The sequence below is a fragment of the Symphalangus syndactylus genome, chromosome 8 (genome assembly GCF_028878055.3).
Source record: "Symphalangus syndactylus isolate Jambi chromosome 8, NHGRI_mSymSyn1-v2.1_pri, whole genome shotgun sequence".
Classification (NCBI taxonomy): Eukaryota; Metazoa; Chordata; class Mammalia; order Primates; family Hylobatidae; genus Symphalangus; species Symphalangus syndactylus.
The window spans coordinates 25,605,018-25,817,532 of record NC_072430.2 but is presented as its reverse complement, the minus strand read 5'-3'; the positions used below and the strand labels follow the sequence as shown (position 1 = coordinate 25,817,532).

The following is a 212,515-nucleotide window of genomic DNA, read 5'->3' as shown; positions in this document are numbered from 1 at the left end:
GAAAATTTCTCCCACTCTTGTCTGGCCAGCCAACCCACAGACCAGTGTGTGTAACAGGAAGATGAGCCCTGTGTGTAAACAGGAAGATGAGCCCTCATCTGACTAAACAACTCTAGTGAATAAGAAGTAAATCCCAATGGCTTCTGTCACCTTCCAAACCAGATGGACTTTTTCTTCCACCCATCCTCTCAGGAGAGAAAGGAGTCATAATCCCCAATATTATCCTTACTTAATCTGTTTAGAAGAAGGATCTACTCTTCTGGAACACTCCAGGACTCTAGGAGCCTGACCCAGAGAGGGATTAAGTGACCAAGATCAAATTTACATTTTAATATGATGCAGTTAATCCTCAGTGATAAACGTGGCATATGCCACTGTTGAGAAGATGCTCCAGCCTAAAGAGGTGGGTCAGCAAATGTGGGCTTCTCCAAACAAAGCCCCATCACCAAGGGCAGCCCCACAGAGATGAATGCAACAGGCCCTTCTGCTTTGGGTATCTTCTCTAGTGAGGACGGGGTGGTCTGATGGAGCCCTCCCTCACTGTGGGGAGCAGCTACCCAGCAGGTACAAGGGGTCATGTGGCCAAGGACAGAGTGGGTGATACTCTTCAAACCGCATGACTGGGCTCTGTCCTCAAAAGGGAGTTGGCCAAGTTAAACCACAGAGCGAATTTGCAACACCACACTGAAGAGCTGGGTGGCACTTTATGAATCTCAAGTGGTGGGAGAAAAGGCTCTACTTCACTCGAGGGCTGTGTCCTTCTTGACCATTTGCTGGGTAATCAAGTGCAAATCCCCTAATAGCTCTGCTTGAGTTTGCCCTGAGAAGATCAACCTCTGCCCTTTCCTGACTCCTTTGGTACTTCAAGGGCCCTCTAGACCCCCTGGTGTTGAAGACTCCCTACCCCATAAGGACTGCAGCATACTCCCAAGGTGTCCAGTTACTTCACTTTATTTGCAGACTGAAGTTGGCTACATAAATCCATTGCACAGTCAACACATGTAGACTTGGCAAAAAGAGAGGACAATACAAAAATACAACTCTTGATAGTGAATGAGACTGCCCTCAGCTCATCCCAGTCTGTATCAGTGGGAAGCCGGTGTTTAAGGTCAGCATAGGAGGAAGTGCTGTGGAATGAGGAGGCATGGAGGCTTCCACCAATGTCATTGACCCAGTAAGATCCTGGACTGAGTTGCATGGGCTCTTCTTGGCTGTGTGGTCATTTCTGCCACCTTCAAATTTGGTCACTTCCTCCTCTAGGAAGGGGAAGAGAACCTCCCCAAGTCATCGGACACCCTCCACAAGGATCTGAGCAGGGGCTGCGCAGTCAAAGCCAAGTGTAGCCCTGGGACCACTGTGAGCACCCTTCCCTGGGGCACCTCCAGCCTGGGCTGTTGCCTCTGGGCATCCCTAATGAAAGGGCTGAGAGACACAGCACAAAGATCAACCTTTTCGAGGCTGAGGGGAAGAGGGGAAGGGAGACTGAGGAAGGGGTTCTGCCTGGGCCTCCTTTGATAGATTCTAGAAATGTTTACTGATGCCAACTTCTGCTCCTAGGCCCTCATCCCTTCTTGGAGGAAGCCCAGGTAGCCTCTTTGTTCTGAAGAACTGGAGTCCCAGGCCTTGGAGGGCATCCCTAGTCAGAGCTGGTCCCAGTCCACTGACCAGAAGGTCTGAAGGGCTAGCATTTCTGTGGAGGTGGGCAGGTCTTCTGGAGCAGCAGGCGGCTCTCCCAGTTCTTGTGGCTGGAGCTAGGGTCCTCCTCTGCCTATAACTCCCTCAATTCCCCCAACCCAACACCCCCTACCTTCCTTCTCTCCTCCTCCCTTCCTTCTCCCCTTCCTCCTTTCCTTCCCCCTCTCTCCTTTCCTTCCCCCTCTTTCTTTTCTTCCCCCTCTTCCCTTCCTTCCCCCTCCTGCCTTCCTTCCCCCTCCTGCCTTCCTTCCCCCTCCAGTCTTCCTTCCCACCCTGTTGTGGGCAGGCTCCAGTGCTGATCCCACTGGGACATTTGGACAGGCATTGTCTGTGACAACGGTGGCACTGGAAGGCCCTGGCAGGTGAATGCCCAGCCTCCCCCCCTCCATGTCCTCACACTCCCCATGCACAAACTGTGCAGGAAGCAGGCCAGGGAGCGCAGTTCACTGTCTTCCCCCCACCAGCAGCCCCAGACTGGCCACATCACAGCCGCGGCAGAGGACACCATGAGCCAACGGGGGCTTATTCCCGCCCTCGGCGGTCCCACCGGGCTCAGCAAGCGGGAGCAGGCTTCTGGAGTCACAGGGGCCTCGCTGCCTTCGCAGAAAGCAGCATCGGTGCTGGGGGAAGCAGGAGGCGGCCGGCCCCGAGGCCCGTGGACTGAAGGCTCAGGCCTCACGTGGCCCCACCCACGGGGAGACCCAGGCTAGGCCAACATGCCCGTGGGGGACCCGCCCGCCCCTGGCGAGTTAGGGGTCTGGAAGGCCGGGTGGAGCTTGGTCAACAGCTCGGGCTCCTCACCCTGGGCCCCGCTTTTCCCGGAGGCCTCGGGGGCACCCAGCGGGTAGGCCTCCCGGGCCCGGCCAGTCCTGGAGCAGGTGAGGAAGGCCAGGCAGGCCCCACGGAGGCGGGCCAGGTCCCGGTGGGTGGTCTCGCTGACGAAGCAGTAGAGCACGGGGTCGGCGACGCAGTTGAAGCTGGTGAGCAGGAGGGAGAAGTGGTAGGCGTTGAAGACGCCCTTGGCGAAGTCGCAGCTGGCTTCCCAGACGCTGCGCACGAGCAGCAGCACGTGGTAGGGCAGGAAGCAGGCCAGGAAGATGACCACGGTGCTGAGCACCAGGCGCTGGATCTGGTCCTTGCGGCTCTTCTGGGTGCCGTGGCTCCGGCGCACGGCGCGCAGGATGCCCTGGTAGGACGCCAGCAGCAGGCAGATGGGGAAGAGGAAGCCCACCAGGAAGCGGTAGTAGTTGATGGCGCGCTGCCATGCCTGGATGGGGTAGTGCTCAAAGCACACGCGGTGCTGGTTCTCGTCCTCGATGACCTCCTCATGCATCAGGAAGTAGATGCTGGTCAGCAGCTCCTTGGCCCAGATGACCACGCTGACGCCGACGGCCGCCTTCAGGGTCCGGAACTGGTGGAAGCGGAAGGGATGGGCCACAGCCAGGTAGCGGTCCACGGAGATGCAGCAGAGGAAGCCCACGCTGATGTAGATGTTCTCGTAGAGGAGGATGCCGCACACCTGGCAGGACAGGTCGCCGTGAGACCAGTTGTCGTGCTGCAGCACGTACTGCAGCCAGAAGGGCAGCGAGCAGATGTAGAAGAGGTCGGCCACCGTCAGGTTGCACAGGTACACGCCCAGCTCATTCCGGGCCTTGATCTGCAGGTAGCCGAAGTAGAGGGACAGGCAGTTGGCCGGGAAGCCCACCACCAGCACCGTAACATAGACCACTGGGGCTAGCGTCTGGTGGATGGTATGGTCGATGGTACAGCTCATCGAGGAGTTGTCTGCAGTGATGTTCCCCATCTTTGGGCCTGAAGGGGCCACACTCCTCATGGGCTCAAGGACTGGGCCTGTCTCTCCACCGCCATCCTGTTTATAGAAGGTGGTTCAAGCTCTACCAAGGGCTGGGCATCGCTGGTGGTGGGCAAGACCCTGAAAGTCAGAGGCAGGAAAGGCTTATAATAGTAGCTAACATGTATGTAGCAGCTACTGTGTGTCAGGCACTGTTCTAAATCCTTTACTCATTTAATTTAGAAGGTGTACTAGCCCACCAACTCCAGTTCAACTAGAATATCTGAACGGCTGGACATGATGGCTTACACCTGTAAGCCCAGCACTTTGGGAGGTGGGGATCTCTCGAGCTCAAGAGTTCAAGACCAGCCTGGGCAACATGGCAAGCCCTTGTCTCTATAAATAAAATAAATAAATAAATAAATAAACAAACAAGAAGAATAGATCTGAATGGGAGCCCCAGGCGAGGTGGCTCACACCTGTATTCCCAGCACTTTAGGAGGCCAAGGTGGGCAGATCACATGAGGTCAGGAGTTCGAGACCAGCCTGGCCAACATGGCAAAATCTCTCTACTAAAAATACAAAAATTAGCTGGGGATGGTGGCATGCACCTGTAATCCCAGCTACTCGGGAGGCTGAGGCAGGAGATTCACTTGAACCTGGGAGGCAGAGTTTGCAGTGACCCAAGATCGTGCCACTCTACTCCAGCCTGAGTGACAGGAGGAGACCCTGTCTCAATAGAAAAAAAAAAAAAAAAGAATATATCCAAATGGGTCACATACCAAGATGCTGCAGGGTAGCTTACGTCTCCCCTCCTCATTCCCTGGCTATGCCTATTTATTCCCCATCCTTTATACATTTTCCTGCTCCCTTGGTGTAGCAAGTAAGGCTAGAGGTTCTTATGAGCATATGCCCACCCTGAGCCTGCTCTCCCAGGGAGACTTGGAGCAAAGATCAGTTCTAACCCACACGCGACAGCACCGGCCACCTTCATCCACAGCAATAGGCGGCATTCACATTTGTCCTACTTGCTCACAGGAATGTACTACTTAGGTCCATTTACACTGAGGCCACTGCCCCTCATGGGGACCTCTCCAGATAGGATCAGAAGAGGCCCAACCTTGTCCACATTTTACCGCATTCTGGCAAGAAACAAAAACCCAGTTTCCCGCAAGCACAGCCTGGACTCCTGGGTGTTAATTCAGCAAGAGCTACCTCTCCTCTCCTCCATGGAGCTCTGGGAAAGCTCTGGACCAAGGCCCCAGGACATGAGCGCCAGGCCAGGGCCAGCCACGTACAGACTGCAAGTCACTTAGCTTGTCTCAGCCTAGGTTTCCTCACCTGTCAAATGGAGATAAAAACACCTGCCCTTGGGGGGCAGTATCAGGGCCACATCAAATGATGGGTATGCAAACACAGGGCATTGTTTTTCCAGAAGCAAAGAGGAGGAGTAGGAGATTATAATCTTACTGGAATGAGTGAAAAGTTCCTATTTATTGGCTGGGTGCAGTGGCTCACACCCATAATCCCAGCATTTTGGGAGGCTGAAGTGGGCAGATCAGTTAAGGGCAGGAGTTTGAGACCAGCCTGGCCAACATGGCAAAACTCTGTCTCTACTGAAAATTAGCCGGGCATGCTGGCGGGCTGCTGTAATCCCAGCTACTCGGGAGGCTAAGGCACGAGAATCACTTGAACCTGGGAGGCAGAGCTTGCAGTAAGCCGAGATCGCACCACTGCACTCCAGCCTGGGCGACAGAGTGAGACTCCGTCTCAAAAAAAAGAAGTTCTTATTGAGAATTTAACAAAGAAGATTCCAGATATATGAATAAGTTTGAGCAAGATAGAATACACTGTTTTGGTTCGGCGCAGTGGCTCACACCTTTAATCCCAGCACTCTGGGAGAAAGAGGCAGGTGGATCACCTGAGGTCAGGAGTTCGAGGCCAGCCTGGCCAACATGATGACACCCCGTCTCTACTAAAAATTCAAAAATTAGCCAGGTGTTATGGCGGGCACCTGTAGTCCCAGCTACTCAGGAGGCTGAGGCATGAGAGTCACTTGAACCTGGGAGGCAGAGGTTGCAGTGAGCTGAGATCATGCCACTGCACCCCAGCCTGGGTAACAGAGCAAGACTGTGTCTCAAAAACAAAAAAAAACTTCTTGGATGAATAGGTAAACGACACTTCCCATCTTCCAGGTGAGGAAACTATGGTTCTAAAGGGCAAGTGACTTGCCTGAAGCCAGCCTGAGGAAGGAAGCGTTGCTGCTAGAATCCAGGTCTCCTTGCTCCACATCCCTGCCACGTATAGTCTCTGCCTGAGACTCAGCTCCCAACCTCTCAGTTCCCAGAAAACAGGGACTCCCAGTCTCTGACTCACCTCTTCCGTCCTCTTCAGGGCACTGGCCTAGACCAGTGATGGTGGTGGAGGGAGTTGCTTCTTGTTTTCGTTGTGGTAAAACACACATAAAATAACATTTACCATTTTAGCCACTTTTTTTTTTTTTAGATGGAGTTTCACTCTTGTTACCCAGGCTAGAGTGCAATGGCACAATCTCGGCTCACCGCAACCTCCACCTCCCAAGCTCAAGCGATTCTCCTGCCTCAGCCTCCTGAGTAGTTGGGATTACAGGCATGCGCCACCATGCCCGGCTAATTTTGTATTTTTAGTAGAGATGGGGTTTCTCCATGTTGGTCAGGCTGGCCTCGAACTCCCCACCTCAGGTGATCCACTCACCTGGGCCTCCCAAGGTGCTGGGATTAGAGGCATGAGCCACCACACCCAGCCCATTTTAGCCACTTTCAAGTGGCATTAAGTATATCGACACTGTTGTGCAACCATCACCACCCTCCATCTCCAGAACTCTTTTCATCTTGCAAAATTAAAACTCTGTACCCATTAAATAATAACTCCCCAGGCCCTAGCAAGCACCATTTCTGTCTCTATGAACTTGACTATTCTAGATACCTCATATAAATGAAATCAGACAGTATTTGTCCTTTTGTGTCTGGCTTATTTGACTTAGTATAATGTCTTCAAGATTCATCCATGTTGTAGCACATGTCAGAATTTCCTGCCTTTTTAAGGCTGAATAATAGTCCATGGTATGCACAGCCCACATTTGGTTTATCCATGCACTGATGGACATTGGGATTTTTACCTTTTGACTATTGTGAATAAAGCTGCTATGAACATGAGTGTACAAAGATCTGTTCAAGTTCCCACTTTCAGTTCTTTTGGTTATATACTCAGAATTGGAACTGCTGGATCATATGTTAGTTCTATTTTTAATTTTTTGAGGAACCGCCCTACCGTTTTCCATAGTGGCTGCACCATCTTACATTTCCACCGGCAATACACAACGGTGGGTTTGGAGTTTGTTTGTTTTCATTTGCACGTTTTGGTGGTGAGAAAAAGGGGAGAAGGAACAGCTGAAGCCCGTGATCCCAAAACTCTGCCCACAGCCCAGTGAATCAGAATTCAGCCCTAGTCACCCTCCTCTTGCCAGCCCTCCTGTTCCTGAATTGCAAGCTCACACCTGTGGGGCCAAATGCTTTGCCAGGCTTACATACGAGGAAATCCACAGCAGCTCGTGTCCCCGAATGGTCCTCAAAGCACCTAACCAGGGCCGTTCCTGTTTCCGAATTTACTTCAGGTTCTCCACAGTCCACACAAAATCCGCCCACAGGAAGATAAAATCCATTCATAAAAGCACAAGCCCCCAGGCTCCCCCCAAATGGCAAATGAAGCCCCCATGAAAACACGAGCAGTCGTCTTGGAAATTCACTGAGCGTCATCAGGCTATGGTTTACGAGTGGTGGGTGTATATACATGTAGGGTGGTGCTTCCTCTTCCCTAGGCCAACAATAAGCTAATTCTGGCAACCAAAGTCAGAAACATTCAAGCCTAAAGAACAAAGAAGAAACATTTACTCCGTTTAGGTGAAAGCACCTCCTACGTTCATTTTGGAGAGAAAAGAGGGTTTTGGTATTCTAATGCTGCAGTGCTTGCACTTAGGTGCATCAGAATCCCCTGGGGAATTTGTTATGACAGATCACTAAGCCTCACCTCCAGAGTTTCAGACTCAGTGAGTCTGGGCTGGGGCTCAGGAATTTTATATTTCAAACAAGCTGCCAGGTGATGTGGATGCTGCCAGCCCATGGACCACACTTTGAGTAGCAAGGTGCTAGGAGAGTCTGGAAGGCCCAGGGTTCAGCTCCTGAGTGCATGCCCTACAAGAGCTCCCAAGGCAGGGAAACAGAGGAAGCTGGCAGGGGAATGTGATCCAGCAGGACCTTGTGGGCACAACCAGGTCACAGCCCTTGGGATGTCTCCCGGCTGATTCAAGGCCTCAAGAAAAAGCAATTAAACCTGAGCGCTTACACCTTTTATTTGCAAAATACTTTACAGAGCTTTTCACTTCTGTTCTTTTGTCCGATTTTAAAAACAGCCATTTAGAGATGTGTCCATTTTAGAGATAAGAAAACCGAGGTCAGAGAGATGAAGCAGCTTGAACTATCCAGTACCCTGGCTTTCACTGCACACGTGTGTGTAGAGCATCTCCGATGTTCACAGCACCAACCTAGACATGGAGGACCTAGAGGTCAACAAGAAATGGGCCGGGTGTGATGGCTCACGCCTGTAATCTCAGCACTAGCTGAGGCGAGAGGATCGCTTGAGCCCAGGGGTTCAAGTATCGGGGAAACCACCCCCGATAATTTAACGTAATTTCACATAGGCTCTTTTCTATTTCCCTAAGTGTTGGCCAGTCTGAGAAATAAAGGGAAAGAGTACAAAAGAGAGAAATTTTAAAGCTGGGTATCCAGGGGAGACATCACATGTTGGCACGTTCCGTGATGCCCAGCTTTAAAATTTCTCCCTTTTGTACTCTTTCCCTTTATTTCTCAGACTAGCTGACACTTAGGGAAATAGAAAAGAACCTACATGAAATTACATTAAATTAGTGGGGGAACCACCCCCAATATTTCACGTAGGTTCTTTTCTATTTCTCTAAGTGTTGACCAGTCTGAGAAATAAAGGGAAAGAGTACAAAAGAAAGAAGTTTTAAAGCTGGGTGTCCAGGGGAGACAACACATGTCACCAGGTTCCGTGATGCCCCTCAAGCCGCAAAACCAGCAAGTTTTTATTAGTGATTTTCAAAGGGGAGAGAGTGCATGAATAGGGTGTGGGTCACAGAGATCATGTGCTTTACAAGGTAATAAAATATCACAAGGCAAATGGAAACAGGGCAAGATCACAGGACCGAGGTGAAATTAAAAATGCTAATGAAGTGTCATGCCACTGGTCATGCATTGTCATTGATAACATCTTATCAGGAGACAGAGTTTGAGAGCAGACAACCGGTCTGATCAAAATTTATTAGGTGGGAATTTCTTTGTCCTAATAAGCCTGGGAGCCCTACGGGAGACCGGGGCTTATTTCATCACTTATCTTCAACCGTATAAGACAGACATTCCCAGAGTGACCATTTTAGCGACCTCCCCTTGGGAACGCATTCTCTTTCTCAGGACTGTTCCTTGCTGAGAAAAAGAATTCAGTGATATTTCTCCTATACACTTTTGAAAGAAGAGAAATATGGCTCTGTTCCACCCAGCTCTCAGGCAGCCAGACCTAATGGTTATCTCCCTTGTTCCCTGAACATCGCTGTTATCCTATTCTTTTTTCAAGGTGCCCAGATTTCATACTGTTTAAAGACACATGCTTTACGAACAATTTGTGCAGTTAACACAATCATCACAGGGTCCTGAGGTGACATACATCCTCAGCTTACGCAGATGATGGGATTAAGAGATTAAAGTAAAGACAGGCATAGGAAATCACAAGAGTATTGATTAGGGAAGTGATAAATGTCCATGAAATCTTCACAATTTATGTTCAGAGACTGCAGTAAAGACAGGCGTAAGAAATTATAAAAGTATTAATTTGGGGAACTAATAAATGTCCATGAAATCTTCACAATTTATGTTTTTCTGCCATGGTTTGAGCCAGTCCCTCCGTTAGGGGTCCCTGACTTCCCGCAACATTCAAGACCAGCCTGGGTAACATAGCGAGACTCTATCTCTTCATAAAATTTAAAAATTAGCCAGGCATGGTGGTGCACACCTATAGTCCCAGCTAATCAGAAGGCTGAAGCTGGAGGATCGCTTGAGCCCAGGAGGTCGAGGCTGCAGTGAGCCATGTTTGTGCCACTGTGCTCCAGCCTGGGTGACATTGTGCCATCCCCCCATCTCAAAACAAACAAAATGCAAGAAATGGCTCCCAGTCTCAAGGAACCTCCAAGCTCGAAAGACAGGAAAGTCTCATGCACAAATCACTAGCATGCAAGGCAGTGTATGGCAGGTGCAGTGGGCATCTCTCCCACACACATTAAACACTGGTTTGCCCTTTTTACTCCCTGTGGGATGGCTGCTTCTCCGTGGTTTCAACCCCATCTACACTCTGATGACTCCCAGGTCTCTCCCAGGATGAAGGCATAACCGGCTTCCTGCCACTCACAGGACATGCTCAGTGAGGCCCACGCTGGGTCCATCATTTTCTCCACTGGTCTGTTCTTGGAAGGGGCCTCCTCACCTGCCCAATCACTCATGTCAATGGCTGGCCTTCAGCTTTCACCCACGTCTTCATCCACAGCATCCAGTTAATTTCCAAGTTCTACCATTTTCAACTCTAAGTATTTCCTACATCCATCTCCTCCTCTTCAGCTCTCTTGCCAGCACCCTAGATGGGCTTGGTCAAGATCTCCTTCCCAGAGTCAGTGCAACAGCCTCCTCTTGGGCTGATTCCTGTCTCCATCTTACCATCCTCAAAGCCATCCTCTAAACAGAAGTCTAACCCAGTCACACCCCGCTGCAAATGCTTCCATGGTTCTCCAATCATCCACCCATCCATCCATCTGTTCATCCATCCATTCACGTATCCATCATCTATTCATCCACCCATCCACCCAAGTATTCATACATACAACAAATACTGAGTATCTATTATACGAAAGGCACAACACTAGACACTGGCCCCTAGTAACAAGTGGCTTTTAGTCTTAAGGGGGAGGAGAGGAGATAAGTGAAACAAGCTCACAAAGAGAGCACAGGATTTTGTGAGGGTTCATGGCTGGGGACCTCACCCTGTCAGGAAAGGCCTTCCTGAGCATTGGCAGTTACAGTAAGATCAGGAGAAAGAGGAAGTGCTGCCCAAGAAGAGGAGAGTTTCTACCTGTGGAAAATGTGTGGAAACAGACAAAATGCAAGAGGAAGAGAAGGGGCAGCTCTGCAGGACTGAAAGTAGGCTGGTGTGACTGGTCTAAATATGAGGTAGGAAGGGCGAGAGAGGAAACAGTGTGAAGCTGTAGAACTGGCAACTAATTACAAGGGAGGTGGGGAACAACCAGGGGCAAATCGGAGATTTTTCTAGGTGCCTCATCCTTATAGCCTCCCCAAAATTATTCGTTGGATGGATGGTGGAGAGGTGGGAGGGTGAATGAGTAAATGGAGGGATAGGGGTAGCCAGATAGATGGATGACTGGATGGCTGGACAGATGGATATATGCGCAGCTTGAGAGGTGAGTGGATAGATGGGTGGGTGGATGGATAAGCGGACGGGTGACTGTGTAAATGGATGCGTGGGTGAGGGGTAGAGGGATGGAGGGATGAGTGAATGGGTGGACAGGTGGATGTATGTGTGGGTGGATAGGTGAGTTGATGGAAGGGTAGATGGGTGGGTGGGTGGATAAGTGGATGGGTGAATGTGTAAATGGATGCACGGGTGAGGGGAAGATGGATAGATGGATGAGGGAATGGGTGGCAGATGGATTATGGGTGGGTGGATAGCTGAGTAAGTGAGTGGATAGGTAAATGGTGGGGGGCTAAGGCTGGGTGCTGGGACAGTGAGGATATCATTACTAGAAACAGGAAAGTGAGGAGGAGGAATCACCGTGGTCCCCTCTCTGCTCAGCCTGCCTGAGGGTCCTGATTTTTCACCAGTGCCTTCCCTTCTACTGTTCCCTGAGGACAGGCACCCCCAGATGGAAACCCTGACTTGCCCTCTACCTCATCTCCACAGGAACCTTGCTCCTCAAAAATCAAAGAACACAGTGGATGCAAAAATATTCCGTAAATGGAAAAACGTAGATGTAGAGAAGAACTAAGCCACATCTGTCGAGGGCCCTTGCACTTGCCAGGCAAGTTTCTAAATGTCTATTCTCTCTTTCAACACCACTCTCATCAGCTCCCACTTTACAGATAAAGAAACTGAGGCTCAGAGAGATGAACCAACCTGCTGAAGTCTCCGCAGCTGAGATGCGGCAGGCCAGGTCTGGAACTTGGACTGGTCCATACTTTCCTTCACGCTGTGCTGACTATCATGATCATCCCGGAACCACCACCCTCAAGCCCCCAGCTCAGCCAAGCTCGTCCTCACAGATGCTGCAGCAATGGCCACCAGGCTTGGTCCCGGGCTGGCCCCCTTCACCCAGACTATGCTTTAGCAGGTCAACCATGTTTTCAACGCCCACTGAGGAAAACCAGCCACATGGCCAGTCCGTAGTTTGGGAAGGCATTGGGGAAAAGAATCAAAATAACACTTTATTACCCAGCTAAGAAATTGAGAAAAACTATAGAGTGACTCAAGGCCTGAAAGCAAATCTTTAGCAAATGCAAATCAGCATAGAGGCCTCTAAGGACTTTAATGACCAAGAGAAATTAAGCTCCCAACAGGAAGGAAAGGCCTCTCTGACTAAGCTAGGAGTCTCTTGTATGTCCCAAGTCAGAAGGCGGAGGTGCCTAAATGCTGGATTCCAGCTGGCACATAAATAGTGATCTAACTCGCCCCCCCTTTCGTGCGGCACACACCGGCACGCACACAGACAGTTACTCATGGTGCCAGGGCTGCTCACGGAACCCCAAACCCACAAGAGCTGGGGAGTTTCCCCAGGACCCAGCTTCCTTTTCCTTCAGCTGGCCAAACTTCTGCATGCTTTAAGCAAGGCTGTTTCGTTTTCTGAAAGTGCTTTATTTTTCCTTCTGAGGAGAGGGGAAAAATCAGGATGCATTTTTCCTTAGTCCCAATTTTCCCCCCAGATTGCCTCACTCCAGCAACAACGTGGACCATAGCATCTCACTTCTAGAACCCTTGTCACTGTTTCAAAGGTCAGTCCCATCTGGGCTCACAAAGTCCCTGCGAGTCAGGTGGGCTGGCATTGCTAAGCCATTTCTCAGAACCTGAAGCCCAAAGAGGCTAGCAGGGAGGCTCAAACTCACACAGTCAGTTGGGGTGGATCTGAATCCAGAACCCACGTGTCTAGGCACCAACTTGCTGCCTTTGAGCTTTTTGGATCACAAGCCAATAGCAAGAAATACACCTGACATCGCGACCCAGAACACACAGACACACAGACACACACACAATCTGTACAAAGCAACAAACTTCCCCGAAGCAATACTTACCCTATTTCTTGCCATGCACTCTGATCATTTCTATTCTATTTCAATCTTTTAAATGCAGGTCATGAGCTACGAAGTTGATTTACTGACCCATGAATGGGTCACAACCCGCAGTTTGGAAACAGCTGGATGGACCCCCACCTGTGCTTTCCAGCTTCTCCTAGAGCCTCAGGGCCCCAGGAAGGCAGTGTGGTCTCTGCAGCCAGGTGAGGAGCAGGCAGCTGCTGAAATCAGACAGAGGGAGTCCTCGGAGGGGGGAGTCTGAAACGAGTCCTCTCTGACTCTGCCTGCCCCAGCTGGGCTCTGCCCTCAAACCTCAAACAGCTGGGCTTCCTGCAGACGCTCTGCAGGAACCTGGGCACCCTTGCAGCCACGACCCCAGCTCTCCCTCCAGCGACTTCCCGCAGCCTGAACCTCCCAGCTCCGGCTAGAAAATCCCCAGCTGGAGGCTGCCCATTCCCGAGCTGAGGCAGAATCATGTGAACTCCAATCTGGTGTCAGGCTGGGCGGTTGCCGAGGAACCACTCGCCAGCCAGAGGCTGAGGGCGGCGGAATGGCTCTCTCCACGCATCCTCCTCTGCTCTCCATGCAACCCAGAGTCAGTGAGCAGCCTCACCGGAAATGTGAAAGCCTGAGCTAGGGTCAGGTGCCCTCAGGACTGTGGTGGGGGGATACAGGAGGAGGGGGTGGGCTAATTCTAGCCACCTTTCAGCACCTACAGGATACCAGGATCCAGGCAAGGGCAGGGGAAGCCGCCAACATCTGGGTCACTGGGGCTCAACCCTGGCCACATGCATGAGAACATACCTGGGAGCCTACAAAAAAAATACCAATGCCCGGGCCCCACCCAGGGCTGGTTAAATCATGCTTCTTGGAAGTGAGGTGCCAGCATCATCAATGGCTTTAAAGCTCCCTGGGCTGTTCTAAAGTGCAGTGAAGGTGGGCAACCATGGATGTGGTGAAGCAGGTAGGATCCTGTCTGGCAGAGCAACAGAGCGAAGGCAGTGGAGCTAAGGCTCTGGGCATGAGTAAGGATAGGGTGGGCATCAATGTTTTCAACTGTGTCGGTCCCCAGAGCAGGAACCAAGCCCAGGGCTCTGGCCCCGGGGGCCCTTCTGGCTCTCAGGAGCACTTACTAAACTCCCTCCCTCACACACATAACACGGAGGATAGAAAGGCCCAGCATTTTGGCGTAACCATCTCCCTCCAAGGCAGACTCCTTGGAAGCTGATTATAAGCTACAGTGCCAGAGCCAGGAAGCCAACAGACACGGTGCATGGGGCCACTGGGGGCGTGAGTCCTTCCTGCTGGAAGCGGCCAGAGCCCTGTGCTTGGTCCCTGCTCTGGGGACCAACACAGTTTAAAACATTGATGCCCATCCTATTCATGCCAAGAGCCTTGGCTCCACTGCCCTCACTCTGCTGGTAGGGGGTCTAAGGAAATCCCCTTCAGTGGGGCCTGGGCCCTCCAAGCAAATGCTACCACATAGCAGGCCTTTCAAAAACTATTTCCGGCCAGGTGCAGTGGCTCACACCTGGAATCCTAGCACTTTGGGAAGCCGAGGCGGGTGGATCACCTGAGGTCAGGAGTTGGAGACCAGCCTGGTCAACACGGTGAAACCCCATCTCTATTAAAAATACAAAAATTTGCTGGGGGTGGTGGCGCATGCCTGTAATCCCAGCTACTCAGGAAGCTGAGGCAGGAGAATCACTTGAACCTGGGAGGCGGAGGTTGCAGTGAGCCGAGATCATGCCATTGCACTCCAGACTGGGCGACAAAAGCGAAACTCGGTCTCAAAAAAAAAAAAAAAAAGTTTCCTATGTCAGTTGCTTCTTGCAGGCCTTATGTTACAAGCAAAGGCTTCAACTTGTTGTGGTGCAGTAGTGCGCATTTAGACACGTGCTATTTCTGAGTTGTGGAAGTGTGGCTGGCTTTCCCTGATGTCATATAGGAGGACGCAGGGTTAGGGGCACAGAACTGACTTAGCAGTGACTGCCTGGCTTACCCCTAGGACACAACCTGCCAGAGAGAGCACCTTTGGCCCTCTACGTGGTGACCTGGCCTAACAGGGTGTGCACACACAGGCCGTCTACACCATCATCGTCTATACCTGCAGGAACCACTAATGGCACGGTGTCCCCTCCCACCTCCAGCCCTGCCAGGGGCTGACAAGCTGCCCCAGCCCCTCTGCTGGCAGCACGTGCCCTACTGCACCTGGAGTAAGGACCATGCCTTTGGGATGAAGAAGGAGGGGTGAAACTTTCTTTGGTTTTACTCAAATTGGCTGAGCCCAGGTCTTTGTGAAATGCTAGCTCAGTAAGAGAAAAAAGAGCCCATGCTCTCATGTGCTTGGCCCTCGAGGGGTTAGAAAACAGCCTGGAGTGGCTCGGTACCAAGAGCTGCCTTTACCACTTCCTGAGCATTTGCTTTGCACCAGGTGCTGTGCTAAGCACCTTCCCCATCCTTTGTTTAATCCTTATATCAACTCTGTGTGGCAGGGATTATCCTGTTGCCCAGGCTGGAGTGCTGTGGTACCACCTCGGCTCACCACAACCTCCGCCTCCTGGGTTCAAGCAATTTTCCTGCCTCAGCCTCCCAAGTAGCTGGGACTACAGGCATGCGCCACCACACCAGGCTAATTTTTTTTTTTTTTTTTACATTCGCTCGTTGCCCAGTCTGGAGTGCAATGGCGTGATCTCGGCTCACGGCAACCTCCACCTCCCGGGTTCAAGCGATTCTCTTGCCTCAGCCTCCTGAGTAGCTGGGATTACAAGCATGTGTCACTATGCCTGGCTAATTTTGTATTTTTAGTAGAGATGAGGTTTCTCCATGTTGGTCAGGCTGGTCTTGAACTCCCAACCTCAGGCGATCCACCCACCTTGGCCTCCCAAAGTGCTGAGATTACAGGCCTGAGCCACCGCAACTGGCCCTAATTTTTTTTTTTTTTTTTTGGTTTTAATTTTTATTTTTTATTATACTTTAGGATTTTAGGGTACATGTGCACAATGTGCAGGTTTGTTACATATGTATCCATGTGCCATGTTGATTTCCTGTACCCATTAACTCGTCATTTAGCATTAGGTGTATCTCCTAATGCTGTCCCTCCCCCCTCCCCCCACCCCACAACAGTCCCCGGAGTGTGATGTTCCCCTTCCTGTGTCCATGAGTTCTCATTGTTCAATTCCCACCTATGAGTGAGAACATGCGGTGTTTGGTTTTTTGTCCTTGCGATAGTTTACTGAGAATGATGTTTTCCAGTTTCATCCATGTCCCTACAAAGGACACGAACTCATCATTTTTTATGGCTGCATAGTATTCCATGGTGTATATGTGCCACATTTTCTTAATCCAGTCTATTGTTGTTGGACATTTGGGTTGGTTCCAACTCTTTGCTATTGTGAATAGTGCCGCAATAAACATACGTGTGCATGTGTCTTTATAGCAGCATGATTTATAGTCCTTTGGGTATATACCCAGTAATGGGATGGCTGGGTCAAATGGTATTTCTAGTTCGAGATCGCTGAGGAATCGCCACATTGACTTCCACAATGGTTGAACTAGTTTACAGTCCCACCAACAGTGTAAAAGTGTTCCTATTTCTCCACATCCTCTCCAGCACCTGTTGTTTCCTGATTTTTTAATGATGGCCATTCTAACTGGTGTGAGATGGTATCTCACTGTGGTTTTGATTTGCATTTCTCTGATGGCCAGTGATGATGAGCATTTCTTCATGTGTTTTTTGGCTGCATAAATGTCTTCTTTTGAGAAGTGTCTGTTCATGTCCTCTGCCCACTTTTTGATGGGGTTGTTTTTTTCTTGTAAATTTGTTTGAGTTAACTGGCCCTAATTTTTGTATTTTTAGTAGCAATGGGGTTTTGCCATGTTGGCCAGGCTGGTCTCGAACTACTGGCCTCAAGTGATCCACCTGTCTTGGCTTCCCAGAGTACTGAGATTACAGGCATGAGCCACCGTGCCTGGCCGAGACAACATCGATTTCTTGCAGTTTTGGAGGTCAAAAGCATGACGTCGATCTTACTGGCTAAAATCAAAACTGCAGGCTGCAGGGCCGCATTCTTTCTCGAAGCTCTAAAATCCATTTCCTTGTCTTTCCAGCTTCTAGAGACTTCTAGCATACCTTGGCTTGTGGCATCTTCCACCTTCAAAGCCTACAGTAGTCAAGTGAGTCCTTCTCACATCACATCTCCTCTTCTGACTCTCACGTTCCCTCTTCCACTTCGAAGGGTCCTTCCTTGTGGCAATGCTGGATCATCTCCTTACTTTAAGGTCAGCTGATTAGGAGTCTTAATTCCACCTGCTGCCTTAATCCCCCTTTGCCATGTAAGGTAACGCCGTTGCAGGTTCTGGGGATTAGGAACTGGACCTCTTTAGGGAGGGCATTATTCTGCCTCCCACACCCACCATGTGATACTTACTTAAAACCCTGTATAGTGCTGGCTGGGTGAGGTGACTCATGCCTATAATCCCAGTGCTTTCGGAGGCTGAGACGGGCGGATTGCTTGAACTCAGGGGTTTGAGACCAACCTGGGCAACATGGTGAAACCTTGTCTCTACAAAAAATACAAAAAATTGGTGGGTGCAGTGGCATGTACCTGTAGTCCCAGCTACTCAGGAGGCTGAGGCTGGGGAATTGCTTGAGCCCAGAAGGCGGAGGTTGCAGTGAGCCGAGATAACGCTTGGGCGACTAGAGTGAAACCATGTCTCAAGCAAAACAAAACAAAACAAAAACCCTGTACGGCGCTGCTTCTCGAATGTTAGTGTACATGTGTTATACATCTCCCAGGAATCTTGTTAGTGTAGCTTTTGGTTCAGTTCAGTAGGTCTGGGGTAGGGCCCGAGATTCTCCCCTCTTTTTTTTTTTTTTTTTTTGAGTTTCACTCTGTTGCCCACGCTGGAGCGCAGTCACTGCAAGCTCTACCTCCTGGGTTCATGCCATTCTCCTGCCTCAGCCTCCTGAGCAGCTGGGACTACAGGCGCCCGCCACCGCACCCAGCTAATTTTCTGTATTTTTAGTAGAGATGGGGTTTCACCGTGTTAGCCAGGATGGTCTCGATCTCCTGACCTCGTGATCCGCCCTCCTCCGCCTCCCAAAGTGCTGAGATTACAGGCGTGAGCCACCACGCCTGGCCTGATTCTGCCCTTCTAACATGAACTGAGGACCACCTTTATCTCTTGTATCCCCATGGCAATTGCTATAATGCTGCACAAGTGTTTGGACTAAATAAATATCTGATCATGGAAAGGGCCGGGCATGGTGGCTCCCACCTGTAATGCCAGCACTTTGGGAGGCCAAGGCAGGAGGATCGATTGCTTGAAGCCAGGAGTTTGAGACCAGCCTGGGCGAAAATGTGAGACCCTGTCTGTAAAAAATATAAAATATTAGCTGGTTGTAGTGGCCCGCACCTGTAGTCCCAGCTAGTCGGGAGGCCAAGGTGGGAGGATCCCTTGAGCCTGAAAGTTTGAGGCGGTAGTGTCCAGCCTGGGCAACAGAGAAAGACCCAAAGGAAGGAAGGGAGGAAGGGAGGGAGGGGAAGAAGGAAGGAAGGAAAGAAGGAAGAGAAAAGGAGGGAGGGAAGGAAGGAAGGAAGGAAAAGTTGAGCTCTGAGTGTTTTTATCACTGTGGTACAAGGGAGCTGGGACAAGGGCTCCTCACACATGCTTCACACAGAAAGAGGGTGGCCTGAGGTTCTAAATGACAAACGGGTGCTGAGCAAGGGGATGCAGGGTAGGTGCTCACCTGCTTTGAGCTCCCAGTATATGCAAGGCATTGAGCTTTCCATAGGCTGCCTTGATGCCTCACAGCAACCCGCCAGGTAAATATCATCCCAGCTTTATCACTGAAAGCTCAGGGCTACCCAAGACCAAGAGTCACACAGCTGGCAAGCAAGCAGCAGTGCTGGGATTCAATTCAAGGTCTGAATTCACTGTTTTCATTTTTAATTAATTAATTAATTTTTAGAGACGGGGTCCCTGTTCTATCACCCAGGCTGGAGTGTAATGGTGTGATCATAGCTCACTACAGCCTCGAAAATCTGGGTTCAAGCAATCCTCCCACCTCAGCCTCCCCAGTAGCTGGGACTCAGGTATGGGCCATCACGCCCAGCTCATTGTATTTTTTTAAAAAATTTTAGTATATGCAAGGGATTGGTTCCATCATTGTATTTATTTATTTTTAGTTTTATTTATTTATTTTGAAACAAGTCTTCCTCTGTTGCCCAGGCTGGAGCGCAGTGGCACGATCTTGGCTCACTGCAACCTCCACCTCCCGAGTTCAAGCGATTCTTGTGCCTCAGCCTCCCAAGGAGCTGGGATTACAGGTGCATGCCACCACGCCTGGCTGATTTTTGTATTTTTAGTAGAGACAAGGTCTCACCATGTGGTTATGCTGGTCTCAAATTTCTGAGCTCAAGCCATCTGCCCACCTTGGCCTCCCAAAGTGCTGGGATTATAGGCATGAGCCACCGCACCTGGTCCATCATTGTATTTTAATATTTACCAATGTAATGCATGGAAATATGTATGACTATTGGTTAATGCCTATCTTCCCCTTTACACAGGAAGCTGCCTGGGGAAGGAGGAGCTGGGTCTATTTTATTCTTTGCTAGGGACCGTGCACACCAAAAACATGCTGAATGTTTGGGTGAATAAATGAATCTAAATTCCACCTCTTCCTGTAGCCTGCTGGGAAGGCCAGCGTGGCTAAAATTGAAGTCAGAAACTAACAGTCTGGGGGAAACAGTCAGGATATAGGATGAGGCAACAAGAAGAGGGTTGGTTTGGACTCTCAGGGTGTGAGTGGGTGGCCTTGTGTGGAAGTGCATTTCCACCAAAGCCTGGTGCTGAACCGGGGACTTCCAGCCAGGAGAGTCTGTGGTCTGAGAAGGTCTGACCTGCCTGGGGCATCTCTCCTGTCTGCAGCCGCAGCACAGACCACAGACCTGGAGGTTGCCATGGCAACCCCTGGGGCCTACTGCCCCCACTGCCTGCAGAGTGCTCCAGCCCATCAATTAATAACCTAATAATGTATGACAACAGTCACTCCAAACACACAGGAAGCAGCCCTCTTGAAAAACAAACAGACTTCTCCAGCAACTTGAGAGCTTCGAATATGCTCATTACACTCAACCCCGGGACACCTGCTCAAATCTATTTTCTTGAATCCAAATTGCTCTCTCGTTGGCTTCTCCCTCTTGTTTTGAAGGCCCAGGGTTGACAAAGCTGGGGACTAAAGCCTCAGAGGTTTCAGGGACAATGATGCTAGAGAGGCCACTGGGTAGGATGCTTGCTCCCTCAGCCCTGTGTCAGGCCCAGAGATACTGATTCTGGCCAAAATGGACTGTGATAAGGCCCATGTCTGTGTCTCTGCAGGTCCTCTCCTGGGAGAAACACTTCAACTTTTGCAAAAGATTCATTAATTCATCACCATGGCACCCAGGAAAAAAAAATGCAAAAGAGAAGACTCAGGTTGTGGCCGACCCAAGGTCGGCCCAAAATCTCTGCAAACTGAGATTTTCCTTGTTGAGAGGTGGGGGTCTAAGTCCCCTCCCTTGAACCTAGGCAGGCCCTCTGACTGCCTGACCAACAGAAATAGCATGGACGCAACACTGTACCAGTTTTTGAGGCTAAGCCTGAAGAGACTGGCAGTTCCCACTTCCTGTCTTCTGGGAATAATTGTTCTTGAAACCTAAGTGCTATGCTGTGAGGAAGCCAAGGAGCCTCGTTGACAGGCCCACATTGAGTGGAACCAAACCCTGGCCAGCAGCCCCTGCTGCGCCCCTAGCTGACAGCCAGGTTCGACTTGTCTTGCATACCAGTATGTCATCTTGGATGAGGATCCCCAGCCCCAGTAGGGCCATCTCAGCTGATGCTCCAAGGAGCAGAGATGAGCCATCCCCACCAAGCCCTGCCCAAATCACAGATTTGTGAGCAAAATAAATACGTTATTTTAAGCTAATATCTTCACTGTCTCTTTTCCTTCCTTCCTTCCTTCCTTTCTCTTTTTTTTTTTTTCGAGACGGAGTCTTGCTCTGTTACCCAGGCTGGAGTGCAGTGGCGTGATCTCTGCTCACCACAAGCTCCGCCTCCCGGGTTCACGCCATTCTCCTGCCTCAGCCTCCCGAGTAGCTGGGACTACAGGCGCCCGCCACCATGCCTGGCTAATTTTTGTATTTTTAGTAGAGACGGGGTTTCATCGTGTTAGCCAGGATGGTCTCGATCTCCTGACCTCGTGATTCGCCCGCCTCAGCCTCCCAAAGTGCTGGGATTATACATGTGAGCCACTGTTCCCGGTCTAAGTTAATATCTTTAAATGTGGTTTGTTATGCAGCAATAGATAACAGGAACATAAATTATTTGTCCCCCCCAAATCACTTGAGGGCCTATCATGTGCTGGATTCATTCACATAATTATTTGATTTCAATTTTTATAACAATTCCTTGAGGTGTAGGTATTATCATCTCCACTTTCCCTATGAGATACTAAGACTCAAAAAGTTAAAATATCTTGTTTGAGGCCAACCAGCTAGGAAAGATGAAACAGGAATTCTGATGCTAAAGCTCATTCCTCTACCACCGTCATCATTATCCTCATCGTGGCTGGTGCCAAGTGCTCCTCCTTCCCTCCGGGGTCTTCAGTCACCAGCCCCTCTTTGGGTCCACCCACTGAAGTCCACCAACCTCTGGACACCTCCACACTTTGCATTTGCTGCCTTGAACCTGTTTTCCACTTTGTTTCCTGTTAGCTGAGTCTTCTCTTCCGACAGTGTGCACCTTACCCAGAAGCATGTGGTATGATAGTAATAATAAGAGTGGGCGGAGCTGACATTCAGAGGGCATTGCAAGGCTTTTAAGGTCGGATTTCACCTGTGCAATCCCGTAACCGCCCTACTATGTTGCCCATTTTACAGGAAACTTGGAGGCTTAGAAAGAGACAACATGGGCTGGGCGTCGTGGCTCATGCCTGTAATCCCAGCACTTTGGGAGGCCGAGGCAGGTGGACCACTTGAGGTCTGAAGTTTGAGACCAGCCTGACCAACATGGTGAAATCCCGTCTCTACTAAAAATACAAAAATTAGCCGTGGGCGCCTGTAGTCCCAGTTACTTGGGAGGCTGAGTCAGGGGAATCGCTTGAACCCAGGAGGTTGAGGTTGCAATGAGCCAAGATTGCACCACTGCTCTCCAGCCTGGGCGACAAAGCAAGACTCCATCTCAAACAACAACAACAACAAAAAAGCGACTTGCCCAAGGTAATAGCTCTAAAATATGGAAGAGCTGGGATTGGACTTAGACTATCTGGTTCTGGAACTGGGCTGGCAATTGAAAATACCCTAGTCATACAGTCCACAGCATCCTCACTGTCCAGCCCCACTTCCACTGTTGAGCTCAGGAATTTGTTTCCCTCCCTCCTTTTGGAAGCGATCCTGTGTGTGCAGGTGGGGACACAGGAGAGTAAAGCCAGACGTAACTATAGCATCTCAGATTTGCAGACTCTCAAACCAGCCTCACACCTCAGTGAGGTGACAATAGCTAATATTTTTATCTCAGTTTTACAGAGGCCCAGCCACAGCAAGTGACCTGCCCAAAGCTACACAGCCTCTGGCTCCAAGGCAGGGCTCTCTCCCCTGCCTGTGCCCTCTCGCCACCGCAGCCCCTGTTCTCCAGCTGGAGAACCACCCAGAGGACCACATGGACCCTGCTGCCTCCGTTGGGCCATTTGCTTGGCGGAGCAGTTGGGGGGGTGGGGGGCCTGCAACCAGGGACCCCACCTGGCGCTGCCCCTGCCAACCAAGCAGTGAGCCAGCTCTCCCCTCCTCGGTGGCAGGGGGTGCTGTCCCGGTCTCAGGGCTGCCCTGAGGGGTCTCGCAGGTCTGGGGGATGTAAAGGCCCAAACCGACTCGGAATGGCCGGTGCGGCCGGGCTCTGGGAAATGAAGGGCTCGCACTTTTTGTGGGGGCGGGAGTAATTACCAGGTGGCCGCGGAGCCAGCCGAGGGGGTGGCTGCTAACCCGGGCGGCGACCGCAGGCGGAGACGCCCCGCCCGGGAGAGCGACAGGGCCGCGCCGGCGCTAGCGGACAGACACCCGCGGTCCCGGCCTCGGCCGCGTCTCCCGCCCCCGCCACGCCCCGGCGGCCTCGCTCTGGGCGCGCCCCCGCCTCGCACGCGCACGCGCCTGCACACGCACTGGCCCGCCCGGTTCCCGCGCGCTCGCGAGGCCGCTCCGGGGGAGGTGCCGAGACCCGGCCTTGGCCCGCGCGCGGTTTCCGGGGTCCGGCGCGCCGGGGACCCACAGGCAAGGAGAGAAAGGGGTTGGCTCGCGGGGACACCTACCTGCGCGTCGCGGGGCTGTGGCGCCGGCCACCGTTACCCCGCGCCCCTCCTCTTGCCAGCGCGCACGCAGACGGCGGGGTGGCCTGGGGAGGTCTTCAGGTCCCTTCCTGGGAACTCAGGGCCAAGTTGTGCTCCGATTCTACGCCCCGCCCCCCCCCCCCCCCCACGTCGGGCACACGCAGCCCTGAGTGAGGGGTCCATGCCCTGCCTTTCACCCTGACCACAGCCCCTAGGCTCGGCGCCTGCCGGGAAGGGCCGCAATGGCTCAGGGACCCCTGCCCCCACTACCATCCTGCCCTGGGGGACAGGCTCTAGAACACTGCGTGGGGCTCAGAGTGGGCCTGGCTGTAAAAGGACAAGGGTCCTTCTCCAGTCGCGTCCACTCCCGGGTGCCCTGGCTGTCAGCAGCCTCTCACCACAACCCCAGGGTGAGAAGCCCAGAGAACAGTCCAGGAGTAGCCTTTCTGTCCTTTTCCATGTCCGTGTGCCCAGCACGGGCACATCAGTAGCCACGCAATAAATGAAGTGCGATGTTGCAGCTCTGGGCCTCTCTGCACCTGCCCTGACCTCAGCCTGGCCAGCCCAGCCTGGGGCTCTGCACTTAGGTTTGCAGCCTCCTGGGTCGCTGCCCGGTGCTCCCCAGAGCCAGAGCCTGTCTGCCGCAAGGATGGCTTAGACGACCTCCTACTGACCTTCCTGATAATTCAAGGAGGGCTTAGTCCCCTCGACCCCACATGCTCACAGATAATGGTAATAATAGTCCCAGCCCGCATCTATTGAGCACTGCTGTGTGCCGGGTACCGTTGTAAGTACTTAATTGCATTAACTCATTTGATGTTCAGGGCTCTATGATGTAGATAGTGTTGTTATTCCCGTCTTATACATGGGGGAATGAGGCACAGAGAGGGCAAACAACCTGCCCAAGGTCACACAGGTGGTACGTAGAGGTATCGGGATTCAAATCCAGGCAGTTGGGTACAGAAGCCCTCCTCCTACCCACATCCTGTCCCAAGGCACTCTTGGCTGTTTCCTTCTGCTCTTTCACAATTGCATACCTTGGCTCCTGTGGCCCTCCCCACTCCAGAGACCTCCTGTTTCCCATCTCCTGAACTCCTGCCCGTGTCTTAAGACCCCAAATCTCTTCCCCTAGGGAGCATTCTTGGTTGCCTCAGGTAATGTGTGTTGAACCCCGCTGTGTGCCCTTAGCCCCTTTCCCAGCATTGCACTGCCGCTGGGGTCGCTGGCACACAGCTGTCTCTCTACAGGGCCCTTGCTCTCAGCCCAGTTATCCTGCTCAAAGCAGGGTGCCCCCATTCCTATTTGTGAAATGAATGTCTGGAACTGTCACTGCAAGAGTCTGCAGAAGGTTGGGCAGTTGTCAGGACAGATGGTTGCAGGTTAGGGACGAAGGGTGATTGGAACTGTGGGCAGGGGAGGTAGAAGGAGAGAGAGAGCAAACATCTCACCTTCTGCTAACCCCTCTGAGTGGCTCAGCACTCCACACGGTGTGACTTAGCCTCTAGGTGAGTCTCCAGAAGGATGGACAGTGGGTAAGAGGATGGAAGGTACCCTGGCAGGGGAAGGCTGGGGAGCAGGAGGAGGCAGAGAGAGGCACAGGGAGTGTGGAGGTAGGGGGATTTGCTTTTCCCACTGGACACTACCCCAGCAACATCCCAGCAGGCTAAGAGGCTGGATACGCCTCCTCCGCTGGTCTTCATTTTGAAATTCCTCCTTAGAAAGTCCTCACAAATGGAATTTTCTGAGTTGACTATTTATGCCATAAAAATTCACATCTGCTTTCTAAAAGTTGCCAAACCCAATGTAGTTGTGAAGAGTTTGGCTTTGAAAGCCAGAGTGTCGGCATTTGAATCCCAGTTGTACTACGTGCTAGTGGGGTGACCCTGGACAAGTCTTTTAACCTCTCTGTGCTCATTTCCTCATCTGTGAAATGGAGACACATCTTCAGATGAGGGCTAAGATGATTACATGAGTTAAACCAAGTAAAGCCCTTAGCTCAATGCCCAGCACACATGAGGGTTCAATAGATGTTAGCTGTTATCACTGTCATTGGACATTCCAAATATCCTCTTATTTGCAGCTCTTATTATTTATTTATTTTTGAAACAGGGTCTCACTTTGTCGTCCCCCAGAGTACAGTGGAGTACAGTGGCGGCTCACTGCAGGCTCAATCGCTCTAACCTCGTAAATACTTCCTGTGTCCTTAGTGCCTGTGCATGGTCTCCTTTCATCCCCAAAACAAGTAGTTTTATTCTCTCCATTTCACAGATCAGGAAACTGAGGTTTCATAAATTGCCTGAGGCCACTCAATTCCCAAGTGACTGAGCCAGGACTTGACAGGAGTTCTGACTCTGAAGCTGTTTCTTCCAATGATTCTGTTCTGCCTCATCTTATCTCTCTAGGAAAGAGGTGGGCTGTTTTAAAGCTCATTGTCAGTTGCCAGATCGAGGACTCTGACTGTCAGGAGTACAGAGCATGCCCTGTAGAAAATGTGTTACAGAATGAATCCTGCCAGGTCTACCACACTGCACAGCCTCAAGGGTGCCGTGCATGCTGTAACCTATCAGTTGGTGGTCCCTGGAGTTGGCACAGTGTGCCAGTACTTCGTGGCCCTGTCTCCTGCCTCTCTTTTTCTTTTCTTTTGTCGAGACAGAGTCTCCCTCTGTCACCTAGGCTGGAGTGCAGTAGCACGATCCCGGCTCACTGCAACCTTGGCCCCCTGGGTTCAAGCAATGTTCATGCTTCAGTCTCCTAAGTAGCTGGGATTATAGACGTGTGCCACCACACCCAGCTAATTTTTAGTATTTTTAGTAGAGACGGGGTTTTACCGTGTTGGCCAGGCTGGTCTCAAACTCCTGGCCTCAAGTGATCTGCCTGCTTCAGCCTCCCAAAGTGCTGGGATTACAGGCATGAGCCATTGCGCCCAGCTCTGCCTCTCTTTTTCACCCCACATTCTCCGTTTACAGGTGCCTAAACATATCCAGTGCCTTTCACAGTCTCAATGCTGTTAAATTAAAACAAACTCACTTTTGATTCATGCTTCACTTTTTAGAGACAGACAGCATGGCTCTTATTATAGTTACTTAAAGATCTGGAACTGGCCAGTGGAGTCTGAGAAGCTTGGGCCATTGCCAAAATACAGACTTCGGCATTTCTGGCCACGTTTTCCCTAAGAAAATGCTGGAGCTGGAGAACCGTATAGAAATTCATCATACTGCTTGCAAAGTCACTTTTGACTGGATTTTGCTATGTTTCTTGGTGTCAAGATGTCCAGTCCTTGGCAGAGACAGCAGAATTTGTTGTTTTGTAAATAAAACCTGGCTTTACAAGCAACAAAACAGCTCACTAATGGTAAATTAAGCACATACTGTCTTCCAGAACCTTCCTGAGCCTAGAGCATGTAAATTAAGACCTATGCTCTTGAAATGCTGATTGGAAATGCTGCGCTAATAACTATCTGTCTCGCCCACAGAAATTATCTCCCACATTGGGCTGGGCTCCAGAGACATGGTCTGAAATTCACCACCCCCGGTGCCAGTGATGTTTGCAGCCATTTCTTCTTTTCCAGTCACTTGTGGGTTTTTCTTTTTATCTTGGCATCTGTAAAGGCAGAATCTCTACACAGAGCCTGAGGACAGCTCATTCACTGCATTTCCCCAATGTCAAACCCAGTGACACACTGCAGGTGTCCAGAAAATGGCAGCCAAAGGAATGTGTGAAAGAGGCTCCTGCACCAGCAACACGCTGTGTACTTTCTATCCACCTATCCAGATCCAGTCTGCATCCCCTACTCTAAGGATGATGTCACCCGGCACCCTGCCTTCCAGCGTCTGTTAGATTTGGGTGATAGGAAGCACTAACTGGAGATCAGCGGATGGGAGGAGAGTGAAGACCCGGGAGTATTTATCCACTCTGCCAGGGTCACTTCAGGTTGGCTGCCTCCCTCAGCTGAAGATGTCAGCTCAGCTCCTGTTGGAGTCCCTCTCCTGCACTTGTCTCTCCCTTCCTCTTATAAGCCTAGGGCTAGTAACAGCTCCCAAGGCATGCCAGTCCCACCGTGTGGCACCATCCCTTAGCCCTGTCCACACCTTTGTGTTAAACTCTCATCAATTACCCTGCTTGAGGGTGCCATCTGCTTCCTGCTGAGTGTGACGGATACAGAAACGGATGCATCAGATACATCCTCACTGCACACTCATACTAATGGAAAAATGTGCATATATTTCAGAATGTGCACAGATGATCTACTTTTGAAAATTACTGTTTTTCCACTTCATTCTTCCAATTAGCACAGCTGGCTAGCCTTAGCGGAAATCTGTCTTTATCCCCTAAACAACAGAATGAGTCCCTACTTCCTCCCTCAGTTCCAGCACCAGCTCATCTCAGTCCCTGCTCAGGCCCAAGCCTTCTCTTGCTGATCCACTCCTGTCCTGTGCTTCCTGTCACCATGAGCTTTCTAGAGCAGAGCACGTGGCTGCCGAATCAGGTCGGTAACTTTCCTTCTGGGAAATAATTGTCGATGCTGAGTCAAGCACCTCTCAGGACAGTTTCAGGCAGAAAGAGGCTGGTTTTCGTTCCTAAGAGTTACTGTTTCTGGCAACAACCACACTCCAGCAGGCTCGGGCCTGAGCTGAGGAATGGGACAACCCGATGACCACCACAAAGTTGCGTCTGCTCCCATCCAGCTAATCCGAGGGCTCTCAGACAGACTGTGACTAATGGGGACATCTGAGGGCAGAACGTTCGAAGGCCAGGGAGGAACAAGTCCAGACAAAGTGTGAGCACACACATCTGGAGGGCTGGGGAGCCCATGTCACATTCCTGGCTGGATTTGGACTCCAGGAGGAAGGCATCAGGTTGGGCTTGCTCAGGCTGAGGCAGTTTGGGAGAGTGGGAGTGCAGGGGACTTGGGCATCTGAATGCCTGGGTTTGAATTCCACATCTGTTGCTTTTTGGCTCTGAGAGCTCTGGCAAGTTATGTAGCCTCCCTGGGCCTTGGTTTCTGCTTCTTTAAGATGGGGTTAGCAATGAAGATTGGTGTGAGAATCACATATAAAGGTGCTGTCAAGAAATCTGGTCGAAGGCTGGGCGTGGTGGCTCATGCCTATAATCTCAGCACCTTGGGAGGCTGAGGCAGGCAGATCACTTGAGGCCAGGAGATCAAGACCAGCCTGGCCAATATGGTGAAACCCTGTCTCTACTAAAAATACAAAACTTAGCCAGGCATGGTGGTGCCCACTTGTAATCCCAGCTACTCGGGAGGCTGAGGCAGGACAGTCACTGAACCCAGGAGGTGGAGGTTGCAGTGAGCCGAGATCGCGCCACTGCACTCCAGCCTGGGCAACAGAGCAAGACTCCGTCTCAAAAACAAAAACAAAACAAAACAACAACAACAACAAAACAGTACTGCACAGGGTTGTTGTATTAACTGAGTTAGTAAGTGTAAAACTCTTAGAACTGTGCCTGACCCTAGTAATTGCTCAATTAATAAATGTTAAGCCATCCCTTCTTCCCCTGATGCCCATGGAAGGCTTATGTCTTCCAATCTCATTTAAGGGTGTAGGCTTCTTTGTGGCAGTGAGCTGGGTAAATGGTGATTACTTTTCTTTGATTTGCTACGTAAGATTTGCCTCCTGTGGGGCTCATATGACTTGGTGTGTGGATGCTGGGGGAGGATAGGGATGGATTTGAGTGGTATTTGGCACCCAGAAACTTTTCCAGCCTTAACTGCCTGGGACCCCTGAAGAAAACCATTGGCAGCTCTCCCTCCAGCCCTCTTGGATCACGGCTTAGGTGCCTATAATAGGGTGTGGATAGTGTGGGAGGGTGAGAAAGGGCTGAAATGAGAGATCACTGGCAGAGAATTTGTAGCCTAGACAGGGGCCTTACCTAGAAAACCTTGGAGAAAGTTCTCCTCCTGAACTGGGCTTCAGATCTTCTTGGCCTGTTCCAGGCATCCTGAGGGCAATAATGGTGCCAGAGAGGCAGTGTAGCCTAGAGGCCAGGAAGGTGCACCCTGGAGCCCCACCTGCCTAGGTTCAAATCCCAGCTCTGCCACATGCCAAGTGATTTAACCTCTGTTCCTCATCTGTAAAATGACAATGATGGCACCTAACTCATGGAGTGTCATGTAATGTGCCTGGAGCAGTAAATGTCAGCTACTTGGAATATTCCACCAGCCAGTGTGTCCTGTGACTCCGAGGGACAGCTACTACTGTGGTAGGCAGAACAACAGTCCTCAAAGATGACTGTGGCCTTGGCTGGACACGGTGGCTCACACCTGTAATCCCAGCACTTTGGGAGGCCGAGACGCACGGGTCACTTGAGGTGAGGAGTTCGAGACCAGCCTGGCCAACATGGCAAAATCCTGTCTCTACTAAAAAAAAAAAAAAAAAAATTAGCTGGGCGTGGTGGTGCATGCCTGCAGTCCCAGCTACTCGGGAGGCTGAGGCATGAGAATCGCTTGAACCCGGGAGGCAGAGGTTGCCGTGAGCCAAGATCGTGCCACTGTACTCCAGCCTGGGCAACAGAGCAAGACTCTGTTAAAAAAAAAAAAAAAACAACAGATGACTGTGTTCTAATCCCTGGTACCTGTGAACATGTTACCTTACACATTAAATGGACTTTGCAAATGTGATAATTAGAGATTTTGAGATGGGGAGATGATCCTGGATTATCAAAGTGGACCCAGTGTCATCACAAGGGTGGAAAAAGGAGGCAGAAGAGAGAATTTGAGTGATGTAGAGAGGGGAGGGCCCTGCCATCCATTGTCAGCTTTAAAGATGGGAGGGGCTGCAAGCCAAGAAATGCAGGCAGGCCTGAGACGCTGAAAAAGGCAAGGAAATGGAGTCTCCCCTGGACCTCCACAAAGGACCTGGCTGGCCCTGCCAACACCTTAGTTTTAGCCCCGTGAGATCCTATTCTGTCCTCTAGAATTCTAAAATAATGAATGTGTGTTGTTTTAAGATACTAAGTTAGTTGGTGGTAATTAGTTCCACAACAACAGGAAACTAATACAGCTGTTGAGACCCAACACAGCTGCGTACTTGGAGGCTGGACCATGCGGAGTCACTCCACGGTGTTTCCTGAGCACCTGTGGTTTAAGTGTCACCCACAGCCCCTGCCCTCTGGAGGTATGGGGAACACACTAGACCATGGAACTGAATGCGCCCTGGGTATGCATATTGCCAGCGATGGAATATTCTGGGGCAAGAGGGCTTAGGGTGGATCCGTTGGTTTAAAAAGGCCTCTGGAGAAGCTGGACCCCTGGCAGAGCCTTGAAGGATGGAGGGTTTGGATAAGGACAGGGAGGAGGGCAGGGAGAAGGAAAGAAAGGCATAATTGGAAGCCAGGGAGGCTCACTCAGTTATTCATTCATTATTCGTTCATCAGCTCATTTAACACCTGTGCTCTAGGCTGTGGGGCCAGGGTGAGGCGGGTGCCAGGACAGTGAGGTGAACAAGATAGACCTAGTGGTTGTTCTTTTTTTTTTTTTGAGATGGAGTTTTGCTCTTGTTGCCCAGGCCAGAGTGCAATGGCGTGATCTTGGCTCACCGCAACCTCTGCCTCCCGGGTTCAATCAATTCTCCTGCCTCAGCCTCCCGAGTAGCTGGATTACAGGCATGCGCCACCACACCCGGCTAATTTTGTATTTTTAGTAGAAACAGGGTTTCACCATGTTGGTCAGGCTGGTCTTGAACTCCTGACCTCAGGTGATCCGCCCGCCTCAGCCTCCCAAAGTGCTGGGATTACAGGCATGAGCCACCACACCCAGCTCTAGTGGTTGTTCTTATGAAATTTATACTCAGGAGTGGAAGACAATATGCAATTGCAATGAAACATGGCAAGCGTTACAGCAGGAGAGGTTTAGCTTGTGAAGGGGCACATCAGGGTGGACTTCCTGGAAGAAGTAGCCCTTTAGTTGATAACAGGATTAACTGAAGGTTTGTTTTATATCACTCCAGGCACTGCCGGGCTCTCTGCACTCAGCAGGTGCTGACTGAAGGAGTCAGTGGTTATTTTTGTTATTCCCGTCAGAGCCTTTTTTTTTTTTTTTTTTTTTTTTTTTTTGAGACGGAGTTTTGCTCTGTCACCCAGGCTGGAGTGCAGTGACGCGATCTCTGCTCACTACAACCTCTGCCTCCCAGGTTCAAGCAATTCTCCTGCCTCACCTCTCGAGTAGCTGGGATTACAGGCATGTACCACCATGCCTGGCTAACTTTTGTATTTTCAGTAGAGATGGGGGGGGGTTTCACCATGTTTGGCCAGGCTGGTCTCGAACTCCTGACCTAAAGTGATCCACTCTGAAAGTGGGAGTAATCCCAAAGCTGGGATTACAGGTGTGAGCAACCACACCCGGCCCCAATCCTTTCTTAATCTGTCTTATTACACTAAGGAGAAAGCCTCATGTGGTGCTAGTTTGTCTTTAACACAACTCTCATTCTTGCTCATCTCCTTTTTTAGCCTAGAGAGCAGGCCTCAGGTATGTTCACAGGTGCTAAAGTTTAATAACACTGCTGCCTAGTCCCTTGCTTTTATTTGTTTAATTACATTCCTTTTGTGGCAAGGGGTACTGATTTTCTATTTCTGGAAGTAGATTATAATTTCTTTTTAAAAAATAATATATTTGTGTAATAGAACCAAGAGTGGGATTTTCCCCCTTGCCTTGGAATTGACCACTGGGTCCAGGTCCTCTTTAGTGGTGGGGCCTGACTCCACTCCCTAATCAGGACTTCCACCAACAGCAGCCCCCTCCACCTCGAAATCTCCACCCCCCAGCACACACTGTCAGTACGGGGCAGCGGGGAGGGGCGGGGCGGGGAGTAGGAACTGGGGTTAGAGGGAGAGCACTTGGAGGCTCTGAGAGCTGGAAGTGGGGCTACTTTCTTTAGAAGGTGGGTTACTATCTGCTCTCTCTCCTCAGTCAGGAGCCCCAGGGGTCAATCGGAGGTAACAGAATTTGTACCACAGGGGCCTGGAAATGATGAACTCCGCCCAGGAAGTTGAGGAGCACAGATGGAATCTGAAAATAGTGATGGTAAGACATAAATTTCGAGTTTCCATTTTTTGAGTGGAGGTCCCGCGGTAATCCAGCTCCCAAGGTAAAATATTCAAATAAAAACATTGTGAATATACTAGACATGGAACTTGAGGGGGCTGAGATTTTTTGAAACTGGTTAGAAGGGAAAACCAGGATGAATACAGCAAAGCAACATTCTGATAACAGCTATGATTGGAGGATAATGGGCAGGGAGGAGCCACGCCTCAGGAGCCAAAGTAAAAAGCACCTGGTCTGGAGGGCGGGAAGTCGGGGAAGCCTTCCTGGAAGAGGTGATTCTGAACTGAAACCCAAAAGTGACTAAGAGGTATCCTAGGACTTCTCTCAGTGACTGGTGTGTATGATGCTGTGGATACAGAAGGGGCCCTTGAATGTTGATGGTTGGGGCTTATTGGTCCAGGGGTGTATTGCTGGGGGTCACTTAGTTTGATTTTGATCATCTTGGGCAAGAAGGAGAAGCAGTGCAGACCTCCCCCCCGGTCACTCTGAATTATAGTCTGTCTCCCATGTAGAGTGCCGTCGCTCTGAATTACAGTCTGTCTCCCATGTAGAGTGTGAATTACACAGGCAGTGACCAGCTCCCTCCAGCTCAGGCCAAAGCCCAGCAGAGTGCCCGTTTTGCTGAATAAATGAATGAGAGAATAGATGGAAGGATAAAACGAGGCAGTTAAATAAAATAATGTGTGAAAAGTACCTGGCACCAGGCGGGCATTCAGTAAATATTAGTGTGCCCCTCCCTCCTCCTCTCGCCTCTCTCCTCTCTCTGGGCCAGGGTGGAATAGCATTTCCCCAGCTTTAAGGGATGCCACGGAGCCCAGACCTCCAGCCTGGGCCTGAGTCCTTGGACTGCTCCCGTAGTGTTCCTCTCGGTGCCTCAGCTGCAGCTGACCCATGAAAGGTCATGTCCTCAGCGGGTCTGGACAGTGCTGGACTTTTGAGATCTGCCCCCACTCCAGGAACCCTGGGCAAGGGAGCCCCTCTGGCCTGGTGTCCCCCCAGACACCACTCCATGACACCCTCAAGGTGGGAAGTCCCTGGGCCCCAAGAGCCCCATCCATTTGTATCCTATCCTAGCACAGAGACCTACCCCAGTCTTTCTCCTGCTCCACTTCCCCCGAAGGCCTTTATTCCACAGATTGGATTTGAATTTTCCGCCCTGGTAGCTGGCGGGGAGCTGGCCTCGCTGAAGGTCAGCCGTTCCCGGGTGCGTCCCTGCGCTGGCGCCGCCGTCAACCCTCTCCCCGGCCGCCCGGCGCACTCACCTCTGTCGGGTCCCGGGTGCAGGAAGCGCGGCCGCGGTTCGGCTGGGCCCGCGGGAGGGAGTGGCCGCGGGGACGGCGCCTGCGGGGCGTGGCGGGACCGGCGCGGCGCTCGCCGTGCGGGGTCCCCGGGCGGGAGACGGAGGCTCCGCTGCCCACCCGGCCACAGGGACAGAGTCCAGGCCCCGCCGGACACCAGGACTCCTGCACCCCCCACCGGCCTGGGGAGGATGCGGTTCCCAGGACAGCTCTTAGGACACCTCCCTCCCCCCGGGGCTCGAGGGGCCCAGGTTTCCCTCCCTGCGGCCGGGCTGGCTGGATCCCTGCCCCTATTTGTGGTCTCTTTGTGGGAGAGGAGATGGGGAGCAGGTAGCTGGTTCTGCCTCTGCTCTCAGATGTGACACGATGAACCCAACTTCGTGGGGCTGGGCCAAAAGGCCAGAGTTTGGACAGGGGACATTTCTGCGCTTGACTTCGGGCTATGGACTCTGCCCGGTGGAGACCATTGCACCCCATACGGATGGAGAGGTGACAGGCTTGCCCCCGGGCCTGGGGTCTGTCATTCCCCTGGCGGACTCTTTCTGCTCTCTCTGGAGAAGGGCAAGGAGGGAGGGTGGAAGGTGAGGGAGAAGCCAGGACAGAGTTTCCCAACCTCCAGACAAGCCCGAGTGGCCATACTCTGTGCCTTGTGCACAGCCTAGGTTTGAGAGACGCGGTAATCCACGTGCTCTTCCAGGGCTGAGTTTGGGGGCCCTGAGTCCGAGGCGGCTGGGTTGTTCTGCTCTGAGCCTGCCACTGGGCCTGCCTCAGCAGACCTTTGGAATCGGATCCCTGTGACCATCCTGCATACCTGGTACCCCCCTCTCTCAGGCCTTTCCTGGGGCTGGGAGAGCAGAAATGAGAGGGAAATGGCCGAGGAGACAGCCAGTGGCTGGCATAGCTGCATGCACCTTAGGACGGTCAGCTCCGCAAAGCCGCCAGCTTCTCTTCTCTTCTCGTTCCTTCTTCACCTTTGGTTATTTCTGCTCAATCGTTCAGACTCTTCCCCTGCAGCCCATCCCTAAGAGGTGACACGCTCCCTGTGCCTAGCTGACCTGTGCTGGCTTGTGAAAGCACATCTGTGAATTTCCAGGAATTTTGCAAGCCAGTTGTTCAGCACAGCCATCATTAACAATTAACTTACGTAAACCTACCATCAAGTAACTCACATGAAACGCAAAGGTAACGTTCAAGACTCCCCACTTCCTAATTATTTTACTTTACCCATGCTTTCAGGTTACACCTATTGTATCTGTATGGTGGTGATATTATATCATGAGGTACATCTCTTTCTGGTGAAGGAAATCCCAAAATATTTCACCCCAAAATATGGCTCCCTGGTATAGTGAGCATTTTGAATTCAACACCCTTAGAGATCAATAGGAAGAAACTTTCCCCCATCTACAAAAAGAAAGGACAGAATCACCAAGGAGAACAGTTGTTCTTGTTCGCCGCCCGTTATCTCATTACCCTTTACAGCAAAGACGACCCAGAATGTAACCACATCTGAACAGACCCTTTTTCAAGACAGTGACTGTTTCCAAGGATCCAATAAATTCCAAAGAATTTCACAAGTTACTTTCTGTTCCCCATCCAATCATTCTCCCTAGTAATCACTTACAATCCCTCAATAGAATTCTTCTCCCTCTCCCATAACCTGTTCTGCCAGGACCCAAGCCTCCATTCTGTCTGTAACCTCGAGACAGTATGTAAGTTTCTGGACTTCACTGGAGGGGGTCTAGTCTTTGTTCTGAAGGCTCTCGTGTATAGCTATTAAGAATGATAGAGAAGATGTCTTGGGTGAATATTATGATATATAAATTATATCTCGATTTTCAAAAAAATTGAGGCCAGGTGCAATGGCTCATGACTGTACAGTCCTGGCACTTTGGGAGGCTGGGGCAGGTGGATCATGAGGTCAGGAGTTCAAGACCAGCCTGGCCAAGATGGTGAAACTCCGTCTCTACTAAAAATAGAAAAATTAGCCCGGCGTGGTGGCGGGTGCCTGTAATCCCAGCTACTCGGGAGGCTGAGGCAGAGAATTGCTTTAACCCAGGAGGCGGAGGTTGCAGTGAGCCGAGATTGTGCCACTGTACTCCAGCCTGGGCGAAAGAGCGAGACTCCATCTCAAAAAAAATTAATTAATTAAAAAAATTGAGAATTTTTTAATCTCAAAGATTGAGATCAGTTCCATGTTAAGTGATGTGTTCAGTGCTGGCAGCTTGACATTGGCCATGGTGAGAGTACTTATACCACAGGAATTAGTAAATGTTATAAACTTGGGCTTGATTTATGTTTTTTTCTTTATTTTTATTTTTATTTTTATTATTATACTTTAGGTTTTAGGGTACATGTGCACAATGTGCAGGTTTGTTACATATGTATCCATGTGCTATGTTGATTTCCTGCACCCACTAACTCGTCATTTAGCATTAGGTATATCTCCTAATGCTGTCCCTCCCCCCTCCCCCAACCCTACAACAGTCCCCGGAGTGTGATGTTCCCCTTCCTGTGTCCATGAGTTCTCATTGTTCAATTCCCACCTATGAGTGAGAACATGCGGTGTTTGGTTTTTTGTCCTTGCGATAGTTTACTGAGAATAATGTTTTCCAGTTTCATCCATGTCCCTACAAAGGACATGAACTCATCATTTTTTATGGCTGCATAGTATTCCATGGTGTATATGTGCCACATTTTCTTAATCCAGTCTATCGTTGTTGGACATTTGGGTTGGTTCCAATTCTTTGCTATTGTGAATAGTGCCGCAATAAACATACCTGTGCATGTGTCTTTATAGCAGCATGATTTATAGTCCTTTGGGTATATACCCAGTAAGGGGATGGCTGGGTCAAATGGTATTTCTAGTTCTAGATCCCCGAGGAATCGCCACACTGACTTCCACAATGCTTGAACTAGTTTACAGTCCCACCAACAGTGTAAAAGTGTTCCTATTTCTCCACATCCTCTCCAGCACCTGTTGTTTCCTGATTTTTTAATGATGGCCATTCTAACTGGTGTGAGATGGTATCTCACTGTGGTTTTGATTTGCATTTCTCTGATGGCCAGTGATGATGAGCATTTCTTCATGTGTTTTTTGGCTGCATAAATGTCTTCTTTTGAGAAGTGTCTGTTCATGTCCTTTGCCCACTTTTTGATGGGGTTGTTTGTTTTTTTTCTTGTAAATTTGTTTGAGTTAATTGTAGATTCTGGATATTAGCCCTTTGTCAGATGAGTAGGTTGCGAAAATTTTCTCCCATTCTGTAGGTTGCCTGTTCACTCTGATGGTAGTTTCTTTTGCTGTGCAGAAGCTCTTTAGTTTAATTAGATCCCATTTGTCAATTTTGGCTTTTGTTGCCATTGCTTTTGGTGTTTTAGACATGAAGTCCTTGCCCACGCCTATGGCCTGAATGGTATTGCCTAGGTTTTCTTGTAGGATTTTAATGGTTTTAGGTCTAACATTTAAGTCTTTAATCCATCTTGAATTAATTTTTGTATAAGGTGTAAGGAAGGGATCCAGTTTCAGCTTTCTACATATGGCTAGCCAGTTTTCCCAGCATCATTTATTAAATAGGGAATCCTTTCCCCATTTCTTGTTTTTGTCAGGTTTGTCAAAGATCAGATAGTTGTAGATATGTGGCATCATTTCCGAGGGCTCTGTTCTGTTCCATTGATCTATGTCTCTGTTGTGGTACCAGTACCATGCTGTTTTGGTTACTGTAGCCTTGTAGTATAGTTTGAAGTCAGGTAGTGTGATGCCTCCAGCTTTGTTCTTTTGGCTTAGGATTGACTTGGCGATTCGGGCTCTTTTTTGGTTCCATATGAACTTTAAAGTAGTTTTTTCCAATTCTGTGAAGAAAGTCATTGGTAGCTTGATGGGGATGGCATTGAATCTATAAATTACCTTGGGCAGTATGGCCATTTTCTCGATATTGATTCTTCCAACCCATGAGCGTGGAATGTTCTTCCATTTGTTTGTATCCTCTTTTATTTCATTGAGCAGTGGTTTGTAGTTCTCCTTGAAGAGGTCCTTCACGTCCCTTGTAAGTTGGATTCCTAGGTATTTTATTCTCTCTGAAGCAATTGTGAATGGGAGTTCACTCATGATTTGGCTCTCTGTTGGTCTGTGATTGGTGTACAAGAATGCTTGTGATTTTTGTACATTGATTTTGTATCCTGAGACTTTGCTGAAGTTGGTAATCAGCTTAAGGAGATTTTGGGCTGAGACAATGGGGTTTTCTAGATATACAATCATGTCATCTGCAAACAGGGACAATCTGACTTCCTCTTTTCCTAATTGAATACCCTTTATTTCCTTCTCCTGCCTGATTGCTCTGGCCAGAACTTCCAGCACTATGTTGAATAGGAGCGGTGAGAGAGGGCATCCCTGTCTTGTGCCAGTTTTCCAAGGGAATGCTTCCAGTTTTTGCCCATTCAGTATGATATTGGCTGTGGGTTTGTCATAGATAGCTCTTATTATTTTGAGATACATCCCATCAATACCTAATTTATTGAGAGTTTTTAGCATGAAGGGTTGTTGAATTTTGTCAAAGGCCTTTTCTGCATCTATAATCATGTGGTTTTTGTCTTTGGTTCTGTTTATATGCTGGATTACATTTACTGATTTGCGTATGTTGAACCAGCCTTGCATCCCAGGGATGAAGCCCACTTGATTATGGTGGATAAGCTTTTTGATGTGCTGCTGGATTCGGTTTGCCAGTATTTTATTGAGGATTTTTGCATCAATGTTCATCAAGGATATTGGTCTGAAATTCTCTTTTTTGGTTATGTCTCTGCCAGGCTTTGGTATCAGGACGATGCTGGCTTCATAAAATGTGTTAGGGAGGATTCCCTCTTTTTCTATCGATTGGAATAGTTTCAGAAGGAATGGTACCAGTTCCTCCTTGTACCTCTGGTAGAATTCGGCTGTGAATCCATCAGGTCCTGGACTCTTTTTGGTTGGTAAGCTATTGATTATCGCCACAATTTCAGAACCTGTTATTGGTGTATTCAGAGATTCAACTTCTTCCTGGTTTAGTCTTGGGAGGGTGTATTTGTCGAGGAATTTATCCATTTCTTCTAGATTTTCTAGTTTATTTGCATAGAGGTGTTTGTAGTATTCTCTGATGGTAGATTGTATTTCTGTGGGATCGGTGGTGATATCCCCTTTTTCATTTTTTACTGCATCTATTTGATTCTTCTCTCTTTTCTTCTTTATTAGTCTTGCTACCGGTCTATCAATTTTGTTGATCTTTTCCAAAAACCAGCTCCTGGATTCATTAATTCTTTGAAGGGTTTTTTGTGTGTCTATTTCCTTCAGTTCTGCTCTGATTTTAGTTATTTCTTGCCTTCTGCTAGCTTTTGAATGTGTTTGCTCTTGCTTTTCTAGTTCTATTAATTGTGATGTTAGGGTGTCAATTTTGGATCTTTCCTGCTTTCTCTTGTGGGCATTTAGTGCTATAAATTTCCCTCTACACACTGCTTTGAACGTGTCCCAGAGATTCTGGTATGTTGTGTCTTTGTTCTCATTGGTTTCAAAGAACATCTTTATTTCTGCCTTCATTTCATTATGTACCCAATAGTCATTCAGGAGCAGGTTGTTCAGTTTCCATGTAGTTGAGCAGTTTTGAGTGAGTTTCTTAATCCTGAGTTCTAGTTTGATTGCACTGTGGTCTGAGAGACAGTTTGTTATAATTTCTGTTCTTTTAGATTTGCTGAGGAGAGCTTTACTTCCAACTATGTGGTCAATTTTGGAATAGGTGTGGTGTGGTGCTGAAAAAAATGTATATTCTATTGATTTGGGGTGGAGAGTTCTGTAGATGTCTATTAGGTCCACTTTGTGCAGAGCTGAGTTCAATTCCTGGATATCCTTGTTAACTTTCTGTCTCGTTGATCTGTCTAATGTTGACAGTGGGGTGTTAAAATCTCCCATTATTATTCTGTGGGAGTTTAAGTCCCTTTGTAGGTCACTCAGGACTTGCTTTATGAATCTGGGTGCTCCTGTGTTGGGTGCATATATATTTAGGATAGTTAGCTCTTCTTGTTGAATTGATCCCTTTACCATTATGTAATGGCCTTCTTTGTCTCTTTTGATCTTTGTTGGTTTAAAGTCTATTTTATCAGAGACTAGGATTGCAACCCCTGCCTTTTGTTGTTTTCCATTTGCTTGATAGATCTTCCTCCATCCCTTTATTTTGAGTCTATGTGTGTCTCTGCACATGAGATGGGTTTCCTGAATACAGCACACTGATGGGTCCTGACTCCTTATCCAGTTTGCCAGTCTGTGTCTTTTAATTGGAGCATTTAGCCCATTTACATTTAAAGTTAATATTGTTATGTGTGAATCTGATCCTGTCATTATGATGTTAGTTGGTTATTTTGCTCGTTAGTTGATGCAGTTTCTTCCTAGCCTCGATGGTCTTTACAATTTGGCATGTTTTTGCAGTGGCTGGTACCGGTTGTTCCTTTCCATGTTTAGTGCTTCCTTCAGGAGCTCTTGTAGGGCAGGCCTGGTGGTGAGAAAATCACTCAGCATTTGCTTGTCTGTAAAGTATTTTATTTCTCCTTCACTTATGAAGCGTAGTTTGTCTGGATATGAAATTCTGGGTTGAAAATTCTTTTCTTTAAGAATGTTGAATATCAGCCCCCACTCTCTTCTGGCTTGTAGAGTTTCTGCTGAGAGATCAGCTGTTAGTCTGATGGGCTTCCCTTTGTGGGTAACCCGATCTTTCTCTCTGGCTGCCCTTAACATTTTTTCCTTCATTTCAACTTTGGTGAATCTGACAATTATGTGTCTTGGAGTTGCTCTTCTCGAGGAGTATCTTTGTGGCATTCTCTGTATTTCCTGAATCTGAATGTTGGCCTGCGTTGCTAGATTGGGGAAGTTCTCCTGGATAATATCTTGCAGAGTGTTTTCCAACTTGGTTCCATTCTCCCCGTCATTTTCAGGTACACCAATCAGACGTAGGTTTGGTCTTTTCACATAGTCCCAAATTTCTTGGAGGCTTTGTTCATTTCTTTTTATTCTTTTTTCTCTAAACTTCCCTTCTTGCTTCATTTCATTCATTTCATCTTCCATCAGCGATACCCTTTCTTCCAGTTGATCGCATCTGCTACTGAGGCTTCTGCAATCTTCGCGTAGTTCTTGAAACTTGGCTTTCAGCTCCATCAGCTCCTTTAAGCCCTTCTCTCCATTGGTTATTCTAGTTATCCATTCTTCTAATTTTTTTTTCAAAGTTTTTAACTTCTTTGCTATTGTTTTGAATTTCCTTCCGTAGCTCAGAGTAGTTTGATCGTCTGAAGCCTTCTTCTCTCAACTCGTCAAGGTCATCCTCCATCCAGCTTTGTTCCGTTGCTGGTGAGGAACTGCGTTCCTTTGAAGGAGGAGAGGTGCTCTGCTTTTTAGAGTTTCCAGTTTTTCTGCTCTGTTTTTTCCCCATCTTTGTGGTTTTGTCTACTTTTGGTCTTTGATGATGGTGATGTACAGATGGGTTTTTGGTGTGGATGTCCTTTCTGTTTGTTAGTTTTCCTTCTACCAGACAGGACCCTCAGCTGCAGGTCTGTTGGAGTTTACTAGAGGTCCACTCCAGACCCTGTTTGGCTGGGTGTCAGCAGCGGTGGCTGCAGAACTGCGGATTTTCGTGAGACCACAAATTCAGCTGTCTGATAGTTCCTCTGGAAGTTTTGTCTCAGAGGAGTACCCAGCTGAGTGAGGTGTCAGTCTGTCCCTACTGGGGGGGTGCCTCCCAGTTAGGCTGCTCAGGGGTGAGGGACCCACTTTAGGAGGCAGTCTGTCTGTTCTCAGATCTCCAGCTGGGTGCTGGGAGAACCACTACTCTCTTCAAAGCTGTCAGTCAGACAGGGACATTTAAGTCTGTGGAGGTTCCTGCTGAGTTTTTGTTTGTCTGTGCCCTGCCCCCAGAGGCGGAGCCTACAGAGGCAGGCAGGCCTCCTTGAGCTGTGGTGGGCTCCACCCAGTTCGAGCTTCCTGGCTGCTTTGTTTACCTAAGCAAGCCTGGGCAATGGCGGGCACCCTCCCCCAGCCTGGCTGCTGCCTTGCAGCTTGATCTCAGACTGCTGTGCTAGCAATCAGCGAGACTCCGTGGGCATAGGACCCTCCGAGCCAGGTGTGGGACACAATCTCCTAGTGTGCCGTTTTCCAGGCCCGTTGGAAAAGCGCAGTATTAGGGTGGGACTGACCCGATATTCCAGGTGCCGTCTGTTACCCCTTTCTTTGACTAGGAAAGGGAACTCCCTGACCCCTTGTGCTTCCCGAGTGAGGCAATGCCTTGCCTTGCTTCAGCTCACGCACAGTGCGCTTCACCGACTGTCCTGCACCCCTGTTTGGCACTCCCTAGTGAGATGAAACCGGTACCTCAAAGAGAACTGCAGAAATCACCCGTCTTCTGTGTCGCTCAGGCTGGGAGCTGCAGACCGGAGCTGTTCCTATTCGGCCATCTTGGCTCCACCCCCCCCGATTTATGTTTTTTTCATTGTCTAGTGTCTCTAGACTTAAGAATAATAGAGACAATGTCTTGGGTCAATATTATGGTATGTAAATTATATCTCAATTTTTTAAAAAGTGTGTTGCATCTGTAGCTATTATAATAGGAATAGTACAAAAAATTAAGGAAATATTTGTTCAGCATTCAGAAACTACCACTTGATTAAACAAAGTCACTCATGTTTTCAGTGAAGTTCTGACATACATCTTTGACCTGTTTCCCTTTCATCTTACATGTTAACATAAAAGAAATTATCAACCACATTTGTGTTGGAGCTACGCTCATTTGTCAATTGCAAGCCTAGGTTGGCTACAAATACACCAGCAAAAAAATCAATGAGCTTTCTGCAAGAATCAATTGGTTGTATGGATTTTACAATAATTGTTATTGTACGTTTTATTATTTATAAATTGTTACTGATGATAAAGAGTCAAACTCTGGCCAGGCATGGTGGCTCACACCTGTAATCCTGACACTTTGGGAGGCCAAGGTCGAGGGATCACTTGAGGTCACGAGTTTGAGACCAGCCTGGGCAATGTAGCAAGACCCTGTCTCTACAAAAAATAAAAAATTAGCCAGATGTGGTGGCATGTGCCTGTAGTCCCAGCTACTCAGGAGGCTGAGACAGGAGGATCACTTGAGGTTGCAGTGAGCCATAGTCATACGACTGTACTCCAGCCTGAGGGACAGCGTAAGACCCTGTCTCAGAAGGAAAAAAAAGAATATCCAGCTGCAACTTGGGTATTTCCCAGCCACCAGGTCACACACCACACCAATTCAGGAGGGGGCGTGATCCAGGATGCTCTCTTAGCCACAGGATCCCATGGTACTGCTGAAGGGGGCTGTGGCTTGGGATTGGTGTGGAGGTAAGCAGGGTCTTATCGTCGAAAGCAGCTGATGGAGTAACAGGACACAGGGGAGAGTGAGGGGAAGGCCAACATCCTCTGGATGTCTATGGGGCAGGTGTGGGGGGGTACGAATACAAAGAGGCCTCGATTTGGAGGGGGAGGATGGTGAGCTGTGTTGGGCATGTTGAATTTGAGGTGCGTTTGGGACATGCAAGTTGGAAATCCAGATCTGGAGTTTTGGAGGAGAGGTGGGGGCTGGAGATACAAGTTTGGGCCTTCTGGGAATAGGTGGTAATTAAAGTTGTGGGTATGCCCGGGCTTGATGAAGTATGATCAGGGGGCAGGGTGTGCCTTGAGGGGAGCCTGTAGAGAGGACCTAGTCTGCAAAGGCTGGGCGTGTGTATAGAGCACCTTCGACGTACGTAACTCCATCTTAGAAAAAGACTCCATCTTAAATTTAATATGGCACTTCGCCAACAGGGACCGCATGTTTTACCTGATCAATAAAGACTACATCCAGCCAGATAAGAACATAACCAAGCACACTCTCCACTATCAGTCCTCACCAGAAGACTCTGTGACCATAAAAGGAGCAAGACTTCAGCAGCTTGAAATGGCCATCTCAACTGACACCATCTTTCTGTCACTCGTGATCAGCACCCAGCATCTCCCACCGAAGGCTCTGACCACATCAGTGACTCTGCTATTTACAACAGCCAAGATGTGGAAGCAACCAAAGTGTCCATCAACAGATGAATGAAGAAAATGTGGCATATATACACAACGGAGTACTACTCAGCCATAAAAAAGAATGAGATGCTGTCATTTGCAACATGGATGGAACTGGAGTTCATTATGTTAAGTGAAATAAGCCAAGCACAGAAAGAGAAACGTCACGTGTCCTTACTTATTTGAGGGAGCTAACAATGAAAACAACTGAACTCATGGATGTTAGGTAACTAGAGCACCCTAATGGCGCTGGTTCCGGGTTCTTCTCAATGCAAGCCCGCCAAAGGAAAAACCAATCAGAGAGAGGTGTTTTTCCCGCCTCGCTCTAAGCCCCACCCCAACCAATCACAAATCAAGAGTGACGCTCAGACTTAAGACCACGGCATACCAGCTTGGCCAAGAGATCTTTATTGGAGGCAGCAGGCTGGGCTGGGCAGGAGACAGAGAGAGAGAGAGAGCGGGGGGGGGTTTGCTTCTTTTATGCCCAGGAGGGCTGCGTGGATGTTTGTGATTGGTTGGGGTGGGGCTTAGAGCGAGGCGGGAAAAACACCTCTCTCTGATTGGTTTTTCCTTTGGCAGGCTTGCATTGAGGAAGAAGAACCCGGAACCAGCGCCATTAGGGTGCTCTAGTTACCTAACATTCCTCCCTTTTTTGTTTTTTAAGAAGTGGGGAGGTGGGCGTTGCTGTTCGTCTGGCTACTTCCTGCTGAACGGGGGCGTCGTGGGAAGGGATATTGGAGGACTGTAGGGGCAGAGCAATAGCAGGAGGCCAAGGAAGATGGCACTGAAGGTGAACACTTCCTGGGGTGTGAAGTCTAAAGATGTCCCTTGTAAGTAGAGGTCATCTATGGACGTGAGCCATCCGTATGGCAGGGAAGGATCTGCTATGAGCCACGTATCTTCTTGGAGGGCCTGGAGGAAATCTAAGAAATTACAGGTCCTGGAGGTGGAGGCCATGGGCAGGTAAGTCCTGGTCATCTTCTTCGGTTGCTAGGAGTTGGTAGTGCCTGATGAGAAGCTGGTTAAAAGTCTGGTTAGATAAGGAGGAGATTCGTTGTTGCATGAACTTTATTAGGCAGGGGAGGAGGGTACAAAAGGCCGCTATTCCTAGGAGGGGTCCGAGAAATGGTAGGACCCAAGCTAAAAGAGGCATTTTTAGAGTGTCCCAAAGTGAGAAGCCTGTATTCGTTTCAAGGAGCTTTTGTCTTATGTCATTAAGATTTTTTATGTTAGTCTCGACAACCTGGGACTCATTAATAAAGTAACAACAGCTTTCTTGGAGGAAAATGCATGTGCCTCCCTTTTCAGCTGTCAGGAGGTCTAGGGCTCTGCGGTTTTGGAGGACTACTCCGGCTAAAGAGGTGATTTGTCGCTGCAGGGCGGCTAGTGACTGCACAGTTTGTTCAATAGTGGATTCTAGGTGTGCCTTTAATTCGTTAACCTGTGAGACTCCGTATCCGAGGGAGGTGGCCCCTAGAGCGGAGCCTAGAAGGGAGGTTGCAAGGGAGAGGCCAAGGATGGCAGGTATAAAGACGGCCCGTCTTTTTCTTGGGGCCTGATTTATGGGAGGGTGGTTAAGGTTGAAGGCGGTGGTCCCTTCGGAAAGGGAGAGGAGGGTAAGTTGTGGCAGGAGTGTGACGGGGAAGCAGGTGGTATTGATGGAGGAATTGATTGTTTTGTAAAGAGTGTGGTTACACCAGAAGAAGTATCCATTGCGGGCAGAAGAGTTAGGGTAGGAGGTGGAGGTATTGCAGAAGGAAAAGGATTCAGGGGAGCCTGTGTAGCAGGTAACGGCCTGGGATGTATTGAAGAGGGAACACCGGATATTAAGGGGGTGTTGGGGGTGGCGAATGATCAGAAGTGTTGGTAGTGTTTGGGAGGGTGACAGGAACAGCAATAAGTGGCGGTTTATTGAGGCTGACACATAGGAAACAGTTGGAGGGAGAGATATTAGAGGCGTTTAACAGTTGGATTCCTTCCTGTAGAAGTAAGAGCCAGGATTGCTGTACTGAGACGGAAACAGAGGAGGAGTCTAGCTGCTGAAGGAGGTCTTCGGTGGCTTGAGAGATGTCGCTGGAGACGCCGAGAAGTGTGAGGAAAGGAAGGGGGGTACTGGGGCATGATCAGGAACTTATGAGAGCATGTTAGGGGCGGGGTGGTCTTTGGCTGCATGGGGTGGCCCCCTACTTTGACTATAGGAGGGCCAGAGGTGGAGACAGCGCCTTAATACTCCTGCAGAACCGAGGAAGTAGGAGGGAAATGACGAGACGCCTACTCACCGCAAGAGGCACCCTGGGCTCCTGCGTGGTGATGGTGTGTGTTGGGAAGAGGTCCTAGGGCCCCGTCAGTCGTAGGCTGCCAACTTAATGAGATCGGCTTTAGGACGGGGTCTGGCCCATCTCCCCCGAGGGAGCTGGGGCAGTCGGTCACCCAGTGGCCAGATTGTTGGCACTTGGGGCACGGTCTTTTGGGTGGCCTGGGATTAGGACACTCACGAGCCCAATGACCTTTGTTCCCACACTTAAAGCAGGGTCCAGGGGGTTGGCGGTGAGTGGACATAGAGGCAGGGCGTCTGACAGGTTGGGTTGGGGCCTTGAAGGCCTGAGCCAACATTTGGCACTTTTGCCTCCTTGCCTGCTTGTCATGGTTGTGGTAGACCTTGAACGCGGTGGCGAGGATCTCGGTCTGCGGGGTAAATGGACCTCTGTCTAGCCTTTTTAGTTTGGCCCAAATGTCTGGGAAGTTTTGTGCGAAGAAATGGAACATGAGAAGTTGTCTGCTGTCGGGGGCTTTAGGGTCCATGTTGGTGTATTGTTGGAGTGCCTGTGTAAGGCGGGCGAGGAAGGTGGATGGGTTTTCATGTTTTTCTTGGATGATTTTGTGGAGTTTATCAAAATTGACTGCCTTTTGAGCTGCCTTCCGGAGACCTGTTATTAAACAGGTGGCAAAGTGGTCTCGGGCTGTGACACCATCTTGGGAGTTATAATTGCAGCCAGGATTGTGGTCGGGGACTGCCTGCGATCCGATGGGTAGGGCTGGGGTTGTTGGCGGTGGCGCGGTGGCGGAGGGGCGAGGTTGGGGATGGTGATGTGGCGGCAGTTCGTCAGCAGGGTTAACATCAGAAGTAGGAAGGGGAGAGGGTTGGGAAAGGCTTTTGGAGTGGAGGCCAGCCATGACACTTGTTGTGGTTAGGGTTAACAGGGACAGAAAGAGGTGAGGCTTATCGTCTAATAGGAGAAGTTAGGAACATGGGGGATCTCTGCCCAATCTCCCGTGCGCACAATCATTGTAAGGGCCCTGGGAAATTTCAGGGTCTAGGGTCCCATAAGGGGCCATTCATTTTGGTTGTCTAAGGGGTAGGTCGGCCAATCTTGCGTGCAGAATTTGATTAAGCGTTTAGGTTTGAGGTCAGCGGCAAGGCCTAGGGTAGCCAGATTGTCTAGAAGGCATTTTAGGGGGGAGTCGGCCGGCAGGGATGCAGAGCCTCCCATGGACAGAGAGGCAGTGAGGGCTAAGAGGGCGTCCCCTAGTTAGCCGAACACTGTAATCAGGTTCAGGGCCTTCGGTTGGTCGTCACCAAGGCGAAGGGACTGAAGGGCCAACAGCATGGCCGAGGGACCGTGAGCCACTTGGTACCAAGATTTTTGTCGCCAACAGTATGGCGCGGAGGCTCAGGCCAGAGGAGCGAGGAGGAGAGGGAGAAAACTCCATTCCCTGTGGGTCGAGGAGGGGAAGCAGGAGTCTGTCGCCACAGTATAGGACTAGGCGGCAGACTACGGAAGGGGACTTACCAAACGGGAGCCGGTGGTGGATGCGCTGTTCGGCGGACGGGAAATTGGGCGAAGGACGGCCGGGGCCTGGTCTGAGTCTGAGGGGGACTGGGGTCCCGCCAGAGGCGGGGAGTCCCAATCCGAGTCACGGCACCAGTGAAAGAGTGACGCTCAGACTTAAGACCACGGCACACCGGCTCAGCCAAGAGATCTTTATTGGAGGCAGCAGGCTGGGCTGGGCAGGAGACGGAGAGAGAGAGAGCGGAGGGGGGGTTGCTTCTTTTATGCCCAGGAGGGCTGCGTGGATGTTTGTGATTGGTTGGGATGGGGCTTAGAGCGAGGCGGGAAAAACACCTCTCTCTGATTGGTTTTTCCTTTGGTGGGCTTGCATTGAGGAAGAAGAACCCGGAACCAGCGCCATTAGGGTGCTCTAGTTACCTAACAATGGGGGCTGAGAGTAGAAGGATGGTTACCCGAGGCTGGGCAGGGTAACCAGGCTGGGAGGGGAGTAAGCATGGTTAATGGGAACAAACACAGATTTAGATAGAATAAGACCTAGTATTTGATAGCACAAGAGGATGACTACAGTCAAAAATAACTTATTGTACATTTAAAAGAGGCCAGGCGCGGTGGCTCATGCCTGTAATCCTAGCACTTTGGGAGGCTGAGGTGGGCAGATCACCTGAAGTCAGGAGTTCGAGACCATTCTGGCCAACATGGTGAAACCCCATCTCTACTAAAAATACAAAAATTAGCCGGGCGTGGTGGTGGGCACCTGTAATCCCAGCTACTCAGGAGGCTGAGGCAGGAGAATCGCTTGAACCCGGGAGGCGGAGGATGCAGTGAGCTGAGACTGCGCCATTGCACTCCAGCCTGGGCAACAAAAGTGAAACTCTGTCTCAGAAAAAAAAAAAAAAAAAGAAAAGAAACAGCGTCTGACCTTGTGGAAAGACACACACGTGTGTGGACCTGGTTATGCCTGACCTCGCGCTGCTCACAAGTGTGGCCAATGTGGAGGGGAGTGTTCTAAATAGGAAGGTCCCGAGTCGGGGCACCTCTTGAGAAGTGACGGAGGGCCAAGAAGTTGCCTCTGGATTAGCGACCTTGGCAGGAGCTCTCCCGCGGGACCAATGGGACCAAAAGCTGGCTGGAGTGGATGGAAGAGTAGGGGGAGAGCCCGAGGCAGCAGGACCAGTCGGCTGGAGGGTGTGACCTAGGGCAGAGACAGCCGGCAGAGGGGAGCGGCCCAGATTCCTGCCTCACCCTCAGGTCCAGGATGTGACCTGTGAAATGGGGGATGTGAGGAAAGGAGGAGTCCAGCTCGAATCTCAGGCTCCTGAGGCTGCAGAGATGGTCCTGGGAACAGGGGAGCTGGGTTGATGAGGGCAGGAGTCCCAGCCTGAAGGTCAGGAGACGCTGGGCTGGAGGTCATCTCCACAAGCGCTCCCTGTGTAGGGAGGGTGGGGTCAGGCCTGAAGGGGAAATGCACCAGAAGGGAGTGGTGGAGGTAGAATCCAGGGCTCTGCCCACAGCCCTGACGTCCCCGAGAGGGATGAATGAAGGGACAAAGGAACAGGCAGCACAGAGCTGTCCCAGAGGGACAGAGAAGCGTGCAGCAGAGGCTGAGGGTGCCAAGAAGTGTCTGGCCAATTGTCAAGTATTGCAAAGGCCACACAGGATGAAGACTGTGGGTGGCCGCCGCTCAGTCTGGCTCAAAACAGCATGGATGGCAGTTTCTGCGGAGTAGCCAGATACAAGGACAGATTGCAGAGCCTCAGGGAGAACGGGCAATGAGGCAAGTGGAGAGAGCCAAAAAATAGGTTTGGTGGGAAGGAAGGAGACACTGAGGTGGCAGCTGGACAGAAAAACATCAGAAGAACCTTGGTCAGGCGTGGCCATTTTCATGCCTCCTCCTTCCCTCTCTTCCTCCTCCCCACCATGCATCCGATTTCAGTATCTGCGGCCCCTAAGGTCCAAATTCCAGATCCAGCATTTACTGGTTGAGTAGCCTTGGGAAAATTGTAAGGAGCCCCTTCAGGCTGAGCTCCTGTCACGACATGAGACGAACGCCATAGCAAAATAGGATTCTTCAATTATTTTTGAGATGGGGTCTTGCTCGGTCACCCAGGCTGGAGTGCAGAGGCACAAGCCCTGGCTCACTGCAGCCTCGACTGCTGGGGTTCAAGTGATCCTCCCGCCTCAGCCTCCCTAGTGGCTGGGACTACAGGTGCACACCACCACACCCCACTATTTTATCTTTTTTTTTTTGAGACAGGGCCTCACTCTGTCTCCCAGGATAGAGTGCAGTGGCGCCATCACTGCTCACTGCAGCCTCGACATCCCTAGACTTAAGGGATCCTGTCTTCAGCCTCCCGAGTAGCTGGGACTGCAGGTATACACCACCACGCCTGGCTAATTTTTCTGTTGTGTAGACAATGTCTCGCTATGTTGCCCAGACTGGTCTCCAGCCCACTGCATGCCCCCTGTGGTGGTGGTGACCCATTAGAAAAACAAAATAGGATTCAACTGATGCTAACTTAAACACACCTGGGGAGGGGTGGAAAGCTGTCACCTTACAGGAAATCTTTGTCCTTCACATGTGTCTCTGGTTGCACGTATAACAGCTTCCCCCACCTAGTGGCAAGGAAAGTGGTGGATTCCAACTGTGGAGGAAGGGTCCCCGGGGTGCAGAGGGAGGGGCGCAGGGAGCCCCAAGTCCCCAGGGGCCCACCCGATGCTAACAATGTCCAATGAGGAAAGCCAGACCGTGGTTCGGTTCCATTCCATTTTATTACAATTCTGTCCTTGATTTCCAGAACGAATGGCTATTTAATACACAACCCCAAACACTCCTAAAATGGATCTTGTTAACATTCAAAAGTCTCCCGTTTCTTTCTCAGCATATTAAATCAAAAGGAAAAAAAATCTTAAAAAAAAAATCAATAGGTTTAGTTTACCCCAGGAAAAGCACCTTTACAACAGGAAACTAAATTGTCAGGAATCTGACCAAAGACACAAAGCAGCAGCAAAGATTCCTGACAGAAGAGAGAGACTCCCACTGGAACATAAATAGATCCCCCCGAAGTATACATATTTCACATGAGTGTGTACATATACATGTCATATATTAAAAAAAATTGGTTTCTATACCCAAAAAGTTATTCAGAAATAAATCAACACCCCATCTGAGACTGGGGAAGTCGGGTGCCGCAGCCAGGTTACACATCGAGCTTGCACCTCGCTCTGTGCGGGTGACCCCTCGGTGCACTGTGCACACTGGCCTGGAGGGGGCTGGATGGGGGCCTCTGTCCTGCCCCCCAATCCCCAGGCCTGGCAGATCCAGTGTTTGCAGAAAAGTGAGCCAGGGAAATCTAGGAAGGCAGGTGCCTGTGTGGTCCCCAAAACCCCTGGTGCAGAGCTCAGGAGCCAGCTGGAGGCTGGGGGCAAATGGCCAAGGCCACCACCAGCTGCCCTGCAGCCTGCCCTGGGTCCTGGGGTAAAGGGAAGCGCCTGGGACCCCAGGAGTGGAACAGCAGCACTCTCACTTTTTAACAGCAGGCCTGACTCTGGGGTCTGCCAGGCCCTGGAGACCTTTGTAGTATTGCCAGTCTGGGCTTCTCTGGGATCCAGTGGCCTTTGGGAGAGGGAATGGGCTTTTCGACCCGCCAGGCCTGTTGTGTGAGTGTGTGTGTGCTTAACGGAGCTCCACACGTTGCAAATGAGTGTTCTACTGGGACATACTGGAGTAGTGTCTGCTTTGGGGGAAGTCAGTTTGTCATTGCATCTTAATTGGTCCCCATGCTGACGTGGATTTGTTCCAAAGATATCAGCTGCTGGAAGCGGCAGATACAGAAGACACGTTACACACCTGGAAGCGTAATCCTCTCGGGGCTTGGCACAGTGTTTCCATTCACAGAACAAACAGCAGAAATGCGTGGGAACCCCTTTCCTCATTCCAAACCCTTTCCTGGCACCGCAGGCAAGCAGGAGAAAAGGCCGTGAGAGTCGGAAGGCGCGTCAGTAGTTTTCAGGTTTTCGAGCTCAACCACGAGACAGTCACACGCAGCCGTACTCATACCACACGGTCTGCGGGTCCCCGCCGGGCTCCGGGGAGGCCGGACTGCTCTTTGAGACGCTCCCTCGACTGCAGTCCTCGGGGCCCCGGCCGGGGTGGGGAGCCAAATCAGGAGACCGACCTGGGCTCTTGGTCGGGAGCCCCTCACTGCAGCCCTGCCCTGGGACCCCATCTCCCTCTGAGAGGCTGAGCCCTGCCCGGACAGGGGCGATGGTGGCCACCTCCCCCGAACGTGGGGGCGCCTTGGGCTTGGTCCTGGCAGCCGGGGCTGCAGCAGGTGAGAAGTGCGGGAGCTGGGAGTTGCTGCCACTGCCAGCAGCAGCAGCACCAGCACCTGCAGTGGCAATGGCGGGGGCTGTGGCAGACTGCTGCAGGGGGGCCAGCCTCTCCTCCTTTGGGGGAGCCAGGGAGAAGCGCCTCGTGTCCAGCGGCCGGCAGCGGGGACCTGGGCCCTGACAGGAGCTGCTGGCCTTTCCCACAACTGGGGTCTGCTCCCGGGCCAGGCTGTGGGAGCTGGGGGGTGCGGGGCTTTGCAGGGTGTGGCTGCCTGTCTCTCTGCCCCCTAAGGCCTCAGGAGCCCCCAGCTTCTGAGGGGACTCCTGTTTGCAGGCCTCTGGCCCGCTGGCCCGGAGAAGGTCAGCTGAGGCCAGGCTGAAGGCCCGGCTCAGGGAGGCACTGCGGCTGGCAGGTGCATGCGAAGCTGGGGGCACCGGAGCCTGCCGGGGTCTGCCCAGAGACAGGCTCTGGGGAGGCTGGGCCTGTCTCGGGGCCACGCTGGGTGGGGCCTCAGCCTCAGTCAGTCTGAAGTTTGGCTTTACGTACTGCCCGGGCTTCAGCGGCCTCCCCTCCGAGGGGGGGGTGGCCATTTTGACAGTGGGGGCCACAAAGCTGGTGGGCATCTTGGCCCCTTCTTTCTTGGCAGGTGGTCCTGGTTGGCCTCCGATGGCTGGGGGATCGCTGGCCTTTCGGAAGTAGTCACTCAGTAGGTCATCCCGGCAACTGGGAGTATCCTACGGAGAAGAGAGTAAAGGGTGGAGGTGGGCAAGGGTGGAGGTGGGCATGAGGGTCGGGCGGGTCCTCAGAGCCTCCTCCCGCCCAGGCGCCTGAGCAGCCCGCGTGGCTGGGACTGTAGTTCCTGCCTGCCTTTTCCGAGGCACATGTACCGCCCCCGCCACACATACCAGCCCTGGGCAGGACGGTGAGGGTGGCTGAGGCAGCATGGGGACCACCAGGAAAGAACCCCATAAATTTACAGATAAGGAAACAGACCCAGAGAGGGAAATGACTTCCTACAAAGTGAGTAAGTTTCCCAGAAACCTCGACTACAGCCGACTGCTTCGGTCTGTCTGGTTTCCACCAAGCACAGCAGGAACTAGAACCCTGGCGGGCGTGAGCAGGGCCTTCCTTCCCCGGTCACCCCGGGACATCATAAGGACTTCACCTTGCGCCACCGAGGGCAAGAGGAACAAGAGCAGCTCCTGAAACGCTGGAACCTTCACTGCCACTCAGACCTCTCTCCGGGCCCGAGAAAGAGAAGAAAGAGGCAGAATGGGGGTGGGAGGGGGGCAGGGGACAGAGAGGTACAAATGGGGTCCACAAGGGTCCAGAAGGGGAAATGGTGGGGCTGCACAGGGAAATGAAGACACTGGGAAGGCCCAGCTGCCACACTGTCCCTGCTAAGCTGCCACCCAGGCTGTGCTTCCCCCGCCCAGGGAGCAGGTGTCATCTGCCACCACCTTGGGAACAGACAGAACCACGGAGGCAAGGGTCTATGGCCCCACTCAGGGAACTGCAGCCTTCTGCAAGCACAGCTTCTCCTGAGGCTGACATGGATGAAGAGGAAGAGAAGTGAGTTCATGGGGGATGAGAGGCCGGAGGGTGTCAGCCTGAAGGCGGGTTGGTAGCTCAGGAGCCATCTGCACCTGCCAGCAACTCCTGTCCCACACAAACATCTGGACATGGTGCCACTGGACAGAGATGCATCTGCTGTTTTATGCTAGTTTGATGCTACACATCTTGGGTGGGCATCCAGTAAGACCCGTGATATCCACAGGTACCTTTCATCACCTGTGGGGCCATGTGCTGTTCTGGGAACCACATGTATAATTGCAAAGAAACTCATTTAATTCTCAAAATGACCTTGCAAGGTTGTTGAAAGGCTGTGTCAAGGTAAAGAAACAGGTCACAGAGGTTTGGCAGGCCATGCGTCCAGAGAGAGGCAGACCCGGATGAAAGCCTGTGGCTGCCTGACTCCAGAGCTGCTTTCCACTCCGCCAGGCTCCTCCCTACACACCTCAGAGCCTTTCATACCCACCCTTCCTGGCCACACAGGGAGCCCCCATCTTGTGACATGCCCTCCCTGCATCATCGACGCCCAGAGAGTGGGGGCGCGGTGGGCATACGGTTGTCATTTCCCTGGGATGGGAAGCCCCTGTGCACCTTAGGGTCCTTGTGTGTCAGGGGTACCAGGAGGGAAGTCAGGTGTGTCAGGGGTAGGAGGTTAAATATCCCAGGCAGACAGAGGGAGCTGGCTCGCTGCACGCCAGGCATCATCTTTCAACAGAAACTGCTACAGCCAGACTGTTTGGGTCTCATTTAAGCTAAAAATGGAAAGGTAACAGTACAGGGCATAGGGAATGGGGACTGTGAGGACGAGTCTGAGCTGAGCAGGGAGGGGCCCCACTCCTTGCTCAGAACCTGCCTCCAGATCTCCAAAGGGAAAGGAACGCATCATAAGGGGCATATAACAAAAAAAGACTGAGAAGGAAAGCCTTCCAGCTGTAGGGCCCCCCAATTTCTGGAGTGTTCTTGTTCAGTCCATTAGACCAGCAGTTTTTTTTTTTTTTTTTTTTTTTTTTTTTTTTTTTTTTTGAGACAGAGTCTCACTGTGTCACCCAGGCTGGAGTGCAGTGGCATAATCTTAGTTCACTGCAACCTGAGCCTCCCAGGTTCAAGAGATTCTCCTGCCTCAACCTCCCGAGTAGCTGGGATCACAGGCACCCGCCACCATGACCCGGTTAATTTTTGTATCTTTAGTAGAGATGGGGTTTCACTATGTTGGCCAGGCTGGTCTCAAATACCTGACCTCAAGTGATCCGCCCACCTCAGCCTCCCAAAGTGCTGGGATGACAGGCATGAGCCATCGCCTGGCCTAGACCAGAGGTTCTTAAACCATGGTGCCTACCCAGCCGCAAGACCATTATCTAGAATTTATAAAGATGCAAAATCTCAGCGAGCCCAACCTCAGACCCATTGATTCAGAAACTCAGGGGATGGGTTCTGTGGTCTGGCAAGGCCCCCAGACGATTCAAACGCACACCTGAGTTTGAGAACCACAACATTAGACCACTAACTTCTCGAGGGCAGGCCCTCCTTTGTTTTCTCCAGCTTTGGCTTCTCCAGCTCCTTGCACAGAGTAAGTGCTTGGGAGAGAGGAATATTTAAGTGAAGGAAGGCCAGGGCCATGTTTTATATTTCTCTCGTGTCAACTGCAAGGCTGGACACAGCATATGCAGGCAAAGAAAACCTGCTGATGAACTGGTTTGCTTTGTTTTTCAAGAGCAGGCACCATGCATACTGCTTAACATAAGACAGTAGGTGCTCAATAAATATCTACCAAACACACACTTTCTTTTCTGTGTCACTGTGCCCTAGTAATGCAGGTCACAGGGTTTACCAGAGAGCTAGACATAGTCCAAATGTGTTTCTTTAAGGGGAATGAGATGGAAAGACTGAAGTTTTAAGAATCCTCAAAAGGGCTCAATTGCAGACAGTGAACTTCACTCACTCAGTAACCCAACAGCTCACGTGATGAAATTCAGAGCACTTTAAAGACGTATGTGCAGCTTCAAAAAAGCTAAATGAAGACCTTCAGAGGTGGCAGGAGGATGTCAACAGGCAGTGTTTAGGGTGAGGAGCTGCAGGGCTGGGGCCAAATCCAGCTAGCCGCCTGTTTTTGTATATCCTGTAAGGTGAGAATAGTTGCTACATTTTAATTTTTATTTTTTCTTGAGACGGAGTCTCGCTCTGTCGCCCAAGATGGAGTGCAGTGGTGCAATCTCAGCTCACTGCAACCTCCGCCTCCCGGGTTCAAATGATTCTCCTGCCTCAGCCTCCCAAGTAGTTGGGATTAAAGGCACCTGCCACAATGCCCGGCTAATTTTTGTATTTTTTGTAGAGATGGGTGTCTCTACAACTCTGCTTATCTTTTGTAGAGACGGGTGTATTTTTTGTAGAGATGGTGGCCAGGCTGGTCTCAAACTCCTGGACTCAGGTCATCTGCCCACCTTGGCCTCCCAAAGGCTGGGATTACAGGCGTGAGCCACTGCATCTGGCCAGTTGCTACATTTTTAATTGGTCAAAAATAAATTTTGTAAAAACGTATTTCACAACATGCGAAAATCATAGGAAATTCAAATGTCAGTGTCCCTAAGTAACGCTTTATTGGATGTCAGCCATGTCCATCTATTGACATAGGATCAAGTATCTGCTTTCTCGAATGTGGCAGAATTGAGTAGCTACAACAGACTGTGAGGCCCAGAAAGCCTAAAATCATTCCTCTCTGGCCCTTTCAAGGTCCTTAAAAGTTTGCCAATCCCTGCTGGAGAAAATGCAGGGTAAGCGGGTACTCAGAGCTCTGCCACGAAACCCAGCGTGAGATCCTAGCCCTGTAAGTCAGGTGCTGGCCACACACCCTTGGTGCCGGCCACAAGCTCTGCCAGCTCACTTCCCAGACCCAGGGGAGAGCAGCCTCCAGGGTCAGGGGCTGGCGGCTGGCTTGTGGTGACTTGCCAGCTAGTGCTCTAGTCAGCCTCTCATGTCCAAGCCAGTTCTGTGCCTAGGCCACGCCCCCCCACCCCATCCCTTTCTGCAGCTATGGTCCTGGGCCAGGAAGAGACAGCGAGGGAAGAGAGACGGGCCAAGTCTGTGTCTGGATCACTCACATGGGTGGGGGAGCTGCGGTTACTCTCCTCCAGGAACTCCTCCAAGGTGACCATCTCACTGCTGGGGGAGGCCGGGCAGGGCCGCACTCCGACGTGGGGAGGGGCTGTGCCCCTCTTCTGGGCACCCTCCTGTGGGAGAGGCCCGTTCCGAGGCAAGGGGTACTCGTGGCGGCCGAGGGCGTTGCGTCCCGGTGTGCTGGCTTCCCTGGGCAGAGTGGCCAGGTCCCTGCTGGGGATCAGGTCTTCGCTGCTGAAGCTCTCGGACCGGCCATGGAGCTGCTCGGAGGAGCCTGGGTGTCAGGGCAGGAGACGGAGAACCCTCATTAGTCTTGGCAGCCCTCTGGTGGCTTCCAGAGGCTTCGTGCTGCCTTTGCCCACTTCAGACTATCAGAGTAAAACCCTTGCCCGAAAACTCAGGGCTTACTCCCACCAGGCTGAAAGTCTGGGGTCCTTTTGAATTTCACTTTGGCTTTAAAAACAAAATACCTTGAGATAAAAGTGGAAAGCTTCTGCTAAAGTTTAAGTTATTACTAGCTGAAAGGCACTGCCTTTGTCAGCGCTCGCTCATTCACGTATTCAAAGCTTATTCAGCACCTGCTACGTGCTAGGGGCTAAATGTACAGGGAAGGTTCATGAAGAAAGACCACATTCTGTGCCTAACACAAACTATACATGTTCCAAGAATCAAAATCCTCCACATTTGTTCTGTGGCCACAGTAGAATGGAACTAGTGTTACTCTCCCCATTCTACAGATGAAGTAAATGAGACTCGGGACCTGTGACACGCCTGCATTCTCAGTGCTACTCGGGGGGAGGAGGGAGCTGAACCCCAACCCATTCTAACTCCCAGCCTGTGCCTGAAACCGTACTGTGTGGCCTCTGAATGCGTCCGAATGCATCTGAAACCCCTAGTCATGTATTTTAAAAATTATGATAATATGACCCCAGAGCCAAACCACCAAATACACTTTTTTTTTTTTTTTTCCTGACATAGGGCCTCAATTCTGTTTTTCAGGCTGGAATGCAGTAGCATGATCACAGCCCACTATAGCCTTGACCTCCCAGGCTCGAGTGAGCCTCCCACCACAGCCTCCTGAGTAGCTGGGACCACAGGCACTGCGCCACCATGCCTAGTTAATTTTTTATTTTTTTTAGAGATGGGGTTTCGCCATGTTTCCCAGGCTGGTTTCTAACTCCTGGGCTCAAGCGATCCACCTGCTTGGGCCTCCCAAAGTGCTGATTATAGGCGTGAGCCACTGTGCCTGGCCCAAATCAATTTTTAAAAGTACACAGAAGCACAAGACTTACCTTTTAGGTTAAGAGGTGAGCTGTTGCTGGATGTATTTCTACTGCTCTCTAAGCTACTTGGCCGCGACACTGAAAGGAAATGGCAGTGTTAAAGTTAAAAAGCCAATGACCAGGTATATCCCAGATTAGCCATCTGAGAAAAACTATGCACCAGAACAACCCTGTGCCAAAGCTAAGCCCAACGCCCTCTGGAAGGAGGAACTCCGGGACTCCCTCTGCGCTCCAGCGAGGAAGCCTCGCTTCACCAACAGAGTGCTGGACACAGCACAAGTAGCCATCAACAAATGGTAACTCTGCTTATCTACGTTTATGAGGCCTGGGGCTGCAGCTTCAAACAACTTCACAAAGGAAATCTCACATACAACACCACTATAGAGGGCAAAAAAAAAAAAGGCTGCACTGGGTGAACCAGAGGTTGAGGTCGGGGGGCCCTCCTCTATTACTGCTCTCTGGAACACATGTGGATAGCCTCAGCCGAGGCCATGGGAAGAGAGATGAGGGCTGTTCATCTCTGTGCATGTGTAAGTGCGTGCACCTGTAACCAGGGAGGTGTCACGTCAGGGGACCCACAGGGAGCAGGTGCCAGGGGCCTGGGAAGGAAGGGGGCACCCCCTTCTCCTGGATATTTGCTGTTCTTCAGCTTCTTTGTCTCATTTGCCTCAAATTTACATCTGCCCCAAAGGAAAAAAAAATCAAGGTTTATGGTGCTGAGGACACCTGCCCACCTGCCCTCCTGGCCACAATGGGTGCTTGCCTGAGTGTGGCTCTGCCGTGCCACCCTACTGCAGACTTTCAGGAAGGCTGGCACCATTCCCTACAGAGGGCAGGCCATCCCTTCCAGGGCCCGCACGCCTCTCCTGGGCCACTCCTCCAGTGGCCCTATCTCGAGAGCAAACGTGTGTATGCTGCTGTCTATGAACCCCGTGGCAGGGACGGCATTTCAGTTGTCCCTGCCACCCCCAGCACCCAGCAGGTGCTGAGCTGAGCCACCTCAGGAGCCTGCAGAAGAGACACCTGGGGTTCCTCTGCTCGCTGTGCCACCAAGGCAAGTTCACTCAGGTTTCCTGGGTCCACAGGGCACCTGGTTCCAAGGACTGAGGTGCTCTGCAAACAGCAGATGTCCAGAAAACACCTGCCAGCAAACATGTTTGAAACTGAGCCAAAAACATACTTGGTGATAGCGAATAGCCTAAAAACAGAATCGGTCCCCTCCCTGAGCAGTGAAAATGTGAAACAAACAAATGCACATCTCTCTTTAAAAAATAAGTAAATTTCAGTATAAGGAAACTGTGATAGTGATCAACGGCCCGAAAGCACCATTGTTTATTTAAGTATTGCAACGCAAATCCTTTTCCCTTCTTCTTCCTAAGAGAAGCTAGAGGAAACAGAACATTTATGAAAAAAGCTCCTATGGTTAGCTGACTGATCGCAAATCTGGCTGCTCAGGGAGATGCACCCAGCACACGAGGCAGATTTTTTCTGTTGGATTAGCCTCCACTCAGTGTAAAGATGTAAGACTCCCGTTCATTCAATTGTTTCATTACAGTTCTTTACTCAAGTAGAAGACTAAGAATGTCAAACATCATCAAGCTTTTTAGACCATGGATAGGGGTAGGAGGTGATGCCAGCTCCCACACTTACCAAGCCTTTCAGAAGTAAACTGAAATCGATGTAACCTTCGAGGGGTCTTTTTAGGATTATTTTCTCACCCTTCTAGGGTTGCTTTTCAAAAATTAAACCAAGGTAGTTTTTAATTTTTGAGAAGGCAGGTACTGTTTACTGTCTCCCTTCTGCAGAAATTTATAACATGCCCAAATCAAATGACAAGTGCTTCTAACAATTTCCAAGACTAAATACACCTCAGAGCTACTATGGGCAACTGCAGCCAAGTGAGGACAGTAAGGGACCTTCTTGAAATGAATGCTCCCCACCTGGGCCACTGGAACTTCCTGGCCAGCCTGGAAGGGTGCTTGAAGGCATGAAGAGGAGAGGTCAGTGCTTCCAGAACTGTGATGCTTGGGAGGTAGCGAATTCCCCACCACTGGAGGTATGTAAGTAGAAGCTACACGCTCAGCCCCCTGGGGAGGGGAAGGAAGAATGGGTCCCCCATTTCCACCTTCATTTGGTGTTGGACTCCCCTACAGGACTCAGCGTAAAGGAAAGGTACCGTAGATAAAAACCAGTCTGGAAACCCAGGCTGGAGGACACAGCACCCTCCCTACTCACCGTACTGCCTGTGGTTGGGGACCTCAAACTCCAGGGATGGCTCACAGAGGTTGTCTTCTGAGTTATAGCCTAAGGTGAAAATAAGGCTGGTGAGTCACGGTTACGGAACATGCCTCATCTACAGGGAACCCCGCCACCTCGCCTGGCACCCGGATCCCAGCAGCTCCAGTTCTTGGGGATGAGGGAGTGGCATGCAGATGCTGCCTTTGGGACCTGCCTCTCCTACCCCTCCACCGTTTCTCCTGCTGGGACAACCCTGACACTCCCGATTCCCATCCCCTTTAAGTCACACTTCCACCTCTGCTGTGGCTGGAACATGTGGACTAAAGGTGTGTTCTGGCCTAAGGATGATATAAAAAGAGCTGAATATTGAGTATCCTGGGGAGTCCTTTCCAGTCTCAGGGGCCAGCCCTGAGAGCAATTCGCTTTCAGCAGTCAAGTTGTCTTCAGGTGGCAGGAGGAAGAAGGAAGAAAAACAGGCAAAATCAGAATCTACTCCTTGAGGGGAGAGGCTGAATTCCTGGGGACTAACCCTTGCACTAACAGCTCCTGACCAGAAACAGACCTGGAATCCACTGGCCATCAAGCCTTTGGCCTTTCCCTGAGGACTGGAAAATGCCCCACGCCTCAATCCTGCTAGTTTCTACCTAACAGCAGACCCTGGGTCCCCTCCAAAATGACAACAGGGTCTCCATTTTGGAGATGGTGATATGCCCACCTGCAACAGATATCTGGAGTGGGAGAGTCCCTTGAGGTCAGGACACTATCTCTGTTGCTTTGTTATTCAGACTCAAGGTTCCACATGCCCATGGCTTCAAGAGTCAGGTTAGTGGGTTTATTTATGCAAATTAACCCCTTCTTGCTCTCTGACTTCCAACACCCCAGAGGCAATCACTTTCAACTCCTTCAGCTGTTTCTTTGGATATTTTCCTATCTCTTATATTATAAGGGGAATGCCCTTTTCAGTTTTAAGCAGTATCTCTTCCTTTCTCTTTGCATATTTTAAATTTCCAAATGCTTCTCCCTTCCCTGTTGCTTTTTTATAGCATCCTGTTCTTGTTTCTTGGGTGCAATCATTTCTCTTATCTCTGATTTGAGTGTCAACTGGCAAGATCTGACTGAGCCATTCTGCTGGGACTCTCTCAGGCTAATGAGATTACTCAAAGAATATTTTAATCTCATGCCTAAAGTTGTGAACTCCTGGCACCCTGGAGACAGGGAGTTCCTAAATCCTTCACTGAACCCGTTTGTTTTCAATACAGGACACCTGCCTCAACTGTCAGTGAACTTCCAGTTCAGAGACTCTATCCTTTCTTGGCCAGGTGTAGTGGCTCAACATCTGTAATCCCAGCACTTTAGGGGGCCAAGGCAAGAGCATTGCTTGAGGCCAGGAGGTTAAGACCAGCCTGGGCAACATGATGAGATGGGCAACATCTCTACAAAAAATTTAAAATACACATACACACACTAATTTAAAATATATAGTTTATCTTCTCTCGAGAAAAAAAAACCCCAAACTTTTACCAAGGTAGGGCAATGGCAGTTGCCTGGTTTTAGCCCAAACTCTGGTTCTCAGCCCACCTTCACCTCCCTTCTGGAGCTATTTGGTGCCTTCACTTCCTGAATGCTGGTGGTGGCAGTGGGTTCTGAGGCCCCATTGCAGTTGGGCCTCTGGAGGGTTTCTTGCCCAAAGTCCTTAGCTGGTAAGCACAGCAGCACCTGTGCCACCAAAGCCTGTCAGCAGCCTCACCCCTCTGCTCACCAGCTCTCAGGCTGAGAGGGAGAGCGACCCCTCTGATTTCTGAGAGCCTGGGGTCTTCAGGAAGGACACTAAGCCCAACGCTCGTGGCTCTGGAAGGGCCCGCGACTCACCTTTGGTGCGGCCTGGGTGCCGGGCGATGGGGGTGGAGCTGGAAGGGGCTGTAGTGGTGGCTGAAGTTGAGCAGGTCCGGGAGCCCGGCTCCGAGGGCCAGGACCTCACGGCCAGATCGGTGGAGGCATCTGTGCGGTCAAGGCTGCCTCTGTGTGGGGAGCCTCGCTTTGGTTTTAGATCCCCAGGGCCTGAGGCAGAAGATGACATTGAGAAATGAGGCTGCCAAGTCCTGTGCCCAGGCTGGGAAACCACACCATGGCCTAGAAGCAGGGCAGCAGGGCACGAGGACCACAGAGACAAAAGCGGGGCTGCCACAGCTCTCGGGCTGCAACTTAAACGGGGCCTGGCGGGGCAGGTCGGGGCAAGAGGGCTTGGCTTCAGGTGGGTGTCGGAGGCCCCATGAGGACGGCTCTGGCTCTAATGCTGGGGTCATACTGCCAGCCCTGAGAGGCTGGGAGGAAACAAATGGAGCCCATGAGGGGATAAACTGTTGGTAAAAGTCACACATATTCACTCTAGGACACATCTCCTGTGTAACACTGTCTGGAACTCCAATCCCTGACTTCCAAGGATCCAAGCCTGTGGCTGAGGATCCGAAGGTCCTGCTGACTGGACTCCCTAAGGACTTCAAATAGAAGTTTATTGCTAACCTCACAATATTCTATTTTTTCAAAAAGGGAAGGCTTAATCTCTGCATGGTGAGACTAACTGCAAGAAAATTTTTACCTTGTATCTTGTGCTTTTCTGAAATCTCTAACTTTTCTACCATGAACATAAACTCTGGTCAAAATTAAATAAAATCATATATAAAATCATAAAAGAAAAACAGCCCATAAAACCAACTACCCCACAGGAAAGAGGACAGGCTCTCCCAACACAAGATAAAAATGAACATGGCTGGCATTCCTAAGAGCTGACAAAGCACTCTGCAGAGTGTCCCACTCCGTGTGGAGAGCCAGGACTCACTGTTGCAGTTCGGCTTCTCCACCCATCAAGCCGTCTGCCCTCCCAGCCACTCAGTCTGGGCTCACTGTGCAGTTTTAAGTGCCCAGAGCTGATGATTTGAAATCAAGGGGAAATTTGGATTGTGAAAGATAACCTTGATGAGAAGCAAGATTCAAGTCTGCCTGAATTGGGACAGGTGGAATGAATCGGGACAGGTGGAATGAATCGGGACAGGTCATCCTACAGGTGAAGCTAAAATGAGGATCCACAGGGGAGGCGGAGATGAGTGAACAGTTAGCATGAGCAGCGGACAGAGAAAGCACAATTCCAACAGCATGCGCGGAAGACAGGTCTGGAGGACCCGGTGCCATGGCCGCCCAGGGTTCCCAGAGCTGAACCTGAGATGAAGTCAGTGGCACATTAACCGACTCTCATATTTTAGTAGTTATGTGTTTATTCTTCCGATTACCTTGTTTTTATGATGATACTTGTGTTTTCCACTTACAGGACTGATACTAATCTTTCCTTTTAATACATTTAACTACAAACTGTGAATCAACCTCAGGGAAAACATGTAGGTCATCACAGACGGTATCAGGATATGACAAAAATAACGGAGGTGGTACAGGGATGGCTAGAGACAGGAAATGCTCTGTAGGTAATGGCCTCGCTGGCCGGCTGGCATTTTCCCTTGCTCGAGGCATGATTTGTGTGCTGATGTTCTTTCTGTCTCCTGCTGTTTTAACCTCAGCATCCAAGATGTCATAAAACCACAGCACAGTCATAAAACTTCACTCTGGGCTGAACTCTGTCTGGGCAAAATCAATCCAATTAGTCAAAATGCCGGAATGGAGCAATCAATCCTTCAAAACAGAACACATCTTATAAGGGCCTTACCGGAAAAGGCCCACAACTCAGTGCTCTGACAAAGGAAGAGGAGAAAAGAGCAGCAGTTTTAAATTTAGCTGCTTAAAAATAAGTCTTAAAAAAAACCCCTCACTTGACAGAGGCTGTACATTTTAGGAAGTGCAGCAACCACCCGCCAGTGCTGCTTGACACACGGGCAAAACATAAGCTCGCAGGTGCAAGAGACGGGAGAGGGGCGCAGCCACTCGACTTACTTAGTACGGACATCCTGGCCCAAGGACATGTGCACGTATATCCTGAGGCTCCCCCTAAAACTTTGTTGTGCTGAAGAAACGGTCCAGGGAGTGTGACAACTCATCTTCTATTTTGAAATCAGAATCCACGCTGGCTACTTTAAGCTTGAAATTGGGGGCAGGAGGAGGGGTCCGCTATCGGCCATCTGGCCTTTTAGACGCTGGCTTTTTTTTGTTTGTTTGAATTTCGGAAATGAAGGAGGGTACACAATGCAGACACATGATAAAGGGAAGGGATTAGAAATCTCCCATGTCGGAGAAAGAGAGAGGCTCGTTAGGAGAGGATGGGATGTCAGAGGAAGACCAGAACCGCAGGCGTTTAGAGAGAGCTGGATGGGTCGTTGGAGACTTGTCTTTGTCCTTGTTTTTGCTTTTCAAAAAGGGACTCTTTTTGCGCGGAGGTGCTAAATTGTTATCAATTGGTAACCCAAAGGAGGAAGGAAAAAGAAAACACAAATAAATGAAATGAACAATAATGACAAATGAATCGAAATTAGCTAAATGTACTTAAGAAATCAGAATCCCGTCTTGCCCAGGAAAGATGAAAACAGTACACGGTACTCAAGACCAGAATCAGGGCTCAGTAATCATCAGGGCTCAGTAATCATCTATGCTCTGACTCAATTAATTTAAAGGCACCTGAATGCCAACAATTTATTTCCTCAGCATGTGAGGAGAATTACATACTGCCCAAGGAGCCAGTGGTCTAGATGATTTTTCGGTTTCAGTGTGCCAAATTATTAAACACGAAAGCTTATTAATTTAGGGCGCAACTTCTCTTACTCATCCATTTTAATGACGGGGTCCCTAACAGCTCAGCTCACACAATCCTCCCGTTCCCACTCAAAGACCTTGGGAACACTCAATGATGCGTTTCAGGGTGTTGTTATCAAATACTCTATCTGAAGTATTCACTAATAATTTTGTATCTCTAAAATAATCTTTTGGCAGGATGAGTTTTAAAATACTTTAAATACCTCCTTTGCATACTAAAAAAAACCCTTCAACACCAAGAATCATGATTTCCTTTTAGATCTTCTATATACATCTTCCACTCCAATCCTCCACTCCTTAGCCTTTAAATTATAGTGTCTTAACAAAGCAGACAATTGGGCTAACTTTCTAAACATGTCTTATATTAACATTAATCGACCTAATCGATTTCTGAAATAGGATTAAAGTTGATAGCAGGATTTCCATTATTTCTTTCTCCACAGCACCACCTGGTGGCCACAGTGGCCCACACCACAGAATAAGGGACCACTTTATTCAAGGTTGGTGTCCTTGCGGCCAGTTCAGGGCTAGGCTCTTGTGTTCGGCATCTTCAGGGACCCAAAGAGCTTTAACTGGAGGCAGTCCATGCAGTTAAGTGCATGCAGTTAAGAGCTCAGGCTCCAGAGTGTGGTCGACCTGCGTTTGGGTCCCACTTACCCAAAGCAAGCGTTTCACACTGCTGAGCCTCACTTTCTCACCTCTACACAGGGGAGGCCACTTCCACCTGCCTCAACAGGGTCGTTAGGATTCAATGAGATGCATAAAGCACATAAAGTAGTTAAAGGGTGCTGGGCCCAGAGGGAGCACCCAAGACATGGTGGCTGCTAGTGATCGTGATCATGGTTACGGACCTGCTGGCTCATGGATCACTTTGGACAAGTCAAGCATTGTTTTCTCTGAAAGTTTTCCTAACTCAGGCTGATTATAGTTAATTAATTCCACTTAAAGAATACTACAAGTTGAGATGACAAATGTCCAAAAATTAAACAGGAGCCAATATAAAAACCTGAGGCAACAGAACCCCTCTAGATTAAAAAAAAAGTTAAGCTTCTCATTTACTTGCATGTGAGGCCTCTAATTTTTTTCTTTTTCTCACCCTGTCTTACGGTGTTGACTCTTATCTAATCTTATCCCCATAAAGAATGACAATGTGTTAGTCCCTGAACAATGTGCGTGAACATTATTTTTGTTAGAGATGGGGTGTCACTCTGTCGCCCAGGCTGGATACAGTGATATGACCATAGCTTGCTGCAGCCACGACCTCCTGGGCTCAAGTCTACCGAGCAGCTGAGACTACAGGTACGTGCCACCACACCTGGCTAAATTAAAAAAAAGTATTTTTTTTGGTAGAGATGGGGGTTTCCCTGTGTTGCCCAGGCTGGTCCCAAACTCCTGGCCTCAAGTGATCCTCCTGCCTTGGCCCCTCAAAGTGCTGGGATTACAGGCATGAAGCCACTGCACCAGGTCTTTTTTTTGCATCTGAAGGGGACACAACAGGTACTTGTGAATGTGCCCCAAAAGGCTTGTGCACACACCACACTCAGAGGGTAGCCTGTCGCTGGTCCTCAGTGTTATATCCTCCACCTCCAAGACCCCATGGGTCTCAGGCACAGGCTGGGTCATCAGAAAGTCCTGGTGTCCTTTGTAAAAATGTAAATGACTCAGGGTGCAGTCCTGGGATAAATAATCTCCCCAAAATGATATTTAAAGGTAAAGCTGAAAATTTAACAATGTGTACGGTAAATGCTGTGTCTAACCGATTCTAAGACACCTTTAACATCTCGGAAATTAGGAGGCAATTTTGACGATGTCTCAGTCACCACTGGCCAGGTGGCCACGGCGACAAAACTGACATGGTCATAACCAACTCATCTTGCTCCTATTTTCCTTTTACGTGTGTGTACAAAAATCGAATTCTTATTTAGAAAAGCTCTTTCAATAAGAGCGTAATAAAAATTCGAAGTGGTGGCCCTGTACCGTTTGATTGCGTCGTGGTATATAAAGTAACTGTGCAGCTTTCATGGCTCCTGAGAGTTGATGAAATACAGCATACACGACGAGAAATCCTGTTCTTGTTTCAGAACCTCTGGCAAACTCCAAAGGACAGCCCTGAGGGAAAAGGCACAGTGTGTCCTATGGCTGGTGGGACACGAGGCCAGATCAGGCTGAAGAAGTCCTAACCCACCTTTCAAAGCGGTAACAGATGAACCACCCCAGGCTTTCGGGAGGTCTTCTATATATGGAGAACGTGTTGAGCGCACCTGGGATCTCCCTGCACAAAGCAGCTTACTGCAAATCTTTGGCACATATGAGGGAGCCCAAAATAAGCTATGTCGCTTGTCTCTATGGTACCTGCATGAATGTCAGCTTTGGATATTCAGATATCTGCCCGGCTACGTGATGAATGATGCTTTTCGTTCTAAAATAACAAACGCGGCTGGGCGTAGTGGCTCACGCCTGTAATCCCAACAGTTTGGGAGGCTGAGGTGGGTGGATCACTTGAGGTTAGGAGTTCAAGACCAGCCTGGCCAACATGGTGAAACCCCATCTCTACTAAAAATACAAAAAATTAGCCAGGCGTGGTGGCGGGCGCCTGTAATCCCAGCTACGTAGGAAGCTGAGGCAGGAGAATCACTTGAACCCCGAAGGCAGAGGTTGCAGTGAGCTGAGATCATGCCACTGCACTCTAGCCTGGGCAACAAGAGTGAAACTCCGTCTCAAAAAAATTAAAATAAAACATAAAATAAAATAACAAAAGCATTATGGGACAAAACCGTCGCCATGCTGACATTTCTACTTGGTTCGTAATACGTCTAAGCAGAAGGCGCACATGCAGTCACTCACCCCTGGCACGTTCCTGCACACGTGTGCACAGCCACCGGTGCGGGACCCTTCAGGACACCCCCCTTCCTCACCCGACCACGGCCAGGACGGCCGCCCCTACCTTTCCCCGCAGACCCGTTGTGGGCGTCAAGCTCTTCTGCACAGTTGGAGCCCAGTGGGGGGGTGTCGGGGTTCTCGGCCTGTGATCTGAGCGGCTGAGAGGCCGCCGGCGAGGCAGGGTCTGAGGACTCCGTCTGCCAGGGAGGGCTGTCCGCGGTGGATTTTAAGCGTTCCCTCGAACCCTCTTTCTTTGGTTTGATGAGTTTGACTAAGGCTTTGGCTCCAATCCAGTGGTTCTTCCTGGTTAGAAGTAGATGTTTAGGACATAGCCAGCCCTCCCACACACCCCCAGTGGGTCCCTGGTTCCCTAACATGGGCTGGGATGTTCTTCCCCAGTCTGGGAAGCTCGGCCACTCACGTGGGGTTCAGGACAATGACGCTCATGACCATGGTAATCATATTTGGGGCTCAGGAGCTAGAACCTAATTCGCAGTTTGGCGCAGGGCTGGGGATGGTAGAAGCATGTGCATCGTGACAGAAATCGACTCTAGTCTCCCAGGATGAAGGAAGTGATGCCGTGCTTAATTTAGTTGGCAATTTTTCTGTCAAAAAGCAATATCCATGAATCTCATTTTCTGCTAAAGTTAATAATCAGTGAAATAAGCTGGCATTCCCTTGACTCCTCCCTGGCACTGAGTAATCTGGGTGAGGTGGAGAGGGCAGAGGAGAGCAGGCTGTTTGATTAAAAATCAGTGCATTTAAAGAGTAAGCAATAACATCACAGTGAGCTGGACACCGAGGGCATCCTGGTGTGACATGAAGAGAACCCCGCCTGGGCTCTCACCCCGACTCTGAAACTAAACAGTACCTATTTTTATATTATCACTCCAGCTTCTCATCTTGGCTTCAATTTCTGTGTCAAACACAAGTTTCAGAGCGAGGTTCTGGGCCAGGCATGGTGGCTCACGCCTGTAACACCAGCACTTTGGGAGACCAAGGCGGGTGGATCACTTGAGGTCAGGAGTTCGAGACCAGCCTGGCCAACATGGTGAAACCCCATCTCTACTAAAAATACAAAAATTAGGTAGGCGTGGTGGCGCATGCCTGTAATCCCAGCTACTCGGGAGGGTGAGGCAGGAGGATGGCTTCAACCTGAGAATCGGAGGTTGCAGTGAGCTGAGACTGTGCCATTGCACTCCAACCTTGATGTCACAGCGAGACTCTGTCTCAAACAAAACAAAACAAAACAAAAAGCACACACACAAAAACCAAAAACAGACTTGAGGTTCGGAAATTCTGTGGTTCTGGATTCCCAGAGAGACCTCAAGGGATCTGCGGTGATTTTGACTTCAAGGCTGGGCCAGGACAATCCGAAGGGACAATTCCTGGGGCTCAGGCCGTGGACAAGGGGCAGCACTGCTAGGCTGGGCCAGCTCCACTCGGGGGGAGCTGCTGCTCTCTGGGAAGAGACATGTCCATGAAGCCACCCTGAGGTTCTGTGAATCCAGAAAAATCTGCGCAAGGTCAAAAGGTTCCCATATTTGAAGACCATGAGGGCTGGGCCAAGTGTGCTGCCCAAGCATCCTCTCCAAAACAGGAACATGGGTGTCCACATCATGTTTAATCCTGAGACAAAAACCTGACAAGGCAGCCCTGCCATCCTGCTTGAGTGACTCTAGGACCACGGATGCTCTGCCCCCTTAAAAAGGCTCACAGCTAAATGAAGCTTGTGTCTCACTGGGGTCACCAGGCATTGGCCACCCCTCAAAGGACAAGCTAGAGTACAGAGGCAGGCTGAAAGGATTCTAAACTCTCTCTGATGTGGGAGACATCCGCGCACAGGTGATCCGCCACACAGTGGATGGTGCGGGGCCTGCCCTAGATGGCTGCTTTCACCCTGTGCACAGAAAAGGAAGCTTTTAAGTTCTGCCTTTATGTCACTACACTTAAATCAACTCACTTCTTTGGAGGAGGATCATAGAACTTGTATTGATCCATGATTTTTTCTTCCAGCTTTTCCTTATGTCTTCGTAAGGCATTTAATTTGTCTCTGTGAACATAGGAGAAAGAAAACCTATCAATCCAATTTTAAATCAAACAAGTGAATTTACTCATCAGCCCAGCCTGGAACCTTGTGCACCCAGGGCTGGTATTTTTCCAGGATTGAGATGAGGGTGCTCATCACCGTCACGGTCATTGAGTTTGGAATACGTGAATGGAGGCATGTGCCGTGGGTTCAGGGAGCTCTATGACCCTGAGATTTACTGAAGCCCCTGGGACCCAGCTGTGAGCGAGCTCAAGGCAGCAAACTTCTAACGATCTGAAAACTCACGCTCAGAAGACCCAAGGATTTTCCTTCCAGGTTGTTCAAGACGTGGGGTGCTCCTGGGGTCAGGCAGAAGCTACCCCCTGGTTGGAGAGGGGGGCGGGGTTCAGGGGGTACATATTAACAACACCTGGGCAGTGAGGTTGAAAAAGTCAGCTCAGCAAAGTCAGATGTGTGACTCAGGCCCGTTCCTACTCAGAAGCAAACTCAGAAGCTTTCAGGGGCCAGAAAGAGAAGTTAATGAGGACAGCAGGGCTGGAGAAACCAGGGGCCCTGGTGGGGACTACAGTAGCTCCTGTGCTGCCAACTCCGGCAGACCCCACTGCCACAGGGGAATGAACCAGGGCACAGTGGGGCGGACTTCCCAAGACACCAGATGCCCAGATGATGAAGCCAAATCTCCCGATTCCTAAATATTGGAAATTGGGCCACGTTTCAAAAACCCTGCCAGGGACCAAAGAGATATCTCTTAAATCTTGGGAGGCTCAAGCACCTCTGCTTACCGGGGAGACCTTGGCCTTCCTCATACAAACAGAAAGCTTCTGTTTGCACTTAGGGAGTCATGGGGCTGTGTCCACAGTGCATTACTGAGGACTGCTGCCCACTCATGCCTCAGCGCTGGGTGGTCTTGAGAGCCCAGACCCGTGGTTTCCTCGTCTAAAAATGAGGCCTTACATGAGAGGTAACAGCTCATTCTCGAAGCTGCCAAGGTCCTGCCCCAACTGAGGGCTTTCCCAAGAGCTCGCGATGAGGTGAGCCCCTGTAACAAGTGACCCCAGCCACGCTCCGCTCCCAGTCCCTTGACTCGACATCTGTGTGCTGGTGTTCTGTGCTCACGGCCGTGCTGCTGAGCCTTAAGCCTTGAGTGCTTCATGGCTGGGGTTGGCCCCACAGACTCACACAAACTCCAGGGCCCGGAGCAGGCCCCAGGAAACCTGCCAACCCGCTGGCCTGGAGTAGACACTGTCTAATGCAAAAACGTCATCAAATAATCCCCCTGAGTGCTCCTATACTTCTTCCAGTTAGCACCTGCCCAACCTCTGCTGGCGATTTTTATCACTGGGATTATAGAGGGCCAACTTCAGGGTCATTTCCACCCCACAATTACAGTGTGCTTTTACATACAAACCATCCTCCCGAAGGTGGCATGCCAGCCCTAGACACGTAGGTGAAGCCGACAGAATAACAAAGGAGCATCGTTACATCAGAGAGCTGGGACAGCATACCAGTGTTCACTGTGACCACAGTGACCACGTCCCACCACAAGCACGTCCCTTCTTGCCTTCCCCACACTGATGCCAGCACACCAACGCCTACCCGGACGCCAATACCAGCCCTTCCCGACCACGTGGAAGGACAGCCCAACCACCATGGCTAGGATCCAGAAACCACTCTAGATTCCTGATTCCTCGACTTCTGAACCACAAGATTCCTGGCACCAGGGTTCATCCTCTTGCCTTCTATTTCTGGAAGCTTCCCTGGCCCTGCCAGACTAGTATCCCTTCCAAAACAACTCCAGGAATCCAACATCTTTAGCTGGACATGGAAGCTATCACAGCTGAGCGCCCACCTCCTTTTCCAGCCTTCTCTCTGGATGCCCCCTGCACATTCCCCGCACTCAGACCACCTGACACAGCTCACCTTCCCATCCTCACCTGCCACGGCCCACCTTCCCATCCTCACCTGCCACGGCTGACCTTCCTGTCCCCTCACCTGCCACAGCCCACCTTCCTGTCCTCACCTGCCACGGCCCACCTTCCCATCCTCACCTGCCACGGCCGACCTTCCTGTCCCCTCACCTGCCATGGCCCACCTTCCTGTCCTCACTTGCCACGGCCCACCTTCCCATCCTCACCTGCCACAGCTCACCTTCCCGTCCTCACCTGCCACGGCCCACCTTCCCGTCCTCACCTGCCACGGCCCACCTTCCCATCTTCACCTGCCACAGCTCACCTTCCTGTCCCCTCACCTGCCACAGCTCACCTTCCTGTCCCCTCGCCTGTCACAGCTCACCTTCCCATCCTCAATTGTCACGGTCCACCTTCCCGTCCTCACCTGCCACAGCTCACCTTCCCATCCTCACCTGCCACGGCCCACCTTCCTGTCCTCACCTGCCACGGCCCACCTTCCTGTCCTCACCTGCCACGGCCCACCTTCCTGTCCTCACCTGCCACGGCCCACCTTCCCGTCCTCACCTGCCACGGCCCACCTTCCTGTCCCCTCACCTGCCACGGCCCACCTTCCTGTCCTCACCTGCCACGGCCCACCTTCCCGTCCTCACCTGCCACGGCCCACCTTCCTGTCCCCTCACCTGCCACGGCCCACCTTCCCGTCCTCACCTGCCACGGCCCACCTTCCCGTCCTCACCTGCCACGGCCCACCTTCCTGTCCCCTCACCTGCCACGGCCCACCTTCCCGTCCTCACCTGCCACGGCCCACCTTCCTGTCCTCACCTGCCACGGCCCACCTTCCCGTCCTCACCTGCCACGGCCCACCTTCCTGTCCCCTCACCTGCCACGGCCCACCTTCCTGTCCTCACCTGCCACGGCCCACCTTCCTGTCCTCACCTGCCACGGCTCACCTTCCCATCCTCACCTGCCACGGCCCACCTTCCTGTCCTCACCTGCCACGGCCCACCTTCCCGTCCTCACCTGCCACGGCCCACCTTCCTGTCCCCTCACCTGCCACGGCCCACCTTCCTGCCCCCTCGCCTGCCACGGCCCACCTTCCTGTCCCCTCGCCTGCCAGGGCCCACCTCCTGTGGGCCTCCTCCAGACCCCCCGGGGTAGCTGCGGACTTCAAATCCCCCTATGTTTTTTTCCACGTTTCATGTAACCCTTCACATCTGGCTGGTAATGGACAAAGCTCTGTTCACATCTTACCTACCCCTACTGGTTCCTGGCTACCAGGGAACTGGTTCTGTGCACCTCACGGGGCCCACCGAGCCCAATTCCCTCCATCCAGGGGAACACAGGCAGGTGCACAGCACTCATTCCCAGCCTTCAGTTTGAATTCTCCCCCTTGAGATACTTCAGTGTTCTCATGATTTTTTCAAGTGAATTTAACTCTAGAAGTTGAGAAAAGAAGTTTCTGGTGGTGGAAAGCGCCTCTGAAAGAGCAAACAAAAGCCAACTGAGAACTCTAGAAACTGAGAACATTCCAGGAAACTACGGGCAGTCCGTGTTGGTGATCGGTCTGTGCCCTGCCCTCAGGATCCCAACGGGCCCAAGGGCTCCTCTCTGCATGGGAAGCCAGGACCTCCAGAGACTGAGGACGTGCAGCTGTGGTGAGGGTGCGGAGAGGGGTTCAGGGACTCCCTGCTTACATGTACTGCTTCTGCTCCTCATGGTACTGCTCCTTGTTCTCCATGTTCTGCTCCAGAAGCATCTGGTTCTGCTGGCTCAACAGCTGGATCTGGCTCAGCAGGTGATGATTTTCTTCCTCCAAGTTCCCCTTGAGACGGGAGAGCAGCTAGAACACAGACCAATAGCGTCTCAGACACCACGTGACCCAGTGTTCCCACTGCTAGGAACCTAGCTCCCAAAGGAAGAAGGCCACTGCACAGAGATGTTCAACGCAGCATAATCTACACCAGTGGAAACTTGGAAAGGGCCAAACGGCCAATAACGTGGGAATGGCTGAGTTCCCTCTGCAGCTGCACTGTCCAATCCAGATGTCCCTGGCAACGTGGCTACTGAGCAGTAAAATGCAGCTAGTCCGAATCACGATGCACAAGTGCAAAATATGCAACAGATTTTGAAGGCTTAATACAAATTAAAAGATTACGAAAAATCTCATCAATAATGTTTTTGTTTCTTTTGAGATGGAGTTTTGCTCTTGTTGCCCAGGCTGGAGTGGAGTGGCATGATCTCAGCTCACTGCAACCTCCACCTCCTGGCTTCAAGTGATTCTCCTGCCTCAGCCTCCTGAGCCTCAGCTGGGATTACAGGCGCGTGCCACCACACCCAGCTAATGTTTTGTATTTTTAGTAGAGATGGGGTTTCATCATGTTGGCCAGGCTGGTCTCAAACTCCTGACCTCAGGTGATCCACCCGCTTCGGCCTCCCAAAGTGCTGGGATTACAGGCGTGAACCACCGCGCCTGGCCTGAAGTCTGCCAACTTCTGTTCTAGAGTATGATTGGGGTGCAATGGGAGAATCACAGGCTTTGGATTCCAATGCGTGACTATGAGAAAGGAGGATGGGCTCGTGGGGCCACCGCAAGGATTGAGTAACATAGAGGAGAACACAGCAAAATGCCTGGTACACCGGAGGTGGGAAACACAGGCTGTCCCCTCCTCTTCACCCCATTAGCACTTCTAACTTTGACTTCACCATTAAGAGAAAAATCAAAATTCTACCTGTCTTGAATATAATTATACATAATTTATGTATACAGTGAGAAGAACTGGAAGGGAAAAGGAGGTGAAGCTATGGCATTTTTTCACTAAAAATACTTCTGTGATTGCCACCGCTATATTGCTTGGGCAGCAATTAAAACAAATACCATAATAAAGCATTAGTCTCCCCAGTGTAGAGAACTGCATGAGGCTTGGGAGTCAGGCACGTCACAAACGTGGCAAGTCAGCGGTCTGCAGGGTGAAAGGCCGTCCCTGGAAACTCAGCTTTGGCCTAATGGAAAGACCCTGTATGGCCGGGGGGGTCCCAGGGAACCAAGCCGGCTGGGCCCCACCCTTCAGCCCAAGTCCATGATCCTGAGGACCAGTGCATCCCAGTAACGATGGGGGAGCTGCTCTTCCACCTCATTAGATGCAGGGCAACAAACCAACCCAATGCAAGGCATATGGGCTCCTGGAGAGAGGCGGGGTGGGAGGAGCGGCGAGCACGGCTCCGAGCACAGCCACACCCTCATCACTTCGCTCATGCTGCTTCGCTTCTGCCACAGGGTGAACCACGTCCCCAAAATTCATACAGTGAAGCCCTAAGCCCCAGTCCCTAGCATGGGACTGCATTTGGAGACAGGGTCCAGAAAGAGGCCATTAAGTTAAAATGAAGCTGCCGTGAGGGTGGGCTCTGATCCAATCTCACTGATGTCCTTTCAAGAAAAGGAAATTTCGACACAGAGATACTGGGAATGAGCTCGCACAGAGAAAAGAGCACTGCCCGCAAGCCAAGGAGATGCCTTGGGAGAAACCAGCCCTGCCGGTTCACGGATCATGGACGTCCAGCCTCCCAACCGGGAGAAACCCACTTCTGCTGCTTAAGCCACCCAGCTGGTGGTCTTTTGCTCCTCCAGCCCAGGGAGACGAACATGGCTTCCATCTGTGGCCTGTTTGGGGGCACTGGTTTGTGCTGGACCTGGAGTTCCGCTGAACCCCCCCCCAAAAGCCACCATCCCGGCCACAGCCCTTCCCTCGTCCCCTCTCATGACCTGTGTTCCACCCTGAGTGAATCATCAGCATCTTCCAAAAAGTACCCCCGTCCATTTCTGTGCAAATCAGTCCTTCCCATGCAAGGCCTACCACATATGTCCACCTCTTGCCAGTACTTCACTTCACCACAAGTGGGACCTTTTCCACAGGGCCTGCGCTGCAGCCCCTGACCTGAAACCTCCTGGAAAATCCTGACGCACCTGCCTGTGACAGCATAGCCCCTGGGGTCCAGGATTCCACAGGCAGTGCCGTGGCCTTTGCCTCCATCCCACCTCCACCCCCATGGGGCCCTCAGGGTCCCAGGGTCTCTCATTCTCAGGGGGCAACACGAGACCTGGGTGGGTGGCCGTGACAAGGCATCTTGGCACCCTGCGCCTCGGTTTCCTCATTTGTGATGTCTCACAGGGCTACCGAGGGGTCTGGGCAAAAGACGTCTGAGACTGTTTCTCGATAAAAGAGCAAACCTTGTCCTGAGGTGCCAGCTGTCCCTGGGGCTGTCCAGGAGGTGGGGTGACACCTACGTGCTCCTCCCTGCCAGACCTGCCTCACCAGCCTTCCACGTGCTGAGGTCTGTTAAGATCTCATCTGGAGAGGGTCTTGCTGCTTGAGGCCATTTCCAACCTTGCGTACTAGAAGGGACGGCTCTGGAAGCCTGGGACTCCTGAGTGAGCTCCGTCCCAGAGGCAGCCACACCCCAAAATGGAGCAAATTCACACCACTTCTCTAGGACAGTGTGACTACTGAACTGAAGAGATGCAGGAAGACAGTGTAGACACAGCCAAGAGGATCGAGATAAAACATCATCAACCGTCCCGACTGTGCCTCTCCCGACCCTGCAAAAGGCGACGGTCCGACAGGGGTGTTTTCGTATATAGTCCCACCAGAAGCCGCATTGACCCCGTCAGCACCTCTGGCTTCACCGCAGCCTCTGTGCCACCTCCACACATTTGTGTTTTCGAGCACAAATGCCCATGAGGACCCCTCACAGCCTGGCTGAGCCCTGGACTGTCCCCTTGGGGGACTCACCCCGGCTCCCGAGGCTCCCCTGGCACGGGCCTCACCTCGCAGTGGTTGTCCAGCTTGGTCAGCGAGATGTCCATGGTCTGGTGCTGCTCCTTCAGCTCGTCGAAGCGGGCCTGCCAGAGGTTGAGCTCCAGCTGTGCGTTGTTCAGTGAGGTTTTCAGCTCCTTGGTGTGGGCGTGCAGCTCCTCGTACTCCCCCTTCAGCTGGTGGTGCAGGAAATTGACCCTGGAGGGGGAAGAGTCACAGGGCAAAGGAGCTGAAGGGCCTGCCAAACAGGTAACGGCCCAGAGACCTGGGCTATGTCCCAGCTCTGACAGTGGCAGTCTGTGCAACCTTAGATAAAAGCACAACCTCTCTGGGCCTTTTTTTTCCCCCATGTGTAAAATAAGGAGCTTGAACAAAACTGTCCACCAGCAAACTGTATACTTTGGGGTTGCATGAGGGTACCCCTGATGCCACCACACTGAGTCTCCAGGGAGACCAAGCAGGCAAGCTCAGACATGTGTTTCAACACAGCGTCACTGCTACGATCTCTTCTATGCTACAGCTTTGGTATCTGTGTACACTTGAAAAACAGGATTCTGCTGTTTAAAAAATATTTAAACCACTGAACTAGACCATTTTTGCTCTAAAATTCTATGTCTCTGCCCAGCTCTTCTTCCCAATCCCAAGCCCCTTTCTAATTTCGGCTCCTGAGATAAAGTGTGAGATGGTGTGTATTATGTAAATCTACTAAAATTGCCATCATCAAAACAACTATTATCCAACTGGGAGTTCTCTGGAGATTTGTATCAGAAAGCTCAAATTACCAGGGTCTTGTGGACTTGATTTGGACATAGAAGTGTCTTATTTGGCCTGTACAATTTTACTTTTTAAAAACAAATTAGTTGGCCGGGTATGGTGGCTCATGCCTGTAATCCCAGCACTCTGGGAGGCTGAGGAGGGAGGATCACTTGAGGCCAGTTCCACAGCAGCCTAGGCAACATAGTGAGACCCCCATCTCTGCAAAAAGTAGAAAAAAGTTGCCGGGAACCCGGGAGGTGGAGCTTGCAGTGAGCCAAGACCGCGCCACTGCACTCCAGCCTGGCGACAGAGCGAGACTCCGTCTCAAAAAAAACCGTTGCTGGGCACAGTGATGCACACCTGTGCTCCCAGCTACTTGGGAGGCTGGGCTGGGAGGATCACTTAGGCCCAGGGAGTTGAGGCTGCAGTGAGCCATGACCATGCCACTCCAGCCTCAGTGGCTGAGCAAGATCCCATCTCAAAAAAAAAAAAAAAAAAAAATTTAGTTGCCAGCATTAAAAAATTTGAAGTTTACATCAATACCCAAACATTCAGGTTCTCTTAAATTATAAAAAACAAAAGGCTGCCCAGGCAGTCCCGGGCCTGCCTCCAGCTGGTGGCCTTTGCTAGAGCCAATTCTCTGCTGCCCTTTCAGACAATGTGCATTCTCCGTTCTACGGTCTGTGGTCTATGTCTGGTACTGTTTTACCCATGTGCTTTATTTGCCTGGGGAGCCAAGGTAGAGTTTCTAACCCCCCGTATACACGAACTCGAGTATGTGGGAGGAGGAAGAATTTCATATGGTCAAGGCTTTGCAATGAGACAGGACCTGGATTCCATCCTGACTCTGCTATTCCCTAGAAACACTGACTGGGAACAAGTTATTTAATGTCTCTCAACCTGTTTCCTCATCTGTTTAAAATAAAGCCAAAAAGATAATAATAGTATAGTCGATTCTCATTACGTGTGGTAGTCACGTTCTATAAAGTTACCGTAAACACTGAATTAGTGAACAGCGAAGCATCCAGCCTCGGGAAAAAATACAGAATTAGGTTCCCGGGAGCCTCTGGTCACATTTTTGTTACTTGATCAATACATAACCTTGTTTTATGTGGTTTTCTGTTTAAAGATACCTTATGTAACATACTCACAGCCAAGAGCACAGCACTGTAACTCATGCCTGAACAAAGCTTATCTAAGACTTTTTTCTCTGTAAGGCACATCACAGCCACCTTCTGTTTAGGGACATGAAACAGCACTTCAGTACTACAATTGTAGGTCATTTTAAACAGCAAAGTCACTTCCCGAAAGCACAAAATGTGAAAACCGTGGCACTGAAGAGATTCTGAAAGGGACATTTGTTTGCAGTAGGAGCTGAAACAAGAAGGCAGCGTGTTGTCGTGTGTGCCCTCAGCTGGGAAGGTGCGCATCCAGCGACTCCCGCATTTCACCACTCTGTGCGTGTCCACGAAAGCCCCACGGAGACTGGTCTTGGGGCGGCAAATAAAACTTTAGCAAGTAGGTGGATTCACAAATAGGGGTTCTGTGAATCATGAGGAATCTGAAATTTCTCCTTCATGAGCATGAGGTGGGCTTAAGCTAGATGATGAATTCACCTGTTCCTGATGCAATCCTCACCACAAGGGTGGGAGGGGAGAACCACCTAACTCAGACGACACTCCATCCCCAGGTGTCACCTGAGTGCTCGCAGGCCAGCAACCAGCTAGAGTTACCCTTTAGCTTATTTTACCCACCCAGCTGTTCACATAACAAGGGATAAAAATCTATGACCGCCAGGGGACTCGACCTTCTCAGTGGTTGCTATGCAAGGAGGGTCTGAACAGAATCCGGGGTGCTGCTACATGCAGGGCTGGGCGCCAGCGCTCACCTGTCCAGCTCGCCCCGCAGCCTCTGGTTCTCGCCCACGGCGAGGGCGTTTGTCCTCTGCTCCTGCTGCAGCGCCTCTCGCTCAGTGGTCAAGACCTTCTCCCGCTCCTCCAGCTCCGCCTTGCGCTTCAGCATGTCACCGTGCCTGTTGGAGGGACACATCTGCTGTGAGTCTGGCCAGGGCCTTCTTTTCCTACAGGTAACTCACATCCCGGAGGATCTGCGTGCCTCCTGTGAGAAAATGGGATTCCTCTGGAGAGTCTCTCTGCAGAAGTGAAGGGCATGGGGCAGGGAGCAGGCGGGGAGCGCGGCCGCTGGGAGCCATGTCAAGGCCAGCGCCGAGCCCTGGAGCCCAGAATCCTCTTCCTCCAGCCCAATCTGTCTCCATAGTCCCTCCATGCCCTGATAAAGCAGTCACTCTTCCTTTAGCCACCTGACAATGCGATGACTACATTTGCTAAGCTCCATGCCCTTCTCTTTTAGGGAATTATAAATAAGCTACTAGGTAGTTCACTAAGCACAAATAAATCTAAGAGAAACCACAAAACAAACAGTGGAATTCCACTGCACATCACAGCTAATCCCACCCTCCAAGGGCTGGAGAAGCCTCTCCCTCTCCCCTTAGGAGCCCGCATCCACTTGTTCTTAGTCTGGCCTTCCCCAAGAGACAGAGGCTCACCCAGGAGCTGCCAGGGACTAGTTGTTGTCACATACACACAGCAGCTCTCCTCGGGCCCCTTAGCCACAGCCCTCACCGTCCCCACAACTTTCTCCTTACCCTCCAGGCTCTAGTCTTCTCCAGGCTCTTATCTATCTTTGCTGGCTGCACTGGCCATCTCTGGGGGGCAGATACAATGATGTAGCCCCATAGGCCCCGGCCCCTCCCCCTCCCAGCCTGTTTCAACCTTGTGTGTTCACGGGTGACCCAGGATCTCCTAGCAGACTGGAAGTGTTGAGAAGTCTAAGGCACAGCCTCCTGATCTTCCCCATTCAGGCAAATTCTTCGCCACAGACCCCTTCCTGAGTGTCTCACACCCAAAGACAATCTGACAGAGACTAGCCAGTGTTCCTGGGGTTTCCAGCCTTTCTCTTCAGGACTCCACTGTACCTTGTTGGAAAAGCACATTCATCAAGCATGTCTCTAACCATCAGCAATGAGCCAAGTGTAGGGCAGAAACTTTATAACTCTTACTCACCAGTGAATCCCCGTGTGATGAATGACACGTAGTGAATGCTTGTTAGAGCAATGAGTGAGTGAGCATCTCCGATTTAAGTGTCAAATGAGAAGAAGAGAAAACCATCATCCTTGTGTGCCATGTACCTACACTCCTAAACCTGTAGCCCTGCCGCAGACACAGCAAGGGAGCCTCCAGTCATCTGTCCAACCAGCAAAAAGCACTGAGTAACTACCACATGCTGTACTGAGCAAGGACCTGCAGGGAAAACAACAGTCCAAACTCCACCTGCCAAAACCTTTGCCCTCTGAATGCACATTAAGAATACAATAAGGGGCCAGGCGCGGTGGCTCATGCCTGTAATCCCAGCATTTTGGGAGGCCGAGGCAGGTGGATCACTTAAGGTTGGGAGTTCAAAATCAGCCTGGTCAACATGGTGAAACCCAGTCTCTACTAAAAAATATAAAAATTAGCTGGGTGTGGTGGTGCGTGCCTGCAGTCCCAGCTACTTGGGAGGCTGAGGTAGGAGGATTGCTCGAACCCAGGAGGTGGAGGCTGCTGTGAGCCAAGATCGCTCCACTGCACTCCAGCCTGGGCGACAGAGCGAGACTCCATCTCAAAAGAAAGAGAGAAAGAATACAATACGACATTAGTTAACATGACATAACATAACACTAAGAATAAGGCACGTGCATGCCCGGTGAGTGCTGGGCATCATGCTGGTATCAGACTTACACGAATGCTTCATTAGTTTGTCAGCTGGGTGCAGCTCCCACCACGTCTAGACACAGCACCACGTACACAATAAATGTCACACAAATAACAAGGGGGTGGGAGAAGATGAGGGAGAGATCAAAGTGCCAAGAGACAGAATATACTACTTTAGGCCGGAAGGAGCAGTCTTATAGTTTCAGACGCCTCAACAGCCCTGAAGGATGGAGATCTGGATGGATAAAAGTGGTGAAGAACTCCAGATAGAGATAAAAAGGAAGCACTTGGTAAGTGAATAAATGAATGTCATCACCACCCATGAACCCACAAGCATCATCAGCGCCCACACAAGGTTTTTGTGATTCAATGACATTTGTGGCTCCTGATCGTGGAGATGTCCTCCCCGCTCCCACCTTGAAGAACCAATGATCACTTAGCCATATTGTTGAGGCTGCTCCAAAGGAAATATCCTCAGCAGGGCCATTTCCCAGGCAAAGGAAGTAGATCTTGCTCCCTCTGTTGTACTCCAAGTATCTGAGAGCCTCTCTTTAGCCATGTCTCTCTCATGCATCAGATTCAGGTACACATCACACCTGTCCCTCAGACTCTGGAGAGCAGCATGCTACCTCTCCTAGCCCTCCCTGGATCCTGCCATGCCCTGTGCAGGTGCCTGGTGCCATCACTGATTAGCAGAAGACAGAATCCCAGCCAAGATTGGCTGACTTAATGAGTACAAAACCCAAGACCATGAACTGTCAAGAGTGCAAAGATGTGTGCATTTCAACGTAAGTACGTTTTACCTGTAAAAAATGGGGTGAGGCGGTGGAGAGTGAGAGGTGCACATGAAATGAGAACGGCAGGACACAAATGACTGTCGAGAGTGCATGATGCATACACAAGAGTTTCACTAAATGATTCTCTTTACTTTCTATATGTTCGGAAGTTTCCATAACTAAAGGTTAAAAATGAAAGAAAGAAAGCGAGACCTTGATATGAAAAGAGAAGAGCTGGGAGGCCAGAGAAGGCACACCCCTACAAACAGAGCCGTGGAGAGTTCCCTCATTATTTCTGTTTTGGGGAGAAAAGAGAGAGAAGAGAATCCCTAGGGATCAGGGCCCCAAAGGCCCACTGGAAGTAGCAGAGGCACCCCCTTCTTCACACAGGACCCCCTCTTGCTACTGTCTCCAGTTAAACAAATTCCAAATTGTTGAAGGTAATGTTTATTTCCTTCCCTTTGGGAAAGCTCAGGTGCCCCAACAATGGGAAGCAGCCGGCCAAGAGATTTCCGGCAGGGGAGGGCTGGGGAAGTCCCAGTCCTCCGAGCAGCCTGACAGACTCCCCAAGCCTGGCCCCGGGCCCCACTGCAGGCCTACCCAGTGGCCCCACCTCCACCCTCCTTCACCTCCCCTCCCCACACACCCTGCTTCTCCCCCGAGCCCTGCCCACTTCCCCAAAGCCGTGCCACTCCTCCAGGCTCTACCCGTCTCCTGAAACCCTGCCTCTGCTCCAGGCTCCACCTCTCCTCCAGGCTCCACCCCTCCCACGAGGCCCCGCCTCTCCTCCAGGCTCCACCCATCTCCCCCAGGCCCTGCCTTTCCCACAGGTCCTACCCATCTCCCCCAGACCGTGCCTTTCCCACAGGTCCTACCCATCTCCCCCAGACCCTGCCTCTCTCCAGGCTCCACCTCTTTCCCCAGGCTCTGCCTCTCCTCCAGGCTCCACCCCTCCCCAGGCCCCACCTCTTCTCCATACTCCACCCCTCTCATGAGGCCCCCCGCCTCTCCTCCAAGCTCCACTCATCTCCCCCAGGCCCCGCCTTTCCCCCAGGTCCCACCCATCTCCCCCAGACCCTGCCTCTCCTCCAGGCTCCACCCCTCTCCCCAGGCCCCACCTCTCCTCCAGGCTTCATCACTCTCCCCCAGGTCCCACCCATCTCCTCCAGGCTCCACCCATTTCCCCAGGCCCTGCCTCTACCCCAGGCCCCACCTTTCCCCCTGGGCCCAGCCTCTCCTCTGGACTCTACCCCTCCCCAGACCCCCTTCCTTCCCCAGGCCCCACCTCTCCCCGAGCTCCTTGTGCTCCAGCTCCAGGTTCCGATGCAGTGTCTTCAGGCAGCTGTGCTGGCGGATGAGGGCCTCGTACTCGGCCGATTGCCGCTCGTGCAGCGTGCCCAGGTGCTCGTGGTCCTGCAGCAGGGCCTCGTAGGCCGCTGTAAGCTGCTCCTGCTGCCTCTGCAGGCTTTCGTTCTCCGTCTCCTTGGCCGTGTGGTGGTTCTGCAGCAGCGTGTACTGCGCGGTGAGCGCCGCGCTCTGGGAGCTCAGCGTGGAGTTCTCCACCTGCCGAGATGGAGAAGCGCGGCGTGGCGCAGGCCCCACAGTCAGCGAGGAGGGCTGGGGAGCAGGTCAAATGCTGGAGCAGACACGAAAATAGCCGGGACCCTCAGGGCAGAAGACCCAGAGGGTACCCAGGACGGCTGTTCCAGAACTTAAGGAACTGCTGTGGGAAGGGGACTAAACCGCATAGACGGACACTCAGAGGGGTGCTTCAGTCCTGAGCCGCTCGCCACAGATGTGAGCTGCTGGGGCAGATGATGTCCTTTCCCTGGATAACTCCCTTGTGTGCTGTGCCCTCTTTGGCTATTTTTTAAAAACCTCTTTTCAGCTGACTGTGGTGGCTCAGGCTTGTAATCCCAGGACTTCAGGAAGCAGAAGCAGGAGGATCACTTGAGCCAAATAATTCAAGACCAGCCTGAGCAACATAGTGAGACCCCATCTCTACAAAAAAAAAGTATTTTTAACTTAGCTGGGCATGGTGCTGTATGCCTGTAGTCCCAGCTACTTGGGAGGCTGAGGCAGGACGATTGCTTGAGCCCAGGAGTTGGAGGTTATAGTGAGCTATGATTACAGCACTGCACTCCAGCCTAGGCGACAGAGTGAAACCCTGTCTCTTACAATGAAAACAAAACCTATTTTCTAGAACAAGTAGACAGAATATCTGTAAATAAGGATATAGAATACCTGAACAATACTGTCAACCTACTTAACATAATTGATATTTGTATACCTCTCCATCCAACAACATCCAAAATCATCAGAAAACTGAAGAGGAAGGAATACTTCCCAAATCATTTTATGACGCCAGAATTACCCTGATATTAAAACCAGATTAAGACTGTAAGAAAAATTCAAAATAGTAAGTCAATATACTATTTTCTTGTTACCAGAACAAATTCCAATTTCTTTGCCAAACAGTTTCCTGTTGATTGTCCTTGCCCCATAAGTTACATATTTTCAAACTTTTCTCAGAAACTGCAATAAGTTTCTGTGGTGTGGTGGCTCACGCCTGTAATCCCAGCACTTTGGGAGGTGAGATGGGTGGACCATTTGAGGTCAGGAGCTCAGGACCAGCCTGGCTAACTTAGTGAAATCCCATTTCTACTAAAGATACAAAAATTAGCCAAGGCACAAGAATCACTTGAACCTGGGAGGTGGAGCTTGCAGTGAGCCGAGATCTCACCACTGCACTCCAGCCTGGGTGACAGAGTGAGACTCCACCTCGAAACAAACAAACAAACAAAAACTGCAATAAATAATTTATTTTCCCACAGTCTACAAGCGATAAATGAAAACAAGCATCTGAAGTGGCACACGACCTAGTTGTGCTTGATGCTCTCAACAGTCTGGGAGCCACTTCATATCCTACACTTCCCTCTTAGAAATGAAAAATTCACATTAGCTTAAAAAGAAAGAGTTCTGGCCAGGCGCGGTGGCTCACGCTTGTAATCCCAGCACTTTGGGAGGCCGAGGCGGGCAGATCACGAGGTCAGGAGATCGAGACCACGGTGAAACCCCGTCTCTACTAAAAATACAAAGAAAAATTAGCCAGGTGTGGTGGTGGGCGCCTGTAGTCCCAGCTACTCAGAGAGGCTGAGGCAGGAGAATGGCGTGAACCCGGGAGGCGGAGCTTGCAGTGAGCCGAGATCGCGCCACTGCACTCCAGCCTGGGTGACAGAGCAAGACTCCATCTCAAAAAAAAGAAAGAGTTCTGCCAGGTTCTACAGTAAAGAAACCTGGTTAACTTTGTTAAACCAAGCTTAATCCTGAAACCTCTTTTCCAAGTCAGTCCTTATAACACCTCAAGGAAAAGACTGGAAAACATGGACAAGAATGCAAGTAAAAGGAGAGAAATGAAATGAAAATGGCCCATGCAGCCATTTTCTCAATCACTGAAAATGGCTTAAAAACTGTCACCCCCTTCACTGATCACTGTTTACAGCGGGTCTATTAACAAAATCCCAAACTGCTTTGTGCTTTGATCTGCTGCTTTTGAGGAGTCCTAATGCCCCCAGTTGGTCCCCAGGCGCCACAGATAAACATCCCCCCGGGCTTGTGGACCACTGGCGCTGGGAGCCCCGCTCACCTGCAGCTTGGCGGTCTGGGTCTGCAGCGTGGTGTTGTGCTCCTGCAGGAAGGCGCTCTGTTTCTGCAGTGTCAAGATCTGGCTGCTGAAGGTCACGTTCTGGGTCTCCAGGTGCTGCAGCTGTTCCTTGAGCAGCTGCTTCTCAGCCTGCAGAGCTGCGTTCTAGAAGATCGGGAGGCATGAGCGAATCAAACTCCAACTGGGTAAATGCTAACTGGCCACAGGTACTTGGGTTGTAATGAACCCTCAAAAGTTGATGTTTTGGGAGCCAAAGCGAGGGGTCCGCTGGATGAGGGCAGTATATTTTCTCTCTTTGAAAAAGATAATCAGCAGGATTTTTTTAAAAGGCTACACATCATGGGAACACTGCCTGAGACCTGCGTATTTAAGTGGGAGGTGAATGCATGCTGGAGTTAAAGCTGTTTCCTTTGTCTCTTTAATGCTTTCCTTTGTTTTCTGTTGAACACCCTAAGAGTGCATTTCTGTGAGCTAGTTCCATCTCCCATTGACTCCAACCCTGAGTATCTTACAGGACAGGGAGTCAAAGCCTTAGGCTACAGCCTTACTCAGAGGTGACAGCAAGTAGAATAAGGCACTTCACATTACATGAGACTAATAAAGACCATGTTAAAGTTTGCCACCAACTGGGCTGAGGGCCAGGACCTGTAGTTTTTTACTATCCCTTATTAGCATGGGGCTTTGGGTCAAGTCTCTGAAATTCTGTTTTAGCTTTATAATCAATCAAATAATGAAAATCACCACTCTGAACTTCATAAAGTCATTGTTGAAAATCAAAGTCAGAGGTACGGACGTGCATTAGTAGACTTTTTCTAGAAAGGGCCAGATAGGAAATACTTTTGGGTTTGCCAGCCATGGGGTTTCCATTTCGACCTAAAGAATCACTGGCACTGTAGGGGAAGCAGCCCCAGACAACCTGTAAACAATGGGCATGACTGTCTGCTAATAAAACTTTATTTACAAAAGCAGGTGGGGGCTGGAGTTTGCCAATCCTTGGTACTGGGCACTGAAAGACACAACACTACAGGAAGAGGCTGAATTGCCACGAAGACTGTGTGTGCCCCTGATGTGAGAATCACTGAAGGGACCTCAAATGAAGAGGGGCCCACGGGACCTGCAACTCAAGACGTGTCCAACTAGATAGATCTGGCTAAATCTCTTGTGTTCTTTACAGCAATGACAAGTCATCAATAGGACTACTGATAAGGCAGTCTCTCTCTCTGTCCCCGATGGACCATGCCCAGGCCAGCCCACTCACATTCCGCTCCAGCTCGATGGCCCGGTCCTTCACTCGGAGAAGCTCCATGGTGGCTTCCTTGTGGCCGGGCCCCCAGGCCTCCTTCCCCTGGTGACTGGCGGCTGTCTTCCCCGCAGAGTGCTTGAAAGAGTTCTGCAAATGCTGCCCCTCTCCTTGGTTCTGCCTGAGGGTCTCACACTCCTTCTTCAGCTACAATGAGCAAGGAGGCTTTAGGCGGAAGCAGCCTGGCCTGGAGCCCCGAGTAAGTGGCTGAGGGCAGCCTGCACCACACCCTCCACACTCCCCATACTCCCGCCCTGGTGCATGTAAGCCGCGTGTAAGCCGGACGCGCTTCTTTGAGGGGAAGGTACCAACCCTCTGCCCTATATTTTCCCTTCCCTTCCGGAGAGGACAGGGAGGTGGGGGCCTGCAACCCGTTCCTGCCTCAGTCCCTGCTTTAGCTATGTGGCCTCCTGCTTTCCTGAGCCTCAGTTATCCACTCTCTCAAACAGAGGTGAGGCTGAGGATACAGGAGGTGAACAGGGGCGAGGTCTCAAAGCCCCTGCTGGCACTGGAGCAGCTTCATCCAGATTCCTATTCAGTCCTGCAGCCAAGAAGCATGGCACGTGTTCAAAACTGAGGCTGGAAGACTGCGTGTGTGGAAGGGGGGAGTGTGCACACCTGATCACCTGTGAGTGTGTGCACATTGAGAGCACGTGTAGGGTGTGTACACCTGTGTGTGAGGAGCATGTGTCTGTGTGTGGAGTGTGCACACATGGTGGGCACATGGATAATACATGTGTGTAGAGAGCATGCATGTACATGTGTAAGGAGTGTGTGCATATGTATGTGGAGAGTATGTGTGGAGAACACACATCTATATGCGTGTGGAAAGTGTGTTCACACACGTGGCACATACGTGTGCATGCATGCACCCAGAAGTAGACATGTGCATGTCCTCACGAGTCCCCATGCACCCATCTGTCTCATTGGAGGGCGCCCGTGAGACTCTGCAGGCGTTGCTCGGTGCCCAACGTGCAGTTTCACGGAGGGCTCTCAGGGGTGTTCCCATATCTTGCCTGGTGGACTTGGTGCTGCTCTAGGCCACTGCCCGCCTCCCCGCAGTCCGGTGGCTCTTACTCTGGTTCTGTTTGGCCCAGTGTGTGTGATTCTGAGGGTGGCTCCCTCAGTCCCTCTGTGGTGCATCTACACCTGCCCTAGAAAATGAGTATCCAGGCCGCCCCACTGCTATACAGGCGAGGGGCTGGAAAGGGTGAGGCTGAGAATGGGCAGCTGGGCCCCACAGTGCAACCTCCACACTCACCATCTGCAGCTCACTCTCTAACTGGCGATTTAGGCTCGCTTTCTCTTCCATCTGTGCTTCTAAGAGCACAATCTTTTCTTCTTTCATGGCCAGTGTTGTTTTTAATGCTGATTCATTTCTGCCCTCCAAAATCTTGTATTTTCTGGAAAACACAAAGATACAATAGTATCGCTTATCTACTTCCTCTCCACAAGTTCCCAGTGTCCTCGCTGCCAACACATCACTCCTTCCATTAGGCTGGGTTAGGGAGCTGCAGCTTTTGATTCAGAAGAACTCACGAGCCAAGACTCATCTTCCCAGAGCCCTTTGGGGGTTCCCTGGGTAGAAACACCTGTGACACCTTCAAAGGCAACACCACGGCTGCAGTTTGACAGTCACTGTCTGAAGAAGTAATTATTATTGCCATTTTACCAAAGGGGAAACTGAGTCTCAGAAAGGTTAAGAAATTTGCCCAAGGTCACAGTGCTAGGTTAAGTGGTAAGTCTAAGGCCTTTCCACCAGAGGACTCCTACTATAAGGCATGTGGATCTCCTCGGTTACAAGTCCAGGAAAAGTCCAAGATGTTCGATTTCCCAAAAAAACAAGATCAGGCCGAGCACAGTGGCTCATGCCTGTAATCCCAGCACTTTGGGAGGCCAAGGCGGGAGGATCACTTGAGGTCAGGCGTTCGAGACCATTCTGGCCAACATGGTGAAACCCCGTCTCTACTAAAAAAATACAAAAATTAGCTGGGCATGGTGGCACATGTCTGTAATCTCAGCTACTCAGGAGGCTGAGGCGTAAGAATCACTTAAAACCAGGAGGCAGAGGTTGCACTGAGCCGGGATCGTACCACTGCACTCCTGCCTGGGTGACAGAGTGACACTTCATCTCAAAACAACAACAAAACCCAATATGATTTAAGCAAGCATTGCAGGGAAAAACTGTAATAGTCTAATTTTTTAAAAAAATTAAGAAGCGTGGCTGGGAGCCGTGGCTCACACCTGTAATCCCAGCATTTTGGGAGGCTGAGGTGCGCAGATCACTTTGAGCTCAGGAGTTCAAGACCAGCCTGGCTAATATGGCAAAACCCCCTCTCTACGAAAAATACAAAGATTAGCCAGGTGTGGCGGTGCATGCCTGTGGTCCCAGCTAGGTATTGGTCTCCAGCTGGGGCTGGAGGATCACTTGAACCCGGGAGGTGGACATGGAGGTAAGCCGGGATCATAACACTACACTCCAGCCTGGGCGACAGAGCCAGACCTTGTCTCAAAAAAAAAAAAAAAAAAAAAAAAAAAAAGAAGCTTTTTCATCAGACAAAATCTCCTTCCACACCTATCTGAGAACCTCAAGGAACAAGAGCTGGAACAGAAACAACCAAGGAACTTTGGGCTCAAGGAACTGCGTGAGGTCAGAGCCCTTGGCAGTAGAGAGTTCATGGAGGTCTCAGGGGAGGGTAAGGAGCCTGCAGACTGAACAGCGGAGGAAGTGCTCCCACGATGGGGAGAGGGAGAGGAGGCCCTCACGTGTCACTGCCGCTGTCGTCCTCCTGCAGCAGCAGCTCCCTGTTGAGGCCGACCTTCTCCAGTTCCTGGCTCAGCTTGTCCAGCTCACTGCTGAGCTGCTGGCTCTTCAGCTTCTCGAGCACCAGGTCCTGGAATGATGGGGAGAGAGTACGAGATAGGAGCTCAGCAAAAGACGCAGGGAGGCCAGGCGCCAGCCCTGCCCGGGTGTGAGCAACTGTCCTCCCAGGCCACGGCTGCCTCCATGTGGAGCGAGGGGACTCTGAACCCCAGGGATGCTCTTCCCGAGGAAAGCCAATGAATGCACTCGTCCAGCCCACCTGGTGCTGCAAACAACCAGATCAGGTGGCAACATGTCAGGATGGATCTAATATGCCACTTCTCTAAGTCATGTATTTGAAATGCCACTTATGTTGACCTTTAAGTAGTGCGTTTGATTTCTAATAATATGGCTGTCTTTTCAACAGAGCAACAAGTAATTAAAGGCCCCTTGTAGATACTTTGAAACAGAAAATGTGTAAAGAGGGGAAAGATTTTATTTTAAACCCTGGATCTGGTTTACTTTTCATTTTTTAGAGACAGCACCTTGCTCTGTTGCCTAGGCTAGAGTGCAGTAGTGTGATCACAGCTCACTGCAGCCTTGAACTCCTGACTCAAGTGATCCTCCCCCCTCAGCCTCCTCAGTAGCTGGAATTACAGGTGTGTACCAGCACACCTGGCTAATTTTTAAGTTTTTTGTAGAGATGAGGTCTTGCTATATTTCCGGGTTGGTCTTGAACTCCTGGCCTCAAGCAATCTTTCTACCTTGGTCTTCCAAAGTGCTGGGATTACAGGCGTGAGCCACTGCACCCGGCCTTGGTCTACTTTTCAAAACGTGGGTGTTGAATGCATGTCGGTGGTTCACTTCCTCCACCCCAGTTTACGTCAGCATCTCTTTGTAGCTCTCTAGGTAGTGACCGTTTTCTGCCTGGTGTCACAGTCATTTGCATGCATGCTTAACCCTAACCGAATCCTCAGACCTGAAGGGCAGTGTGACAGAGACAGTGATGCTTACCACTTGCTCCCCGAAATTTCCCAGCCACCCTGTATCAGCTGAAGCCAGGTCACCAGCTCTGGCAAAGGGGCTGAGGTGGGAGTGATGTGGGTGACTTCCTGGCTGGAGCACAGAAGAGCCTATGTGTGACATTCAGCTGCCCTTTCACCTGCCATGGCAACCGCCCAAGCCTGGTGTTGAGACAGTGGAGCCATGAGATCAAAACAGCCTGGACTGCTGGGTCAAGCAGAGGACGAACTCCCTGAAGGGTCCCCTGGACTCCGGTGAGCAAGAGGTAAGCCTTGCCTGTGATGAGCTGCAGAGATGCTGGGGTTGGCTATCGTAGCACAGCCTAACTAACCTATGCTAACAAGCCGGGGCTCTGCCTGCGTTCATATTTTGGATCTCTCCCCTACAGCACACGGAATTGTCTGCATGGATGGTCAGTCATCTTTTTCCAGTGTGGAGACTGCTCAGTGTTCACCAAACCCATTTCCTTCTCTTGTGTGGCATGTGGCACCCTGTGGTTGGGTGTGGCTGTGCTGCTGAGCCCCACCCATGCAGCGTGATCTTCCTCACTCTCTCTCTTCCTCCTCTACCCACCACACACTGAGGAACCAGAAGAGGACTCCACTGGGGGTGCCCAAGCCTCAAGATGGCAGAAGCCAGGCGCCTGAACTGGGCCTTAAGTGCAGTGACTCCAGCGCCTGGCTTCTCCCATGTGGGCAGGGCCCCCACGCTAGACCCTACACAAGTGAGATAAACGGTGCTGGGCCACTCAGCTGCTGAAGCCATTTCCCAGAGCAGCCATCTACTCACCCCAGCATACTAAACAAATGCCCAGGTGGCCCACACAACACTTACCAGGGTAAGGACAACATAGAATTCTGGAGGATTTTATATCCCTCAAGAGACTAACACGTTCACACTCTTTGACCCTGTAATTCCATTTCTGAGAATATACCCTAAAAAATAGTTTGATTCGTGAAGGTCTATGTGTACAAGGATGTCTAGTATTATTTAAAATAGTGGAAAATAGGATTCTAGGAAAAAGGTAATAAAATTTTAAAAATAAAAAAAAACTTCAGGAAAGGATTCTAGGAAAAAAATAAAATTTAAAAAATAATAAGTAATAATAAAATAGTGGAAAACACTAAAACAATCTAAACATCTAAAAAATAATTACAGTAAACCTATAGGATTAAATATCTTAGCCAGGTGCAGTGGCCCATGCCTGTAATCCCAGCACTCTGGGAGGCTGAGGTGGATGGATCCCCTGAGGTCAAGAGTTCAAGACCAGCCTGGCCAAGATGGCAAAACCCTGTCTCTACTAAAAATACAAAAATTAGCCAGGCGTGGTGGTGCATGTCTGTAATCCCAGTACTCAGGACGCTGAGGAAGGAGAATCACTTGAACCCAGGAGGTGGAGACTGCAGTGAGCTGGGATCGCACCACTGCACTCCAGCCTGGGTGACAAAACGAGATTCTGCCTCAAAAATAAGTAAGGGTTGGGCGCGGTGACTCATGCCTGTAATCCCAGCACTTTGGGAGGCCGAGGCGGGTGGGCCACCTGAGGTCAGGTGTTCGAGACCAGCCTGGCCAACATGGTGAAAACCCGTCTCTACTAAAAATACAAAAAGATTAGAAGGGTGTGGTAGCATGCATCTGTAGTCCCAGCTACGTGGGATGCTGAGGCACGAGAATCGCTTGAATCCGGGAGGCAGAGGTTGCAGTGAGCCAAGATCACGTGACAACACTCCAGCCTGGGTGACAGTGAGATTCCGTCTCAAAAATAAATAATAAATAAAACAAATAAATATCTTACAGCCATTGGGAAGTTGTGGCTTTGAAATCTAAAATAACAAAAACCACAACATAATAAATAAAAACCGCAACAGCTCACCTGTGTGTAAGTATGGCATCAAGCATGTGTCTGTCTGTATACATGAGGGAAAATGATGAAACGAAACAACCCAAACTATGAGGAACGTTATCTCTGGGTCGTAAGATTGTAATACGTGGTATTTACTGGGTTCTTAGACCTTTAGGTATTGCTGTTTAGAATTAGATAAAGCATTTAAGGAGGACACAGAGTCTTACTTCTCTCCTGAAACCATGCACCACAGAACCCACCACCACCACCACCTGCCAATCCCCTTACAGGGGCCGCCTGTGTCCGCTCACCTCCCTCAGAGTCGTCAGTGTCCTTGCATGCACGGTGACTTGCTTGGTGAGGTCCCGGTTGTCCTTCTCCAGCTCCTTCAGCTTGCCGGCCGCGTCCCTGCAGCGGGCCAGCTCCTTGTCCAGCGCGCGGCTCTCCTTCTCGACGGCGGACAGTTTGGCAGTGCTATCGTCCAAGACCGCGTCCTTGAGCTCCACCTGCTGCCACAGCCGCTTGGTCTCCTTCTCCAGCAGCTTCTTATCCTTCTCGAGCTGGGCCACCTCCTGCTCCAGGGCCTTCCTGTCCTTCTCGGCCTCCTCCAGCTGTGCATTGGCCAGCCGGAGGGCCTCCAGGTCCCGCCGCAGAGCCTGGCGCTCAGCCTCCAGCTCGCCCAGCTCACTCTCCAGGGTCTGCGTCTTGTGGCTGCTGTTCTCCAGGCTCTGCTGCAGCCGGCGGTTCTCAGCGCTCACGCTCTGGTAGCTGAGCTCCAGGCGCTCTGACTTCTTGCCCAGCACCTTGAGCAGTTCCACGTTCTTCCTCAGCTCTTCCTTCTCACGCTCCAGCTGCTGGTTCTCCCTCTCCATCTGTGCCAGCTTGGTGCTAGTGAAGCGCATGGTCTCCACTAGCCTGCGCAGCTCCAGGTTCTCTGCGTCCAGCTGCTTGTTGTCACGCTCCAAGCCCTCAAGCTGCAGGGACACGTTCTGCAAGGTGTCCAGAGACTTCCTCAGTGTCCGGTTCTCCAGCTGCAGGCCCTGGCTCTCATGCTCCAGGGCCTCGACTTTCTCGGTAGCCGTCTCCAGGGAGGTCACCTTCCTGGCCAGCCTCCCGTTCTCCTCCTGGAGTCGCTGCAGCTCCCTCTCCAGCTTCTCCGCCTGCTCCCCCTTCTCCTTGGCCTGCTCCAAGTCCCTGTGCAGCTGCCGCTTCTCAAACTCCAACTGGCTGAGCTTGCCATTGGCCTCCGTCACTGTCTGATGGAGGGCTTTGTTCTCCTTCTCCACGTCTTTCATGCGGGCCTCACTGCTGACCTGCGATCTCTCCCGCAGCGACCACACGGCTCGGTTGAGGTGGTCCTTTTCCTGCTCAAGGTCCTTGATCTACGGGAAAACACAACAGGCACAACCCAGGCTGCTGCAGGAACCTATTTCAGTGACGTGGGCTCACACTGGGGATGGGAGAGAGAAGGCCTTCAACAGCTGTCCTACCTGTGCTCAGACGCTGCCTGTGTGTTCCCCAGAGGCCTGACAGACATGGGTGAGTGGGCACGGACACCGCCACTTAGATGGCTCAAGTCAGAATACACTCAGAGCAGCCAGGATTTTAAAATGTAAATTACATCTCTCTCCCTCACTTAAGTTTCAGCCGTTTGTCTTGGTCTCTGGTGGCCAGGCCCTGCCCACCTCTGCAGCCTCTGCTTACACCACTCTCCACCTCCTGCTCACTGCTCCTAGCCCAGCTGACTGTGAACACTTTGCACATGCTGATCCCTCTGCCTGGAGTACTTTCCTCTGGCTATCTGCCTCACTTGCTCTTTCTCATACTTGGGGTCAGCTCCCCAAAAGATCCTGGCATGATGATTCTAAGGTGGCCGTGTATCCCAGTATTCTCTCCCTCAGCACCCTATTCTCTCAGTAGCATCCTCCTGAGATCATCTTGCCTGTCACCTGGAAGTGTGCCTTCCTGGCTAGGAGCAACATCTGGGCAGGGCCCTGTCAGTCTGTTTACCATGCGCCATTCCAACCATCTTCTCCAGGCTTTTTATTCCTCTACTACAGACACCAAAAAGCTAAAATACTTGGGGCTGGGGATGGTGGCTCATGCCTGTAATCCCAACACCTTGAGAAGCTAAGACGGGAGGATCACTTGAGCCCAGGAGTACGAGACCAGCCTGGGCAACATTTCGAGATTCCATCTCTATTAAATTAAACAAAACAAAACAAAAACAAAAAACTAAAATACTTGGTACCCTGGCGTTCTTTGCAGGCAGAGGTAGTTACACGTTAGTTCCGGCCAACGTGACGTCTACGGAGCATCCTTGGGAGGGTTTCCCTGTGCCGCTAAGCCCTCCACCTTTCTCCTGCTTGTACCTTAGGGATGTGCAGCAGCCACTGCTAAGGCTGGTGGAGCTGTAGGCAAGAGGCCTGGTTCCTGATGGCATCCCTGAGCCACTACATCAGCCCTGGACTGCCTGCCCTGGGGCTGCCTGTAGTGTGAGGCAAGTAAAACCACACGGGTTTGCCAGGGTTCTCAGCTGGTGCACTACGAACATTTGCAGATGGAGTGTTCCTGCCCTGCGCACTGAAGAATGTGTAGCAGCATCCTTGGCCTCCACCCACTCCATGCCAGGAGCACCACCCCCTCTCTTCCCCTGGGTCACAACAATCAAAAATGTCTTGAGACATTGCCAAATGTCCCTTGGGAGGCAAAATTCACCCCACCTTTTCCCACTGCCAGTTGGGAAATTGAGAATTGCTGATTTAAGCTGTGGCTAAGCTAGGTAATGGATAATCCATGCATGCACAATACTGTAACAGGAATGGCTGTAATCCTGGCTCTCCATCTTGCAGGCAGGGGTTCTGGGAGAGGCGTTAGTGGTGGAGGCACCTACCTGCCTGGCTTTGTCAGCCTTCAGGGTCTCCATGTCACTCTGCAGCTGTTCCTTCTCTCTGATCAGCTCCTCACTGAGGGTCTCCAGGTCTTGGTTGCTCTGCTTTTCTCTCTCCAGCTGGGTTTGTAACTTTTCAATCTGCAGAACCAAAAGACCCAGCCCAGTGCAGACGTTAGTCCTACGAAGTGAACCATGATTTAAAACAAAACAGAAACCGCCCCCACAGAATGCACTAGTGGGTCTTTTCTCAAGGGAAGACCTCCTGGCATCATTCTGTAGCAACCTCCCCACACCACAGCTGTCACTCTTAAGACAGAAAGTCACCAGGCAGCAACCCATCACCATCCCCCCAGCATCCCTCTGCCCCATCCTTGCTGCCATGTGCTCCACTGCCTGGGGCCACCACCGCTGGGTGCCCTGGGGGGTTTCACTTGCACCCATCTTCCTGTCCTCCCGGACTTCCTGCCTCAGCTGGTGATGTCACCTGGCTGCTCAAGTGGCCCTCTGTTGTATCTCTTCCTCTTTCACCTCCATGGAAATTTGTCACCAAGTCCTGTCCTTCCTACCCCTTCCACACTTCCACCATCTCCATCACAGGCCAGGCCACGCCACATTTTGTCTGGCCTTGACGGCCACCCAGTGATCTCCTTGACATCAAGGTCTTATGCCAGAACCCACCTGTTCCCCGCCTTCCTAAACATGAACTACCTAAACAGAGGTCCTCATGCTCCCTGTTGCACAAGTGCCCGACTTGCTGAAATGCAGATTCTGACTCAACTTTTTTTTTTTTGAGACGGATGTTTGCTCTTGTCACCCAGGATGCAGTACAATGGCATGATCTCTCAGCTCACTGCAACCTCCGCCTCCCTGATTCAAGCAATTTTCCTGCCTCAGCCTCCTGAGTAACTAGGACTACAGGAGCCCGCCACCACGCCCAGCTAATTTTTATATTTTTAGTAGAGACAGGGTTTCACCGTGTTGGCCAGGCTGGTCTCAAACTCCTGACTTCAGGTGATCCGCCTGCCTCAGCCTCCCAAAGTGCTGGGGTTACAGGTGTGAGCTACCGCGCCCGGCCAACCCTTGCATTTCTGATTGCTGCTGCTTCTGGTCTAAAGGTGTGATTTCCTGGGTCCTACCTACCCCTGCTGGACCCCTCATCTTTCTCGTTCTGTGGTTCTTTGTCCATCCCCGAAGAACACCCTTGCCCCTGACGAACCTGCTGGGCTGAGACACGGGATGGCTGCAGACTTTCTGGCCCCCAGAGGGTTTCCTGTCCTCCCTGCAGCTGCTGGCTTGGGCAACAGTCTCATGTGGTGCAGCATCAGGTTTTCCCGGGAGTTGTGGGGCCAGGACCCTGCCCCTCAGCCCCCAGGCTGCATGTCTTCACATGAGCTGCTCCTGCCTCTCATGACAGGCCCCCAAAGGGCTGCCCCTCTTCCTCTAAAAATAAGGATTCTTTTTCCTTCTTGACTCAAAGAATGAACTCTTATGACCTCAATACAAAGCTACAGACACAGAGGAGGGAGGGGGCTTTTTTAGGACCCACGGAGGTGCCTTGAGTTAGAGAGAAAGATGTTTGAACTTTAGGGAACTATGGTTTCCAGAGGTCCCAGACCAAAGCAAGCATGCAGCCTGGGCTGCATTCGGGGTGAGGTGAAGAGCCAGGTTGGCACTAGGGGCCCTCTGTGGGACTCAGCAGGGCCAGCGGGCTTGCTTACTGACTAGGAAATGCCAGCTGGATGGCTGAGGTTGGAGAGGGAAATTCAGGATGAGCTGAGCTGGCTGAGGGTTGCCAGGCCTGAAGCACAGCCCACCTCCTGCTGCTGCTGAAGGGTTCACCTGTCAATCGCTGGCGGGGACCCCTTCCATGGGGCCAATAAAACAGTCAGTGAGACATGGACAGAGGGTGAAGGGAGAACCACCCTGCCGGGTCGGGCCAGATTCCAGCCAGGCTCAGGGCAGGCCATAGACAAGACGGAGGAGAGAGCCCCAGGCTTCAGACACAGGACAGCACTGCCTGAAAACAGCGGCCCCTCCCTTCCGGCGCCCTCGAGACCAGGGAGTGTGTGCCAAGACAGGGCCTCCCTAGGGCCACGGCAGGAGAGGCTGGCGTCGGGCCAAGGAGGAAGTGGGTAGGGCCTGAGAGATCAGCATAAGGAGTTGTGATGGGTGGGCGGTGCCCCCGCCAGGTCCCGTTTGTACAGAGGAGGGGCCACAGCAGACAGAACAGGGCAGAGAGATGCCTGGGCACCACCCCGGTGACCTGCCAGGAGGGGACCCAAAATATCACTAGGCCAGTGAGATAATACTGCAGGCCTTCTGAGGCAGCATCGTGAGGATCTGCAGAGCTGGAGGTTCTCATCTTCTTAAAGGGCAATTATTTTTATCATGGCCAAGGTTGGGCTGCCACTTATGAAGACATTTCCTGTGCTAGGCCCACATGAATCCAAGAAACCAAAACACTGAGCCAGCCATGGTGGCTCACACCTGTGATCCTAGCACTTTGGGAGGCTGAGGCAGAAGGACTGCTTGAGCCCAGGAGTTTGAGACCAGCCTGGGCAACATAAAGAGACCCCAGTTCCAAAAAAAAAAAAAATTAGCTGGGCGCGGTAGTATGTGCCTGTGGTCCCAGCTATGTGGGAGGCTGATGTGGGAGGATTACTTGAGCTCTGGAGGTCGAGGCTGCAGTGAGCCATGGTCACACCACCGCGCTCCTGCCTGGATGACAGAGCGAGACCCCGTCTCAAAAAACTGAGTCACTTTCCCATGCTGCCCTGCACCGGAAGACGTGGCATGAGACGGGGGTGTCTTCTGTTGTCCTACAAAGAGAGGAAAAACCACCTGGCAGCTCAAATGCTGCAAGGCACACAAAGTTCAAAGGGACAAGAGGGAGGAGCCACGTAGGAGAGGTCCCATGAGGGAACTCAAGGGACCAGTTCCTAGGAGTGGGGGACCTGTTCCCAGCCTCAGAGATGATGAACCTGCAGAGTGGCTGGGTGCGGTGGCTCACATTGGGAGGCTGAGGTGGGCAGATCACCTGAGGTCAGGAGACCAGCCTGGCCAACATGGCAAAACCTCATCTCCACTAAAAACACAAAAATTAGCTGGGCATGGTGGCACATGCCTGTAATCCCAGCTACTTGGGAGGCCGAGACAGGAGCATCGCTTGAACCCAGGAGGTGGAGATAGCAAGGAAGCTGAGATTGCACCACTGTACCCCAGCCTGGACAACAGAGTGAGACTCCGTCCAAAAAAAAGAACCTGCAGAGCCAGGGGACCCAGGTCTCCCGCCACAGTGATGCCTCAGTAAGTGGCACTGCCAGGACTCACAGCTGGATGGCTGAGGTTGGAGAGGGAAATTCGGGATGAGCTGAGCTGGCTGAGGGTTGCCTGTCCTGCACGGCAGTCAGCCCGCAAGAACACTCTGGCCTCCTCCCTCGACTAGAATCTGACAGCTGGTGCATTCAGAGCCCACAATACACCAATGCCTCCACAGTGTGAGGCAGGTGGATGACAGGTCCTCTGACCTGGAATGAGCAAGCCCTGTCGGCAATCCCTAGTCTCTCAATGGCCGGTTCCTGCACCTGAGATGGAATCTGCCATGGGACAGGGATCCTCTTAACTGCAGAACGAGACTGGCTTGCAAATCCTCATGTGTTCATCCAGATGTATGGCTTCTACTGTGCTCCCAGGAAGACCCAACAGCTGTCATTAAAACAGAACACAGTTCAGCTATCTCTTCTTCCCTATCCCATAAAGCCAGAGGAGGGAGAAAGCACTGATCTGCTTGTTTTACCACAGCAAGACCCTAAGGTGTTCCATCAGTGGCCTTACACATACATACCCAGGCTCTGCGGCCCCAAGGACGGTGATTATCACTGTAGTCAACAACTCAGCATCTGGTATTCGGTACCTTACTGGTTCTTCTCCCTGGGTCCCTACTGTATGCTTTATAACAGTGCACTGCTCTCTTTTTACTGAGCGCTTACTATGTGCCGAATCCATCACACACACTACCTCCTCTAATCCCCACTACAGCTAGCATAAGAAATGTGTGTCTGAGGCCGGGCATGGTGGCTCACGCCTGTAATCCCAGCACTTTGGGAGGCCGAGGCGGGTGGGCCACCTGAGGTCAGGAGTTCGAGACCAGCCTGGCCAACATGGTGAAACCCTGTCTCTACTAAAAATACAAAATTAGCTGGGCATGGTGGTGGGTGCCTGTAATCCCAGCTGCTCGGGAGGCTGAGGCAGGAGAATCGCTTGAAGCTGGGAGTTGGAGTTGCAGTGAGCCGAGATTGTGCCGTTGCACTCCAGCCTGGGCAACAAGAACAAAATTCAGTCTCAAAAAAAAAAAAAAAAAAAAAAGGAAAGAAATGCATGTTTGGTTGCTGCTAAACTTCCTGGCACAAGTTTCAAAAACCCTTGGAATCTCCAAAGGGATAGGGGCCTTTCTTGCATGCTAAGATGAATGAGGACTGGGGGCTGCTGGAGAGCCACAGGATGGGGGCTGGTTGCCAAGGGAACCAACCATGTTATTAGAGAGTTGAAACTTACAGGCCTCCCCTACCTCCAGGGAGGAGACAGGGGCTGGAGGTTGAGCTAATCAAATGGCACATGATGTAATCAATCATGCCTATATAATGAAACCTCCATAAAAACCCAAAAGGACTCGGTCAAAAAGTGTCCAAGTTGGTGAACATGTGGAGGTGCTGGAGGGGCACCCACAGAGGGCAGGGTAGCATGGCACCACTCCCTGCACCCACCACCCTGTGCATCTGTTCCGCCTGTGCCTTGTATACTTCGTCATAAACAAGGAATACTAAGCCATCTAGGCAATAGCGGAGCCCACGAAGGGGGCGGTGGGAACCTCTGATCTACAGTCAGCCGGTCAGAAGCACAGGTGACAATCCGGACTTGGATTGGCACCTGAAGTAGGAGGCAGTCTGGTGGGACTGAGCCCTCAGGCTGCTGGGTCTGTAGTGTCAGAATTGAGTTAAATTGTAGGATACCCAGCTGGTGTCCCCCAAGAACTTGAGAATTGCTTGATATGGGGAAAACCCCACACCCCTGGTACAAGCAGTGAGGTACTGGGAGCAGTGGCATGGAAGAGAACAAGGGAGTTTTCTTTTTACAGGAAGGCACCCCATCAACCCCATTTCACAGATGAAGACAACAAAGCACAAGAAAGTCACATGTCCGGGTCATCCTCTAAAGGCAGCAGAGCAGGGACAGGGCCACACTCCCTCTGGCTCTCCCCAGTCCTCACTCCCGTTCCTATTATAATCAGTGGTGACTGCACCTGGATTCTGCCCACTGCCTGACACCTGCATGCTCTACCTGGCCGCCTGCTTGTCCGTGCTCCAGACAAGCACTGGGGAGGATGGGAGGGTGCCCGAGGGCTCTGTGCCTCCCCGCTGACCTAAGGAGGCCAAGATACCTTCTTGCTGAGCTGGTGGTTCTCCTTCTCCAGCTCCCCGCACTTGAGGCCGCTCTCCTCCAGCACCAGGGACGCATCCCGCAGCCCCTGGATGGTGCTCTGGAGGCTCTGGTTCTCCTTCTCCAGCTTCAGGATGCGGCTGGACGCACATTCGTTCAGCTCAAACACAAACGACTTCCTGGAGGCTGAAGACAAAGTCCAGTCAGAGCCCAGTGTTCTGTGGGCCTCTGCTTCCACTCTCTGCCCCAAGCTCTGAGACGGTCATCAGTCCCAGAGTCCAGGGTCTAAGGGGCTGGGGAGGAGCTCCCACAGGTCAGCTGGGGACCCTCCCTCCTGCCCCTCCACTTCCAGTGCCTGAGGGTTCCTCTGCAGGCTTTGCTGGGGTCTGTCAGGGCAGCAATCCAGGTCTCAAGAAGGTGGCAGGTTACAGTCCAGGAGCCAAAGCAAGGGCTGTGTCACTTACGGGAACCATTTGGCTATCAGGCTGCTATCCTAACTGTCCAATCAAGGATTTTAAGATGCTAATAGAGATGGCACATAGGTGACGTTTTCCATACCCCCCAGAGCATAGTGGACATCGCGGCTGCTCAGCAGGTAGGGGCACGTAACTGACCACTCCCGTTGGCCACGGGTGGTAGAAAGCTACACTGGAACACGTGCCGGGCACTTGTCAGCCTGGATGAGACGCTATGCAGAGATTTCTTTCTGTGACTTCACAATTATGTTGAAGAAAACTGTGATAGTATATGCAAATTACTTTTAAAATTCTAAGTGAGATGAAAAATAAGCTAAAAATACTAAAAGGCAGACTATCTACTCTGCTTTTAAACAGCTCAGATGCAAATGGAGAAGGGAACAGTCTTGAGTCACGCATGGGAGTTCCTGGCCCCCTCCTGCCACAAGCAGGTGCATGATTTTAGGTAAGTCATGGGGTTGTTCCGGGAAGGGGGAAAAAAAAAGGTATGCAAAAGCCCTCTTAGGAAGGGAGCCAGGTTCTTCCACCCCTCATTTACCCAACTCAGTGCCACATCCTCATCTCTTGGGGCCTTTCCACACTGTTGCTAACATGGCTATTCCTCCCCCTACCTCTTCACCCCAGGGGCTGTGGGTACAGGGGGGTGATGGCTTTCACAGCAAACACATAAATCTGCAAATGTGTGTGTTCAGATCCCCCAGGTGATCATAAAGACTGAACAGCGTCTCATTTCCCTCTGAGTCTTCATCCTCTACCAAGGATAACGACACGGACCACCCAACAGGCCAGAACGCCCTAAAGACCCAAACCAACAACAGGTGAGAAGTGGAGGGGACAGTGTGTCCCTGGCCCCAGCCCAGTGCTGACACACACATAAACACACACGCACTCCACATACAAGGATGGTTGGAGGGCTCCGTCCCAACTAAGCTGTAAATGAAACTAACCTAACTTCAACACCAAGCCTCAAATAAGACTCCGTTATTTCAAAACCTGTGTTCATCTGGACAGTGCCTCTGCAGAATTCATAGGGGGGACCCATTTTTAAAATTACAGAAAAATATATTTAAAAGGTACCATTTTAGCCATTTCAAAGTGTTTGGATCTGTGGCATTAGGTACAGCACACTTTTCTGCAACCATCACCACCATCCCTTTTCACGTTCCCTACCTGACCACAGAGAATAATTTTTAAGGTTCTATGAGTTAAACAATGGAATCGATGTTTCATTTCCTCTTCCATTAAAGTCAGTGGCTTGAAGACTATTAAAATGACACAGTGGTTTACTACTAAAACGCCAGTGTTTCTCTTTTTTTTTTTTTTTTTTTTGAGACGGAGTCTCGCTCTGTCGCCCAGGCTGGAGTGCAGTGGTGCAATCTCGGCTCACTGCAAGCTCCGCCTCCCGGGTTCACGCCATTCTCCTGCCTCAGCCTCCCGAGTAGCTGGGACTACAGGCGCCCGCCACTACGCCCGGCTAATTTTTTTGTATTTTTAGTAGAAACGGGGTTTCACGGTAGTCTTGATCTCCTGACCTCGTGATCCGCCCGCCTCGGCCTCCCAAAGTGCTGGGATTACAAGCGTGAGCCACCGCGCCCGGTCTTCTTTTTTTTGAGACAGAGTCTCACTCTCTCACCCAGGCTGGAGTGCAGTGGTGTGATCTTGGCTCACTGTAACCTCCACCTCTCAGGTTCAAGCGATTCTCCTGCCTCAGCCTCCTGAGTAGCTAGGATTACAGGTGCGCACCATCACGCCTGGCTAATTTTTTTACTTTTAGTGGGGGGGGGGGGTGTTTCTCCATGTTGGCCAGGCTGGTCTCGAACTCCTGACCTCAAGTGATCTGCCCACCTTAATTTCTCAAAGTGCTGGGATTACAGGCATGAGCCACTGTTGCCCGGCCCAGTGTTTCTTTACTAGTGCAAATCTCGTCAGCACCCCGCAGCAACCAGAGTAACTGGGTATGTCTTAGTAAGAGAGACAAGAAGGGCCGCCCTGTACGGAACACACCAAGGGCCAGAGCCGGGGTTCATGCTCCACTGTTTTCTCTCACTCATCCTCACAGTCATCTTGCGAGGCAGGTTCATTACCCCTATTTTGCAGGTAAGGAAACTAAAGTTTTAAGAGGTTAAGTACTTGCCCTAGGTCACCCAGCTAACCAGTGGAGGAGCCAAGGCTTTATGCCAGGTCTTTCTGGCTCTCGAAGCCACTGCCCCATACACTCAGGCTTTGCTTGCACGATGCCATCATTCTAGCAAACACTAGAATGATGTCAGCTCCTAGCTAGGCACTAGGAGTTGACAACACTAAGAATAAATCACGGTATTAACTTTAAAGAGCTCACACATTATACAAAATGGTCTAAATCGGTGCGGCCTTCTCACCAGCCACTATGGTCTCTAACAAATATTTAGTTGATGGGAGACCATCCTAGCTGCTTGTACCACCTCTCTTCTCCACCAGGGGGCGCCCCCAACTTGGACTTCCAGGGGCAAGGGATTTGGGGGATCCCCCTTGTGCAGCCCTCAGGCCCTAGAGCTACACACAGATATCAAAGCACAGACAGCTAACTTCTCACACAGATTCACAGAGAAACTGGTTTTAGGTTCGGAACTGATAGGAACCCCAAATACAAGAAATATTCACCTATTTCCAATAACCTTTCCAGAATGCTTAGATGTCTATCAGAATTTTTTAAAGCCACCCCCTAAACAAGCCAAAAGCCCCATCACACCCTGGGAAGTCTAAGTAACTATGAACTTGCACTATCACGTGCACGGGAACGGTGAGCGTGTGCTATTTTCAAACACAGGAACTGGCTCATTGTTTGCCGGGGCTGAGGCTTCCTGCGCAGGGGGCTGAGTGCAGCCCCGCCCACACTTCCCATGACCGACACCTCCTCTCGGGGCGCAGGGCAGTGGGCAGCAGAGCAAGCCCAGGAGGGAGAGGGAAAGGGAGAGGCCCGGCAGAGGCACTGAGAACCTGGGTCTCAGAGGCAGCAGCCACTTAGCACCCTCCCCACCCAGGAGGCAGAAAACAGGCTGCCTCCATCTTGCCCAATTATGCAAATGAATGGAGGAAATGACGCCCTGGGTACATTTATAGCAGGGATTCGTGGCCACTGGTGATGGCTTCTGCCATCCAGGGCTTTCAGCCATCCACAGATGGCCTAAGAGAGCCTCTGGGTGTCAGTGCACTATAATCTGGAAGCTCCTGGGAATGTCCATATGGGAATTGGGAAACCTGGCAACACTTAATTTCTGTTTTGCGTCCTGACATCAAGGCTGCCAGACCCCTCATGTCTTCCCTGGGGAGAACTGTAATGAAACAGTTCCAAGTGGAGCTTGAAGGAAATCATGTTTGCCTGGGATGAATGGATGGGCTAACACGGCAGATTCAGAGCCCAGGACTCAGCTCCCTGGAGGCAGCAGCGGCCACGGCCAGGCTGGCTCTCCGGCATCAGGCGCTACCTACCATCTGACAAGTCTGCATTCTTGGACAGCTGCTCCAGCTCCCAGCCAAGGTGGGCAGATTCGTTCATGCTCTGCTTCTGTGCAATCTCAAGGACCATGTTTTCTTCCAGCAGCTCCTCAATTCGTTTCTTATCTGTGTCCCGGTCCTAGGGCAAGCAAGAAGAGGCAAGAAATGAGGCTGCACAGCTGGGGATCCCTCTGCACAAGCCCCAGCCCCTGTACAGCTACCGTCATGTGCTGTGGATGAAGACGTACTGGCTCACTTCCAAATAAACAGAGCTGCATAGAAACATCCCAACACAGGGCCCTGCTATGAGAGGTGAAGCCACTCAAAGGTACCCTGACCTGGCTACCTAGGTTATGAAGAGAGACCCGAGGTCCCTAACGGAATGCTGTCTGAACAAAGTGACATATTGCACAGGGCTTTAAAGCAAGTGTGCAGTGATGGGCAGCTTCGTGGCTCTAGCGAAGCCCTAACAGGCCTCTAAGGCTGTTAAGAGGCTAACAAATCACAGCTCACCCCCACCATCAACACCAGCAAAGACTCTTCTTGCAAAAGACACACACATACACTCATTCCTACAGAAAAGCAATACAGAAGTGCTGTTTGTGGGTGTTAAGTGGCACCCACTCAGGTCTGCTGATTTTAGCAAGCTACTCCCCACAGTCAACAAGTCATTGCAGGTAGCGGTGGCAGCAGCAGCGGCAGTAGCAGCAACAAACTCAGTAGCTAAACTATCAGAGAAGGGCACAGCATAAACCTGAACCTGCCCCAATCAGTTTTTTTTTTTTTTTTTTTTTTTTTTTTTTCTGAGACAGGGTCTTGCTCTGTCACCCAGGCTGGAATGCAATGGTGTGATCACGACTCATGGCAGCCTCAACCTCCCAGGCTCAAGCAACCCTCCCGCCTCAGTCTCTCCCAAGTAGATGGGACTACAGGCTCACACCACCATGCCCAATTATTTAGTTTTTGTAGAGATGGGGTCTTGCTAGGTTGCCAGGGGTGGAACTCCTGGGCTCAAGGGATCCTCCCACCTTAGCCTCCCAAAGTCCTGGGATTACAGGCATGAGCCACTGTTCCCGAGCCCCATCTGTTTTCAGTGCAGTAACAGCACAGCCCGCAGTACCAGTTCCAGGTCGTGAAGCTTGGATTTCAGCTGCAGGTTCTCCTTTTCCAGCTCATGGACTTTATCGCCCCGGGCCCGAGCAGCAGTCAGCTGTTCCTCCAGCATGGCCTTGGTTTCAATTAAAATGATATTATCTTCTCTCAGCTCCTGGTTAGCAAAAACATACATGAGAACCATCAGATAAAGGCACCTGGGTCGTTAGGATGGAATTCTAAAACCAAAACTCTTTCAGGCATCTGGACCCAAGCAAACAATCTAGAGGGAAGTCCGAGGCAGGGAGTTTTTCCTCCACTTCTTTTTTTTTTTTTGAGACGGAATCTCACTCTGTCACCCAGGCTGGGGTGCAGTGGTGCAATCTCAGCTCACTGCAACCTCCACCTCCTGGGTTCAGCAATTCTCCTGCCTTAGCCTCCCAAGCAGCTGCGATTACAGGCGCCTGCTACCGCGCCCAGCTAATTTTGTATCTTTAGTAGAGATGAGGTTTCACCATGTTGTCCAGGCTGGTCTCGAATTCCTGATCTCAGGTGATCCACCTGCCTTGGCCTCCTAAAATGCTGGGATTACAGGCGTAAGCCACTGTGCCCAGCCCATCTTCACCCTTTTTAATCGGGCAAGGACAATGGACTTTCTCTAAGAAAAAAAAATCCATGAATCAAGATAGGCTGGGAATAGTGCCAAGGCTTTGACGTGCCTAATCTCATCTGGACGGACAAGGGGACCCTGAGCCCATTTCCTTAACAAGGAAGGAATGGGGTCGAGAGTCAATCCTGGGTTCCAGTCTGAGTCTAGTAGACCTCTTAATTCAACATTCATTCTACAGATGTGGGGCCTAGAAAAAAGCAGCTATTCAGATAAACTTTCATTCAATACACTGCTCCTATCTGAGTATCTTACAAACGCTCTTAGATAACAAAAGTTCTGGCAGTTTCCTGGAAATGGGGGTCTTTAAGACAGTAAAGTTTCAGCACAGCAAACCACACAAATGTGAGCTCCACAAACGTATACAGTTGAGGGGTCCGCTGGATCTATTTTTGACACAGGCAGTGATGTGCACAAGGGAAGAAGTCGGTCCGGGGCACACATCTCCACTGTTCCTTTGCTAAGGGCTTTCTTGGTTTCTCTTCTCCTGGGCCCTTCCAAGCACTGCTCGGTATCTGGTGAGGAACTGAGCTTCCCCCAAATGCCTTCGCAGGTTACCAACAGCACACGCCAGGAACCTGTACGCTTCTTTCGGTGGGCAGAGCTGTCTGAGGTTTGTCCCACTCACGAATCACACTGGGAACCAGGCTGGGAGTTTCTGCTTATCCACCATGTGCTCATCTTCCTATGTGGGCCAGAATCCAAGATTCCTGGTGGAGGGGAAGCCACACACTTTCTAGCCAGAGGACGCAGCTTTGATCAAAGCCTGGCAGGCGGTGAGGGGCTTGGGCATTAAGTCTCTGGATTCACCTGCGTGCCCTCTCTCTGCCTGTCCCCAGCACAGACCACATCTACTATGTAGCTGGCCCTGCCCCAGGCAATCCATGTCCTACCTTACTCACAGTGGCCCTCAGAGGGAGGCAGGGACAGTCCCTTCCTGCAGATGAAAGACCAACTCAGAAAAAATAATGAGCTCAAAGCCACAAACCTAGTGAGGTACAAAGCTGGGGCTGGACAGGCTGCAGACCCCGTGCTCTCCTCACTGCCCTCAGCTCCTTGAAGCCCACCCTCGAGGGGCTTGTGTGGGTGAGAGGCCCCTATTGTACTAACGACACAAGCCAGAGCACAATGACCGGCTTCAAAGCAGAAAGAAGGCCCGGCCTTTTCTCTCTGGCTACTGCCCCCACTGTTCCAACCAGCATTCCAGCAGGGTCCACCGCCAGCACTCCCCAGCATCACTACCCTCAGGCCCTGAGCAACCACCGCACAGGCTGCCCACTGCTTCACCCTCACAACCAACTCCTATTCAGCCTTCAAGACCCAGCCGGAGTTGTCCCCTAGGAGAAGTGCTTGAGAATTCACTGTGTCCCACCCAAGTCAGGCTTCTGGGCTCCTAGTGTTCCCTGGGTCTGCTCTGAGGCCACAGCAGGCCGGCCTGTTCCTCCCCCAGACCAGGAACCCCAGGCAGGACTGTTGTGCTCTTGCTCTTGTGAGCCTCGCATAAGTGTTCAATAACACTAGTTGGCCAAATCATGCCACAAGGAGGAATCAAAGGCGGCATGTGAGGTGGACCTTAAAGAACTCAGAGACTTCCCGGAACAAATGGAGATGGCCAGGAGTGGGAGATGGCATGGAACAGGAGATTTCTAACTGCTACTCAAACATGCCATGGTTTTCTGGCCATTTCAACCTCCACTATATATAAGGTAACAGAAACATCTCGAGTGCCCTGCACACCGCACCACCACCTCTGAAATGAGAAGCCAGATCCAGAAGCTGCGCCCAAGCTCCCAAAGCCAGCCCAGAGTTCGCTCGGGCACCCGGTGAGGAGGAGTGGGAAGCCCAATTCCACACCTCTGGGTAGCTGTCCAAGGCCAGAACGCCCCACCATGGCCCTGACCACAAGTGACCTAGGACGCTATTTAAAGGCCCGACCCAGCCCAGCAAACAGCTGACGGGACCAGACTCATGAAGTCACAGGCCAGGCCTGAGGGCTGGTCCAGGAGGCTCAAGAGCTCACTTCTAATCTGCCACTGCGACTTGGGGCAGTGATTAGGCACGGGAGCTAACGGGCCCCGATTCCCGTTACATACATTCTCAACATGGATTCCTCCTTTACAGGCCAGGCCTGAAGGCAGGGTGATGCAGAGCTTGGATGATGCATGTGAAACACTCCATGTGCAGCGCCTGAGACCTACAAACTCGCCAGCGGCCATCGCCACCAACTCACACCGACAGAGCACCCCCAGCACTGCCCACGGAGCACCTATCATGTTAACAGCAAAGACTGGCTTCTAGGGTGCCTCCTGACCCCTGAGGAGCACACAGCACCAGAGAGGGTGCGGAATCAAACAAACAGGCAGTCTTCCGCCAGGGAGCTCGGTAGCAACCACGATGCTATACGGTTCCCTAAGGGGGCCACAGCAGGAGGGCAGCCCAGGGCATCCTCAGTCGGGAGGATCTGGGTCAGCTGACTCAGGCCAGGCAGACCTCCTACCCACCCAGGAAACATCACCCCCGCTCTGAACTCTACCTGCTCATCCAGCTTCATGGACATCCCTTGAACTTCACCAAAGACCTGCCTGTTTTTAAACTTCACCCGCTTTGAGAAGCATGGGGGACTTAAACCTTAAACCAAACGTCAGGTCTGTCCTGTTCAACGTCTTAAGTGTGCTGAACCTCATTACAACTCCTCAGCAGTTATTAAGGAACAAGGAAGACACAAAGTCCCAGGTGGGAACAGAAGACTTCCCTGAGTTCAAGGTGTCCTTAGTAAGTGCCCTGAATCTTGACATTCCCTGATTAAGTATGACATGATGTGTCAGCTCTAACGTGAGCTGCTGGAGGCTGGGGCCCTTCCTCAGGCCTCCACGGCGAGACAGTGGCAGCCTCTCACCTCTCCTAGGAGTACCCCTCTTTCAGCACTTCCCATACCCCCTTTTTCTTCCTTCCTGTGAAGGCTGAAGCTCACATTCATTCACAAGCAAGCATCAAGGTCTGGAGGCAGACAGTCATTCCCATCCCAGGTCCCCCTGCTTAGCAACTGCCATGGTGGGCAAGTTATTAATTAATCAATCGTCAGTTTCCTCATCTGAAAAGAGGGGAGGAAGTGACAGTGGCTGCTAAACCTGCAGAGCCACCATGAAGCTTCAGTGCATGGATGCAGTTAGGGCCTGACGCCATTCCTAGCAGGTGGGGAAAGCTCCACAGATACACAGGTCGTTACCACTCACTGAAAGACCCGATTGTGCACCTCATTTGGGCCAGACCCTGAGAATGTGAAGGCCCAGTCAGGCAATGTTTTCAGCTCTGCAGGTTTTAAGTCTCTGTCACAACTACTCAACTCCACAGAGGGAGCACAAAAAGAGACAACAAATGGGTGTTAGCTGTGTTCCAACACAACTGTGTTCATAAAAACTCACAGGGGCCGGGTTTGCCCAGGGACTGCCATCTGCTGACCCCTGAGCCAGAAGGTGCATGGGGCACAGAGGACCAGGGGTCGGTAAGGCACAGACCCTGTCTTCAAAGAGCTCCCACTCTGGTTGGGAAACAGACAGGAAAGTGCCACGTGATGAGCACTGCCTGCAGTCAGGAGGGGTTTCAAGGAAGCCTGGAGCAGGAGGCTGGGAGACGCAGCCTGCACAGTTCAGTGCCCCACCCCTGACCTGGCCCCGGAGTCCGAGGAGTGAGCTGGGAAGAGAGAGTGGGGCTGGGTTGAGGAAGCACTTGTGCAAAAGCACCAGGAGTCCTGGGGGAGCTGAAGCGGGGAGTGGCAGACGAGGGCACAGTGTGGATTTTACCCAGGAGCCATGGAGAGTGGCTGCAAAGGCCTCTGCAGCAGGACAGACAGAGGCAGACCGGCCAGTCCAGACCATTAGGGAGGCACTCCGCGGGCCGACTCTGGAGTAACATGAGTAAGGATGTCAGTGAGGCTGAGGCACACTCTTCAACACCCGCCTCTGGACAAGGACATGCTGGGAGGTGAGAAACAGGCTTACAAACAGGAGGGGCACCTGGACTGGGGACGGGGGGATGGGGAGGAAGACAAAGAACCAAGGTGGCCCTGTGCTCTGGCTTGAGCACCCGAGTGGATGTGACTCCAGATCAGAGACACGACAGGCAGGTGTGGAGGGAAAGACAATGACTCTGAACACACTGGCCTTGAGATGTCTCTGGACGACCCGGGTACACTGAGGCCTGGAGCACAAGACAGAGCCTCAGCCAAGGATTAAGATCTGGGACTCGAGGGTCTATGTGTGTGGGCTAAGGGAAGGGGGCGGGGCAGGTGAGCCATCCCTGGAGAAAGCCCAGAGGAGGAACAGAGGGCGAGGAGTGAATGAGGGCCCTGATACTGAGGGGTGGGCCTGCGAGGGGAGGGTGAGTCCAGGAGTGGGGAGAGTGGAAGCTCAGGGAGGAAGTGGTAGGAGGGGCGGGGGCTGAGGAGAGCTTGCCGGATATGTCCATGTCAGGAGCACCCTTCGTTGACAAGAGTGGCTTTGGTAAGTGGGGGGAGCGGGGTTGCAGGCATGGCAGGTGGCCCCAGACTGGGGGAAATGGGCCCACAGCTGACACTGCTTTCACACAGGTCTGCCTTTGAGCCCAGGGAGAGGCAGCTGGAGAGAATCAGAGGAAAGTGGAAAGGTCTGTTTTAAGTTAAAGATGGGAGAGCCTCAGGGGCCCTAAGACACCACTCAAATCAACAAACATGTCCCAAGCACCTTTTCCTCCCGAAGATGACTGAGACCTCTGAGAGCTGCAGGAGACGCTGCCTGGGGCCAGAGGAGGCTGGAGGAGGGCAGAGGAGCTGTGGCCCTATCTCCAGGCGCCATGGGTAAGGCAGACCAGGCCACAGCAGAGCTCCTGCCCCACCCCATTCCTGGTCACCATGGTGGGGTGGGGGGAGTGTGCATGTGCACATGTGTGTGTGCGCGTGTGAGCGAGAGGAGAGAGAAAGACACACATTCTGAGAATGATCACTAGCCCAGTTCCTCACTGGCCGGTGCTGGCCAACAACCCTTTCTGTCCCTCTGGCTGACCCCTCACTGCAGAGATCTCTTCCACGGTCCCCACCTCCTTGGGGCAGCTCCCTGTTGGGGAGACTCCCCGTGGACAGGTGCACCCCAGGATAAGCCCATTGCAAACATGCTCCTATATCACAGGATGCCAAGGTCTCAGACATGCCCGAGAGCACCCCCTACTTTGACAGATGGGGACAACACTTGCCCAACACCTGGCAAGCTGGGTATAGACTGTGCCCAGCTAGGTCTCTGCCCCTCGGGCTCTTTGGGAGCCAGCACAGCCTAGAGAGCCGTAAATCACACAGGAGCAGAGAGAGGCCACATCCACTCCGCTCAGGATGCACACAGCATCTATGCATCTGCCCTTTGCCTGCAGTAGAAACTTTCAGCCAATTTTAAAATATGGGGAAAGAGAACCTTCCAGTTCTCTGCCTTCGTCCTCCTCCCACGCAGCCCTGAGAGCAACCCCCGTGCCCTGGACAGCACTGAGCAGAACTACTGTTTACAAAGGGAAGTCAGGGACACCCCACGCCCGGCTGCACGCTTCCTCCTGGACCGAGGGACACCTACTCTGCTGTTCATTTTGTTTTTTCACCTCTTATATAAGCTAGGCTGGGAGCAAAAATAGCTGCCAGACTTTTGAAAACAAACCATGTACATTTGTGTTCCATGCTTTTGTAACCAAAATCCATCTGCCCTTGCCCCGAAGCCTGGGTCCTTTATCTTGTCCTCCCACATGGCAGGACGTGCTCTCCCTTTGGTGATGCACACCGATGTGCTTTCCAGGTTAGACGGGGCAGCCTGTCTGGGCGGACCCGGCCACCAGTCTCTCCCACTGTACCTGCAAGTGCTGCATCAATTCGAGCTGGCACGAATGCAATAACCTCTCTGCTCTCCTGCCCATCTCACCTAACAGCCCTGTCTCCAATCCCAAGGAGTCGAAAAACTCATGATTCCTCCCCTTCCCTCCTCCCCAGACTGCAAGCCTTTTAACTGCAGAGTAAAGTGTGGCGTGATTACCAAGTGCCTTGTGTGTGCCAGGCTCTGTGTACATGCAGTCAAGTAAGAGTCCCGCCTGCTGGGGCTCAAGGTCCACACAAAAAGCCTCTGGCCACACTCCACCCACAGACTGGCCCTTGCCTCTGCAAACCCTGCCTTTCCAGAGGGAATCCACGAGTGAAGAGCCTCAGGGGGAAAAAAAGCACTCTGTTCATCTGCAACCATATTCCTCCAGCTTGGGAGGAATCCAAGAAGTATAAAGAGAGAGACACACGCAGATGTGTTCATATTTCCATTTGGATGACAGCCACTGACGTATGTGCATCTCTTTTGGCTGTACTATAGGAATACATTAAGTAATTCAATGGAACCTTCTTGCTAATATTTTAATGGTATAGACCTGCTAATGAATTCTCTTCGAAACATAGTGTACCCTGTTGCTTTATGTCTCATTTTAAACTGAGCCTTAAGGGAATATAGTATTTTAACATTAACTCTGCCAACAATTTTTTCTAGAAGCCTGTTGCCATTTTTGTCATCTGTGAAATTTATGTCCAAAGAAAGGCAGGATTACATTTTTTCCTAACAGATTGAGTTGGTGTAGTGTATTCTTGGTTATCAAAATACTCATACAGCTTTGGGATTTCGAATTGGTAAATATTCATGATGTGTGAAAAAGCATGACATATACTGCACGCTCTCAACCATGTAAAACGATGCTGTGTGCACACACAGGACACAGAAGGACACGGCAAACTGTAAACTGCTTGTGATTCTGGAGGACTTTGTTCTTTGCTTGTCTTTTTCAGTTTCCTATAACGCACATATTAATTTTTTAAAAGTAAAGGTTATTTTTTTAAGGGGGGCAAGATGGCCTGGGAGAGGGCCTGTAAAATGCAGATTTCTAGGGCCTGCCCTTACTCCCTAGGGTCTAGGGTGGGACCCAGGAATCTGCATTTTAAACACAAACCCTCGGCTGATCCTGATATAGGCAGACACAGACCACATCTTGAGAAATTGAGAAATGAGGAGCTGAGACTTATGGGAAGCTGCTTCACAGCTTTAAACTGATCAATATTTTTAACTGTTTTCACAATGGATGTGGTTGACCAGGTGTGAGCTGAGGCAAAGTGCCTGTGGTCCCACTGACCTTTTATTTGGAATACCTCTTCTAACATTTTATTATAAAAAATATAAAATTTCCTGAAAGGTCGAAATAATTGTATCATACACACCCATACACACACAACCTAGATTCTACAATTAGAATTTTTGCTGTATGTGCTTTATCACATATCCATCCATCTATCCATCTCTCTAACCACTTCATTTTTATTTTCTGGATAAACATACCTTGTACTTGGGTCTTTTCTAATTTAAAATTTTACCACCTGCGAGTCAACCTCAATTCACAGATGCATTTCTTTTTTTTTTTTGAGAGAGGGTCTCACTCTGTCGCCCAGGCTGGGGTGCAGTGGCACGATCTTGGCTCACCACAACCTCAGCCTCCTCCAAGGCTCAAGCAATCCTCCCACTTCAGACTCCCAAGAGTTGGGACCACAGCTGCCTGCCACCAGAGCCGGCTAATATTTTTGGCATTTCCTTGTAGAGGTGGGGTTTCACCATGTTGCCCAGGCTGGTCTTGAACTCCTGGGCTCAAGAGATCTGCCTGCCTTGTCCTCCCAAAGTGCTGAGATTATAGGCATGGGCCACCATGCCTGGGCCACAGATGCATTTCTTCATGGTGCTGTCTGCTTTTAATTGCATAGGAACTGTTCTTAAGGAATCTCAGGGCAAATTCCCTGGAAATGTGCATCGCTACACCCTGAAAACCCTGGATTTTCATATAAAGCTGGGCACACATTTATTAAAAGCAAACACGGGCCCATCAAAGTCACCTGTGCATTAAGGCAGCGCTGGGCCTTGACATGAAGCCCACTCAGCACTGGAGGGAGTGACTGGCCCAGGCATCTGCCACTGGGGGCAAGGGTTCACCTCAACCCCAGCAAGGCTCAGATGGTACCTGGCTCCCATCTCAAAGCAGCTCAGCTCCAGGCCTCTGAGCTGCATTCTAAGTTAAGTCTAACACACACCTGAGTGCTCAGGTGGGAGGCCCGCCCCAAGAGCCCTGTGCTCCCATACTCGGCTTCTGCAGGTATCTGAGAAGGTGGGGTCTCCAATGCAGCAGAGCAGCCACCAGCTCTGCAAATGCAGCACTGCCCAAAGCCAGCTCCAGATTCACTCAGCAAATGTCTCTCCAACACCTCCCAGGGGCCAGAACTGCTCTACATGCTGAGAACATGCCCAAGAAGACACAAACCAAACTCCTGGGCCAGGGTTCCTCGTCCGCTGGGACTCGGGGAAGCAGTGGTAGAAAGCAGGGCTCGTGCATCGGGCAGACTTAGGGCCACGTAGCCTGAGTGCTTAAATGTTCTGAAACACCCCACACCACCCGCCTCGTGAAAATGCTTGATGGGCACGATGCACGCTGCACACCCTCCATGGCTGGGCCCTGAGAGCCCCTCCAGCCTCACCTCTCACTGTCCACCCGGACACACCAGGACCTTGTGGCCCTGACCTCAGGTGTCCCTCCTGCACGCTGCTTTCTCGGGCTTCCAGGCCTTTGCTCCTCCCGCTGCCTGGCTCTCCCTGCTTGGTTAACTCCTAGCTATTTCAGGCCTCACTTTCAACAGCACCCCCACCCCTGGCCCCAGCCATGTTTGGGTGAGGCACCCTCCTCTGTGACCCCCAGCACAGCACTGATGGTGCTGCGTCCTAACAATGTGCTGCCTGCCTGCTTCCCTCCCCAGAGGCTAAGCCCTGTGGGTCCAGCTGTCTCTTCCATGACTGTATCCATGCTGCTCAATTAACGTCACTGCATGAAGAAGGCAAAGTCACTCACAATCGGAAAGGTTTCAAGTCTGGAAGAGGGACAAGGGAGGGAATCCCAAATTGTTCTAAGCATCCTATGAGGACTGAAGACGGTTTGCTAGGCTGTTGTAACTATTCCAATCTGAGGACAGGTGTCCTCCACCATTTATCTAATTCCTGACACTATGGGCATCCGAAGGGAGTACAGCTCACTCCTCTCAACAGTGGCCTGGACTCAACTGACCATGCCCAGTTAATCACCTGTGTTTGCAGCTCAGTGTCTGCAAACCCACGTTTGTGTCACTACCTATCCCTGAGTAAATGTCTCATGCAGATAGACACTATTTCTCTTTCTCTTGTGATTAATAAAGTGAATACGAAATCTAAGGCATTATAAATCTCATGGTAATTTTCCATTATGAAAGTCGTTAATGTGAAAAATACTTCTGTCACTTCACAGAGGCGTGACACTGGAAACTATGGAAACCTCTCTAAAACTCCAAGAAGTCCCTGACGCAGAGGGCACAGCTTGTGTGTTTCTAGATCCTCTGCTCCCGGTGCAGGGCTCAGTTACCACGCAGGCGGGTGCTGGGCAGACGCGTCTATGTGACTCAGCAAGGCTGCTCCCACAAGGCCAGGAACGAACATGGAGACGGGATTCCCAAACCCACCTTCCTCCACAAATCAGGGTACGGGGTGAGATGTGGGAGTCACGTTCCATCCATGACCCCACTCTGGGGCTGCATGAGGTCCCCCATGTGCAGGAGGAGCTGCTGAGGTGGTGGTTTGTGCATGACAATCCCCAGCCCTCCCACCCAGGACATTTCCAGTAAGCAATGCAGCCATCAGAAGCTGCCCATGTCCTGGAACACATCTGTGCCGGGGATTCGTGCCTCTCATCACCCAGAACCAGTGGCCCATCTCCAGGACAAAGCTGAGAAATGGTCTACCCTCCCCACCCCTCACCCAGGCGCGGGCTGGCTTTGCACAGCCTCCAGGATGCCTCCTCAGCAGGAGGTAAGGAGCCTTAGCGTATGGCTCACATTCCTCAGGGGACACTCCCTGAGTGGGTCTGAGAAACAGACAAGCCCTCGCCACAGCCTCGCCAACCCACCTTGCCCAGTCCCAGGGCCTCCAGGGCCCAGCGCAGCACAGAGCATGTGGAGATCCTGGGCCCACAGCCTTCCCCCCGGCAAGCCCGACAGCTCCACGGCAGGGAGAGGGCAATACGGTGCTCTGCATTTGGTGGCCTAAGAAGCCCTTCTGGCTGGTAGGAGAGATGTTGGGATTATTTCTTAGCCTTGAACAAGTCCACTCAATGGGTGCCAGTATTCTGAATTCACTCAGCTCACGTTTTCTAACCACTTCCAGCCCCCCTTGGAATAGGCAATGGGAAAAAAATTCCTAAATCCTCAGAAAAGAGGGTCCCGGAAGCTGCTACTGACATGAGGTTGTCAGGGTGAGTGGTCAAAGCATCAGAGACCTCACCTGGGTCTGGGTTTCTATGTAGCCTTGACTTTCACCTGCATTTTTCCCAGAACCTTGATAAGATTTAAAATAAAGATGGTTAGAGTAGCCTCCACTGGCTGATGGCTTACTATGGGGCTTGCCCAACACCAGTTACATCTTTGAAACCTCATAGAGCCATAACAGTATTCCTATTTTATTTTTAGGGACAGGGTTCCTCTCTGCCACCTAGGCTGGAGTGCAGCAGTGCAATCATAGCTCATTGCAGCCTCGACATCCCAGGTTCAAGCACTCCTCCTGCCTCAGCCTCCTGAGTAGCTGGGACTACAGGCACCTATGCCTGGCTAAATTTTTTTATTTTTTGTAGAGACAGAGTCTTGCTATGTTGCCCAGGCTGATGTCAAACTCCTGGCCTCAAGCAATCCTCCCACCTTGGTCTCCCAAAGTGCTGGGAATATAGGCGTGAGCCGCTGCACCTGGTTGCCCGTCATTCCCACAGATGAGGAAACAGTCCTAGCAAATCAGCCACAGAAATTGCAAGAAGTCTTTTAAAAGATGCACACGGATAGAAGGTGATCATAATGCCATGAGGTGGGGGCAGGAGAAAACCTGAAAGGAATCACTGCCTTACACCAACCAATGACACTCCTTCCCCTCCCCTACTGACTGGGGGATGATGAGGAGCAAGAGCGGGGCACCGGGAAGCCCAGGCTGAGGTGCCCCTGGGAAGCGTCTGCTGAGACAGCTGTGGCTCCGCTCCCCCAAGCCCCCAAGGACAGGTCAGTCTGAATCTGCTTCTGAGGAATTTCCAGCAGCCCCGTCCAGGGGACTCACAGCAAGGCTGCCTACCTCCATGCGGGCCTTGTAGAAGTCCACGTCGTGCAGCTTCTCCTTGCAGCGGCTCAGCTCTAGCTCCAGCCTCTCCACGCGGTTCGCCTTCTCCCGCAGGGAATCCAGCTCGTCTCGATAGGCACGAGCAGACCGGGCGTCTGCCGCTAGCTGGATGTTCTGGAAGGTGGACAAAGGCAGGAGAACCTAGCTTAGGGCATCCTCTAGGGAGGGCAGAAAGGTCAATGCCCTCCTGCATGGTGTCTCCACGATGGCCCAGGACAAGCCAGCTCCTAACGGCCAGGGGCCTCCATGTGCCGCCACCACATGGGATCCCCACCTGCTGTCACTAAGAAACAGGGTCATCCCCATAGCCGTGCTCAGGACAAGTGGCTCTTGGGTGGCTTAAAAGCGCTGCTGTTGAGCTCCTGACCCTCTGGGCCCCTTTACTGGACACTCCAGCCCTGCCACCCCCAGGACACACAGACTCAGGCCCCCGACTCACCTCCTGCTTAACTTTCTGCAGTTCCAGCACCAGCTGGTCCACCTCATGTCTGGTGTCTACAAGCTGCTCTGTCTTATCCTCCCTGCAGACGCAGTAAGGGGAAAGAGTGTGGGAGGCAGCTTCCTCAACAAGCAGCCCTGAGAGCAGGCTGCCACTTCCTAAGACCAGTGGGAAAAGGAAAGGACCCAGGATTTGGGCGGTGGGGAGGCGATCTGCTTATGGGGCCTGCAAAAATGTTACCGACTCAAAATTCTTTTCTTTTCGTAAGTTTGCAACACCGGCCCTTAAACTATGTCCATCCGCCACTCAGGTCTCCCTCCAAGTGTGTGGGGCGGGTAAGGAGACCCCAGCGGCAGCTGTACCACTCCACAGCCAGGCTCCACAGGTGACATCCATCAGCTGCAGGAAACTGGGAGAACAGGCTCACCAGATTGGAGGGAAGGAGGGGCACCTCCCCCCTCCAGCCAAGAAAACACATCAGGTGTGGTGGTCCCGGCCCCAAGCTGGAGCTGAGCATGGACTGGAGGCTGCTTCTGTGGACAACTCCCACTGTCTGGACTGGAGGAAACCCTGAAGACCAGGAAGAACCCCTGCCCTCATCCCTGTGTGGGCCTCGGAAGGGGAGGCAGCTAGTCCGAGGTCAAAGAGTAAGCTCACGGCAGACCCCAGCTGACTCCGGGGTGCATGTCAGAGCTGTGCCATTGGCAGCACCACACATGTGAGTCGAGGCCACACCAGAAACATGTCTGCAACACACACAAAGATAGGAGAAGCAGCCGGGGACTCACAGCTCCTGCCTGACGCGCCGCAGCCTGGCCTTGGTGTCGGCCAGCTCCACGGCCAGGTGCTGCTTGTCTTCGCTGGAGAGGCTGCTGGTGGGGCTGGGAGTGGAGTCAGCGCTGGAGGACTTGACAGGGCTGGGTGGATGCTGTGCCTGCAGGTAGTCCCGTTCCTGAGTGAGGTCCACGATCAGCTGCAGCCGGGCAGAGAGGGGGATGGAGGAGAACAAACGGGGTTAACCAGCACAACGCCTGAGCTTGAACAGGGTGAAGAAACCGCCAAAAGACAGATATTTCAGCCGAGACTAAGAAACGAGGAGAAAGGTGGGAGAAGGCTGGCATAGGTTTTGAAAAGAGGTGAAATATTTAGTGAAACAAAAGGGAGTGTACAAAGGAGGAGGGCCCCAAGCTCCACGTCCTGATTCCCTGTATCCTCCCACAGGCCCAAGGTGACCATGCACTGCAGGGGCCATAACCAGGGAAAGCACGCACGTCCTACCCCCACCAGAACCTCAGCAGCAGGACCGAGGCGTCTAGGCTGAAGATGGAGAGGAGATGAAGGGACCTGAGCCCCTTCCCAGGCTGACCGAGCTGCCAACCAGCGGACGCACCTCGGTGCACTCGTCCCGCTGGTCGATGAGCCTCCGCAGGTGGAGCACCATGCTCCTCGAGAGGGCCTCCAGCTCCTCCGGAGCCACGTCGGGCAGCTCCAGCCACTGCAGGTCAAACACGTTCTCTTGGTTGTGAGTCACCTGTGGGCACACATGGCAGGGCACTGCAGGGGCAGCAGAGACGGGCGCCCACTTCCCTCACACTGCAAACAGCATCTCCTTCCAATCAACCTTACTAATCCCTCAGTGACAAATTTACTGCGGCCAGCAAAAGGGTGCCCTACGCAAGTGCGACCAAACCCTTCAGCAGAGCCCTGCTCATACAAACCACTTCTGCTTTCAGAACTGGGTCAAAGAGGATGCTGATTTTCAAGGGGACCAGAAAGCACGCCTTACAATTATTTCCCTATAGGGTCCTGGGATAAGATATCTTCACTGGAGCTACATCAATGTAGAATACAAAGAAGGAAAGCTTCAGGGTGAGAGAATGAGGAAAGGGACTGTATGTTACTTCTTAAAATCTATGCGAACAGAGCAAAAATATTAATCTTATGTCACAATGTTGTGTACAAAGCAATCTTGGGTTGTTTTTTGGAACTATTCATAATCAAACAATTTTCAGGGAAGGGTGCATCTCCTTCCCACGGGCCACCGAAGACAGCCTCTTTGTGCCCCTTTCCCTGGCCAGGGAGTGGAGATACACAGCTCTGTCTACGTGAAGCAGCCTCTCAACGCACACCCCCAGATCTGCCACAGGAGACAGGATCTATTTTGAGCTCTTCTCCTCTCAATTTTGGAAGAAAGATACCATAGTGCTCAGGCCTCAAATGAGGAAAACAAAAAGAATGAAATCAGGGGTATCTACTCTGAAACACACCCAAAGAAGTCTTTATTCAATCAACAGAGGTAGAGAAAACAAAAAAAACTCAGCTTGAGCAACACAGTAAGACCCCATCTCTACAAAAACTTTAAAAATTAGCCGGGCGAGGTGGCATGCACCTGTGGTCCCAGCTACTTGGGAGGCTGGGGCAGGAGGACCACTTGAGGCCAGGAGTTTGAGGTTGCAGTGAGCTATGATCACACACTGCACTCCAGCCTGGGTGACAGGGAGAGACCCTGTCTCTTAAAAAAAAAAAGACAAACCCATAAGATAAAAAGCAGACAGAATCCTGTCAGCAAAGGCCCTTCAATTTCTCAAAATTTGAAAAGACACCACCTTCTTACCTCTCCCCACCTTAAAAGGCCAAGTTTGGATACAGGTGATCTGAGAATTAGGAGAAATCGTATCCCATGATTCAGAGCACCCTAAGGGCACAGGATTGAGAGGCTGGTTCTAGGCCTGGTCCAGACCCAATGCTGGGGAAAGTCCTTGGACATCTCAGGGCCTCTGTAAAGGGTGGTGTGGCTGGGCTTCAGGGGCTCAGCCTGGCTGCACCAGAGCCACTTGCTGAGCTTTTATTGAAATGCTTATGCCCCCTCCTCCCCGAGTCTGATTCAGTGGGTCTCTCATGGAGCCCAGCACCCAAATTTTTAAAAAGCACCCAGGGAATTCTGAAGCCCAGGTGCAACCGCCCCAGCCAGCTGTGGAAGCTGGTAGCCCAGCTACAGCTTCTCCCCAATATCAACCCAGGGAGTCCTGTGCTCAGCTGCCTCTGCCAATCACACACCACTTCCTGGGCATGCAAATCTTCTTCATGCATTTATCTCATCTGTCCAATGACACTGACTGCTGAACCCATATCCCCTAAAGTAATTAAAGCACACAATGCTTATTTTGAAAGGAGAGTGGAAGTGGAGGTCAGGAAAGTAAATTTCCACCTGGATACCGTCCCCCAGGGTGGCCGCCTCCTTAGCTGATACCACCTCTGTCAACATCAACGGCAAAGGGCCGGGAAGGTCAGGCCTCAAAGGCCAGGGGCTCCTCCTCCTCCACTCCGCTGAAGCTCAGTGCAGAGCCCTCCCAACCCCTCGCTAGGGGGCCTGAGTTGGGGCTGGGCCAAGTCTCCCAAGGCGGTCTTTCTGGGACTTGCTGGTTTTGATTCCCAAGTGATGTCAGCTTGTCTCTGCCATGTCACTGACAGAAGCAGAGAATCTCTCTATTCTATACAGATCAACCGTTCAAAGCAGGGTGACATTTGCCAGAATACATTTTCAGGGCCTGTAAATCAAATTCTGAGCCTCAACCACTTGACAGCTCTTAAAAATAGTCTGAGTCCATATTAGGCAAAAAGAAGGAGACAAAAGACGACTTGATTGAGGTGTTTTTTTTTTTTTAATTTTTATTTTTACTCTCATTTTATTTTAGCTGGCTGATTGATGGCTATCTTTCCAAATAGAATCAATGTGTCTGTGGTGTCTGAAACCTAAGATTAGCAAAATCATAATGAGTGATGTATTCTTTAAATGTTTCCACTCATAGAGAAGTTTTGCCTCCCGGCTACCACGGGAGCAGCAGTCCACGGCTGAGCCCTCCACGAGGCCACGCACCTACCTCCTGGATATGGGCCACGATGCCAGCCTGGGTCTCAATGTCCAGCTGTTTGATTCTTTCAATGAACTCCTCTTTCCTCTCACACTGCGGAGGGTTACATGTGTTAATGGAAGCACTGTTCAAGTGAGGGCGAAGCTGAGTCCACCACGGCCACAGAACGACAGTTTCAAAAGGAATCACCCACCCCGGGCTTCTCCATAACTAAGAACGATCTTGTCCTCCTACCAGCCTTACACTGATGTGTCTCTAGTGGTTGCCAGGACCACCTACACCAGAATCACCTGGGGAGCTTGTTCTTAAAACTCCCATCCGTAAGCCCCCACCCAGATTGAAAAGACCAGGGTGGAACAAAGAACGCTTCATTTTAAACAAGCTCTCCAGGTGATTCTTAAATACGTAAAGACGGGGAACACCTGGTTTAGGCCGGGGGGGCAGCAAACTTCATGTGTAAAAAGCCAGATCGTAAATATTTTAGACTCTGGTAAATATTTTAGACTCTGTGGGCCATTTGGCCTCTGTCACAACTACTCAGCTCTGTCGTTGTAGTGGGAAACCAGCCACAGACAATATGTAAAGGCGGGCATGAGGCTGTGTGCCAATAAAACTTTATTTGAGAGAGGGTCTCGCTGTCACCCAGGCTGGAGTGCAGTGGCATGATCATGGCTCACTGCAGCCTCAAACTCCTGCACTCAAGTGATCCTCTCGCCTCAGCCTCCCCAGTAGCCGGGACTACAGGCATGCGCCACCACATCCAGCTAATGTTTTCTATTTTTTGTAAAGATGAGATCTCACTATGTTGCCCAGGCTGGTCTTGAACTCCCGACCTCAAGCGATCCTCCCCCACCTCAGCCTCCCAAAGTGCTGAGATTACAGGCACGAGCCACTGCACTTGGCCCAATAAAACTTTATTTACAAATATAGGCAGCAAGTCAGATCTGGCCCACAAGCTGTAGTTTGCAGATCCTTGTTCTAGTGGTTCCTACACTGGGGATGATTTGCTAATGGTACCCTGGCCTGAGAGATCCCCATCTCGCCTCCTGCCCCAGGTGCCCTGGTACTAGAAACAGCTGCCACATAAAACAATGGCCACTCTCTTCCAGGAACCCAGCGGCCTTCTGTTATATTGGACTGAAAGCAGCATCCTCCCACCTAAGCTAAGGGCTCGTTCGAGTCCCGCAAACCCAGTGTGAGATGGCTGGGGTAGGTCCCTCTGCTGCAGCCCTGCCCAATCCCTACCTGGACGGCACAGCCCAGCACCAGCAGCAGCACCTTCTTGATTTCCTCCATGCTCTTCCCTAGATCAAGAGAGCAACACATTTAACTCAGCTCAACTGCTGATATAATTTCAGTGACATGTTTACTGTAAGGAAAAAAATCAGATAAACAAACAAAAAAATCATCTCTCTACTCTGTGACATTCACTTAGGTATACACACTCCATCGATCTTCCATGTGTGGCTTTATTTACTTTTTATTTTATTTTGAGACAGGGTCTCACTCTGTCACCCAGGCTGGAGTGCAGTGGCAGGCCCACAGCTCACTGCAGCCTTGACCTCCCAAGGCTCAAGTGATCCTCTCACCTTAGCCTCCCTAGTAGCTGGGACTATAGACACATACCACCATGCCTAGCTAATTTTTGTATTTTTTGAAGAGATGGGTTTTTGCCATGTTGCCCAGGCTGGTCTCAAACTCACACACACACTTGATCTTAGCCAAAAGGCCGAGAAGCGATGGTCTCAAACTCTTGGACTCAAGTGATCCACCCACCTCAGCCTCCCAAGGTGCTGGAATTACAGGTGTGAGCCCCCATACCCAGCCTTATTTACTTTTTAAACCAAATGAGAATTCTGTACATAACTATTTGAGGCCCCATTCCATTCAAATATGTCATAAATATCTCCCCATGATAATTAACAAACCATAACATCAGCATCCCTTTTTAGCATATCAGGTAAGCAAAGTACACAATGGGAGAGAACAACTCCCATAGGAAATACTGAGTCAACGCTAAAATAAGGCTGTATACAACTTTCCCCTTTTTATTATGCAAAATTCCAAACAGACAGGGGAGGACAGTATAATGAACCTCCACAATACACTCAGCCTCACATTATCAACATTCTGCACCTCCCACTCTACCTGCCTCCTCCTTCCCCCTTTTAAGTTTGTTTGGCCGGAGTATTCTAAAGTGAATTCCGTAAGATAACATAAAGCCATCCCTTTTTTTTTTTTTTTTTGGATACAGGTTCCCACTCTATTGCCCAGGTTGGAGTGTAGTGGTGCAATCGGCTCGCTGCAGCTTCCACCTCCTGGGTTCAAGTGATCCTTCCACCTCAGCCTCCCAAGTAGCTGAGACTACAGGTGCGCACCACCACACCTTGCTAACTTTTGTATTTTTTTGTAGACGGGGTCTCATAATATTGCCCAGGTTGGTCTTGAACTCCTGGGCTCAAGCGATCCTCCCGCCTCAGCCTTCCAAAGTGTTGGGATCAGAGGTGTGAGCCACCGTACCTTTTTGATGGTTGCATACTTGCTTTGTAAATCAAGGCCACTAACTTATTTAACCAATCCCCTTCCAGAGGTTCAATTTTATATATATATATATATATATATGTATATATGTGTGTGTGTGTGTGTATGTGTATATATATATATATATATATATTTTTTTTTTTTTTTTTTTGAGACAGAGTCACTCTATCACCCAGGCTGGAGTGCAGTGGCACAATTTTGGCTCACTTCCACCTCCGTCTCCTGGGTTCAAGCGATTATCCTGCCTCAGCCTCCCGAGGAGCTGGAATTACAGGCACTCGCCACCATGCTCTGCTATTTTTATATTTTTAGTTGGGATGGGGTTTCACCATGTTGGCCAGGCTGGTCTTGAACTCCTGACCTCGTGATCTGCTCGCCTCGGCCTCCCAAAGTGCTGGGATTACAGACGTGAGCTGCCGTGCCTGGCCTTAAAATATTTCAATCTAAACAATGTTATAAAGAATATCATGGTAGCTAATTCTTTATGCATTCCCTTTTTAAGCTTTTCATATTGACAAACTGCCCTGCAGACAGGCTCTGCCATTTCACCCTGGGAAATATGTGGTGATTCCCATTTTCCTACCCTTGACCAACATTTAACCTACCACTCTTTCCCAACTTTGTCAATCAGGCCAAAAATCCTATTTCGTCATTCTAGGCTGTGTCTCTTTGATTGTGCTTGGGGCTGAATACATCTTCACCTGTTTTCTATCTCAAACACTTAAACAGCATTAGAACACCTGGGCCTAGACGATGGGCTTGGTCACCCAGGAACTGTGTGTCCCAGACAAGCCATACTCTGTCTCCAAGCCTCAGTTTCCACATCTATAAAATGGCCTGGGTAATGTGCAGGGTTCCCTTTCAGGTTTAAAAAAAAAAAAAAAAAAAACTATGTGTTCTGTCTTTTTATTTATATCCTATTGTATTTGAGGAAGAAAGAACATGCCAGAAATAGCTTTCTTCTCTTAAAAGACTTAACCAACTCACACACTGGCTATAGTGGCTCAAAGTGTCAAAGACTGCTGGGATGAAGAAACCAAACTGCCATCCCGAGAACCAATGCTGCGGTTCATTTCAGATCCCTGGGTGTAAGTAGTGAGTGAATATGCGACCTCCTCCTAAGACCCCTCAACTGAGAAATAGCTAAAATTGGCTTTCCTTGAGATAATGACATCATTGTTAAGCCTCAGAACTGGGAACTGGGGATTCACTGAACCAGAAACACACCCTGCCCCCCAGCCTGAAGGCAGGGCAGGGAGAGACTGGTGGGCTGGACCACAGGGTCTAAATCTTCTAAGGTTAAATCCTTCTTTTGCTAGTAAGTTTAGAAATTCGTCAATATTTGAAATGGAAAAATTCTCAAAGTCTTAGTATTTTTTTTTTTTTACTTGAGATCTTTTATTTGGCCCAAGACACTCTAATCCACAGAATAAATATCACCACAGTGACTCACTTCCCTATTAACATGGAGCTATTCATCAGCCACTTAATTTTAGTATCGATAAAGAGAAAAGGGGCTGGGCGTGGTGGCTCATGCCTGTAATCCCATCACTTTGGGAGGCCATGGTGGGAGGATTACTTGAGGTCAGGAGTTCGAGACCAGCCTGGCCAACATGGTGAAACCTCGACTCTACTAAAGGTACAAAAATTAGCCAGGCGTGGTGGCACGCATCTGTAATCCCAGCTACTTGGGAGGTTGAGGCAGGAGAATCACTTGAACCCAGGAGGCAGAGGCTGCAGTGAGCTGAAATCGCTCCACTGCACTCCAGCCTGGGCGACAAAGGAAGACTGTCTCAAAAAAAGAGAGAGAAAAGGGAATGCCCACATGAGTGTTCACAAAGCCTCCAATCAGTCTTTCTGACAGTGCTTGCTGGCTCAGCCCAAGTCACCCACCTCCCCCTTTCCCTTTTGTCGGCCCACAGATCACTGGCAAGTGCTCATCGCATGCCCATGCTGGATATAAGAGGCACAGATCCTTCCCAGCCGTTACTGGCTTGTCTTCCTACAGTGAGACTCACTTTTTGAAAGGCCACTCACCTGATACTGTACCCACCAGAGGAGATGACACACTAAGAACGCACTTAAGGGCCTGAGATCAGCCCAAACAGAAGTCAGAGTCTGCACAGAAAATCTTTATGTACTGTATTCACAGCAAAGGTTACCCCAAAGAAACTAATTACATCACACTGTAGAATCATTTAGACAACTCTGGTGATCCATTTCCCCAGCCCAAAGCAGATTACAACAGCAAATTAAAAGGGCGGAAAGTGCTGGAGAGGCTCACTGATGGTGTTCTGAGAGCAAGGAAGAGACCAGAAACCTTGCACACACACCAGAGGGCTCCAAACTACACTCTGAGGCCGGGTAAGTGGCCCACACCTGTAATCCTAGCACTGTGGGAGGCTGAGGCAGGAGGATCGCTTACATTCAGGAGTTCAAGACCAGCCTGGGCAACATAGGGAGCCATCATCCTTGTTTTTTTTCTTTTTTTTTTTTTTTTTTTTTGAGATGGAGTCTCGCTCTGTTGCCAGGCTGGAGTGCAGTGGCTCGATCTTAGCTCACTGCAACTTCTGCCTCCCCGGTTCAGGCAATTCTCCTGCCTCAGCCTCCCAAGTAGCTGGGACTACAGGCGTGCACCACCACTCCCAGCTAATTTTTGTATTTTTAGTAGAGATGGGGTTTCACCATTTTGACCAGGATGGTCTTGATCTCTTGACCTCGTGATCCGCCCGTCTCAGCCTCCCAAAGTGCTGGGATTACAGGCGTGAGCCACTTGTGCTGAGTCTTTTTTTTTTTTTTTTTTTTGAGATGGAGTCGCGCTCTGTCACCCAGGCTAAAGTGCAGTGGTGCAAGCTCAGCTCACTGCAGCCTCTGCCTCGTAGGTTCAAGCGATTCTCCAGCCTCAGCCTCCCGAGTAGCTGGGATTACAGGTGCACGCCACCATGCCCAGCTAATTTTTGTATTTTCATTAGAGATGGGGTTTCACCATGTTGGCCAGGCTTGTCTCGAACTCCTGACCTCAAGTGATCTGCTTGCCTTGGCCTCCCAAAGTGCTGGGATTACAGATGTGAGCCACTGCGCCCAGCCAAGACCCTATCTCTATTTAAAAAAAAAAAAAAAAAAAAAATTAGCTTGGCCTGGTGGTGCACTATTTGGGAGGCTGAGGTAGGAGGATCGCCTGAGCCTGGGAGGGTGAAGCTGCAGTGAGCTTTGATTGTGCCACTGCACTCTAGCCTGGGCGACAAAGCAAGAACCTGTCTCCAAAACAAACAAATAAAAAACACCGCAAAAACAAACAACACTCCGAAGCTGTTCGGTGACAAAGCAGAGGGTTCTACTCCCTCAGCACCCTGCAATCACACATGATGACAACCCTGAGTTCATTCATTCCCTCATTCATCCCAACACCCATCAGACATCAAGAAAACACTCAATCTGACCCACATCACAGGTTAGAAGAGTATGGATTCCTGTTTGCTAAGGTTTGTAACAGGAGGGAAAAAGGCTTTAAAGGTAGAGAATTAAGTTTAGAAAAATATTCATGAAAAATATAAACTCTTTGGTGATGAACAGGTTACTAAGAAATTCACCTCTGCCCTCATTCAAATGAAGCAGAGTGATGCTTGCTCTCACCAGGCCGAGTGAATAGAAACATTTGCTTATAACAAATGCATCCTGTAATCCCCACCCCTACAGATTCCTACAAAATTTTTTTTTAAAAAGCGCCCAGGGCGGGGAGCAGAAGTTTCCTCATTTCTCATGAGAAGCCGATGCCCAATTTCTTTCAGGATTTCAGTCGTAAGAAAAACCGCTATTTCCATAAATCTACCAGATTGTGGGTTTTGAATAGTTTCAAAACAAAGCAGAAGATTCCCTCCTGGGTCCTTGCCAGTAGGACTGGCTCAGTGACACAGTCAAGCAGGCCAAGATCAAACAAACCTACAGACAGCTCCCTGCCAAGTACCTACTATGTGCTGGGAGCCAAACCAGCAATCTGAAAGCTGATAAATGCTACGGGAACCTGGGAAAGGAACTTCTAATTTGCAGCAAGACCCAGGGCAAGGACTCTAAAGGGAATAACCTTTGAGCTGAGTTCCACAGATAAAGAGGAGACGGACTTATCAGGTAGGCAAGCGTGGGCCTTCCAGGCCCAGGGAACAGCATGTGCGAAGGCCAAGAGGTAAGAGAGCATGCTGCTTGTCAAAGTATAAGTGCTTTATGGTCACACTTACTCAAGCTGCTGTTCAGAGGGAGAAATGGGGGCAGGTTATAAAACGACATGGATTTCTACACCAAAAAAGTCAAAAGCAACCACTGGGGGCGGGGATCGAGAAACATCAGACCGGACACACTCCACACTTACCACAACTACACTGTCGAGAATAGGAGAACCCCCGGGGGAATCCCAGGACGGCCTGAATCAATAGCTGAGTCTGAGAAAAACCTTACCTTACTACCTGCTTCCTGGAGTCTTGACACAAAGAAATTCACCCCAGCCTTTCTTAGCAGAAATGCAATGCAGGCAGGCCAACATAAGCTATATAGAAAGCTGCAGGTGTTAACAGTCATAAGCTTCCAAAACAGAAGGGAAACTGCCTGACAGCACACATTTCTAAGGGCAGAGGTGAGGATAGAAAAGTAGTTGCATGCAAACTATCGCAAGGACAAAAAAGCAAACACCGCATGTTCTCACTCATAGGTGGGAATTGAACAATGAGAACTCATGGACACAGGAAGGGGAACATCACACACCCGAGACTGTTGTGGGGTGGGGGGAGGGGGGAGGGATAGCATTAGGAGATATATCTAATGCTAAATGACGAGTTAATGGGTGCAGCACACCAACATGGCACATGGATACATATGTAACAAATCTGCACATTGTGCACATGTACCCTAAAACTTGAAGTATAATTTAAAAAAAAGTAGTTGCACAATTAAAATACACCATCCTCTAAAATGTGCATTATATCCAGGTTTTTTTTTTTTTTTTTGAAACGGAGTCTCCCTCTGTCGCCCAGGCTGGAGTGCAGTGGCGCAATCTCGGCTCACTGCAAGCTCCACCTCCTGGGTTCACGCCATTCTCCTGCCTCAGCCTCCCGAGTAGCTGGGACTACAGGCACCCGCACCACGCCCAGCTAATTTTTTGTATTTTTAGTAGAGACGGGGTTTCACCGTGGTCTCGTATATCAAGGTTTGAAAATTCCCCAACTTGCTAGCTCTGAGTCCATGGCAGACATGATTAGTCAATCACAGCACTTTCTGACTTAGGGTGGAACTAGGCCTCAGAATCCTTCTGGACACAGCACTCCACAGACTACCAAGGGAAGTTAACACATGGAACAAAACCCATCTTCCTTCCATGACTGGTACATAATGTGTAGAGTCCTTTTTGACTCCACTCTTCGGTTCTTTAAGATGTAGCTATGCACATGTTCAGAAGACACTTCTTTGTTTGGAGACAGAGTCTCGCTCTGTCACCCAGGGTGGAGTGCAGTGGCGCAATCTCGGCTCACTGCAGGCTCCACCTCCCGGGTTCAAGCGATTCTCCTGCCTCATCCTCCCAAGTAGCTGGGACTACAGGCACCCACTACCACACCTGGCTAATTTTTGTATTTTTTAGTAGAGACAGGGTTTCACCATGTTGGCCAGGCCAGTCTCGAGCTCCTGATCTCAAGTGATTGATTCATCCGTCTCGGCCTCCCAAAGTGCTGAGATTACAGGTATGAGCCACCATGCCCAGACAGAAGACACTTTCTGATTTCTGGATACAGGAACTAAATCTTGTTGTGTATAAACAATGACAGAGGTGTGAAGCTGGGCATTTAAGCAATGGCAGGCAAGCATCCCTTTCCAAGAGGGAGCCCTTCCTGCCCCAAACTGCACACTCTCTGCCCTTGCTAGGGTCAAAGGCACAGTGATGCCTCTCCACAGATGAACAGGGCTCAGAGATAAAGCAGTGAAACTGATTCTTCTGTCTTGCTAACTCAGCTCCCCACAACCACAGAGGCCCAGGACCTGCAAATCACCAGCCAGGCTCAGGGTTTAATCCTCACAACCTGGAAGGACTGACCATATTCCATAGAGTAATTCTGCCCTTCCCTCCTATAGATCACCATTACTGCACCTTAATATACGGCATGCTACCACGTGACTTAATTCCGAAAGCAATCCCCCGAAGACGGCATGATGACTAGAAGGATGCAGCTCAGAAAGGCTGAGTCACAGAACTAAGATCTGTTCCTGGGTACACCACCACCTACCATCTCCTAACTTATTCATGTTTCCTTCCAAAGCAGGGAGCTATGTGGTTTCGCGTCTGATCCCAGTGGTCCCATGCAGGTTATTTAACCAGCGTTTGCTGACTGAGTGAGGTTAACTGTTAGCATCAAGTACCTGGGTTAGAGCCGCAAAGAGAGCAGTTTCAGTTTCTCTCTTCTACGGCACATATGTGTGCTTACTCATTCTACATTCTCTTCTCTTCTGGCTTATATGCTGGTGTGAATCACTAACTGCTTTCCCTGGTTTTGTACTTAAAAACCAGTTATTTCATAAGGATGCTCACGAGGCTGTCACAGTGATTTGAAAACAGCAGTGCATTGAACACAACCCTGTTGTCTCTCCTCAGTACACAGGCACACCCCAACACTCACTCACGTGGGCACGGCTCTGAGGGCCCTCCTGAGGGCTCAGCTTACAACGAGAAGAGCTATTTATTATTATTTTAACAGTTGGGGTACTTCCCGGGCACTGCCAAGGAATACTCGAGGTGGAGAGTTCCCCGTGGGTGGGCACATGGGGATGCTCCATCATATGTGTCCCCACCCGTGGGGAAGGAGGCAGGCACCTCTATGCACGGGCTCACATTCTTGGGAGCGGCCCCTGTGGAATCCTCATGTCACCACGTGCCCCCGCCCCCCGGCATTAACATAACCAGGCACACACATTTATCAGACGTGGACTCTGGCAGGCACTAAGCTGCATGCCTGTGTGGAATGGTGCAGGAGCCTCCCGGGGGCACTCTGACTAGTGGCCCTTTACCCTGGTGTCTCTCTGCTGCTCGTGTCAAGTCAGTCCCACCCTCACAGATACCCCAGCACCACCATGCACAACAGACGACAGCTGCCCCCAGGTCATGTAGAACACTCTGAAATATCAGCCCCTCGGAGCACCCTCACCCCAAAAATGACCTCCCGCCCCACCTGCCTGCCACGGCTGCAGAAGCTGAGGGCAAATTCATTTCCCAGCACCAAACAACTGAAGACCAGAAAAGCAGAATCAGCCACAAGCCTGCAACTTGAGACCCGAGTTTGCCCTGGGAGGGGCGAGGAGCTAGGGCAGACAGGGGACGCTCTGGGAAAGGGTCCCTCCCAACCGCCAGGTGGAAAACTCAAACATAAAGACCTTTGACAAATAGCATCTCTTCCCTCCTCCTCAGATGGCGGTGGCCACAGAGAGTAGGGCTGCTGGAAGCCATGGTGTGGCTGTTGCAGCCAGCGGCGCGTTCTCTGTGTGCCTGGGCCATCGCTAGGAAGTTTACTAACAAAGTCTGGTCTCCAGGCAGATCCGCGGGTGCTCGGAGTCCGGTGTGTGGGCCGCGCTGTGACGCTTGGCTGGGCTTGGTGTCAGCCAAACTCTGCACCTTCCTAGGAAAGGAAAGCCTCGGCTCCCAGCTCAAGTGCCCCAGCACCGCACATTGACTGGAGACCTCATTTCTGGATCCAACAAGCAGCACAGAAGCAAAGAAGCAGGATAGAAACGGGGTAGTTTAAAACAGCATTTGGTTGCTTTTCTGAACCTTCTCTCTCAAGGATGAAAGAGGAAATTTTAAAACAATCAAAATGCCTGCAAGATTAGCTTTTTCTTATTTCTTCCCTCCCATTCAAAGGCCCAAAACTTTTTGCAAATATGAAAACTGTATATTACACACACACACACACACACACACACACACACACACACACATATTATACACAGGATTAGAAAGTTATGGCGAGGAGAAATAAAATAAAAACAACAGGGGTAGGGAAAAGAACACAAGAATGGCTCACGAAGCCTAAGTGGCCGAGCCTCAGCCTCCACACCACACGGTGAGCAGGCTTGGAGGCCAGGGGCAGGACTGGGAGGGCCGTAGGGCCAGGAAGACAGGGCTTTGGATTTTTAAAAGCACCATCTCTGCAGCAGGAGGACTGCTCCCCACAAGCCGGACTCTGAGCCTGTGCCTGGGTTGCCAGGGTGGAGGTCAGCAAGCCTCGGGCACACCCAGCCCTCACAAGTTCCCAGGGGCCTCCTGAAGGAAGGTAGGGCTGTGCCGTGTGGGCTACGAGAGAGAGGTTTCCATGGGATCTGAAAAGCACTCCAAGGACACACTGGCAGGAGAGCAAATCAATACTGAGAGGGTTAAATATTAAATTCCAAGGAGTTTCAGGAGGTCTGTTTCCTCTGGCCCATGAAACCTAAACCTCGGCTGTCACAGAAGGCCTCCTCCTTGCCCCAGGCTTGCTGCTCCTCATAAGACTCCCAGCAACTTGCACTCCCCTGAGCTCGTTCCACCTAGAACACCTTTCCTCGCTTTCTCTGTCCGTGGCTTGCCCAGATATTGCCTCCTCCAGGAAGCCTTCCTGGCCTGCCCAAGCAGAACTCATCAGCCCCCTTGCACTGGCTGTGAAGCACATTCTTGTACCATCTTCTGTCCTAGAATAAATGTCGTAGGACTCTGTCTTCCCTTCCTGCCTCAACCCAGACTGGGGGCTTCCTGAGCAGAGGCGGCCTGTTCATCTCACCAGCAGAGGGGAGCTAAAGGAGGGGCTTGGGCTGAGCTCCTTTTGTGAGCCTCTGGCTGAAGGGCAGGCAGCTAAGATGAGGAAAGATGAAAAGGTGCTCTAGTCTTTTATTTGGGGAGGTCAGAAGTTGGGCCTTCTGGCTTCCTCAGCTGGTGCAGTAGATAGAGCAGAGTCCTGCACTCAGCTGAGAAGGAAGGTTGGTCACAGCATTTTGTGTGCACAGGACCCTGTCTCTTTGGGGTGCTTCCTCTGCTGCTGGAATGCACACCCTCTGTAACCATCATAAGAGAGAGAAAACATAGGACAGAGGGCCAGGCCACTGAACAGCAATTAATGAAACCCCAAGGCTCTTCTCAAAGGTTCCAGGGGTATTCAGACAGGACCCTGTAGGGTGTGCATATGGAGTCGCAGCTCCTCCAGGGCTCCCAGGAATCCTGCTTGGCATTTAGAATGTAAGAAACATCAGGGCAGACCGGTGACGGTAACCCTCTTGCTTGGAACCAGTGGCTGACTATCCACAAAAGTAACCATCTGTGCAATTTATGGTGCGAAATCCGTCTTGCACCTATGGGGACCTCCATGCTGTGTGCCTCTGAATGAGCTCCTCCGCTCTCTGGGCTGGGCTTCTGCACCTAAATGGCTTGTTCCCTTCCATCCTAAATGGCTTCGGTGGGATCGGCCATGTGTAAGTCTGGAAACCACTACTATACTTGGATACAAACCCTGGAAGAAAAAACAATGCTCTCTTCCAGCGCAACTGTCCTGTGATTCATCGCAGAAAGTAATTTGCTAACACCCTGGCTTCCTGTCAGACAAATCCAATCTTTATTTGTGCATGTGGCACAGTGACAGGCCTGGCTGCTAAGAAAGATGCTGAGAAGCCAGAGCTGGAGGGACCCCGGAGCCGGTCTAGCTCCATCCAGCATCCTCCCTCACTGCTCAGACAGCACAGACGTGAGCTCTTGCTTCTCACAGGCTTCTTGTAGAAAACACTCATCAGTAACCGCGGAAGATGTTTAATAGCTGTGCAGCTGGCAAGATGGTGAAGGCGGTTTTCAGGGAGTCATCTCAGGCGTAGGGGAGACACACATGTGGTACTGGGCAGAGAATGAATCTCACTTGACCCTGACCACTGAAAACTGGACTTCTTATCTGTGAGAGCAAGTGGGTAACACCTGTCGGGGGCCCCAGCTTGACGGGGGAGAAAAGTGGAGAGAGGAAGAGAGAAAAGTGGGCCCCCTGCATGGATGCTGTATTTACTGAGCACCTACTACATGCCAGGCACTGATCTAGGCATTAGAATGCACTGACAACAACAACAAAAAACCCCAGGATTCCTGCTGTCATGAGAGCATGCACCCTAGCGGGGGAAAAGTATGCAATGCCACAGAGGGGAAAAAATAAGTGAACAGTGTAGTCTATTCACAGGTGCCAAAAGGTATGGAGAAGGGAAAGCAGAGCAGAACAAAGAAGACGGGGCATGTGGCAGGAGAGACAGGTGGGGCCACACTGAACAGGGGCTCACAGGAGGTGTTTACACAGAGGGACCGGCAGGTGCACAGGCCCTAGTGCCCGGAGCGGGCTGCAAAGTGACAGTCGGCTGACCTGAGGAGTGGGCTGCTCGGGCTGCCATGCTGGGAGCAGACTGCAGGGGGCAGAGGTGAGGACACTGCCCTGGGGAGCAGCCGAGCGGAGGCAGGGTAGCTGGTCGTGGTGAGGAGGGCTGCAGAGGAGAGCTCGGCTTCTGGGGGTGCACTGAGGGTAGACCCAGGATGCCAGGCGAAGGCGAAGACATGGGTAAGAGGGAAGGATAAGGATGGCTGAGGAGAAACAAAGCGAAGGGCGCTATATGGTACTCAGGCCCCAGAAGCCTGCACACTGCCTCACTGTGGGGGCCGGCTCTTATAAGAGCCGTCATATAAAAGTGAGGGCGGGGTTCAAGCAGGGTCCAGCCAGAGCCCAGGCTGTGCTCGGAGATGCAGAGACTACAGCAGTGAGGAACCAGACAGACCCTCCCCTCCCCAGGCACGTGGGTGCAGCTGCGAGTGAGCTGCAAAACCACAGCACCATCAGAGCAGAAATCCAGAGACGGTCCTGGGGCGGACACAGTGTAAGGGAGTGAGGAGTTTGGGCTGGGATGGGCAGACGCCAAGGAGTGATTTCAAATGCAATTTTCAGTATACGAAGTACTGTTTCATAGTTACTGCACTGTCCTTGACTTCCACCTAGGATAGGAAGAGTGAACACCCTTCCGTCTGATGGGTGTGGGGGGTTAAGTGAGACGTACAGAAAAACTGTTAAGTTGTGGTACCTCCCTTTTTTAGGTCAGAGAAAGGGGACAAATGCATAGACTCTCAGGGTCTTTTAGGATCACTGTGTTGGGGAACAGCGGGTGGACCAGATGCTCTGTTGGGATATGGAATCTGGGAGCTTGTGATGCTATGTGCCCAAAACAGAAAAGTTACCCCAAACTATAAAACGTTATAAATAACAGTACAGTGTCAGCATCCATCAAAAAGGGTACAAAGCAAGCCCCTCACACACAAGGGGGACAGATTTGGTTAAAAAGCACACACACGCCCCACCCTGGGCAACCATACAAATGAAAAAAACACCAACTTTGTTCTTTGTTTAAAAAGAAACGAAAAAAGCTTCACACATCTATTTTTACAATTTAAAACTGAAAATGCTATTTCTTAAATACATCTCTCTGCCCCCAGCACTGGTGTCTGCATCTTCCTGCTGGTGGATGTCCCCTGCCAGCCTCCTCTGCTCTCAGAGCACCCTGGAACCCCTGTCAAACCTACTCATCCATGCACCTAGCTCCCGGTCCCCCAGCCCTGACACGTTGCCCTCCGTGTGCAGCCTGCCGAGGCCACCGTCTAGCATGTCAGTCAGCGAGGCCCGGGGCCCTCTGAGCCCTCGGTGATGGGTAGGGTTATTCCCGTCCTTCACTTTCCCAGCCCTTACTGTCCAGTTTCTCCAACTCCGCCTTCAGAGCTGGGACCAGCTGATCCATGTGGGCTGATTATATACCATGGGGGCCCCAAGGACATTCAATTCACCTGTCAACAGTCTAAAACCAGCTTCCCCTTAACATTCTAAAAACTGAATTGTGGTTAGGATTGTACAACTTAGTATATTTATGAAAAAAAATCACTGAATTATACACTTACAATGGGTGTATTTTACAGCATGCAAATGATACCTCAATAAAGCTGTTACAAAAAAATCAGCATCTACATCTTTACAGATGTTTCTGTTTGGCAGCAGACCTGAGATGCGGACCTATGTTCTCTGCCCATGGACAATCTCTATGGTGTTGGGAGGTGCCTGATGGCAGCGAGGTAGAGAGGGCAGGCTTCCAGATGGCAGTGGGAGGGGAGACACCTGCAGGGATGAGAAGAGGGGGAGCACCAGCAGGAAGGTGGGCAAGCTATGATGTCGGAGCTAAAGGGAGGGGTGAGAAAAGGCAGGGAGAAGGATGTGTTTAATGTTAGGTTCAACCATATGCCATTTTTATAGGTCAAAAAAGGCTGGATATTGGTAATCGCCTACAGTTAAACCTAACCCATAGATGTCCATGTGTGACAGATGAAGAGGCTCAGGTTTGGGGGCGGACAGAGCAGATTTCCAATCAGCCCCTCTGCTTACAGGCCAAGTGGTCAAGGGCATGGCACCCAAGCCCTCAGAGCCTCAGTTCTCTCCCTATAAACGGAAATGGGCGCAGCCACACCACAGAAGCACGTTTTCATTACTTTAAATACACATTTTAATTAATTAAAGATGGAGTCTTGCCTGTCATCCAGGCTGGAGTGCAGTGGCACAATCACAGCTCACTGCAGCCTCAACCTCCTGGGCTTAAGCAATCCTCCTGCCTCAGCCTCCTAAAGTAGCTAGGACTATGAGTGTGTGTCACCATGCCCGGATAACTTTTTTATTTTTTGTAGAGCTAGTGTCTCGCCACCACCTTAAGTCTTTCATTCCATTTGTAATGCACGTTCAGTGCCAAGCACAGGGTGGGCTTGCTAAGGAGTGGCTGTCCCCCTCTCTTGCTCCTCCACTGTCTCCAGGGCAGACGGAACAACAGGACTAAGCTACTGTCAACCTCTACAGGCGTCACTCTCATTTCCTCCCATAACCAGCCCCAAATAAACTAGGAAGGTGACAGAGTTCTGCTCAGCAAAACAGGCTCCACTTCCCTGAAGTTACCAAAAATCATGAGAGTCTCCCCTCCCTGGAGCCCAGGGGTGTGGCCAGCATGGACTGCATCTGGCGTCCCCGCCTTTCTCTGGGGGAGCCATGAAATAAAGCTGGAACACACATGGCCCCATGGCAGAGCTGGCAACGGAGCAGAACCAAAGGCTCCCTGCTACTAACATGTGAAGTGGGGGAGGGCACTTGCTGCCAGGTGCCACCAGGAGGACCAGGGGTGGCCTCTGCAGGGTCTCCATGTAAGGCGGTGAGTGTCCACAGGCCAGAGCACTGAAGACTATCGGTGTCCAGGGATGCTCTTCCTTCTGGCTCATGCAGAGAAAAGGTGGACACCTCAGCAAGCTGGAGCCCAGAAAGAGCGCCCCCACGGAACAAGGAAGCCACTGCTGATGTTCTCAGGGCAGTGGCACTAAAAGAAGACTGCTCTCCCACCAGCTTTGTCCTCGGCTGGTTACTCAGTGAACTCTTCTAAAGTCTCAAGGCCACTAGCTACTGTCACACGGACAGGAGAGGGGATGGCCAGGCTGCAGTGAGACCAGGCTGAGGAGACGCCAACAGAGGGAAGCCTGAGTCCCTTTTGGAAATGTCTCTAATGTTTAGGATTCACGGTCTATTACCATCCTACAGGTGTGGCTTTTCCTGTGTTCCTTGACCCCTCACCTATTCCAGGAGGCCCCAGACCTAAGGTTCCAAAATGATGACAAGGTCTCCATCAGAACAAGGGAAGTCCTAGACAGCAAGTAAGTCTGTCCCTGGGGCCTGTGACTTCTGTCCATGAGCTATGGGTGCAGGTAAACACACACAGGTGAAAGGGACGCAAGGCATCACTCCATTTAATGCACCCAGAAAGTTATCTGACAGGCAGAGATTAAGTTCTGACTTTCTGTAAGATGCCAGGAGGACATTTAATTTGGTCTTTTTCATTTTATAATTAGAGATGAGGTCTCACTATGTTGCCCAGGCTGGTCTTAAACTCTTGGGCTCAAGCAGTCTTCCTGCCTCGGCCTCCCAAAGTTTTGGGGTTATAGGAATGAGCCACTGCGCTTGGCCTCACTGAGTCTTTCAAACTCACATTGAGCATCAGAGTCTGAGGGGACCTAGAACCCGTGCCTGCCAGGAGAGCTGAGTCCAGCAGGGAGACATAAGACAGATCAATAAGCTCCGTCACCAAGCATGAATGAAGCCTCGCAGGACCCCAGTGAAGACAGATGTCAGTTCTCTAAAGAGATTGTTACTCTCTTGTCTAAGGTACCACACTCCCTGATGGTGTCAGCTGATTCCACACTTACTGAGGAGGTGAGTCCACCAGATGGTATGACTCACGTACCTAAACCCAGACTCACCTTCCCAGGAGGAACAAGGCAGTGGCCTCGCCGGCCACTGCACACACATCTGAGCAGTTGGGAGGCTTCATTCTTTTTCTCTTTTTTTTTTTTGAGACAGAGTCTCACTCTGTCACCCAGGCTGGAGTGCAGTGGCACAATCTCAGCTCACTGCAAGCTCCGCCTCCCGGGTTCACGCCATTCTCCTACCTCAGCCTCCCGAGTAGCTGGGACTACAGGCGCCCGCCACCATGCCTAGCTAATTTTTTGTATTTTTAGTAGAGATGGGGTTTCACCGTGTTAGCCAGGATGGTTTCGATCTCCTGACCTCATGATCCACCCGCCTCGGCCTCCCAAAGTGCTGGGATTACAGGCGTGAGCCACCGCACCCAGCCTGGGAGGCTTCATTCTTAAGGAAGAAATGTGCCCTTGGCCGAATGCCTCAGGGTAATGAACCCACTCTTTAAAATGTCACCAAAACGATCACGTGTTTTCACTGTGCTGGCCCAAGCTGGCAGCCAGAGCTTGATGGCCAGCAGCTGCCCAACGCCATGGCACTGGCTGGGCACTGCAGGGGAGAAGGGAGCGGCTTTCACTCACCAGACAGTGGGTCTCTGCCAATCATTAAAACATTGGGCAAATTCATTACAATCAGCTGCTGGAGAACTTCCTGCAGAAACAAAGGGGGAAAAGATACCATTAAGAACCGGAAACAAAAATAAAGAGGGATTAAGTAAATTACAAGTAATGAAGCCCCTGGACAGGTGCACAGCCATCCCGTGGTGACTACGAAGATGCTAATAATGACAGCAAGGAGCACGTAAGATGCAAACAAACATGAAAGCCAAAGCCTAACTGTATTTCTGTCTTGTTAGCAAATAAAAAGTATGTCTACGAGAGATTTAATGGAGTTATGAAAAAAGAAAAAGCATATTTAAACAATAAAATGAAAGCTAAAGTTATGTCTGCATAGGTAGAGAGGCCTTGGAAAAAAAGGCAATAGATGACATGCTAGGACAGCAGTATGATGTTTCTTTTTTAAAAGATACCCTTATTTTTATTGTATGGCTTGTGCAATTAAAAAATGAGGCCAGGCGCAGTGGTTAATGCCTGTAGTCTCAACGCTTTGGGTGGCTGAAGCAAGAGGATAGCCTGAGGCCAGGATTTTGAGACCAAGCCTGGGCAACATAGCAAGACCCCATCTTCACGCACACACACACACACTCTTAAATTAGCCAGGTATAGTGGTGTGTGCCTGGGATCCCTGCTACTCAGGAGGCTGAGGTGGAACAATCGCTTGAACCTGGGTGGTCGAGGATACAGTCAGCTATCACACCACTGCACTCCAGCCTGGGGAACAGATGGAGATCCTGTCTCCAAAAAAGAAAATAATAATAAGAAGAAATAAAGATTAAAGAGATGCTACTGAGCCTTTCTAATCTGATGGTTCAGGATCCAGCACTAAGCAGGTCTTTGGTACAAGTTATAAATGAGGAGACTCCTCTCGTTTATAGCATGGGCTTCCTAAGCGAGGGATATAGCAGAGCTGCTCTGCCCAGCCAGAGGTGGGGCACAGGCGACGAGCTGCCTTCCCGCCCTCACACCAACGGGCTTGGAGAGAAGGCCCAGGCATCAGCTATCAGTCATGCCCGCTCGTCTGGGTACAGGCTCTCCTCAGCGTGCCAGCTCACAACCCAGCCTACCACTTACATCCCCCTAAGTATTTCTCGGGGCAGATCAGTCTTCTGTGCCTAGATGCACCATGTTGTTCACAAATAAGGAGATTTTAAAATTCCAATTCTGGCGGGGCTCGGTGGACACGCTTGTAATCCCAGCACTTTGAAAGGCTGAGGTGGGAGGCTTGAGCCTGGAGTTCAAGACAAGCCTGGGTAACACAGAAAAAACTCCGATCTACAAAAATTAAGAATCAGCTAGGTGTGGCACTGAGGCCTTGTGGTCCCAGCTGCCCAGGGGGATTACTTGAGCCCACAAGTTCCAGGCTGCAGTGAGCTATGTTGCACAATTGCACTCCAGCCTGGGTGACAGAGTAAAACCCTGTCTACAAAAAAAAATCCAATTTTACGGAAGACAAAAAAGAGGGTGGGTTTCGTAACTATTCTAATAGTGGCCACTATAGAAATTCTTCACCAACAAAGCTCCTCTTAGGCCTTTAAAAATGTGTTTCTGTTCAGACACAACTAGTTTCATAAGTCACTCTATTGCATAACATGCGGAATCTCTATATCCAGTATGCTGCTAACTAGCACTCGAGAAGAAGAGGGGGATAATTACACAACCCACAAGACCCGGGTGCGTATCTCAGACCATCTCTGAGTCAGATTAGAACGGGGGCCGAGGCCGCATGCCAGGAGAGGCCAGCACCTGCAGAGAACATAGAAGATGGTTTTCTCGTCTCTCCTTATTGTCTTTCCATGGCTCCTATCCACATTGCAGGAGGGGATGTTAAACCGTGAGGTGTACCCCACTCCTGAAGACACCAGCCCCCCCTCCACTCAATGCTGGAAATCACATTTCTCCATTATCCAGGGTCACATGTCACCACGTCAGCAACAGCTAATGCTTTCTCAAACATGTCTCAGCTGGTAAATATCTGTACGCGTCGGACAGTAGTGTGAGTTGTTTAACAGCCTCAGCCCTCCTTTAGGGCTTGGGAAAAGTCAATGTGAAAAAATTGTCTCTTAAGTCCATGAGTTCGCCAAAGGGTTCCAACACCCTCACCCTACCACCCCTGGAAAAATACACCAGTAAAATCCGTGAAATCTGCTTTCCAGCTAATTTACTCAGTGAAAGGAAGATGCCCAATGACATGAGCCTGTCCGTCACACAGCTCCCTCCCAGCCTCAACATTACACTCCTGACTGGGCACAGAGGCTCATGCCTTTAATCCCAGCACTTTGGGAGGCCAAGGTGGGCGGATCACCTGAGGTCAGGGGTTCAAGACCAGCCTGGCCAACATGGTGAAACCCCGTCTCTACTAAAAACACAAAAATTAGCCAGGCCTGGTGACGCACACCTGTAATGTCAGCTATTTGGGAGGCTGAGGCAGGAGAATTGCTTGAACCCAGGAGGCAAAGGTCGCAGTGAGCTGAGATCGCGCCACTGCACTCCAGCCTGGGCAACAGAGCAAGACTCCGTCCCAAAAAAAGAAAAAGAAAAAAAAGACTACACTCCAGTGTTCCAGTCAACCCAAAGAACAAAGGTCATCAGCAGCAAACCAGCCACAGTCCCCTTTCCAACTCTTGGCTAGCTTTCTTCTGCCATTTGTCCAAGCTCAGCCCTGTATCAGGGTGCGTGTGTTTATAAGTGAGATGCAATACATGAAATCATCTTGTTTTGTTGTTTTGTTTTTTGAAATAATCTGAAGGTCACTGCAAAAAATGCAAATTGTTATTTTTATGCGAATGTTAATCTAAGCAAAACACTGCTGGAAATATTGCTAGAAAATGTATGTGTTCTCCTTCCAAAACAGGATGTTTAATTTTGTCTAATCAGTACTTTCTAGTTTTCCCACAAGAAACATGTGTCATTTGTGCAATGAAGAAATAACGTTTTGCCGGGCGCGGTGGCTCATGCCTGTAATCCCAGCACTTTGGGAGGCCGAGGCGGGTGGATCATGAGGTCAGGAGATCGAGACCATTCTGCCTAACACGGTGAAACCCCGTCTCTACTAAATATACAAAAAATTAGCTGGGTGTGGTGGCGGGTGCCTGTAGTCCCAGCTACTCGGGAGGCTGAGGCAGGAGAATGGCATGAACCCGGGAGGTGGAGCTTGCAGTGAGCCGAGATCGTGCCACTGCACTCCAGCCTGGGCGACAGAGTGAGATTACGTCTCCAAAAAAAAAAAAAAAAAAAAAAAAGAAATAATGTTTTAGGAACAGACAATGTCTTTCTGAGTTGTTTCTTTCAAAACACCATGGTTCTCCTAAGATGTAATCCTATGGCCAAAGCTACTCTCAAGCCATTAACTGGTCCCCTTACAGAACTATCAATCACATTTCCAGCAAAAACTGGCTCAGAAGCCAGGGCTGTCCAGCAATATACATAATTGAGACACATTAATTTCAAATTTTCTATTGGCCATCTTTAAAAAAGTAAAAAGAAACAGGTGAAAATATTCAACTTTAATTAAGCCAATATAACCAAAATATAATCATTTCAACCCGTAATTGACATAAAAATGTATTGAGTCACTTTACTTTTTTTTTTTTTTTTGTAGAGAGGGGGTTTCACCATGTTGCCCAGGCTAGTCTTGAACTCCTGGACTCAGGCAATCCCCCCACCTCGGCCTGCCAAAGTGCTAGGATCACAGGTGTGAGTCACCTCGCCCGGCCTTTGCATTCTTTTTTCATACAGTCTTTGAAATCAGTGTGTATGTTACACTTACAGCACATCCCAATTCAGATGCTAAATTTTCACTGGAAATACTTGACTGTTTCCAGATTTCACGAAATCTAGAGTTGAAAAAGTTCATTTGTTGGAGGTATAATATGCTGAGATAAAGAAAAAATAATAAAAAAAATTTTTAAGAAAGAAAAAATAGACTTGTATTCCCAGGTTGTTCCAAACACATTTAAAAGTTTTCCTACAACTGAACTGAGTACCAGTTTTTAAATTTAAATGAACTAAAATAAAAAATTTATTTCCACAGTCACACTGCAGTATCTCCAGGCCCTGAAGGCCACATGTGACTGGTGGCTACCGGGCCCCAACACCAGACCTTTGCCCTCCCCTGCGGGGAATGTGGTGGGGTGAGGGGCCTCTGGGCTGGCCCTCAGTCTGGCAGGGACATGAGGAGGCTACTGACGAGGGGACCCTCCCACGTGGCATCAGAACAGAAAGCTGCTCACTTGGAGGCTGCAGCTGATGCTGTCCTGCCAGGGCACCTGGTCACACCCCCAGCCAGCCACCTATGAGACAGGACCACACCAGGCTGGAGAGTGCAAGCCCAGTGGTGCTCCGGACAGGCCCCCACATTTGCCAGCGAGCCCTCCTTGTGCCACTCTAGCCTTTGCAATGGCAGAAACAAGTGCCAAGGCAAGCATGAGGGACAAGGGACACACAGCAGCCTCGCTGAGGCCTCTGTCTTGTCACTGGTCCTGTGGTCTGATGGACAGGGAAGAAGAGGGGCAGGCTTGGCGCACGGCCCTCCAAGGGAACCCGCTTCCGCAGAGCTCATGGTGGGGGTGTGGCATCGCAATCCAGGGTAGATTGCACTCTTCCCCACTCCTCTCCACTTCTCCTTTAGGTTTGCTTTCGGGTCCTAAAATAAGATTTTGCTTTTCATAAATGACTTGCTTTTCAACTGCATCCTGGAATGACTCCTCGGCCAATTAAGTGCTTTAAACAAACTAAAAGAAAAGTCAATGAACAAAGGGTCAGAGGCAGGTGCATTTGTGTTTTGGATACTGCAGGGGCCACTGGAGTCCCCAGGGGTTGGGGGAGAGCAAGGCTGAAAAGCGCTTTGTAATGTCAAAAGGAGAGAGGGCCCACCCACCTGACACTACCCTGGCCTCAAATCTAAAATCTAGGCTCCGGCCAGGCGCGGTGGCTCACACTTGTAATCCCAGCACTTTGGGAGGCCGAGGCGGGCGGATCACGAGGTCAGGAGATCAAGACCACGGTGAAACCCCATCTCCACTAAAAATACAAAAAAATTAGCCGGGCGTGGTGGCGGGCGCCTGTAGTCCCAGCTACTCGGAGAGGCTGAGGCAGGAGAATGGCGTGAACTCGGGAGGCGGAGCTTGCAGTGAGCCGAGATGGCACCACTGCACTCCAGCCTGGGCAACACAGTGAGACTCCGTCTCAAAAAAAATAATAAAATAAAATAAAATAAAAATAAAATAAAATCTAGGCTCTTAGCAGTCACCCAATGGGGGAGGGTTGCGGTGGGCCAGGACCCCCTCAGGAAGCATTTGTCACCCCGGCAGGAAGGTGGTAGGGGCAGCAGTTGTGTCTGCACATGGTGTCAACAAGCCTCCATTCCCAGCTCCTGACCCAGATCACAGGAAGCAAACTGAGGGTGGCCCAGAGCATGCTGCATCTCAAGGCCTGTAGCAGTGGCTTTCCAAGGTCACAGGCGTAGAGTTCTAAGAACAGAACCAAAGAGAAAGCTGATTCTATTTGAACCTGCTGGGGACAAACATGAATGTACTTGTTGAGAAATCGGGACTGTCCCCAAAACACAGGATACAGGTGTCCCACTCCAGGCTTCATAGGCTATGAAGCTCTGACGGGGGAGGACGACATCAGATCGTAGAGGCGCCTGGTTAGGGAGTGACGCCTATGCTGGGTGGTGGGGCCACTGCAAACAAGACCAGTGTCCAGGCCAATGGTCTGATGCTAAGCACTTGTCACTGCTGGCTCCAGGAGGCCACAGGCACCCTACGGTCCCTTCCAGCCTAAGTGTTCTCCTCCTCTCCTCCAACTCCCTCACCCCTCACCCCTCCCAGGCAGGTTTCACTTTGCTGGGGCTTCTGCCCTCCTGAGAGGCAGAAGGACAGAATGAGTGGCAGGCAGGTGTCTGGAGCCCATGAAGCAGGTAGGCATCAGGACGGGAAAGGACTGGGCTGGGAAAGACCCAAGGAAAGGGGCCTAAGCGCCTCCCTTCTCCACCTATGGTGGCCCCTCACGCCCCACATGACCCTGTATGGCTCCTGGGGCTTGTAGATGAAACTCATTTTCTGTTTTGTCCAGTTGAGGCCATTAAACTGTTAGGGGCACAGGCCACCTCATTGCTTTTCAGCCAGTCTCTATCTGGGACTTAGAAATAGTGCATCCACTCAACCATGTTCACCATGGGCTCAATGTCTTGGAGCCTGAACTGAGCCTGTGCTTTCTTTTGGGACCTCCTCCCTTGGTTTGGCAACAAGGTACTCAGCTCAAGTACCTTAAATGACATCCTTAGCCCTTCTCTGAGAACAAGTATGTAGACCCCAACTTGAGTCAACTATCTACTATGCAATCTGTCAACCACAGACTATTAAAGGCCCTAATCCTCCCTAAAACTTCAAACGGAAACATGAAAGAGGTGTGAGATTAGAGAACAGCACTCTAACAGTCTTGCTGCAAACTAACGCTGGGGGATGGTTCAGGACGCTATGGCCACTCATCCACGCTGGGGAATGGTTCAGGACGCTATGGCCACTCATCCGCGCTGGGGAATGGTTCAGGACGCTATGGCCACTCATCCCATTTAGGAAGGCAGCAAAGAGTGCTCAAAGGTGTAAAAAGATACATAATTGTATGTACAGTAGGAAATGGATGTTGAAAAAAGAAAACAAAACCTCAAAGGAAATATATTACACTAAAATGACAGAATTTTCTTTATTAGAGTGATTAGGACAAGAGCAAGTTTCCCCAGCATTTTCTAAATATTCTGTAAAGGTTCTCACAGAGACCATATAGTCAGAGGCATCTATTTACTAGGTATTTCAGCTGTGAACATGACAGACCCACTTAAAAAATACACACACACACACACACACAGGGCTGGGCATGGTGGCTTATGCCCGTAATCCCAGCACTTTGGGAGGCCGAGGTGGGTGGGTCACCTGAGGTCAGGAGTTCAAGACCAGCCTGGCCAACATGGCAATGCCCCATCTCTACTAAAAATACAAAAACTAGCCAGGCACAGTGGCATGTGCCTGTAATCCCAGCTACTTGGGAGGCTGAGGCAGGAGAATTGCTTGAACCCGGGACGCAGAGATTGCAGTGAGCCGAGATTGCGCCACTGCCCTCCAGCCTCGGCAACAGAGCGAGACAGTCTAAAAAAAAAAATAAAAATAAAAAATAAAAAACAAGAAAGAAAAAACCACGTATCTGTATCTATATCTATATATCTATATTCACTCTTTCCTCTGAGACAATTCACCAACTATCCAAGATAAGGAACGAAGTAGATTGCCATTTTAAATAATAGCCACAAAAAGCAAGCTGCACCTTCAAGCATCTTCTCATCAGGAGAAGCAAAGCCTCTTGATTGCGAAGAACGGATGGGAGCCAGGAGCACCTAAGGGGTCTGTAACCAGTGAAGGGGGACGGGGTCCTGGGCGAAAGGCTGACTCTCAGGGTACAAGCCCTGTGAAGACAGAGCCTCAGAGGTCCCAGAAAAGGCCCACTCAACACCTGAGGCAAAGTAAGGGCCTCCTGAAAAGACTTAACATCCTGCCAGGGCCGTCTCAACCTCTGTGCCTGCTCCAACAAAACGGTCCTTTTCTCTGCAGGTGGGAGAAACTTTACAGTCCTTGGAAAGATTCAGGTGGAAACACCATTCTGTGCATGTGGCAGAGGTTAGCTTCAGTATCCACTGAAAACACTAGGACGGTTGGACCAAGAACAATGATTTCACAAAGAAATGGGAAGAATTATTTTTCTCCTTCTAAATGAAACCAAATCTCGCAGCTTGATATTTTACCAGGAAGGAAGAATAAATGCTGCCGAAAGCCAAGCGTTTAGGCCCATGGGATGCCCCCCATGTGGCTATGAATGGGAGCTGCTAACGCAGAGTAAATGAGAGGGAAATCCCAGAAAAGTTAAGACGAACGCCCGGCACAGGCATCCAGGATGAAGGTGACGCTCACGGTTGCCAAGGAGACCAAGATGGTCCAAACAGCAAAGAGAGCCTTCCACACAGCCAAAGCAAAACCACAAAGAATGCCGCTGTTGACCCACACACGCTAACAGTCAAGACTGAAACAGCAGAAGCATGAGTGACATCGGCTTCGCAGGTGCACCCAGCACACCTTTAGACACCGTCTTCCCTGGTGCCCAAAGCCCAGGGCATTTTCTACACCTTTAGGTCTGGTCTGGGGTTCAGATATTCAGAAGACACGCACTGTGTACACCTTGCAGCGAGCTGAGAACTCTCATCCTGTCTGGGAGGGAGGTAGACAGTGGCAGCACAGCACAGGGAGTACTGCCAAACTGCCCAGGCAAGTCTGGGACGGCTTCCCAGAGGAGGCAGCTTCTGAGCTGGGCTGTAGAGAATGCTTAGGAGTCTGACACGTGAGGGACAGAGCCAGGAAATGTATTAACTGCTAAGTGTGGGCAGCAAGTCAACCCTTCGGTTACCCTGAGCATCAAACTGAACTATCTACACTCTCTGCACTTCCCACGAGGGTGCCCTTCCTCCCACAGCCCCATCACCACCAGATTACCACCTGCCAGACCCTACTCGCCCTCCAAAGCTCAGCTAAAACGCCCCCTCCTCTAGGCAGCCACCTGATGCCTGATGATTTTTTTCTCCCCCGAACTCCTAATGCTTCATTAGCCCCCTTCTGTGGCATTTTCTACACTGTGCCATGTCAATCAACTCCCCACTCCGAAGTGGCAAAAAGCTGCTAATAGTGACAGTTGGGAAAATTAAATCAGAAAATATTCCTCAAAATATATATTGAGTACACAGTTTTTAAAAACCTCTTTTGTGGAGGAGGTGTCTTCTCTGTCTCTTCCATGTTGACAAGGGAACCAAGATCTGAAAACCGACTGTTCTGCTCTATCACTGCAATGAGGGTGGTTTCTCTGCTAATTCCTGTGCCTTGAAACCTGGAAAATCTGACACCATGTTCCTTAAGATTCACAGCCTGTAGCTGTTAACAAAAGTTAAAAACATTTCAGAGTGGGAAAAAAAGCTTCCAATTTGTTTTAGAATTTTCCATTAGAACTTGTATAAGTGGCAGATTGAATGTAGATTTTTAAAAACATTCCAAAGTGAACTGGTAATGCTGGTTGGAATATACCATGCTTTCCAACTGTAAAATCCCAAATGCAATAGTTTTATGAGCAAACTAAGCAAAACTAAATGAATTTTAAATTCCCAAACTACAGAAGTGACTTCAGACAGGAAAGGTCCCACACGTATTCCAGTGTTCCCAATGTCTAGTCCAGTGCTCTAGGAGAGGTGTCGAAACTCTGCATCGATTTAACACTTCTAGAAACGGCACGGTGCTGGCTGTGCTTCAGGCAGGTGGGATGCTTTTTGAGGGCCCCCAAGAAAACCCTGTAGTCAGGAGGGATATTCCACAGATCTCCTTTGCCGGTGTTGGAACGTCCACGCTCATGCCACTGATTAACTCTCCACAGGACACATCTCACAACCTCTTCCTGGATTTGGCCAGAAGCAGCCCCTGAATGTACCGCAACAACTTGATGGCCAAAACAAAAAACCACCTGGCGACCTGGCACTGGCAACCAGCCAACCCCAGGCTCTGTTACCAGAAACACCAGACGGTGAAGCGGTTCCATCTCCTTTCTCCTCCTTCCTCCCTGACATTCATGCGAGGTGGCCAGGACAAGAATTATGAGCATTTCTAAAGGCAAGGAACAGCCGCAGCACAATGTCGCTGATCGTTTGCCAGCAGGGCCCGGAGCAAGACCAGGGTTGGAACCTCAGGCCTGGAGTGCTTTCCTCATAGACACCGTCTTCGTCACCTGATGCCCGAAGCCAGGGCACTTTCTACAGCACAGGCCTGCCCCAAACCTTCAATAATGATTCACGACACAGCCTGTGGCCCAATCCCAGCCAATCACACCTGCCACGGTGTCACCCCATCAGAGGGCAACAGGGACTTGACCCCAAAATCGACACTTTCTGGGCTGGGCTGCTAACTACAGCTGGAGTACAATTTTTTTTTTTCTTTTCTTTTCTTTTTGAGATGGAGTCTTGTTCTGTCACCCAGGCTGGAGTGCAATGGTGCGATCTCGGCTCACTGCAACCTCCACCTCCTGGGTTCAAGCAATTCTCCCGCCTCAGCTTCCCAAGTAGCTGGGATTACAGGCGCCCGCCGTCATGTCCGGCTAATTTTCGTATTTTTGTAGAGACGGGGTTTCCTCATATTGGCCAGGCTGGTCTTGAACTCCTGACCTCAGGTGATCCACCCGCCTCGGCCTCCCAAAGTGCTGGGATCACAGGTGTGAGCCACCGTGCCCGGCCAATTTTCTTATTTTTTAATTCATTATTATTTTTCTTTTTTTACCTCTGGAACACAGCACACTTTCTAACATAGCCACTGAGAGGAAAACCCAAGCAGTGGTTTGCCCTCGCTGCCTGCACAAAGCCCGGGCCCACATGCTCGTAACTCCATCTGCACAAGAGGCTCTCCTCTCCACCCAGTCCCTCTTCAGGGCGGGGAGTCCTGGCAAAACGAGTGGCAATGAAGTGCTTTTATGTTACGAGGCTGTCATGTAAAGCTGCTGATAGATTCAATCCATCTGTTCCACCTCATTTTGATTAATCCTGGGATCCCCAGGGCCTGAAACCAACTGCAATCTGCACAAGCCCAGGAGCGCCGGCTCCCCTAACAAGGCCACCCGTGTCTCTGTACCCAGCGACCAACTCGGCCCGGCCGAGGCTACCACGTCATCAGAAAACCGCCTCCCACGGAACACCTCCTAACTGCCTGTCCTTGTGGCTGCGTTCACAGAAACAAACGTAAGTGGGTTCTTTGTTCACAGAAAGGAAAACAAATATTTCCTTTGAGCTGACCCAGGAGGAGAAGCGCTGGGAAGGAGCACCTGGAATCTCAAACACCACCCCGTGAGGGCAGAGCCCCTAACTCCTGCCTCTGCCTGTAACCTGCTGTGTGGCCTCAGGCAAGTCACAGTCCCTCTCTGAGCCACACCCTCTTCTGTACCAGGATCAGGACTCCACAGTCTCTAAAGGACTTCAGTCTCCTTCAGAAGGGGGAAGGGAGGGGCTGGAAAAGGAGACGCTGCTGGCAAGAGAGGCACAGCACATCTTTATGGCGTTAACTCAGCTGCCAGCTCTCACCAGCAGGCAAGTGCCCACGCATCCAGAAGAACTCAGGGAACCCAGCGGGGAGGGAACCGAAGGACGTTTCAAGTACCCCCAGGAGTGCCTGCCACCTTCCCTTTAGGGCTGTGTGATGCCCTGGATTGCTCTGTGGGCAGACTTGTCTTATCTGATGCCAGGAAGGGCCTGTTCTGAGCCCCTGAGCCAAAGAAGGGGGTGGGGGGCAGCCCCAGAAACATGGGCAGGACACAACATTCGACTCCTTGGAAGAGAACCTCTGCCCATAAACGGTAGTTCAGGAACGATTTTACAAGAGGAATGCAAGCCCGGTCTGTGCATTGGGCTTTCGGAATGACCTGCTGCAGTGATGCCGTGGCAACCACAGGTGTGGATGGTGGGGGAGGGGAAGGCGGGTCAGCAGGTGGACACATCCATGCATACAGACCTCAACAGCAGAGGGATGCTGAGAATCTGCATTTTAAAACCAAAAGAGCCATCAAGATTATCCACAGAGTCAGGAAACTGAGGCCCGGAGCAAAAAATGACAGAGGCGTAGCCCCACATTCAGGTCTGGAAACCCAGGTCTCCTTGGACTCCGCCCTAGGGCTCCTTATGCCACACCAAGAAGCTTGTATCCACTCAGCGGTGTCTGCGGGGTGCATGCTATGCCCTAAGGTGTGTGTTTGGGGTGAGGCAGAAGGACTTCAAGGATTAGGCTAGGGATGGAGAGCAGGGCCCTGACCCCACAGGACAGCATCTGCAGCGGTTCTGGGCTGCCCTGTCCTCTGTGCCTAAGTCCCCCTCCTGCCACTCCCCCCGCCCCCCAGCTAAAACGACAGCATCAGTGCTCCAGTGCTAGGAGTTGATACAAGGGCCCTGATTTTATGGCTGTGAGGGATCGTATGACTGTGACTTGGTGGTGGTAGAGTCCTTTTTTTTTTTAAGTTTCTTGGCAAAGTCAGTATTTTTGCTGATGGATGGAAAAGTCAGTAGTTCTGCTGATGGATAAGCAAGAAAGGGGCCGAGAAAGTGTGGCCAGAGGCAACTACGGTATGCATGCAGGGTGGGCTGGGACGGGCATGAGCCCCCCAGCCAGAGTGAGTGTAGGGGTCCCACAGGAGGAGCCATGTGCTGTCCAGGCCCAGCCGGCCTCACCCACCAGTGGCAGGAGTACAGAGGCCAGCGGTGGCAGGAGTACAGAGGCCGGCGGTGGCAGGAGTACAGCACAGACCAAGACCACAATCTTGGTCCCGAGGAGCCTGTGGAGTCACAGACTGGGACCAAGACTGCCTCCCGCACCCTCCAGTCAGGGGTGGCTCTAGCTGATTTCCTGGGTGGGCACCTATCTGTCCTGGGCACACCCTCCCTAGCTCAGCAGAAGCAAGGCCTTCCTCGTCCCAGCAAGTAGCTGGGCTGGGGGAACGTGGCGCCTGCCCACACTGTCCCATGTCCCACTCCACTGCTCACCCACCCAGGCCCGCAGGCACTTAAGCCAGGGCAGGGCTGGGGCCACGCCACACCCTGGCAGCCCTCCCCCGGTGGCCTGACAATGCCGCCTCACTCCCAGGCACGAGTCGGAGCAGGATGGTGGAGGGCACCCAGGAGCCTCCAGCGGTAGATGGCAGCCCAGACCACCCCAGCCTGCCGGGACCTGTGAGGGTGGGAAAGGCAGGCGGTGGGGGCAACCAGCCCCCCACCCCATGCCCCAACCTGAGCCCAGGCCTCAAGGCACGAGCACCACAGCACAAGGGGGCACCAGCACTCCCAACTGACCAGGCCTCCTTGTCCAGTGTCCCAGGGCAGGCATCTGGAGGGCAGGGAGAGCTCCTTGGAGAAGGGCAGCCATTCCATCTCTCATTTATGCCACATTTCCTGGGTACCTGCTGGGTGTCTGATGGCATGCCAGTGGGGAGGTGGAGGGTATGAAGCCAAGACTGCTGCCCTCAGAGCCAGGAAACAAAGACAGACAAGGAGGACAAAGCCTGTGGGATGGGGGACAGTGAGGGGCCCAGGGTGTTTGCTACAGGGCCAGGCCCTGTCCTGGGGAGCTCACAGCCTGATCCCACCAGCAAATCCCACCAGCAAGTCTGGCACCCTAACAGAGGGATGGCAGGCACCTGAGCTGGGGGCACTGGGAGCAAAGGAGAGCAGGGAATCCAGAAAAGCTCCAAGGAGGAGGTGGCCGGAAGCTGAAATGGGAAAGAACGAGGAGCAGGTGCCATCCAGGTAGATGGCAGCGGTTGGGGGGCATGTGTCAGTGCAGGGAGGGCTAGGAATAAAGGAAAAGGAAGACACAGAAGGTGCCCCCACCTTGTGTCTCTGGCTACAGTCCCACGATGAAGGACAACTGAGAACCAGATGTGCACAGAACCACTGTTCAGGGAGTCTGGACCCAGCCCCATCTGCACGTATCTAAACGGTGACAGCAGCAGCTTTGGAGTCCCCTCTGCCAGCTTCACCACCATGTTGCTGCTGGGCCTCAGTGTCAACCCCTGCCAGGTGGCCAGAAAGGCAGGTGGCCGGGCAGGCAGGCATCACTTAACCTAGTGACAATCAAGCCTGTGCCTGGCATGAAATCAGGCCCCTGGAGGTGTTGGCTGAACCTGAGGCCTTTCCTACACCGTCAGGTTTTGCTGGGCACCGTGCTCTCAACATGCTCAGGGGCGACACACTGTCCTCCCTCTTGCTTCAACACAGGGCAGCTCTGCAGGGGGCAAACACAGGAAGCCACAGTCACCATAGTGAGCCCATAAAGTAAGACGGTTCCAGCTACCTGTGTGTGCAAGGAGCGGGGTCCATTCTAGAAATCCCCAGGAACACACAAACCCTTCCCAGCCCCCGGGCTCAGGACCAAGGAGGAAGAACTGAGCCGGGACATCTGCTGGGGCCACCTTTTCTCTTCTCCCTCTGGTCTCAGGAGGGCCAAGAAAAACACACACGATACCAGTGCCCTATGGTGGTCTGGACTCACAGGGGCTGGCTTGGACGCTACGCTGAGAACATTAGGAGCAGGTCTGGCCCCGGGAGCAAGTGTGCCACGGTTCATCAGTGACATCTGCCTGGGGCCAAGCAGAACTTGTGCTGGGCAAATGGCAAAGGATGAAGAGAAGGAGAAATTCTACACACACGGGAACCATGACTCTCCAGCGTGGATAAGTAAGACTGTAATTACCCCTCCTTAGCCCCCACTCACCCCTCCAAAAAAGCTTTCTGGAGGAAACAGACAGTAGAGCAGACATTTCGTGCAAACCAGTCACTTTTCGTTACATGAGTTTGCAGCAAAAGATCAGACTTCATCTAGAGAGCAAGAAACTCTCTATTCTATCACCAAGAATGTATTCTATAGCAGGAAACTGGGGGAGGGCACATCGGGACACAGTTGAAAAGCCGGGGAGGAGGAAGGTTCAGAAATGACAAGTTTCTAATGACTAATATCTCGGCAGGAAGTGAAAATCTCAAAAGATGTTATCGACTGCAACAGCTGTACAAGTTGGGGGGTGGGCAGGGGTGGGAGGTGACCTGGCAGCCCAGCCAGTCCCCTGCCCACCCGCACCTGACAAAATCCTCTCTGTCCGGCAACACTCGCCTGCAATGCCTTCCCTACCCAAAGCCCTCCTCAGACCCCTCCACCGGCAATGATCACTTCCTCAGCAATCAGTGCTCCCGGGCCCCTCTCTCGTGTCCCCGCCTGAGTCCCACACAGGGAACTGAGATCCTCAGGGTCCCCGGGGCAGATGCTGGAACATGCTCACCTCTGAATCCCCCCAGGGCTCTGCACACTGTGGCCCACAGCAGATGCCTGCCAGCTGCTGGCTAAATGGAACTGGCTGCGGGGAGGAAGGGTCTGGTGAGAACAGAGGCTTTGGGACCTCCAACTAAACGCACCCTCCCCCATCTACAGTGCAAAGAACACTTTATTTCAAACAGCAATAAATCAGCATGCTGCATAAACCAGGAGCTCGGCTAGACACACTGTCTATTACCTCTCATCCTAACTCTGGCCGGCAGTAGCAGGGTTAAGTCCACCGGGTATCTGCTAATGCAAGGTCCATTTGATCAACAGGTATTTTTGATTGCTTGGGATATTGGAGTAAATGACAGGGCTAAAGAGGTAAATATATGTCACATGTGTGTGTTAAGAAGCAAAATAAAGGAACATAGGAGGAAGTGACAGAAAAGATAGCTCTTACAGACAGGTGGTCAAAGAGGGCCCTCGATGAATCGTCAGCCGAGCAAAACGCGAGTGTAGGGAGGGTGTGAGCCAGGTGGACGGGTGGAATTGGAGAATCTCAGGCAGAGGGAACAGCCAGGGGCAAGAGGTTGCAGCCAGAACAGGCCGTGCAGTCCTGCTGAGCACGGAGCCTGGGGTGGCCCAGCTGACCTTTGAGGCCATTCCAACAGTCTGGCAGCGTCTGCAGTGGTCTCTGCGGTCAGGCTCATTCCGAAGCCTCAGGAAGCACAAGGAGCTCTCACACAAGTAACTCACTGTGATCCCAGTGGCAGTTTAAGCCTGGGTCCCAGGCACAGATGACTGGTAGTGGTTACCTAGAGCTCTGTGTTGAGAAGGATTCTGAGGCCAGATCTGGGCTTAGACACAAAGAGGGCCAAGATCGGTCAATGGTGCCTGTCAGAGCCAAGAATGAAGATGTGGTGACACTCCCTCACGGAGCCCAACGGGACAGAAGCAGTAACACGTATGTGGTATACAACATGCCGAGGGGATGTGGGCAAAACACCAGGAACTCTCTCCACTAGTTACGAAGCTACGGACTGAGCTTCCTCTGCTAAACCAGCCTTACTCTTTGAGTCTCCTTCCTAGGCTGTGGGCTCCTGAGGGTGGCGATCTGGACGGTCTCGTTCCCCAGGGCTCTCCCAGGGCCTGGCACACAGCAGGGCTCAGCCATCATTTGTCAAATGAGCTAATGAAGGGCCACTGGCCCCAGGGTTAGCATGCGTGTGTGTATGTGTGTGCGTGCGCGCATGTGGGAGAGAGAGACAGGCTGTGTGAACAGCCTGAATCTAAAGGACTGGGAAAGAAACAATGCCCTTCAATTAGACCAACTGGACCCCTGCTGTGTGAGGCTCCGACCTGAGGACACCAAAAAAAATCAAATCAAATCAGATGAAGCTTTTTCTTCCTTTTTTCCTTTAAGTAGGGAAGCTTTTCTTCAGATGTGGGTGAGGTGGGGAAGAGGGGGGGTGGGCAGTGGAATCAAAGAGCGTTTTCGGGGAAGTAGGGAAGGGCAGGCGCACAGACCGGCCCCGGCACCTGCTCACGAGGCAAGGCAGACCAGCTGCTCTGGCTTCACCGCAGGGCCAGCCGAGAGCCCACACTTCAGGCAAATAAAAGCACCCTCACCAGCTGTTCCCATGCCCAAGCCAAGCAGGATGGCAGTCTGTGCCAGCCCTGCCTCGGCAGCAAGTGGACTCTTCTAGCCCAAGCCACGAGATGAGGGGAGACTCAACCCTGTCCATGCCCGGAGCACCTTCCCTGTGCGAGGCTCCTCAGGGCGGGGTGGGGGGTGGCAAATGTCTCCTTCTGATCTGACCCTTTCCAGTTGGCATGCATCTTCTTGCATTCAATGGGGCAGGTGCCTTAACTGTGCCCATTTTACAGAGGAATAAACTGAGATACAGACAGTAAGGATGTGCCCTGGGGTCACATCACTAGAAGTGATGAGGCTGGGGCTGGAAATACAGACCTTCCAGCCCTGCGAGTTCACAGGAGAAGAGGCTTGAACCCAGTCAGCCAACTGCCAGCAGCCCAAATGTATCTGCAGAGGAGACCTGAGGAGCTGGGAGGTGCAGAGCACCCTTTAGGCTGTGGCGGCCAGGAAAGGCCACACTTGTCACTCCCGCTGCTGCCCCCAGGACAGGGTGACAATCACAGGCTAGGCTTCTCTCCTGTGAGCTCAGTGCCTCCTGAAACACCCAGGTGCTCCTCACAGGGCGTATGCATGTCTGGCTGGTGGTGGGGGCGCAGTCTGCTCCTGCTCCCCGACCTTGGTCGCCATCTTCTGTGCTTTGCACACTCATGACTGCCTGGATTTTATATCCACTCATGTGTTCATTCACTCACCCAACAAGTGTTTACTGAGCCCCTGTCCCCTCAAGGCATGTGCTGGGAGCCAGGGCGTGATGGTGAATGGAAGCAGATAGGACCCCTCCCCTCCAGGAACCACAGTCAAGGTTGCAAGGGGCTTTTATCCACCGCTGTCTCTGGAGAGCCCGTAGGTGGGAACACAGCCCTGGTGGGGCACAGGGAGGCTCTAAACAAACATTTCCTGCATGAACGCAGAGGTGAGAAGGAATGCCGGGAAGCCTGCAGCTGGGCATCCTGAGACCCACCTGGCAGCAGAGGCAGAGAGCAGAGATGCAGGAGAGTGGTTGGTGCTGTCTGTGGGGAGGCCCAGGAGTCCCCTGGATGGTGCCCTCCCATGGGTGCCATGCACCCCCAGGTAAGCCCAGTGTTGGCTCAGCCCCCAGCTGGCTGCCCACGACACCCAGGCCTGCCGAGGTAGGAAAGGATGTCTGTCCCTCAGTTCACACTGCCGAGGTGCTCACTGCCAAGCCCCTGAGGTTAACATCCCAAAGTGACTGCCACAGCCTCGGCCACCCAGACCTGGGAAAGCGGGGCTGGCCCCAGAGCATCGTGAAGAACTGCTCCGGGTGGGCAGACCAGCCACTTCACACCCACCCGAGCAACGCTGCCCTCCACTGCCACAAAGTGGCTCTCACCCTGTATCCACTGAGACACTGGTCTTGAAGAAAGAAAAAATAAAGAGAAACAGAAGCCATGAAAAAGCACCCCGACCTGGACAAACAAGCTCATCCCACCTCAGACTGTCTGCCCTGAGCTTTTCTCAGGAGGAGGGGGTGGCAGTGGCCACTGAGGGCTGGCAGCATCAGTTGCCAGGGACAGGGCATGGGTGTCACGGGGGCCCTTCAACCCATTCCTGTGTGGCAGGCTAAGAAATGAGCTTACTCTTCCATAGCGAAGCTCTCAGCCTGAGGCCTGCTGTGAAGATGACAGTTCACGCGAATGAGAGCCAGAGTGATGGTGCTGAATGGCTGATGATCTATGCCACTTAGCTCTGATGTTGGCAGGCGTGGTTATTCACTCCCTGAACCAGCGAGCAAGTGGAGTTCAGGGGGTTAAGGGATGCACCCCGGTCACCCGAGCATGGGATGCATCGTGGGACTCATCGTCAGTTCTTGAGAGTCCAGATCTCTTGCTAAATGCAGATGGTCCCCCTCGGTGCCACTTCAAGGTTCTCACTTTTTTTAACCCACAGGATTCACAGTGTAATCATCATTATGTACCCAGAAGTGCTAAGAACCATGGTGGGGAGGGTTACAAGATGCACCCCTGAGAATTATGTTCATCTGGGAGTAACAAAGACCTTAAAAATTATGACTTACACAAAATTGAAGTTTCTCAGGAGACAGGCAGCCCAAAGCTGCTATATGAGCCCCCCCAGTGCCGGGTGTCAGGGACCAGTCTTTGTCTGGTTGCTCCTCTGTGGGGACCGGACCTCCAGCCATTACGCTGCAGCACGTGCAGCAGGAAGGAGGAAGGGGGAAGGGAGGCGCGCTGCCTCCTCCTTCTAGGAAGACTTCCCAGGAGCACACGACGCTGCTCCATACATGCCATGCAGCCGCATGGCCGTGCCTAGCTGAGGAGAGACTGGGGGTTCTTTAAGGAAGAAGAGGAGAGTGGGTACAGAATTGGGCAGAAATCTGCCACATTAGAGGAGATAAAACATGACCTCTGGCCCTGTGGAGATTACCATCTCATTAAAAGACACGCGCACATGTGGAAATGATTAGTGGGTGAGGCTATATATATATATATCAAGGCACTAATTGTGTGACACAGATAGGAAACAGTAGTTGAGGAAGTGCAAAGCCACAAGCTGGCAGAGGTCACTACAGCCAGCAGATATCCTGAAGTGGGGAGGCCTGAGCTGGAGGGACAGGGGGTGACAAGAGAAGCAGGGGAAAGAGTAACTGGAAAAGCAGACTCCACCCCCTCCCCCAGTGAACGCCGGGCCATCACAGCCTCAGCTAAACCAGCTCGGGGCCGAGGGAGCGCTGGGCCTGACATGCACGGAACTGGGTTAATTGTTCATGGCAGTCCTTGGCTCGGGACACTCATCTTTCGTTTGCACATGGCCCACTTCCACTTAGTCACTTTTCACAATGTAATAACCACCTGCACACCCGCCAGCTGAAACAAAGGCTAGGGCCTTGACAATAACCTACAGCCAACCAGATGGCGCCCCCAGCACACCGCCGCCCCCTCCCACCCAAGACACCAAAACCGGAATGAGAAGTACACATTCCCATGCTCTTTTTTACGCAGTTTTATTGCATCTGTAAGTTTTCCTAGAGAGTACAGTCATTGTAGTTGCTTTTAACTTTATTTTTAAAAGGCATAGTGCTGTACGTCATCGTTGGGAACATGCTATTTTTACTAATATTTATGATATTGCCAGAATCCACCTACATCACTGAGTTATGCTGCAGTTAATTTGTTTGGACAGCTGTATAATATTCCATTGTGTGATCGTGTCTTCGTGTATTCATCGCTTCTCCCACTGATGGGCATCTGGGCGGCTTCCAGGTTTCTGTTATTGTACGCAGAAGGGCTGTGAAGTCCCGGGCATCCGTGTGCAGAAGTTACTCTGGGATACCCTTAGGAGAGAAATCGGCTGGGCCACAGTACGGTGTGTGGATGTGGAACTTTAGGCATTACTGCCGAAGAGTTTTTCCAAAGTGAGCACAGCAATTTGCAATCCCACCAGCAGCTGATGAAAAGCAGAACAGCAAAAACCTGCGACACACTGGAGGCCCACGAGAGTTCTGATCCCTTCTCCGACCCCTCGCGTTACTGGTCCCTTGACAGGGAGCAGACAGATGCACTATGACCCAGCATCACAAACTAATGTGTGGAAGGGCTGGGTCTTGCCCCCGAGCCAACCTGACTCAAACCCCAAGCTCCTGGCAACAATGCCTCCCATGCCTCAGGGCAAGAAGCCACAGGGGGAGGCAGCTCTGAGAGGCAGAGGATGAGGTTGCAATCAGAGGATCACATCAAGATGGACACCTCCAGAGGGTCAAGTTCATGGTCAAGGGCTGAAATGCAGACACTCCCAGACCAGTGTGTACAGGATGTGGCCTTGGCCACCCGGGGCAGCTAGGAACTAGGCCCACACATGTGCTGTTGCAAGGTCTTCTACTCTGGTGTTTCTCACTCCATGTTTACTGCCTGATTCATGTGCCTCCAGGGGATCACACGAGCAGAAGTGGGACGCTGACGGTGCCTCCTGGGGCAGGAACTCCGGCCTCAGGCTCGCCTCCTTCCACTCCGCCCCAGCACCCATTCTCCTTGCCGGCTGTCAGTGCCACTTCCAGAATAGCCCACAGTGATGGCCTTCCGTGGCCAGGCCTGGCAGCCACACCTCGTGCCCGGGCCTCCCGCGGGGGTGTCTTGTTCACTGTCCACTTCCACTGGGTTTGCTTGAAGCCAATGCGAAAAATCAAACGCTGTGTCTGCCCGCAAGAAGTTTAGTTACCAGAAAAAGGGTCTATCCTGAAAACAGGATGAGAAGATTTTACTAAAGGAAAAGGGGTTTGGAGGCTGAATACAGGCTCACTACGGGATATCAAAAGGGGTAAAACTGTTGGGAACTGGGCGAGCCCACCGTGAGAACCACCTCCACGCTGAAGGTCCTTTCTCCTTACAGTGGTCTCCCTTGCCAGCTTCCGGAGCAGGGTTCTGAGACAGTCAGGGTCCCTCCCCCACCTCATTCATTTCCTCATATTTGTTTTCACACATATATGCTCAATCAATATTTGTCTAGTAAAAACAAAACTCACATTACTATTTATGCAAGAGTACAAATAACCTTTGTAAAACTGTTAATAATAGGATTCGGCTATCTTGCGGCGGCTGGACATACTGCAGCTTTTCAGAAGACCTTACATAAAGCACACCAGTGTTCAGCTAGGAGGCGGCGGCAGCAAAGTCCCAAGAACAAAGTGCTGGTGTAGGAGTCAGGCTCGCATCTCTAAATAGGTAAATCAGTTTTTAGAAAAGCGCCAAAAATTACATGCAAGCCAAAAAGTTGTCATTAGAATTCTATACACTTTAAAAACATTTTTATTGTGAAAAGTCTCAAATGCAAATAAAAGCAGACAGTACAATAAGCCCCTGTATACCCTCCAATTCAACAACAAGCAAGATTGGCTCCATCTATCTTTTTTTCCCTTTGCTGTAAAGGCAAAGAATTTTAAAGCAAACTCCAGCATCATGTCATTCCACTTCTCCATCAGAATGCGCCTCTAAAGAATATTGGCATTTTCTTACATAACCACAATTACATGCTCTGAAGTTGTTTTTTTTTTCCCCCATGTGCCTCTTAAAATGAAGGCCTCTGTATGTGTTTGGAGGCCAGCCCAGAAGTAGGGGACAGAGGGAAGGGGCGGGGGAGACCATGGAGAGAGAACTGTGTTGGTGGAAGCCGCAGTCCCCAGGGAGGGTTTGTGATTTGCACGCCCTGTATCCTCCCTATAGTCCTCCCTTCTATGACTATAACCACTAACCACCAGCCAAGGAGAATGGGAACTTGGAAGGCTGACAACGTGGCCCACCAACCCGGTAAGGGTATGATAGCATTGCTGGTGGAAAAATTTAAGTAACTCTTCTAAGTGCCAAACTGATGCCCCTTCCTGCAAGAAAAATGAGCCACAAACAGGGCTGTGAAGCAGTGTGTGCCGTGGTCCACCCTCTGTTTAACCCACTGAAAGCCACTGGTCCCACCATGGGAAAGGTTACCTCTATCAGTCAGGGGCTCCCAGAGAAGCACCTGTGGGTGGGCAGAACTGAAAGGTGTGGGGCTTTCCTGGTGGGGTCTGAGTCTCCTGCCCCCCAGCTTGTCCTCTGAAGGAGACTGTGACCCACAAGACCCCTCACACATGCCCGTGCCGGGGGCAAACTCCAAATCTCAAACAACCTGTGCACAGGGTACTGGGGACACAGATGTGATCAACCAGCCCGCAAACTTGGGGAGGAATTTTTTGGGTTTAGGATGTGATCTTCTCTACATTCTCTATGCCCACGAAGTTGCATCCTCTTCCTGCTACCGAAGAAAAATGCTTTAAAACTTGACCCAAGAAGAGAGAGGGCAGCAACACTTTCTGCCCCAGGTGGCCCCTGCAGGGGACTGCAGATCTGTCTTCCATCCAAACTGGGCCTTTTGGCCGGGTGCGGTGGCTCACGCCTGTAATCCCAGCACTTTGGGAGGCCAAGTTGGGTGGATCACTTGAGGTCAGGAGTTCGAGACTACCCTGGCCAACTTGGTGAAACCCCATCTCTACTAAAAATACAAACAATTATCCGGGCATGGTGGCACGTGCATGTAATTCCAGGTACTTGGGAGGCTGAGGCAGGAGAATCGCTTGAACCCAGGAGGCAGAGGTCGCAGTGAGCCAGGGCAACAAGCAAGACTCTGTCTCAAAAAACAAAAACAACAACAAAAAACCAGCCCTTTCTTGTGAGACTGAGCTCACTCCTCTCTCCAGTCCGAGCCCACCTCCCTGCCTCCTTCCTGATGCCTTCCACGGTGTATTTTCTGAACAGCCCATTTTATCACGACATCTTGTCTTCATTGTTTCACACTTTGTCTCATCCTCTACTAGGATGGGTTCTGTAATGTCAGGGCAGTAGAAAGAGCACGGGTTGGATCTCAGCAGCCTTAGGTTTTAGTTTCAGACCCGCCATTAAATACAGAGATAAGTCACAATTTCTCCGGGCCTTGGTTTTCTCATTTGTAAGATGACAGATAGCAAACACTGTGTATGGAGCACTACTGTCCACCTCCTGCCCCCACAGCAGACATCACTAATTGATGAAAGCACTCTTTTCCACAAATCTCAAGGCAGAGGCCTCATAATCCTTCTCAACACAGCCCTCTGGGCAGCCACAACCAATCAACTCAAGATTAAACCTATCTGCCACTCCCTGGACCAGGTGGTTTCCAGGGACCCTTTCAACATGGTGGGCCCCATGACACAGCACCTTGAAGATTATGCAAAACATGAGAACATAATCTTTCCTCAGCTTATCTGGACTCTAAATTCGCCTTCTTTGTCAGGAATAACAGACCCTGAAAGGTTCTTCAAAGTCAGGTCCCTAACAAAGCTGTTCCATCTCCAGCGCAGCCGGTTTCCCTTTGTTCTATAGGACATGGGTCCAATAGACACCATCCAGCAGGTGAGGCAGAGATGACCCAGAGAAGAGGGGGGAAATACACAACCACCAAAGCTGGGGATGAAATTAAATCTGACCTCAGCCCAAGAAGTAGGTACAGGCATGTGCAGATGCTCCCAAGGACTACCTGGCCTCCTACAGAAAATTCGAGGGGCGACCTGGTCTTCTTGGACTTTTGGCACAGACTCAAGCGAACACTCCAAACCCAGGCCATGCACCCACTTTAAAATTCTCTGCTTTATCTCCTGCAACATAAAGACTAGGGCCTCTCAGGGCCCAGGTGTCATCTTATTGTGCCTCTTTAATAACCAGTGTCACAGGCCCCGGAAATCTGAAAAGCCCTGGGCTGTGACCCTCATCCTACTTACCCAGGAGGCCACAAAGCAGGGGCCTGTCAGTCACTATCCCTCCTCCATCCTCCAAGGCTGGGATTGCTCCTGCCTCCCTCAAAGCCTCATCTTAAAGCCAGATCCTACTGAAGGACCTCAGGGTTCCAGTGCACCTCTTCCCAGCACCTTCCAGCCCAGTGCCTTCCTGCCTCACTGCAGCCTCCAGCTTTCTTATAGAGCCCTGTCCCTCCTCACCATCTGCAGACTTGGAGCTGGCGAAGCTGCTTCTCAAAGGTAAGAGAGTCACCCCCTCGCACCCTGGCTCTGCCAGGCCTGGAGTGCCCAGGGCAATCCGTTCCACAGAAAGGCTCATCTCCCAAGGAGACTGCCCAAAGCCCCGGCTGGCCATGATGCAGTGGGGGGTCCAGCCAGGAATCTCAGGGGGCCATGAACAGACCCCCCAAGCAAGACTGTCTTTGTTTCCACCAAACACCACTACTGTGATCAAGGCCTCCTCCCCAGCACCAAGGAATGAGAAAGCCCCTCCCTCTTTCTGCTTGGGCACTCAGGTGTCCGGGAGCCAGGAGGAAGGGGGAGGAGAAAGTGGGAAGCCAGGGACACTCTGCCTCCTCGGAGGTCGCCAGGCACTTATTAAACTGTCTCATCCTTGCTGGCTGAGGATACTCCACAGAGGTATCGGTTTACTTTGCAAAACCAGTTCTTGCTGCTTAATAGTGTAGGGACCGGGTGAATGGCCAGTTGGAAACCAGACACTCCTGGGAACAGCCCCATTACTGGGGAAAGGAAGCCCTGGGAAAAGACACAAGCGCTCCCGCAGGCCACAAACCATTTTATTACCCACATTGTGCTGTGACAGGGAGGCGTCTCCAACGAAGAGGATCTAGCACTGGAAGGTGATAGCCTCAGAAGAGAAGGGGCTTCTTTCTCACCGTGAGGCAGAAACAAATTTATCTGTATGTAAACTTTTCCAGTAATGGGTGAGGCAGTGACACCTGCAGAAAGCAGCCTCCCTCTGTTTCTACTATAAAGGCCCATTCTGCAGGCAATGTGAGGGCACAGCCTTCTGGAGTGCCACACCCAGGTACCACGGCACACTGGGGCATCCCGGGAAGATGTTCCTAGGGCACCACACCTGGGTACCAAGAGGACTGGTGCATCCAATTAAACCGAGGTGCAAAAGCCAATGCATCAACATCCAAGCCACGAAGAGTATCCAAAAACTCTCAGGTGGAGGCTAGGTGTGGTGGCTCACACCTGTAATCCTAGCACTTTGGGAGGCTGAGGTGGGAGGATCGTTTGAGTCTAGGAATTAGAGACCAGCCTGATCAACAGGGCGAGACCCCATCTCTTTCTTTTTTTTTATTTGTATTTGAAATTTTTATTTTAGACTGCAAAAACAAAAACAAAAACAAGCAAACAAACAACAAATAACTTGAAAATAGGCTTGTCAAATGATGTAAATTCATCCTTTCCAGGGAAGCAGAAGGTAGACCATCCTGCTTCACTGCTGCTTGCACTCTGCTGGGCTTTAATCCTTCTTTGGGTCATAGTCTGGATCATTTTCCTCATCTCCTTCTTCTTCCCCTTCCTCATCAGCTTCTTCACCTTCTTCATCATAATCATCACTCCATCTCTTAAAAATAATAATAATAAACCAAAAATTCCCAGGTGGAAAGACTATGACCTTCACTATTGTGCTGCACGCTACGCACTGGCACCGGGAGGAAAGGGCGGCCAGCCTACCCCCAACCGCACACCTGGGACGCCCATCAGCTGCTCTCTCCTACACTGTGGCTGCTCCATGGTGCAGGGCCAGCTGGGGAACCAGACTTGTCAACGTGCTGCGAACAAGCCCAGTGTGCTGCTGGACTCCAGATCCTGGAGTCCTCCCCCACTCCCTTCCTGGCCACAGACAGCCCCAAGGGTGGAAGAGGCCCACTGGTGATGCCCCAAACCCTGACCCTCAAATCCACAGCACGGGGCTGGTTCTTAAGGCACCACCCACCCAGCGGCAAAGGATACTACAGTTCCTATCCTCTAAAGATGACAAACTTTTTCCTTTCAAAGCACATTCTCCCCATGAAGAAATGCAGTGTGATCCCTTAGATCCCCTGGAAGCCTTTTCTAATGAGCCACATGGTGAGACCGGCACTACCAATCCTTTTCTGAGACAGACAAGGTCCACCAGGACGTAGCACGCTCAGGTAGTTTTACTTGGAGGTTTGGGTGTGCTGCTCTGCAAGACCCCAAAGCACACGGAGCCCACGTGGAAAGTGTCACCCACTGGCCAGGAGTTTTACCTAAGAAGTCTCCCAATGAATGCCAGCCAACCGCAGCCAGGGCCCCAACACGCCTTTCCATCTCTACCCCAGACCCAGGGTTCTCTCACCCCACGAGTAACTTTAGCACAAGAAATGCCCTCATGGCATGTACTCCCCACCACCCCCACCCCATCAGGCCTCGGTTCTGACAGACAGCAGCACCCTGACGCATATTACGAAGGTGGGAGCCTCCTACAGCCTCAGAAGTTTCCCAGGAGGAGGAGCTAACACAGTGCCAGATGTCTCGCAGCTTCCCCAGCCCTGGGAGGTGAGGGTTTCCGTGCCCACTTGGCCCACAGAAAACCTGTGTTTGGAGAAGGGCCTCAGGTCACAAGGTGGGAGGCAAGGCCAAACTCGGACACCAAAAGCTGGTTGCCCCTCTTTGGTAGTCCAGGGTGTGCTGAACACGGGGCTAGATATTCCAGGGTTTTAAAAGCCTGCTTTTGACCACGTGTGGTGGCTCATGCCTGTAATCCTAGCACTTTGGGAGGCCAAGGTGGGAGGATTGCCTGAAACTAGAAGTTCGAGACCAGCCTGGGCAACATAGCAAGACCCTGCGTCTCTAAAAAAAAATTAATTAATTAAAACTAAAAGCCTGCTTTTGTCCTGGGTGGGGCACAGGGCTTGCTGCCTATGACACATCTCCACCTCCTAGGAGAACTGTCCGCATGCATTTTTATATCAGAGGCCACACAGTACAGAGAAAAACACTGGGCCAGGAGCAGAAGGGCCTGTATTCCAATTTCAGGTCTAACACTCACTAGCCATGTGTGACCCTGAGCAAGCCATCCCAGGGCCTCATTACCTATCTGTAAAATGGGGACAATACTTTCTGAACCATCTACTTCATGCTCTTTATAGATCCTGTGATGACTGAGCTCTTTCTATGATGAGCCAACAACTTAAAAAGTAGAGCAGGCCGGGCGCGGTGGTTCACGCTTGTAATCCCAGCACTTTGGGAGGCCGAGGTGGGTGGATCACTTGAGGACAGGAGTTCGAGACCAGCCTGGCCAACATGGTGAAACCCTGTCTCTACTAAAAATACAAAAAAAAAAAAAAAAACCTAGCCGGGCATGGTGGTGGGTGCCTGTAATCCCAGCTACTCGCGAGGCTGAGGCAGGAGAACCACTCAAACCCAGAAGGCAGAGGTTGCAGTGAGCTGAGATCACACCTTTGCAGTTCAGCCCGGTGAACAAGAGTGAAACTCCATCTCTAAACAAATAAACAAATAAATAGTAGAGCAGACCAATGGTAGAACCCACAGGGCCTGTGCACATCTGCGCATGCCACACACACACCTGCCACGGTGGCCATAGTTCATTCGCCACCCCGATGGGCGACCCTGCTCTGGAAGCTGACAGTCTCCATGCTCAGGCCAATCTGTGCGTTTTCTGCTCATGCAGCTTGCATGCCACCTTTTAGACTTTCCACCATGGCCGAGCCCAGTGTTGGACATGATTGTTCAAATGGGAGGGAAGCCTTGTGGATTCCGTCTTAGAGGCCAGCACACTTTTTCCTCACACCCAGCACCAAAACAACCCTGGGTTCTGCAGTCATGGGCTATGACCCAGGCTAGCCCCACTTTAGGGGCTTGGACCAACTAAGTCATCTCTGCCAGAGAAGGTAGCCAAGACCCACCACAATGAGGTAGTACTGGGCATCCTCTGTGATGAAATGCAAAAGTGGAGGTCATTGTTAATATTTGTGTACTAAGTGCCCAGCACCATTCTAAGTATTTTAAATATATTAACTTATTTATCCTCAGTCTAATCTAACCTTGTTGTGATTCCCACTTCATGAACGTGGAAAATGAGGCATAAAGATGCAGAGTGACTCGCCCAAAGTGGAATCAGCTTTTGGCGCAACTGTCCACATCCAAAATGCACAGCCTAATGCAAGGACTTGTTCTGGGGAAAGAAAATCAACCACGAGGCTCTAAACACACAATGTTTACGCAAAGATACTTTAACTCCTTTGTAGAACTGACAGTCAGTTTCAAGGGGCTGAGCTATGTTACTGAATCTCTCAGCTCCGTTCCCACAACCACAGAACCTCTACCGGTTGTCATGGAGAGTGCCAACATCCGGGCCATGGGGGTTTGGCGAATTGGCTCAGATGATGGTTACACTCTGCTGCGTCTTCTTCCAAAGGCCCAGTCAGGCCAAGCCACCGCCGCAGCATGTGTGGCGGGAACCACACACGATATAGATAAAACCGCTCCCAGGAAGGCAATGACAGTTGCCGCCTATAAGAGCTCTCTTTCTGTTGACCCCAGATTTCCAAAGCCAGATGGAAACTGACAAACCTGAACTCTTTTGCCTGCTAGGTTAGGCCCTGGACAAAGGCACTAGGAGGCAGAGTAGACAGGCCTCCTCCAGTCGCTCTGACCACAAGAAGTGCACAGGCCAGCTGTCGCCACTCCAGGGACTTTCCACAAGGCTTTATGCAGCCGCAGGAAGATTCCTGGCTGATGCCTGACAGGGAAACAAGGAAAGGAGGGAAGGCAGCACCCTGAGAGACAAGAGCCAAGATGCTGACGGCATGGACAAAAACCACTTAATGGCCCATGTTTCAGTTTTCTTGTTGGCTAAATGAGGAGCAGATTGGGCAGGATCAGCAGTGCCCAACCCTGGCTGCACATCGGAATCATTTAAGACAACGGCTTTTAAATAATACTGACAGCCAAGCCCACTTGGGCCAGTTAAATCAGAAACCCTCACTCTGCAAGGGGTGGGGTCCAGACAATGCATTTTAAGGGCTCCCCATTGGTTCTGCCTTGTGGCTGGGGATTCAGGTCCCTGCAACCTTGAACATTCCACTGTTGAGCGAAGCCACACACCATCAGGACTTGCTCTGAAACCACCCCACTTAGAGTCACCATTAGCCTAAACAGAAGAGCAGTTATCACGCCCCAGTGATATCCCCACTGTGCTGCGGCCAGCAAGTGGGAGACAGCCAGGGTGTGAAGGGCCCTAACCAATGTATGACCAGATTTCTGTCATCTGTCACACAGAAGTGAGCTCCAGCTCTGCTATTAACTCACCATGTGGCCTCAGCCACCCCCCAACTCCACCTCCCATGTAAAATGAGGGGACTGGGCCTCGTAGCTCTAGGCTGCCTCAGCCCAGCTTCTCAATGTTCTTGACACTGATGCTACAGCCTCTAGGCCTCTGGCACTCAAGGCCCAGGCAGGTACCAGGTAGCGCCCGTTCTGGAAACGTCCAGGGCTAAGGTGTCTGCCATAACAATACTAGATCCCTCTTTTCCTGGGTGACCTGAGCTATAGCAGCCTTGAGCAGACGGTGACCGTGTCTGCTGCCCAGGGCTTAACTCAGACGCTCACAGTAAGCTCTCAAACTGATGTATAAACAAGAAACATACACAGCGAGCTGTCAGCCACTCGCAAAACACAGAGAATGACTTAAAAAGGATCAAAACACTCAAACACGTGACATTTCAACCAAACACAGACTGAGATCCGCTCTGTGGGCCATGACTCAAGCACACTTGCAGCAAGGGATGTGAACTCCTCCCTTTGGGGGCTGGTGGAAAGGACTTCCCTGGGTATAAATAGCCCTCAGCTGTCCCCACGAAAGCCACAGATTCCCTTCCCAGGGAAGGGCCACAGGCTCCGCAGGGAACCCTGAAGCACTTGAATGTGCTGAGGTGGCAGGATGGTGCATGAGTCTCTGTCTTCTTCAGACCCCTATCATTCATGTGACAAAAACAAACGACATAAAGCACCGAGGGTCCTGATTCTGCTCAGCCTGTCAGAATATTAGTCTGCATGCCAGCCCAACATGAGGTTCAAGTGAAACTGAAGTACACAGATACACTCCTGTCCCCCACCTGAATGAGGAGCCAATTAGTTCATCTGAAGGCCTGCCTGGCCCTTATGGCCTCAGCAGCTACTGGTCAAGTGGAGTGGGGGTAGTTTATAAACCAGGGAGGGACAGGTACGGTGAGGAGGGAAAATGGCTCCATCCAGACTTCCTCCGAGTCTAAACATTTAAAGAGAAGAGAGGGTCATGGGCCCGGACCTCTGCTCCATCCTCCTCCTGGTCTTCCCGGCTTCCCCAGGGAAAAGTCAACAACTGCTCTTGAAGATGTGATTCCAAGTTCAAAGTCAAGGTCACTGACCCCAAGGGTTTCAAGTAGAAAGGGATGCTTCCGTGTCTGACAGTTTAGTCCTGCTTGATTTAAGCATGAGCTTCTAAAAAGCCTTGCTATCCTAGGACTATCCATCATCAACAGGAGTACCTTGGCTGCTGGGGCTTAAGAGGAATTGCTTAGATGTGGCAAAACCCCTTTGCTGACTCCAAGTGAAAAAAGGTTTTTGGCCGGGCGTGGTGGCTCACACCTGTAATCTCAGCACTTTGGGAGGCTGAGGCAGGAGGATTACTTGAGCCCAGGAGTTCGAGACTAGCCTGGGCAACACGGCAAGACCCTGGCTCTATTTAAAAAATACAAAAAAAAAAAAAAAAAGAAAAAAGAAAAAAGAAAAAGAACGAAAGAAAGAAAAAAAGAGAAAAGCTTTTTCTTAAAAAAGAAAAAGGATAAAAAAAAGAGAAAATATAAGAAATGCTGACAAGTCCTGCTCAACTAGCCATGGTTACTTTGCCCCCTCAGTGGGGTAGCAAGTTGCTACTTTCAAGGCTGGGCTGGGGTTCCAAACCCCTCATGATGACTATCACACACATTCTTAGTAGATGCCCGATTCTGCTCCTTGACACAGATTTAAGCACGGCGTCTGGCACATAGCCATATGTTCCACAGAAACCCTCCATCCGCTTAATTTATGCTTTTGGCATCTCCACCTCGTTATCAGACTGGAGAGGGTGGGGACTCTTCTCACTCAGTTCAACACCGAAAGCATGCCCCGTGCTCTGTGCTAAATGAAGAAAAACCAAGCTGGCATCTCAGAGGCACTCCTGTTCATCAAAGCCTCCCATCACGGAGAACACAGGGGCAGTGACGCACAGGCTGCCACAGGGCCCTCACCCGTCCAGCCTCTGGGTTTTCTAACTAACTGTTCCAAGTCAGCGCTGTGGGTCACCAGGATGAAAGTCCATGGCCAGCCCACTGCACCCTCCCAGTGGCCGGTGGCCGTACCAAAGTCGCCTTCCAGGTACACATGCGAAAAGCCGGTGGCTGGTCCCCTTCTATTACAGGATTCCCGGAGCCTAAGGGAGTTAGTTACAAAGAAAAAAAACCCAAAAAACAGATTCCAAAGCCCAGAGAATGGGGTGGAAACACCCTACTTCCTTTACCTAGTCTCCCATCACCTATCAGAACCAGAGAGCGCAGAGCACAGGGTCTCCAGAAAGGACGAACATGGATTCGGTCCTCAGGCTCGCCACTTCCTTGTTTTGAGGTCTTGGGCTCTGGGACAAGGTTCCCAGGGTCCTTGGTTTCTCTGAACTTCCGTCTGCTCATCTTTGAGATAAGAATAAATGCCACCTAGTGAAGGTGAAGACTGAAGGGAAGGAAGTAAGGATTCTTAGCAGCAGTCCCAACACTCACTGCCTTCAACACCAAGTGCTTAACACAATGGCAGCCACAAACCAGAATGTTCTAGAAGCCTGAGAAGCTTGCCCATTCACTGGCACCTGTGTGTTGAGCCTCATGCTGGACCCAGGGAATGCAGAACACAGTTCTTTTAGTTTACCATCATCTTCACAGTACAAACTCTCTTCCTGAAAAAAAACAAAAAACAAACAACAACAACAACAAAAAAAAAACACCCACTGGGTGCCCCTTTTTAATTCTGGTAAAATATGCACAACCTTAAAAAAAAGCTTAAAATGGTTAAGTTTTAAGTGTATAGTTCAGCAGCATTAAATACATTTATGCTGTTGTGCAATCATCCCCACCATCCATTTCTAGAACTCTTTTCATCTTGCAGAACTGAAATTCTGTACCCCTTACACAAATAACTCCCTGTGTTTCTTGCTTTTTAAAAGTCAGAAGTAGGCCAGGCACAATGGCTCACACTTGTAATCCCAGCACTTTGGGAGGCCGAGGTGGGCAGATCACTTGAGGTCAGGAGTTTGAGACCAGCCTGGCCAACATGGTGAAACCCTGTCTCTATTAAAAATACAAAAATTAGCCAGGCATGGTGGCGTGTGCCTGTAATCTCAGCTACTCAGGAGGCTGAGGCAGGAGAATCGTTTGATCCCAGGAGCCTGAGGCTGCAGTGAGCTGAGATCATGCCACTGTACTCCAGCCTGGGTGACAGAGCAAGACTCTGTCACAGAAAAAACAAAAAAAAACAAAAAAAAACAAAAAAAACAAGGCAGCTTCCTAAAAGACCAGAAGTTACATGTTCCTGAGTATACTATATTCCTTTTTCTTGTTTTTAAAATTTTTACTCTACTCTGGAGCTGAAAGTCTGCTTTCCAGCTACTTTGTTTTTTTTTTGGAGACAGAGTCTTGCTCTGTCGCCCAGGCTGGAGTGCAGTGACGCAATCCAGCTACTTTCTAAACTCTTTCCAACTAAATCTGAACATACACTTGGATCTCAAAGTTGTTTCATGAGTTCACTCCCAGGCTCCATTTGGCTGTTCCTGACTCTCTGGTGCCTCTGGGGCCTCCAGGGTAGCAGCCCCCAGGGCCACCATGACAGCTGCTCCCACTGACCCTGTTCCCACGAACATAGCCACCTCCAGTGGTTCCAGCTCTCCCTTCCTGAACCTGTACCTAGGAGGAGTTCAAACAGACCCAGAACTTAACATGCTCTATAAACTGTGGCTTCAGATCACCCTTTCCTACCACATGCTACCCCCAACCCTGCCAAAACAAAATAAAACAAAACAATAGCAACAACAAAAATCCCTATCCAGGGAACCTAGAGGTGGGAGTCGGTGGACATGGAGCTCCGAGGGGCTGGCTTCAACCACCCAGAGCAGGGAAGGACACCTCAATTAGGACTAGAGGAGGAGAACCTTTTCAAGGGGAAAAGAGAAAGGAGAGAGGCTTCAGCTGGTCACATTTCCAATTCCTTTCTGTTCAAAAGGAATGAGATCAAAAGGCTTGTCAAAGTGGCTTTGCCTTTAGAAATCAATTTACCTCATCTTTTAAACCCTGAGCTGATAATGACCCAGGGTTTCCATACCAGCGATGCATAAAAGTAGGAACATTTTAGGGCCCAGCCCAGCCCCAGGACCTGGCCCTTTGGAGTTCTTGGAGGCAGCACCAGAGACCCCAGCAATGGCGGCCCCTCACTGCAACCCCTCACTCTCACCGTGCCCCTCACTCTCACGGTGCCCCTCACTCTCACTGCACCCCTCTCTCTCACTGAGCCCCCTCACTGGGCGCCTCACTCTCACCGCGCCCCTCACTCTAAGCCCCCTCACTGCACCCCTCACTCTCACTGTACCCCTCACTCTCACTGAGCCCCCTCACTGCACCCCTCACTCTCACTGCACCCCTCACTCTCACTGAGCCCCCTCACTGCACCCCTCACTCTCACTGCACCCCTCACTCTCACTGAGCCCCCTCACTGCGCTTCCTGGGAGAGGCAGAGGCTGCCGGAGTCCCCGCCCTGAGTGAGTCTGCAATGTGGGGTGGGACACAGAGAAAACAAGTCAGGGCCAGGGGTGTGATGACGGCGATAATGATGTTAAATTCCAGAGAGTCCTCAAGGCCTCACACAGGGAAAAAGGAAAGGTACTGGGGCAGGAGAAACTGCAAGGGCAGGACGTGTGAGGGAGCGGGAGAGGGAGAGACAGCATCGGAGTCTGCTCCTGGAAACAGCCCATGGGCACCGGGCACTAGGCTGGGCATTTCCCAGGCACCAATCGCTCACTGGCTCTCTTGGAATCGCTGCAACCCAGGGAGGGAAGTGCAGTCATCACCCCCATCTGACAAAAGAGCAACAGGCTAGGAGGGCCACTTGCCCTAGGTCGCACCAGTGTCAGGGCAGCCCTGGAGGACAAGAGGAGCCGCCCCGGGAGAGGCTGAGCTGGGAGATGGCAGGTCCAGGTGCCAGCTGTTCTGTCTGCAAGCAGGATGGGAGTGCCCCCCCACCCCCTAACCCCCCAGCCCTGCAGGCAGAGGGGCAGATGAGGCAGAGGCAACCTGAGCGAATTCCACCTCCCGAAGGAAGCAACAAGGGTAAGGTAGGAGAAGGGGTACAGACAGAAGCGCCTTCCCAGATGGCCCACACCTCAGCCCCCATCTGGCTCCCTCTGAAGGTCTGGACAACCTGTTTTGGATTAACTGCCCCAAGTGGTTATCAAAATAGCCCAGAGTTCTCAGAAACCACCAATGCTGCTTTCTTCTGGCATCTAAGCTTGGGATACTCGCCTCTGCAACTTAGTCCATTTCTATCTGAAATATTCAACTTCCCAGCCTGACCAACGTGGTGAAACCCCGTCTCTACTAAAAAATACAAAATTAGCTGGGCATGGTGGCCCATGCCTGTAATCCCAGCTACTCAGGAGGCTGAGGCAGGAGAATTGCTTGAACCTGGGAGACAGAGGTTGCAGTAAGCTGAGATCGCGCCACTGCACTCCAGCCTGGGTGACAGAGCGAGACTCCGTTTCAAAAAAAGAAAAGAAAAGAAATCAACTTCATGAGCGCTACTCCATAAAGTGTGAATGCCACAAATTCTCACCCTAAAAACAGGGTGCTAGAAGACCAACTGAGCACAAAAAGTGCCAGGTGCTCCGGAGTTTCTGTCCTTTAAGTAGTCACAATTCCACACTTTAAAGGCACGTAAATCTGACTTGCTGGGCAGAAGGTGAGCCTGTCTGGTTACTAAGGTTTGGAAAGGAGGCAAAAATTTTAGCCTTAAAATTTTAAAGTCATTCAGCCTAAACCTTAGAATGCTCAGGGGAGCCAAGCTGGCTAGACAAAGTTGAAAACAATCAATTTAATTTCCACCCCCCAGGGACTGAGCCTCCCGGCACCTGACATATGGCATTTCCATCAACAAAGCAAACACCACATGAAAAGCCTACAGGTCTGCGTGAAAACAGTAGGGGAGCCCTAAGCTCCAGCCCAGCCCCCTTACTGCATTGCACCTCCATACCGGTTTACCCATTTACCCCCTAAACAGTCAGGGCCTGGGTCCCTGCCATGTGTCAGGGACACAGAGGAACAAGGCAGGCCCCATCCTCTAATTACTCAACAGTCTAGAAAGGGCAGCAGGTCGGGGGCACTTTGCAGGGTCATTTTAACCTAGAGACAGGATTCCCGGCCCAGGCCTGGTGCGACACCATGTTCCCTGACTGTAATGACTGATTCTCTGAATTATTTACTCCACTGAATGGTGGCCTCTATCGTTATGTATCTTGTCATTAACACATGCTGACTGATGGCAGACACATTTCCATGCTGGTGCGGTGACAGACAAACGAAAAGATTCAGTGCCTGCTTTTAAGGAATTATATTGCTGGTGAGGGATAAAATCGTGAGGCTTCCTTTGATGAGATAATATGTGTAAGTCATTCGGCTTAAAATAAAACGATCATACAGGAGAAAAACGTGCAGGGCTAGAGACAGGCACACGTGCACACACATGAGACTAATCCAAATGAATCAGAGCGCATTACTCCGGGAGGGGTCCTTGGATAATCCGCTCAGTAACAGATGAACACAGAGCGGCCAGGGGAGGGGGCTTGGGGCGGGGGCCTGCCTGCCACCCCTCTGCCAGATGGGTGGGCACCCTCCCTTCCCGCCCACATGTCCCCTGAGTACAAGGCCTTTGTAGAACCCCTCCTACAACCCTCCCAGGCTGGCACTATTAATATCTCCACTTTTCAAATAAGAAAGACTCTCGAGATGAAGTACCTTACCCAAGGCCACAAATCTGAGGGGTGCACTCAAAGGAGCCCGCCATTCGACCTTGTGCCTCTGCAGATGGTGAGGCTCTTGGTTGTTTTTCCATTTCTATTTGGATTTGTGTCTCCTGCCTCCCAAGACCCCTATCTGCAAGTAACTGCCCCCTCCGCCTGCAGAATACAGGTGAACAAGTGCGTCCCCTGCAGAGTCAGCCTGGGACCCACAGCTGTTGCTATTATTATTCACTGATTCAAGAAACGTTTTGTGATCTCATTTGAGCCTCACAACCACCTATAAGGTAATTTTTACCCCTGCTCTACAGGTGAGGTTGGACGATGCACCTTAAGTCACACTGCTGTGAACAATGAACAGAAGCTTCTGGATCAGGGAAAGCGTTCAGGGACCCAAGCTGACACAGTGGCAGAGCTCTCATCATTCCTGCCTTCCCACCTCCCACCCTACCTTGTTCTCTGGCTTCACTTTTCTGGCCTTCGAGTAACCAAAGAAGTCACCCCACAGAGCTGGCTCACCCACTTCCACCAGGCAGTGGCTAACCTCGTCCCCCAGCCGAGAAGGCAAACCTGCCTGCTCCCTCCCCAGGCCACCAGACCCCAGGCCAGGATTGTCCAGCTGCAGCTAAGGGAAGCAACAGGAGGCTTCTCCCTGGAGCTGCAGTGTGCCCCATCTCTTCCCCTACAGAACGCCCCTACATGTAGAATTACCACCCCTCAACCCTTAGCCTCCCCGAAACCCAATCCCAAACCAACAGAACCCTCACAGTGGAACGTGGCAGCCTTGACTCTTTATCAGAAATCTCTGCCTCCCCGCTAAATACCACCAACTCAGAACTGGGGGTACAGAGTGTGGCCCCTTCAACTTTTACAGTACTAGCTGAAGCCACCAATTGAAGACCAGCACTTCCTCATCCTCCTTCCCTCGACATTCCTCTCATTACTAGAAAAATAAGATGACAAATTATATCACGACAATTATATCGCGAAGGATCAAAGGGCCCTGGATGCCAAGGCGAAGCAGTAGAGAATCTCTGCCGTTCCCAAAAGAAGAGCTGAATAACAAAAACTGTTATGAGCCCTGGAGGGGAGCCATGCAGCCGGCTTCATGGAGAGGCAGAGCCTGCCTGGGCAAGTTCTTCTTCAGAAACTCCTTTTGACAAACCAGTGAGAATATCAAACATGCTGATCCTGGCATTTAACACCAAACCCAAGGCAAAGGAGAAACCTCTGTTTTTTCTTTTTAACGACTTGAGAAATCCATTTCTCTCCTTTCTGTCACAAAAGGAACTGGTTCCTCCTGCCACTTCCTCCCACTCTAGCGTTTAGGGTATGTCCATAAAGTGAGCTGTGATTCCAACCTTCATTCACGCCCGCATCACTCGATTCCCACAACACTCACTCATCACCCATAAGCGCAGCTTTCAACTGGAGCTGCACGAGACCTAACTAAGAATGAGCCCGACAAGCACCAGGACCACCAAGCACGGCTCACTCTCAGCTTCTGCAAAAGCTTAACATTCATCGTTTCAGCCATAATTTTTCTGGAAGCACAAATTCAGACCCCTTGCCCTCCGATCAGGGGATCACTCAGCTTCCACTCCCAGAGGCTTTGTTGCTTACTTTGTGCTCCCAAGATGGACTCATAAACACACATCTCTGTAAATAAATGGCCATGAATTAAGAAACAACCTCGGGAGTTTGAGACCAGCCTGGGCAACACAGGGAGACTCCATCTCTACAAAAAATCAGAAACGTAAATTAGCCAGAAGTGGTGGTGCATGCTTGTAGTCCCAGCTACTCGGGGGGCTGAGGCAGGAGGTTTGCTTGAGCCTGGCAGATCAAGGTCGAGGCTGCAGTAAGCCGTGATCGCACCACCGCATTCCAGCCTGGGCTACACAGAGCAAGACCAAGAAAGAAAAGAAAAGAACAGAAAAGAAAGAAAAAAACTTGAGCAAACGGTGAAACAGTCAATACTTGACATGGTAAGATAACCTGTATCAGAAACATGATTCTGGAACAAACACCAATAGGGGAGGGAGAGGGGCCTGGGGAAAGTCCCGATGTGTCAGTGTCCGGAGGTGGGCAGGTCTCCAAGCAGACCCTGTGAGGCTGCACGTTCTGAGCATCTGGGCTCGGTGCTGTGCCCAACAGGCCCAGGCAAGGGGACAGCCACAGGGGCCTGGGTGGCATATCCAACACCAAGAGCGAAAGCAAGACTCAGCCAAACCTCCTTCCTGCAAATGCAGAGGAAAGGATGGACGCTCCTGAAATAGGAGAAAAGCCCCAGCACATCAAGGTCTTGACTCAAGTCCTAGAGAAGGAACCCTCAGAGAACAGAAAGACTGTGTACACACACACACTCACACATACACACACACACACACTCACACTCATACACACACACACCACACACACACACTCTCTCCATCTCCTTGCCCTGGCTGAACTCCAACTCTGCTAATTACATCAAACCCACCTTTCGCCCTCTGCAACCCCTGCAATTAGCCCTGAATCTCTGCTTCCTGCCGCTCTGGGGTGAGGGGTGAAGTCTGGGGCCAGCTGCTCCCTGTTCCACCCTCCGCCCAACCCCGGAAGTTTCAGAGGTGCCTGAAGCAACCCAGTCCCTTCCTCTGGGCTCCAGGCTGGTGTGACGCTGGGTTATCACGGGAGCCCACACTCCCGGCTGGGGGGCACACCACACGCAGCACCCCCACCCCACTGCGGGTGCACATCCTGACTGGCCCTGCCAGCCTTTACAGGGCAGCAGGTCCACCTGCAGCAAGTTACCTCCCTACATGATTCTAGAAGCCCTGGCTTTTAGAAAGGAGCTTCTCCAAGCAGCCGATGATGAAGAAAACTTGCAGCTTTCTGGGGCTGTTTCCTGATCTTGCTTCATGAGCTTTGGTTTCCTAATCTACAGAATGGAGACGGTAATTTCTTCTTTATAATACCGAGGTAACAGTGAAAAATGACGAGGCTCTAAAGCCCCCAACACGGGCACTCAGTAAAGGTCAAGCTCCCTCCCATTCATCTCTCAGCCTTTTGATTTGGGCACAGATCTGAGTCCCACAGTTCCTCGCTGCTATCTGATATGCCTGGACAGCATTTCTTCTGACAACAAAAAGGAGAGAAAAGAAAGAAAAACAAGTTCAAATGGCACTCTAACAGCTTACAGAAACCAAACCTGCCTCCCAAGAGGTTTGGGCGTTCAGCACAGCACCAGGTCCTCAGCCCTGGTGCTCCCCACTAAGCCCACTTCTCCTCACCCAGAGCCCCAGGCCCACCCAGAGAGCAGCACCAACGCCCCACCCCCGAGTCACACCAGGAACCCAGGGACCCCTCACCCCGGGATTCCCACATCCGGGCTGGATCCCCATGGAGTCTCCTAGAGCTCGTCCTTCTCTCTGCTGCGTGGCCTCAGTCCAGGGCCCTGCAACCTGTCAACCCCTCCCAACACCTGTGCATTCTCCAAATGGGAGCAGTTTTCTTTCCTAAGCTCTCTCTTTTAGAAGTTCAGGTTCCTAGGCCAGGCTTGGTGGCTCACGCCTGTAATCCCAGCACTTTGGGAGGCCAAGGCGGGCGGATCACCTGAGGTCAGGAGTTCAAGACCAGCCTGGCCAACACGGTGAAACCCCATCTCTACTAAAAATACAAAAAATTTGCCGGGCATGGTGGCGGGTGCCTGTAATCCCAGCTACTCAGGAGGCTGAGGCGGGAGAATCACATGAACCCGGGAGGCAGAGGTTGCGGCGAGCGGAGATCGTGCCACTGCACTCCAGCCTGGGCGACAGAGTCTTACTCTGTCTCAAAAAAAAAAAAAAAGAGTTCAGGTTCCTAAGCACGGCCTGGAGCCTCACCCCCATACCCCCAAGAGATGCCCCAACCTTCAGGCTGCTTTATGTCTCCAAAGCTCTGCAGATGCTGCTCTTCCGAGAGGACACCCCTTCCCTGCCAGTCAACCCCGCCAGCCACAGGCAGACATTTCTCCCGAGAAAGCTCTCCAGGATCCCTGCTCCCCGGGCCTGTGTCTGACCATATCCCACGTCCTGCATACACAGGTGTTATTGCAGCTGATTTACCTCGCCACTCTCCCACCCAACAAAACGTGAGCATCTCAGGCATGGAGAGGACAAGAAAGAGAAACAGAAAGAGGAAGAGCCGGTAACCTGGCAAGTCCTACCCACCTCCGGGCCACCAGAGCTTCCACATCCTGCATTTCCTTCTTCTATTATACAAGCTCTAGCTAGGGAATGCGGGATGGGAGGAGGACGGGGGACCCCCCGCAAACCACTGCCCTCCTCAGGCACATCTCCCAGCAGTCTAGAGAGTTCGCTCTTGAATTTTGAATGGACTGCAAACCTTCACACGGAAGCTGACTGTGACCTCTGGATGGTCAGGTCCACAAAAGCTCCTGCTGCCGACACGGGGACGGGGCCCAGGCCTGAGCTGGACCCCCGGCCACAGCCAGGCCCTGCCCCTAATGACTGCCTTGTTCTCTAACCCCACTACGATTCCCTCAGGCAGTCCTGCTGGAGAGATCCCCAAAAGGCACTCAAGATCCTCCAACACAAATGAAGTCCGCTCAGACATTGCAAACACAACCTCAGGACCTCGCCGCCTGGCAGGGACTCGAGAATCTTCAGCATGCAATAGCAATTTGTTAAAATAGCTGCATTTTAACCAACACAATCACAAAGGGTGAAGAACACAAATGGGCAACTGACCAAAGAAAAAGGAAAAAACCTATAAATAAGGCTATTTTGGCAGTAAGTAGCAAAAATTCTCAAAGTATTCATGTCCTTTGACCTAGGAACTCCCTGCTAAGGAAATAAGAACTTTTGTTGAATGACTTATGTACCAAGTATGTTCACAGTGGTATGGTTTATAATTCTGAGACAATGATAGTAGTGACACCCACACGATAAAATGTTACACAGACACCAAAATTCATATTATGAAAGAGTATTTAATGGCGGGGAAAAGTTTGCTCACTGCATGGTAAATGAAAAAAAGGCAGGCTACAAACAGTATAATGATACGAGCCACACTTTAGAAACACACACACACACACAAAGCAAGCACAAATACCAAAATGCTGGCAGTGGTATCCCTAGGTGTTGAGATAACAGGTGAACTTAACTTTCTATTTCCTAATCCATAGTAAGAATATATATATATACACACACACACACACACACACATATATATATTTTTTTGAGATGGAGTCTCACTATGTCCCCCAGGCTGGAGTGCAGTGGCGCAAACTCGGCTCACTGCAACCTCCGCCTCCCAGGTTCATGCCATTCTCCTGCCTCAGCCTCCCGAGTAGCTGGGACTACAGTTGCCCACCACCACCACACCAGGCTAATTTTTTTGTATTTTTAGTAGAGACGGGGTTTCACCATGTTAGCCAGGATGGTCTCAATCTGACCTCATGATCCGCCCGCCTCGACCTCCCAAAGTGCTGGGATTACAGGCGTGAGCCACCACACCCGGCCAGAAAATAATTTTATAATCAAAAATGTTATTTTTAATTTCCGCACAATGTGGACATGAGCTACAAAATAAAAAATATGGCCCTCCTCTTTAACCTTTGAAGTCAAAAGTGGAGAAATTAATTTCTCCTCTGCAAATTCTATACAACGTATTATTACTCCTAAAGCAAATGCCTCTTGTACCAGTAGCCATGGCCTGAGTGGACTTTAAGTTCCCTTGAATCCTGTCCCAGCCCATCAAAGCAGTTAAGTGGACTAAACCCTCTAGACCACACAAATGAGACACAGCCACAAGTTTAATGTATTCTTTCCATCAACAATGTCAAATGGACATTTCCTTCTATTCCTGCTTTTGACAAAAGATTTTCCATGGTGGATCACGACTGTAATCCCAACACTTTGAGAGGGTGAGGCGGGAGGATCGCTTGAGCCCAGGGGTTTGAGACCAGCCTGGGCAACTTAGCGAGACCTTGCTTCCACTAAAAATCAAAAAAAGTCGCCAGACGTGGTGGCGCACACCTGTGATCCCAGCTACTCAGGAGGCTGAGGTGGGAGAACTGCTTGAGCCTGAGAGGTTGAGGCTGCAGTGAGCTATGATCACACCACTGCACTTCGGCCTGGAAAACAGAGCAAGACTGTCTCAAACGGCAACAACAACAAAAAACAAAAAAACACAAATTAAAACATTTTCCTTCTTCAAACAAAATGTCCACATTTCTTCAAGATAATCCTAATTTCTAGTAAACAGAGCATGCTTATCTAATACAACTACCACAGAGGCTGACATCTCAGAAACAAGGCTGGGCAGGGGAAGACGTTACCGGCAGTGCGCTGCCATTTATGGAAGTCTCGTCTAAAGATCACACAAAGCTCTGTGTGTGTACACAAGTGTGTATAGTGTGCACACACGCATATATATACAACACACACACATATACACAGCAAGCGGATAAAAGTGTTAAGTAGATACCACCAAATTAACGAGAGGTGTTAACCCCAGGAAGGGAGAGGACAACAGGGCTTAGTAGTGGCTGCTGGGAACGTCTATCTCAACAGAAAATTTTTATTTCTTAAAAAAAGGAAAAAGTCTCAAGCAAATATGGAAAAATAGAACCATCTGTTCATATTTATTTTGAACGACAGGTATGTGAGTGTTCGTTATGACCACTTGTACTGTTTTATTTTTAATTCTTCAAAGCAATAAAGGAAAAAGAAAAGGCCTGGGAGAAGCTAAGGCACCCGGGCTGTATTTATTCGGCTGTTTCACTTGAGATAAGGAAACTTCTGGCCTTGTGCCCGTGCTAGAGGCCAGAAGTCAGAGAGCCGAGCTCAAGGAATCCAGAAAGCTAAACTTCCTTGAGCTGATCGTAAACTCTAAATCTCCTCTAAATCTCGCAGTTTCTGGTCACCATGCAACTGTAGCATTTCAGGCCCAATCCCTTCGCTTGAAGGAGGGCACTCAGGAGGCTCAGAGAAGGAGAGCAGCCCGCCCAGAGAGACGGCGGGATCCCAGCCTTGCAGCCTCTGCACCTGGCGAGGAGAGGTGCGTGAAGAAACAGCAAATTCCTCATTTCAGAGTGAGTCCTATGGGTAAGTCCCCACATCCATCCAAGGGTCCCGATCTCACTGGACGAGATATCCACGTGTGGACTCGATGACAAAGACATACGTCTCCAACACACAGGGAATGTATCCAGGCCACCATCTGAAGTGCTTCCCACCACACAAAGCCAAAGAAACCTCGGAAACTTCACATGACAATGAGGCCCTTTCCAGACAAGGCACCGGACTGAAGGTGTCCAGGGTAGGGAATGGGGATGGGATGCCAGGCACAACCCCAGAGCACAGACAGGCCAGCCGCTGCTGCACAGGGCAGACTTCTGCTGGAACAGCCTCATTTTCAGCCTGACTCCACTATCTGCATTTAATGTAAATATTCAAGATTCTTAATGGAAAAAGTGAACCATTACATAAATCCAAAATTTAATTTTAAAAGAAGCCAGGCCAGATGCCGTGAGCCTTGCAGGCTCATGCCTATAAACCCAGCACTTTGGGAGGCCAAGGCAGGAGGACTGCTTGAGCTCCCAAGTTTGAGGACAGCCTGGCCAACATAGTGAAACCCTGCCTCTACCAAAAATACCAAAAGTAGCCAGGCGTGGTGGTGCCCACTGGTGGTCCCAGCTACTCGGGAGGCTGAGGTAGGAGGATCGCCTGAGCCCAGTGGAGGGGGAGGTTGCAGTGAGCTAAGACTACACCACTATACTCTAGCCTGGGCGACAGAGACAGACCCTATCTCAAAAAGTTACATTAAATTTTTAAAAAGCCAGATGAAAAGGAGGTTCGCTGTTGAATGAGTAAAACAAGCATCGGAGGACACAGGGTAACCATGCCCAGCCAGGCTGAGGCAACGTGGGGCTCTGGCCCAGCCTTGGCTGTCCTCCAGGCTGCTCAGCAGATGTCCCATTTGAGGGTGCTGTCCTAAAGCCGGTGTCCCCACCTTGGACAGGCCAGCCTTTTCTTCTACAAAATGCAGAGACTGACCCAGGTGCTCTCTCTCCAAGGCTTTGTCCTCCTCTGGCTTTCTCTGCCCCTTCCCAGCTACTCCCTCAACACCCCCTGCTCCCTCTGGTAACCTCCTGGTCACCGCACCCTCTCTTTCCCCTCCTCCAGTCTGAGACCCTGCCTTCCTGTCCTGGGGCGATGAGACGTGCATCTGGTGTATGTGATGGAGAAGGGTCACCTGGTGAGAACTGAGCTCCCTCTGCCCAGGAGATCCAGCTCAACGTGACTCTTCTAGAAATCACCAGAAATGTTCTAACCCATTGGTTCCAGTGGTTCCCATGGGCATGTGCATCAGAATCACCTGGGGGCCTGTTAAAATACAGACTCCCAACTTAACACACAGGCCCAACAATCTGCATCTCTAACAAGCTCCCAGCGAGGCTGCAGATCTGGGGACCACACTTTTGAGAACCACCACTCTCCCCCACTGATTCTCAATCCTGTTGGAATGGTGAGATTCAAGAAGCTGGGAAACTTTTGAAAATGCAGATTCCTTGGCCGGGCGCGGTGGCTCATGCCTGTAATCCCAGCACTTTGGGAGGCTGAGGCGGGTGGATCATGAGGTCAGGAGATCGAGACCATCCTGGTTAACACGGTGAAACCCCGTCTCTACTAAAAATACAAAAAAATTAGCCAGGAGTGGTGGTGGGCGCCTGTAGTCCCAGCTACTCGGGAGGCTGAGGCAGGAGAATGGCATGAACCCGGGAGGCGGAGCTTGCAGTGAGCTGAGATCGCGCCACTGCACTCCAGCCTGGGTGGCAGAGCGAGACTCTGTCTCAAAAAAAAAAAAAAAGAAAAGAAAATGCAGATTTCAGGGCCCCAATCCCAGAAGAGTCCAATGAGGTAAGCCAGGAAGGCGGAGAATCTGCCTTAGAAGCCGGTGGTGGGATGGGATCTCAGCCACACTGGTTTCCACCCACTTGCTGACCTATGCCCTGCTCAGGAAAAGGTCAAGGACCCTTTGCCTCCCCCGGTTTTCAGAGGTCAACTTGAGCATCCTAGTGACACGGCCCATGCTCTTTAGGAAAGACCTGGCCTTCCAGACTGTCACTGCTCCAGTGTGCCGCAGAGAAGAAGGGGACAGTTAGGGGCACAGAGCCATCTCCTGGCAAACAAAACCCAGAGCCAGAATGCGCGACCTTGATGTGTCTACCAAAAAGCCACAGGTGAGAGGGAGGCCCACCCACACAGCACCCCAGTCAGAGTGAGGAACGACGTGTGTCCCACTTCATTCCAAGCCCTCAGGACCTTCGGGGCTACTTTCCCAAGAAGAGGCCGGGTGGCAGCTTTTATGGAAACGTTCTGGAATACCCCTTTACTATAATAACCGGTTATGTTTGTGCTATAATGTTAGGTGGGAGAGAAAAAAGGCAGGATACGCAATTGTATATATGGCCACAACCACAATGGCATAAAACAAAAACTATTCACTCGAGAACTGAAAGGAAATACTACAAACGTTAACAGCGATTGTCTCTGGGTTGCTGGGCTGACGGGTGGGTCTTTTCTCGTGCTACTTGTCTGTTTTCTAAGCTTTTTACAAAGAGCACATACAGTACGACCTATATGACAAGAACTTTATTTTGTCATAAATCGGAAGGAAAAAAAATACACAGCAGAACACCGTCCACACGGAATGTGCCAGCCCTGAACACAAGCGTCTTGTCAGCTTCCTTCAAGTGGGCAGGACTGAGAGGCAGTGGCCACTCCCTGGTCAGCAGCAAGTGCTGTCAGCATACACTGACTGACCATTTGCTCTGAGCTGGGCCGAGACTGCCGGCGCACAGCAGCTCAGTCCTCCAAGAGCTCCCAGCACAAAAGGAGGGAGCGGAAGGATGCAGGGTCCTCTTTCCACCTGGAAGTCCTTCTGGACCCTGAGGGTGGGCTGGCCATCTTTTACCTTGTGTGGCCACTTCCCATCTTCTGGAACTCTGCACAGTACCCCAAGAACAGCAAGCTGCTTCTCAAACCCACGCAGTCTCAAGTGAGTGTCAAGTCCATTTTGCCCAGCTCAGAGCTGAATGGACCCTCAGAGTGGCTGGTCACCAACAGGAGAAGTCCTCCTGGACTGGCAGGGCCAGAGGATGGCATCTCTACAGCCAAACAGCTTGCAGCAAGAGCCTCACTGCCCCATGCTACTCACAAAGTCCTGCAGAAACCTCACCTCCATTTGAGACCTTCATCACATCCCAGCTCACCAAGAGCTCACAGTGCAGGAGGAGGGAGGACAGGGATGCAGACACCTGCCCAGTGCTATACTGCTGGCTCTGGCCAGCCCTGCCCATTCCCTCCCATGACCCTCCAAACTGGAAACCCAGTTGCCCACTGAAACTCCACTCAGGTATCACCTCGTCCAAGAAGGCTTCCCCAACTCCTGGCATGCAGGCTGGGTTAGGGGGTCTTGCCTCTTGAACTTTCAGCACTATGTGCTTCCCCTAGCACTTAGCACACAGTCCTGAAAGCACCTGCCTGTCACGAATGGCACCTGCAGACAAGGCCCATGCCCTGCATACCTGCTGAGCAGCCGGCACAGCCACCAGGCTCTCATCACAGACGCACAGGTCACTGACAGCACCATCTCCTCTACCCCACTGCCCCTGTGCATGGCTGACACGAGGGAGACGCCAGCAGAAATGCCCCTGCCTATAGCATACACCATACTGAGTGTGGCTCCCCTTCAACTCCCCAGAGCCAACTCTCACAGGCTCCCACACCAGCCCTCCAGGCCTCTCCCTGACCCTTGGCCCGCTCCTCAGACATCTGGAACTAAAGGGATAGGGCTGGTTCTAAGCTTCCCAGATGCAATGTCCAGAGAGCCCACGGTGCCCTTCTCCCAGTGGTCTCTGGACTGAGCACAGACGGCTCACTGAACTGGCCACACAGGCAAACCACGCCAGCCCCCCTACGCAACAGGAGGAGGACGGAAACAACTGTCTCAGAAAACCCAGGCCATTGCCCACTCCCTCCCTCTCATGTTCAGTTTCAAAGTCATGTTGAAACAGAAGCAAGGGCTCCTGCAGCAACCACAGCCCTCGACAGGAACTGGGCCCAGCACAAAGCCCAATGCCACAGCACACATTCTGCCTGGCAGCCCACCCAGCAGTCCCTCAGAGGACCCCAGAACCAGCAACCACTGCACAAGGGCAGAAGGGGAGTCACGGCTGGCCAGACGGCTTCCTCATGTCAACAGAGGCCTCACAACATCCAAAGATGCTCCCGAATCCCAGAACCAAGACAAAGTTACAGCCCAGGAAGCCAAGTGTGAGGCACAGGTCTCAGGCAGAGTCTGGTCACATGTTTAGTGAAACACTGGTGTGAATCTGGGAGGCAGTTGTTCTTGAGAACATAGTTCTCAATCTGTGTCCCCTGGAGTCCCAGGAACCCTGGAGGACAGATGTCCTGGAGGCCGAGGAGACAGCTGAGCACAATGCACTGGGCTTCACCTGGAGTCTTGAGAAAAATCATATAGGGGGAAAGTTTCACTGCTAAGAAAAGGTTTGAAAACTGGGGCTCCAAGGTACACAGTTTCAGTCCATTTCCATCCGTGTTGGCCATACAGAGATCACTAACACCATCAAAGACTCTCAACTGGCCTTCCCAAAGCTGGGATGGCTTTTGGGTTTGGTTTTGTTTGTTTGTTTTTGAGATGGAGTCTTGTTCTGTCACCAGGCTGGAGTACAGTGGCACGACCTTGGCTCACTGCAACCTCCGTCTCCCAGGTTCAAGCGATTCTCCTGCCTCAGCCTCCTGAGTAGCTGGGACTACAGGTGTGCACCACGCCTGGCTAATTTTTGTATTTTTAGTAGAGGCGGGGTTTCATCACATTGGCCAGGATGGTCTTGATCTCTTGACCTTGTGATCCGCCCACCTCGACCTCCCAAAGTGCTGGCATCACAGGCATGAGCCACGACGCCCAGCCTGGGGTATTAAAAAGCAAGTCTCCATCAGGCCGGCTTGCCTGTCCCATTGACCACACAGATCAGATGCGGTAAACACTTGAAAGACAGATGCTCCCTAAGCCCAGTACTCCTGCTTGCAGCTAGAGGTGGGTTAATTACATTCTTGGTCCCATCTTCATAACCCTCCAGTGGTTCCTCCTCTCCCTCAACCCTTGAATGGCTCCTGTATAAAGAGCCACTGAGCCAGGGGCTGGGGACAACCACATCAGGGTTACCTTCGGGAAGCCCATTCCAGACAGTCCCCACTCAACTGCATTCTCGGGGCAGAGGCTGCAAACCGAGGCTCCTCTCTGGGACCTTCACAGCATATAGCACGATGCTACACACAGCTCAAAGAACATTCACCAAACAAAGGAAATCAATGCACCATCTCATCCTCACACATGCCCCAACAAAGGGTTCACATGAAAGCAGACCAACTGTCAACAAGTAGAGGCCTAAACGTAAGACCGTTTCCTCCCGGCCTCCTGTGGGAAAACTGTTGACAGTGACGATACTGATGGACACACGTAAGAATTCCTGACAGCGGAACTGCCCTTACCTGGTAGTAGGTCTTAATGTTTCTCACCAAGATGGTCAAATTCTGAATGCGAAGGTTCACATCATTGTTGACGTGCTTATTGATGCGTTGATTTGTGGGCCTGGGATCTCTAGGGGAAGAAACACGAGAATGGAAATTGCATCTCCCAGCAGCTGCCACACTGCCTTTCCCAGCCACGACCCAGCAACTTGTCCTCCAGTCCCCAGGTGACCATGAGGCTGTGCTGTGGCAGTTGTGGTTCCAGTCAAATCCCAATCCTGCCACTGCTAAGCCAGGACCTCAGGTGGGCCACATCGCCTTTCTGCTCCCTGACCCGAGCACCTGGCCCACCGCAGGCCCTCAGTCAGTGCTGTTTCTATTCCCACCATTCCTAGCACCCACAAAAAACAACCACGTATCAGTGCAGACCCCAAATGTTATATTGTATAAAACCAACCCTGCCAAATATATTTCAAGATTAGAAGAATTAAAAGCTGAACAAACAAAAATATGTGAAATATCAAGAAAGACAGGAGAAAAATGGTAGGTTTTTTTTTTTAAATAGAGACAGGTCTCACTCTGTCACCCAGTCTGGCGTGCAGTGGCACTATCACAGATCACTACAGCCTCGAACTCCTGAGCTCAAGGGATCTTCCCGTCTCAGCCTCCCAGGCAGCTAGGACTACAGGCCCAGCTAATTTTTTTTATTTTTTATAGAGACAGGGTCTCACTATGTTGCTCAGGCTGGTCTCGAACTCCTCAAGCCATCCTCCTGCATCAGACTCCCAAAGTACAGGTGTGAGCCACTGTGCCCAGCCTAAAATCGTACTTTTTTTTTTTTTTTTTTTTTTTGAGATGGAGTCTTTCTCTTTCGCCCAGGCTGGAGGGCAGTGGCATGATCTCAGCTCACTGCAACCTTCACCTCCTGGGTTCCAGCGATTCTCTCACCTCAGCCTCCAGAGTAGCTGGGATTGGTGTGTGCCACCACGCCTGGCTAATTTTTGTATTTTTAGTAAAGACAGGGTTTCACCATGTTCGCCAGGCTGGTCTCGAACTCTTGACCTCAAGTGATCCACCCGCCTCGGCCTCCCAAAGTGCTGGGATTACAGGTGTGAGCCACTGTGCCAGGCCAAAATGGTACATTTTCTGACTTAATACACCAATAAAATCATAACGTTCCATTAAACACAGGTCTCCCTCTGTCATGCGAATTGGTCTTGGGCTAGCCCTCCCTGTGATTTACAAATTCCAGGGACAAAAATCCTATCTTGAGAAACTGGCATAATCAATCTATGACACTCTATGGTGTACAATGCACCCTGTAAGAAATGCTGAGAGACACAATTAAATCATGTGGGAAATCCCCAAAGTGTCATTTATTTTCCAACCTCAGGCAAAAGTTGGGTCTGGTTGTGATGAAACTAGAAATCTACATCAAGTGATGTATCATGTCCCTCCCTCATCTATATACAGGACATTTCTCAAAATGCTCAGTGTCAGAAAACATTTCCCATGAGACGAGAGCACACAGCATTACTGAGTTCGCTTCCACCCTTCCACAGACTGTGAGCTGCTTTTCATAACAAAGGCCTCCCTTCCATCTGACGGTCCCAAGACACCGCAAAGGATGGCTAATTCAAAGGAAGGCCTGTCTTCACAGTTTCTTCTGTCATCCAGACCCCGTGATGAAGGTGCTGAGCCTCTTGGGGGTTAGTGTGGGGAGTTAAGGAAATCAATCTCAATGCCATCTGGCTCATTCAAAGCCAATAATTAGTAGAAAATTGACAAAGGAAAAAAAAACCCTACAAATCGAAATCATTTCAAATGTTTCTGGAAGTACAGTGATGGAGTGTGGCCAAGTCATTTACATGTTACATGTTTCTCTTGGAGTTATGCATAACTGAGAAAATAAAGGTTAAGAGTTCTGTGGAAATTAATTCAGGAAAAGAAGAGGCATTCAGAATTTAAACTGCAAAGGCATTTTTAGCTGCAGAAGTATTCCTGGCAGCATAAAGTAATTTATCTTAAAGGTACAATTCTCCTCCCTTTACTGTAGATACCTTAAAAGATGAAAATCAATTTCACAGTGACAAATGCACTTCTTAAAATAGCAGAACTCAGAGAACATGCAGCGCTTTTTCTGTTTTGTCTTTTGTTTCTTCTTTCTTTCGTCTTTGTCATTGTAGTCCCATCTTTCACTGAAGTCAGACGGGACCACCCCAGGAGTGCCAGGAGCCGAAAGCCTCAGTATACATCGTGGACATCTCCAGCACGTGCAAAGGCATAACATACACTCAGGGTCGGGAACCTGGGAGTCCCCTCACATCACAGCATAGAAGCTTCTGACCATCCCTGCTATTGTTCTCTCCAGTTCTTGCAAGAAATAGCTCACAGAAACAACACTCTAAAAGAACCCTGACATTTACTGTATGAGTAATTAAGCTACTTACTGTGATTATTAGTACTCCCTCCTTTAACTAAGCCTCTCTGGGTAAAGGGAGGCTATCAGGACACTAATCAAAACAAAAGCCTCAACTACAGTTAAGACAGGCACATCTCAATCTCCACTCTGCTCAGCACCTCCGTAACTCCCACCTTTCCATGCTGTAGGAAATGGGAGTCGGGAGACATGGGTTCTAGTCCAGGTCCCAAGCCTAGCCAAAGTTCAATGGGCTTCAGTGTGCTCATCTGCAAAATGGCTACATGATCATTCCGGCCTTCAAAGGCTATATGGTTCCATGGCCCACATCTGCATTAGCAAACTTGGACTGTACTTGCTTCTGTACCACAGGAAGATGTTATTATAACTGTTAAACAATTGCACTTCCCCAGAAGTTGTCATTCAGAACAACAATCATCTTTACATGATAGTCCTAATACGTAAAAGGCCAACACTCTAGTACCGGGATCTCAGAGGACAGGATACAAACATGGTAGCTGGTCGGAACTTGGAGAGTTCCAAGAGTTCCAAGTCTAAAGTGTGGGCCCCCAGGGATTCCTTTTCATAAAAACTTCCAACTACAAAAAGAGAAACCGGCCGGGCACGATGGCTCATGCCTATAATCCCAGCACTTTGGGAGGCCAAGGTGAGAGGATCACTTGAGGTCAGGAGTTTGAGACCAGCCTGGCCAACATGGTGAAACCCTGTCTCTACTAAAAATACAAAAATTAGCCAGACATGGTGGCACGCGCCTGTAATCCCAGCTAATCAGGAGGCTGAGTCAGGAGAATCACCTGAACCTGGGAGGCAGAGGTTGCAGTGAGCTGAGATCAAGCCACTACACTCCAGCCTGTGCAACAGAGCAAGACTCCATTTCAACAACAACAAAAAAAAAAAAAAAAAAAAAAGAAGAAGAAGAAAGGAAACCATCTCTTGCTAGAATTTTAAAAAGAGTTATAATTTAGGCTCAGAGTAACCTCGTCCCCCTCCTTTGGGAAAGCCAGCCCCCAACTTTTGGTCATATTCCAAAAACTTCCTAAATTTAAAGCTAAATCAAGAAACTATGTATTGACACTGAGAGATGTCCCTAATTTATCACACGTTAAAAAACATGCTAAATGTTTTTATACATGTTCAGTGTATTTTTATACAAATAGGGACCCATGCTAAAAAACAATAACAAGAGTCCATATTTGTATAAAAATATTAATACATTAAGGACACGTATTAATATATATCATAGATAACATTCGGAAGGCACTAGAATATTGACATTGTTACCTCCACATGGTAAAATCATGGGCAAGTTCTATTTTGCTCATCTGTATATGTTCCTATTCTCCTAGGATGAACATAAATTGTGTATTTTTTTTTTTTTTTTTTGAGATGGAGTCTGGCTCTGTCGCCCAGGCTGGAGTGCAGTGGCGTGATCTCGGCTCACTGCAAGCTCCACCTCCCGGGTTCACACCATTCTCCCGCCTCAGCCTCCTCAGTAGCTGGGACTACAAGGCACCCGCCACCACGCCCGGCTAATTTTTTTGTATTTTTAGTAGAGACGGGGTTTCACTGTGTTAGCCAGGATGGTCTTGATCTCCTGACCTTGTGATCTGCCCACCCCGGCTTCCCAAAGTGCTGGGCTTACAGGCATGAGCCACCGCGCCCAGCCTGTTTGTGTAATTTTTAAGGACTCAAACCCCCATGTGTCATACACTGCAGCCAAAAGATGGAAATTACTGAAGTTCATAAGTAAAAATTGTTTTTTCCCAAGATTTTTGCGCCAATACAAATTCATTCAACCAACAAGTAAAATTTCCCCTTTTATCCTAAGCTTCTACATCTGCAAAAGGGAAACATAAACTCTCCTTCAAGTGCACTGGGGGAAAAGTTATCCTTCAAATGCTTTTTGGGAAGTAAAGAAACTCTCCTATTTCCCCGAGGATGTTCCTAACCTATGAATAATTAACACAGTATCCTGAATTTTGCAGCTAGCACCAGGGGTCACAAAGGAGCCTGAACAAATACGGTTGAACTTAAAGGGCACCAGCTCTCAGCCCTAGTACCAAGTTCCAACTTCAGCCACGGCGTCAAATCGGATGGTTTACTCTCACAAGTACAGATGTACAGCACTAAAGGCATGGGTACACGTACGTATGTACACACACAAACTCAGATCTGGGCCTCATCTGCACAATGATAGATATATGTTAGGCTTTTTCTATATACATAGTTTTATTTAAACCTACCCTTAATTGGTAAAATACCCTTATTACAGATCAGGAAATCAAGGCTTAGAGAGTTTCAGTCATTCGCCCAACATAATAACACTAGGAAGTGGCAGAGTGGGGATGTGAACTTGTCTGCCTGATGCTAGGGTTAAGGCTCTTAAATAATTTTCCTACAAGAGAATGAAAAATGTGTCCAAAGTTAACCAGAGCAAACTTTGTTTTCTCTTGGGTGCTGGTAGGTACCCGAGACACCGTGTTGACAGAGGAGCTATTGATTGAGCAGGCATTCCCAGGCCTCTCCATCCAGGCCTCTCAAAGCCTCAGTTTCATTCATGAATTCTCCTAGCCCTGGGCCTCCCCAGAAAGCTGAACCTGTGGGGCTTCCCTGCTTCCAGGTGCTGATGTCACCAGGAGACTAGGGCCAAGAGACTACTAACAGCCGTCTCCGGTTGCCGGAGACAATGGCCAGGTGCAGTCACGTGACCCCCAGCCAACCTCCACAAGGCTCCCAGGTGTTAGGTAACAGCCTCTTATCTGAGCTCTGTTAGCAGTACTGCTCGACGCGATTTCCTCAGGTCCTACGAACTTGGGGGGAAGGAATCAAAACAGGCAAATAGCACAGTCTAGGAACTACTGGCATGGGAGATGAGGCAGAACAGGCTTACCCCTTACCTGCTGGCTAGTGACATGTTGCCATTTGGTAGAAGTGAAAACAGAGGCTTAAGAGCAGTACAGTCTAAATGCGGGGCTAGGACTTGGGTCCCAGGGTCCAATGTTGCCCTAGACCTCACTGGTAGAGGGCTAAGGGCTGAGAACTGTGGGGTAATCCAAGGATCGAAGAATGTGGGGGAAAAGGTAGGCCAGAAAAAAAACAACTTTTACTTGGTGCCTCAAATCCTTTCTGGATTAAGATGGCACCTACATAGGCAAATAGCTAAATGTTAACACACGGTTTCATTCTGTTCTCACAACCATCTCTTAAGTAAGGTACTTTACGTCCCATTTTACAGATGAGGAAACTAAGGCACTGAGCGACGTGCCCAGTGTCACACTGCTGGTAAGAGGGAGGCCAAGGGTTTGAATCCCAGCTGGCTATGTAGGCTGTCCGATACGGGCCAGGGTTCATGGTTTACTTGAGGTAATTTTACATAGCATGAAATGCATAAAGTTATAATTTGAGTTGTTTTGGAAAATGAAATATACTCCAGCCACTCTGCAGGACATTTCAACTACCCTGAAAAGGTTCCCCTGGGTCCTTTCCAGTCAATCCTCACCACTTCCAGAGGCAAAAACACTATTCTGACTTCTATCACCTGGAACTGGGTGATTCTGATCACCCACGCAGGAAACCATGCCCACCCACTCTCTCTTCTCTTTCCTCATCCTGGAAAGCCAGCCATTCAGCCTCCCCACGCTCCCTTCCTCTGTGCCCAACCCATCCAGAGGGACCCAGAAGCACTTCTTGAAGTCTTAAGAGCTACAATTTACCAGTTCCCACTTCTGGAATGATTACCTTGGCATATCACAGAGAGAACATCTAAAATTGCCCAGGGAATGGGAGAAGCCCTCCCACCGCCCCCCCTACCCCGGCCGAATTTAGCCACGGGCCAAATGAGAACAAGTGATGAGCTGGCGTTTCTCAAAGGAACGGTCCAACAGGCTTTCCTGATTTACAAGCAAGTGGGAAACGCTTCAGGAATTCCAAAGGTCAGGGAAGAAAGAGAAACAGTCCCAGTGCTTTTGTTCCCCCCTCTGCCTGGGTGTAGGAGCTGAATGAAAAGGCTGGGGATACTGCTGGTTTTTTTAATTAAACAGTCTTGGGCTTGGGTAAGGACAGGTTGAAGTTTCACCGGTCATTGCGCCAATGGAATCCAGTAATTTTCAGGGTCTAACAGGATGAGGGGAGAGTGGCCAGAACTCGAATATGCCACAAGACAGCTCCCGGAAAACTCAGTTTCAACAAAATTATCTAAGAAGTGCTGTCAAAGCTGGCAACAGATTTATGTTTTTGAATCTCATCAGACACTGAAGATTGGTAGTGACTTTTTTCCTACACCCACAGCTGTGAACCTAAAAAAAAAAGCAAAAACCATTAAACAGCATGACATCAAATGACTTATTAAAACAAAAGGAGGCCGGGCACCCCAGTGGCTCATGCCTGTAATCCCAGCACTTTGGGAGGCTAAGGCGGGTGGATCACCTGAGGTCGGGAGTTCGAGACCAGCCTAACATGGAGAAACCCCATCTCTACTAAAAATACAAAATTAGCCGGGCGTGGTGGCACACGCCTGCAATCCCAGCTACTCGGGAGGCTGAGGTAGGAGGATCGCTTGAACCCAGGAGGCGGAGGTTGTGGTGAGCTGAGATCACGCCATTGCACTCCAGCCTGGGCAACAAGAGTGAAACTCCGTCTCCAAAAAAAAAAGAGCACGGTTCTTGAATTATTTTTTTCTAGACAGGCTGTTTAAGGCAATCTATATAAGCCACTTTCTGGATATGCCAAAGCAAACTGCTCCTCTGCCTTTGTGAGCCACAAACGAAGTTATCTCTCATTAGCTAATAGATTTATGCTCCAGTATGACAACTCGCTCAGTCGTAGGTGAATAGGTGCGCACACGAGGCTGATCCACAGAGAACATTAGGATGCTTTATTTTGCTTCAAGTGCCTGTGAATCATCCTGACACTCAGTTCCAATGTTCCCTGCAGTTTCTGAGTTAAAAACAGAATGCAAAGGTAGAAGCCAACACCTACATTGTGGCAAGCTGTCAATCAGGCCGTGCAGAGCTCAGCAACAGGAAAGGAAAGGATGTGGTCAGATGTACTCGCTGGCAAGAGTAACTTCTACCGAGACCCTGTTCAGGCTGCATGCTTCCAAACAAACAGCACCATGGCCTCTGACTCCTTGGGCCCCTCCTAACACTGTGACTTTAAACTCAGTCCATACAGTGGGACTTAACCAATTGCACTTGCTCTGGGGCAACTGAAAAAGGAAGATGAAATGTAAAGGAGCTCAGAAACACAGGCAGCCTCATCTAAAATGAAACTTTACAGTAACCCTTGGATGCCTGGGCCCACCCCGACACTTCCTGTAACCAGACATTCTCCGTTACAGTTCCTTGCCCTCCAAAAAGGGACTTTTTCATTTCATTGCTCAAACCACAATTAAGTCCTTGAGTTAGAAGTCAATTGCACTATCTACACCACGTAAATGACAGTCATTCAATTCCAAATTTCCTTCATCAAACCAACTGCCCGACACACTGTCCTGGAGTTCTTCAAACACCTACGAATGTCCAACAGGCACGTTAATACTGAGATAGCAGCGTCTCCACCTTCAGGGAACTACCCCCCACCCCACACACACCCCGCCATGCAACCTTCCACTCCATTTCTACTCTCAAACTTTCTAACGCACCATTCTTTCCTTCCTCCGAGAAGAAGGTAACTTACATTTGCAGCATGATTTGGTTCAAAAAGATGCCGTCCACTAAATCCATGTACATAGTCAGGTTGTCCTGGTTGCCGCTCCCAAACGGGCCAAAAGTTTTCACCTGCGGGGAGGGCGGACAAGGAGAGAAAGACAGGAAGTCACCCCATGCGCACAAACGGTCCAAAGCTCTCCCAGGCAGAGACTGGCCGGGTCAGTGTGAGCAGAAGGGGGTCACCCACGCCCACACCACCCTTCAGCAGGCACCAAGCCCGGCCTTCTCCTAGGGCCTCTCTCCCCTCCCCGCGCCGGGCAACAGACACGAGACAGGAGGAAAAACTTCCTCGCCACTTTTCTCCCGCGTTCCAGAGCGACAAAAATAAAAAGGACTTTTCAATAAATGTCTCACGTCTCAAATCCAATGTAAATCAGTGCGCCCACCCCAGTCTGTTCACTTTCCCATTCGGCGCCCCCCGTTCCCCACCCGTCACCGCCATCCACTGGCTGGTCTCAGGGATTCAGAAAAACTACATGAGATATTTAGTTGGGAAGAATGGGGTCCTTTTCGGGAGTGGCTAAACCCCAGGGACAGGAGTGACCACTGGGACCCGGTCCGCCCCGAGGCCGCCAGTCTAGAGCCCTAGCGGGAACAGGTGTACCCGCTCGGCTCCTGGCCCGGCCGAAAGCGCGGCGGGGTCCCGCGACGGACGCACAACGGGGACGCCGGCTCCAGAGTTACAAAGCTCCGGACTCCAGGACGTGGCCCCAACCCCGGCCGGGAGCCACTTGCTGCGTCCCTCGCGCCTCGTAGCCACCCGGGGCCCCCGCCGGGTAGGGTCTGCGGCGTCCCCTCGCCGGGCTAGAGAGGAGCCGGTGCACCAACAAAGGGGCGGGGAGCCAGGCGCACTCACCCAGGTCACCAGCGGGCTCTGCAGGAAGAGCTCCAGGAGCTCCGAGACTGTCACGTCCATGCTGAGGCTGCGCCCGCCGGCTCCGCGCCCCCCGCCCCGCGTCCCCGTTCCCCCGCGCCGTGGCACAAAACGGCTCCGCAGCTAGCAGCGGGCGCGGGGCTGCGGCGGCTCGCGCCCGGGAGACAAAGGCGGGGCGCGCGAGCCCACGTTCCGCGGCTTCGGCGGCCCCGCGCCCCGCCCGGGTCTGGGGGAAGGGGAGGGCCCGCCGCTCGGGGAGGAACAATGCGGGCGGCCCCGCCCCTCGGCGGCCCTGGGCGACCGGCGCGCCGCCTCGCGGTGCCAGCCCGGGAGCCCGGGCGCGGGACGCGGCTACGCGGGGAGCTGGGAGGGGACTGGTGGCCCGCGGCGGGTGGATCGCGGGGCCCGGCTCCCCGCCCGTGGGACTGCGCACCCTCGCCGAGCGCAGCCTCCCCGCGTGTGGGGCCCCAGCACGTGGCGCATCCCTGCGCGCGTGCGCCTGCAGCCGGGGCCCGAGCGCCACGTGCGAGCTGGGGCGCGCGGGCACTGGTGCGTGCCGGGAGCGGGGAAGCCCTGCCCTCTGAGGTTGCTCTGCCCTCCAAGGTCGCCCGCAGGCCGCCGCCCGCTCTGGGCTTGGGGAGCTCGGCCCTGCGCCTTTCCGGACTCCTGGCAGGTGCAGCCCCAGGTACAGCCAAGAGGCCCCGCAAACCCCCACTCCTCACGGTTGTGCCCGGCGCGATAAACGCGCCCCGACCCTGGGGCCGGGCTGGAGGGCAAAGAAGAAACTTTATGTTGAGTTTAGGCCTTAGGGGCGCGGCCCCTCGCGCCCTACCGTGCCCCACCGTGCCGTGTTCCGGGCTGCCTGCCTTCTAAAAGTTCCTGCAGGAAGCAGGTGATGTGGCCTCTCCGACCCGGGCCCGCCCCCACCACTTTGCCGGAGGCGAGCTAAATTCCAGCCGGGGTTCTTAGCAGCAGCTTAGTGGCAGGCGACAGGAAAAAGGGCAAAGGCCCCAACTGGCTGGAAGGCAAGCCCGGGGGCAGGACCTCCGTGCGGGACGGCACGAGGCAGGAGCCGGCTCCAGGCTGGTCTCGGCCTGGTAATAATTTCACACCACCAGCCGGTCATTGTTCAAAGCACTGTAGACCATTTTACGAATTTAACCCTAACGATCGCCGCATTTCCCAGCTGGGCCAACTGGTGCATGTTTGACCCGAAGCGCCCTGCGTAGCGCTTGGCAAGTATACAGCAGGCACTAAATGGCTGCCGACAGGCTCGGTGGTAATTTTGAAAGTTGGCTCTGTGCAGTGTTGGGGCTGCGGCATCTGCTGGTGGCTAGTGGTATTACAGACCAGCGCTGGCGGAACCCGTTGGGCTGGGGAGGGTTTTGAGATTATGGCCTGAGAGCGGTTAGGGGTCCCTAGAGACTGTGGAAGGCAGGGTAGCATATAACACAATGGGGGACTGCGGAGGAACTAAAATTTCGAGACTACATGGTTTTGTTGTGCACCAGAAGTTCATTAGAAGAGTTCCTTAATTGCTTCTCCGCCCGCCGCGATGGCACTCGACCCCGCGGATTAATTTAACAACTCTGATGGTTGCTCTGTGAAATTTGAAGAACAGTGGTTTAAGCAAAGACCACAAGAAAGAAGAATTGAGATCAAAGAGGAGGTGTGCCATCGCTGTGGAGGAGTTTCAGTTGTGAATCATGAAATGTCCTGTAAACCATTTCAAGGAGTTTGATTTTTATACCAAAAACAATGGGAAGACACTGCAGGTTTTTGGAGCAGCATCTCAGACCTGTCGAAAAAGATGTTTTGATCCCTAAAATAATGAGAGAAAAGGCCAGAGAGAGGTCTTCTGACAAGTTCAAGATTTTACCAAATGTTGCAAGAACTCTGGGATCCTTATGGTAGTAAAATGCTGGAAAGAAAATTCTGCATTGAAAGAATGTCTAACAGCTCACTATAATGACCCAGCCTTTTATGAATAATGCAAAGTGCAATACCTGAAGGAAAAGGAAGAATTCAGAAAAACTGGCATTTCTACAAAGAAAAGGCTACAGAAGCTGCCCAAGTGTGTAGACAAATATTCAGATGACATTCAGGATCTCTAATATTCATGGAAGTCGTTTATAGAATAAACCTGAAATAATGGACTCAAGAATGTGTGTTTGCTAATTATGTGTGTATCCTAATTATGGAAATATTAATTTTATCTGAAAAATCTTTTTTTCTTTTCTTTTTTTTTTTTTGAGACAGAGTCTCGCTCTATCACCCAGGCTGGAGTGCAGTGGCGTGATCTCTGCTCACTGCAAGCTCCGCCTCCCGGGTTCACGCCATTCTCCTGCCTCAGCCTCCAGAGTAGCTGGGACTACAGGCGCCCGCCACCACGCCCGGCTAATTTTTTGTATTTTTTAGTAGAGACGGGGTTTCGCGGTGTTAGCCAGGATGGTCTCTATCTCCTGACCTCGTGATCCGCCTGCCTCGGCCTCCCAAAGTGCTGGAATTACAGGCGTGAGCCACCGCGCCCGGCTAAAAATCTTTTATTTAAAAAAAGTTCCTTAATTGCTCATAATGTAAGTTAGTTCAAAAATAGGTATGTGTACACACACCGCTCTTCGCTTGGAAGCCTCTCTTCTGAAAAGTAAGGGATGCAGATGCGGCCAAATCTGTTTTTCCAATTTTTTTGGAAAGACAGGGATGAGGGATCTTTAAAGTTATTTATTGAGGCCAGGTGCAGTGCCTCACACCTGTAATCACAGCACTTTGGGAGGCCTAAGTGGGTGGATCACTTCAGCCCAAGAGTTCAAGACCAGCCTGGCCAAAAAAAAAAAAATAGAAAAATTAGCTGAGTGTGGTGGTGCACACCTGTGATCCCAGCTACTCTGGAGGCTGAGAATCACTCGAACCTGGGAGGTGAAGGTTGCAGTGAGCTGCTATTGCACCATTGCACTCCAGCCTGGGTGACAGAGCAAGACTCTGTCTCAAAAAAAAAAAAAAAAAAAATTTATCGAGTAAGCTTATTCTCTCACACTAAGAAATACAGTGGACAAATGCCTTCTGACAGTTGTGAGACTTTTCCCATCCTGACTAGGGAATTTTCCCCCGGGGACATTGACAAGGCCCTGGGCCACAGCCATGTCAGGAATGTTTGCTTTGAGGTCAGTTAGCTGCTGTGTTGGTTCATAATCATTGATGTATCTGCTACCATGCCTTGGCTTGACTACGCCACCAGTATTAAAAGGATCTAACTCAGCTCCCTTGTTCCCTAGGAGGCAATGGGGCAGGCAAACTGGATGGTGCCCCAGGTGTAGCAAGGTTGGAAGGCTTCAAAGGACCGGGTGGCCTGGACAAGTTTCCTCCTAGAAGTCACTTTATCTGCAAAATCAAGATAAGACCATTTTCCCCATATGGCTTGACAAGACAATATTAAAGCTCAAGGTGATGCATGTAAAAAGATTGTGGAAGCCATAAAGCTTTATAGAGATACATAATCACTGTCTCTTCCTCATCTCCTGCCCCATTCTGCTACCCCTGCTTTAATAAAAATTGTTTCCCCGAAGTCTCCGTCGTGCTGGGGCATAAGCTTCAAGGAGCAAATGCACAGACCCTCCACTGACCATTACACAGAGTCCCAATCCCCCTCCATCCTTCCAGAACACCCTTGGCTTTCACTCCATCCATCTGAGCCTTAACTCTTTATTTTTAAGTTTTTCCTTGTTAATCTCTGGATATAAATGTATCTATTGCTTAATACATTGCTTCCTGGGTAGAAGCAGTATTTTGTGTTCTTCTGATAAAGGAATTTTCTACCGTCTCAGAAGATACTGACTCAGCAGTGTTAACTAATGGCATTTCTACTTCACCTGATAGCAGCAGGAGCTTAAATTGTTCCTACAACTTGGGGTGGGGAGAGGGAATGGCTATTTTTTTTTTTTTTTTCGAGACTGAGTCTTGCTCTGTCACCCAGGCTGGAGTGCAGTGGCGCAATCTTGGCTCACTGCAACCTCTGTCTCCCAGGGGTCAAGCTATCTCAGCTCACTACCACGCCGAGCTAATTTTTGTATTTTTAGTAGACACAAGGTTTCGCCATGTTGGCCAGGCTGTTCTCAAACTCCTGACCTCAGGTGATCTGCCTGCCTCGGCCTCCCAGAGTGTTGGGATTACAGGTGTGAGCCACCATAGCTGGCCACAAAATACTATATTCTATGATAGTTTTATATTCTGTCACAGATCTGACATTTTGGAACATTTATTTATTTATTTATTTATTTGTTTGTTTGTTTGTTTATTTTTGAGACAGAGTCTCTCTCTGTTGCCCAGGCTAGAAGTGTAATGGCTGAGCAATCATAGCTCACTGCAGCCTCAGTCTCCTGGGTTCAAGTGATCCTCCTGCCTCAGGCTTCTTAGTAGCTGGGACTACAGGTGGGCCCCACCATGCCCAGATAATTTTTTTTTTTAATTTTTTAATTCTTAGTAGAGACGAGGTTGCTATGTTGCCCAGGCTGGTCTCAAACTCCTGAGCTGAAGTGATCCTCCTGCCTCGGCCTCCCAAAATGCTAGGATTTCAGGCATGAGCCACCATGCTGGGCTGGAATATTCTTAAAATATTGGAAATTAGGCCGGGCGAAGTGGCTCACGCCTGTAATCCCAGCACTTTGGGAGGTCAAGGCAGGCAGATCACAAGGTCAGGAGTTCGAGACCAGCCTGACCAACATGATGAAACCTCATTTCTACTAAAAATACAAAAATTAGCCAGGTGTGGTGGCGTGCACCTGTAATCCCATCTACTCAGGAGGCTGAGGCAGGAGAATCTCTTGAACCCTGGGGGCGGAGGTTGTAGTGAGCTGAGATTGCGCCACTGCACTCCAGCCTGGGTGACAGAGCGAGACTCCATCTAAAAAAAAAAAAGAAAAAAAATTGGGAATTAATATTATTGTCAAATTCAGGAAAAACAAAGGATTTGGGGTCCTTTGGGATGCAAGGCATAGGAGAGTATCTTTGTTTCAACCTGCTGCTTGTTAATGTGAGACTGATATTTTGGGGAAAATTTCAACCTATTTCAAAGATTTTTTTTTTTTTTTTTTCAGAGAATAGGAAACAATGCACTAAAACATGGAAATGCAGCTGAGCGCGGTGGGCTCACGCCTGTAATCCCAACACTTTGGGAGACCGAGGCAGGCAGATCACGAGGCCAGGAGTTCAAGACCATCCTGGCTAACACACTGAAACTCTGTTTCTACTAAAAATACAAAAAAAAATTAGCCAAGCGTGGTGGCACGCACCTGTAGTCCCAGCTACTCGGGAGGTTGACGCAGGAGAATTGTTTGAACCCAGGAGGCAGAGGTTGCAGTGAGCCGAGATCGCGCCATTGCACTCCAGCCTGGGCAACAGAGCGAGACTTCATCTCAAAAAAAAAAAAAACATGGAAATGCTGAAGTATACACGTAATATTGGAAACTAGGATGCTCAAGTAAACATATTTTCAACTGATTTATTTTTCCTTTAACTTTTTCTTAAAGTTATAGCTTAAATCATATGAAATTGCTGACATTTGTCAAATTTGGGCCTACAAAAATGGCAGTTTCACATGGTTGAAACTGAAGACTATTTAAAAATTAAAAAATAAACATTATAGAATTTCTGCTAAGTGCTAAACATTATGATAAGCCCTTTAAATAAGACATGAACCTGCTCTCAAGAAACAGTAAGAGTGCCAGATGGGGTGTCTCATGCTTGTAATCCCAATACTTTGGGAGGCCAAGGCAGGAGATTGCTTGAGCCCAGTTCAAAACCAGACTGAGCAAATATAGTGAGACCCCGTCTCTACAAAAAATCTAAAAATTAGCTGGGTGTGGTGGTGTGCACCTGTAATCCCAGCTACTCGGGAGGCTGAGGTGGGAGGATCACTTGAGCCCAAGAGGTCGAGGCTGCAGTGAGCCATGATCATGCCATTGCACTCCAGCCTGGGCAACACAGCAAGACACTGTCTCAAAAAAAAAAAGGAGTAAGAAATAATCACAGATAAATTTAAACCTTTCGCATTTTTAAAAGTTATGTGCAGACAAGCAAAAATAATAAAAGTTCAATCATTTATTATGATGCTAGATGCATCTGAAACTGGATAATACAATATAGTTTTGTTTTTTTTTTTCTCTTGAGACAGAGTCTCACTCTAGCGTGATCTCAGCTTGCTGCAACCTCGGCCTCCAGGTTCAAGCAATTCTGCCTCAGCCTTCTGAGTAGCTGGGACTACAGGCATGCACCACCACACCTGGCTAATTTTTGTATTTTTAGTAGAGACAGGTTTTCACCATGTTGGCCAGGCTGGTCTCGAACTCCTGACTTCAATTGACACACCTGCCTTGGCCTCCCAAAGTGCTGGGATTACAGGCGTGAGCCACCATGCCCAGCCATACAATACAGTTTTATGTCATAAGACAACCTTACATGAAACCTTACTAGAAAATGCATAAATTTGGGGTCACCAGAGATATGGGTTTGAGTCCTGGCTATGCCATCTACTAGCAGTGTGACTCAAAACAAATTCTTAATGTCTCTTAGCAATGGTTTTCTTGTCTACACAGTGTGGCTCCTGCTACCTCCCTCCCAGGAATGCTGTCAGAATGAGGAACAATCTATGTAAAGCACCTGGTACAGCCTAAGTGTTCAATGAAAAGTGTCTTTTTTGATCGTTGAAATTATTAAATTGTTACATTTATAGCACTTGATATTTTTCAAAGCATTTTCACTTATACTGTCATTTGTCATAAATCTCAATGGAAAAGAGAGTCTAATTAATGCGATCTGCCTAAATTGGCTGAGCAAATTTAGATTTGGGACTAAGAGCCAGGCATCCTGAATGGTTCCATGCTCTCTCTTCCTGATCACAGGTGCTGAAGACATAAGCTGTATTGTAAAGCTATGTGTCAGCTCAGAACTATGTCTTCAGGGACAACATAATGAAGACTAGACGTGACCCTTGACTTTCAGAGCTTGATAGTGCATAGGAGGGACAGCGTCTTGGAAAGCATGTATAAGGTACAGAAATAGTACAATGGAGAGTGTGTTTACACCTTAACTTTTTTTGGGGAATTGTGAAAGGCTTTGCTGAGGATGTGATATTTGGCCAGAGTACTTAAGGCTGAATAAAAGCTTGTCCTGCAGATAGGGGGGAAATGTTGCACGTGGCGACTTTCTGGGGCCGCTGTCATGAGGGTGGTAAAAAAAAAAATTTTACTAAGATAGTTGTAGGTAAGGAAAGGCAGATTTATTAGAGAAACTAGGAAAACATGTTGCAAGGAAGCAATAGGCAGGTCAGCAAGAGAAGAGCTGACTGCAAAGAGATGAAGGCTTGCTGGGGGTTTTACAGTATTCTGCTTGTCCTGTGTGCTGAAGAGAGCTTTGTGCAGTGCTGGTAATGCCAAGGTTGCAGTGAGCTAACTTGCATTTTTCTATCAGCCGAGGGTCTGCTGATAAGTTGGGTGCAGGAAGATTATGAGTTATTCGTGAAGGAGGGCTGTGTGTCCTGGACCATAAACAAAGGCTGATTTACAGCTTATCTGCCTTCTCTTTTTGCTTTCCCCTGGTCCTGCCAAGCCTAGCTCCTTTTCCCTTGCTAGGACTCACAGTAAGGACATTCTAGGCAGAGGGCACACCATGTGGAAAGGCATGTGGGAACCACAACACTGCCGAGACACAGGGGGAGGTGATGTTACTGGGATATGGGGGAGGTGGGTGGGGGTCAGCTTGTGAGAGGGCCAATAGGCTCAGTCCAGGAGTTTGGACTTTATCTTAAGGAAAGGTGGGAGCCATCAAAAGGGCTAAAGCTGGAATGGGCCTTGACTAGGTTTGCTTTTCTTTTTTTTGAGACAGAGACTCTGTCACCCAGGCTGGAGTGCAGTGGTGCAATCTTGGCTCACTGCAACCTCCATGATATGGTTTGGCTTTGTGTCCCCGCCCAAATTATCACCTTTAATTGTAATAATCCCCACATGTCAATGGTTGGGCCAGGTGGAGATAATTGAATCATGGAGGCAGTTTCACCCAATCAGTTCTCAAGGTAGTGAATAAGTCTCACGAGATCTGATGTTTTATAAAGGGTAGTTTCTGCATATAAGCTCTCTTGCCTCCCGCGATGTGAGATGTGACTTTGTTCCTCGTTTGCCTTCTGCCACGATTGTGCGACCTCCCCAGCCGTGTGGAACTGTGAGTCCATTAAACCTCTTTCGTTTATAAATTCCCCATCTCAGGTATGTCTTTATTAGCAGTATGAGAACAGACTAATACAGTAAATTGGTACCAGGTAGTGGGGTGCTACAGTAAAGATACTCAAAAATTTGGAAGCAACTTTGGAACTGGGTAATAGGTAGAGGTTGGAACAGTTTGGAGGTCTCAGAAGAACACAGGAAAATATGGGAAAGTTTGGAGCTTCCTAGAGAGTTGGAGGGCTCAGAAGACAGGAAGATGTGGGAAAGTTTGGAACTTCCTAGAGAGTTGTTGAATGGCTTTGACCGAAATGCTGATAGTGATAAGGACAATAAGGTCCAGGCTGTGGTGGTCTCAGATGCAGATGAGGAACTTGTTGGGAACTGGAGTAAAGGTCACTCTTGTTACTTTAGCACTAAGAGACTGGCAGCATTTTGCTCCTGCCCTAGAGATCTGTGAAACTTCGAACTTGAGAGAGATGATTTAGGGTATCTGTTCAGGAGAAATTTCTAAGCAGCAAAGCATTCAAGAGGTGATTTAAGTGCCGTTAAAAGAATTCAGTCTTGGCTAGGTGTGGTGGCTCACATCTGTAATCTCAGCACTTTGGGAGGCCAAAGCTGGCAGATCAGTTGAGGTCAGGAGTTTGAGACCAGCCTGGCCAACATAGCAAAATCCTGTCTCTATTAAAAATACAAAGATTAGCCAGGTGAGGTGGTATGCACCTGTAATTCCAGCTACTTGGGAGGCTGAGGCACAAGAATTGCTTGAACCTGGGAGGCAGAGGTTGCAGTGAGCAGAGATTGTGCCACTCCAGCCTGGGTGAGACTCAGTCTCGGGAAAAAAAAAAAAAAAAAAAAGTGAGACTTAAAAAAATGTGAGACTTAAAAAAAAGTGAGACGCAGTCTCAAAAAGAAAAAAAAAAATTCAGTTTTATGTATTCACAAATACATGGTTTGGAATTGGAACTTCTGTTTAAAAGGGAAGCAGAGCATAAAAGTTAGGAAAATTTGCAGCCCGATGATGCCACAGAAAAGAAAAACCCATTTTCTGAGGGGAAAATTCAACCCACTGCAGAAATTTGTGTAAGTAACTAGGAGCCAAACGTTAATCACTGAGGCAGTGGGGAAAACGTCTCCAGAACATGTCAGAGGTCTTCATGGCAGCCCCTCCCATCATAAGCCTGGAGGCCTAGGAGGAAAACATGGTTTCCTGGGCCGGATTCAGGGCCCCGTTGCTTTGTGTAATCTGGGGACTTGGTGCCCTGCGTCCCAGCCATGGCTAAAAGGGGCCAATGTAGAACTCAGGTCATTGCTTCAGAGGGTGAAGCCCCAAACCTTGGCAGCTTCAACCTGGTATTGGGCCTGTGGGTGCACAGGAGTCAATAATTGAGGTTTGGGAACCTCTGCCTAGATTTCAGAGGATGTATGGAAATGCCAGGATGTCCAGGTAGAGATGTGCTGCCGAGGCGGTGCCCTCATGAAGAACCTCTGCTAGTGCAGTGTGGAATGGAAACGTGGGTCAGAGTCCCCACACAGAGTCCCCACTAGGGCACCGCCTAGTGGAGCTGTGAGAAGAGGGCCACTGTCCTCCAGATCACAGAATGGTCGACCTACCAACAGCTTGGACTGTGGGCCTGGAAAAGCCACAGATACTCAACACCAGCCAATGAAAGCAGCCAGGAGTGGGGCTGTACCCTGCAAAGCCACAGGGTGGAGCTGCCCAAGACTATAAAAACCCACCTCTTGTATCAGTGTGACCTGGATATAAGACATGAATTCAAAGGAGATCATTTTGGAGCTTTAAGATTTAATGACTGCCCTGCTGGAGTTTGGACTTGCATGGCGCCTTGATTTGGGTCAATTTCTCCCATTTGGAACAGGTGTATTTACCTAATGCCTGTACCCCCATTGTGTCTAGGAAGTAACTTAGTTGCTTTTGATTTTACAGGCTCATAGGCAGAAGGGACTTGCCTTGTCTCAGGTAAGACTTTGGACTTGGACTTTTGGGTTAATGCTAAAATGAGTTAAGACTTTGGAGGACTGTTGGGAAGGCATGATTAGTTTTGAAATATGAAGACATGAGATTTGGGAGGGGCCAGGGGCAAAACGATATGGTTTGGCTCTGTGTCCCCACCCAAATCTCACCTTGAACTGTAATAATTCCCATGTGTCAAAGGTGGGACTAGGTGGAGATTATTGAATCATGGGGGTGGTTCCCCCATACTGTCCTCACAGTAGTGAATAAATCTCATGAGATCTAATGGCTTTGTAAATGGGAGTTCCCCTGCACAAGCTCTCTTGCCTGCCACCATATATGATGTGACTTTGCTCCTCATTCACCTTTTTCCATGACTGTGAGGCCTCCCCAACCATGTGGAACTCTAAGTCAATTAAACCTCTTTTCTGTATAAATTACCCAGTCTCAGGTACGTCTTTTTTTTTTTTTTTAACATTCACATAACTTTTATTCCAGTATATTGTTATAATCATTCTGTTTTGATTAGTTGTTGTTTTTAATCTCTCACTGTGTCTAATTTATAAATTAAACTTTAAAAAAATTTTAGTTTTTAATTTTTGTGAGTACATATATTTATGGGTTACGTGAGATACTTTGATACAGGAATGCAATGTCTAACAATTACTTTATGGTAAATGGGGTGTCCATCCCCTAAAGTGTTTATCCCTTGTTTTATAAACACTCCAATTATACTCTTTTAATTATTTTTAAATGTATAATTTATTATTAATTATAGCCACCCTGTTGGGCTATCAAATACTAGGTCTTACTCATTCTTTTTTTTTTTTTTTCTATTATTATACTTTAGGTTTTAGGGTACATGTGCACAATGTGCAGGTTTGTTACATATGTATCCATGTGCCATGTTGTTTTGCTGCACCCATTAACTCGTCATTTAGCATTAGGTATATCTCCTAATGCTGTCCCTCCCCCCTCCCTCCACCCCACAACAGTCCCCAGAGTGTGATGTTCCCCTCCTGTGTCCATAAGTTCTCATTGTTCAATTCCCACCTATGAGTGAGAACATGCGGTGTTTGGTTTTTTGTCCTTGCGATAGTTTACTGAGAATGATGATTTCCAGTTTCATCCATGTCCCTACAAAGGACATGAACTCATCATTTTTTATGGCTGCATAGTATTCCATGGTGTATATGTGCCACATTTTCTTAATCCAGTCTATCCTTGTTAGACATTTGGTTGGTTCCAAGTCTTTGCTATTGTGAATAGTGCCACAATAAACATACGTGTGCATGTGTCTTTATAGCAGCATGATTTATAGTCCTTTGGGTATATACCCAGTAATGGGATGGCTGGGTCAAATGGTATTTCTAGTTCTAGATCCCTGAGGAATCGCCACACTGACTTCCACAAAGGTTGAACTAGTTTACAGTCCCACCAACAGTGTAAAAGTGTTCCTATTTCTCCACATCCTCTCCAGCACCTGTTGTTTCCTGACTTTTTAATGATGGCCATTCTAACTGGTGTGAGATGGTATCTCACTGTGGTTTTGATTTGCATTTCTCTGATGGCCAGTGATGAGCATTTTTGCATGTGTTTTTTGGCTGCATAAATGTCTGCTTTTGAGAAGTGTCTGTTCATGTCCTTTGCCCACTTTTTGATGGGGTTGTTTGTTTTTTCTTCTAAATTTATTTGAGTTCATTGTAGATTCTGGATACTAGCCCCTTGTCAGATGAGTAGGTTGCAAAAATTTTCTCCCATTGTGTAGGTTGCCTGTTCACTCTGATGGTAGTTTCTTTTGCTGTGCAGAAGCTCTTTAGTTTAATGAGATCCCATTTGTCAATTTTGGCTTTGTTGCCATTGCTTTTGGTGTTTTAGACATGAAGTCCTTGCCCACGCCTATGTCCTGAATGGTAATGCCTAGGTTTTCTTGTAGGATTTTAATGGTTTTAGGACTAACATGTAAGTCTTTAATCCATCTTGAATTAATTTTTGTATAAGGTGTAAGGAAGGGATCCAGTTTCAGCTTTCTACATATGGCTAGCCAGTTTTCCCAGCACCATTTATTAAATAGGGAATCCTTTCCCCATTTCTTGTTTTTGTCAGGTTTGTCAAAGATCAGATAGTTGTAGATATGTGGCGTTATTTCTGAGGGCTCTGTTCTGTTCCATTGATCTATGTCTCTGTTGTGGTACCAGTACCATGCTATTTTGGTACGTAGCCTTGTAGTATAGTTTGAAGTCAGGTAGCATGATGCCTCCAGCTTTGTTCTTTTGGCTTAGGATTGACTTGGCGATTTGGGCTCTTTTTTGGTTCCATATGAACTTCAAAGTAGTTTTTTCCAATTCTGTGAAGAAAGCCATTGGTAGCTTGATGGGGATGGCATTGAATCTATAAATTACCTTGGGCAGTATGGCCATTTTCACGATATTGATTCTTCCAACCCATGAGCATGGAATGTTCTCCCATTTGTTTGTATCCTCTTTTATTTCATTGAGCAGTGGTTTGTAGTTCTCCTTGAATAGGTCCTTCACATCCCTTGTGAGTTGGATTCCTAGGTATTTTATTCTCTTTGAAGCAATTGTGAATGGGAGTTCACTCATGATTTGGCTCTCTGTTTGTCTGTGATTGGTGTACAAGAATGCTTGTGATTTTTGTACATTGATTTTGTATCCTGAGACTTTGCTGAAGTTGCTAATCAGCTTAAGGAGATTTTGGGCTGAGACAATGGGGTTTTCTAGATATACAATCATGTCATCTGCAAACAGGGACAATTTGACTTCCTCTTTTCCTAATTGAATACCCTTTATTTCCTTCTCCTCCCTAATTGCCCTGGCCAGAACTTCCAGCACTATGTTGAATAGGAGTGGTGAGAGAGGGCATCCCTGTCTTGTGCCAGTTTTCAAAGGGAATGCTTCCAGTTTTTGCCCATTCAGTATGATATTGGCTGTGGGTTTGTCATAGATAGCTCTTATTATTTTGAGATACTTCCCATCAATACCTAATTTATTGAGAGTTTTTAGCATGAAGAGTTGTTGAATTTTGTCAAAGGCCTTTTCTGCATCTATAGAGATAATCATGTGGTTTTTGTCTTTGGTTCTGTTAATATGCTGGATTACATTTATTGATTTGGGTATGTTGAACCAGCCTTGCATCCCAGGGATGAAGCCCACTTGATCATGGTGTATAAGCTTTTTGATGTGCTGCTGGATTCGGTTTGCCAGTATTTTATTGAGGATTTTTGCATCAATGTTTATCAAAGATATTGGTCTGAAATTCTCTTTTTTGGTTATGTCTCTGCCAGGCTTTGGTATCAGGACGATGCTGGCCTCATAAAATGACTTAGGGAGGATTCCCTCTTTTTCTATTGATTGGAATAGTTTCAGAAGGAATGGTACCAGTTCCTCCTTGTACCTCTGGTAGAATTCAGCTGTGAATCCATCAGGTCCTGGACTCTTTTTGGTCGGTAAGCTATTGATTATTGCCACAATTTCAGAGCCTGTTATTGGTCTATTCAGAGATTCAACTTCTTCCTGGTTTAGTCTTGGGAGGGTGTATGTGTCGAGGAATTTATCCATTTCTTCTAGATTTTCTAGTTTATTTGCATAGAGATGTTTGTAGTATTCTCTGATGGTAGATTGTATTTCTGTGGGATTGGTGGTGATATCCCCTTTTTCATTTTTTATTGCATCTATTTGATTCTTCTCTCTTTTCTTCTTTATTAGTCTTGCTAGCAGTCTATCAATTTTGTTGATCTTTTCAAAAAACCAGCTCCTGGATTCATTACTTTTTTGAAGGGTTTTTTGTGTGTGTATTTCCTTCAGTTCTGCTCTGATTTTAGTTATTTCTAGCCTTCTGCTAGCTTTTGAATGTGTTTGCTCTTGCTTTTCTAGTTCTTTTAATTGTGATGTTAGGGTGTCAATTTTGGATCTTTCCTGCTTTCTCTTGTGGGCATTTAGTGCTATAAATTTCCCTCTACACACTGCTTTGAATGTGTCCCAGAGATTCTGGTATGTTGTGTCTTTGTTCTTGTTGGTTTCAAAGATCGTGTTTATTTCTGCCTTCATTTCATTATGTACCCAATAGTCATTCAGGAGCAGGTTGTTCAGTTTCCATGTAGTTGAGCAGTTTTGAGTGAGTTTCTTAATCCTGAGTTCTAGTTTGATTGCACTGTGGTCTGAGAGACAGTTTGTTATAATTTCTGTTCTTTTAGATTTGCTGAGGAGAGCTTTGCTTCCAACTATGTGGTCAATTTTGGAATAGGTGTGGTATGATGCTGAAAAAAATGTATATTCTGTTGATTTGGGGTGGAGAGTTCTGTAGATGTCTATTAGGTCCACTTTGTGCAGAGCTGAGTTCAATTCCTGGATATCCTTGTTAACTTTCTGTCTCGTTGATCTGTCTAATGTTGACAGTGGGGTGTTAAAATCTCCCATTATTATTGTGTGGGAGTTTAAGTCCCTTTGTAGGTCACTCAGGACTTGCTTTATGAATCTGGGTGCTCCTGTGTTGGGTGCATATATATTTAGGATAGTTAGCTCTTCTTGTTGAATTGATCCCTTTACCATTATGTAATGGCCTTCTTTGTCTCTTTTGATCTTTGTTGGTTTAAAGTCTATTTTATCAGAGACTAGGATTGCAACCCCTGCCTTTTTTTGTTTTCCATTTGCTTGATAGATTTTCCTCCATCCCTTTATTTTGAGTCTGTGTGTGTCTCTGCACATGAGATGGGTTTCCTGAATACAGCACACTGATGGGTCTTGACTCCTTATCCAGTTTACCAGTCTGTGTCTTTTGATTGGAGCATTTAGCCCATTTACATTTAAAGTTAATATTGTTATGTGTGAATTTGATCCTGTCATTATGATGTTAGTTGGTTATTTTGCTTGTTAGTTGATGCGGTTTCTTCCTAGCCTCGATGGTCTTTACAATTTGGCATGTTTTTGCAGGGGCTGGTACTGGTTGTTCCTTTCCATGTTTAGTGCTTCCTTCAGGAGCTCTTGTAGGGCAGGCCTGGTGGTGACAAAATCACTCAGCATTTGCTTATCTGTAAAGTATTTTATTTCTCCTTCACTTGTGAAGCTTAGTTTGGCTGGATATGAAATTCTGGGTTGAAAATTCTTTTCTTTAAGAATGTTGAATATTGGCCCTCACTCTCTTCTGGCTTGTAGAGTTTCTGCTGAGAGATCAGCTGTTAGTCTGATGGGCTTCCCTTTGTGGGTAACCCGACCTTTCTCTCTGGCTGCCCTTAACATTTTTTCCTTCATTTCAACTTTGGTGAATCTGACAATTATGTGTCTTGGAGTTGCTCTTCTCGAGGAGTGTGTTTGTGGCGTTCTCTGTATTTCCTGAATTTGAATGTTGGCCTGCCTTGCTAGATTGGGGAAGTTCTCCTGGATAATATC

The 212,515-nt window shown here is 50.5% G+C and overlaps 2 protein-coding genes, 1 long non-coding RNA gene and 1 pseudogene across 12 annotated transcripts; 2 read left to right on the top strand and 2 right to left on the bottom strand.

Moving 5' to 3' along the window:
• Nucleotides 1-935: 935 nt before the first annotated feature.
• On the bottom strand, nucleotides 936-33,495 carry GPR68 (G protein-coupled receptor 68). 6 transcript variants are annotated; one of them, XM_055288435.2, is made up of 2 exons: nucleotides 33,448-33,495; nucleotides 936-3,628 (listed from the first exon to the last, which is right to left on the bottom strand). In XM_055288435.2, exon 2 carries the CDS (start codon nucleotides 3,527-3,529, stop codon nucleotides 2,402-2,404), a length of 1,128 nt encoding a protein of 375 aa, XP_055144410.1. In that variant the 5' UTR covers nucleotides 3,530-3,628; nucleotides 33,448-33,495; the 3' UTR covers nucleotides 936-2,401. The 6 variants fall into 6 exon arrangements, with proteins under 6 accessions (XP_055144410.1, XP_063500118.1, XP_055144411.1 ...); XM_063644048.1 differs by lacking the exon at nucleotides 33,448-33,495 and adding an exon at nucleotides 23,285-23,416; XM_055288436.2 differs by lacking the exon at nucleotides 33,448-33,495 and adding an exon at nucleotides 22,923-23,049.
• Nucleotides 33,496-50,277: 16,782 nt separating this feature from the next.
• CCDC88C (coiled-coil domain containing 88C) lies at nucleotides 50,278-197,359 on the bottom strand. 5 transcript variants are annotated; one of them, XR_010122022.1, is made up of 31 exons: nucleotides 196,911-197,359; nucleotides 196,023-196,123; nucleotides 187,928-188,036; nucleotides 139,456-139,525; nucleotides 123,240-123,298; nucleotides 122,004-122,087; nucleotides 119,513-119,653; nucleotides 118,911-119,095; nucleotides 118,123-118,204; nucleotides 117,639-117,797; nucleotides 105,796-105,942; nucleotides 104,670-104,814; nucleotides 100,727-100,911; nucleotides 95,290-95,427; nucleotides 92,708-93,778; nucleotides 89,494-89,621; nucleotides 87,989-88,130; nucleotides 86,686-86,874; nucleotides 85,410-85,571; nucleotides 83,049-83,326; nucleotides 79,106-79,249; nucleotides 76,473-76,659; nucleotides 73,345-73,490; nucleotides 69,654-69,743; nucleotides 67,755-67,993; nucleotides 61,931-62,119; nucleotides 60,059-60,127; nucleotides 57,833-57,901; nucleotides 56,525-56,814; nucleotides 55,369-55,545; nucleotides 52,458-52,591 (listed from the first exon to the last, which is right to left on the bottom strand). XR_010122022.1 is itself a non-coding variant. In XM_055288402.2 (30 exons), the coding sequence occupies exons 1-30, from the start codon at nucleotides 196,968-196,970 to the stop codon at nucleotides 51,563-51,565; spliced, it is 6,087 nt and encodes a 2,028-aa protein (XP_055144377.1). In that variant the 5' UTR covers nucleotides 196,971-197,358; the 3' UTR covers nucleotides 50,278-51,562. The 5 variants fall into 5 exon arrangements, 4 of the variants coding, with proteins under 4 accessions (XP_055144377.1, XP_055144380.1, XP_055144379.1 ...); XM_055288402.2 differs by lacking the exon at nucleotides 55,369-55,545 and having other exon boundaries at nucleotides 50,278-52,591; nucleotides 196,911-197,358; XM_055288405.1 differs by lacking the exons at nucleotides 55,369-55,545; nucleotides 196,911-197,359 and adding an exon at nucleotides 196,659-196,873 and having other exon boundaries at nucleotides 50,278-52,591.
• LOC134737293 (uncharacterized) lies at nucleotides 90,474-92,444 on the top strand. The gene is made up of 2 exons (XR_010122037.1): nucleotides 90,474-90,818; nucleotides 90,942-92,444. It is a non-coding gene; the product is annotated as an uncharacterized lncRNA (long non-coding RNA).
• Nucleotides 197,360-198,483: 1,124 nt separating the features above from the next.
• On the top strand, nucleotides 198,484-199,072 carry LOC129487540 (COX assembly mitochondrial protein homolog; annotated as a pseudogene).
• The last annotated feature ends 13,443 nt before the right edge of the window (nucleotides 199,073-212,515 follow it).

What these genes read in the sequence shown, in the direction of transcription:
- GPR68 (XM_055288435.2), bottom strand. Translation starts at nt 3,529, where the DNA reads ATGAGGAGTGTGGCCCCTTCAGGCCCAAAGATGGGGAACATCACTGCA.
- CCDC88C (XM_055288402.2), bottom strand. Translation starts at nt 196,970, where the DNA reads ATGGACGTGACAGTCTCGGAGCTCCTGGAGCTCTTCCTGCAGAGCCCG. An exon ending in AGGCTGACAAAGCCAGGCAG is followed by an intron (nt 93,779 to 95,289) that starts GTAGGTGCCTCC and finishes GTTTTCCCGTAG; the next exon opens with ATCAAGGACCTTGAGCAGGA. An exon ending in CACAAGGAGCTCGGGGAGAG is followed by an intron (nt 79,250 to 83,048) that starts GTGGGGCCTGGG and finishes TCCCTCCAACAG; the next exon opens with GCACGGTGACATGCTGAAGC.